Source organism: Bolinopsis microptera, chromosome 6 (assembly GCF_026151205.1).
Source record: "Bolinopsis microptera isolate Bmic1 chromosome 6, MBARI_Bmic_1.0, whole genome shotgun sequence".
NCBI lineage: Eukaryota > Metazoa > Ctenophora > Tentaculata > Lobata > Bolinopsidae > Bolinopsis > Bolinopsis microptera.
In genome coordinates this window covers 5,635,018-5,885,213 of record NC_087077.1, presented here as the reverse complement: position 1 = coordinate 5,885,213, position 250,196 = coordinate 5,635,018, and the positions used below count along the sequence as shown (strand labels likewise).

Sequence of the window (250,196 nt, the reverse complement as noted above, 5' to 3'; positions counted from 1 at the left end):
AAGCAGCGTATTTTGCCCCATTTTGATCACTATATCAACTTCGATATCCACCAAATTTTTCGGACAGTTGTGAAAGCCCTATTGGAAGGTCGTCGCCAATTTCCAGAATGATCTCATTTAAGGAACTGAAAATAAATCCGAATAACACGACAAAAATGGTCAAATTTGGACGAATTTGGTCAAATTACGCGACTTTTACAACTACTTTTGCTCCAAAAGCCGCGCACCATCAAATATGGCACCTAGGCAGTAGGCGAAACCTACTGATCTTTCCAAAAAGGTATGACAAATTTGGTATTGTGAAAATTCTCACAGTCTCTAGAAAACAGTGGTAAACAATTTTTTTAAATCCGAGCGAGCAAGTTTATTTTTATCGTGCACCCCCTATTAACAGTTGCAGTATTTGATATTGTGTGTATATATTTGTATAGTTTGTCGTGGAACATGTTGATCGTAGTTCTGCAAAGATTTCAACTCTGTCTTGGGCTTTAAGTACTAACATGTGACATTTTTAGTCAGTGTTAGTTTTTTCTGTTTAGCGTTCGATGTTATAGCGTTTTGTGTAACTACATTATTTATAAAGCATTAACTTCGATCTTTAGTATAATGAAGCATTTTTATTTATTAAAATATGTGATTAGAAGGCTTTTACTAGTTCGCTCGCCTTGAAATTATAACGTGACTTTTGGTTTTGCTTGTCTCACGTCGTGACTATCATCGTCATCCCATTCAGCGCGCGGCGGGCCTACAACGTGATGCAAGTGCCGAACGTTTGGCATGGAGTTAGTATACTCATAAATAGTCATTTTGAATGATCATGCCATTACTGATTACGTGGCGCGTAAACATGACAATGCGATGCAGCGTGTCGTTAATTCCTCATGCAAAGTAATCTCGATCACTGACCCAGCCGGCGCGCGCTATTTAATATACTTCCAATTTCAGCTTTGCGTAGCACTTTGCCTAGGGTCTATTATGTAATTTTAAGGCCAAGATGGTCTATATGTTGATTCACGATGTCAATCCTTCGCATCTCGCCGATCTGCATACGGTTGCGAGAAGCATTATTTGATGCGCGCGCGACCCAGTAGTGCATCGCGCTACAACCTTAATACCATGCCTTTGATGAGACTTAAACTCGAAACCCGTATCGTTCGGAGCATGTTCATTAAGAATTTTCCATACATGAATAATAGAATAACGCTCTCTCCGCCTCTGAAGGGACATCAACTTAAGCTTCTTCAGCCTGTCCCAGTACTGGAGATCACGGCAGCCAGATATCTTTCTAGTAAAGGATCTCTGTACAGTCTCCAGCTTTTGTATCTCTGTGACTTTTGTAGGGCTCCAGACTGGACAGCAGTACTCTAGCTTGGAGCGAACCATGCTTTTGTATAAAGTCAGCATGACTACTTGTGACCGGTCTCTAAAGGCACTCAATGTCCAAGCCGCCATTTTTCTAGCTCCTTGAACTGTCTTCTCAATGTGAGGACCCCATGACCTACTGCTGCTAACATACACTCCAAGGTCTCTGACAGTTTCCTGTGGTGATATTGCGTGTCCTTTTGGTGTAGTATACTCAACAGTCTCTGGGTAGAACGGGAGCTCTCTTAGAGCTTTTGATCCATTCAGGGGGTAGTTTACAACCTCAAACTTCTGTTCGTGTAGCTCCATGTTGTTAACACGTGACCACTCGATGACTATGTTGAGATCATCTTGCAGTAACTCCACACTCGGATAGCCCCAATCAGCTTTGTGTCGTCTGCAAAGCTGAATCCGTTACTATAGCTAATGCTGTTCAACAGATCGTTGATGTACAGGATCAAGGATAAATAGGATCGGTCCTACGGCAAATGCTACACTGCTACGAAGTAGCGCATTTCGCCGATCTGATCTAGCGATGTCGCTGTGAGAAGCCTCATTGAGTGCGCGGCGCAGCACCAGTAACGCATCGCGGTGGACACAGTAACGCATCGCGCTACAAGTACTACGCAACTACAATACTGAATACGGACAACACAAGTTTTATTGCGCGCGTCGTTTAGTCTTTTTACCAAAACCTTGCGGTCAATGGCCAAAGTTTTTTACGTCCGGACGTAAAGAGTTACAGCGTGTGTCAAGATGTTACTTGTTTAAATTTCTTCGAAGTATCGCACGCCGCTTTCTTCTCGAAACATGAACTAGGCCCGAGGTATTAAGTGCTATGAAGTAGCGCGCGCCAGGCTAGTCCATTATAACACTGGTTAATGTTTTTGCACCCGGTTAGTCTATTAACAATGAACATTTGTGTGTTTAAAAATGAAACAAAACAATTTGAGAGATCGAGGAAATTTAATTCTAGCACATTTTACAGAATTAGCAAATTTACTAAAATATGATGCCCATGTAAAATTTGACATTTTATTTGTGACTGCTAGGCTAATTAATAACTCAATATAAATTAAGGGATACGTATAATATATAACTAGTTAACGGGGCAAAAATGCGCGGTAAAGCTTGCAACTTGACTAGTTTCCAAAACCCGCTTGTAGGTTTATAACCTACTAGTGACTAGGACGCGCGCCGAGTTGGACTCGTCGACGGTCCTTTGAAACAAATATTTCACGAGTATCACCCGTTAAAAACCCGCCAGTATCTGTGTAATAATTAAAAATTATTTATATTGTTTGTATAATTGATAGGTCTTAATCACAGAAATTAATATAATCTTTCTGAACGACTTTTGATAATGGATAATAAGTCTGAATATATTTTAATTACTGACATAAAATGCTGTCAAGAAAACAACAAATTTGTTTGTTTCTAATCTCCATTTATAACATACGTGGTTTATATTTTATACCAAAAACATCTTACTTTCTTTTTTCCTCTCCCAATCGTAATTTTACCATCGATCATTCCATCAATCTCGGACAATCACTTGAGGGACGTTGTCTCTTCGTCGCATTAATATATGTCTGAGTTGTACCATAAGCTCTCAAGGTTACCTGGGGACCTCAGGCTATTATGTTCATAAACATAGAATAGAGATTAGGCGGAATAACAGGCTGAGCGCGGCCCAGTAACTCTCAAGGGTGAACATTTTCCATGTTCACAGATGAAAAGTTTCGTGGTATACAGTATAGTTTTAGACAGAACAACACCAACCCTCAGTGCCAAATTAGAATAATGAATTTGGTGAAATGATATGTTGCTCTTTAATCAAATACTTTTTGTCAATCTCAATTACTATGGTCACGTGACAGAATAACCTGTCACGTTTTGTCTGCCCGCCTATTTCGAGTGTTTCATTTGTTTGAAATATGATTATACATTGAAACCTCTGTATACTGGGCCTCTCTATACCATGCACCTGGGTATAATACGTCCTGTCCTCTTCTTTTCCCCAAAATGTATGTTAATTAGCTTTCCTGCAACGAATGTGATCTATCATAAGTCATATATGAGACTGGAGACAAGAAAAATGCCATCTTAGGATGCGAAGAGGAATAAAACTCCTTGGACTGCATTTAATAAATTTCTTCTGTAAGGTCCTAAATAAATGAATTTAATAAATTTGTAGTGCTGTAATTAGTTTTTTTTAAATCGCATTTTGTGGTGATTGGAGTACCTATTCGGCACAATCCGTGCATACAAGGCTCTAATGGGGTATACACTTGACAGGTAATATGAGAGGCTACAGATACTGGGGATTGGAATCATATGACCCTCTCTTTAATGGGTTTTTTCTACGCATTGCACTATTTGTTTTCCCTGAGAAGCTTAGTATACAGAGGTTTCACTGTATCAATAATAATAATAATTCTATAAATGCCCATTGTCAAGTTTAGCTTATTCTCCCTTTGTATGTTTTATATCTAATATTAATAAAAATATCTATATTATATGGTAAATCATTTAAAATTTTGATATATCAGTCATTCTATTTATATAGTAAATGCAACTTTTAAATATGAAGAACGTTTATGTAGCTCCCGTTAAGCTTACATTTACACAGCAGAACAGCATTAGATAAGAGGATAACGTAACAATAATGTTTCAATTTCTTGGACAATGATGTACGTTACAAGACATTTGATCAACTCAAAGGAAAAACCAGGACTGATTCAATTTTACAGTTCTTCAGCAGACGTTCTGACTCGATGTCATCCTTTACAAATCAGTGCTATACGGATTGGCCACGGCAAAAATAACAACGCAGCGCAAAAAAAAATGGAGCGCAATCAATTGAAACCGTAAATGAGCACCGATCAGTCCTTCAAATTTCTGAATAAAATCAAACTAAACCATTACAAGATAGATAACAGCAAGTGTACTATGAGATTGCGTTCCGGTTGGACATACCCATTACCCCAAAACATGATGTCCAGTGTCCAAGTTAGGGTAACCCTAACCCTAACCTACGTCCTACACTTTGCCCTACACCATTAGACATCTATATGACCACAAGGCACTTTCCTACTCTTTACCATGGTTAACCAATTACACAGGGTTTTTTCCAAGAGAGGGATCTGTTCACTATTTGCCATCTACGAAGGAACTCCTTAAATGGCTGGAAGATGTCACACTGCAAACATTGACTCATAATTGCATTGTACAATCGGGGAGCCGGGAAGGTTTTCGGGGAATACCTAATACTGCAATTGAGTAAATATTCATGTTACATTCCTAATGTTCATGAATTATGTGCTCTTTAAAAATTACAATAGCTTCAGCATTACCGTGTAATATGTAAATGATCCCTTATGATATTGTAATATTATACGTATCCCTCAATATTTCAATATTTCAACATATTCTTCAATATCTAAGCAGGATATTAATAAAATGGGTGGCAAAGATGATGGATTAACCCTCGAAAATCTTACTCACATATGTACTTTAGGTGAGATTCTATTCTTTCAATTTCTCAATAATTTACTTTATCTCTAATTCATATTTTGCCGAATGATGGGTTCCTGCTTCAATGTCGAAAGGAACGGATAGAAGAAATTAAACCCGCTAAATTCTGTCCATTTTCAGGTACAGGAACATTTGGACGGGTGGTTCTAACTCAACACAACTTGACAAAAGCCTACTACGCCCTCAAGGTAAGCATCTGGCAATGTACTACTCCTGATTGGAAGGTGACGTGTAACTTAAAGGGAAAATAAAGTTTACAAGCCACTCAATCAGAAGTCTCGTACAAACGTTTTGTTTAAAGTTTATCAAACGATTATCGCTCTTGAATTTATCTCTGCCCCCAAAGCAAATGATAAAAACAGTTTTAAACGTTGCTCTAACTTTCTTCCACAAAATTATATCTGCTAAATGTCCGGTGCTATTGAAAATGACTGGTGATGCTAAATGTCCGGTGCTATTGAAAATGACTGGTGATGCTAAATGTCCGGTGCTATTGAAAATGACTGGTGATGCTAAATGTCCGGTGCTATTGAAAATGACTGGTGATGCTAAATGTCCGGTGCTATTGAAAATGACTGGTGATGCTAAATGTGATGTCACCAGTCAAATTCAGTACGCTCTTATGTCCAATGTCCATTCAAGGTTTGACCGGACGGCTAAGACAACACATTGTAGTTCGATCGATTGTACATTTACTGTTAAACCTTAAAATTACTTAAACACAGTTTAGTTCTGCAAAATGACATTAAACATTTGCGTATCGTGAAATGGAAAGAAGATTGAGACGAAATTAATAATTAATAGCTCGTGTTTAAATCATGCTAATACTCCCGTAATACTGAAAATATGATATTTATCAATGTTGTCCTATCGTTTGTTGTCTTATTGGTGTTTGTTGTCTTAATGTTGTCTTATTGTTGCATCGGTGTTCGTTCAAGTGGCCCAATAGGAATATATGAATTCCCACTGTAGGGATAGCTCTTACAAAATACACATACATTTTAATTTGAATCATCGATCTAGAGTCGAGACGTTTAATTGTTTTCATGACGATGATGAAAATTGAAAATGTATTGGCTACAGTGAACATTTTAACTCACTCTTACTAAAAGAAATGCAATGTAATGATATTAAAAACAGGTGTACTCAATAATTTTCGGCTTTCTCCGAAGACCTGATGCTGCATGATAATGGATATGAGAGCACTAAGATGAATATATAAATATTCTAAATATTCTAAATATTCTAAATATTCTAGATATTCTAAATATTCTCATATTGGCACGAGCGGAGGGTGGAACTTATTTTAAAGTTGGCACTCATTAAGTTAAAGAAGTTTTACCAAAAACAAATTTAAGTTTTTGTGGCAATTTTAAGTGTCTGAGGGGTTATAAGAATATAATTATAGGTGGGGGTTATAAAAATAACATTCCTCTGCAAAGCTTATAAACATGAAATGAAATACCTGCAGTATGAGTTATAAGTTATACAATTTATATAAGTTATAGAGAGATTTAAAAAGTAGCGTGATAATCAATCATTCTATCGCTCTCTGTGACCACCTACATCGTGCTTGAGTTATACAATTCACTCATGCATAAACGATATGCAAATCGGTCTTCAAACTTTAATCTCAATTCTGGTCCGAAATAAACGGTCCATCTATAAATAGTAAATATTCAGGAGGATCATCAGCGTTAATAGCATGTCAAGTTAAACTTTTACAAGCATCGTCTATGTTCTATTTCTGTGTTATTTTGCGGAGCGGAGTAAATAGTTTTTGTTAAACGACGTGTATCGAGGAGAAGACTGGAATTACGATGCGACTGTGGAAAGAGAAGCGTGGTACAGCATGCATGATAAAACATAGCTTTGTTTGATAAACAGAAGTCAGGAGGAGAAGAGGAGAAGAGGAGAAGAGGAGAAGAGGAGAAGAGGAGAAGAGGAGAAGAGGAGAAGAGGAGAAGAGGAGAAGAGGAGAAGAGGAGAAGAGGAGAAGAGGAGAAGAGGAGAAGAGGAGAAGAGGAGAAGAGGAGAAGAGGAGAAGAGGAGAAGAGGAGAAGAGGAGAAGAGGAGAAGAGGAGAAGAGGAGAAGAGGAGAAGAGGAGAAGAGGAGAAGAGGAGAAGAGGAGAAGAGGAGAAGAGGAGAAGAGGAGAAGAGGAGAAGAGGAGAAGAGGAGAAGAGGAGAAGAGGAGAAGAGGAGAAGAGGAGAAGAGGAGAAGAGGAGAAGAGGAGAAGAGGAGAAGAGGAGAAGAGGAGAAGAGGAGAAGAGGAGAAGAGGAGAAGAGGAGAAGAGGAGAAGAGGAGAAGAGGAGAAGAGGAGAAGAGGAGAAGAGGAGAAGAGGAGAAGACGAGAAGAGGAGAAGAGGAGAAGAGGAGAAGACGAGAAGACGAGAAGAGGAGAAGAGGAGAAGAGGAGAGAAATATAAGGAGGGGAAGTGTGCTGTTTAGTGTTTACGGTGGTATTCCAATGCTGGAGGTTAAGTATTAGTAAGTAAGTAAACGTTTTTAGAATACCTGTCAAGTAAAACAGGTGGTTAAAATAGTTTTAAAAACCAATTGCTCTGTTGGTTCTTAACAGGGTCTCAAATTAACTGTTATAATTGTCCTATAAGCCGACAAAGGTTTGCGGAAACGATAACGACGATCATGATAATAATCGTCTTGGAAGCAATTGTTTCAAATCGAAAAATCACAGCGAAACACACTTTATACTAAAATTGTTGCTGGCATACAAATTTCGAAGTAAATTTATGAGCCATATAATAATAACTTATTAACTACTTATCTCAGCTCAGGTCTCATTATATATCCACCAGCGGGCTATATTTTGTCTTCTGACCTCTCGCAGCCCGATGTAACAAGACACAGTGCGCGTCCAGCCCGCTTAAAATACAGCACGCGAGCAGACGACAATTAATATGACAAGTAACAATACAGCCCGGAGCACTTTCACTTTCAAACAAATTTTTGGGGCCTAAACTATTAAACTTTAACTATTACAAGACACGTACACCATATTTATGTCACTGACACTACATCTTAATGGTTCCCACGGCTCAAGGAATGCACTATATCACTTATCGGCCTCAGTCCCTTTACCACGCATAGCAGTGCAATATGATTGGCTGACATTGAACACGTGACGTGTTACCATGGTTGCAACAATTAGTGGCGACTTTAAGTCTAGAGTTGATGTTTATACAGTATACACCATACACGCGATCCATTGTTTATTTCAACTGATTTCCATTTCCATAATTGCTCAAGCTATTTCGAGTAATAATTCTTGAAATTTTAGGCCGGAATTTTACGTGTAATTCTATTGTTTTCCCGAAAGAAATTTTGCCCTGTTTTTTGTTTTGAAACTATACCGTCTACCACTAATATTGATGTTATGAATTTGATCTTTTACTCAACGTAAAATATATGTGTATATATATATTCAATGTCCCTTCGTGCTTCGTTATCTTGAGCTCTCTTGGTAACTGCAGATGGCATTCAGTTTATAGTTACACAGTTGTTTAAGTTATGGCGAGCACTCTTTTTGATAGTTTAAGCTGAATTTATTGTTTGACCGGCCCTACACACTGTGTACTGTAACTGATTAACTCTCATTGTACATCTGACGTGTTGTCATGGTAACAGGAATTCTGTGTTACTCGTAGTATGGATTGACGGAGATACACAATTTTTAATCTATGTTAATGATTAACATCCCGTTGACTGTTCATCAATATGGTTGGTGTGTAATACCATTATAGTACGTGGGATTTCAATTCTTCTATTGTGCTATATATTCAGTAATGTTGCCCTGTTCTGCATCTTACCCCAAAGGCTAAAGCATGATTTTCTATTAAATTTGCAGCTTTAGTTCGAAATCTTTTACTTCTATTTGCTATGATTGTTGAAAACTGTAAAGCGCCCGCTCATGGATATACACGATATCATTCCTCGCCATGAGGGCGGAACTATCGTATAGCACTCGGGCCCGTTGGGCCCTCCGTGCTATACGAAAATATCTCAGCCTCGGGCTGGCGCCCTCGTGGAGATATAAAATATTGCACGCGCACGCGCGTGCAATATTTAGTACCGCCCTCAAGGCTGCGGTGATATCTATATTTATCAGGTAATACAAATTTACAGAGCAATAAATTAATCAAAAATTCTTCTGAATAGGGCTGGGATATTTTGGTTGAAGGCTTTCCTCACGGAGGCGTCGTCTCTTGTCAGTCTGTATCGCTTACACCACATAAATTCTGACAGGGCTGCAGTCATGGCTGCTGAATCCGTTCGGGTACGACCGGTTCCTCTTCTCATGTGTCCACAAATCCTCGACTATGGTTGACAACTTGATGAGGAAACCCGTGGTGTTGCAGGGTGTTAATATAACCTTTCCACTTGTCGGTGAGAATAGTTGTACCCGGTAGAACGTGCTCCTTGATGAGTGGGATTAGGGTGTTGTGATCGCGTCGATTGCCGGTACACTCCACTAAGAAGCAGTCGCCAGTAGTTCTACAGAACACACCCAGTACCAATTTACCGACTACCCGTCGACCTCTGTTATATTTTCGTTTACCGAATTTGGATTCGTCAATCTCCACTGCCGACCCCACCAATCTTTCTACGTGCACCGTTGTCGAACTGGTCTTCAAGCATGAAATTTCGGATCGAGGAGAAGATGGACCGTATACACCCGGGGCTGATGGTTATGATCCGTGCTACGTCGCAGACGCTCAGTCGGTTGCAGAACATCCAGATGATGTGGAGGAATACGGAGAAGGGTAGCTTGCGTTTGTGGAGGATACTACCGGTTCTCACTGAGCAGAAGTGGTCGATGTCTGAACACTGCCAGCAGTAGCCGTCTGTGAACTTGCTCGTTGGGCATTTCTTCAAGGTCATAAAGTTGTTGCACTCACAGTCAACATCAGTTATCTGAATCGTTTACAGTGTCTAATCACATCTACCTGACTTTTACACGACTGCTATGGTTACTAGACGAGGAACCCGTTACAGCCGACCTACTCCTGCACCGAAGTGTGCCCATTGGGCCATTGTGCTTCTACTGGACACGTCGCGACCTCCTGTCCTAGGACAAGTTACAACGCTCCTTCTCTTCCTTCTCTCAAATGTTCCAGTTGTGTCCTTGTTGCCAGAAGTGGCTACTCTGATGAACCTCTTACCCATCAGATTATCCTTACTATCGACCCTTGCCTCGCTCATGCATCCTCAACATCTCTCCCTTCTAGACCTACTTCCTCTTTATTAAGATATTTGTTTTATTCTATATTGTAAACCAGTTATTTCAGTATCAATTTATCATCATTGATCAGTTGCTAAATTTCCGACTTTTAACTAGCAGTCCAAAGTATCTTAAATGATAATTTCAATAAATCTGTGTGTGTGTGTGTGGGAAATTTCCGAGCGGCTATATGAAAAAATAATAGTCGTGGTACAGAGTGTACGGACCTTAAGATCATGGAATGTGGTGCCTAATAATGACTTAATCATCCATGAGAAGTGAGAACTGATTATGCGGTTATGTGTTACTGACTCAGCGGGTTAATAATCCTACCCTTTTTAACTGCGGCAGTAAAATCCCGGCCGAAGGGATTAAAAGTTAGACCGACTTTTAATTAACGGATTAAAGTATATTACATATTCTAAACATTTTGTTGAATTAATGTAGTCTTAAACGAGTTTGTTGTATTAATGTTGTTTTAAATGAATTTGTTGTCTTAATGTTGTCTTAAATGAGTTTGTTGTCTTAATGTTGTCTTTATGTTGTCTTAATGTTGTCTTAATATTTTATCATATTTTGTTGTCTTATCGGTGTTTGTTGTCTTAATGTTGTCTTATTGTTGTCTTATTGTTGTCTTAATGTTGTCTAAATGTTGTTTTAATGTTGCCTTAATGTTTGCTTTAATGTTGCCTTAATGTTGTCTTAATGTTGTCTTATCGTTTGTTGTCTTATTGGTGTTTGTTGTCTTAATGTTGTCTTATTGTTGTCTTATTGTTGTCTTATTGTTGTCTTAATGTTGTCTTATTGTTGTCTTAATGTTGTCTTATTGTTGCATCGGCGATCGTTCAAGTGGCCAAAGGAACCTTTTAACTCCACAAAACTGCTGTTTGCACAAGCGATAACATGTCATTCCTTCCCACTTTAAATCCTTTTTGGCAAAATTGTTGAAATTAATTAGAAATATGATTTGTGATGCATGTGAGAATTCTCATATTATACCAGTGATATGCTTCAAACTATCTGGCTTGATGCAAAATAGCGCATCACTTCCACTTCCAGACCCGAAACGTCTATGGCCGAGACGTGCACTTTATATTCGCATGAATTTTTACTATTCATTAATACTTAATATTAACTTTGCGACTAAATCTAGTATATTGCAAAATGTAAATTGAAGTTGTCCAGCAGTGTGATACTCTCAAGGTCCACCCACTCAGTCTGATAAACACCCTCAATCATCTCCCTTCGACCTCTAAGTACGTCTGTCTTTTTACCACGACAGATATCTGCACTGAAATGACGTTAGTTTTCTTAAAATAAATCTCTCTCTCTCTACCACTCCCTCTAAAAGCAGCTGGATTGGTACAGAGTAGTTTACAACAGCACGGTGTTTTGAATGACGATGCATCTAAACATGCAACCAGCTATTTCTCACAAACCTTTTGTTATTATTTCTTCAGCGAGGTCTGTAATTATCCCATATGTGCCGTGTTGCGGTATCGGTGTACTCCTCCCGGTGTGCCCTTCCCGACCCTACTCTTTTGTGCTGCAAATAGATTGTCACGCTCCACACTTTGTTGTGCAAATCAAAGAAATTGAAGAAAATCGCGACTTTTTTAAAGAAGTTGAAGAAAATCGCGAATTTTTTAAAGAAATTGAAGAAAATCGCGAATTTTTCTAAGTGATTTTTTGAGGAAAATAACACAGCTAGACCCACACTCCCCAACCATCTAAAGAGAAATAAAGCGCCCGTCACACTTAGTAACCATCCACGCCACTAAGCAATCATCCCCCATTTCCCAATCTTAACTCCATCATTGGTAACTACTGTCGGCCTTCATTACAAATCATCATATAAATCATCTCTTACACGGTTTTAAATATTTCAGATTTTGAAAATGTCAGAAATACTGAGACTCCGACAGTTGGAACATGTGAAGAACGAGAAAGAAATCCTTCTCCAAGTATCTCATCCCTTTATCATTAAACTGTAAGTATCTCATCCCTTTATTATTAAACTGTAAGTATCTCATCCCTTTATAATTAAACTGTAAGTATCTCATCCCTTTATTATTAAACTGTAAGTATCTCATCCCTTTATTATTAAACTGTAAGTATATCATCCCTTTATTATTAAACTGTAAGTATCTCATCCCTTTATTATTAAACTGTAAGTATCTCATCCCTTTATTGTTAAACTGTAAGTACTAAGCAATAACATTGAATCTCCCGTGCTTATTAGTTACATTATTATATAATACGTTGAATAGCCAGATACACTGCTTATAATGTAGAATGTTTCACAAAATCTTTCCCAGAATTTCGAATACTAAACCAAGCATCCACCACCATCTCACGGGATTATAATATCAGCATATTATTCACACCATTCCATGTACCACTATACAATGTACACATGACTAAATCTCACAACCACAGAAATGGACTCCTCTACAACTACTTACTCATTACTTATATCTCTCAGTCCAGGGGTGTAGGAATGATTTTATTCATGGGGGGGGGGGGGGGGGGGCCAAATTCTAAAAATTTTTTGGCGCTTCGCCCCAAAGCCTGAATTTCGGGGTAAGGACAAAAAGAAATTACGGTATGTGCGATATCGCGATTTTTCAGATCCTGGCCTCACGACAAATCGCGATTTTTCAGTTCTCTGCGTCAAATTGCCCCCCCCCCCGCTTCCTACACCCCTGTCTCTCACTAACACTAAAGTAATCCTCCTCTTCTCACGCTCACACACCTTGGACTCAATCACCACAAATTGCTTTCTCTCTCTCTCTCTCTCTCTCTCTCTCTCTCTCTCTCTCTCTCTCTCTCTCTCTCCCCCCTCTCTCTCTCTCTCTCTCCCTCTCTCTCTCTCTCTCTCCCTCTCTCTCTCTCTCTCTCTCTCTCTCTCTCTCTCTCTCTCTCTCTCTCTCTCTCTCTCTCTCTCTCTCTCTCTCTCTCTCTCTCTCTCTCTCTCTCTCTCTCTCTCTCTCTCTCTCTCTCTCTCTCTCTCTCTCTCTCTCTCTCTCTCTCTCTCTCTCTCTCTCTCTCTCTCTCTCTCTCTCTCTCTCTCTCTCTCTCTCTCTCTCTCTCTCTCTCTCTCTCTCTCTCTCTCTCTCTCTCTCTCTCTCTCTCTCTCTCTCTCTCTCTCTCTCTCTCTCTCTCTCTCTCTCTCTCTCTCTCTCTCTCTCTCTCTCTCTCTCTCTCTCTCTCTCTCTCTCTCTCTCTCTCTCTCTCTCTCTCTCTCTCTCTCTCTCTCTCTCTCTCTCTCTCTCTCCGAATGGTAGTAGCAGTGCTGTGAGATGTACATGCTAGATGTACATGTGTGTTTATATGGTGTGCTGAACACAGGGGACCTGTGATGAGTTAATAAAAGTAGTTTTGTGGACAAGTTTTACAAGCTATAGAGGAAGCATAAAAACCGAAATGTTGAGATTGTCATTGCAAATATTGGACCACGTACGGAGACCACTTTTGACACTTTAGAGCGTGCATTCTGACATGGTTGATACGACGAAGATATCAAATTCTTCTGGTCAGGTGCTGGCATTTATCATAATATATGAGTTTAAAAAGATGTTTTGTTACTTTTAGCTTATCAGCGTTGATGGAAGTATTCAGGGAATGCGTTCCGAGACTCAAATAGTTGGCACTGAACTTGAAGTTGGCATAGTTGGTAACTAATGAGTACTCTAATGAATAATCCCCCCTGAAGGTGTTAGGAATGTTGTGGAATGTTGGACAAATTCTTAGCGTCATAACTGAAACAAGCAATGAATTGATTTCCTTCGCACGAGTTCTATGAGCGTCATGGAAACGCTGATTAATTGAGCATGCCTAAAATTGAAGAGATGAGGTAATCTATATTCTCATTCTAGTTCGAGAATAAATCGAGACTATTCTGCGAGGAGTGTGTGGTGGAATTCTACTATAATTTGTTAATAACCTAACAGATCCTAATTACATGTTATTGATAAAATCGCGCTTTCTTTTAACATGCTGCCTTCTCGCATATATCTAATATCTATGTTTCATTACTTATATCTTAAAAATTATCACAGATTTATCGAAAATAAGCGTACGTAGTACTGTTGGTGGGTATCTCAAAGATAGGAATAATGATTATTTTAACATTCGTTCGTGTGTTGTATGCAGTCAAGATGTTGCAATAAAGAGTATCTACTTTAACAATCTATAACTTAACTTTTAAACATCGCAGAGATAAAATGGAATTTTTCCATCAATTATTTCAATGTAAAATCCGGATCGGAACATTATTTATGAGTCGCATAGTTGAAATGTTTTTTGGGTAATTTTTATTGATTCCGTTTGATGCGACAATTATTTCAATCTTTTATCACTGATTTCTGGATTTCACCGAGATTGGACAATGTCTGTTATCCTGGCGTTCATTAATCATTTCAGCTAGTTTAAATCTTATGACTACATTCTTTAGTGATGGAAATGTTTTATTAAGCATCACAAATTCTTTTGTAACTAGGACTTTTAAAAATAGCTTTAATTCAATAAGTTGATTAGCATACGAACGCTCCATATTCATTGATAATGTGTTAAGGAAATTAATGACTGGTACGAATGGGTTCATTGGGTAACAATCTTTATTAAGACCTACAACTTTTAACAGTCTAAAAATATCGTCTAGATGACTGCCACACCAGGAAATCCAGTTTTAAAACCAGTTTTTGATCTCACGTACCGTCCATTTTACTGTAATCATTCTGCCTACATACCTACGGTACATACCTGTACATACCTACATACTTACTGAATCTGTAATACTGATGTTAGCTCTTTCAATAACAGAACTGCACTATGCAGCCGCTACAGCAAATAGACACGATGCCGACCGGCTATTAACCAGCTAATAGCCGCTATTGACCAGCTAATAGCCGGCTATTAACCAGCTAATAGCCGGCTATTAACCAGCTAATAGCCGCTATAGACCAGCTAATAGCCGGCTATTAACCAGCTAATAGCCGGCTATTGACCAGCTTATAGCCGGCTATTAACCAGCTAATAGCCGCTATTGACCAGCTAATAGCCGGCTATTAACCAGCTAATAGCCGGCTATTGACCAGCTTATAGCCGGCTATTGACCAGCTAATAGCCGGCTATTAACCAGCTTATAGCCGGCTATTGACCAGCTAATAGCCGGCTATTAACCAGCTAATAGCCGGCTATTAACCAGCTAATAGCCGGCTATTGACCAGGTAATAGCCGGCTATTGACCCGCTAATAGCCGGCTATTAACCAGCTAATAGCCGGCTATTGACCAGCTAATAGAACGAACACCGATGCAACATTAAGACAACAATAAGACAACAATAAGACAACAATAAGACAACGATAAGACAACATTAAGACAACATTAAGGCAACATTAAAGCCACAAATTCGTTTAAGACATCAGTAACAAACTTAGTAAGGCAACAAATTATGTTTAACACTATTTCTTCGAATATATTTTACTTTGTCACATTATACTTTACTTCATCAACTGAGTAATACGAAATTGTGACTAAAACTCTGAAAATGAAATAATTAGGTCTTATTACTTTATTATTTATCAGGTAATACAGATCTACAGAGCAATAAATTAATCAAAAATTCTTCTAAATGAGGCTGAGATATCTTGGTTGAAGGCTTTCCTCACAGAGGCGATTTGTCGATCGCACTTCTTCAGAAAAAGCTGCATTGCAGAAGCAGCACTCGTGGACAGACCATCCCTCGAGAGCTCGTTCCTGCAGCTACGTAAAGTGACGCTCCAAAGCATCTACCCAGCGGCGAAGGATATTTGTGATCGTAAATTGATCGACTTAACACGCCTTTATGCTCAAGGAAACGCCCGGTCAGCATTGTACCTATTTGCCCTAAAGCTTGCAGTTAGTAGGAGAGCGTGATGAGTCCGGGACTATCTACCCACTAGATAACAGAATATATCAGATTCAGTCATTTAACTTGGTGATCTATTAGTTTTATCTGATGGAACTAGGCGTTATACATCATACATGCAAGATATTTGCATTCATCTTTCGGCAGGGGGCATGTCCATAATCACCTGATTACACGTGTAATTCACCTGATTACACGTGTAATTCGTTGTTTTATTCTTCGTTATCTATTTTGGGATGTGAGCTTGACAATATGAATTGTTAATAGGGTCTCACTTCAACGGACATATTTAAGCATTTACAGAAGAGGTTCTCTTAGCTCTTCAATATTTGCGAAATAACTTTAGAAAATTCATCTGTATCCCCGTGATAATGTGCAAATTACCATCATAATAATCATGATAAAACATGCACTGCAATCTAGTAATTCTATTCGTGTTTGAAATTTAATTAATTATTATATATGAGAATCAAGCGTTACATTTCAGCCATGCAAAATTACATTGACATTATTTTGATATAAAACTAATGGAAACAGTGGTATTGTAATATAAGTTGCTTAATGTGTGGCCGGATGACAACTAACTAAACTAGAACATTAAACTTGATTATATAATGATTAATTCTGCTGAACCAACTCATTCCTGTGTCAGCCATGTTACAGTTAACACTACTTGCTGGACACATTTCCCAAGTTCACATGTACCGTATATTCATTTTATATTACTTTCTTTAATCACCACGTTTTATAAAATGTTTCTTATAAAACTCAATAAGTTTATCCACGTTTAACGTGATTGTTACAACTTGTAATGGTATGATGGTATTTGGCCCCTGGCCATCTTTTATTAGCAATTCGCAATACTTAGGGACCAAGTGATATTGTCAACTTCATATTAATAGCATTATTCATTTTTTTGGGCTACAAATTTCAGCGTACCCCAACAACTATTATGCAAAAGTGGAAAAAAATTCATTTGGGGAAAGGGAGAGAAGTAATAATTTTATCCAAGATCTTAACATTTCATTGACAACACCCCTGGCGATATTTTTACCTACATCAAATCTGACGACAATAACATTGGGACTGACGTAAGAACTATTGGTTTTAGTAAGAACTGCCCCCGCTATGTGGGCGGCAGTAAGGAGTGGTTAACTTTATTCCATTATAAATACATCAGGGAAGTTGTTGAGAGCGTATTCAAAATACAAACCATATATTTAAAACCGATATAAATATATACATTACAATTTACAGAATGGTTTTGATATAGGGCAGCTGTACAATTACTATGAGAGAGCTTGCAGTATCAAATATAGAATAGCAGAATGGTTTATTTTCATTACATTATGATCATGTAATGGTTATCAGTCAAATGTTAACTTTGGTGCTGTAAAATCTTATCCCCTCATATCTTTGGGTTATAAGAACTATTAGGCTTTATAAAGGTGTTATCGGTCAATAACTGATTATATTTGCAATCCTATTTTTGGTATATTAACTAACTGATCAAGTAAATATTTGCGATTTGTTAAGATGCTATTCTTGATACGTTAACTACATGTGCTAGCTTTGGGTGATCTTCTTGCTTTTTAAAATCGCTTCACCCACGCACAAATATTTTGCTGGGTTCTAAATTTAACCCCGGATCAAAACCCCGCCTTGTCTAATTAGTACGCACTGAACTCCCACACACTTTTAATGGTAATTTGAAAGATCGTGACGTCGAACAGTATTCAGAGCATACAATAAATTAAAGTGTAAAGTGATTGTGCTCCATACCCTAGTTAAGTGCACGTTGCCTGAGTGTAAAAGAATCCTGTTAACTACACTACTACACCACTACTACACCACTACACCACTACTACACCACTACACCACTACACCACTACACCACTACACTACTACACCACTACACCACTACACCACTACACCACTACACCACTACACCACTACACCACTACACCACTACACCACTACACCACTACACCACTACACCACTACACCACTACACCACTACACCACTACACCACTACACCACTACACCACTACACCACTACACTGTTGCATGTTACCATGGTTACTATGCAACATACCTACTCGAGTAGGCCACCAACTAGACCTAGCCTTTTCTGGAAATACTCAACAATACTTTTCCTGGATATTGATTTCTTTAAGACTCGACATTTATCGTGAGTTTGAGTTTAATCCCTCTTGCAATAACCATTCAGACGGGTCAACTGTTCCAAATTCGAATAAAGCCCGACCTGAGGTGGTTATGAACAGCTATAATTTACACATTATCGTTTCTTGGAAACCCGTTTATTACAACAAGAGTCAGGGAAGACTGGATCGTTCTTTGTCGGATTATCGCTTACTGGAAATCAACTTGATAGAAAATGTCCAAATCATTCTCCAATAAGTGAATTATTCTACAATAAGTAAACTGGAGTATGGGTCTTAAGATGTGGGTAAATAAATGGAGTATAAATGCCAACATAACGGCAAGATAATATGTGATCAGTAACTCCCCCACACGTGTACAATTCTAAAACAAATTGATCACGTGACCAACGACTTAACCACCTGGCGGGATTTTGCTTGGTGTCGTGCAATTTTCTGAGGCTAGTTTTAGGCTAGTTTGAGGCTATTTTTAGTTGTATAGCATAGTAATGCTTGTTATCCCTTTTATCGCATTATCCTCAAGATGTTTTACACTTTACAATCGAGGTCCTGGGTGCCTAGCTACAAGATACTTGGTGTCGTGCAATGTAGGGCTAGATCTGAGGCTAGATTTACAAAGTATACTTTACTTAAGTTACAAGTTATAACCCCTGTTCACTGATGCGATGTTTTATACTGGTTAATCCTTTTTACTGGGATAAATACAGCGAGGAGTTAGGCACATACAGTCGGAATACTTTTACCATTTTCATTAAATAAAATAAAACATTATTATACTATATTTTATCAAGGTGGTTAGCTTGAAACTGACATAAGGGAGACTTGTAGTCCCCAGCAAAGCTTCCTCTTCATATTTCTTTAAACCATGCAAGAATCCTCAGCAATTAATGAGCTCTAATTTAATACGAAATATCTGTCGGACCATCCACAATCAGAACAACCACAGCCAGGTTACATTAGTTTACGGAAATTATATTAGCATTTCGTAATATTTTTTATTAGGAAGGACGACTTCTGTATTAGTGGAGGCAAAGATTACACCACTTCTGCACCAATTACAAACTTGGGTAATTTTACGAATTTAATTTATTCTATACTTTATGTTTAGATAAGTAATATATGGAATACGCCCATGATTTCTGTTTTTATCAGCTTCTTAGAGGTTAATTTTTAAATTGTCAATAGCGTTGTTTTGCTCAACCTAATCTATTTCGGTTATTCAAATAAAAAATAAGCCCAAATATAACCCTCAAGGAAGGACTCTACCGGATCGACTTGGCCAGAGTTAAATGAATTGTCGTTATGAATTGGATTCCTAAATACACTAACCGCGCCTCATGGCATGAACCAATCATCACAGTGTAAATCCCTTCACACCCTTTAACAACGCTAATTTTATTCTTCCTTCTGGTTTTAACGCCCTCCACTTTGTTCAAAGATGAACTTTTTGGCATTTTCATACAAACTCGATGCTATAAAAAAATGAACTACATTCTGCAAAATCATTAACCAAACGATGCCCTGTACGTGTTGTTTACCTGATAAAGAAGGCAGACCAGCTTTGAGACAAATTATGAATTCATTTAATGGGATTAAATCAGGCCCATAATTTTATTAAAGGAATGTGACCGACTCCGATAATAAACAATGGAGGTGTTTTAGACCGATTAATAATGGAGGTCCTGTAATAATCGGGTATGACTTAACCGGAATCCTACCGACCTAGTGCAAGGGACAAAATGTTTAAAATCATAACTTTTAATATTTTCTGTAAACAAATCTCATCATCGCTCATTTAGCAGTACGTATAAAACTCTGAGATTGTGGTCACTCTGTGCACAATGTATCATTTCTCCTCCACATGGCAAGTGAGTATCCACACTGAGTACAGCATATTATGTAGCCTCTCTCTTTCTCTCTCTGTCACAGCGGGCATGCATCAAATCAGATAGATGAGCGAGAGAGAAGAGCAATGATAGTAACAGGCCACACAACTTTTATTGCCTAAGTGATTAAGTTGGCGTGCAACTTTAGGCTAACACGATATAATGAATCATAAACAATATGTCGCTTTGTCAAAGCGAGGTTTATTTATATATCATCTTCTGTACAGTAAGTAAGCAGCGTGATTAATCACGTCCAAAGCAGCTCAGTAAATTAAATTAAACATTGAATCAATGTTCATCGGCGCTTGGTATTAGCCTGTGAAACGTATTGACAAGATTGTATCTATCTCATCAGACATGCAGTCCACAAAGATAAAGCTCACGTGTTCATGGTTCTGGAATACTCCCCTGGAGGCGAACTGTTCACTTATCTCAGAGCAGCTGGAAGGTAAGTGAGTCTTTTATACTACCTCTTAGTTTCACATTAAAAACATGTTGAATTTAATGAATTAAACGATCTTGAGACATATTTCTATCGTATACCAGGTACCTATGCGATATTCGCCGCTGCCTTCCGTTTGATCACATATATACACATTGCGCTGAAATGCCATACCGCTTTGATCCATATAATTACCCCGATAATGCACGACATTTTTCAAGTATCGGGATGATATAGGGTCTAAAAATAGATCACAATCTACTCATGGAAAGTTCGCAAGTAGCTGAAAGCAATCAGCTCAAGCAACCGCAGGCCGCCAGTCGGTCACATTAACAAAACAAGCGTAGCGGAACGCGCGACAGTTTTATTATGTAAAAAGATTTTAAAAAGCATTCACTGTGTTCGTCACTGTTCGTGTGTGAGGTCGCGCGCGGTACAATTCATCGCTGTGGTAGGAATGAATGGCAATTACGACCATTTATTTCGACATGCACTCTCTGAAATTGCTGATCAACAAAATTGTAGTGTGCACGATCACCGAATATTGACACCATCTGTTTTAACCGACTTCTCATCTCCAGGTTTCCAACAAGAACGGGACTGTTCTACGCAGCGGAGATAGTATCAGCTTTGGATTATCTACATTCACTTAACATCGTGTACAGAGACCTTAAACCAGAGAACCTGTTGTTGGACACAGAAGGTCATATCAAGATAACTGACTTTGGGTTCGCTAAAACAATCGCAGACAGGTAGGTGTAGCCCACTTTTAAGTTTCCGAAATTGTTAACCGTAAAGTAGCTTATTTGGCATTTTGGCAGCCTTCATTTTCGTGCTCAGTAATATAGTAAAACTAGACGTGCCCGCATTCCTCCCGGTCCCACAAAAGAACAGGCAAACATGACTGGTACGTGACATACAAACAGACAATCCCCCAGGACGTGGACCCTCTGTGGTACACCGGAGTACCTTGCACCAGAGATAATCCAGAGTAAAGGTCACGGCAAGGGGGTCGACTGGTGGGCTTTGGGTATCCTTATCTACGAGATGCTTGTTGGGTAAGTACTGTTAAGTACTGTTGTGCAATTTAATTTTCGTGATCGAACTGCTTCTTGAATCTTGTTAGAGGTCGTTACGTAATCACTTTTTGGCCAACTTTTTAACCCTTCCCCCTTAAAAATACAAATTAACAGTTTGAATTGTGATCATTTTGTTTGGAATTGACAGGAATGATTGCACAGGTATCCACCATTTTACGACGAAAACCCTCTGGGAATCTACGAGAAAATTCTGGCTGGTCATGCAGAGTTCCCTAGATTTGTAGATCCCACGAGCAAGTAAGTCCAATGATTTATGATTAATCCACGGTAAAGTAAGTAAAATTAATGTTTTCCATTCTCTTGAAGTTGAAGATCGATTATTGAGTACGCATACAACATTTTCCATGTCTTAAAATGATTGCCAAGTCACCGGTTTACATCAAACGAATCCTCTCTCGACTTGCAAACAACGTTTCCCCAGATCGTTGATAAGAAGTCTTCTGACAGTGGACAGGACGAGAAGATTGGGAACAATGAAAGATGGCAGTGCGGATGTGAAAAAACACAGATGGTTCAGAGAGATCAAGTGGGACGATGTTCTGGACAGAAAACTTAAGGTAAACATTAAGAAGCCGTCATTATAAACTACTGATGAGTTTTTTAATGGATACACAGTTATTCTAAAATTAAATCCTTTCACAATTCACTAGACTTTTGAAACATTTACATTAGCTTTACTGTTCTGATAATGATATAAGTTTCTGTTTTCTTAAAGAATTCACACTCTTGGGACTTGTTCCCGACTATAAACAATTTATAAAGCAATTTAAATAGCAGTGTGCATGTGCGAAACAACCCTTTTACAAATCAAGGGATGCGAATGTAGTGCTTTGGTGCTCATTCTTCTATAAACTATACTGTATAACTATAACGGTTATGTTTTAAAGCGTGACTCTACTTTGCAGCCACCGATAGTCCCAAAAGTTGAGCATGCAGGGGACTCCACTAACTTTGAGACATATCCAGAAGAAGACTGGCAAACATCACAAGATCTTCCAGAAACTGTTGTTCAGAAATTTGACGAGTTTTGAGGGCTAGGGATAGAAACAAGCGCTGCGAGCAGTGGTCAGAGAAGATTGAAATGCGGAAGATTGGATCAAAGAAAGGATTTTAATCCAGAAGCTGGTTATTTTGATCATTCTAGTATTCTAGTTGAATGTTGACGACAAGTATCCGCAGCAAACTGTTAGTTTTAGTGTTAGCCTAATTAATTAAATATCCTAAATATCTTGTTTAACTAGGTTATGATTTCGAGTATTTTTGTGTACTCGGCCAAATTCTGATTAACTGGGGTCCTGTGCCTGGATTTTGATTTACAGGAAGTGTAATATAATGCATAGTTTATATCACTTTAAGACATTCACTTTAATTTATTATGTTAATAAAAACGAATGTAGCGCAGGAAAATATGTTCACTGTGTAAATATTTTATGAAAGGACTATACTTTTAGTCAGGGATAGAATGATAATCCGTTGGCAGTGAATGTTTAAAAGGATTTCATGAATAGATATACGGGACTTCCATCTTTATAAGTTTAACTAGTTACTAGACTCGTGGGCAATCTTGCATCTGGCGTTTGCACCAATATTTGGGCCTTAAACTTTTCTAGTTTGCCAATTCTAAGATTAATCCATTTTCAATGTCTCCTGACGACTTTTCCTATCCAGCACAATGATCAAAATATTAATGCATATTATGCAGTAACAAGTAACATAATATGTCCTTAAATGCTCGATTTTAAAGTAATCACTGAGGTCTTTGACGTTCTTAGCTCTAAAACTCATTTTTTTCGACCTCAGAATGTCAAAGACCCCAGATTGATGGTGAAAAGTACTATATCGTAGTGAAATCGTTTTCAACATCTAATGCCGATAATGATTGATTGATTCGCTGACTAACAAATCTGTTGAATGATTGTAGAGAGTGATCGTTCACAAATAAGGCTCAGGCGAGCCAGTGATAGGAGTTTGGGTGGGCAGAATGTTTCGAACAGACTGGGAAACCGAAGTTCGTGGTTTAATATCATTATTTTCACTCCAAATTTCATTGGCGCCCGCCTTCTCTCTTGTCGTTAAAGCTGCAATATAAGGCCTAGTTCCAAGATTCAGCATGTTCCTCAATAAGCTATCAACAGAAGACATAAGGGGCCGTCTGACATCGCAATAAAGCTGCTCATTCGGTCAGTGAACGATCTTTATTATATTCCTGGATATGACCCACTATTCCTACATATATAGATATATTGAGGTGTTCTGATGAAAGTGAAACTGTAACCTGGGCCCTTAACATTGGTGTACTAATATGTCAACAAAATCATAATGACACGCTTATTATAGGCTCTTGATTACCATTGAATTATTTAACAGTTTAATTTGAATGTTCAGTTATATATATTATTTGCGTTTTACTTTAAATTTTCGACTTGTTCAACTAGTACCAGAAACAAACATTATCATCGCTGCTTTTATAAATTGAAATTATTCGAGAGTTTAAGTTAAACGTTACGTTTAATATCGCTTATCAATTACAAAAGAACCACGAGTACGTACTATCAAAGACAAGTTCGTAACGCCCCTAAAATGTCCCCTGAAAGCGAACTATATTATATCAATCAACAAAAATCCAGCCATTAGGGTAATATAGATGTTTTTTGGAATATAGCTATAGATCGGACTTAAATGCCTTAACAGTAAACACCCGTGGTCAACACGAGGCTTCTTACAGAAACTGCTTCTTCCAAATCATTCACATTATATTGAAATTGTAAAACAGTGATACGCGAACCGTTTAAAACTGCACATTAACTAATTATAAAACTATGCCAATTTTTAGTGGCATTCGCATAGGGTACGGGTTGCCCGGCCCAAAATGCCACATCATTTTACATTTTTTGTTTAGATCTCCACGTTTTATACTTAAGATGTACGAATTCATTTATGTTGCGGCATATGAATCGAAAAACTCGACCAATTGACTAAATTCACGGCTTCATTTAACACTGAGTCCTAAAAGGTTCGCGTAGAAAATGTTTACAGATTTGGTGTTAAATATAATTTGAACCTTGTAAAATTTGGTCAATTCGTATCAACGAGGTTACAACCAAACATTCAAAGGTGCAATATTTCATTTGTAGTTGTACGTTACAAGTTTACTAACTTTTCAAAACATAACTCGTCTGTTAAACGCATCTCAGGGAAGACGTTTGCGAACTCCTTCTTTTAACATTTGATGATTTTAAGATGTCGTGTAAAATCATCGCGGCAGCAGAAGATTTCCAGAGATGTTTGTTCATAGTTTAAAAACTGGCACAATTTTAAGAAAAGATCCCAAATTGAAAATTTATACAATACTAACTTTGTCTGTTCTAACATATTTAAGCAGGCTCAATTTACTAGAATCGTAAGGCCCTTACATTAACTGTAATACCATATTTGATCAACAAAATACACAAATATGGTCCATTTAAATTAGTAACTTGGACTAATAACTAAATTAGTAACTTGGACAGCGATCTCATGAATAATCGCACGTTGATTCCGTCTAAACTTTACGAAACGGTTTCAAGTCCACATTATATCGGTTCGAAAACATCGATATCACGTCACATTTTGACAAACATCATTCTTTGCCCGGGACTTGTCAATATGTGTGTTTTGCTGGGAATGAAAAAGTCCAGTTTCTTAAGGGTTATCATCTTGGAAGTTTTCCGAAAACAGAAACTCTGCAGCCAGGTTCTCGTTCTTATCGCACGCAAAGTAGGCTTGTACCACAAGGTGCTCAGGGAATCCCAGAGCTTTTATCTGAGATGAAAGTTATGTCAGTGCTTCTTTTAAAAAAGATATTTAACAAAAAACAACAACACTTATATAATAGTTAATGTAGCTGAATGTAGTATCCAAATATTGTTTTAAGTCCAGATGAATTTATCAGTAGGGTATATTTAAATGTGTGGCTGCTTGGTGGCTTGGAACTAACCCGATCGATGGCCTCTTTCTCTGCGGGGGTTATCTGAACGGTGCCTGGAGGAGGTGCTTGAGGTGTGGCAGGTGCGTCGCCTCCTCCTGCCGGAGTCTCTTGCAGTAGGTTTATAAACTGCTGTGGGTTTGCTTGGATCGCCTGGGAGTGAGGACTGATTTAGAATCAATTAAATCTTCATATATAGCAGATGGGGAAGTCATCACCGTTTACACAACCCTCTGATAAATATAAATCGTCACAATTTCTCCCTCTAAAGTCTCAATTTCCATTCCCCTTGCTAAAATTGGAACTCCAAACGAAACGGTATAGCATTCGGTGAAGATATTGAATATCTATCTGTACCTGAAGAAGCTGAGGGTTTGCTTGGCCTAGCTCTTGCAGCACATTTTGCAGCATTTGCGGGTTCTGCTCTATCATTCTTCTCAAAACTTGAAACTAAAATAAACAAAGGTCACACATGTCGAGGATAAAATATCATCAATTCGGTTGTAAACTAATTGCAGCTTGGCAATAGCAAATGCACTGGTTAGCGTTCATTGAAAATGCGGACTGAACGGAAAAATCCTTGAAAACTGATTTTTGGGTGTCAGAAGTCACAGATTAAATAACTCTGACCAACCTGAGGCTGATTCCTAAGGAAGTCCAAGTTTCCAGCTCCTAAACTAGGTGCATCACCCTCAGAAGCTGGCTGGGTGCCTCCTGTTCCCTCGGTAACAGGGGTGGCTGCTGGTGCTGCATCTGTTGCAGCCGGTACTGCTGGTGGGGCGGCTGGCATCAGACTAGGGTTGAAAAGGTAGTCTATAGCTCGGTGGGGGTTCATGAAACTTGCTTCCATCGCTCGTTCAATCTGTGGGAATTGTGAGGATACTAATGAAAAGATAAAACAAATTAACAAAATGATAGATCATAGACTTTAACAGTTAACTGATAAATGCCAGCTCAGTAAACTAAAATAGGTATGACATGCCTAATCGAGTTTATCATGAACATATGAAAAAGTGATCATACCTCAGCTTTTTGGAATCCCATAGCTTCCATCTCAGCAACGGCAGTTGCGTACTCGGGTCCCGAGACTAACATATTATCAACACTAGTGGGCTGAGAGGCAGCAGGAGCTGTTGTTGGAGTTGTGGTGGGTGGAGCAGCAGCCACGGGTTGAGCTGCAGCAGGAGCTGGGGCAGCTGGTGTTACTGGAGCCGGGGCAGGCGTCGGGGTTGGAGCCGCTGAGGAAGATGATCCCTGAAAATTTAGTTCCAGATTATGACGCTATATGTTCTGTGCTACTGACAGGACATCCGTTCAATGTTTTGAGAAATCAGAACATGTGGTGAAAGATGAACATTACGGAATACGATACAGTTCTATGTGATTCATTATCAAATGCCAACCTCGGTAGCAGATGGTTTAGGTTTGGAGACCATCACCACGATGAAAGCACTAATATCATAACTTTTTATCACTTTCTCGTCGTCGAGAATTTTACCTGAAATTTAAGTTCAGTTCAAGATCTGTCGATCATGAGTACAATTGACAGCTAGTGTTCTAGCAAAATTGTAAGAAAATTGCAAAAATGCCACACTTTGAAATATCATTTAAGTGTCATTTCTGCATGAGTAGGCGTGTGTGCCTACTTTGGAAATCATACTAATTTGATCCATGTTGGTGAAGTTCTCACCAGGATTATACTAACTTATCTACACAACAGTTGGGAACTGGAAAATCTTTGTTTCTCAGTGCATTGAAATAACAACGTGGTGTTATTTTACGACATGTATACTGTCACAATATATCTTGACAGAAAACATCATGTACTACATGACGCCTACAAAAACCATTGAAGATTGTTCGTGGACTGTTTATTGGCTGTTTAAGTAAACTTTTAATCAATACTATTATTTGATAAGAGTTGTTGTCTTGTCGTATAAAAAAATAACAACATATGATTTCCCGATTTCTGCGTATACCATGTGACATGACTTCGCGTGCAAATGGAATACGATGTGTTATACTGAGTCGATAAAAACTTCTGTGTAAACATGGTTTAATCGGTTTTTAACTGCCCAGCTCAGGTTGGTCTTCGCCGAACAAGATATCTCATCAATAATCATATCTGCTCGGCTTTTTTCACAGAATAAATGAATTTTGTACTATTTTGCATCTGAATTAGTGTGGCATTCTCTTACAATTCTTCATTCTTGTCTCATAGCTCAGATAGGGGGCGAAATAGATGATTCGACGCGATCGTATGTGGCGCGCATGTGAGCGCTTCGAATTTGCTTTTCATACAATTAGGGGATAAATGCTGACAATTCGTAGTCTATATGAGCCGCGCAACGCTCCGATTCCCGGCGATTTCAGTCAATGGCTGGGCACTACGAATCCTGTTCAACGACTAACGAGTACAAAATGTAGTTCTAGATCATGGTCAAACATAACTTCATACCTGCATATATGAGCTTGAGATTCTGGGCAGGATGCGATGGCCCTCTGACTTCCTCCACCTTTTTCTTCAAATCTGACACCTTCAGACTCTCGTCAATCTCAACCTCGAAGGTATCCCTACTGAGGGTCTTGAGGGTGAGCTTCATCCTATTTGCAATGTTTGTTACAAATGACTTTACAAGTGATAATTGAGAATAATCAAATAATTCGTGCGTTTAACTGCAGCAATTGGTAAAGTTAGTTTCATTACGTCGAATACAATAACACAAATAATCTTTGTAACATAAAATTGGTTATAAAATTTAAAATAAATTGTACAATTTTGTAAAATATGTAAAAATAAATACCGGATCATGTCGTCTGAGAATTTAAAAAGCGATTCATTAGAGGATAAAATTGTAGTGACATCATACAGTCAAATTATGGTAATAAGTTAAATGATCTGATATTAGGATCATAAAAAACAATAAAAAGTAAATAAAAACAAAATAACACTGTTAGAATTGGAATTATTAGAATATATTTTAGAATTTAGATGATTTTAGAATTTAAATGAAAGTATTATATAAATTAGCTATTCGGCTATTTACTTAGTAGTTGAAATCACCGATAGGGGGCAGGGACCGAGAGTGCCCATTTTCCCACGGCTTGTCACATATTGTCAATTTTGTAGTATACTGTCGTATATTGTCATATATTGTCATATTACATAGTCGTATATATTGTCATATCTTGTCGTTTATTGTCGAATCTTGTCACATACTGTCATGTACTGTCGTATATTGTCATATGTTGTCAAATCTTGTCGTATATTGTCATGTATTGTCGTATATTGTCATATGTTGTCGTATATTGTCATATGTTGTCATAGTTTGTCATATTTTGTCGTATATCGTAAGGACAATCATGGGCACTCTCGGTCCATACCCCAATAGGAAAAGCTTCAACTCAACAAATTTAAAAACATATGACTCAACATTCACATGATCATACTTTTCCATGCACAACGTCGGAGTGACAATTCAACTCCTTCTCTGACCTAAACATAACCAGACACACAGCACAGCCAAAAGTGTGACTATGTTCTGAAAAGATATGATTCTGAAGATCTTGGGGGCGTTGAAATGCCATTGTGCAATCCTCATAGTCACATTCCAGAATCACACAATGCGGATGACTAGATCTAATATGATGTCTCCAACTGTTCTGGTCTGTAAATCTATTGTGACTTGTGTTACAGTCATAACACATGAATACTTGCTGAGGCTCCTTTACGATGTAAGTAGGAAATTTTCCCTGTTTGTGCTCACCAACCAATTGATTCTGATGCTCCATCATGTATTTTTGAGATTCTATTTGATGTGTCATCATATGAAGAGGCAAGTTAGCCTCATAAAATCTTACCTTACAAATCTTACAATTCCTACATTTAACAACAGCTTTTGGAAGGGCTGGTATAAGTAAGTTTTCTTGTTTTGACACAGCAGAGTTTCCGTGGGCAACATCTTTTCTTGTCATACTCTTTTTATCAGGGCCGGCAGTTCTCAAAACAGTGTGTTTTACAGCTGGGTGTTTGTCACTACTTCTAGCAGTTTCGTTCAGCATAACATTAGGGAGAGTTTTTTCTTTCTGGTGCTCTCCATGCAATTCATTCTGATCTTTAACTTTGTTTTTCCGATGTTCCCTTTCATGTTCCGTCATGTGAAGATGCAAACTGGCATCATCCTTAAGTACAGATTTATGAACTGTAGAGTGATGTTGCACGCAAATCTTACATAAAACAAGTTTTGGAGGGGCGAGTGAGATGACACTTGCAGTCTTTTGTTTTGGAGGGGCAAGTGAGATGACACTTGCAGTCTTTTGTTTTGGAGGGGCGAGTGAGATGACACTTGCAGTCTTTTGTTTTGGAGGAATGACTGAGGTGATACTTGCAGTCTTTTGTTTTGGAGGAGCAAGTGAGATGACACTCACAGTCTTTTGTTTTGGAGGGGCAAGTGAAATGACACTCATAGTCTTTTCTTTTGGAGGGGCGAGTGAGATGACACTCATGTTTCTCTGGGCAATGTTGGGGACCAACAGTTTTCCCTCTGAGGACATAGGTCTCCTTCCATGTCCAGGAATATAAAAATCATCCTGACGTGTTTCTTCATATTTCTCATTGTTAAAAGAATCAACACCATTTTTAAAAGATTCCGCTACCATGTGAGCAGTTTCACCCACTTCTTCTTCGATTATATATGGTTGACTTTTTGGTTTGATCTGAGAAGAAAGAGGAGCTATTAACTTTTCGGTTGGTTTGACAGCTGCTGCAGTTGAGAGACTAGATGTTACATGCTTTGCATTTACAATAGTGTTAGGTATGGAGGTTGTATACAAAGGCAATAAATGATATGTTTTTAGTACTTGTTTTGCTTGTTTCCAATCAATGAATCGGACAGTTTGGGGTGAAGGTGACCTGAAGGTGTTTGTTATCTTGATTGGTTGAACTGTGTCTACAACAGGATCTCCGGGCGTGGGAGTAACTGAAGCTGAAGGTGTTTGATCTGTTTTACCAACTGATTTCTTGTCATTAACTTTGGGAAGAGACGTTTCAATTTTTTGTTGAATTTGAGCAAGATTACTTTCAATTGCATCAAAGCTTGTTTTCCTTCTCTTAGGTTTGGAGTTTATCGTGAGATCCTTTGGAGCTGATATATTTTTAGAATCAATATTCTTATCGTGATAGGGCACTAAAGTATTTATACTATTTACCTTTTTGGCAATTAGCTCTGGGCCCTTGGTATGTACAGATGGATTAAGACTAAGTACTCTCTTTACCTTCTTTACATCATCACAATACTCTGACTCTCTTATCTTATCTAGTCGTTTGATCGAAGCTTTCAACTGGATAGTCACCACCGACCAGGAGTAATCATAAGTGCAACAGTAGCATTTAAAGGATTTATCAGTCTTTGGACAACATTCCAGATTATCAAATTTAATAACATCTCTCAGCTGATCAACTTGGTCAGGGGTGTTGTTACAGAGCAGCATCTTGAAACAGTTATTGCACTGAAGGGCAAGGACACCAGCTCTACAAGCACAGAACTTCAAATGATGCAACAAAAGATCAAGAGTGCACCTCGATTGTCGTGTCGTGTGAGCATATGGACACACATAAGGCCCCTCAATGCAGCTGACTTGCTGCAAGATAGCACGCTCAGCAGCAGTCCTACTCTTGATTGTAAACTGGCAATTCTTGCCACAATGTTGACACACCTTTGGAGAAATGTGGTATAGAAGTATGTGAGGATAAGGAATGGATGCAAAATGTCCATCTTTCTGATATAGATGAGAGTAATGCACCAAGGCAACGTGTGTGTCATGCAATTTAGCATTATCAAAATGTTCACCACAAACTGTACAATAGAAGTTCTCAAGTCGTGCCACACCATTGAATGGTGCTCTTAAACACTTGCCCTGGAGATGACACTGTATAACACTAAGTACACCAACTTTTCCACATCGCAAACATTTAAACTTTTCATGTGTTAACGAACTTAACTCAGAACTTGTCGGTTTTTCATACTCACTGTGCTTCTGATTCATGTGGTCTAACTCGTTATTGGAACTTAAGAACTTCTGCCCACAAATAAAACATGGTCGCAAAGTTTCATAAAAGCCTGTACATGTATCAGTGTTGTATTTTGACATATCTTCATTTTCAATAACATCCGATTTTTTTGTCTTCCTCCTTTTAACCCTTTTCTCTATCTCGTTTTCAGGAGGTACTTTTTTTCTGATGCTTTTTTGGAAGGCAGCCCTGCCCTTCTTTCTGACATTTCTTTGAGTGGCAGTCCTATTCCTAAGCCTTGATATCTGATCTTTCATGGCTGAGGACATTTTCTTTGTATCACAGTCATCTTTGGTTGGCTGAGACAATATCCTGTCCTTTTCCGCGGTTCTGGCACTAACTCGTCTTGAATTTTTCGAAATATTCTTCTGCTTTACTGAATTTGTGGTAAGATCTTTCCAGGATCGTCTTTTATTTCTATGATTTAAAACCGCTCTGCTCTTAAGAGCTTTAGCCTCAATCATCTGATCTGCCACATTCATTTCTACCTGAGTGTCCCCCTCACAGTTATTGTAATGCTTTATTACTTGGTCTCTACTTTCAAATGATTTTGCACACATTGCACATTTGTAGCTAGATATGCCAAAGTGATCACTCTTGATATGGACAGTCAACAGTTCCTTAGTTTCAAACTCCTGAACACAAATATTACAAACAACTCTTTCATAATTTCTTGCTACACTTGAAACACATATAATGCCTTTTGAAACATCATTGTTAAGGATAACACAATCACTCTTTTCTACTTGAGGATCTTTTTCATCAACAGCATTCTCTGGTCGTTTTGAATTTGTTGCATCCGTATCACAAAGATCATCTACTTGATCATTCTCAGAGTCAGATGGATTAGTGTTAGTATTATTTCAATAGGCGTTAGACATTTTACTGTCTGTTCTTTGACAGGGCTGTCTTTGTCTGTAAACTTTAAGAGATCAGTCGAATTATTTACAGGTTGATCAGAATCAAAAGTAGAATTGTTGTGATCACTTCCACTTTCAGAGTTACTCGACTGGGAACTGAAAGTTGTTGGGTGAGCCAATCTGGTATGAGCTGCTAGATCATCCTTATCCCTGAAAATACAACAACACACCTGACACAATGTATCTGAATCAACAATCATCCCATCATCTTCACTGGAGGACTCCTCACCTTGTACATTATCATCTATTTGAATCAGGGGAACAGCATCCAAAGACTCATTATTATTTTCTTTCTCCACTTTCATACCAAAATGTGCTGATCTCACATGCAAGGACATATCATCCTTATTTACAAATCTCTGGCTACAGATGTTACATACAATTGAAAGGCGGCTACCTGGCTTGCTTTTTCCATTGACCTCATCTTCTTCTTCCTCATCAACCATCTCCAACATGAACCTAAACAATGGCTATCAACTTTACGCAGAGTTTAAATTGACATTACTTAATGACAATTAATTTGTGTGACCTCTAATACAAAGTACAAGATACATAACATATATTATGCCAATCATCAATTATAAAGGATACAAGAAAGGGTCCAGAATTCATTGCACACATACAACTCTTAAATATCTCACAAAACTTAGTCAGAATTGCTCAAAAATATCAAGGGTTAAAATACTATTCATATGGGTCAAACTTAGCTTCTCTGAAAGTTTTGAAAAACTTTGTGGGTTACAAATGGAGTCAGCTGCCACTCCCTCAAAATTGTAATTAGTTTGAAATTAGACTGAGTTATAAAAATTTTTTTATCATCAGGCTGTACCAAGTTGGAAATATTTAAAACACACACTAGGAATCTGGTAACCACAGGTAGCGAAGAATTACTGAATTTGAGAGGGGAAGGCAGTGGGGTAACGAAGCTGAAGGGCCCTGCTGTGCGGGGAGGGCCATCTAAGGGGCGCGGGTCGCGAAATCGTCGTTTGAATGTGGGACGATTTTGAAAAACTTAACTGACAACAGGTAACATTACGCCACTGGGGGGGGGGGGGGGGGGGGGTAAGGAATGCGAACGTGATCATACTCTAGTCTCAATTGTGTGCCTATGCAATAATTAGTTAGTTCCAGAGTTTACAACGCTACTTTTAAAACTTCAATCACAGAAATTGGACACAACAACCTCAACAACCATGCCTTCCGAGCAAAACTTGCAGACAGCGCAGCCCAAAATGTGACTACTGTAAAGACGCTGAGGAAAATGAAACTGCCATGCACATCCTACTAGACTGTGCAGCCTTCACAAAAAAAAGACAATACAGGGGGGGGGGGGGTGTCATGTCCGTCTATGTCCGCCTATGTCCTGTCCTTTTTGGATTCTATGAGACAACGGACGTGTTTTTTGGGACATTGGCGGACACGGACGGACATTGGCGGACTCGGACGGACATTGGCGGACTCGGACGGACATTGGCGGACTCGGACGGACATTGGCGGACCCGGACGGACATTGGCGGACTTGGATGGACATTGGTGGACATTAGCGGACATTGGTGGACATTAGCGGACAAACATTTTGAGGACTGAAGAGTACTGAAGAGTACTGAAGAGTACTGAAGAGTACTGAGGAGGATGGCTGAGAAGGATGGCTGAGAAGGATGGCTGAGAAGGATGGCTGAGGAGGATGGCTGAGGAGGATGACTGAGGAGGATGACTGAGAGGGAGGAGAAGGATCAGGAAGACCCAGGAGGAGGAGGACCCAGAAGGAGGACCTAGGAGGAGGAGGAGGAGAACTGAGGAGGATGACTCAGGAGGAGGACTCAGGAGGAGGACTCAGGAGGAGGACTGAGGAGGACTGAGAAGGAGGAGGACTGAGGAGGATGGCTGAGAGGGAGGAGGAGGAGGAAGAGGACTGAGGAGGAGGAGGAGAAGGACTGAGGAGGAGAAGGAGGACCCAGGAGGAGGAGGACCCAGGAGGAGGAGGACCCAGGAGGAGGACCCAGGAAAAGGCCCCAGGAGGAGGAGGAGGACTGGGGAGGAGGAGAACTGTTGAGGACTGGTGAGGAGGACTGAGGACGAGGAGGAGGAGTAGGAGGAGGACTGAGGAGGGGAGGAGGAAGAGGACTGGGGAGGATCAGGAAGACCCAGGAGGACCCAGGAGGAGGAGGAGGAGGAGGACCCAGGAGGAGGAGGAGGACTGAGGAGGAGGACTGACGATGACTGAGAAGGAGGAGGACTGAGGAGGACTGAGGAGGATGGCTGAGGAATGGCTGGGGAGGATGGATGAGGAGGATGACTGAGGAGGATGACTGAGAGGGAGGAGGAGGAGGACTCAGGAGGAGGACTCAGAAGGAAGAGGAGGACTCAGGAGGAGGACTTAGGAGAAATGAGAAGGAGGACTGAGGAGAACTGAGGAGGAGGAGGAGGACTGAATAGGAGGAGGAGAAGGAGGGGGACTGGGAGAGGACTGTGGAGGAGGAGGACTGATGAGAAGGATGAGGAGGAGGACCCAGGAGGAGGAGGACTGAGGACCGAGGAGGAAGAGGAGGAGGATGAAGAGGAGGAGGAGGACCCAGGAGGAGGAGGACTGAGGAGGAGGATGAAGAGGAGGAGGAGGATGACTGAGAGGGAAGAGGAGGAGGAGGAGGAGGAGGACTCAGGAGGAGGAGGAGGACTCAGGAGGACTGAGAAGGAGGAGGAGGAGGAGGAGGACTGAATAGGAGGAGGAGGAGGGGGACTGGGGGAGGACTGAGGAGGAGGATGGAGGACTGAGGAGAAGGATGAGGAGGAGGACTGAGGAGGACTGAGGACTGAGGAGGAAGAGGAGGAGGATGAAGAGGAGGAGGAGGAAGACCCAGGAGGAGGACCCAGGAGGAGGAGGAGGACTGGGGAGGAGAAGTACTGTTGAGGACTGTTGAGGAGGACTGAGGACGAGGAGGAGGAGTAGGAGGAGGACTGAGGAGGGGAGGAGGAAGAGGACTGAGGAAGATCAGGAAGACCCAGGGGGAGGAGGAGGAAGAGTAGGAGGAGGAAGCATCTAAATGTTATTTCCATTTTTGTCCGTTTTTGTCCATTTTTGACCGTTTTTGTCCACTCTATTTTTTGTCCGTTTTGAAAATATAGGGTACCGAACGGACAAAAAACATGATCCCCCTATAACAGCAAAATTTGAACATTTTATTTAGCAATTTAGGTGTCTATTAATGTCCGCCTATGTCCGCCTATGTCTGTCTATGTCCGCCTATGTCCGTCTATGTCCGCCTATGTCCACCTATGTCCGCCTATGTCCTGTCCTTTTTGGATTCTATGAGACAAGCGGACATAGACGGACGTGACACCCCCCCAATACACCTTTGGAAAACCCATTCTCACATTACGTAGAAGAACTACTATGAAATAAAGACACCAAAAAACACAGTACTTTGATTGATTGAAATAAATTTTCGTGCACATACAGAATGAATGGTTAATAATTTAATATATATGTAGACCAAGCTCTGTGCACGGGATGCTTCCTGGAAGAATCCAGTTCTTTTAGCGGGGCACCCTACCTAAAGCCAAATTGAGATATAATAATCATATTCCTAGGGAAATAATCAGAAATCGAATACCGATCAAATAATATGATATATAGGAGCTGAGTAGTAACCATATTTACTATGCAAAATGCCCCAACCTCATAGTGTAAATTTATATAAAATTCAAATTCCATACCACCACTAAACCCCAACAGTCAACACAACAGCCCAAGCAAAATTAAATAACTTCTTATATACTGTCATACTACAAATTAATTAAACATTTGAAATCTGTTAACCAGAGAATAAATTTCTAAACCTAATGCAAGTGAAATAATTTAGATGCAATAATGAATGCCTAATATGAGTATCATCTGTCAATGTCCTTGTAGAACAGTCTGTACAAGAGATATGAGTAACTAATATAGAAGGAAAAAAAACAGCAAGTTGTCGTCTGTTGGAAAATAAATAAAATATCTAGTATATAAATTAGAATATATTAAAATAACATTCGGTCAATGTGTCGTCAATAAACTGTACAATTATCAAATGTTAAAACTGTACTGGGTGATACAGTCACCAAAAATAAATACTAAGTATAATAAGTTAATAAATTAAATGTGGTCTGTAAAACTACCACTAGGTATAATAGGTCAATAAATTAAAAGTGGTTTATAAAACTACCACTGTGCGAACCCCTTCTCCAGTTAAAACATGTCAGTCATGTGCAGAATCAATCAGAATGGTAAGGTGGTAAACAAGGGAATATCCTTTCGACACTTCAATTATATATTCCTCAGATTTAAAAGAAATAGAAGATACTTAGTTATCGTCGACTATGATTGCAGTGTAAAATTTGTCATATGAATTGTCGACGGTATAATAAGGGTCTGTTGTTATAGATGAGAGTAGCTGTTTCTTATACGAATCACTAAAGCTTTTAACATCGGGCAGATTTCGTAGATCTGTTGGAACATTATTCCAACATTTTGCCCCCAAGTATTGAAAGTTTTTATGTGATGTTGATCTATTAACATATAGGTTGCAGCTTTCGCCGCTCCTACTACCTCCTGATATGTAACTAAATTTGTTCATAAAGTTTGTAGGACAATTGTCATGGATGATTCTAAACATATAATTTGACAGATGGAGTTGTCGTCTAAGATGGAGTGGTAACCATTTCATGTCTCTATAAACATTAAGGCTGCTCTCTGTTTGTGGAACGTTGAGAGCTATTTTGGCTACCTTTTTGTACAGAGTGTCAAGTTCAGCAAGTTTTGTCTTGCCAGCTCTACAATAGATCGTGTCTAAATAATCGAATTGTGGCAACATGAGTGCATTGGCAAACATTTTCCTATATTTAATGGGTAGCAGTGCTTTACTTCTATACATGGCACCAATTCTCTTCATGACCTTCCTAATAATATAATCTACATGGCTTTTGAAGTTTAATTTACTATCTAGAATGAGGCCAAGATATTTTGTCTCTTTGCACTCCTTGATTGTGAAAGTTACCTCATCACATTCAATGGTTAATTCATCATGTTTATCAACAGAATCAAATAATAGGAATTCAGTCTTCTTTTCATTGAGTGATAACTTATTAACACTGAGCCATTTAAAGATTGTCATAAGTTCTATTTTCATGTTTATAAATGTGCTTCTGCAGGTTTGATCAAAGAATAGTGCACCATCATCTGCAAATAGAAAGGGCTTAGATAGGTTACAGGCATAAATGATGTCATTTATGAAGATACTAAATAATATAGGCCCAATGATGCTTCCTTGTGGTACACCACTCAGAACTTCTAAAAATGAGCTTAGTTTGCCATTGATCCTTGTGCATTGATATCTACAAGATAAGAAGTTCTTAAACCAGGTTAAAGCAATGCCACCAATTCCATAATATGCCAATTTTTGAAGCAATATTTCATGATTCACTGTGTCAAAGGCCTTCTTAAGATCAAGAAAGATGATTCCTGGTTTATAAGACTTAGATTTACTCATATATATTTCGTCCATCAGATCGTACATCAAATAAGTTGTGGAGTGATTTTTCCGAAAGCCATATTGATGCCGGATGAAAAGTTTGTTCTCTTCCATGTAATCAGTGAGTTGCTTGCCGACAAAGTTTTCTATAAGTTTTCCTACAAGTGGAAGGATGGATATTGGCCTGTAATTATTAGGATCATCTTTCATTCCTGCCTTATGGATGGGAGTTACTCTAGCTTTTTTACAAAGGGTTGGTACAACACCTGTATTAAGGCTCAAATTGACAATATGGGTCAGTGGCTCAACTATGTGTGGTACAGCTTGCTTAAGTAAAAATAGAGGCACATCGTCATATGAGGCCTTGTCATTCTTGAGAGTTTCGACATACATTAGGATATCAGTTTCATTTATTTCTTGGAATCTATCAAATGAGATGTTAGAAGTTCTAGGAGGTAAAAAATCAGTAAAACTAACTCTTTCAATATTGGGGGCCTGATTTTGTAATATTGATCCAACATTTGCAAAATGAAAGTTAAATAGCTCAGGATCATTCTCATTGATAGTTTGACAATTAGTTGTACCAGGGGTCATATTTGATGCCAGTTTGATAGTTTTCCATATCCCTTTAAGATCATTCTTGGCACTTTTAACTTGTAGATCATCGATTACATTAGCCTTTTTGCAGGTTTTAGCTAATTTATTTCTAATATTTCTCTGAATCTTGTAGCAATCCCAGGCCTCATTACACTTTATACATTTGCTACATGTACCACATTTATTGCAATTTCCATTGTCTCTCTTATCCTTCTTTTTACGGAATTTCTTTAGAAGAAAATGTGTATGATTAATGGCATTTAAAAGTTCAGTAGAAGGTTTATGTATGAACTTTTCATGCCTTTCTATGGTCTTGCAAGGGAAGAAGGTTGCATATGCCTGTTCAATATGATGACAAAGGCCAGCAGTGATAGCTTCAACATCTGCACTTTCCAATAGTGGACTGTAATCAGAACAGGTATCTAGATAGTCTAAGAATTGTTTAACATTACGTTTACAATGATTTCTAATTTCAACCTTTTCAAATTTAGGAGCTATAGGTACTTTACAATCTATCTCACACATAATAGCTTGATGATCCCCAATACGTTCATCAAGAACAGAAGATTGAACAAAATCTGCATAACAGTTAGTGAATATTACATCAATAGTAGTCTGGGTAAAATTGTCTCCACGTTTAGCAACTCTAGTTATCCCTTGAATGGTTTGAACTAGATTGTAACATCTCAAGGTCATATCTAATTTTTTGTACTGGGTGGATGAGATATTATTCTGGTCAATGTTTATATCCCCAATCCAGATAACCTTTTTCCCATTCAATTTTTTCATGCAAAAATTAATGTATTCAATAAAGTTATCAACACTGCAATAATTTCCAGAGCGATAGAAGCAGCAAACATTGATCTTGCTATTCTTAAGCTTCACCCATAATGCTTCAATGTTATCAAGCTTACTATCCATAATTAATTCTGTGTAAGCTAGTTTTTTGTTTATCATTAAGCCACAACCACCCCTAGAACTGTTTGGCCTGTCGCATCGCATAAGGTTGAAGGAGGAAGGAATATTTATGGTGTCTGTGTCAATAGTTTCATTAAGATTCATCTCATTTAGGGAAAGTATGTCTAATTTATGATCTCTAATAAGTTGGGAAAGTTCATTACTTTTACCTAAATTAAGAAGCCCTCCTTGAATGTTACAATGACCAATGCAGAGGTTGTGAAACCTATCAGCTGCATTATTAAAATTTGTCATCTTGTAAATCTTATTAATTCACAATGGAATGAATAAAAGTTGTAAAGTTGTGTTTAAACTGAAAAACAGAATAAAAGCAGGTTGTATTTGTCTGGATGTCGTACTGTAAAAATAAAACTGATGGTAGGAGTGTTATGTCAGTATTCAGCAGTATTCTAATGGTGTGCATGATACTTCAAGTGCCTTGCTAATTTAACTATGCCATAATCATTGAGATGGACATTATCCTCTCCATAACTACTAAAAAATGACGATTTTCTAAAGCCTTTCTTATCACTAAACAAGAAACGATTTGTCTCGGTTGAGAGCAGTTTTACATAGGTGTATTTTCTTTGCAGATTTGATATACATTCATTGATATCTGTTATAACCTTGTTTCTGGAGAAACTCTCCCGAGGTAATAAGTTAACAATTTTAATATCAGCTCCAGGTGCCCACTTGTGAAGGAAAAGTACAAGTTTTTCAATACAATTGTTTGTAAAGTCAAGAGCTCTAGCATCACCAGAAAAACTATCAGGGCACAGAAGTTTAGTCCTCATGTTGCGAGGGCTGTTCAGGATAGAGTCCACGTCATTTGTACCACACATAAGTACAATGCTTTTCACATTATTGGTATTAAGAGTGTCTTTTCTTACATCTGATTGAAACCGTTCATTGATTGCATTGGCTGTGGCACCAGGGTAGCTGAATACAGGTGCCTCATGATGTTTGGACGATAGCTTTTCTCCCTCTAATTTGGAGAACATACTAGAGCTAATGTAGACACACAAAGATTTACCAGAATGTTCTATTGATCTAGTCTTAGGGGCCGAGGGTTCAGTGTTCTTAACTTGACTGGAAACATCAGACAGAGTGGATAAGGTTGCGCTGCCATCAATTAGGCGCAGAGTAATGCTTATTCTCATGGTTTTAGACTTGTCCTGGATGAGGCTGTGTTCAAAGCTGGTCTGGGATTGTCTGGTCATATTCATTATGTCACCATGGGAGAGGGTAAGGTCAGCAATATGAGCTCTCAGTTTGGATCTGAAGCTTAGGACTCTAGTAGCCCCTAAAGAGATGGTGGACATCATGGAGCCTGGTGAAATTGACCTCTCGTCATCCGAGTGAAAGGGAATTCCTTGCTGACCATTTCTATACTTGGTAATCATAGCACTATTGAATTTCAACTTTGGGAACTGTGAGCGTAAGCGTTCTAAAATAGACTTTAGGTAGGGATTGTCTGCTACTGGCCTTGTGTTATGAAAGCCTCCATTGTAAGCGTATGGAAAGTCCCCATAATATGCAACTGTCCTATTCTCAAATATAGTGGGTTTCTATATCTAACTATAAGTACTAAAAATATAATAAGTATCTATCTAACTATAAGTACTAAAAATATAATCAAATTCTTCACAAAATCTGAAACCCTATCCAAAAAGAGAGATCTTCCAGCCTCCCCACGACACTGAAATCCTGTGAACCTCTCACAAGCACGTCCAATTATAACTTGATCAAACAATAACCACAAAACTGAACCCAATCAATTCCTCGCAGAAACTTTAGGAGGTGGGACAGAATTTCTGAGGGTCTTTCACTGTCCCAACACATGATTAGTATGGAATGACTCTCACGTGAGGAAAATGGTCAGTTGGCTGCCTGTACATCTGGCCATTAATTCTCGGGACGATTATGTCTTAATAATTCTGCTCTGTTGCATTGGTTTCAGTGGACATATTGTCCCACAGGTCGCTGGGAAGTCCTCATGTGCACAGCCAGTACAGAAAGGACGATACTTAAGGATCTGCGAGGGCTTGAAGGCTTATCCAGATAGCCCATTATTCGCACCTATCTCCGTGGATTCCCTTAGAAGGGAGGCCGAACGGCGGACCTCTACCAGTAAAATTTGAGGTCCTACTCCGGAGGAGAAACCCGGTTACGGATTAAAGCCGTCCGGGACTAAACTGAACTGAACTGAACTGAACTTTTAAACTTCAATCACAGAAATTGGTTAGGAACCTCATTCCAAGATTTCTCACTTTCAGCCACTGGGATACAGCTAAAGCATCATTTGATGGAAATTATCCACAAGATGAACCCAGAGTTCAAAAGCTAGTCGGAGTTTAACGAGGTTCTATGTGTTCTGCAAGTTTTTCATTTCTATCATTTTATTTTTAACAATTATTGTTGTATGAATGTTTGATTTTAAGTATCCAATGTTGAATTCGGAATTCATGTGAATGATAAGATTAATCTCAAACTCGCTTGGTACAGCGTAATGAGGCACACTGATAAGATTACTGATTCGATGATGAGATCAAAACCCCGCAGATTTTTAATACTTTCAACACTACTATATAACAAATAATTTGAGTTCAGGGATGGCTAACAATGGCGGGCAAACGGGGCACATCGATAGTGACCCAGCCAGTACAGAAACTAACGAGAGAAAGGAGATATGCTTCTATTGTCAGAAGTATGATGAACCACTTTCGAGAAAGAAGATTGTTTGGCTAGGTTGTTCAACATGTGAGAATTGGTGGCATAGTAGTTGTGCCGGTTTGGCTGGTCTAACCGTTACAGATGTCAAGAAGCTGACAGTGTGGAACTGCCACTTTTGTTTCGTTTTGCCTGAGAAACTCAAATTTGAAAAACTTACTGATGACGTTGCTAAAGAACTGACAAGTGTTATACAGACTGCTGTCAGCGCCAGTGTGGAACAATCTATCCAGAAGGTTCTTGTAAATGATGTTGTTTCAGAAGCCAATAAGAAGATAGAGTTGGGCTGAGATAGCCAGTGGGCAGCAGAAGAAATTGATAGCTGAAGTGTGTCAGCACGCAGCAGGCCCTGCAATAACCACCATCTCACAACAGATTGATGCTAACATGCAGGAAAGGAAAAAGCGGGAGAATAACATTGTTCTGTCAAACTTACCTGATGAAGATAAGGAAAATGAGAGTCAGGAACAACTAAAGGCTATCATCTGTCGACATGCAACAGATCTTAACCAGAGTGACATAGTATCAGCAAAGAGAATAGGTGTATTTGGCAACGTCAACCGTACAAAGTACAGGGGAAGAATGGTCATTGCGAAGCTAAAGAGTGAAGAGTTAGCTACTTACACACACAACCATGGACGCGGGTTTGCTTATCATGGAAAAAAGAAAAGTGATGATGTGTGGATAAATCCTGACTTGATCAAGGCGGATCGAGATATCCGGTGGAACACACGCAATGCTAAACTGGAAACTGATAAGAGGACGAAAGTAACTGCTGACAAACCACCCAAAGAGGAACTGCCAACTGATGTGGCTCCTGTAACAAATGTAGAGCATGCGGATAATAAAGAAGATGTTGTCCAGAATGCTGTGAAGTCAAAAAACGAGTAGCGAGTTGCGTAAAGGAATCACAGGGTATCAGGATGCTGTACACTAATGCTAATTCCCTGTACAATAAGATGACGGAACTCATGGTTTTGTCAGAGACTCACGACGTTCAGATCATTTGTGTGACAGAGTCCTGGCTAAATTCAGATATTGTTGACGCTGAAGTGTCTATTCCTAATTTCAACCTCTTTCGTGCAGACAGACCTAATGATACACGTTTTGGGGGATCTGCTATCTTTGTCCACAAAGCACTGAGGGTAGAACGATTGGATTGGTTTACTGGTCTTGAATCACTTGCGGTAAATATTGTAATCGACTCTGTTAGGTTCAATGTTGTTTGTCTGTATCGGTCTACTTCACTTGTTGATATGAAGGACAATGCTGGCCTGTTAGGTGCTCTTGAACGTTTACCAGTTAATGCGGATGAAGAGTTGGTGATAGTTGGCGATGTGAACCTACCTCATGTTAACTGGGACAAAAGTCTAGTCGAGCGCCCACCAAACTCATGTGACAGAAGGTTGCTGATGGAATCAGAATTCTTGAATGTCTTTACCAGGAAAGGTTTGAAGTGGTATGTCACTGGGTCTTCGACACGTGTCAGGAAGGTTGGTGATACAACTCAATGCTCCTTGCTTGATCAGGTCTTCTGCAATAATGATTGTTTTGTAAATAATGTTGATATCCTTGCTCCTCTGGGTAAAAGCGATCATGTATCACTACTGGTCGAGCTGAAAGTCAAAAACAATGTCGAGTTCCTTACATCTAAGAAGAAAAGCTGGTATAAGGTGGATCAGGACTTTGTTAACACACAGTCATCAGACATCAGCTGGGGGTACTCTAGAGAAGATCTTCAGGTCGAAGAGATGTGGGAAGAATTACACCAAAAACGTAGTGTCATTTCAGATCGTGTTCCAACCACCCACCTTAAAACAACTAAAGGTGGGGAGATCTTACAGAGGTTACCCTGGGATTGCTCTAGTCTGGTTAGGAAAAGAAAGTGCAAGGACCGGGCATGGAAGGATTTTGACGAGGACCCTACGATGGTGATGTTTAACGCAGCCGAGTACGAGCAGCGGATGTACCAGAACGCTGAGATTAAGGCAAAGATCAAATATGAGAATAAAGTGACTAAATTGTTTAAGTTAAATTGTAAACCTCTTTTTAATTACCTTAAATCTAAAAGTGTTTTAAGAAAATCTGTAGAAAGACTTAAAACAGATGATGGTTCTGAGACCAAGTCTCCTTCTGAAACGGCAGAAGTGTTAGCTGATTTTTTCCAGTCAGTTTTTAAACCTGAACCTTTTGGCCCTCTGCCTCAAAATTGTTATACAGAATGTAATAATGATTACTTCTGGAGTAAATTTATGGTGCACCCTGAAAGTGTTGCCAAGATTTTGGGATCACTAGATATTAGTAAAGCTATGGGTCCTGATGGTGTTCATCCTAGACTCCTGAGGTATTTAAGTGAGAACAGTTCCTTTGTGGACGCGGTTGTGTTGCTGTTTAGTGCCTGTGCTTCTGAGCAGTATATTCCTGAGGTATGGAAAACTGCCACTGTTGTGGCCTTGCACAAAAAGGGGTCAGTACATAGTCCTAATAATTACAGGCCTGTGTCACTGACTTGTATACTATGCAAAGCCTATGAGAAGCTTCTTAGGGAGTATATTCTCGACGGTGTTGAACAGGTGCTTAGTAGCACGCAGCACGGCTTCATGAAGGGTCGGTCATGCTTATCTAACCTACTGGAGTCTATTGACGCTGTCAATGACTTGCTGGCTGAAGGTGGCTGTGCTGATATATTATACTTTGATTTCTCTAAGGCCTTTGATAGCGTACCACACCACCGTTTATTAGTTAAATTAAGAAATGTTGGTGTTCCTGAGGAGATAATTGGTATTTTAGAAAACTTTTTAGTAGGGAGGTCTATGAAAGTTAAAGTAGGAGATGAATTTTCTGAGATTAAGTATATACTTTCAGGAGTGCCCCAAGGCAGTGTTTTGGGACCATTGCTCTTTCTTTTATTTGTAAATGATCTTCCAGAAGGAATCAAAGCTATCATCAAACTTTTCGCTGATGATGTTAAAATGATTGTTAATCCTTTTATTAATCTAGCAGCTGATTTGAAGTTGCTAGAACTTTGGGAGTCTCGTTGGTGTTTAAATTTTAATGTAGATAAGTGTATGGTCATGCAAATTGGTTCTTGTAATCCTAAGAATCAGTACTTGTTTGGTGGTGTGCCTTTGAGATGTGTTGAAAGCGAGAAGGACCTTGGAGTTGTCTTTAACACCAGCTTCAACTTTGAGGGTCATGTGAGAAAGTGCATTGCTAAAGCTAATAGTACCATTGCCTGGCTTACAAGAAATATTATATCGAGGGAGAAAAGCGTTATGCTGGGCTTGTATAAGTCTTTAGTAAAGCCTCATATAGAGTATTGTTCACAGGCATGGGCTCCAATGGCTAGGCATGGAAACTGGTCACTGATTCTTGAATTGGAAGGTGTTCAAAGATCGTTCACCCGTATGATTGATGGATTGGGACTCATGACGTACAGAGAGAGACTGGATAAGCTGAACCTCACAACCCTGCTTGAACGCAGGGTTCGTGGAGATCTCATTGAGATGTTCAAGATCCAGGAAGGCTTTGTGGGTTATGGTTCCGATTTATTTGGTCGTTCTGGTAGGACCGTTGCTGCTAGATCAAAGACTCATAGATTCACCACAAATGAGACTGATTTCTTTGCCCAAAGGGTCTTGCGCTATTGGAACAGTCTACCACCACTTGTGAAAGCTAGTGAGTCAGTTACTGGTTTCAAGAGAGGATTAGATGCCTTTCGGCTTCATGGATATCGAGCTAATAAGCTTGGTCATCACTGGGAACTTTCATATGACATCTTTGATAGGATAGATGTGTCTGTGTCTAATAGGAATAGTTATGTAAGTTATATGAAAGAGAATCCATTGGTAGCTAAGAGGAAGAAGGTTAATATCTTGATTCACGATGTCAATCCTTCGCAGCTCGGTGAGGCACAGTGGTGCATCTCGCCGATCTACCGAAGGATTGATGCATAACAACAAGACACGCGCTAAAGACGCGCATTTTCTGAGTGATGTTAACGATAGCTTTAAATTCACTGAGGTCATTATTATTCAGCGTGACCGGTAATAGTTTAAAAATCAGAAGGAGAAAACACATGTTTAAATTACTAAAAAAGGAGTATCACTTTACAGGATTGAATTTAAATATAGTCATAATAGATAAGAGAGGAATTTGTTTCCCTTTGAATCAATCAAACTAGATGAATTGTTGTAAATACTTAGATCAAACTATCAATCTACAGGCTATCGTCAAACATGTTGCAAGGCGTCATCTTCAGTGACATAATAGATAAGAGTTTATTAACTATCATGCCAACTTTAGAGACGGTAACCACTAAAGTTTTCCCAATCAAAATAAAGGGTTTATACAAAATAAAAGGTTTATGCACTAGACTGCGAGACAATTAACCTTATGCAATGCAGGTTAGTATAACTATAATATCGGACTGAGTTGAAATTTCTGAGAGCATGATACCCCAAAATAAATATATGCCTGTGTCTGGCAATAGCGTTCAGATGGCTTCCGAACTTGTGCGGATAAGATAATATAAAAAATACAAATAAACTATAATAACAATCTGAAAATTAATGTATCAGTACAGATCTTATACTCGAAATCAGGCACTTTCAAAACATTTCTCTTAAATTATCTTTCTTAACACCGTTCAATTGTAACTTTAAATTAAAATATTATGATGATCCGGACGATGATAAATATTAAATTACAACTGATTATATTTATGGATTTCGGCCTGTCGATGCTGGAAGCTGATCAGCTAATCGTTAATCGTTACCATGTGACAAGAATAGTATGATGAACCTCCCAATCAGTATCTATGTATCAAAAGAAAATATTGATCTAATTCAACTCGTCGGGAGCCCTTTTGAAACATCTCGAAGTTAGAGTGCAGAGTGCATGATTACTGATTATCAGCACGATTGGGTGAAACAAAGACGAAACCGTGTGTTGATTAGAATTAAAAGAGGAAGATATTTAGTGATAAATTGTGCACTCTTGCATTTAAGTTTTAATTGTTAGACTTGTTCGATGTAGGGCCTTTAATTTAACCTAATACTAATGCAGTTACTTAATACTTGGTAAGTCTAGGGAAAACAGGTGCTAGTTGTCGGAAATGAAATGGAGTCTGTTCCTGATCGAAGTTACATGATGCTGATAGATTTGATGCAGCTCAGCACTCAGCAGCCACTGTCTTCAAATAGAGTGTTCCAGTTCTGCAATCTGCAGTCTCAAATGTTTTCGCCCAGCTTTTCTTTTCATCGTGGTTATAGAAGACAGACCTGAAGAAATACTAGTATAATGATAATATAGGTAACATGTCCAGAATGAGTAAAATTGTATTATCGGCAAATTTACTTATGTGAAAACTCCAAACAGGGTGGCGCTGGCCCAGAAGTAACTGCACACAAGCAACCCTTTAATGATCATGCACGTAATTTGTGTGAAAATATGTAACTCATTTAACGAAGTCAGTGAAAAGAACCTACCTTTATTTACCAATGTCGATTTTTTGCTTGTGATGAAGTAGTCCTCGCAAATGTGAGATATGTATGTAGTTTGTTTTTAAAAGTAAGATTGTAGTCATAGTCGATGTATAGCGACGGTAGTTTACCAGCAGCTCCCTGTACAAATAGAAATGTGGTTTTTATATAATATTACTAGTTAAATTAATGAGTACAATGCAGGAATAAAAAAATGTGTCTTAAATGTTTTATATTAAATGTGTTATAATTATATTAACCACCTTATATTCGTATAATATGTACTCACAAACAATGATAGTCCCAACTGTTTTTAATTGCTTATAATTTAAACCTTCTTATTAAATAATTTAGATGACTGTGTCTGATCTAAAATTGCACGAGAAATAGAGAAAATTAGGTCTCAGACAGAACTCGACCGGGATATAACCGGCGCAGCCGGAATACCGGCTGGTATTTGGCGATTTTGTACCGGTACCGGCCGGGATTTTGGTTTTAGCCGGGATTTTTCCAAAATAAATTCAGTTTTTCTCAACGTTAATTTGAGTCCAAAATTAACAAATCTGTGAACATTTTCCTAAAACATTTTGACGAAGTCATTGAACAATGGAGACTGGAGTCAATCTATATTTAACATAATCATGGGTGTACGAATTATGGACTTCTTTCTGACTTATGACTTAATTATTGTGACTAAGTGTCACGGCTCACGGTCTTGTGTTACCGAGGGACAAGTAAAACAGAGTTCTCCGGGTAAAGAAAGCATTAATAAATGCTATTCAGTATTCATCCTATTCAATTATTCAGGTAAGGTGATGTAAACTGTAAAGTGATAAGCTCCAACGTCAAACACCATGTTCAATTAAATAAGTTTAAGTAACCAATACCAGATCACAGGATTGTTATAGTTACGGAGACTGTTGGAAACGATGCAAACCAGGATCGGACTCCTATCAGAAATAGTCGACCACCGGTCCAGCCTCCCTCAAACTCAAATGCCCTACCACTACCCCAGACCACATCCACCTCTTCAGCCAGGAACAGCGCTCCCACTATACCACTACCAGCAGTTCCTACCGCCTCAGAGGATACACTGCACGTGCCCGTTATTCCTCATGCCTCGTCTTAAATGTCCAGTCCATGAATCCTAGTGCATCAAGTGCGAGTATATGGGAAGTGCCAAAAATCTCAGCTCTTATTCAGGAGAAATCCAAAAACCACTCGTTACCGTTTATTGCACTTACGGAAACGTGGCTCAAGTCCTACATGTCACTGTCAGACAAATACAAAATGTGCATCACCTCTTTCTCCTGCTGAGCAGAACCTCCCCCTTAAAAGTAAACAAATCTGCATCGCCTCCCAACGACAATCCAGATATATTAAGCAGCAGAGACAATCATTTAAGGAGACTTCGATATCTATCAGGATCATGATTATACTGCCTGAGAACTCAGCACTTCAGGATGAAACATATAATATTTGGTTTTCTCGATTTCATTCATATTTAGACAGAAGTCCGTGTAGATAATTGGTTATAGAATAATTGTATATAATTTTATGCGAAGTTGTGTCTGCGAAAATATACGTGTGAACTGGTCATCCCGCAAATGCTGAAAAAGTAGATGTTACCTATCATAAAATAACCGCTCGCACCGTACAGTGTACACGACAGAGTTGTGACTGCGTTTACAAATTCTTTATCATATTGATGTGTTGCCATGGCAACCGAAACTCCATCGGAAGATCGGCCTGTAAGGCATAATCATGATAATACACAGTATCAAAACATTGCCATTGATATCATAGCAACATTCCAGAGATTAGGTTATGTGTGTGTAAGAAAATGTATGTTATAGTATTATACAGTCTGCTAGAACATTCCGTTTACACATGGTGGCCGATAACAACTTGTTTAATTTATCTCCGAATTACACACAAATTTCTGAAAGTTTCGTAGGCTTAAATCAATTACAGAGGGTGTGGCTATTGGCCAGCCCCTCTATTTCACTATTATGGTTGAAACTATAAGAATACAGATTATATTGTTACAGTGATTTTACAAAAGTCGAAACAGTAAACACCAATTTGTAGGATACTTTAAATCACACCAAAATTGGTCCCAGAATGCAATGAAATCTGATGGCGTCTTTTCAGTGAAAAAGAGGCCACACTCTCTGTAATTGATTAAAGTTTACGAGACCTTTAGAAAATGAGTTATATAACTTGCAACTTAAACTAAGATAAATTGAGTATTTATACTCAATTTATCTTAGTTGCATGAGTAATATATATATACTACCCACTATACCACTACCAGCAGTTCCTACCGCCTCAGAGGATACACTGCACGTGCCCGTTATTCCTCATGCCTCGTCTTAAATGTCCAGTCCATGAATCCTGTGCATCAAGTGCGAGTATATGGGAAGTGCCAAAAATCTCAGCTCTTATTCAGGAGAAATCCAAAAACCACTCGTTACCGTTTATTGCACTTACGGAAACGTGGCTCAAGTCCTACATGTCAGACAAATACAAAATGTGCATCACCTCTTTCTCCTGCTGAGCAGAACCTCCCCCTTAAAAGTAAACAAATCTGCATCGCCTCCCAACGACAATCCAGATATATTAAGCAGCAGAGACAATCATTTAAGGAGACTTCGATATCTATCAGGATCATGATTATACTGCCTGAGAACTCAGCACTTCAGGATGAAACATATAATATTTGGTTTTCTCGATTTCATTCATATTTAGACAGAAGTCCGTGTAGATAATTGGTTATAGAATAATTGGATATAATTTTATGCGAAGTTGTGTCTGCGAAAATATACGTGTGAACTGGTCATCCCGCAAATGCTGAAAAAGTAGATGTTACCTATCATAAAATAACCGCTCGCACCGTACAGTGTACACGACAGAGTTGTGACTGCGTTTACAAATTCTTTATCATATTGATGTGTTGCCATGGCAACCGAAACTCCATCGGAAGATCGGCCTGTAAGGCATAATCATGATAATACACAGTATCAAAACATTGCCATTGATATCATAGCAACATTCCAGAGATTAGGTTATGTGTGTGTAAGAAAATGTATGTTATAGTATTATACAGTCTGCTAGAACATTCCGTTTACACATGGTGGCCGATAACAACTTGTTTAATTTATCTCCGAATTACACACAAATTTCTGAAAGTTTCGTAGGCTTAAATCAATTACAGAGGGTGTGGCTATTGGCCAGCCCCTCTATTTCACTATTATGGTTGAAACTATAAGAATACAGATTATATTGTTACAGTGATTTTACAAAAGTCGAAACAGTAAACACCAATTTGTAGGATACTTTAAATCACACCAAAATTGGTCCCAGAATGCAATGAAATCTGATGGCGTCTTTTCAGTGAAAAAGAGGCCACACCCTCTGTAATTGATTAAAGTTTACGAGACCTTTAGAAAATGAGTTATATAACTTGGAACTTAAACTAAGATAAATTGAGTATTTATACTCAATTTATCTTAGTTGCATGAGTAATATATATATACTCTCATTTTTTAGAGCAAACGTAATTTAAATGGCTAAACACAATTCAATAAAATTTGGCTCGATCCGATTATCCAAACTATCAAATAAATGCGAAAATGAACCTTCTTTTTGCTTTTGAAAACAATGAACACAAATATGTTTCGATTTGACAAATTTCTCGAACCAGTGGTGGTAGTAAGTCATACCAGAACCAATTATTTCAATTGGGCACTCAGTGACTGAGCTATTAATGCCAACGTTTGCACACTGACTTTTGGCCCACCCTGTATATTTATAATATACGGCTGGAAAAAATGTAACTGGATATCTGCCACAATGCTGCTATTATTAAGGTTAAAGTAACATTTAGCACATAAAGAAGTCTGGTTTGCTAGGTTTTAATTGGTCGTATAATAACAAATAAAAATGAGTTAAGACTACAAAAACGGTCGATAGAACCTAATTATAATACCTGTATCGAGAACTCGACTTCAATGCACTGATAGCGTTGGTACTAACATTCTATCAAATTATGTCATATCTTGAGACTTGATAGCTGCCTGAAACAGTTTTGAGTCAACATTATCGTGATATTCTAGAAATTGAAACCAATTCTCAACTTTAAAAAAGCAGGTTTCAATAAATGCCATAGAATTAAATTCTACCTTTTTAAATTTTAAGAATTTGTTGATTTATTAAAATTCTGTCTCAATTAATATATAAGGGTACATGCAATGTATTTCGACACGCACTGTAGACTCACTTATTGGATTCGTGCTAGATGCTGTGTACGTCACCCTCTTAACCACCTCTATGGCGAAGATGAGGATGGTAAGTGCAAGTACAGTAATGTGAGGAGAGGATGGATATCATTTAGCACATTTTTGCTGTAGGTGTAAAGTAGCTCTTAGTCAAGGAGTATATAAATGACGGCACGACAAGGTTCTGCAACAGATCTCTGAACATGTTATCTTGTGAGCGCCGAGTGAACACTTATAAGAACAAGGCCAGCGATGTAAGACAGTATCATTGACTTAGTCCATGCTGGGAGGAAAAAAGCAAGTACAGACGACCGAAAGGAGTCGTGGTTTGGGATCCTGAGTGGGTCTCGATATTGGATAGTGCTTTTATATATCGGACCTTATGATATTCTCAAGGTCACCAAGACGGCACAGTCTTATGGCGGGAGGTAACGGTACCATCTAAAGAGCAGATTGCTGAATCATACAAGTAAAAACTCTACCGGTACAGCAGTCTTACAGCAGACTGAGATTCAAGCGAAAGAATTGTGCTGTTATAATTATGCGGTTAAAGTTCTAGCACCGGGAGTAGTTGTTCACGGTTTGGAGAGAGCTGAGTAGGCTAGTACGGGATAGAAGGGAAGAAGCAGCTCACTGTTCCAGATGGATCTACTTCTTATCAAGGAAGAAGGAGTGGTAGGTATAGTAAGGAAGATTGGAGCCTAAGAGTTAACTTAACATCTAGAGGTACCACAAACTTTATCTCGTCGCCAATTGCGAGCTTTAACGGGTTTCCTCAAGTGACTCGATGGTTTAATTGTGACAAATCATGATACGAACTTTGATGAACCCATAATAGTATAGTTCAATAATACTATGATAGTATTCTCATAAGTTCTACCCTTGCAACCGAGTACAATGTACATACTAAGTGATATCAAGCTGCAATCTAAAATTTATTAATTGAATCTCAAAATAACTTCAAATTTTACCTAATAATTGCGACATCGTTGGAAGTGAGAAATAAAATACATTAAATTTTAATCCAATTCTGCGAGAGAAGATTTGCCCAGACAGCTGACAAGAATGTATTACCATACTTCCTGTAAATGTGGTAGTTATTAGGTCATATCAAACTTGAAAATTATGTCAAAGTTTTTCTCAGTCTCTGGTGTCAATCACCAGTAGAGTGCCCAGCCGCACCAAAACAACCTGCGATTTTTACGTGGGAAACATCGTATAATACACATGCTATACACTCTAGTTTTATAGCAGCTACTGATATCATGCGGCAGTATTAATAAGCATACAAATTCAGCGCAAAAAATTGTAAAGACGACACAAATTCATGCGGGATGTTAATAAATGTGTCCATGTTGAACTCAAACTCCGACAGAATAATATTTCAAATCGGATATATTATAATTAATCAAATGGTATCTGCTCATGTTCCGTCTATATAAACTACAAAACTTAATAAATTAGTGAAGTTCTGAAACAAAGATCACGACTAGGTTTTATCAAAATTGAAAAGAAAACCGATCGAAGTGCACTAGAGATATAGTTTAAGTTTAAAGGGTCATCATTACTAAAATCTCTTCCTAGCTCCTAGCAATCAAGTTGTTAATCCTAGTTCTACACCTAAACAAGTACAAAATTACAGCCTTACATTTTCAAATTTTTCGATATCCAGCTCAACATAAGACTTCGATACCAATAATGCATAATGGGTACATACCGATGATCGGTGTTCGTAAATATTTGATTATTTATAGTATTGAAGTTTAAAATCTTCCTAATTATGTAAGAATAACAAAAGGAATCACGTACTAGTGTGCTGTTACGAAAAACAACTATTTAATAAAAATAAATTAACAGTATTCGAGTACAAAATTAAAAATACAAACTCCAACATAATCGACAGACAAACTCAATAAATGAAGATTTCGTCGTGAAACGAGCTATATATACAGCTATAACGTAGCGCTCGACTCCAGTCTGAACCAAAATTAAGTCGCGTTCGTAGGAAATTGACCACCAGCTGCTGGTGGTTCGAATGTTGGTTTGCACACTACTGTGGTTGCGAGAAGCATTATTTGATGCGCGCGCGACCCAGTAGTGCATCGCGCTACAAGTTAATATCAAAGGTATTTAGTTAAATTTTTTAAAAGTTTGTAATTATATGGTTTCAAACGTAAAGTGTTCATTTTCTATGAATTTCTTTTTGAGATGCCCAGAGAGGCATTATTTATAATGTTATGTTATGTTATGATCATTCCTCAGCCAAATTTTAAGCAATTTCGGTACAAGTTTACAAGAATCTCTTCAAGCAAACATTCTCTTTTGTCAGCAAATTCAGGAAAACAAAATTTAAATTTTATTGCCATTACAATGAATAATAATATCATAATGTATGCATGTATTTCTAAAGCAAATCGTATGATCTGCGGGATTGTAAGGAATTTAGTTATTAGAGAACAGGCTGTAATACCTGGGGACCTCAGGCTATTATGTTCATAAACATACGAATAGAGATTCGGCGGAATGACAGGCTGAGCGGGGCCAGTAAAGGCTGTAATGCAAATTATAGCTATTTATAAAGCTTTTATAAGACCTCATATTGAGTATTGTGTCCAATTGTGGAATCCAGTTGCGGCTCATGGAAGTTGAGGGACTGTTTTGGAGCTGAAGAGCGTCCAGAGGCGGTTTACCCGTTTTATTGATGAGGTGGGTACTCTTCCATACAGCCGAACTCTTCCATACAGCCGTTACGTAGACGCTGGCAGAGCGGCGAATACGTGGGGACCTTATTGAAGCTTTTAAAGTAACTAGTGGTTTGACTGAATATGGATCGGGTTTGTTCAGAATGAGCAGATCTGGTCTTAATCTTGTTTCAACCAATAAATGAAGTAAAAGTGTAACTAAAGTGAAGAATCTTCAGTCTTCTTTTCTTCCGGAGCGAGTTATTCCTTATTGGAACAAACTCCCTCCAGATGTCAAGAACTGCTCGACAGTTTAAAGTTTTAAAGTTAGATTGGAAGGATTTAAGAGGGAAATTATTCATAAAAACAGTGTAAATGATTTTTATTTTTGGAATGTTTCGAATGAAGTTTTAAGGAAAATTTAAGAACCCAGTTATTTAAGCAATAAGAAGAGACATAATGAATATCTTTGGTTTCATCCTTTTGTGGCAAAAAAGCGTTTTGTAAATCGTTATTCGGTTCGATCTAGGAATTAGATCGAACGCGCGGCGCGGCTTTCAATGTATTTGTATACGTATTTGTAGGCACAGGATATTCTACTTGTGAAACAAGCGCGTCACGCAATGCGCACGCGGCGTAGACACATATACATGGATATGTGAAGAGACAAGAGAGGGAACATTATTTACCAAGGTAAATAAAGCAATAGAATATGTTGTATTGTTATAATTATATTGCTCTAACCAGAGCCCTCTCCGCTCTCGCTTGCAGTAGCGCGCGACCGCCGGAGGCACATGGCTATGTGAAATAATTATATACATATTGTAATTTTATTTGCTCTAACCAGAGCCCTCTAGCTTGCAGCAGCGCACGACCGCCGTACTACTACTATACGCGTAGGCACATGCAACATGGCTATGTGAAGTCAAATTGCAAATACCTCAGTGGCTCAGTGATCCTTATGGCGAATAATTTTATTTGTGGTATTGGTAACGGACAACTAAAAGTAAAGTCTAAGTCTGTCATGTAAATATTTACGACAGAATATGCCAGTTCAGCAGTTGCAGTGCCAGTTGATGTAATACGGTTTACAAACAACTTTTCCGGATGTCAGCTATAAGTACAGCACATGAAATACAATTTCTAAATTTGGAAGTGTGATCAGCAAACTTGAAACTGAAAAACGCAATATCTTTGATATTTTTATTGTAATTCCTGTAATTAAGTAAAGCTAGCGATCTGTTCCAGAACCAACTATACTTATAGCACCTTTTTAAAAGCTGGCGTTTTACAAACGGCCTCACCAGGTGGCCCAATTTTATTATCACCTAGACCTCCTCAATATTTGTTTATCTCATCACTATATTGTAATTTCATGGTCACTAAAATGAAATACGAGCTACACGGCTAAAATTCCATTCATTGACACATCTAATTCTAACAGTTTTATAACTTGTTTTTGCATTCTTCTACACTCTCGCTCAGATTAGAATCATTTGAATAGCTCGATGGGGACAACTCGGTGTTAGATAGTTAGATAATCGACCTGAACCGATATGAGTCGAACGACTAAACCATATCTGCATTCTGCAGCTCAAATACGCAAATACGCAAAAATGCAAAATATGCTGCCAAAAATACTGCCGACAGCCATCCCGAACCAAGCTATTAGTATTGTTTAATTCTGTTTTGCTGCTGTTTGCATGTTGTAGTTTCCGTGTACCTACACAGAATGTTTATACATTTTATAGTACATTTCAATAGTTACTTTTCATACCTGTTTCGAATTTGAACCTTGATGTATATAATGCTTGTTCGTCGAAATTAAAATAACGATGATTGCTTTAAACAGACTCACTATTGATTTTATAATAAGTTATAAGCTTTATCTCGTTTGAATGGAAATAAGGTTATTAGAATGCCTCGAAATGGAAGTGATCGGAAAGACGATATTTTGTCGTTTATCAACGACAACATTTCACAACAAGTTCATCAACAATTGAACAGATAAACTTATCTGCACATCAGATTCACTCTTTCCAAGAAGGTAAATCTCAGACTAACCGTGAATATCCATAGGCATAACGATCCAGTTTTGAAATTCTCATCAGACCTATATACGTGATCAAGTGCTTAACTTTTCAGTAAAGCAGTGATAGACAGTAAGCAATTAGAGAAATATTTGAAATCAGACCCCTTCATTTTGGCTACAGATGACCTTGGACAAACAGCTCTTCACTTAGCGGCGATGTGGTGCGATGCAGCTACCGTTCAAAGGTACAGCTTACTGCTCATTTTCAAAGTTAACCTGCAAATGTAATGTCTTATTTGTAATACTAATATAGTCCACCGATCAGAAGAGCACTTGAAATGAAACCGTTTTATTACTTTTCACCTTATTATACAATAAAAATCTATATACGCATATTTAATACTAACTTATTATCTGTACGGGTTCTCTAACAAATTCAACTCCAACAGGTTACTGGAGGCGGGGTTGAACCCCCAACAACCGGACTACTCAGGAATGACACCTGTTCACTGTAGTGCCCTACTCGGGTCTCTGGAAGCTTTTCAGTGCCTCCCCGAGGATACTTGGTTTCTTCCGGAGGATTCCTCTGGTAGATGTGCCCTGCATTTCGCCGGAATTTCCGGAAATATCGATATTGTCCGGTACATCGTGGAATCAGGTATAGTAATATTGGTGATTCATTATATCATTGATCATGACATTTAGAGGGGGGCTGCTGCCAATTTTGTAACAAAAATCTATGATTTATTCATCTATGTTCAACATACTTTGTCCAGCCAAAAAATAAGGTTCTTTTTGGACATCTTACCCAAGTTAATGAATGGTTCAACCCCTTCACCAAAAACAATACAACAAAACCCGATATTCTACCTCTTTACTTAGGCGGAGACTTTAACTCAGTGGACAGGTTCGGACAGCCGCCAGTAGTAACCTCCGTACTGTACGCTCAACCGGAAGTGGCTAGCTACCTGATAGACCACGGAGCTTTGTCAGATATAAGAGATAACACTGACGTTCCTGCAATTGTGGTGGTCAATGCCAAGTACCCTAGTCTCGCTGCCAACATGCTGTCTAGGTGAGTTAGATTTTCTGGCAAAGTGAGAAATCTAGTGTTAGTTGGATAATCACTGATTTTTTAATCACTCCATCGAAATTTTGGTGATATCGCTAGAGTTCAATTTAACCCAGGCTTGTGAAAAGGGACGAATACGAGGGAAAAATGAGTGTGGATGTGACCTTCATGCTCAGTACTGAGACCAAACACTCTGAGGAGACCGGGAACTGCAAAGTTGGGGCCATCACACCCTACGAGAGTCTTGTCATGATGTCAGGAAATATTACCAACCACGTGACTGTTCAGTGTCTGACTGAAGAGAAGTGGAGTTTGTATGGGAGCAGGATATTCTACTTGGGGTTCTTTTCATACCTCTTCTTCATCCTTTTCTGGACTATTTTCTACGCTATCCCACCAGCTAAAATGAGTGATTGGAGCGGGAGGGAACCTTTCGGGTACTTCATGATGGTGTTTGGAATTCTATTACTAATACCCAGTTTTGCTAATATCATATTTAGACTTAAACGGGGTAAAGCGAGAGGAAAAAATCTAGTTAACATGGCAATGGCACGGATGAATTTTGAGAGATCGACGTCCAATCACTTAACAGCCAGATACAATGAAGCGATTACCAAACTAAACACTAAAGTTTCTACAATGTTCAAAAAGAAGCTGACACAGCGGCCTATGAACTTAGTTCTAATCTTCATGCATATTGTCTTACTGATACAGTGCATTGTGAAAGGTCAGCGGATGGTGATGGGAAAGGAACTTGAAAACAAGGCTGCTTACATTGGTGAGATACAAGGAGATGGCAAATTTTCACGTCTGCATTTAATGAATAAATATCATCATCATAAAAGATGGAATTATTTATTAGAATGGAATTATTTATTAAAATACATTCATAAAATGTGCTAATGCTCCGTCAAATCTTGAATAATAGATGACGGATTAGATCCGCAAAGCTCAGAAAACGCTTATAAATGTTATAGTAAATGTTTCAGTTATGTCGGTGGCAAACGCTATAGTGCTAATGGTGCTGTGGGATTGGCTCTTTTTCCAGTGTGAGGTTCACTCAAGTTTAGGGAGATTTGTGGTGTTTATCAGAGAAACTAAAACTGATGCGAGCTTGATCCTAGGGGTGTTTATCTTCATGTATATACCGAACCTAGCTATCTTCTACTATACTGTCTACAGATATGACGATACAGCAGCATGGTATGAACTATGATATACATACGTACTTATAATATAATCAGTTTTCCAATATTTAGAGTTTTATGAATGAAATCTGCCCCAGAAAAGGTAGTATCTTTGGCTGCCAGACTTTGGGGCCGGAGTGATATGATCCACCATATACGTCATCAAGTAATTAACATGCAAGCCTGAAGCTTGTGGCGTATAATTAGTGATGTGATCCATGGATTGAATATAATTGACCTAGAAATGGGCTAGATCTGGGGTAGAGTTCATATGACAACTCTGTACATAGGAGCTACAAATTAGGAAGTGAACATGTTTTAAATTGAGGCAATGTATTGGTTGGTTATAAAATGTTAAATAGATTAATAATACAATACTTTAGAATACAACAAATTACTCAATATTATTACCAAAGTATTTCGCAACAGCGAACAAGTACTCAATCTTTGTTGGGTATGTCGTGTAGAAAGAACAAAGGTCGTACAGAATACTGCTGGAAATCCTCTTCTTTTTGGAAGGTAGACATTTGTTTTCTATCACCGAATGTATGGTGTAACTTTGGGGAAATATCGAGGGTGTGAAGGTTCCTGTTGGTGGCGAAGGCTATGATTCTCACATCTCGGTCAGTCTTCCCATCAAAGAGGATAAATTGTTCGTCTCTTCTCGTAGATGTGCAGCTGGGAGGAAGAACGAATTCAAGAGAAGTCTTCGACTCGGTATGTTGGGCAGGTCCGGAGGCAGAAGTTCTGGCTCGTGGAGAGGACGGTGTCATCATATTTCTTGCTGCTGTAGATATATCCGTCAGAATCAAGCACCTGTTGACATCCAGACATCCTCTGAAACCGTTGAGGGACTTGGAGAAGGTAGGCATGACTGTTGATAGAATGCGATACTACTACCTTTTATCACCCAATATTTATACCTAGAACACTAGATCGGCTCACTCCCCTTGCATGCCTTTGAGACGTACGTCTCACATCCCTTGATACGAGAACCCCCCCTTTAGTAAGAGCTCCCGTCCCTTATGTGATCTACGAGTCGAGCAGTCAGATCATGTTTACTTCTTAATGTACAGCTATGATTTACAGAATTGACATGTGAACATTTCTATGTCAATTAAATTCAATCCATGGATCACATGGTGCTCCACAGAAGGATCTGTTACAGAAAGGAGAGCAAGAATGATGAATGTGATGTCTAGACCCGAAGAACCAGCAAGGAGCTCTCTGAATAGGGACTTAGATTCGAAACTCCCCTCTCTCGCATGGGTCCAGACTATTATCGAGAACCAAGTTATTGACGTTAAGCAGGAGTTGGAGAAACTTACATCTGAGGTTAACAGTCTTAAGTGCTCCGATACTAGCATCCAGCAAATCGAAAAACTACTCGAGGTTGGCAAGAAGGAAATGCAAAAGGTCAAAGACCTCTGGGAGAAAAACTTGTCAGCTACCACACGGATCAAAAACAGAGTAGACGAAGTTTTCACGGAGATTTCTATAGCGGAAACGAAAACGGACGAAGTAGACAAAAGTGTTCAAAAACTAAAGTTTGACCTCAAAAACTACTACAACAGTGCATTCTTTCGGGAAGACGGACAGCTGATTAAAGAAATTCACAAAATAGTCACTCAGTCAGAAGGATGGAATGGCGCGAGTACCGATGTCCCACCTGACTATTCCCCTAATGACGATGATTTATCACACACTCCACCCTACCAACCTCCCTCACCCTTTCGAGATCAAAGAACTCACAGTAGAGAAAACAACCTGCTGTCCCGAAGAAACAATGGATTCAGCATGACTTCCTCGGCCTCTCGAGCTCAGAACTCTACTCAAACTCAGAACTCCAACTTTACCAGAACTCAGAACCTCAATTTCACCAGGACTCAGAACTCCGCCTTCACCAGAACTCAGAACTCCGACTTCACTCGTCAAACTTCAGGATCCACCACACCCTCAAAAGTGTTCAAGACGACCCTCATCTCAGACTCAATCCTGAGACATGTCCAGGGTATGGACACCAAGAATGCTCTCGGAAAGAACCATGAATTGACCCTAATCAACAAGCGGGACACAGGCGGACTTAAAGACCAACATGTCAAAGAAGAATTATTAAGAACACAACCTGATTTCATCTATGTTCACCTAGGAGTCAATGATGCCAACCAAAACTTCGACCTAAGGGTAAGTCTCGACAACATATTTCAATTTTCACTATTCGTAGAGGAATCCCTGATAGGTACAAAGTTATTCTTCTCAATGCCGCTAATGACATCTGACAATGAAGCGAACGCAAAGATTGGGGAGATAAGGGATGCAATTTGGGAATTTGTGACTGTAACTAATAAAAACGAACGCAAACCCTTCAAAGAGCGGTCTTTGTATTACAACCCCAACGCAAACTTCATGCATGATGATCATCTGATAGGAGAGTATCACACGAACGATGGAGTCCACCTTTCAACAAGAGGCAAAGAGGTCATCCTAGGAAACTTCCGTCACAGCATCCATGAAATGACAAGACTGCTTCTCAACAAGCCAAAGAAAGTCCGTTCTACAGGAGGATTGGAACCTTCTCCTCTTAGTCGAATGTGATTACACTGACATAGATTCTCATTTATACACATTATACCATGACTAGAAACGCACAAAAAAAATACACAGGTTTCAATTAATAAAAATAGCATAAAAATACTTTCTTGGAATATCCAATCGCCTTCATCAGTAGATGGGAGCAAATTTGAAATAGAATCATTTCAAAATGTTATCAAAGATCATGACATAGCCTGTCTTCAGGAAATTAGGAGAGAGGTTCACTTGGTAGGATATCGATCAATCTGCAACATAAGGAAAGACGGTAAATCAGGAGGTGTCGGTATCCTCATTAAAAATGAGCTTATTGAAGGGATTGAGTTTATCAAGAATACAAAGTGTTCAGACTACCTAGTTTGTCGACTAGACAAGGATTTCTTTAACCTATCAGAAGATACATTCATAGTTAACGTTTACATTAGACCATTTAATTCATCAGCCTCAAACCCGACTGACAATGGCAAAGATGCTCTAAAAAACATTGAAGACGTTGTGAACGAACTTCGGGAGGAGGGCGAAGTCATATTGTGTGGGGACTTTAACTCTCGTATAGGACAAAAAACGGGTATGATAAGAGAAGACTCAACCAACGTTGTTCCCTTACCAGACGATTATGAGCCTGACAACTTTCTCCCCCGAAACTCACTAGACTCTATCACAAATACTTACGGTACACACTTTCTTAACCTAGTCAAACATAACCAACTCACTATTCTGAATGGCCGTACCCTAGGAGATCTTGTAGGAAACTTCACAAGTATCCAAAAAAATGGGTGCAGCGTTATTGATTACATTGCAGTGACCAACTCCACAAAGATCAGAATCAACTACTTCAAAATCTTGACATTCACCGAGCATTCTGATCATAAGCCCCTCAGTACTGAATTAAAATGCAATAGATTCGCGATCAACAAATGCGCCCCATTACAGGACACTTATCAGACAGCGCCAACCAGATACATTATCAACGAAGAGAACAAAGACGACTTTTTCGAAGCTCAGTCAGAAAATCTATCATTGACCTTAATCCAAGAACTTCAATCAAACATCGACTTACTCACCAATCAAAATATTTTAGCAGACAATGACCGTAATTATGAAACTGAACTCAAAGACATTAACAAACGACTTTCAGAACATCTTCGCGACATGGCCTCGAAGTGTTTCAAACAAACCAAACCACCCAAAAAATCTCACACCTCAAACAAACCTTGGTTTAACTGGAAAACGAGATTAGGTAAAAGAGAATTTCGTAAAGCTACAGATGCAACCTCAAAATTCCCGTCAAACAACCTTATACGTGAAAACTATTATCTTGTCAAGGGTAGCTATAAGCGTTTGAAGAACTCTGCCAAAAACGAATTCTTCGCACGTATGAATGAGGACATAGAGGGGGGGAAAATTCTCAACTGGCAATCTTTCAAAAAACTAAAAAATCAGAAAAAGGAAACTTTAAATTTTGACAGTCATGATATGAATAGATTCGAGACTTTTTTTGGTAGCCTATATTCCGATAACCACAAAACAATAAATGAAAATAAAAAAGTTTCTATGATTGATCAAGCTGACTTGATAAATCAAGATGCAACTCATCCTGAGTCACTCAACTCCTTAATCACCAAAACAGAACTTGACTCTAGTATAAAATCCCTAAAAATGGTAAAGCTTCCTCACTCGACATGATTAATAACGAAATTATAAAATCTCTGGACACCAATCATAAATTGATTATGTTGAACCTCTTCAACGCCTGCTTCTCACAAGGAATTTATCCCTGGAACGTCAGCATTATATCTCCACTTCATAAAAAGGGAAATAAATCAGATCCTGACAACTACCGTGCAGTTGCTGTCAGCAGTGTCATAGGAAAACTATTCTCAACTATTCTCTTAGAACGACTCATTCACTTCTGCTCTGAAAACTGCCCTGATCCACCTAACCAACTAGGCTTCACAAAGAAAGCTCAAACATACGATCACATACTAACCATGAAAACTATAGCTTCAAAATATAAACTTTTGGGGAAACCTGTATATGCAGTATTTGTTGATTTTAAAAAAGCATTCGACTCAGTCTGCCGTCAAGCCCTTTTCCTCAAACTCGCAAAAAATGGCATAACTGGGAACTTCTACAATGTCCTCAAAAATATGTACTCAAACTCGTACGCTTACATAAAATTATCTGGTCACCTCAGTAAACGCTTTCAGATACGTAAAGGTACAGAACAAGGTCACCCACTCTCACCTGATCTTTTTAAAGTTTTTCTCAGTGATATGTCCTGCCTCCTAGATTTTCCAAATTGCCCCGTACTTTCAAATATGACTGTAAGCCACCTACTGTGGGCGAATGACCTTATACTCCTTTCACTCGACCAGGAAACCACTCAAAAGCAACTTAATATTCTCGGTAATTTTTGTGAGGAGTGGGGCATTGAAATCAATGAACTCAAAACTCAAGCAGTCATCTTTGGTAAGAAAACGTTAAAACAGGACATACAAAACATCAAATTTACACTCAACGGATCTAATCTTGAAATTGTTGACAGTTATTGTTACCTTGGATTTGAACTTCATCAATCGGGTCAAGTACAGATTGCTCAACAAAACCTTAAAACCAAAGCAATGCGTGCATTTTTTGGCCTGAAAAGGGTTGTCATGCGTTCAAAGTTATCTTTTAAAGCACTCCTTACACTGTTCGACTCTCTCATCAAGCCCATTTTATTATATGGTGCTCCGATATGGACACCCACTAGTACGATCAATAAATCTCTAATTTGCAAAACGATTAACTCGACAGAAGCAACCGCTACTAACTTACTTAAAAAAATCAGCGCCTCTCTGCAAGAAAGAGTGCATATTTCATTCCTAAAATGGGCATTGGGAGTCCATCGTAAAGCATCAAATGTCGGTGTTTGGGGAGAAACAGGAAGAATTCCTCTGATTTATCAATCAATTCGCTTAACGTTAAATTACTTCAAAAGGCACGATGGGACCAAGTTGAATAGAGCCGCGCTATTTTCTATCCCGTTTGGCGCTGCTAGTCGCGCTTGCGTCCGCGCGTTACGCGTACGTCATGTAAAATATTGAAATCACAAATGCGACCTTATTGTTGCGCGCGCGACCATGCGCTACCCATTTCCATGTTTTGAATTAAAAAATCGACGTACGACCACAGTATATAAATTTTGAAACAATTAATTATTTGGTAATTGATGCATCTAGAGTCATTTTAATATAGCTTGTATACATTTTTATTGTTATGCATAGATAGATAGCCTGATGAATCGAGCGCTAATTCTAATGCAGAAGAAATGACTACTTATGAACAAACAAACCGCCTAGTTTGATGTTAACTTTCGTATTCTTTACTATTTAAGCAAATTGTATTGTTGGCTGATATTTTTCCAGCTTTAAATTTGATATCGTCCACAAGTTTCGGGAAATGATGTTTGTAGACTTGAGACTGTATGCTCACGACCTTTTGTAAATACATATATGAAGAATAGAACATCATATCACCTATTCTTTGATATAAAGTGAAAATCTCCAAATAAGATTTCATTGAATCCTCGATCTGACACTTTCAAAGATATTCAAATCATTGGTAACATATTGATTGTTGTAGATCACAGGTCTATGAATTCTCACATACCATCTCCATGACGAAGCACACAATTTTTCCTACTTGAGGCCGTACAGTGAGTTCTAATGGCTTGTCCCAAATGCATCAATGTGCTTGACTTCTATAACTTAACATTATGAGCCTTTAATCTTATGTCCCAACTCCCATCGTATAGATGATTGATATTTCTTACAAGCACACAAGCAGAATTTCTTCTATAGGCTTCTTTTGAAAATTTCTTTTTTGTCTTTTTAAACCAAGAATATATTGCTTTATGAGATAATGCCATTTTCGAAAGATTTGAAGATGAATGTTTATTAGTGGGCTACAAAATCCTGCCACTCATCATTGCCTATTGTAAAGTAAAATTATTTCTTGGAGCACTTAAATCAACCACCTGCCACAATACAAATTCTCGCATTCCAATAAATGTTATTATATGTTTATTGTTTCTTTTTACCCATATTTTGACCAATTGTAAAAATATATATGCTCAAATGGATATTCTTTTAATTAAGTACCGGGGAAAGAAGGTGGACACCAAACATGAGATCCATCTATCAGAAGTCTCCTACAATCTCATCCCTGCCCCTTTAATGGAGTCTAAATAATGGAGCAGATCATGCGTTTTGAAACTTTTATATATTAGATTGTTAAAGATTTAAAATATTGTGCTCTGCCAATTGCAACACTAAAAATTTGATTGTGCTCTGCCAATCGCATCACTTGATTTAATTGAATGTATATTAAATACATTTTGACACATTTTTCCTTTTATTTACTATCGAAACTTCTATTAGGGAAAACGAAATCTTTGACTTACTTATTCTAATCAATTCAATTTAGGTGCCTACAGTTCATGTATGATAAATCTACTGGTTAGTGGTGACGACGCAGTCTTAACATTGGAGTGAGCCAATCTAATCCAAGCAAGTGAGGGAAATAATTTTATTTTAAACCTGGCGTGCACCAAGTTGGAAATGCAGTATCCAAGACAACCCACCATTATTAAAGGCTAGTTAGACATTTAAATTGAGTACACAACAGTTTGGTTAGGAATAAGGTTAAGGTTCCTAAAGTCATAATAACTATCTGTTACCCCTACCCTTGCATTATTTTAAATTTGTTTCACTAAAAAGTTTGTTTCACTATTTCTCACTCTTATCCTAAAAGTAGTTTATTATGATCATAGTTCTATAATACATGGGAAGTATCTGTGCAGCCCCACAACAAAGTCTACTCTTGGTTTTAGGGCTGCACAGATACTGCCCCACTCAATTCCCAATCCAAAACTGGACACCTTTTAGGTTACATAACTCAATGCACTCAATGATGGAAGCCATAAAGCACATCACTCCATTTGTATCCTTTAACACACTATGATTTATTAAAACATTGTTACAGGCATTATTACTCAAATTTCTATTAAAATGAAACTGTAACCTTGCAGTGCAGAGTATGAATTAACCCCGAAATGTTGCTATTTAACAATTAACATAGCAATTAGAAAGATAGATTATTGTGTTTATCCTTAGAATTCTATTAGTTGTATAATGTAAAACCGGTATAGTGTTGGAATTGTTCTCTGAATTTTGTAAAATTGATCCAGAAGATCAGAAAGGGATGCACTTATGCATCAAAATGTTATGTATCCCAAATTTCTTGTTCCCAAGGTATTACATTTTTCACTCAGTGAGTGTTTCTGATTAAAGTATGAGTGTTGGGTGTTTGTCATGTAATGTAGGGCTGATCAGTGGTCAGTTATTTTGATTGATAATTAACTGTGACATAATGGGACTGTTGAAAAGCACTGCGCTATTTCTATTCCGTTTGGCTCTGCTAGTTGCGCTTGACCACGCGCTACATGTACGTCATATCATTGATCATGTTTTTATTTGTTTAGATACAAGCTTGTCACGTTTGGCCATCATAATTAAAGTGAAGTAAATAATTCAGTATCTTAATTAGGTGGCTGCATTTTGTTTTGAGTTTAGTAGGTCCTAGCATTTATCCCTATGCAGTCACTCAGATAAGTTTTATACCAGGACACTTCAACAAAAACACATATTCTGCCCACAATAAGGGGCCATAATTGTTTCAATTATGCAAATGTATAGGATTATTATTATCATTACCTTGATGCAGTTATCTGTGCACATATGAATAGTCCAAATATACATTTTTTTAAAAATTGTGCATAAAAAGCGGCCACTTTGTTGATTTTATTTGGATTCGATCTAAGTACCACTGATCTGATATTATTTTCATTGTCGGGCTGAAATAAAACTTGTGAAAATTCCAAGAATGCACTGAGCACATTTATGCGCATTGCTAAGCATCTGGCTAATTTAATACTGCAACTGGCTAATGTATAATTGAGATGATTAACATGACCTTTATTCAGATGACGGTAAGATGATTTCGATGATGTCAAAACCGTTGGAGAGATGGATGCCTCATCTACCCCTGGTTGGCTCACAATACATATGATTATTCTGTTTGATATTTTTTCCTCCTCTCCAATCATTGTTGGTCTTCAGCTGTATGAGGTAATTTATTTCAAACAACTAAGCCTGATGCAAATGATGTTAAATATTATTAAGATCTGTCTTTCTTGTATGATCACATAATTCCGTGTTCTTGATGGAAGGCCACATGCACTGTTTTCAAACTTTAAAACAACGACCAAGCACTGTGTTGTTTTTGTTCTAATCATGATCAGTTTATAGTTATCTTCTGATCTATTTAATTTGAGGCAAGCCACGCTTATAATACTTATTGTATCTTTACTAATAAGCTTGATCATATTCTCAGTAAATGAAGGTTTTTAAATGAGCATGTGCTTCGTTACTTTTAGGATAAACTTACTTGTCGCTAGCTGCTGTAACGGCTACATTGTTATTTGTTGTGCTAATGATACCAAAATCGTAGAATAGAGAGAGAGAGAGAGAGATTGTGCTGACTGAAATAGTGGTGACTGGAGAACTCAGAAATACAAATCTGTGCAACATCTTAAAATTCCTAGTTTGATAGCCCTTACAACTCCCTCAGACACACACCGTTTAGTAAGTACTGTAATACTATTTTAAATACGTCCTTAGATAAAGAAATATTGGTAATATTTTACCGGGGGAGGAGGGGGACCCCGGGATCAGGTACTGAGTACTGTTAACTGTACGTGACGTTGGGGTGGTGTGTCATATATTCTTCCAAAACACAGTTAGTACTTTTGTACTAAGTGGTGGATCTGCTGCTCATTTCCCAGAAAAAACAGTTTGTACTGTATGCTACTAAATAGTGAGTCTTAGGTCTAATTTGCCCAAAAACAGTTAGTAAATTAAGATATAATTTATTAAACAGAGTGCGATTGATCTTTTGTATAATTTTAAAAAGTGGCCTTTGGCTTTGTTGACTTTTCCGTTTGAGAAGGTGCAGTGTTTAATTTATTTTAAAATGTATTTCAACTACTGGTTCTTAAATGATGTGTGATATGTATAGTACACATTACATACATGCCATGTGTGTAATTGTAATCTGTAAACATGTGGGCGTGTGTTAGTGTATGTTTTTAATTAAGCATAGATATCTCAACTGTTAGTTTCATTGTTTACATTCAATATCGGATCCTTTTAAAACTAAAAAGTCATATTTAATGAGCTGTTTAAAGCAATTTCTGGGTGGGTATCTTATTTTATAAACCAAGACATAGTACAGTGATTTCTCAACAGTTAGTACCACAAAAGCCGGTAAAAGGGGGTGGGTGTCTTAATTATTATCCTAAAAACAGTTAATACATGATCCCTTACCCCCGGCCCCCCCGGCCCTCCCCCCCCCCCCCCCCCCCCCCCCCCCCCCCCCCGATTTTACTGCTGCTAGGTAAAAATACTTTCATAGGTTCAATAGGTAGGTACTGCAATTGTATGGCATGAATATCTATAAAATTGTTTACACGTTTAGCGACAGTGAAAAGAAATCATAACAGCCACTTATTCTTGGAGATGGCAAAAAGATTAAATAAGCTAAAAGAAGCTTGTATTAATCCTCTTGATGTGGTATCTCCTCTATTTCAGAAGTCTTGGCCCAGATTTCTCTGGTCTACTAGACGTGGAGCACAGGTGTAAGTCTACTTCAAATGTTTGTTGAGAGTGTCGGTTGAGTGTTAGCAAATAACTCTTTCCAACGTAGATTGATGGCCATTGCAGAAATATTCTCCTGTACCGTAGCGAGTAGATCATCTTTTGCTTTCTTGGACCAAGACTGAGTGCTGTGTTGTGAGTGTGAGTAGAAATGGTGACCTTTCCTCTTCGGGGGCGGGGGAGGAGTGGTAGTGAAATGTTGATGGGGAAGCGGAGAAGTAGAGAGGGAGTTGTGGAGTATTTTGTGGAGCGGTTTGAGGAACAAACTAAATAACCTTCGAATAGATTTCGTAATTCCTGCTAGCATTGTACAAAATTTCAGGGATTAAATCCTGAAAAGTAGCGAATAGTATTGCCGATCAGGCCAGGACCATGTAAAAGTGTAACATTCCTTCTCCGAGAACAAATGTAAGTTGAAGCAAAATTACTATTGCCAATTATTTGCCAATGCTGATGAAAAAATGTTATTAAGATTTAGAAAGTTCTGAGATTATTATCTATCATACAATTTTGACACAACTCACGACTTGCTGAGGTTATGTTTCAAATTCGTTTCACATTATTAATCTTTGACAGGGAGTTAATTCTGCCACAAAAGAAAAGAATGAACTGATGAACTCGTTCACACTACCCCTCGCTCTTCAACTGTTGGAGAAAACTTCCTTCTATCGCTGCTCGCAACACAGCAGAACTTGGTTTAATTCTGTGCGCTAAAATTTTGCAAACGAGGCCTAAAATACTGTTATGTAGGATAGACTGTTATGTAGGATAGACGGAATCGTTTCAGTAACTTTCTTGATCATCTTTAGAAACTCTTTCAACAACATTGATAAAGTCCAGTTTGCCTGCTGAAATTTCAGAATCTTGCTCTACTTTACGGAAGGCGCGAATGTAAAATCTATGAATTGTAAAAAAAGCAATCAATGTCAGTTAAGAGTTAAAATTTGAATATGCATGATATGGTCGGTCGAATATAATATAATGAATTGATCCAAAGCCAGCAGGCTTTTCGCACTGGCCAGTATTGCTTTTTGAAGGGAAACGCTACAATGCTCATCAAGGAGCAAATCCTGGTTCGCGTAACCAATATCAAACGCATCATGGAATCCATTTTCTGAGATAGGATTCACATTTAATCATCAAAACTCTTCTTACTGATCGTTCAACAGAATGAGAGTAAGTAGTGGTAGTTTTGAATTATTTTCAGACTTTCAATATCGATGGGGTTTGAGAATAATTGGGCCTTGGGAACATATTTCCAATCCGGAGTTATGGCAAATTACGTGTTAGTAATAATGTCAATGATTATATCTGTGTTCGTGTATTAATCTAACTACTGACTTTATTTGTTTATCTCAATAAGATATTGTATTTAACTTATATTTATAAATAATATAAATAAAGCAAAAGCATTCGACCAGATGTGGGTTTGAGTCTGGCCAGGTGTCGAAATCTTTGAAATCGTAGAATTTAACCCCTGGTCAGACTCGAACCCACACTGAGTTTACTTATTGCTTGTGTCAATATGTAGAATTAGTCTTTTGCTGTCATGACCGAGCCATTGTGGTAACTGGTCATTTTGATACTATGTGTTATTATATTGTGCTACAATGCACTATTCGATCAAACTGATAACATTTTCAATTGTTATATTGTTAAGATTGGCGTTCAAAATTGCACGCGAATGTATTACAATAACACAGAAACATCGTCTTTGATCATCTCTATCTCTAAACCATTCTGTCGTGCCATTCTGGAAATTTGCACACATAAAGTTAAGATGATGTCCAATATATTCTGAGTTTTCTGGGAGGGCTAATAATGAGGTTCTCTTGCAGTGGTCTGTCGAAAACTGATTACTTTACGCACATTTTATAGTCAACTTTATTACGTGTCAGTACTCAGTAATAAAGTGAATGATGGAGTATTATATTTGTGGTAGTGTTGTAATCTAACTAATAACCTAATTTGTTTATCTCAATGATATCTTATATTTATAAACTTAATGGATAAAGCAAAAACATTAAGCTGGGTGTGGGTTCGAACCTCACCGGGATTTGAAATCGAAGATTTCAACCCCCGGTGAGGTTCGAACCCACACCCAGCTCACTACTCACATTGAAAACATCCAAACAGTCCACCGATCTCATGATCGAGCTATTGTGGTAACTAATCTTTCTAATACTATGTGTTATTATATTCTGTTACAATGCACTATTCTATCAAATCTCTAATATTTTCAATGCTTACAATCGGCGTTCAATGCTTACATCTTACAATTGGCGTTAAAAATTGCACGCGAATGTATTAAAATAACACAGAAACATCGTGTTTGATCATCTCTATCTCGAAACCATCTTGTCGAGCCATTCTGAAAATTTGCACACATAAAGTTGAGATGATTTCCAATATATTCTCAGTTTTCTGGGTAGGATAAAAATGAAGTTTTCTTGCAGTGGTCTGTCGAAAACTGATTACTTTACGCACATTTGATAGTCAACTTCATCAAAAAGTTAACTGATCAAATTTATACTGGGATGCAGAACAAAGGATTCTCTTTAAAACTGAAACATGAACTAATGATATGCCAAGTAAAGATAGAGCTGGAAGCCAATGGGAATCATGATGAAATATTTGCCTGGCAACACTCAGCGCGCGAAAAATCTCTAGTGCAATGCGCTTCCAGTGGTCCCATCGTGAAAGGCTAAATACAAAATCAAAGTCGAATTCGTTTGTCACTGCAGCCGTAAAAGAACAAAAATCACTAAACTTACCTTGATCTTATGGCATATGCAACATGACCTCAACATAGCTAATGATATCAACAAACGACAATTCGGCTTTAAAAAGGGCTGCTCCACAGAAGCGGCACTTCATAAAGTTACTCACACCATTGAGCGCAGAATAGCCAAGAAAGGATATGTCCTAGGTGTCTTTCTAGATATAGAGGGCGCCTTCGATAATGTCTCGTTCAAGGCTATCTCTGAAGTAGGAGGTGCACGATAAAAATAAACTTGCTCGGATTTTAAAAATTTTTGTACCACTGTTTTCTAAAGATTGTGAGAATTTCCCCAATACCAAATTTGTCATACCTTTTTGGAAAGATCAGTGAGTTTCGCCTAGGTGCCATATTTGATGGTGCGCGGCTTTTGGAGCAAAAGTAGCTGTAAAAGTCTCGTAATTTGACCAAATTCGTCCAAATTTGACCATTTTTGTCGTATTATTCGGATTTATCTTCAGTTCCTTAAATGAGATCATTCTGGAAATTGGCGACGACCTTCCAATAGGGCTTTCACAACTGTCCGAAAAATTTGGTGGATATCGGAGTTGATATAGTGATCAAAATGGGGCAAAATATGCTACTTTTAGCTGTAACATAATGTCTGATGGTTGGATATGCTTTACATTTTTCGGACACTTTCCTTGTAAGTCTTTAAGTAAGCTTACCAATTTTTGTTGCAATTGGAGGTCGGGAAGGATACTCAATATCTATTTGTTTGAAGAAAATTGTGCTGGCCGAAATTAGCGCTAAAAAACCATCCTACAGTCGGCACGCGCGGCTCACTGTCGATGGCGCACTACCTATCTGAAGCAGTCAAGGCTACGAAAGTGGACTTGGCTACAGCACAGTGGATCATCAACATGGTAACCAATCGATTCATCACACTAAATCATAAGGATAAGTCGAGAAGGGTACGGATCAGGCGAGGTTGCCCCCAAGGAGGCATTCTCTCTCCTTTTCTCTGGAACCTGGTAGTCGACGATCTCCTTTCCTTTACCGCAAAAGACATCCCGGGTTACCTGCAAGCCTTTGCGGATGATCTGTTGTCTCTAGCGGAAGGGGATGATTTAGACATCATCTGGGACCGAACATGCAAAACTATTAAAACGATAGAAAATTGGTGCAGAACCAAAGAGCTATCTATTAGCGCCCTTAAAACTCAGATAGTCATGTTTACCTGGAATAGTAAGTGGACTCTAAGACCTATAACAGTTGGCAACAACATTATAGGTCTTTCCAAGTCTGCTAAATTTCTAGGAGTGACCTTGGACAGCAAACTCAACTTCAATGAACATATCATCAACACCACCAAAAAAGCCACGGCATCCCTCATGCAATGTCGAAGAGCTGTCGGCCCCACATGGGGTATGAGCCCCAAAACATGCAAATGGATGTACACGGCTGTCATCCGTCCAATCCTATCCTACTGCTGTAGTATATGGATCAGGGCCACTCAAACGGACTATAACGCGAAGAAACTCAAACGTGTTCAGGCATTGGCACTCAGAATGATGTCTGGTGCCATGCCAAGCACACCTTTTATCGCATTGAATCACCTCACCGACACTTCTGACATCATACTGTTCCTGCAAGGCGAAGCAGCAAAGGGTGCGGCCAGGCTACAAGCTTATGGCAGCCTCACTCTTGAAACTATCGCTTTCAGGAAGGGAACTATCAAAAATCATACCACTATCAACAAACAATTCATGGCAGACCTCATTATCCCACCTAGAGCAACGAGAGACCTAACAACACCAACCATGATGCTGGGACGGCACTTCACCGTCACAACTCCTGGAGCCGATACCACTGAATATAGAAATTCACTTCAAAACACCATCGACAACATTACCAGTGAAACGATCACCTGCTACACTGACGGGTCACTCACAGACTCAGGATGCGGGGCTGGCTATATCATCACAACTGACAACAATAACACCACCCTTGAAGAAAGATCATTCAAGCTCCCTGATTATTGCACTGTTTACCAAACAGAGCTCACCGCCATCATTGAAGCTTGCAAATATCTCTCTACCTATACCAACACACATATCATCATATGGTCTGACAGTCTCTCATCTATACAAGCTATCTCTGCGCTTTCAACGCGAAGTAGAACTACAAGAGACTGTTACGACTCTCTTAATGCACTCGGATCCAACAACACGCTAGAGATACGATGGATTGCAGCACACATCGGATTGTGGGGGAACGAAAAAGCAGATGAGCTGGCCAAGCTTGGTACAACCAGTGAATCCACTTTGAAGTGTCCAATTCCACAATCCTACATCAAGCGTCAAATCGACAACAAAGTCAACAGACTGAATCAGGAAACTTGGTTAACTGACGGTCCCAGACACACCAAACTGACACTCGGCCACAAGCATGCCAAAATCATCAAAAACCTCAACACTACACTCAGCAAAAACAGACAAGATTACAGAACTGCAGTTCACCTCATCACGGGTCACTGCGGCTTAAACAAACACCTTCACACCATTTGCAAATCAAACACCAGTGCTTGTCCTATGTGCGGCGACGGAGAGGAAACTGTCTCACACTTCCTTGGACAGTGTCCAGCTATTGCCCAAATTAGAGGTCAATATTTCCAGGACTACTACCTCTCTGTCAATGACATATTCGACAACCAACACATCACCACAATTGTCAATTTCGCAAACCGCACCAAACGCTTAATTGTGCCGGAAGAGCTGGATCAGACCGGGGTGGCTTAAAGTATTAGCTCATATGCTGTCTCGTCTCGTTTTACTTTTCCAAACCCAGCTGGCATTTAAGCGTATCATTTTGACTCATATATCATCTTACACCATCCTCCACCAATCACTCTGATTTCACCGGCAACCTTCCCCAAGGTTGCCACACCCCAGAGGTAGGCAGAGCATCTCAATGCTATCCTCTCGTGGGCTATCTTGGCCCAGCCTCTCTAAAAAAAAAAAAAAAAAAAAAAATCGATACATAAAACCACTCCTTGAACTAGATGAAATTTACAAACTAGATCACGTAACTGCGCACCGAATTCTCAATACAAATGCAGCTAACAAAGCCGCGCCCAACCCTGTAAGTGATCACAAATTATTTAAAGACTCCCTCATAAATCAGTCAAATTTTAGTCAATCCATCAAACCACTATGCAGCAAAAAGTATAGAATTCCTAAAATCATCGAAGCTCTAACCAATCAATTCAAAAAATGTTGGCAATATCAAAAATCTACTTCTTCTAAACTCTCATTCTATCACTCAATCAAACACACCTTCAACCGAGAGCCCTACTTATACTTATGCAAAGGCTTTTCTCGTCGTTACAGCACCACAAAACTTAGAATCAGCGCCCATGATCTCCATATTGAAAGAGGGAGATACTCCAACACACCCCGTGAGCAAAGACTATGTGGTTGGTGCCAATCAAGTATGGGCGTTGAGACCATCGAAGACGAGTCGCATGCTCTTTACATATGTGACTTGTATTCAAAACAGAGGTCGAAATTAGTCAAAAATCTTTCTCAAATGCCAATCATTGAAATAAGCAATGAAATCACCGACTCAAGCAATATCAATGAAATTGAAACAAATCTCAAAGATCATCTCATGGAAATTTTGTCTCCTTACTCAACTGTAATTCCTCAAAATCACCAGAGCCTCCATATTCACTGCCACCGCTCACTTGATATTCAACCAAACACCCCACAGTATATTCAATTTCAAGAAAGGCGCTCCTATGCTGTCAACTGTGTGTGCACTTATTTCCTTCGCTGCTCCGAAGAGCGAAATAGCTTTACCGAAGATATGCGTCAGCGTAATTCAAATGCACGAAACTTAAACAATTTTACTATCAATTTGGTGAGAACCTCGCGAATTAGTCATAATTAAGACTTAAGGATAACCCTGGCCCTGACTTCAAGCAAAGATGATTGTTTTCATTAACTTCTGTAAACAATTATGACGGTCCATGATAATGGATCTATAATTTAATTTTAATCCTGTGTAAATCCTGTGTAATCCTGTGTAATCCATCACTAATTATACGTCACTAATTGGTGACGTGATCTGACCCCTCTTTGGGGGCCGGATCAGTTTCCGGTCCCAAAGTCTCCCAGTGGTATCTTTAAAGAGCTTTGGGGTCATTTTTATTTGACAGCACCATAAAGAATTCTAAACAAAATACAATCTGACATGTACTTATTAATTAGGGGTCGTTCACATATTACGTAATCAGCTGAGGGGGGGGGGGGGGGGGGGGGGGGGTTCCGAATTATTACGATAGTGTAATTTTGACACAATAACTAAAACTGATTACGGAGGGGGGGGGGGGGATAAAATGTTCAAAAAAATATGATTACGTAATATGTGAACGACCCCTTATCCAATATTCTAAAAGGCACGACATAATCTTCAATGTGCTACGAATGGCAGTGGTGGATTATGACTACGATCGTGGAAAGGAAATTACCAAAGTGAGTCTCTGAAATCTTATATCTTTGCATAAATTGAGAATTCCTCGTCAATCTAAAATCTAACAGTACCACGTGAAAAAATTCTCATGAGTTCATAATGAATTGATTATATCGACAGTCGACTCAATCTTAATTTGTTGACCATAGACAAATACGAGTTCCAATGCAATGCTCTGTTATTCGGACGGTTAAATCGAAATAACTTTATAAATTCCCAATCTTCTGTCAGCCAGAGGATCTTGATTGGTGGTGGAATATTTACGTATGTTTTTGGATTCTGGTGACTTCAGTCATTATCATCAACCTGTTCATTGCGCTTATGAGTGACATGTATAAAGATATCCTCAACAGTACATTTCATACTCATACTCATACTCATAATGATTTCACCTTTTGATCTCATATTTTTTACCAATTCAACTTGGCCGATGGCGACATGAACTGATTTGCTACAACTGATCATTATCAGTAACCACTTTGTTTGGTTTTGGGTTTATCCACAAAGATGTTACTAATAAACTATGCTGATCCCGGTTTTCCAGATACGCTGGGCTAGGATCCCGTGCACGTGCAATAGTGGCCCTGTCACGTGCACAACTGATAGCAGAGATCGACATGCTCCTACCTAAATCCTGGCTGATAGAGTACAACAGTATACTAAAGACTGGGGCTCAGGATCATAAGGGAATCACAATTTCTATGAGTGATTTTGAGGATGAGGAGTAAGTTAATACTTTAATACGATAAATTAATTAATCAAAACAATTTCGATTAGTCAATAAACATAGAAATTAATTCAAAACTTATAAATGTATTACAAACAAATTTTGAAAATCATAATCAATAATAAATCAACCAAACATGAATTATGTAAAACAGCATAACTAATAAATTTTTATTAACAAACAGTTTCATCAAAATGTTTATTGTATTTCGGGTTTAAGACACAACGCCTTTCCTAAAAGGGGGGACAGCATGACGGATCACATGGTCACAGTACCACTGACGATTTGTGTAATGTGCAATAATTTAATTTGCTTTTAAATTGAGCTAGTATTCGTCAATCTATGCATATTCGCATAAATTCGTATTTTTAAACTTTTGAAAATGTTTCAAAGCTTTCAATAATATCGAATGTTTGATTTAAATTAATGATCATGAAGTAATTGAAGTAACTCTAGATAATTATTAAGCTAATAAAAAAGATTGACGATTACAAGCTAAATCTAAAATCAAATCAAGTTAAATTGTATAATCAGTATTACTATATTTATCAATAGTGCGATGTCTGGTTCGGCTAGTGATATTTCAAGGAACTTTTCACCCTTTTGAGAATGTCAAGTAGGACTGTTCACTGTCTTCGGCCGTAATATCCAGTTCGCCCTATTTCATATTTGATATTGTATGTACAATAATTTTTATTTTCAGAGATAAAAGCAGTGTTATCCAGAAAAAAGTTGAAAGTTTAGAATCCAAAATAGAAACTTTGACACGCATGATCGAAGAGATGCACACTTACAGAGCAGAAATTCAGTCTTGAAGAATGAAGATTACCGAAACGATGATCATTTATGTTCTTATTGGAATTTGATTTGATTCAAGTGATAGGTTCTGAAGAGTTTGCTATAACTGAAAGCATCAATGATACAAACATCAGACAGTCAATGATCAATAAATCATCGAATTTCTGGTAGATTATTAAGTTTTAAACATCAGAGCAATCCGCTGTAAAAAGGATAGTTAATTTCTAGTTTCTTGCGAACAACTTACAACTGGTGGATCATGTACATTAGATCTAAATTCAAAACTCTTATTTGTATCAACGGTGTCATCGAATGATGGTTGTGAATTTTGATAAAAATATGGAATACTTCAATAATTCGTCAACATGTGATTTGATTTAACAATCTAAAGCGCGCGGCACGATCAAACTGTCACGGTGAGTGTAAAATAAGTTCCTTTGCACACAATTCATGACAATGTCTGCTAGTAGTTTGGCTAGTTTTCAGAAGCGCGAACTTTGCGCGCTACGACTATTGTTTTTATTTTGTATCAGTGCGAAACCAGTATTCATTTCCGAGCACCAACGTGCATTTGTTGCCATCTTCATTTTGATGCAAACAAGCTACCTGGACGTATTTCCTGTGTAGCTCTTATATTGCCGTTTTGAGTTGTACTCTACTGAACGTTTGCAGTCTTCTAAACTACGGGGCGAGGGGGTCGTTCTCGGCGTCTGAAAATAAAAACATCGTATTACATAACATGACAATATTTTACTTTAAACATTAATATGATTTGATGCTATTGGAATATTTGTACTGGATGCAGTCATCGTTCTCGTTTTTAGTGGCTGCTTGAATGTTTATTCGCTAGGTGGACCTAACTTGGCCATATTCTGCGATAACTGCCCTCCAATTTTAGCTTTTTGTTTTCCCGAGTGAACTGTATAGAGGTAAACTTAGCGAATTGTTTTACTCAGTAGAATACAAAATTATCTGTTAGATAATATTATTTTAGTTTGATGTCTGTTAACGATTTATAAAATCTAGAAATAGATCAAAGTGAAGAATACTGTTTAATTTCAGGCATATATGATGCAGATTATTCTAAATCTTTGTCTATTGGATTGGATATTTTTTGCGTGACTGATTCGCTTTTTTGGATGCTAATTTAACTACAGAAGAGTCAGCAAACAGCGTTATGTGTGGACTTTACATTTTTGATTCACTGAATCCAAGAAGATCACAATGTACATACTTAACTTTGGCAAATTGCCACGATCCAAACCATCTCATTACTTTTGACGCTTTCCAATTTCAATTTGGTGGTCCAATCGTGGACCGAAAGAGCAATTTAAAAATAACTGTCTTGCATAATAGCTCAATATCTGCATAGTAGCATTATATGCCACATCTCCGTTTAAACCATCATATTTAAAATTGAAGTGGGATCACTTTAAATTTATAAATTATACTTGATCGATTTATTTTAAAAGTAGAATCGCATGAGAAAAATTGTTTTTTCAATTTTTTCTAGAGAAACTTGAAGATAATATTAATATATCTCACAACTTTGAAGTTTAAGCATGATTCATTTTCCAAATGTTAACACTTGGCCAATATTTGTGCGAACAGAGGACAACACTTAATTTTAACAGAATGACAGAACGACCTTCCTAATTGGACCAAAATAAGCCGCTTTACAGAGTAACAAAAACTTTAACAAATTAATACTTTTTAATCCGCAATTATGATAACAACTGACAAGTGAAACAATAGATTGTCAAATTTAGCTGTTCGATCTGTCGATTGTTTTGTTTTGAGAAATAAGGACTCTTTTTAAAATTTCTATTTGACACCTGAGCAGATGAGATAGCTAGACTGCCTCTTATTTTAATGTAGTGTCACCATAGCAACATAGTCATAACAGTGATTGTGATCAATATTTAAATTGAGGGTGACTTGATTGTGCTAAATGAATTTGTTAGCTATTTGTATGAGTGGTCAATTTGCAAGACCAAATAGTGATGAGCTTCGCAAGCAACTCAGGATTTATTGAAATATATGGTCATCTTGGGGAGATGTTTATCGCAAGTTTATTTCACACGTGACAATGATTCCGGAATTTGATTGGTCGATGCTGTTGAGCTGTTGGTCGGTTATGTTATAATATAGTGATAAAACGCACTTGAGCTGCCTCCCAATGTTTACCAGCTATTTAGTGTTGAAGTTAACGTATTGTTATTATGTTGTTGTCTTCAGTTTCTTATGCTGCCTTCTTTAACATTTGTCCAGATATCAACTTTAATAAATGTTCTTACATTTAAAGTACACATTTGAGTACATTTTTATTTGAACAATTTGATGGCTAGTTAGGAGAACCTCACGGACATCGGCAACTTGTTATGTATCCTTAATTCAATGTCATATTATTACTAAAAGTTGAAGAAAATGTAAAAATACTCGCCTGGAATATAGGGGGAGGGGGTGTAATCCTGCTACCCAGCACTTGGGCGAAACTGTTACTGTACTGTGGTCGTCCGGCCGGCCGGAGATTCTCTCATCCTTCTATCTGCACTGTTAGCAGGCGAGGGGGCTTTACCCCTGCATGCAGGTGTGGGGGCACCGCTCCCAAATGGAGAGGGGCGCCGAGACCCTGTCCCTGGCATTCTGTTCTCTTTAGCTTGCCTGGGAGAGATGGTAGGGTTTGGTATTGTCAGAAACTTTCTAGCTGGAATTTTTATTAATGCGTTGCATCGCATCACTCAGCCAAGGAACCAGCAAAAGAGTTTCTAGGTAATCTTTGATTGAAACTACCTGGCCATAATAATGAGCAATGACATCATGTACTAATATTTGTTGAAATATTCGTAAAATTCCCTATAATGAATATGATGTCATAATCGGTAAGATTTAAATTTGATAAATTTCTATAGGATCTGATCAAAGATAGCCAGTTAAAAGAACATCACACTATTCTGCCTGCAAAGATAGGTTTTAATAATATGTAAGTAACCGCTTCACAAGGAGGGCGTGATTTAAATCACGATTATATAATCATTACCAACTTTAAATCATGCTTACTGTCGATAACTCCCCACCTTATGCCACCTACAAGCAAATCTTACAAGTGCTCTTATAGTTGTACTAAAAGCTGCGCAGTATTCGTCTCTGAACTATTTATTAAACACTTGACAACGGAGCAAGCTTGCTTGATGTGCAATCATTGTCTTCTTAGTTTCAACAAGCTCCGAAGCTAACTTTGTTATCGATATTCTGTGCTCTCGTAGTTCTTTTTGCGGTCGTTTTTAATAAGCTCGTGATACTTCCAATGTTTCCTCTCTTTTCTTTACGTTCATACCGGATATGTTTCGTCGGTGGGTTTTAGTCAAGTATCGTTTCAATGTATGGTCAGTTGATGTTTCAATCTTTCGGTTTCTGTGTCTAATTGTGTTTGATTCTTGTAATTATTATTAATCTAAAATTAACTTTAAAATCTTGTCAGACGATGTCGAATTCAGTGCATAAAAGCTTGGAAACCTGCAGCCTTGCAGACTCAATCGACATAGATAGCCGAGCTATAACTGCAGAATGTGAACTGCCCCATCTCATAAAAAACGAGAATGTCAACGACTTCAGAGAACAAGCGTTTATGTGGGTTAAAAGGTACATGGGTGGTCCGTGGGCCAGGGCCGAGTTAAAACATTTCCGTTGTAAAGGAATGAGGGGGGACCTCACCAACTACCTATACGTGTGTAAACTCTTGCTGTGGGATGGTGAAAACGACGGCCTGAAAGTCCTCAAATCAGAGGCAGATTACCCCACAAAAGTCACACTAAAAGTATACGGAGAGATCGAGAACTACCAAGGCTTCAACAAAGTGGAGATGATGACCCTGAACGTGATCCTAGCTGAGCGTCACTACATTCCTAAGATATTCGCCCTTTTCCCGGACGGAAGGTTCGAGCAGTACGAGAAAAGCAGGCAGCTGCGAGCTACAGAGATTAGGAAAGCCGAGGTAACGAATACTCTGGCTGACTACCTGGCAGAGTACCACAAGATGGACATGCCGTTTGGGAAAGTAGCCGGGAGGCTGGAGGAGACCCTGGATCATTACCACTCCATGGCACTCTCCACTCACTTCGAGGACGAGGACAAGGCCAAGCTTCTAAAGAAGATAGTTAGATATAACATAGACGAGGAACTGGACACACTGAAAGATATCTGTTTTCCTTGTAACGACGAAGTGGTGTTCTGTCACAACAGTTTAGGGGAGGGTAACCTCCTCCTGACGGGCCACAAAGACGACAGACGAGTTCAGGTGGTGGGCTGTGATATGAGCTCGTACAACTACCGTTCATACGACTTCGGCCACTTCTTCGCCACAATGCAGTTTGACTTCAGCTCGTCAACCTTCCCGTACTTCACCAGAGATCGTTCCTTCATTCCGAGCGAGGAGGACCGCAGGGAGATGATTGTGCGATATGTCCGCAGGTTGGATCTGCCAGTCGCTCACCAGAATGTGACTGAGGAGAAGTTAATGGAGTACTCGGAGAAGTTCATATTGGCAGCTCATTTCCTGCACGGGTGCTGGGGTATTGTTCAGGCAGAAGTTTCCGAGCTACAGTTTGGGTATTTGGAGTATGCCCTCGCATGTTTTCAGGCTTACTTCGAGCATAAAATCTTGAACAACTTGTAGGATGGACGGTAAGCCTTTAGGTGCAAATCTTATTTTAATGTCAGCGGCCAACTGGTACAATTTTAGAAAATCTCGAGAAATAATCGAACAGACTAGGCTCTTACGCCAGGAGAGATTTGAGTTGTTTATTCTCGTTTGTAAGTCGTTTGAGCTCCTGCTGCATACCAGTTACTGTTGATTGACTTTTCTTTATGTTGTTTATTCTGTACGCTGGAATAGAAATCTCTCATTAAATATATTAACAGATTTCTTTTAATTCAAACCAACGTAAATTACAACGAAATATTATAACTTAGAAATCAGGAAGAATAGACTGGCCGTAGAATATATTATCTTAATAATGATAAATATATCTTATTCTCATAATTTATTTTCGTACAAAAATGAGGACCTGTCAAGCGTTTTCGCTGTGTTTTTTGAAAGTCCAAAACTTTGAGGAGTTGCTTGTGGAGCTTAGCAGCCACCTCCAGCGGATCCATAAAGAACAACTGAACATCTGGACTCATGTTAGGACGAAGGGGTGTTATCATACATTTGTTCTTACAAACCTGAACAAGTTGTAGTTTTACAACTCCAGAGTAAAAGGTCAGGTCACGTGTTTAAAACAGGATTGTTAGCATGTTGCTCTGCATGTGATCAGTTTTATCAGATAACTACGCGATTAAAACATTCCACCGATAAAAAGTTAATGATATCCACGAGTAACTGCGTTGCTATAGTGTCCGATGAACCATGGTTAACGGTAACAGCCTTACAGTAAATAACGGACCACTGGCTAGCATATCTAAAGTTCAAGTTTCAACAAAGCACATGTGAAGAAAGGTGACTCACCAAGCAGGGTAGTTTAGGGGCGTTGTAACATTTAGTACAGAATATATGACCGCAACTGGTGAGGAGGAATTTGTACTCCTTAGATGGAGGTGAGAGGTAACAGCCATTACAGTGGACCCAGTCCATCAAGTTCTCTTCTAGCTCTTTACATCGTGCTACAACTCTGAGTTTAAGACTTTTAGAACTTTTAGTTAAAACGAATAACAGTTTCATGTGAGTTGCCGAAGTGTTCAGTTGAATTGTACAATGCATATTGTGCGCCTGTTCCCCAAAACTTGATTCAAGAGATAGTTTTAACGGAAGACATAGAACTCCATTCAGCCTACTAGAGGCGCTCCAAATCTTAAAAACTGTAGTCGTGACTGACTATTGTTGGAAACTAAATTTTACATCGAAACATCTTGTCTCATTCAATTTAACATCGAGATTATAAAAGTATATATAACATTTAGTGATAAAGTTGTTTTGAAGTGAGTTCGGCACATTTAAAAGTCAAACACTTTCGCTGTGAAAGATGATCAATCAAAAACATTGTTAATTTTATTTACGTTTTCGTAAGCAATCTTCCGCAGAAAATCCGCATCAGGATTCAGCCAATTAAAAATAGAGTTATTGTTTAAATTTTGAATTATTCGAGTCAGTAACGAATTGCAGTAAACATCATGATATAAATTTATAAATATGTAAAAACAAAATAACAAGTAAATATAGATCACTTTAATTAATGAATGAAATAACGAAATAAATACACATATATTGTAAGCAAGTAAATATTCATTCAAGTTAGTTACCGTTTAATTTCTGAACTAAAGTTTAACAGACTCTATTATTATGAGTGTAAGGTAAAAGCTAATCTTTTATGACCTCATTTTCATTCCCAGTCAATGGTGAATGGACTTAAAAGATTCCTCTGAATCGGGTCTGTCAATATTTCCACGGCCCTCGCTATCTTCAAAATAAGTCAGTAGTTCATTGGATTGAGATTGTGGTAAGGGATCCCTCGCTGTCTCACCGTTTTGAAAGAGAGTTTCTAGCTGCCTCATTAGAATCATGTTGTGAAAGAGAGTTTCTAGCTACCTCATTAGAATCAGGTTGTGAAAGAGAGTTTCTAGCTGCCTCATTAGAATCAGGTTATGAAAGAGAATTTCTAGCTGCTTCAATAGAATCAGATTGTGAAAGAGAGTTTCTAGCTGCCTCATTAGAATCAGGTTGTGAAAGAGAGTTTCTAGCTGCCTCATTAGAATCAGGTTGTGAAAGAGAGTTTCTGGCTGCCTCATTAGAATCAGGTTGCGAAAGAGAGTTTCTAGCTGCCTCACTAGAATCAGGTTGTGAAAGAGAAAAAGCCGCTTCTCTTATAGATTCAGAGACCGAGGCAGAATTTATCTCTCCTCCATGCGCTTTAAAGCGCCTTGATGAAGTCTTCCCTGCTTTTTTGAAGTCAGATCTTGGGAGAAAATCCCTGGTTGTTCCAACGGAATCTGATTGAGAAAGAGGAGCTCTCGTTATTACAATAGATTGAGACCGTGAGAACGAACTTGTCCCCGTCTCGTTTCCCACACTCAAACTAGTTTCATCCGGTGAGGTTGGTCCTCTTTGTATGCCGTTCAACAAGTCCATGATATCGTCATCATCATTATCATCGCTAGAACTATCAGCAAAGGATTCAATGATTTTCTTATAAGACGAGTATGAGTATGCGTATGTCTGCTTCACTTCATCTCCCTCCTCCTCGGAATGTATCTGATAAACTGGGGAGGTGTAGCGCCCATCATCATTATCTGAGTCCGAGTCCGAGGAGGAGTCCTCCACTGCGACTCCAGAATATCCAGCCAGTTTCTGGGTGGTTTTGCAGTAGGGACACTTTTTATCTGTGTCCGACCAACACTCCAAGCAGTACTTTATCTCGTAACCTTAAGATTTTGACAGAGATTAATTTCACAGTTGGTTTAAAAGAGGATAATGAATAATCAAACCATCAAATTCATGCTATGAACATGAAAATAGACTTAACATGATAATAGACTTCACATGATAATAGACTTCACATGAATTGCTATATTGAATTGATAAATTCGTAATGGATTGAATACGGTAAAAATAATCAATATTTTACCGTGTCCAAAGCAGAACAGACAAGAAGAGTGGATACCACAGTCGCCACACACAACGCAGCTGTGCTTTATCAAGCGGGGGAAGTATCGTCTTAACATGGACTGCTTAGGTAAACATCCTCTCTTATCCTCGACCTAGTTAATAAGTTAATAATTCAACTATATTTAATTAGATAACAACATGAACAGCGAACCAAACTATCAAATGTATCTAGGCAATTCATTTAGTCAGACTGTGTTTTGGGGATTTTCACCATCCACTATTATGATTTTCTAGGATAATTAGCGGAAACTCCATATCTAATTACTGAATATCATGTTCAAACGCAAACACAGTAGCTTTTGCAAAGAAATACTCCATCTTGCTAGAGTATGTGGAGTAAAATGAGCAGATGTGATGAGGTTGAGTGTGGCAAGTCCTTTTCTTCTTAGCGGGTGTCTTACCAACACTCAACATGTCTGTGTGAAAGTGATGACCTGCTGCTCTTTAATAGTTCACACGTACTCTTGAACAGAGGGCTTTGGGTCTGACGTCCCTTGACACGAGAACCATCCCCACAAGCAAGGGTTCCCGTCCCTTATTTTGTGATCCACGAATCAAGCTGACAAAGCTGAAAGCTATGATGTACAGAGTTTTCAAAAACATGAGCAAGAATCAACCGCGACCTCTTGCTGTTTTTTGGCGTGAATCCTATAAAATTTACAACATAAAAACAATGTTGAAGAAATGCTAACTGCCGTTGATCTTCAAGAGAGTATGCTTTGGTCTACGGAAGTCTATTGTTCTTAAAGTTGACAACTGTTGGTATTTCAGGAATTTTTCAGCTCATTGTTTGTCCATAAGTTGAGTGGAGTACTATACGTTTTGAGCACACATATTTGTGTAGACTGCTGTAGTGCTGTCTCTCAATTCCTCAAATCTCCTCAAATTCCTCAAATCTCGTCTGATCTGCAACTGTCCAACAGGGTCCACAGAGTATTAATTGAGCTTATCAAACGAAGGGGGACAACAAAGCTATTAAATTTTAAAGCTGTGCCAGCAAGTTTTGTTGTGGAGACTAAACAACAACATAACAAAATCCATAATTGCCTTGAATCAGTAAATTAAACTGAAATCTATGGGTCACATCATCAATCAACCGCTACTGGTTAGGTGCCATGATCAGATCAATTTTTACTGGGACTAAGCCAGGATTCTGCTCGATCCTTGAGCATGAGGATAATAATTATTGAGTATTTTGAAGCAGTTCAGATTGTATATATCGAGAGACTAAAGTCTTGTGCCCCCTCCCCTTTCCTCCTCCCCCTCCTCCTTGTACTCACTAGTATTTTAAAACAGTCCATCCGGCGTTGTTTGAGGAATCTGTAAAGGAACTGAACACGCAAGTTCTCGCGATCGGGATAAAACCAGGCACAGATTCTCCGAACTGATCGTTGGGAGTATATCTGAAATTAGGTATAATCAGGAGAATTTACGAAGGAAAATATAATTCAACTAACCTGGAAGAAGTTGAGAAGTAAAATATAATTCAACTAACCTGGAAGAAGTTGAGAAGGACGATAAGAAGAATAAAGACACAGATACAGAGAGCTCTTTGCTGATCAGGTGGAGAACCGTCTGGCAGACAGTTGTTGTTGTCCTGAAGGGGGTGGGGGATCAGAAGGGTTTAAAGTTTTAAACCATTCACATTTCACATTCATAAAACGTGCTAAACTCCTCATTCGATGTACAGGTTTGCTAGTTTTCGCTTTAAATTTCAACTAGATAATAAATTGTGACACTGTCGCCTGGCAAATTTGTCTTCCCTCCGCAAATGACACTCTTGATTAACTCTACTTTACTGATAATAATAACTCGTTTGTTTTATAGAATCAATAAAAAGGTTATTGTGGAAAGAACACATCATTGATTAACCCAGCTAATTCCGGTTTTTCTTCATGCTGATCCAAGATAATACTATACATGTATGTATATGTAAAAATTGTAAATCACAATAAAATTACATAGAAATCTATCCCAATTTTCACCGTAAAATGTATTGATCCAGACGTGATAATAATTAATCTATCATAATATACTTCAATATCAATAACTATTATCTGAGAAACAAATTTTTACACGACAAAAAATAAATATGGAGAGGTCGTGCTGCAAATAAAAAATCAGAATACATTTTATATACTCAAATTTGCACTTTAATAGCGAAAATAACTTAAGTCTATTATACAATTTTTGTAGTTTATTTAAGTCCAGTTCACGAATATAATAAATTTTATAGTTTAATCATTTAAATCTAGTATAATATACTCTTATACTTCATCATCAATAATCATGATCTTAAAAACAAATGTTTACATGAATCTTTGTAGTTCAATGTTATAAGTCCAGTTCACCAATATATATTCAGCTCAGAGTGTTAAAGTTTGGGATTATAGCATTATGGCTCTTTATTCTCCTACTGGAGTCAGGAGCTAGTTGAAGAGATCAGTGCTGTTGTAAGGTCCGTTGCCCCACACTTGAACCTCCAGAACTATTATGTAGTCAGCTCTCGGCTGATGGAGGGTCACCTTGGACCCATACACCACTTTCTCTTCAGGAAGGGTAAAGTCGTGGAACCCCCAGTCACCCGACGCTGTCCCCACCAAAGTGTCATCCACATAGATGTTGGTGCCGGAGAACCTCGGTTTACTAGCTTCACGGGTATTCCACACTCTTACACTGTACACGCGGAACAAACCCCCTAACTTTATCCACATTTTATTATCTGCAGCACCACTACTTGTGTGAGTGTAGGTCCTCATATCACCTGGAGTATTGGTACTGAAGACAAACTGACCATCCACTGCTAGTCCGGGGTTATAGTCACGAGAACTATGAGGATTATTCTCGCCGGTAAGTTTAAACAAGGATATGAGCCTAATTTCTGATAACCACACATTCTGTCGAGTTTGTATTGTTGTTCCCAGCTTGATTGATTTCTCAGACAGCTCCAGAGAAGTGTCCAACTTCTTCTCAATGCTTGAAGTTTCGTTAATCAACATAGTCTGCAGATAGTCCACCTTTTCGCTAACCTCTGACGCAACACTGTTCAGCTTTTCATTAACTCGGTCAATAACCTCGGAAGCAACACTGTTCAGCTTTTCTTCCATCTCCTCTTTTTCCGAAGCCTGGTCAGTTTTATCCTCTGAGAACGCTGATATCGCTGCTTCTATCCGATCAAGACGATCCAAAATACTGTCCAGAGTTTTACTGTCCTTCATCTCAGGATCATCATCGCACGCACTATTTTGACTCTCAACGAAGGAAAAGGCCCGATCCAAGATATCTAAAACTTTGTTAAGCGCCTTGAAACCCTCCTCTTGAATAGCCTGGGACCGGTCCAATATTGTAGTAACACCCTCTTGTTGAGAGGGAGGGGGGGCTAGTTGAGAGGAGGCTGTTGTTATACTAATGGTAGCTAACCACACACAGCAGAACAAAGACCATGGTGTTACACAGGTTATATAAATATACGAACGGGAAACTTTATAAAACATAACGTAAGGAAGTAAAGGAGGTAAAAGAGGTTGAGAGAGTGAGAAGAAGAGGGTACAAAGTAGCATCCAGCTGTGATAAGACGAGGCAGTCTTATTCTGATTAGATTCGGTGCTGCATCTTATCTTTTATTAATTATTGCGCCGGAAGAAGGCGTGCTTCATACAGAAGTCTAATCTAATACACATAATAATATGTATTTAGAAGATTCACCTTCCTCAGACATTAATCATCTGAAATCTGAATGAAGAATAATTTTTTGGGGAGTGAAATTTACGGAGATGGGACAGATTCCAACTTTGATAAATTAGATTATTTATCTTCGACTAGGGTATTGACTATTGAATATGGATATTTCAAGTTAAATTGTGGCTACCAAACTAATTAAAGGGACAGTATAAGCCATTATTTCTGTAATATATTGGGGCATCAGCCCAATACATTTTAGTTTTACATGTTTGTATACATAGTATTATATAGTTATCTGGAGGGACACTTATGTTTGAGATAAATTAAACTAAAGTCCTGTTACCTGGGTAAATGAAAGGTGGTTGAGTGTGTTAACTTGGGGTATACCGTCCACCATTCCCTTTGTCCAACTCCCCCCATCACTCTGCAACAGAACCCCTGTCTTAATGTACACCTCATACACTATATACCCAGTATCCGATATATCCTCCATGGTTCCGTATACCTGCGAGTCAAGGAACACTATGGCGAGGAAGAGGAGCGAGAATAGGAGGTGTTTTAGACTTGCTATCACAGCTGGCTTCAGTTCGTCTCTAGATAAACACTTCTGACTCCCATCTCGTACAAATGTCTGTTGGAGGAAAGGGCTGAGATGTGATCTATAATTACAGATATTATATTTAAAGCAGAAATATTTAAAGTTGGCTGCCGAGACAGGGAAATCTCGGGTCGTACCGAATAAACTACACTTAGAAAATTAATTTGTGATTTTCAGTGACAGCAACTGCAAAATTAACTGTTGTAGACATTTAGTTGAAGTATAAAGCAGACTAAAGAATTAACGCTGTACCTTCATGTATACAGGAAGAGGGAAGGTGCGGTGATGGGAGGGCAGACAAGCGTCCAGTTTCAGAAGCTGTGTCGTCACCACGTTGTTAAGGTAAGACAGTCCCGTCAGGTACTTCACCTGTAACATTGACAGTATGTGACATTACTGTGACAGTATGTGACATTACTGTGACAGTATGTGACATTACTGTGACAGTATGTGACATTACTGTGACAGTATGTGACATTACTGTGACAGTATGTGACATTACTGTGACAGTATGTGACATTACTGTGACAGTATGTGACATTACTGTGACAGTATGTGACATTACTGTGACAGTATGTGACATTACTGTGACAGTATGTGACATTACTGTGACAGTATGTGACATTACTGTGACAGTATGTGACATTACTGTGACAGTATGTGACATTACTGTGACAGTATGTGACATTACTGTGACAGTATGTGACATTACTGTGACAGTATGTGACATTACTGTGACAGTATGTGACATTACTGTGACAGTATGTGACATTACTGTGACAGTATGTGACATTACTGTGACAGTATGTGACATTACTGTGACAGTATGTGACATTACTGTGACAGTATGTGACATTACTGTGACAGTATGTGACATTACTGTGACAGTATGTGACATTACTGTGACAGTATGTGACATTACTGTGACAGTATGTGACATTACTGTGACAGTATGTGACATTACTGTGACAGTATGTGACATTACTGTGACAGTATGTGACATTACTGTGACAGTATGTGACATTACTGTGACAGTATGTGACATTACTGTGACAGTATGTGACATTACTGTGACAGTATGTGACAGTATGTGACATTGTGTTACAGTACTTAGACACGGGACATTACGTACGATAATATCACATGTCATTTCCTGATACCTAACAGGTTATTCAGAGACGCCACTAAACAAGAACATATTGGGACATAAAAGGACATAACATCATCTGACAATCACGGGTTGGCATGACAACATGATATTGAATATCTAAGAACCTGATGTGTTATCGCACCCGCAAGAACCATGGTAAGCAGCACAAGAGATACCAAGTTTATGGCCATGGTGATGAAACCGCCTACAGTATTCAGTTCGTTCATCAACTTCTTGAAACTGAAATAAACGTGATATGATATAATCCGAGTAGGTCGTTTGCTCACAACTGATAAAAGTGTCTAGTAAGAATTTAAAATCTAACATCTACAACTCACTGCTCTTTAGTTAAAGGACGAAAAATCCGCGAAGTGATCAGCTATTGAAATGAAGTACAACTTTTGATAAGACTAACTTTGTTTATTAAACAAATACTCAATTATTGTTCGATCAATTAGTAGATTATAAAAATCAACAATGCTTACCCAGTAGTAATCAAAGTGTTGTCCACCTTGATATTACTTTCTGACGAAAGCTGGATTTTAGGGTCCTTGTATTGCTCTCCAAACTTAGACACTGAGTTTTTTATACCCTGAAGAGTGTTTTCATAGGTTAATTTATTATCTCTTAAATCCACTGTTGGAAGCAAGTTAAGAAGCTGAGGGATGAACATAAAGATCATTTATTGAACAGTATTCTAGGAAATATATGTTTGATTACTGTATAAACTTTTCGTTAGGCAATAAGCAATTTGGTTTTAATATTATATATGTGTTATCACGTTATCATTCTGCTCAGGTTGTTCGCCACGAGGTTGAGAATATAAGTATAATTAATCAAAAATCTTAATAGTTATTCAGTTTGTTTGTTCAGATGCCGGAAGCCCATATTCAAACGATGGTTGATCACCTCTATAGCACTGGAAAATAGGAGGCCTTCTTATAATCGAATTAATTTATTATTAATTAATTTATTATTAATTAACTTATTGTTAATTAATTCATTGTTAATTTATTCATTGTTAATTTATTCATTGTTAATTTATTCATTGTTAATTTATTCATTGTTAATTTATTCATTGTTAATTTATTCATTGTTAATTAATTCAATCAGTTATTTTTGCCTAGTAAAATTAATTCTGTATTTATGACAAAAATGAACCCTTTGCTTTTAGTTATTATCGACAAACAAAATATATAGTGTCATAAAGCTATTGAGGTAATAAACCAGATCTAAAAATATTACATACTATAGCATTAATAAGATCGGAGATTATACCTACTATCGTTTTATACGTATATCTAGTACATATTATAGTACTACTACGTAATCTGTACTATACGTTTGTTTATTCTAAGATTTCGAATTCCGATCTCTTTTTATAGTATCAAATACCCTAAATTGAACTACAGAAATAGGAGTCAAAACAAAGCAGAGGATTGTTTCATAAATATATCAAGAAAAAGCCCATTTTTATATATTGTCTCTTCCACTTCTTAAGAGAGATAAATTCCAACCAGGCGACAAACAACAGGTTAGTTTCTTCTAGCCTTCTTGGTGTCCATGTATCTGTAATGCAGTGGTGATTTTGTGAGAACAGGGCTCATGGTCAGGGTCTTTTGGTCTAATATGGGACTTTTCCTTGAGCTTTTAGATGTCGATATCAGGCTCCGAACCCGATTCCCAAATCCAGTAACTAGGTCTTGGATATTCCTCATCCTCAAACAATAAAGCCACGGGTGAAAAAAGAGGGACATGAAGGTGAGGAGAATGAGGTAGAGATGTTGTCTGTAGTTCTTATCCTTGCCAAAGAGATGATTAGTCCAGGCGTAAGCAAAGGGGAAGTTGGTTAAGGCGAAGGTTGATGCGATGAGTAAGACAACGATGCTGTTCTTTAAAAGCTTTAGATTCACCTCAAGTCTGTGCTGGCGTGTGAAGTACCCTACGAAGGACTTGTCAAAGACTATCACTAAGATGAATATGTTAGAAACCAGTATGATAACCCAGGAGACCCCAATGAGGGCACCCATGATGGAAATGTAAGCTGTATTAAATCCAGGGAGCTTGGCACTTGGCATGAAGTCTACCATGCAGGTCAGAGGGGTATAGTACTGTTCATCAGCTGAATCTGAATCTATAACAACGTCATTGTAGTAACTACAATGCACGATGTTTTCCGTTGATGTTCGTAGAACATATATCACAGGGGCGATTCTTAGTAGAGGTAGGATGACTATGATCCAACAGACGATTTTAACTCTGCCCTTGGTGGCTATCATCATGTACTTCAAAGGACGAAGGATGTGCAAGCATCTTTCTGCAGATATCACAGCAACTACTATCACTCTAAGAATGTACAGATACTCAAAAAGTAGATACGCAATATCTTCGGTGTAATACACCAAGAACTTGTTTTCCCGGAGTTGCTTCTCAAAAGTTAGTCGGATACCGATTGGTAGTCCCAGGAGCAGAGAAAGAGCAAAGTCAGAACTTGTCAGCAGCATGCAGAGAAGAGTGGAATTGTAGTAGACTGAGTCACTGATCCGTTCCCAGTTCTTTACCACTATTCCCACAAGAAACCCATTGACAAGAACGAAGATAACAGACACCGGAAGTAAAAACAAACCGGAGCAGTGTAAGTCAGCCAGGGTTATAGGATCAGGGAGGTCCAGCACTGGAGTAGTATTTTCAATGTTAGAAGTTACTGGAAGTGTCATTAAAGGAGTTATCGTTTTTCTATCCCCGGTAGTGCTGGAAATGGAGGAGCGTACCATGAACAGCAACATGATCAGCATCAGGTGGGTTTGTTTTAACTTTTGCATCTAGCAGAAATTGAAATCTTTGAGTGGAACTAAAACCGATCCCTTCCTGGTGAAAATATAAATGTCAATTTTTATTTAAAGTGATGAAATATTACACCTGATGTAATAAGATGTGTTGCTTGTTCTGAATCGATCAAAAATTCAGATGGAAAATACGTCAAACGAAATCAAAAACGAAATTGCCTGGTCAGTGGTCATCGATTTCGCACGCCATCGGCGAAGACCAACCCGTGATACCAAACTAACTATCGTTATTGAATGCTGCTTGATTAATGAAATAGCATTGAGCTAATATTGTTCTATTGTTTGGGCAATTGTTGATGATGACGCACTCTGTTGCAATGATCTAGAATTTTCACTCCAAAACTATTGCTTTCGCATCTTGCAAGATGAGACCCAGAGACCATGCTCTTTAAAGAATATTAATGGCTATGAGCTATTTAATTATCTTGGCCCTCCTCAAATAAAATCAAGCATCAAAATAAAGAATTCTTCAACAAGAGCTTGTTTGGCAGTGTTAGCAGGTTACTGATTACAAAGGATGCGTATGACTAAAGTGGGATAATCATAAAGGATCCTAGGATGGATCTTATTCTGTACGGTGATAGATTTGATTGAAAGATAGGGTTAAAAGAATGGGATCATATAAAAGTTCATAAATTCTGATAACAAGTCAGTGTACTTGTAGATAAGGCTCTAGCGCTCACTAACACAAGTCTCAGATAAAATAACGGTGATAGCTGACTGTACAAATAACAACTCCAGAGGTCAGGGCAACTGTTTAAAGTGAAATTATGATCACGATCATTTGGGAGTTGTGACACCAACCCTGATTATGTTACGTTACGAAACTACTAGGTTCCGTACAGACTCAACTCTGCACCCGTGTCAATATGTTCATTATATGCAAGCCTCTTGATTTATAAGTTATAAATATAGGCTATCATTCATTTTATATTATTTGACTGAGGCGTGTATGAAAGCCAGAGTTACTTTGCAGGGGTCTTTTAGCACAACCTCTAGAGTCTAAAGTAATGACTTTAAGATTTAATCAATTCTTATACAATTTGAGTTCCTAATAAAAATTTGGGGAACAGGTCGCCATGTTATAATTCGATCTTGCTATAATTATTGTTATGAAGAGATTCTATTATTTATAGGATCAATTTATATTGTATGTTGTAAATTGATTAGGAAATTGTGATTGGAAAATAAGCAGACACAAAATGGAGACGGTTTGAAAGGAAGGAAGGTAACTAAACAAGATAACATAAAATCTTTCTTAAATTAAACTTCAAATTCCCAAAAGCCAAAAGTTTGGTGTTGTCACATTGTGCTGTACCCTGTACATACCTTGTAGTGACGTTAACATGTTGACATGTGCACTAATTAGTTCTAACTGAACTATTTGAATTGTCGGTAGTTCTTTAAAGTGGGTCTATCAGGTAAAATCTGAGGGCACCTGAGTTGGGGGACGTCTGCTGAAAACTTGAGAGTTTTACACTTTAAATTTCTGATTGGTAATCCTTTTTGTGGGTTCTAGGGTGAGTTACCTCGTCTGAGATTGAGTGGGAATGGTAATACTAAATTATTAGTTATATCACAATTATCTCATACCAGATTTTGACAGTCATGAAATCAATTTTAATCATCCAACAACTCACAATAATTATTTTACCCTTTCAAGAAGTAATGAATAAGATATCTTCTAAATCTTATATAATTTTACAATAATTCGTTGAAAAACTAGGCCAGAAGGCTCAGTGCAACACGACTTATGAAATAGAAAATTCTTCAAAAATATCCAATATACATTATACAAGCTTTGAAAAAGTCTTTCACGTTTCGATTTTCAGATAAAATAAAATGCGTTAGTTCGTTATTCTCATTTCCCGTACCGTCGCAATTATCTTCGCGTAATTAGGACATCATATAAACTTCAAAAAATTGTGAAGTTTCTGAAAATGAAAACGCAATTCTTGTGAACACCCTTCTAGGTCATCATCTGCTTATCAGTTGAATCTTAGTCCGATACTATTACCTAGATTCCTTTTTCTCTTTTATTGTGGTATCTTTTATCTTGGTACTTTTGCACAGAGGATGTAACGGCTACTTCCATATTGTCTAATGTCTATTAGTTCATAGGTTCTAGTTGAAAAGGCTTGAGCCGAAGTGTCCATGGTAAATATCTCACGTGCGCTATTTGTCTTTACTGGTCAAGCGATCGCAGTTAGCCAATGTATACTAACGGTCTTGGGGGATGTTAGTATACTTCTCTGAGTATACGTTGATCATTCCGATGGTAGATTATGGCGATATAATTAGCACTGGTCTGTGATAGTTCAAGCGGATGACTCCTTTATAGGTACCTTGGCAGTTGGTCCTACAAGGTCCTTGGACCCAACACGGGTATATTCTTTAGTGGTCTGTGGCATTGAGGTACTCCTGCGTACAGTACTCATGACCATGATGCTTGTAGTTGATGCCCTTGAATTCGTCTTAAAACTATGAACCCTTTGCTTGAATCCGGTGACCAGATCTCGGATATTCTTCATCCTCAAACAGTAGAACCAGGGGTGGAAGAAGAGGGACAGGAAAGCAAGGAGAATGAGGTAGAAATGCTGTCTGTAGTTCTTATCCTTGCCAAAGATGTGGGCAGTCCAGGCGTAAGCATAGGGGAAGTTGGTGAGGGCAAATGATGAAGAGATAAGTAGCACAACAACACTACACTTCATTAACTTTAGATTCATATCAACTCTGTACTGACGAGTAATGTATCCGTCGAAGGCTTTGTCAAAGATCACCACCAGGATGAAGATATTAGAAACCAGTATGGTTAACCAGCTAATACCGATCAAGGAACACATGATGGCGATATCAGCTATTTCGAAACCAGGAAGCTTATCAGCACGCATATCGAGCATGCAGGTCAAAGGAGTGTGGTAGCCTGAGTCTTTACCGTCGTCAGAGTAGTAGGTGCAATGTACGTATGTATCATCTGCACTTAGGGCATATATCACAGGGGCGATTCTTAGAAGGGGCAGGATGACTATGATCCAGCAGACGATTTTAACTCTGCCCTTGGTGGCTATCATCATGTACTTGAAAGGACGAAGGATGTGCAAGCATCTTTCTGCAGATATAACAGCAACTACGATCACTCGAAGAATGTACAGATACTCAAAAAGCAGATACCCAATATCCTCGGTGTAGTACACCAAGAACTTGTTTTCCCGGAGCTGCTTCTCAAAAGTTAGTCGGATACCGATTGGTAGTCCTAAGAGCAGAGAAAGAGCAAAGTCAGAACTTGTCAGCAGCATGCAGAGAAGAGTGGAATTGTAGTAGACTGAGTCACTGATCCGTTCCCAGTTCTTTACCACTATTCCCACAAGAAACCCATTGACAAGAACGAAGATAAGAGACATAAGAAGCAAAAAGGTGCCTGAACTTTGTAGGTCATTCAAGGTTAATGGATTAGGACTCTTTACGACAGTAGTGTTATTAGATGGAGGATGAGTTTCATTGTATGAAATAGTAGGTGTGGTAGTAGGTTCTATATTCTCTTTGGAGTCAGTAGCAAAACCACTGACAACCAACAATGACAATGTTATCAGGAGTAGTGTTATCTTTGTCATTATGTTGATTTCTTTCCTGATAAGGATATAAAAGATATAAAAACGCTGCAAAAATATCCCAAGTACAGATAATTCAAAGAAATTGTAATTTACGTTCGAACAAAGCATTATCATATGACGTATTGCTTTACTCGAACGTTCTTGTCAGCCAAACTCCGTCTTCTCTGTCTAAATTTTCCCCATAGGACTTGCAAAATTTAGATCAGTTCGACAGATTGCAAAGTAAAGCTTTCAACAAAAAAACACAATAATAAAATTGGTATATTATCGGCTAATATTATAAACCACAATGTCGAGGGAATGCACAGTAGGGAAATGCTGAATAACACTGACACCGATGATGCAAACTAAACGTTTTAATAAAACCGCAATTATAGTCGAGTGCTTTTAGGTTATTTGAGGTTTACTTGATAAATAAATGCTTTGTATTCCCTTTTAGATGACGGAAAAGGAGTAATTCTATGTCGCCAGTAGATTGTGACACATAGCCAGGCCATTGTTGACAGTGCAGCAGCATAGATTAAGATAAATCAGGACGACATGTCCAAAGAGTTTATTTCCTGTTCAAAAAGGACTAAACATACAAGATAGTAGTGGAAATATGCTAGACTATTGTTTGTGTGAATTTTCTGACATACTATACCATGATCTGATAATAAACTCGGCAAAAGACAGTCGACAGATCCTGTGTCTACTGTAATCATGTGACGAAAAGATGAGTTAATGATGTACGAAGCAACCATCTCAATATGAACAGAGAAATGCTTATAATGCAACACTTTTACCTCCCTGTGAAGAACATGCAATAGGCTTAATGAAAACGAGAAAAATTCTAAATTCCTTAGATAAAGTTTTTTTTCTCTACTGGATCCGTTAACAAATCTGGTTCATTTTAGAGATAAAATAGAATAAAAACCTGACTGTCATATTTTAGCCATTCTTAGATGATAGCAAGATCTTAAAGGGTAATTGGGCACCGTTCCAGTCCGATAAAGTCAATAACAGAGGTGAAATTCGAGGTGAACATGAACGTCAGACATTTTTTAGAAAAATATTGAGTATATTTTTGCGTTTCTTATAATACCATATTATCACCAGATTTACAAAGTTCGAAGAGACCAATATGAGAACAACTAGAAAATGCTACTCTTACAAAATCGAGATCCTTTAAAAAACGGATTAACTATCGAAAGAAAAGGAACAAATGCAAGGTAAACCATACAAAAATATACAAACTGTGAATTTAAAATTCTTAGCCAAAGTATTATTATATATCATCACTTGGACATTAATTTTCACCGTAAATCTTATGGATTCATTGATTAAGACGTTTAACTAATATTTTAGACGTTTAACTAATATTTTACAGTCTTACTAGGATCCATTCTTTATTACGTTCAGTGGAGTATTTTTTAATCGTCAGAATGTGCTATTATTAAGAAAATTGTAATTAGGACATTATAAAGGAGTCTTAAAGTTCGCAAATGTAGCTTAAAGTTCGCAAATATAGCTTCATTAAGACACTTTGTACTAACGTCGTAGTAACGTTGTAGTAGCGTTGTAGTAACGTTGTAGTAACGTTGTAGTAACGTTGCACTAGCGTTGCACTAACGTTGCACTAACGCTGCAATACCGTTGCACTAACGCTGCACTAACGTTGCACTAACGTTGCACTAACGTTGCACTAACGCTGCACTAACGTTGCACTAACGTTGCACTAACGTTGCACTAACGTTGCACTAACGTTGCACTAACGTTGCACTAACGCTGCACTAACGTTGCACTAACTTTGCACTATCGTTGCACTAACGCTGCACTAACGTTGCACTAACGTTGCACTAACGTTGCACTAACGTTGCACTAACGTTGCACTAACGTTGCACTAACGTTGCACTAACGTTGCACTAACGTTGCACTAACGTTGCACTAACGTTGCACTAACGCTGCACTAACGTTGCACTAGCGTTGTAAAGCCCATGGTATTAACAGCGAGTAATAATCTCACAGTGTAGCTGGACAATGGCGAGTGGTAACCATAGTTACACCCCCGCCAACAATCTCCTCAACAATGATCCAGGGATCTCAGGATTGCTTGATGTTAGGTAACTGTGCCATGGCCCATTGTGAGCGGAGAGGCTTAGAGTTGAGATTATGCTTAATGCAAGAGCCATCCGACTATTTTACGACTAGAGATTTCAAGCTTAAAGACACATAGCATTATCCTGCAATTAAATAAATACCTACATTCCAGACAACGGTGTGTTACCATGCAGGCAAGCATCCAGTTTGGATCATTTGAACAGGAGTTTATGAACAGTAAGCAGAATATAAAGCCATGAGCCGTCAACAATAACTACTACTATTATAATAGCTCTAGCTCAATACTAATTATATTTAATGAACAACATGTTCAATGTTCATTGTTCAACGACTTCGACTAACGTGTCACGTGATCAAATATACAAACAAACAGATCAAGAGATTGAGGATGTCTAAAGAAAGAAGGAAAATTAACCTTAAAAGAGTGAAAGGGGAATGGGGAAATAACTAGCTTCGATTCATAAAGTTTTCAAGTTGTGTACGTCATCATCTCATTACCGTACAGGAATATAATATAATCTCACATGATGAATAAATAATTTGTCGCATGATGTTAAAATACTTCACCTTTTCACCAATCCATACGTTATATTGGGGGTCTGAAACAATACGCAGTAATACGCACCAATGTGTTCAAACTTTGGAGATGTTAAATATGTCATGTAATACGCGAACAATTAGCGTAGCAATATGATACGCCCGCGCCAAAATACAAACAAATTCGAATTCGTTGATCACTAATCATGTACAGTAATTATGGGTTCATGAAGTAAGTAAAATAACTTATATAAGACTTACCATCCCAGTGGCTGGATTTTTAAATTGACAAGGAATCAAATTTGTTCAACCAAATTTTGCTACTTTTAGTTAAATACACGCTATATCTTAAAAGCGAAGATCTTGCAATTCAAGGCAGACAATGCTAAAAACTAAAACCGCAGATCTGAACTAGGGTCTGCACTTTCGGTTCAAAATATTTTATCGAGATACCGTAATCGATAAATTTTGAGGAATTATCGAGATACTATCGGTCGATAATTTGACCATCGAATTTGAGCTGATAAAATCTAAGTAAGGTATTCGGATTTCGGTACACAAGTCGGCACACGTAAGTCATTTATATTTTATACATAAATCTTAAATCCTTAGAGCCATTTCAAGAATAAAATAAGAGCAACAGTGAACCGCCGAAAATTGTACAACCTTAGGAGACATATCAGTTAATAACTGAGACAAGTTTATTATTCTGTTCTTTTTATTCTGGAATTTGTTTTGTGGGGCGCGTGCCCACGCCCTGAGAAATACCTTACTTTTGTTTTGGTTATCTTTTAATCAGAGGAATGCTGTTCCTGGCTCTTGATAATATTTCTCTTTAGAATTTAGATTACCAACCAATAATAATAACAATACTATAGGACACGTGACATACATCATAACAAGCTCTAGTCTGCATTTAGAATGAGGTAGGACTAGGTACAGTATATAGACTATCACTAAATAGTATAGACTAGATAGTATAGACTGGTATGCAGTAATTATAACACTAGCATTACTATTGTTCATGAGAAACAGCATAATTATCAAGGTAAATTTCTATGTTTAATAATTTGTTGTTCATTTTAACGGTTATCAGTACCAAATTATCGAGATAAACCGATTTAACGATTTTGACCCAATTATCGTCGATAAAAAGTTACAATAATTGTAACCTTTTATCAAATTTTCACCATAATTATTACGGCTGTAACATTTTGGCTTTTATGTAACTGGAAATGATGGCATCTGATATTTCTGAATAGCCAATTAAGTAATTTTAAGGATTAATTTCTCTGATGATAATAGAAGACTAAAACAAATAGTATCAACTGATAGAAAGAACGGATAATAATATTGCACATGTTTGGAAAGCATTAATAGATAGAAGTTGCACAAAATATGTATCATCCCAGGACGTGACGGATAATAACCCAATTGCTTCATGAGGTATGTAAATTGTATACCTATATCCCTATGACACTGTCTCTTCACAGTCTCTACACTGTCTCTACACTGTCTCTACACTGTCTCTACACTGTCTCTACACTGTCTCTACACTGTCTCTACACTGTCTCTACTATCACACTGTCTCTCGAAGAAGAATTTGATAATGTTTTCAGAGACATTTTTTTAAAAGTCTGTATTAATTAACTATTTTACAGATACCGAATCGAGTCAGCTGACAGCTATGCAAATTATTTTCAAGGTCGAACGCCAATAATTATTATAATTATGCAATCTTTTCTAAACCATGCAATATTCGTCACTTTTCCGAACTGTCCGAGTCCAAAACTGACAAACTCTACACATGATCCACAGCACAGAATTAGTATTGGGTAACAAAATGGATCGCTAAATTAAGCGAGAGACTTTTCTAAAAGTTATCCCTACTACTACTACAAGGTCAGAAATATATTCGGTTGTTAGCCAGATAGCTCCCTCCATATATATCACTGTCCCGTCTTAAGAGTTTGTTTCAACTTTCTTCAATAACAAAGAAAAATAGCGTCTAACACTAATAGTTAGATCTCCATGATACATAACATGAGTGTGTGAATTAAGTCTCGAGTCTCGACACGCCCCCAGGCGCAGGCCCAGATAGAGAATGAAACATTTAATGGCGGATTTCATTCATCAGACATGAATTATAGTCTATAAGTCTATATAATGGCTCATGCCTGCAAAACAACAAAAGTGCGACGTTGAAGAAGTCTTGAAGAGATTTTCACATGTTGAAAACTTAAACATAAGTTATTACATCGTGAAATATGTTGAAATGTGTTAACCTATCCCACGTCAGCACAATGGACGTGAGCAAGTCTGATATGCTCTGGTGCAAATTTGAAATTAATTTTCCTAAAATTGGCCGTTCGTTCGAACGTCTGCTCTTCAAAAGTTCAAAATAACAACACAATCCATTAATTTATTATTAACAACACGCCATGCAGTGAGCATCAATCTTCCACAGCTTGGTGCTATTTAACCTCTCATCCCAACTTCTCACCCCTTCTCACCTGAGTGTGCACGGCATTATCTTTGTCTAAGTTCTGGTCATTGTAGTTCATACAACCATCATCGGACGTTTTTATCTGCTCACATTTATCTAAGTCAACGTTTATACCAATCTCGCACTTTTTTCTCGGCCTATCTGAAAACATAGAGTTTATCAAGGGGAGAAGGGAAGGGACTTTTTACTTCTCAAACTGTTGCTCCTTCTTAATTGGGTTGGGGAGGGAGGAAATACCCCGAAGACAAGCATGAATACGTCTACATATAAAATAGCTTTCGCCTACATGAAACAGATAGTTCCCTAGTGATTGTTTTTTGAAAATATAGATTCTGGCTCACCAACTAACGAAAGACAAACCAGTATTAAGATGACACTGCCTGGCACCTCTTTTCAACATCATATCCGGTGAGAGGTGTCCTTTCTTATCCTCCGTCTCCAACACTTTTACCATCTCCTTATCAGCAAACTCCTCTACTTTCCTGCTGTTCTCGTTGATACTCCTAGTAGCACGTGATATTGATTCCATCTGTTCGTGTAACGCGGCAACAGTAGCTTCGGTAGTCTCGTTCGCTTGGTCGATGGTTAACTTAGCGGAACACTCAATAGACTTTGCAAGCAAGATGGCGTTATCTCCGATGTTCTGGAGAGGTCCGGAGACAATGAGAGATATGATGAGACTCCTGACGAGTGAGCGACCAAGTCCGGAGAAGAGGACCGGTAACATGAGGGAGACAGTGCACCGGGCGTGGTGGAAAAGGATGGCGAGTAATCCCAGGATCACTGTGACAGTCGTACAGATTATTACCAAATGGATTCTGGGGTACGGATGAAGATGAGTGAGTGACATGACGTAAACTTAAATTTAAGAACTTTGGGAAAGAGAAACATTAGACATTTATTTATTTTCAAGTCTGTTTGACAAAGCGAACTTAAATGGAAAATAAATAATAGGACAATAATTGAGTATCTGTCTTGTTGTATAATATTAATAAAGTTATAACACTAACAGCTGAAGTTTTGAAGCACTGTCCTGGGCTACAGAACATGATGAAAAATATAATTTATGCGTACCGGTCGATCTCGAAGAGTTTTTTGCTGCTGTTCAGTGTGGAGAAGGTGGCAAGTCCACAGAAAGAACTTGCTATAAGTACAAACAAGCTCTGTTTGACATTGCACCCCTTCTTGTCTTTTTCCTTCAAGAAACCGTCCAATTTGGAGATTGCTTCATAAAGAGGTTCGTCTGAAGCGACCTTATCCATCTTCTCTAATGTAGTACTTTAAAGTTAAATTAGAAGAGTCAAAACTTGTGAATATGGTTTAAATCTCGTTGAGCCAAATTGGATTTAATGTATTTTAAATAATTAATTTTACAGTTCATTGATTCCAAGGTATTTGAATTTGGCTACAATTGATATATTCTGTTTTGGCTTATGATCATGAGAAGCAGTAAAAAACGATTGTTTCATATAGACAATAGATATTGATCTACGGCACTAATCAGTAATTATAACAAACTAATATTTTAAAAAGCTCCGCAGTACTATCGAATAACTAAGATTATTCCGTTTATAGTTCATCCTTAAAGTACTAATAACTGTGGAAATAACTGTATCTGTATCTGTTCGAATAAATATTGATATTTTCAACACTACTTACTAAATAATATTAATAACAGATAATTTGAAGCTCTCAAGTTGTAGTTTTACGAAGATTTCAAGCCTCATATTATTATTATGAGTTTCCCTTCGTGTATTTTCGAAGTACAGGAAGTAAATGACCCGAGTCTAAACCCTTTTTGTCTCCCTTGTAACGAACACTACAACAATCATCAACACACTCAACAAATGAAGGTACCCAGCAATCCAGTAGGGAGCACCATCATGTCCGTAATGACACACGAGAATACTCAAGGTTGCTCCTAACTTGGAGCCAGTGACGCAGGCTGACAAACCCATGCCCCTGTTGGAGGTGGAAAAGTATTCTGACGCCACAACCAAAGGTAAGAGATCCGCACCACACTTAAGTATACTTACAAGGGATACGATGAGATTGAATATACCTGAGTCAATGCTGTTGGGACAGTTGTAAAAGAAGAAGTTGAATGTTACCAGAAGGAGCGCGATGATGTAACCAGTCTTCTTGCGCCCTATCGATACTGCCGAGATCGCGGTCAGGATAGCTCCAACGGGACCTATTATCGACGTCATGGATTGCTCAAATAGCTGGTGTGTATTAACTACTGCACAGTCGTCTAATAATGCTACATTCATGGATACTGGAGGTTCGATGGTGGTCCAATCAGCGCAGTAGCGATCTTTTATCCCGTTTTTGTTATAGAACGTATATCCATAGTAGATTGCTTGGACAATAAAGCCGTAGGCTGCCATAAGAATCATGCCTTTAATCGGAAGCTGAAGGTCAGTGCACCCCGCCTGACAGTGAGATTCATCATCCTTCTCAGGAGCTGATATTTGGCTGCCAGAGACCGCTGAATGGCCTGTGTTGTACTCGGCATCCTCTTGCTCCGTCTCCAAGTCAGATGAAGCTAAGTCACTAATTGCACAATCCTCTGGTTTGTCATCAGTGGAATGTTTAGTGGTAGAGGGACTGAAAGTCACTCTCCGACCCTCTGATTCATTTAAGGATTCACCGGAGGCTCTCCATATTTCAGACTTATTCTCTTCTGCATCCACCTCCTTTACATTGCTCTCCAAGCAACAGTAAAAGAATGCTTTGTTCACGTTTAATGATTGTAACCGGGCCAATGACTTCTTTGCTCTCTTCTCGTCATCAACAGCTATTCTATACTGTGAGCTTTCATCACTGAGGCACACAAACACAAGAGCAGGAATGTTGATTATATTGATGGCCAGGATGATTGACCTCCAGCCCAAACTCTCGTTCAGTAGCCAGAACGCCGCCACTGCGTACACAATCCCAGACGCTCTTCCAGCAGATCTAAGTGCAAGGACTGCAACCCTCCAGCGACTCGGAACCACCTCAACTAACAGAGCTATCACAGGAGCTATACCACCACCGACAAAGAATCCGACCATTATCTGGAAAGTGAGGTACGATGTAAACCCAACTGCAAATGCTGTCAAATTCCCGAATATAAGTAGTCCAGATACCATCACCATTATGACATTCCGTCTCCCATATTTGTCACTCAAAGGTGAACAGACTAGAGAACCCGCCAACATTCCAATAACAGTCCCGATCTCGATAAAGAGCAGCTTATCTAAGCTTAACTCCCAGTGACATGTCACTAAATCACTCATGTAGGATTGAATGACGTCTTCTGCCCCTTCAAAGAGAATGAATAAACAAGGACTCAAGACAAAAATAAGTGTTCCAAATCCAATGCCGGACTGGTTGATGGCATCCTCCACGGATTCTTCATTGAAAGTTTCCTCTTCATTCTCAATGGAGGAGTACTTGGTATTTGTTGGTATGGCCTCAGCCAAATGAGAGTTTTCTAAACTTTCTTCTGCATCTGTCTGGGACTCTGATGAACATTTTCTGTTCTTTTTTCTCGAAAAGTAGCGCTTAACAGTAGATCTCATGAACATAAACAATTTTACTTCAACTTAAATCATTATCAGTCAAGAAAACAAAAATTTCAAGAAAACAGTGAGCAACAAGATGGATGAAGATGCTTGAGCGAGAACAGGCATTAATATTGAGTTATAGAGGATCCTCAAATGAATAATGAGATAGCCTCAACACTCATTTATACTGTTTAAGACAACAACATAGCTTATATTAACTACTTTCATTACACAGAATACACACTTCATTTAAGGGCCTCATTTCTTAAAGAGCTGTCGCTGAAAGATAAACCAGTAAACAGCATTACCTTCATTATCTAAACATTTTTCATTAATCTGGCAAAACACTATTAAACAGCATTGTTTACCAAATTAAGGGGGCAGGGGGGTCTTTATGAAATTTCTCTCGAAATTGATTTTATAGTTGTTTCTGATAGAGGGAGTGATATCTATCAGTTACTTTTGGTCCATTGGAAATATAATATTGTTCCTAGCCGAAGTTATCGCCGGTCAAAGGTCAGCGCTCATGTGTAATTGTATTGCGCGAGCGATTTTCAATCTGGCCCTGAAAATCAAGTCAAAAAATCTATCTTGAACTCCTACATTTTTTGAGCAATCACCTTGAAACTTTCAGGATATGTTCTAAGAACCATTTAGGAGATTCTGTTTTATCCGAATTTTAAGATAGGTCGTTTTTTGACGATTTTTCCTGGTCCAAGATTTTCAAAATCGAATAAAAACTTTTTTAAAGGCCTATCTCAAAATTCTGCCCGGCTCATCTCTTTTAAATGATCCCTAGAACATATCCTGAAAGTTTCAGGGTGATTGCTCAACAAATGTAGGAGAGTATAGATTTTTAGACTCGATTTTCAGGGCACGCGATCAAAAATCGCCCGCGCAGTACAATTACACATGAGCGCTGACCTTTATCTGGCGATAACTTCGGCTAGGAACAATATTTTTCCATGGGACCAAAAGCAGCAGATAGATATCACTCCTCTCCATTAGAAACAACTGTAAAATCAATTTCGAGAGAAATTTCATATAAAGACCCCCTGCCCCCATATACAGTAATACCACGATTTACCTCAGAGTTTGAGAGAAAAGAAAAAGCCGCGGTAAATCGGGGGTTTGTGGTAAATCGGAGTTTTGACTGTTTTAATTATGTATGTTAAGCCCTATTTGGGGGAAGGAAATAGCTGTGGTGTGTCACCCACTTAAGGGGGCAGGGGGGGGGGTCCTACCTAAACTATTTAATACTTTCAACACTACTATATAACAAATAATTTGAGGATGTACCATGAATGCACAATGACCATGAATCTCTAAACTCGTTGGCAATGGGGTAGCCTGTGTGGAACCTGCAGGGGTGGTGGAACAGAAGACTTGCTGATGGCCCTGCTTGAGAGTTGAGTACTTGTTGTGCTGTTGTTATGTAAACACACTTCACTCATCCTCACAGTCATCACAGTCACCACACCTGGGGGGCTCACAGCATTGTGTATTCATGATGCTCCCTCCGGCCATCATTAAAATAGTAGTGTTGAAAGTATGCAAATTGTATCTTATCTGTTTTATTGAAATATACCCAGATTTGATATTGACTAATTAACACTCTTTCAGCTTTGCTATTTGGGCTTCCCAGCCCTCACCTTCCACAACATCCTCCATACCATCCCTCACATCATCAACCCTATCATCTCACTCTCATATCAATCCTGTCTATGTTGGTCTGTCAGTGTGTCAGTCTATAGATTCTTATTATAATTATTTCTATATAGCTATGATATTTCACATCCTTCACGTTGCTCATTATTATACTCTACACTACTCTTCTCTCTCCCAGGTCCTGAGGCCTGTCTGACGGGACACCACCCCGAACGGTCCACCGGCTGCCCCCGCCTCTTCTCATAATCATGGTACACGATAGATCTCTACGTAATGCTCGTCCTCACAAGGCTCCACCCAACGATCCAAATAACAGCCTCTATGACTCACCTCAATCAAGAGTTCCCCTCTACAAGGAGCAATTGAAGTGTAACACCGAATCTCCTACTGTCATACCAGAAAGCCCCATTGATGTTACTGGAGACAAATTCTTTGATGCAGAGTGCCTTGTCCCCAAAACCCCATCAAACCAGGGTACTCCTAGTGCAAGTGCCAAGAGCACACCTTCTCAAAACAAGAGAACTCCTGTAACCCAAAACAAAAAGAAGTGTCCATGCAAGAAGAGTGACAAAAACTCAACCTACATCACCTGCAACAAGTGTCAACAGCAATGGCATAATAGGTGCAGTAATCTACTCGGCCTTTCACCATCAGATATTAAGAAAATGGAACTGTGGGAGTGCCCAAGCTGTTATGTCTGTCCCGCACTTAGTAAGGTACCTTCATCCCTCTACGCTGACATCCGTTCAACTAAGGAGGTTGTCACTGCATTATGTCTTAGTGAACGCTCTTCAAACCAGGGGTTGGTTAATGATGATGTCACAGAGAAACTGAACATGCTACAGCAAGAGATAAAAGGCCTCCGTGAGTCTGCCTTCCAGAGAGTTGACCAGCCACACCCAGAGAGCACAACCCTGTTGACAGCTGAAGCTGTCACTAGCATCCAAAACAGCCTCTTACATCTGACTGAACAAGTCACATCCATGAAGTCGTCGCTTGGCAACAGAAGCAGCAGCCCTCGGCCTCCACCAAACAGGATGCCACAGCCTAACCATGGTCCTGGTCCCACATCCCCTCCCCCACCTAATACTGTCTCTCCACACACAAAGAAACATGTGACACCGTGCAAGCCCTATGAAATGTATGACCCTCTAGCCCTTACACCAGAACTTAAGGAGGAAGTCCAAGCGTTCATCAGTGGTAACTGTAGCGAATTTACTAGTGTTGGTGAGAACTCTCGTGAAGTAATGTACTTTGGTGACTTCTCGTATAGGTACACTGGCACTGAGCACCCAGCAAGAGAAATGCCGCACGTGCTGAAGAAGCTTCTTGAAACAATTGTTCCTAAAATACCTTCTCCAGTGAATGATAGGAATATTAAGATTAACTCGTGTCTCATTAGTAAGTATAGCTCTGGTGCTAACCACATTCCAATGCACAGAGATGATGAGCCTGTGATTGATCCCGAATCTCACATCCTTACGATCTCACTAGGAGCTGCCCGTACCATGTCCTTCTGCAATAATGATGATAGCCAATCAGAAGATCTCCCCCTTCAGGACAACAGCTTGTTAGTCACAACGAGATATGCGCAGGACTTTTGGAAACATGGGATCCTCCCAGACGAGAATGTCTCCACAGAGAGAGTGAGCCTGACCTTTAGACACATTTCTCCTCACTTCATCAATTCGACCATCATTCTGGGTGATTCAAACACCTCCAGGATGACATTTGGTGACTCAGTAGGTACCTTTGGTCGTTGGGTCCCTGGGAAGCGTGTTTTGGTAGGTCACATGGAGGCTCTCCCTGATGCAATTGAGATTGGCCCTTACCGTAATATTGTCATCCATACTGGAATCAACAGTATTAACTCCCGGTCTCATCCACGATCAGAAGCCTACCTCCTCCATGTCCTGGAATCCAAGTGCAGAGACATTACTGAAACCTACCCCAAATCCAAAATCCACTTGTCAATGTTACTTCCAACTAGACTAAACTCTCTAAATAGAAAAGTTGAAAGCTTTAATCGGGGCATCCTCGATGTGTCTTATCAGCAAAGAAACATTTTTATTATTGATAACTCTATTTTTGGTCGCCAGCTCTCTGATGAGTATGGCAGATGGGATATTGCTGCAAATGGCCCTCTTACCTCAGATATTGTTCACCTTGGTAAAAGTGGTATCCGTAAATTTGCTGCGAATATTAAGGAATCTGTAGCTGGCAGAAGGAGTAGCCAGTCTAGAGCACGTTTTAACACCAGTCAGGGGAACTTCGGCGGAGCGTTAGCGAGTGGTAGGCGCCCACCATAATTATGATGATCAAACAACCACAAATTACTAAGAATGTTTGCAAGGGATGCAATAAATTTATCTCAACACACCACAAAATTTTGAACTGTAGCTCCTGTGGAACAGTTAAGGGCCCATGCTTGTGCAGGAGCTGCATTTGCACTCAATATCTGTGTTTTGGTGACCCTCAGGTCCTTTGGTTACATACATTTTGTCCGAGACAATTTCAACTTTGACAATCCATGCTTAGAGGACAATATTATATTTAACTAATTCATTGTGTAAACTTGTATGTAATTGACTGATTTGAAAGATTTCAATAAAAAAGTTACTCACTCTAAATGTGCCAAAAATCTCTTCCAATACAGCCACACCAATGATAGCTGGCAATGCTACATCTGCATCGCCAGCTTACCACAACGGTACTGCCCATTTGCTTCTGCACTTATACGTGACAAACATGACCCAGTCCACCTTGATGAAATTGAAGATGTTTCTGAAATCAATGAAATCCATAAAAGCTGTAAGAATTATGATCATAAAAGCTTTAAGAACCTCATAAAGCTGTATCATAGAAATGGGCAGAACCTTACTGGTATTTTTAACAATATTGATGGAAATGCTGCAAATTTTGATACATTTGTCACAGAAATCTCACAGTACAGTCATCCACTCTCGTTTATTGGCTTGGCTGAGACAAATATTGATGCAAACCTCAAAGACATGTATAGGATACCCGGTTATCTCTCTGAATACACCAATAAATTACGTGACAAATCTAAAGGTAGTGGAGTGGGAATTTACATCAATGAGTCACTTACTTACACCCGTATTGATAAACTATGTATGTGTACCCCTAACCTTGAATCAGTGTTTGTCTCTATAACAAATGTTGGCAGGCCCCAAACAGTTGGCGTCCTATACAGACCACCTGGTGGATCTGACAAAGATGCCCTACACGAATTTGAGAGCCTTCTTAATCAGGTTCCTGACAGGAACGTTATCCTGCTTGGAGATTTCAACTTTAATCTATTTAATAAAGGCTCTGCCAGCTTTGAAAACATTTTATATGGAAATAACTTCATCCCACTTATATCACTGGCAACGCACCATAAACCAGGCTGTGTCCCATCGCTTATTGACAATATTCTGACAAACTCCACTGACAATATTGTGTCAGCTGGACTACTGGATACCAGGGTTTCGCATCACTCTCCAATTTTCTGTATTCTCGAATGTAGCATGCCTGAAGAACCAGAACTTGACCCTTGTAAACCGAAATATGACTACTGTGAATCTAATATGAACAAGTTCTTAGAAGATATTCAAACAAATTTTTGTGGGCAGGTGTGCTACAACGTAGAAAACTTTGAAATTTTTGCAAATAAGATAAAACTTTTGATCGAAGAAAACTTTTTAATTGAATCTGAATCGTTCAAAAAGTCAAAAAGAAATATGATTGCAAACCCTTGGATCACACCAGGGATCATTGCATCAGTGAAAAAGAAAGAATATCTTTACAAGCAGTGGAAGAGTACAATTAAGGAACCCAACCCTCTTGGAGACTCTGATCTATACTTAACCTATAGTAAATTCCGTCGACAGTTAAAATACATTATCAGATCTGCCAAGAAATTGTACTATTGCAGAAAATTCTCAAAAGTCTCAGGTAATGTGAAGCAAACATGGGCACTGATCAATGAACTGAGAGGAAAAACAAAAACTGGAATAAAGGCCTCGTTCAAAATAGATGGTAGTTTAGTAAAAGACAAACGTGTCATATCAAATGGCTTTAACATGTTCTTCTCTTCCATTGCAGGTAAACTTAATGCGAAACTCTGCTCCTCCAAACCAATAGGTCGTGACACAGCTTGCCAGAGACCCCTTGATTATAAGAACTACTTTAACAGAAGAGTCACCAACAGTATGTTCTTAAACCCCTGTGATTCTGAGGAAATCGAAAAAATTGTTAAAACCTTCCAGGGTGACAAGGCTAGTGACATATCAATAGCTGTTCTTAAGAAATGTGTCACAACAATCTCTAGGCACCTAGCTGGTTTCCTAAATTCATTCATGAAGCTGGGTCTATTTCCAAATATTCTCAAAATAGGTAAGGTTACCCCAGTATTTAAAAAAGGAGACCCACAACTGTTTGACAACTACAGGCCTATATCCATTCTACCTATCTTTGGTAAGATATTTGAAAAAGTAATTTACTGCCGACTATATAGCTTCTTTACTTCACATATGGTCATATACGATAAACAGTTTGGATTCAGATCCAACCACTCAACGGCACATGCCATCAATTACTCCATTGACCACATTCTTAAAAACCTAGAAAGTAAGAATCATGTAATTGGCATATTTATTGACTTAAGCAAAGCGTTTGACACAATCGACCACAGAAAATTACTTGTCAAACTTGAACACTATGGCATAAGAGGGCCCTGTCTTGGCCTAATTGAAAGCTATTTGTGTAACCGACAGCAGTATGTTGATTTCCAAAATACACACTCTGATCACTGCAAAATTGAATATGGGGTACCACAGGGATCAGTTCTAGGCCCTCTCCTCTTCTTACTCTACATTAATGACATTACTAACTCTAGCCAACTTGGACACTTCATACTGTTTGCAGATGACACGAACATATTTGTTGCTGGAAAAACTGAACAAGAAGCCTATTTGAATGCTAATAAAGTACTTGAATCTGTAAATAACTATATGGAATCTAACTTGCTGCACATTAACCAAAGCAAATCGGTCTACATGTTATTCAGGCCTGGCCGCTACTCGTCCTGTGCACGTGCTCGTGAATATGGCTCTGAGAACTCACTCACGTTATCAGGCACCACACTTACACGAGTAGATAAGGTGAGATTCCTTGGTGTTATCATAGACCATGAACTATCCTGGGAACCCCAACTAGATAACATAAAATGTAAACTAACTACAAGTATAGCTATAATTAAACGTATTATGAAGTTTATTCCAGAAACAGAATACCATAAACTGTATGACTCATTATTCAAGTCTCATATGAGCTACTGTATCAGTAGCTGGGGCGGTGTCACACCTTTTAGGCTATCTAAACTGTTCTCCATCCAAAAAAGATGCGTACGCCTTCTATTTGGAAGCAAACCAAGCTTTGACCGGGCAGAGTACTATGAAACATGTGCACGTTCAAGACCATACAGTGAACATATCGCAAAAAGGAGCTTTGCTTTGGAAAACACTAAGCCAATATTCAATACCGAGAAAATCATGTCAATCCACAACCTTTACATCCAACATATATCCACTGAACTGTTTAAAATCTTGAAACTGCATCAACCCATCTCTCTGACAAGTTTATTCCAAACAAGTTCCAGAACATGTAGCCAAACTATGCGGGTCCCCCGACACAAACTTGACATTTCTAAACACAATTTTGTCGTTAAAGGTACGACTATATGGAACAGTTTGGTTGATAAAATATTCGACAAATGCACTCCTAATGAAAACAATGTCATGGTCCCTGGCTCGAGTAAATTTTCCGACCTTTCCTCCCCCATCTCAATTATCAAGAGCCGTATCAAAAAGCTGTTACTTGAAACCCAGCAATTGACAACACCTGGGCGTGAAATTGAGTGGCTCCCCCTAAATAGCTGGGGCATTGAACCAGCTTAGTTGATCAGCATCCCATCCCTTGCATACAATTAATTACAAAAGCGCTAATTATACCTGTTTCAAAAGCATCCTGTCTGGAAGTTCCCTGACTGCCGTGTGAATCTTTGGATCTATTTTTGGATCTATTTTTATATTGATATGATTTTTATATACCTATATATTCATCGCATAATTTCCATGTCCTCCTGAACAAACCTGGCACCATCAAATCTTACCTAGAAACCCCAGAACTCATCAAGCCTAGTCTGAATTCAAAACTAGTTGACCAGCTACGTACAGTTTCCTGGACAACTGGAACCTTTTGGGCCATGCACAAGCCAATAGCATGTATGGTCCTGCAGTGGGGTCTCCTTGTCCTTGGATCTGTGTTTTGATCCGTCTTTTCTTAAAATTTTCCATTTGTGTCACTTAGACTCACCTATTAAATGCTAATCGGCACCACTGGTCCTAGTTAGATTTAGCCATGGCACGACTACTCAAATGTAACAGTTAAATAGGTGTGACATACTATTATATTCTTATAATTATATCATATGAATTGATTGCACTGCTAATAAATAAAATACTTTGTTTTACTACTAAAATACTTTGTTTTACTACTATTCTTGGGTTAGTACTATGGAGGAGGTTTTTTTACTTTTTTTAAACTTTTGTTACTATAGTATCCGACCTCAGTCTTATAATGCTATCGGATGTGACCTTGGTCACGGCTCTTAATATACTGTCTTTATCTGAGGACTTATTGAAAAATCGCTGCCTCACTGCTTTCACCAGTTTGTGTGAGGCCTCGCCACCTTGTTCTGACCCGATTCCCATCGACCAACCCAACTTTCGTAATTGGGGAATCACGTGGTCTTCAAGCATGTGGATCTTTGGCGGAACAGTCTTGAAGTATTTCCGATATTCTATTAGGAAACCGGCAATTTCCTTGTCCAGCTCATCGATTGCCTCCTTGGTTAACCTGAATTTGGTGAAGTTGAGACTGGGTAAGTGGGTATATTCGATAGCTTACATTTGCTGTACTTTAACTTTGAATAATGATGCATAGATATCGTAGATATAGTAAATACCTATTCGTGTTTCCTAAGTTAGTCACTAGTGGACCGTAGATTTTCATCAGTGAGATGACATCTGCTATCTCTTTCTTGAGTAGCTTCTGTTCGTCATGCTCAAAGCTGAAGTTGTAACTTTATTGAAACTGAGTATTGGATACTTTAGTATTAATAATTTGAATGGAAATGTGGACGAAATGTGTACGATTAAACTTTATGTACTCACATTCCTAATGCCAAAATTTCAATCCACAGCGGAACAAGCTTGTGGTATCGTGTAACGAGGTTGTGAGCGTCGTTACCGTTCAATGTGCTCCCTCCAAAGTGAGCTTGTGGTGAACAGCCTGATTTAAGGTAATAAGTGTAAAGTTACTTAAATTATAATTGTTACAATTCACATAAAATTGGTGACTTATTTAATACTGAAATTAATGCATTATAATATGAATACAAGTGTACTTAGTGACCCGATTTTCGAGCAGGCTTTCTCGTATCTGTACTGATAAGGACCACACGTTACCTCCTCAGGACCAAGTGTACCAGACCTACATGCTTCAACAGATTTGGAGAAGTCTGTGCCTGGCAAAACAGTTATTCCTTGGATGGAGGAACCACTGGCCATGCTTTGGACAACTGCCAAGTCTACCTTTTGACATATCCTCATACTCAGATTCTGAAACAGAAGTGTTATTTAGTACCTCATGGGATAGTTAATCGAGAAAAAAATCTTGTTTTATATATATAGGTTAAATTGTATCTATAAATACTTTCACCCATATCTTTTTTCAATGAAACTAATAAATCAATGAAACTAATGAATCAATGTTTTAGCTCATTTTACAAAGTCAAATATTTAAAACAATTAAAATTGTATAGTGCTCAATTTGTAAATGACTAGTTGATCTTTGCTATTGGAAGTTTGTCAAGGACTGGCAGCTAGCGGGGCAAGGAATGCACGGGCTTAGGGGCTTTTGTGCACACCAGAACACTAGCTCGGTAGATTTTTGGAAACTAGAAGGACTGAAAACTAAAATTGTTTTTGATGGAGGCTGAGGCATGTTTTTGAGAGGGACGGTATAATAGCTTGTGGTAACAACTGGCCTTTACTTTAATAGGATGAAGTTTTAGTTTTAGGACAGGAAGAAGGCATTAAGAAGATTTGCTCTTTGTTTACAAGGCAGAATATAAGCAATGTTGGTTATAATATCTGAAATAAGTAGCACTGTTATAATGACATTTGGAGCTCCACATTATATTTAAATTAATTGATTTACAACATTGAGCAGCTGCATCAAATTATGGCATACCTTGCCGTCGGTGAACATTGCGGCTGCAGAAGTTGGTAAAGTTCCAGTTTACTCATAACTGTCTTTACCAACGACTGCAGACTAGTGTAGACAACTGGTGTGTCTGCTCTTAATACACGGTCCCCAGCCTTTTTCTCCGATTTGCAGTTGTAGCTTGCCCTGAACTCCATGGGTACTTGTACAACCTCGTATTGTACCTCATTGAGAGCTTCAAAGCATCTTACAATCTTCTCCGATGCAAATTTCTGATTCTTCAAACGCTGTGTTCAAACGCATATTCGCTGTGATTAAACGTTTACATACATTGCATGGTATGAGTCAGTTTGAAGACAATACTTGGAAATGAGACGAATTAGTATACTAATAATATTTCAATGTATGACTCGTATTTACCAGCATTCATAAATTCGATTGTGTCTCCGGAGTCCATCCTTGGTCGCTTGTTTATGTTGGAGGACTCCGCAACATATTCTTTAGTCTCTTTAGACTCCAACGTCTGGAAGGACGCAGTTTCTAGGCGTCCCACGGTATCTTTCAGGTCACGTTGAAATCTTTATGAGCGTCTACCTGAGATTGAGACAGTGAATTTCAGTTCAATCTTAAGTAAAATTCGTATTGGAATATTTAGTAGTCTAACAAAGCCAGATTTTAAGAAATCAATCAATCAACCTGCAGTGACGTTATCTTTCTGTGAGCGTGGTGAAGCTTCCTCCTAACTGCCTGGTCAGGGTTTTCAACAACCTTTGCAGGTATTTGTGTTCGTATGTAAGTCTGAGGCTTACCCCGGTCTTAAATGTAAGCACATCCTTACTCTACTCCTCAGTTAGAGAAAAATTTAACTTCCATCCCAAAAATATTACTGACCTAGCCGGTTTGCTATCCGATAAAACACTAGACCCTACAAAATTTACTGCCACAGCTCAGCAAGAGCAATCCATTCAATTCTCTCTGTGAACGAACATTTTACAGCCTACTATAAGAGCCCAGATTTTCACTCAAATACTGGCCAATGCATAATGCTACAGGACCTCAAAATAAGTATTATAAAACATTTCTATTTTATCCCTGGCCCTACACATTTGTAAATAACTAGAATTGTGTAACCTTAAATTATTTCAGAATTATACCTATTATGAATTCAATAAAATAATTATCACTTTTGTATCCTCGTATCCTTGTATCCTTGTATCCTTGTATCCTTATCTACGGCATGGTGTTGTACCCTTTTCAGAATGTAGCTGAAAGGAAAGTATAATTTTAATTATAATTCCTCTACACTGAAGGGAACACTAACTTATGCCAAATATATAATAATATAACTGTGTACCTTGCAACTGTCCAGAATTTTTCATCCAGTTTACTCTCTATCGGGGTACTCAAGAACTCTCCTACCGTAACTCCCAATTCGTAGGAAAACTCTCCTTACAGTTTAACATGATTCTTTACAGTTTTTTTTGTAAAGTTATTTGCAGACTTGCAGCGGTTACAGGGACAAGTTTCCTTTTTTGTTTCCATGCTATTTGGAACGACAAATCAATTTTAAATATTAGCTATTTCAGTACATTACACAATAAAGTAAACTAAAGTAAAGTAAAAATTATGACATAACATCATCACACATGTCTACAAAGTATCAAATCACTATATGGAAAAACATAAATATCTTACCACCAAAATTAATAAATTATTAACTACAACTTTGTTCAAAAATTTCAAATAAATTCAAAAAGCATCCCCAAAAGATAACCATATTCATACTTCCCAGTGGAATAAAGATTTATAAATCGCTTTTTTGCCACAAAAGGGTGGAAATAAAGATAATTGTTATGCTTCTCTTTATTACTAACATAGCTAGGTCCTTCAATTCTCCCTAATACTTATAATAATAAATAATAAATACAACTTTTATAAACCGCCTTATAGCTAAATCATATAACTAGAACTCGATATAATTTAATCCTGGAGATAAACTCCAGTGCTTTCTAAAGCGGCTCTTACATTAACTGAGCTTAGTTTAATTGAAAATTAGACATGACAAGTTCATTTTGCCTATGTAAATGCAAAATCAATCAAATGCTAGAGAAAAGAAGTATGTTTTAAGTTTGGTCTTGAAAGATGTAACTGACTCAGCTGATCTTATGTCGTATGGCAGGGAATTAAATACTTTAACTGCACAGTGACTAAAAGCTTTCTCTGTGTTTACATAGTTAGGAGAGGGCGGAAAACTAAGGTAAAAATAATCATTATCAAGACGTACATTTTTAAAACTTTGCTGCCTAGGAGATATCAACTCTTTTAAGTAAGGAGGAGCTATATTATTTAAACACTTGTAGGCAAGTAGGGCAATCTTAAAATCTATTCTAAATCTAACTGGTAGAAAATGAACTTTCTTAAGTAGTGGAGTAGTGTGTGCCTTTCTTCCTCTCCCGAAAATAAATCTTACAGCAGAATTTTGCACCTTCTGTAAACGACTTAAATCATAAGAGCTCAGTCCAAAATATACGCTATTGCAGTAATCAATTCTAGAGAGTACTAGAGCATGAACAAGCTGAATCTTAAGGTTAAAAGACAGTTTTGATGCAATAAACCACAAATTTCTGATCTGAATATTACATGCTTGAACCACTGACGTAATCTGATCACTCATTGAAAGATAACTGTCCAAATACAGCCCAAGACTCTTCACAGTTCCACTAACAACATGTGGCTCTTGATCCTTAACAATCTGTAGAGAGGCTGGAATATTTTTTGAGTCAAATTTAGAGGATATAACGATGACTTCAGTCTTAGAAGAATTCAGTTGAAGGAAATTGTTTGTCATCCATTTCTTGATATCAGACATACAGTGTTCCATATTGTGCTCTAGCTGTGATGGGTCATCAGAATCAAGAGTGAAATACTTCATTTGAAACATTCCAAAAATGTGAATCATTAGAAATATCCTTAGAAATCATATCTTTCTTAAACCCTTCTAATTTAATCTTAAAACCTAAAACAGTCACCGAGTTCTTAACATCTAGAGGAAGTTTGTTCCAGTAAGGAATAACTCGCTCTGGAAGAAATGAACTTTGGAGATTCCTAATCTTTGCCATACTCTTACAACATTTGTTGGATGATACAAGATTAAGACCAGATCTGCTCACTTTGAACAAATCTGAGCCGTACTCAGTCAAACCATTAATAACCTTAAAAGCTTCCCCACGTATTCGCCGCTCTGCCAGCGAGTCTTTTTCCTGAGCAGATGCTTCAAGTTCTACACCATTAACAAAATAATTTAAGTTAGGATTACTATTAAGATTAACATGAACTACTTTACATTTGGCAGGATTGAACTTTAAAAGCCAAATACTCTCCCAAACTTCCAATTCTGCAATGTCATCAGCAACACTTTCATGTTTAGCAAAGTCATAACATATTGCAAAGTCACTTTATATTTACAACAAAACAGATATCACCACTATTTTCACTGCATGCATTAAAAAACTACAATTTGGGTTCCGAGCTAGAGTGCTACCAGGCCAAGAATGTTTTGCATCTCCCCAGTAGTGCTACTGGGTCGCGCCGCGCATCAAATAATTCTTCTCGCAAGATAGATCTTCGGTAGATCGGCAAAATGCACCACTGTGCCTCACCGAGCTGCGAAGGATTGACATCGTGAATCAAGCTACTTCGTAGAACTTGCCTTCGTAGCACTTGCCTTCGAGAAAAAAGCGGCGCGCGCTACTTCGAAGAAATTTAGACGAGTAACATCCGTCAAGTTCAACTAAAAGTGGTTTAATTTAAACAGACGGCTAGACCTCGCGCGCGACATTTATGATTTACAATTTATAAACATGACTTGCACGCGTGGCGCATTCCAATCTTCAAGCAGCCAGCACGTGACACAATTCAGTCAAACAAAGTACAGAGTTCTGCAAAGTTAAAGTTGCAAACTTTTGATCGGCCCAAAATGACACTTTTCTAGAAATTTGTAGATATAAACTCCAAATCTACGTTGTTTTGAATGTTCCACCTGGGGGAAACGTTACTTTTACAAGAGTACGAACATGTTGCAAAAAACCGGAAATCTTTAATTCTTTTACTTTCAAAGTTAGGCCCCATTGTCCAGTAAGGGTTTCTGGGAATATAGTAATTTTACCAGTAATTATTTCAAGTGGAAAGCGCACATGATAATCGTGTTTTCATTTTAGACCTGCAGAACTTGAAAGATTCTGCGTGCATTTTAGGAAAGTCACACGTGACAGTCGCGATTAGACTGTAGAGTCTCGGCATTCGCACACCAATTAAAACAGAATAGTTTGTAATTACGCATCTGAATAGAGCTCAATAATTAAGGTTTGCGGAGCGAACTTCGAAGTACTGATTTCAATAATCGTGATTCAAGCACTGATTCCAATAATCGTGACTCGTGGAAGTGAGTTGTCGTTTGTCGATTTCTCAACTCGCCCTGGAGTCTCTATCCAACTCTGATTGTTTTTCTGAGCACCCAATCAGATGAGAGAGCAGCTTTCGGTTATACTGCATTGGCGAAGTTGCCTGCTAGATAGCCAAGAAAATTGTCAACATTGTCAAAATTGAGAATTATGACCCGCCCTCATTTCAATAAGAAAGGAGGAGTTACTGGTGAGTAGATACCAGAGCTAGAGAGACAACTATTTTTATTCACCAATGTCGTCAATCAACGCCCCCTGGAGCATATCACATATATTTCTGTCTAATCTGGCGGCTTCATTATTTTATAATGATTAAATTCATTATATTATAATTATATCTCCCATTCAGATGGGAGAGTTCATTCCGGTCAATCTTTATTGGCTAAGCTATAGTATAAGTATTCGCGTTCTGCTAAAGTGCTAATGCCGATTGCCGGTGTTAGCTGTTTTTCGGTCGCATCTCGTCGCTTTGTAATCAACTTTAACTTTAGTAAGGCTGTCTCAGAGACAGTATATCAGAGAAATTAATATCCCATTAATGATTAAGGTCAATCCAGTTTCTCCGTTGTCCGAAAACTTAAATTACAGCTGCAACTTCCCCAAATGGGGCTTAAACTTGTAAATAAAGCCCCATTTGGAGAAGGGAAATGGCCGCGTTAAATCGGGGTTTGCGGTTATCGGGGCGCGATATTGCAATAAATCGGGGTTTTATATATTTGTGGTAATATTCTTACGAATCATATTCTAGGCACGATAATATGAGACTACTCGTTCTGGTAGGGCTGCTGACTTTTGTCTGTTCTGAGCTTGGTAATGAAGCACCAGAGGTAATGAAACTACCTCATCTCCTCTCAATACTGAACCTCACGGCCTGGGATAGAATCACACAATCGACCCAATTCCTGCTAACGGCACCCGGACTAGCTCAAAGGAAATTCGAGCAAATAATCTGTAATGACTTTGTCTTTGGGGAAATAGAGTCCTTAATCGCGGTACGGGATAACTACAAAGAATACAGATTCTGGGATATTGATCAATTTACGGAGGCAAGGGAGGGGAAATCCTTTTTCCGGATACAAACTTTGCTACTACGGGAACTTCAATGTGTCAGGTTTACTGCGAGCAGGTTGCGTACTCCCAGTAAGTCAGATGTGCAACAACTACTCATCCTGTCGAACGGACGAGTGTTATTGCGGCACCGAGACTTTCCTTTGCGCTGATGGTGATGGTTGTATTTCTTTGCAGCAAGTTTGCGACGGTAGAGCACATTGTAAGGACTACAGTGACGAATGTGCTTGTCAAGATTTTCTAACTCGCAAAAAGTTGCCCAGTTATAATCAGTCACAAGCAGAATGCTACATAGAGCTGGACTGCTTAAAGGCAAACTATGCGGCAGAAAAATTTTATGATGATTTAAAACCTTGGCAAGATGAAGATGATATAAGTATTGGACAGATATCATTAGATCCCAAAAAAGTTGAGCAATGCATAATGGATAGTACCTCAATCAGCTCTCACTGTAAAAGAATTAATTTGCATCATAAACTACAAGGAGCAAACTACCCGACATACGTACAAGTGCGAAAACAAGTCTTTACATCCAAAGTGTGAGCCACTGCGATGGTCGGAGAAAGATGGTATTCTGTGATGGTATTCAGCACTGTGAGAACGGTATTGATGAGCAGAACTGCCCAGACACGTTCTACTGCAAGTCAGACAACAAGCCCATTCCAATTAACATGACATGTGACTCAGTTTCAGATTGCTCGGATTCCTCTGATGAATGCACCAATTGTACCACTTCCTCCTTCCTCTCCTCCCAAGATAATCTGATAAGTGGTAGAGTGCTTCCTTACGTGGTTGCAATTCAGATGGCTTGCATATTAGTCCTCGATATATATGCAATCTACCATCATCTGAATACGTATGACTCCACTGCGAAGGCGGCATTCAGGGTTGTCAAGATTCAGTGCATAGTACTCGGTGAATATGACTTACTAATCGCCGTCTACCTCGCCACAATTGTAGGAGCCAACTTTGCCTACGATGGTGAGTACTGTCTGTTCGATGTGTACTGGATATCCTCCATGGTCTGCAGATTTGCGGGGACAATCCTCTTCGCAGCTAGTCAAGGTGCGCTGCAGGCATCTGTAGCAATGAGTATCTGCCGGTGTTTCACCTGTCTTAATGGAATGTCCGGCAGGGAGATCACCATGTCCGGGTTCATGGCGGTCTTTCCCTTGGTTAACCTCGTCAATATCTTCACTCTGAAGATATCCCTGGTGATCGGATCCCAGCTGGTATGTTGGATCCCCGTCAATGTTGCAATCATTGGGAGCTTCTTCGACTGGTCCATTCCATTCTTGGATACTGACACTTTGATTGGAATTGTTGTCCCGATCAATTCGTTGATGAACCCCTTGATACATTGCAAGCCAATAATGACTGGGTGACAGGGAAGATCGCAATACTGAAACGTGAAATGATATCTTGGATTAACTCAAGAAGAATTAACAACATGGTTGCAGAGATGGAGATGCAAGAACGTACTAGTAGTAATGTTGTTGAGCCTATCATGTAGACATATGTTGTGATGAGACACGCTATATTACAGTAGCAAAAGATCCAGGAAAAATCTGGATCGCATATGATTTGAAGAAAGGATTAGATCGTTCTTACTTAGATCGTGCTGACTGTTGACTGCTGTGGATATGTATCTGACTAGCTATTAAGTAACTAACTATTAAGCTCTATCAATGCGAGTAACGGCTGAAAGTTAAGAATATTTACTTTTAAATTGTTTGGGATTGTTATTTCTGTTGTTGATTTGCTTACGTTATTTGCTACTTTTATCATGCTGACTGTACTGCCTAATTTTCAATTTTGTTTGGTTCTTTCAGAATGGGTTTTGTCTGCTTTTATGCACGGTTAAACGGGGGGATCATACACTTAGTACCGGACGTGACGTTGGTGGGTGGGTCATTTTTTCTTCTAAAAACACAGTTAGTACATGGTACTAACTGGTGGGTCTACTGCCCATTTCCCAGAAAAACACGATTTTTCGACAGTTAGTACCGCAAAAGGCGGCAAAAGGGTGGGTGTCTTACGTATTATCCAAAAAAACAGTTAGTACCGCAAAGGGGGTGGGTGTGTCTAGTGAAAAATATCCAAAACTGGTACCCGATCCCCCCCCCCCTCCCCGGGTTAAACGAATCTGATAAAATACTAAGTCTTCTCGAGCAGCTTAAACAGTAAACCGAGCAGCCAAAGTAAGAAGAACAGCTCCACTCCAACTCTTTGCAGTTACCACATCAGTAAACCGAGCAGCCAAAGTAAGAAGAACAACTCCACTCCAACTCTTTGCAGTTACCACATCAGTAAACCGAGCAGCCAAAGTAAGAAGAACAACTCCACTCCAACTCTTTGCAGTTACCAACATCAGTTGATATTCCAGTTTAACCACAATCCCATGTAATATCCTCATAATATGATAAAAATTAATTTACCACTATCGGCTACCACAACACCCCCCCCCCCCCCCCCCCCCCCCCCCCCCCCCAGAATCTCATGAAACGAACGACTTGGATCGTTAGCCATCACAGTGTTTTATGTGAACCTTGCTCTTTATTGTCATCTTGGTGGGCTGGTTAAATTATCATCCGACATAATGCAGTTCGGGATTTTTTAGCTGTCATGCTTAACACAGAATGTTCAGATGTTGAGATCGAACCTCCGCTTCAAGAACTGGAAGGAGAACAGTTCGCGAGGTTCTCAACACTTACGGGTGATCAGGCAATGGTAGAAAATAAAATAGGATACACAATTAGTACCACTGGATCTATCTGAAGGGACAGTAAACATAAACATGTCACCTGTAGATGAGAATCTCGCTCTAAAATGCAAGAATTTACAGCACTATAAGCTGAGTGGTTCGGTGGTTTTGTCCCTCAGCAACTCTCCCATCCATATATACTGTTTCGTCTTAGCATCAATTTGTTCTGCTTTTTCTGCAGGCTTGTAGTTCATGTAGTCGTCAATACTGAAAGAGAAAGTTTTAGTTAAAACAATGTTCAGACTCGTATATAGTGCTATCTAGAGAGAAGATCACAGGACTTTTAGCCGGATATCCGGTCACAAGCATGATATATTGTGAAGTGAACTGATAGGAGCTTGCAGTGAATGGAAATCTAGCGTCCGCCACCAAATAAAATGGGCGCAATTCTTGTCGAGAAGTTCAACGTTGAATTTACAATGTTTATAATGGGTTATAGCTGACACATTCTAACAAATGAGACTGCAAACACTGCGTGGTTTATTGAGAGCTTGCACAAAACTACACTGGAGTATATTTTGCGAAACGTGCTTCGATTTTTATGAGAATTTTAAAATTTATATTTACATTTTATGGCACTGTTTTGTTTGGTGTAATTTGAATTGATTGCGAGATCAACAACTAGTTATTATTTAAGCAGATGTAGTTTAAGAGAACGAGCAAGTTAAAGTAGAATCTAGCAGATATGGATAATGAGGAGAGACAGCCGATTGTACGAAACGAGATAACTCCTCAATCAAGCTATAACACTGCAAATACAAATGAGAATCCCACTGACTCAGCCGACAGAGCGGCGCCCACAAATGAAGCTTCAGCGACAGAGCAAGTTGCCCCAGAACAAGCTGCCCCAGAACAAGCCATCCCCTCAGCAGACTCTCAGTCTGCCCAACAACCAAGATTACCCCAATTCAGTGAATACCAGCAACCCCGGCAGGCATAGATGCGGAGTTCGTTGATTTTTGGCGTAGAGTTCGTGGAGTTCGTTCAAAATTTGGAGTTCGTTAGAGTTCGTTGGAGTTCGTTAGTCAATTTTTCAAAAAAAAACATGGAAAATGTTTTTTTAAAAAAGTAATCAGCTCAGGATTTCTGTACGATCTTGGCAGGCGTTATCACGTACCAAACTATGCATACAGATAACTATAAACTGTACATTATTATATCAACTTTACTGTAGTACTGTACACTGTCTACTTTACTGCTGAAAGTTGTACCTACAATGACATTTGAATCATCAACTATACCTATAAGTCTATACACAGTGCACTTCAATTTCAAATAGTTCAGTCTGCTGTACATGGCAAAATAAAATGTATACATCATACATGAACACTGAATGTACAATGTACATTCGGTGTGATCACAGCTGTTTACAGCAGAAGAAAACGAAACGCAACGCCAGAAGTACAAGTTGAAGTTTTCTGCAACGTGTCCAGGGGAACCGCCAGAACGTGCGCGCGCAAAATATTGGCGCCAGAATGTCCAGTCCGATCGACCAGTCCTTGTACTGTGAAATGTACAGTGTACAAAGCGAACCGCGTGGTAGAAAGTTTCGAGTACCAATATATTTAAGTTGTTTTACAATCGTTAAATTTTTTATGGTGTTGAAATTGGCTGAATTGTAAATACAATTTTCTGTTTAATTTCATTTATTAAACGTAAGTTGTACAAAACGAACTCCTCAGTGTTCGTATTTTTGGTTGATGAGTTCGTAGAGTTTCGTTGTCACTGAGGAGTATCGTAGAGTCGGACGTATCATCTATGCACGCAGGACAAATAGGTAGCAAATAGGGTGGTTTCCTTGCTGATGAGCCAGCACCTCCCATAGACGACAGGCCGCTCCCCCACTAGGAACCAGAAATGGGGCAGTCCGCTCATCGTAATGCCTCCCACCCAGGTCTTGTGGACCATCAACTACGCCACTGGACACGGCTGTGTAACTCCAATGAGTCCAAATACCTCCGTCTATTGACTCCTTGCTGCGGGTCTCTGGCCCGGATTGGGAGCTGGTAGTCAAGTGTTCCCTAACTTGTGTTATCCAGGCATACGCTAACTGGCAAGTTTGAAACTTAGTCTTTTGAGAGAACCTGGCTGCAATTGCTCTATCTTTATTCACTATTCCGTTTGGGGGGGGCATGTTTTTAATTGGCTGGACAGCGGACCTAGTGGGGAAAGGAAAAGTCGCTGATAGGTTTTCCTCTACCTCGTCCTCATCACTGGAATCGTCCAGATATTTGCCTCCGCTTGGTGGGTTTTTTCCTCTTTACCAGCTCGAACACCTTATGGCTTCTTCTGCCGGTGTCATGAACATTCCTCTCCATCTTATTTTGGGTCCGAGATTTTTCCGCTTACAATCACAGGAAGAAGGTATGGCTGGCTTCTGGCTCTATTCGCTAGTGGAGGCAGCATATGATTTCACACGGGCAGCTAATCCTTCTCAAGTGTATCAGGTAGAAGCTATGCCCTACGAGTTTCATCGGTGGCTTGTCTGTATGTCCAATAGTGCTAGCTGTTGTCTTCATTCTCACTTGAACTCAAGAAGGACCCCGCTGGCTTGGAGGTTGGCAGCACTCTCAAGGAAGCTGATCTGGCTCTAAGAGAGTACGGGTACCAGCCGGAGAAAAAACCCTAACCTTGACCGACCCCCCATTGAATATCGACTACGGTGCACATGCGAGGTAACATCTGTCTAGGAGGTCTTCCACATACCTCTGTTGTGGCGGTCAGTCCTCTTCGCTATACCCTCCACTCTTCTCAACTACTATAATCGAGTACGGTATCATAGTGATACTCCCTTACCATGTGTTACTGGACTACTTGTGGGATGGGTTTCATGGAGAAAACACCCACCGATAACAATTTTCAAGGTGATAACTGATTTCTATAAACCGGTCAAGACGTGCAGGAGATCAGTACTTATTAGTTTCCCCTTTACTTGCTGTCTAATAGCATCCTGCATTGGTGTTTAGGTCTGGCCGTGGTACTTCACTTCACAGTAACTTTGCAGTCGTGTTAAACACTCATTTACCGTACTCAACCCTCACGTGTAACATTTGTCGTTCCTGTATATCTCTGAGCTACATTTTCACTATCATTGTGTTGGTTTTTTGTATGGTGTTCCTAATAAGAGCGACCCAATACTCTCCTTGGGAGCAGTGTCCTGATTGCAGAGTCCCCCACTTTTATTTAGAGCAGTTGGAGTGGAATAGGCTGATGGCGCCTGGGGTAAAGTTGGAGCTCTCAGTGCAATCGGCTTTGTCTAGTCAGATGGGGAGATATGTAGCTGTTGATATGGTTTATTGGGCTTCCCGCAGTAGGAATCCTACAGAACTTTTTCCGTTTTCCTGGGTGTCGATGGAGCTAAAGTTCGAGAGTGTTTGATAAACTCCCGTCGGATTCCCGAGCTAATGAGCCTCCTTCTTGTGGGACGGGCACATTAGCTCGGGGCCCTGTCTTCCAGGGCCCCCTCCTCTCCTCCTCCTCCATCCACCTTCAATACCTAACCCCATCAAATGACAGATCTTGTCACTAACCAGCAAAAAAAAAAAATATTAGAGACCCTGACCCTGACCCGAACCCTGACCCTGACCCTGACCCCTAACCCTGACCCTGACCCTGGACCCTGAACCCTGACCCTGACCCTGACCCTGACCCTGACCCTGACCATGACGCCTGACCCCTGACCCGACCCTGACCCTGACCCTGACCTGGTGACCCTGACCATGACCCTGACCCTGACCCTACCCTGACCCTGACCCTGACCCTGACCTGGACCCTGACCCTGAACCCTGACCCTGACCCCTGACCCTGACCCTGACCCTGACCCTGAACCCTGACCCTGACCCTACCCTGACGCCCTGACCTGACCCTGACCCTGACCCTGACCCTGACCCTGACCCTGAACCCTGACACTGACCCTGACCCTGACCCGGAACCCTGACCCTGACCCTGAACCCTGACCCTGACCCTGACCCTGACCCTGACCCCTGACCCTGGACCCTATCAATGACCCCCAGTGTAATTAATTGTCGGGGGTCAAATTGCGGGGGAGGGGGGTTAATTGTCAGGTAGGTCAATTGGTCGTACTAAGGCCTAGATTTCGCGACGAATTGAACCCAGTGTAAAACCGGCAGACACCCGTAAGAACTGGAAGACCTGCGTACTTCGAAGATGCTGCTCGAAGTATACTTGTGTGGAAAACATCGACAGCAACACAACAGAAGCTTTTAGCTACCAACGAGTACAGTGGAACATATTTTACGACGCCAACGCGGATGTGTGTGATGTGCAGGCCACTCCCAACGACTCTGTCACGTGACCAATCCAAGGAGTAGATAGATCCCGTGTTCGGCTTGTCCAGACTGTAGCACCACTAGCAGAGGTAGTTAGATTAATTGTGTCTTAATTTAATAGTAAATCGATGACCACAATATCAATTTTGCGGTACAATCTAGAAGATAATAATTAATTCAGTACGATATGCCGTCTCCATATTCTCCACAAATTGATTTACATAATGGAGATTTGTGCAGATCGTGCAAATTTTTGTTATCTTATCATCCAATTTCTAACCAACATCATTTGCAATATTAATAAAATCTTATTTATGTAAATTATATTATTTTATGTCTCTTATTACGCCACGTATATTTTTAAATTTATCAATTTTACGCGCCAAATTTCCAGAAAAACCGGCATTCGCGAAAATTGTCACATACGGCTAGATGCAAAAATACAGGATGCTGAGCGAATCTGCCGTTTGAGATACTCGAAACATTAAAGTATTACAAATTAAACTTTCGGGTTGCAACGGCTCTTCTACTGCCTGTTAGGAATCGTGCTGATTCCTAAATCCGAAGTGTTTTTATGATGAGCAGATTTAGTAAAGCAGAAAACTATGAACTATGCTGTTATTCAGGAAAACATGACACTTCTTCAAGTAAGAGAATTGATCCGACCAAGAGTTTTTTAACTCGTATTCATTCTTGCAGCTAGTTCATTTAAAGATACAAATTAATAATTATTTGAGCACATGTTTTTTTCACTAAAGTCAAAGAATTTTCCCAAATTTTTAAAAGTATTATATATGTATATCCTATGTCTCCGTGTCGACATCTTCTTGTTCTAAAATAAATATTGATTTAGTCCACACGACATTTGACCTCGGAAATCCTTTTTTTGCTGAAAAACCTGTTTTCATTCAGTCAAACATAAGTTCGGAGGTATCACAAAATAATCGCTCCGACAATATTTAATTTCTCACACGGAATTTCTCACAGCTCTTCCGAGAAAATTTCGAAATGAAATGCAGCATAACATTTCCTCCACGTCGACATCTTTATTATAATATTCTCACTCTAAGTTATTTATAACTTAACCTACGCGACAATTTGTAGCGAATATCCTGTTTTTACAGAAAATTTGCAAGTCTGCAGAGTGCAGAATCATATGCAGTGGCCATATTGTTATTTGATTTACAGTTAAAGTTCAACGTCAGAAAAAAAATAAAATGCGTATTTAATTACTCTCACGAAATGTAGCAATGGTCTTCAGTCAAATTTCAACATTATGGCGATAAGAAATTCAGGTCGACCGACATGCTCTGACATTACATTGATGTAATGAAGGTTTTAAATTAGTTGTAAAACCGACATGATAGGAATCCAAATTTTATTTTGGGATGGCTAGTGCTCTGCAGCCGGAGGAATTTTTACTACCACGACTCAGTCAGTATCTATTTTAGTCTCTTGCTAAATATATAAGGGCAGCGGGAATTTCAAAGGTGGTTACGAATTCATTTTAATTTCCATTCTTTTCTAACCCTCGTAAATTTTTTACTTTTGTCAAAAATAGTACATTTATCTTAAATATTTTCCTAATTTTAAACAAAAAATTCTTTCTACCTCTGAAATTCGCCGACCAAATCTCATTAATCAAATCATTGCACAAAGTCAGGCGCTACTTTTAGACTACCTTTTCTTCCTCAAATAGCCTGGTTAAAAACTGTGATTGTTGCAATCAGTAAATTAAACTCACGCCAGATTTATCGCAAAGTCTGAGGGTATTGAAGGCTCCCACAGCAAACATCTCCCCGTTAGGTGACCAGGAAACGGACATGATGGGGTAATGGTGGGGATGGGAGGCGAACAGGAGACGACCATAACTATCCCACACTTTATATTTCCTATCCTCAGCACCTGCGAGAGTTAGTGACATTTAGAAATGAGGAGGATGTGGTCAGACAGAAATATTGGTAACAGGAAGTCTTAATTGACATTTGACAATCATACATTTGTTTCACGTATCAATCTAGAACCCTCAAAATGACGAAAAGGCCCCTACTCAAAAGGCCCCGAACAATTCAAGACACATAATATGCAGATAGTGAAATCGTATCGTCAGTCATACTTGGATTGAAAAATTAGTTTCTTCGAATTGATTTCTTCGAATTTCATTTATATCTACTAGCCATGATGATTTTCAAGCCCGAAAGTTTTCTTTTTGATTTTTCCTGGGGATCGTGACATTCCTCCTCCCACGTGCATGGCCAAGATGGCATCTAGTCTGCCTCTCCTGCTTGATTTGATCTCAAAGTTTCAACAGTTCGTGTTTACCATTCACGAATGAAAGAGCGATCTCAAATAATTCCCGGACTAAATATTTCCAGCGGCGCAAACTTGAGTGATCTCACAAGCTAATCCTGGATTTTGCAACGAAGTTTTAAAGTGGCCGGATCAGAATCCAGAATCCAGACTGCGTTACAAAGGCTCTCACATTGCATGAATCCGGGGTTTTGGTATTTCAGTGAATATGTTATGGGAAATTTAAAACCTGGTTAACCAGTCCAAACCCTAACTACATGTTAAGGTGTGTCTCATTGCTTTAAAATGAAAGGTATAAATAGAATAACAAGAATCAGATGTACCTGATACAATGTGATTGTTTACAGAGCTCCAGTCCACCTTCATGATTAGCCCATCGTGTCCTTTCCACTGAAATATATTCATTTTATAATTTAACTTGATTTCAAGTTATTCTCAACCAATGATCTTAAAGGTTATGAAAAAGTCGTAGATATTACGTTTTACGTAAGTCAGAAGCATTCAAAGGCGGCATGACGCACGAATATGTGATCCGATACTATTCTTCACTTGATTAACGTTTATGAATTATCGCATAAAAACAATTTAATATTAATTTAATCAAACGTGATTTTTATACGTCATTAGAAATTCAAATATTTTCATTAGCTTTCATTCCAGAACATGCAATATTGTACTACATAAACTTAATAAGTTGCTCTTTTCTTGATGATCTAAGTCACGTAAGCAATGTAACATGATATGTAGCAGATCAATTAAAAACTATTTCAGATGATAAATATTCAGGTTGACAGAAGAGTAAATTATTAATTGTAATCAATATGATTCGGAGTTACTGACAAATTGAAGTATAATCTTTGCAACACATGGTAAACAATGGTAATGGTGAACTTATACATGAGTATTACATGTAAGAATCATGTTAAATATCTGGAAGTTCACCTGGGTTGTTTTAGCAGAGGGAGCGAGAGGTTTAATGATGATTTGTTTGCCACATGCGTACAAGATCTGTTCACTGTCTGGACCCCAGGCAACCGAGTACACTGGCGAACCTGACGGAGCTTCAGAGTACACATTAGGAAATTGAGAGTACACATCAGGAACTTAAAATTTAGTAATGTTATCAATAAAAGACACGAGTAAATGGACCTTAAACATACTGAAGATATACACCAAGCAACGAACTAGACACACTGTTATTCAGCATTTACATTTTAACTCCTTAATGAATAATACAGAATCCAGAATCCTGGATTCCGTGTAGTCCGGATTCTGTGTAGCTTAGTTCGGAGTATCTTAGCTAGTGAGCTATATGTATGATGTAATGAGCTTTGTGACTAACAACAAGATCATAACTACTACATAAAAACTAACCAACTTGAGCCAGAGTGGAGCGCAACATGCCAGATCTGGACCATATCTTCACCTGACCATCCTCCCCAGCCGTCACCAGAGAGTTGCCTGGTAGATTGGGGTACATTGGGGGTTGCTGGATAACAAAACATTTAAACATCAATCTCAGGTGATAATTTTATTTAGAGCACTAAGATAACATCATAACAAGTAACAACTTTTAGGTTCAAGTCTTTACCCTGTAACTTGAAAAGAAGAAAAAGCAACGAACACTGGTTTTCTTACCGTTTTTACTCCACTTGATGGCAATAACAGCCCCTGTGTGTGCCTCCACACTTTTCTCAAAACGACCGTTCTTAGATACGAGGTGGAACTTCCCTGATAAAGAGTAATGTACAGCAGTCAGTAAAATACATATGCATATTACTGTTATGATAGTTAATTTAAACTAATTAAAACACTACAAATCTATTACATTTATTGAGAATTATGTAATGTAACGTGATGGAAATATTTTAAACGGGCATATCCTGTCCAGACCCAGGATGCAATACATGAAGAATTCGTTGTAACTTTGTTTGAAAAGCATTAAAGATAAGTATAACATGATTAACAAACGGACTTGTGGCTCGTGGGACCAGACAACAATAAATAGCATCACTCCAGCCGTAGATTAAACAAACAGGGTATTTTGTTTTAAAAAGTGTGTAAAAGATTAAAAATAACCATCTGTGGTTCCCAAAACGAACAACTCAGATGCAGACTGTCGGCCGCCGACATTGCAGGGGAATCCAAGCCTTATCGGCCTGGTAGACTCCTTCCGGTAACTTGGTTATAGTAGCTGTTGTTCTCCAGTCTTGTTGTTCCATTCATGATAGCTTCCATCATCCCTGATAATGTTTTCTTTTTTACTATGTGGTGTGGTATGATCTGTTCAAAGCATCGTTTATTTTGTGTAACTCTCCAGGATTCCAGATTTGACCAATTGTTGTTTTTGATTATGCGCTTAATACTCGACGCGCGCGTTTACTCACTCACTGCTGATAAAGCAATTAGTCTACAAATCTTTGTTCGGCGGTCATGTTTCCTAGAAACGGTAAAATAATGTTTTTGCGCTCGCTAATATGTGCCACGGCATTATTTTGGTTATGGACTAAAGAAAGAAAGCACAGATGCAGAGGGGATACCATATTATAGAACACAGCTTTTAAAGTGTTCAGAACTGCCTATGAGTATGCTGAAATGCACAGTGTAAGGCCTTCACGGACGCCTCTAACTAGCCTAGCCCTGTTTACATGCCGTTTGTAGCAGGGGACTAGAAGAGCTAAACTAGTAAGCGGCGGCATAGCCAATACACTATACTTCCATCTTTGAGTTATTACAACAAGAGGAAAATTCTTGTGTTTGGAAATCTACCAAGACGAAAGTGGTAAATCAGCGAATTCCGAAGAATCATTCCAGTAGTGACTAGGCGCATTGCAACCAAAGCCACGGATTGAGCTAGTTTAAAGATATTGTAATATTATTTTATTGTAGGACAAAGTCAGAGGCGGCTCGTGGGAGCTGGCTGGCAGTTTTGTTGGGGGTCAATCGATGGACTGGGGGGAGGGGGCTTGGGACCGGCTCAAGCTGATCCTCCAAACTTACGATTACATACTCACAGGGCCTCTGTAAATTTAATGTGATAACATTTTAAGGCGACAGCAACAAAAACATAAAACTTAAACATGGGATGAAACGGACACCACACGTTACGATCTCAGCGCACAGGTATCACAACAGGTCAATAGTTTCAAAGGGGTCATGGAACACCCCAAATCGAGGCAAATCATAATAGATTACCTGTAGTGGATGCGCACGGATGTGCTTTGTAAAGTTACAATGACTATGTGTTAAATACTGCGCGGCTGAGTAGTCAAAGGTAGGATTGGACTCCCTACAACACAAAATTTCACGAGATCATGCATTGCGGCTTACATTTAAACGTATGATAGTAAACGAAGACCTTTATATTGCGATTTGTTATTTCCTATCACTATTTCTAATTACTATTCTATTTTAAGCAACAGCCACCAGCTAATAGTTTAAGGCGTCCACGGACGCCTGGACGCCCTCATTAGCCCCGCCTCTGGACAAAGTTTCAATAATATACCCAATCACTTTTTAATTATATTCATTTCATTTACGCATAACGTTGAGATGGAATGTTTCTCAAACTCGGGTATTGTTTCCATATTAATAAGCATGAAACCTTTCCAGTAAATTATTTCCACAAGAGCTACTCACCAACAGAAAGAGATCATCTCAACCGTCAACCCACACGCTACCCATTCCATCATGTTGAGGCTTCCTTTCCTATCGACACTTTGATTTCATTATCTACAATGTTTGTTAGGGCATTAATGCAATTTGATGGCTGTGATTTTAAAATTCGATTCTAGTTTTAATTGTTATATTCTTATGTGAACTGAACCGTTAGTAGCCGTCTCAAAACATTACTACGAATTTGCAAAATTGTTTTTAAATGAAATGTAATAGTAAGGATTACAATGAATGCAAGAATTGAAGACCACTTTCTGTTAAATATGTATGTACACTAGGATAAAATATTAGTATAGAATATACTTATCATAGAATCTATGCACGTACAAAGTACATAACTAGTTATAACCATGATGGCATAATAGGATACATTATTACTTTAGTACAGGAAAAATCTTAGTAAGAAATCGTGATGGCATCTAAAAACAAAACTTGAAACTACGAATTTTACAGTATTTGACTTTATATTTAATCAGCTTTGATCTGCCGTCCAATGACAGGCCATTATAATCTCGTTGTGCTGAAACTAACTGCAGGGTAAGTTTTCTTCCAGAGTCTTCTCCACCTCTGCTCTAAGCAAACACTGCCACTGCCTGGCTCTGGCTCTTTGCCTGATCCACAAGTTTCCTTGAGCCACGATGGTCTTGCATTCTTGATCTGCGGCTGGAAACAAGGCTGTCGCACAGGCCTCTGATATCTGCTGTCTTTCGACCAGAGAGACTGCAGCTCCTCAATTCGGCGTTCCAGAATAGCACACTCATAAGTTCTTTTTCTTTATGATGCCTGTTCAAAGTCTAAATCTCTTTTTGGTCGTGTGATTTTCGGTGGTGCATGTTCTCCCATTGGCTTGATAGTGTTCTCTCATGTTGTATCTCTTTTGCATCCTTTGGCATTGTTTTCTCTCAAACAGAATACTTGTAGCTCTTAGTGACCCTCAAGGTTGGACGTCCTTGTTTTGGAGTTTAGTATCTTCCGCTTCATTTGCATTTTTCATGTTCCCACTCTAAAAGATGAATGTTTCTTGTAATAATCCTTGCAGTCTATTCATGGCGGAAACTTTTCCTTCCCCAAGTGTAAACGATTTGGGAGTTGTGAGTGTGATCCTCGACATCAGATCAGGATGATGAGAAGTGCATTATCAAACTTGGTCGAAAAATACTCCAGGATCAACCTCCATCATGACATTGTTTATATAGAAAGTAAAGTTGGATTTCGAGGTTCATCAAAAACTTGAGTTTCCTGTCCCTTAGCTCGTTGAGGTGCTGGAAGTTTTCTTCAATCTGGGTTTTCACAAACTTCGTCTTCTTCAAACTTACGTTGAGGAAGCATTCAGATCTGATCTTCTGATTGTGATGTTTACCTTCAATTCACTTTCAACTTTTAATGTGACGGGCATCAATAACCTCTCCCATATGTCGATTTCCAATATCTCAGGTTTGTGGATATCAGGAGTCCAACTCTGACATTGCCTTTCAAGGAACTGGTTATTCAGGGGGTCTTCCAACTTTAAAATAGAATGGATTTGATGTTCTTGATGTAGTCTCGGTTAATTTCTGAGGCTTCTGTTTAACACTTAGGTCTTCTCTTGTATTACTTGTCTAGCCTTTCCATGAAGTGAAAGCATCCAAGTCAACACAGTCTTCTTGAATTGCTTTTCAATTGCTCTGTTCTTCCTGACAGGGACGATTTCATGCTCATCTCGGAGTATATCAAGCTCGTTTTCTCTCAGCCCACTTCCTCCTGAGTCCTCAGTTTGGAGTTGTTTTGAACTTTCAAGTGGTTGCTCAGTTCCACTGTCACAGTCTTCTAAGTAATCGTGCTGATTGATTAGAGCGTGGAAAGTCTCAAATCTTCAGTTCTTCTTGGTTGAGGTTTTCTGATACTCTATTCTTCAGCTTGAGAGTCTGTCAGTTTCTCGTCGAAGAATTCATTCCTTCCGATCATTTGCTTTGTCTGAAGCTTTTTAAGTTCAGCCTGTCTAGAGCCTTTCAGTATTTTTCCTTGTTTCATGAGATACTTTTCCTTTTTCTCAAATTCTTGGGCAACCTTATGATCCTCTTCTGACCTCTGAACTTCTGTCTTTGCCAGCATAAAGTCTGGTTTCTCCAGATCTTTTGTAACTCATCTTCTGGACGGATTTCAAGCTTGGGAACTCTAAGTCTATGTTGGTGCAATCACCTTTTGATAAGTCTCTCTCTTAGAAATAGTGTAGGAGGGCTGGAATATCACGCGTCTTTGACTGAGTCTCACCGCCAACAGTTTGACTGTCACGAATGGTCTGAAAGCAATATCTTTTAACTATGGCAATAGAAACAATTTATTACGTAACCAACGGGAAACTACTTTAATCCTGCACTCGTAAACATTAATATAAAAGAAATATCAATTCTTACAGTTCTATCAACCAATACTTAATCAACTTAATTATTAAGACAACTACTATTTTATGCTGACGTTATAACTGAACTAATTACCTCGGTTGACGAAGGAGAATCAATTATTCTAGCAGGTATCGGCAAAGGCAGCACGGTTTGAGCAGGAATGTTCGTGTCTCTCTACCTGGGAACGGAAACGTAATTTTGTACAAAGTATATAATTTTGAGAGCACAGAACTACGATTACCAAAGATATTCTTAAACCTATTTATGTAAAAACTAATGGAAAAGGAATTTACCTCGAGAACAACTTCAATCATATCCGTATAATGGTCCTTCAAGTGAGAAGGAGATCGGGAATCTTATCGTCGTTAGCTTACTTCTACCCGGAAACCTTGGATAAAAAGTAATCAAAGAATCATGCAAATTACTCTTACGAGGATTTAAGATGGCAGAACGTTAGGCAATTATGAAGGATAATTTATTTATGATAAATGGAATATTAATTATTTGGAGGAGGTATTATATGTATCTTCTGCTAATCAAGTTGCACTTACTTAATAGTCACTGTTCTTTAATGTACGGGGGAATCTATTCGATGTGACGGATCGGATCCACTGCAACCTGGTAAGAATTTACTTTCAGTGTACTGCATAGAATTTATATGCCTAGAGGGTACGTGAATAAACACTAGAAACATTGTAAATATAAATTTCACGTCAGACTCTTTTAATAAGAAACAAAATACTAATTTAAACGGCGAACAGTAATTTAAAGCAAGGAACTTACTGGAATACTTATGACTGGAAAGGTTAAAGCACCCGGGCGGAACCGGCTTACTGGACTCTGTTTACAAGCACGTTGCACTGACACAACCTAACAGACTGTCCTGACGTGAGAACAGAGAAAGACATCGGTCCTTCGATCGTTCTCCGCTATATCTCCCTGAATTTCCCAGAGTCTATTCTGCCGTTCCAGCCTTTTCTCAGGGAACGCAGTATTGTTCATCACGATCGAAATTGCTCCTCCTTGTTTAAACTCCCTGCTTATCATTCCTCGTCACGCTTCGTCTTGTGATAGGCTGGTCTTCTGCTCCTAATTAACCCCTCCATAAGTCCGTGGTAACTCATCAAGCGTGTCAAATGATTTGATAGTTTTCTCACAGAAAGTGTCCTTTTGTTAATTAAACGTCAACGTATATTCCATTTCTGGTATACTTCTATCGTTAACAAATTTACTATCTATCCTCTATGGAAATGGTTGTTAACTATAAGCCTAAGTCATTTAACTATCTTTAAAGGAAGATTGAAATTAATATAGAATTTCGAGGTTCCTGGCCTTACAGGGGAGCCGCGCACTCGTGCGCGGCGGGTCATACAACGTATGACAAGTAGGTTGTACTTGTAAACTTACAATGGGCAAAAACCGTTTTGGTCACGTGACAGGCTAGTTAAACATTAATTCGATTGTTTAGGGCTCGGGTTATATTAGGGTTACGGTTGTGTGTTGTGGTAATGTGGGAAGGGTTATGAATAGCTTCGGAGTTATGGTTAGGGTTGGGATTAACTATTAAGGTTTATGTAAAACTGTTTTGTACGGCTGCAAAACCATAAAAGCCAAAGTCACGTAAAATTTTCGGGTGGGCGAGGCCCGCGAGCGAATGGTAGACGTTAAAAACTAGTGGAGCCGCGGCAAAGTAGCAAAATGCGCGGGCAGTTCTAAAATTTATAATGTCGCCGCGCCTCACGTCTTGTATCTTTGTATTATTAGACACAGAAGGACTTTCGACAAATCTGTTCCAAATAAAAAGTTCGAAAATCGAGTGTTTTAGTGAATAACTTAGAATATATTTTTGATTTTCTCAAGATCTGACAAATAGATTTTCTTTAAACTTTCCAGATAGTTACATGGCTATATGACGGATAATGTGTGAGAGTTTGGGAGAATTTTTATATGTTAAACTTGAGATATGACTTCAAACACAAGAAAATATCTCCAAATTGGCGGTTTCTAGAGGAACGCAGGCACATATTTCGAGATCCTACTGATAAATTTTCTTTAAACTTTCCAGATAGTTGTATGGCTATGAGACGGATAATCTGTGTGATTTTGGTCGAGTTTCTATGTGCCGAACTTGAGATATGACTTCAAACACAAGAAAATATCTCCGAATTGGCGGTTTTTAGCGGAACAAAGGCATATATTTGGAGATCTAAATGATAGAATTTTTAAAACTTTCCAGATACATGGCTATAGGAGGAGGAGGAGGAGGAGGACTGAGGAGGGAGAGGAGGACTGAGGAAGACTGAGGAGGAGGAGGAGGTGTAGGAGGAGGTGGACTCAGAAGAAGGAGGAGGACTGAGGAGGAGGAGGAAGTGGAGGATGTGGAGGAGATGGACTCGGGAGGACTCAGGAGGAGGAGGACTGAGGAGGAAGAGGAGGAGGAGGATGAGGAAGACTGAGGAGGAGGACTGAGGAGGAGGAGGAGGAAGAGGAGTAGGACTGAGGAGGACTGAGGAAGAGGATTGATAAGAAGGAGGGGGAGGAGAAGGAGGAGGACTGCAAGAGGAGGACTGAAGAAGAGGAGGAGGACGAGCAGAATGAGGAGGACTGAGGAGGAGGAGGAGGAGGAGGACTGATGAGGAAGAGAAGGACTGACGATGAGGAGGAGGACTGAGGAGGAGGAGTCCTCCTCCATCTGAGTCCTCCTGATTCCTCCTCCTCCTGAGTCCAAACTCTCCTGAGTCCTCTTCCTCCTCCACTTCCTCGTCCTCTTCAGTCCTCCTCCTCCTTCTGAGTCTACCTTCTCCTACACTTCCTCTTCCTCCTCAGTCTTCCTCAGTCCTCCTCCTCCTCCTCCTCAGTCCTCCTCCTCCTCAGTCATCATCCTCCTCCTCAGTACTCCTCCTCCTCCTCGTCAGTCCTTATCCTCCTCCTCCTCCTCCTCCTCCTCCTCCTCCTCCTCCTCCTCCTCCACCTCAGTCCTCCTCCTCTTCCTCCTTCTCCTCCTCAGTCCTCCTTCTCCTCCTCATCAGTACTCCTCCTAAGTCTTTCTCCTCATCCTCAGTCCTATTCCTCCTCAGTCCTCCTCCTCCTCAGTCCTCCTCCTCAGTCCTCTTCCTCCTCATTCTCCTCTTCCTCTTGATTATCTGTCTCATAGCCATACAACTATCTGGAAAGGGGGATCATGTTTTGTGTCCGTTTTTGTCCGTTCGGTACCCTTTATTTTCAAAATGGACAAAAAGTAGGGCGAACAAAAACATAATAAAACGGACAAAAACGGAACAAAAATGTTATGAAAAATGGAAATAACATTTAGATGCTTCCTCCTCCTCCTCCTCCTCCTCTCCCTCATGCCCCTCATACTCCTCCTGAAGAGGACTGAGGAGGAGGAGGAGGAGGAAGAGGAGTAGGACTGAGGAGGACTGAGGAAGAGGATTGATAAGAAGGAGGGGGAGGAGAAGGACGAGGAGAATGAGGAAGACTGAGGAGGAGGAGGAGGAGGAGGACTGATGAGGAGGAGAAGGACTGACGATGAGGAGGAGAACTGAGGAGGAGGAGGAGGAAGAGGAGGAGGAGGAGAAGGAAGACTGAGGAGGAGGAAGAAGAGAAGGAGGAGGACTGATGAGGAGAAGGAGAAGGATTGACGAGGAGGAGCTGAGGACTGAGGAGGAAGAGGATGATGACTGAGGAGGAGGAAGACTGAGGAGGAGGACTGAGGAGGAGGAGGAAGAGGAGGAGGAGTAGGAGGGGCATGAGGGAGAGGAGGAGGAGGAGGAGGAGGAGGAGGAGGAGGAGGAGGAGGAGGAGGAAAAGGAGGAGGAGGAAGCATAGACTAAATGTTATTTCCATTTTTTCATAACATTTTTGTTCCGTTTTTGTCCGTTTTATTATGTTTTTGTTCGCCCTACTTTTTGTCCATTTTGAAAATAAAGGGTACCGAACGGACAAAAACGGACACAAAACATGATCCCCCTTTCCAGATAGTTGTATGGCTATGAGACAGATAATCAAGAGGAAGAGGAGAATGAGGAGAAGAGGACTGAGGAGGAGGACTGAGGAGGAGGAGGACTGAGGAGGAATAGGACTGAGGATGAGGAGAAAGACTTAGGAGGAGTACTGATGAGGAGGAGAAGGAGGAGGAGGACTGAGGAGGAAGGAGGAAGAGGAGGAGGACTGAGGACTGAGGTGGAGGAGGAGGAGGAGGAGGAGGAGGAGGAGGAGGAGGAGGAGGAGGAGGAGGACTGACGAGGAGGAGGAGGAGTACTGAGGAGGAGGATGATGACTGAGGAGGAGGAGGACTGAAGAGGAGGAGGAGGACTGAGGAAGACTGAGGAGGAAGAGGAAGTGTAGGAGAAGGTAGACTCAGAAGGAGGAGGAGGACTGAAGAGGACGAGGAAGTGGAGGAGGTGGAGGAGGAAGAGGACTCAGGAGAGTGTGGACTCAGGAGGAGGAGGAATCAGAAGGACTCAGATGGAGGAGGACTCAGGAGGACTCAGGAAGAGGACTCAGAAGGAGGGGGAGGATGAGGACACAGGAGGAAGAGAAGGAGGATGAGGAAGAGGAGGAGGAGGAGAAGGAGGAGGAGAAGGAGGACTGAGGAGGACTGAGGAGGACTGAGGAGGAGGAATAGAAGGAGGAGAAGGAGGAGGACTGATGAGGAGGAGGAGAAGGACTGACGAGGAGGAGGAGGACCGAGGAGGAGGAGGAGGATGATGTCTGAGGAGGAGGAAGACTGAGGAGGAGGACTGAGAAGGAGGAGGAAGAGGAGGAGGAGGAGGAGGAGGAGGACGGACATGAGGGAGAGGAGGAGAAGGAGGAGGAGGAGGAGGAGGAGGAGGAGGAAGCATATAAATGTTATTTCCATTTTTCCCTTTTTCCATAACATCTTTGTTCCGTTTTTGTCCGTTTTATTCTGTTTTTGTTCGCCATACTTTTTGTCCGTTTTGAAAATAAAGGGTACCGAACGGACAGAAACGGGCACAAAACATGATCCCCCTTTCCAGATAATTGTAGGGCTATGAGACAGATAATCAAGAGGAAGAGGAGGATGAGGAGGACTGAAGAGGAGAATGAGGAGGAAGAGGACTGAGGAGGAGGAGGAGTAGGACTGAGGAGGAGAAGGAGGAGGAAGACTGAGGAGGAGAAGGAGGAGGAGGACTGAGGAGGAGAAGGAGGAAGAGGAATGGGGGACTGTTATAGCCATACAAATATCTGGAAAGTTTAAAGAAAATGTATCAGTATAAGATCTCGAAATATGTGTCTGCGTTCCACTAAAACGCGCTAATTTGAGATATTTTCTTGTGTTTGAAGTCATATCTCAGGTTTGGCACATAGAAATTCGCCCAAAATCGCACAGAATATCTGTCTCACAGCCATACAACTATCTGGAAAGTTTAAAGAAAATTTATCAGTAGGATCTCGAAATATGTGCCTGCGTTCCGCTAGAAACCGCCATTTTGAGATATTTTCTTGTGTTTGAAGTCATATCTCAGGTTTGGCACATAGAAATTCGCCCAAACTTGCTCAGATTATCTGTCTCATAGCCATACAACTATCTGGAAAGTTTCAAGAAAATTTATCAGTAGGATCTCAAAATAATCGACTTTCGTCAAATATCGTTCCGAAACCGCCAATTTGAGATGTTTTCATGAGTTTGAAGTCATATCTCAAGTTTGGCACATAGAAATTCGCCCAAACTTGCTCAGATTATCTGTCTCATAGCCATACAACTATCTGGAAAATTTAAAGAAAATTTATCAGTAGGATCTCGAAATATGTGCCTGCGTTCCGCTAGAAACCGCCACTTTGAGATATTTTCTTGTGTTTGAAGTCATATCTTAGGTTTGGCACATAGAAATTCGCCCAAAATCGCACAGAATATCTGTCTCACAGCCATACAACTATCTGGAAAGTTTAAAGAAAATTTATCAGTAGGATCTCGAAATATGTGCCTGCGTTCCGCTAGAAACCGCCATTTTGAGATATTTTCTTGTGTTTGAAGTCATATCTCAAGTTTGGCACATAGAAATTCGCCCAAAATCGCACAGAATATCCGTTTCATAGCCATACAACTATCTGGAAAGTTTAAAGAAAATTTATCAGTAGGATCTCAAAATAATCGACTTTCGTCAAATATCGTTCCGAAACCGCCATTTTGAGATATTTTCTTGTGTTTGAAGTCATATCTCAAGTTTGGCACATAGAAATTCGCCCAAACTTGCTCAGATTATCTGGCTTATAGCCATACAACTATCTGGAAAATTTAAAGAAAATTTATCAGTAGGATCTCGAAATAATCGATTTTCGTCAAATATCGTTCCGAAACCACCAATTTGAGATGTTTTCATGAGTTTGAAGTCATATCTCAAGTTTGGCACATAGAAATTTGCCCAAACTTGCTCAGATTATCTGTCTTATAGCCATACAACTATCTGGAAAATTTAAAGAAAATTTATCAGTAGGATCTCGAAATATGTGCCTGCGTTCCGCTAGAAACGCGCCAATTTGAGATATTTTCTTGTGTTTGAAGTCATATCTCAGGTTTGGCACATAGAAATTCGCCCAAAATCGCACAGAATATCTGTCTCACAGCCATACAACTATCTAGAAAGTTTAAAGAAAATTTATCAGTAGGATCTCGAAATATGTGCCTGCGTTCCGCTAGAAACCGCCATTTTGAGATATTTTCTTGTGTTTGAAGTCATATCTCAAGTTTGGCACATAGAAATTCGCCCAAACTTGCTCAGATTATCCGTCTCATAGCCATACAACTATCTGGAAAGTTCAAAGAAAATCTATCAGTAGGATCTCAAAATAATTGACTTTCGTCAAATATTGTTCCGAAACCGCCAATTTGAGATGTTTTCATGAGTTTGAAGTCATATCTCAAGTTTGGCACATAGAAATTCGCCCAAACTTGCTCAGATTATCTGTCTTATAGCCATACAACTATCTGGAAAATTTAAAGAAAAGTTATCAGTAGGATCTCGAAATATGTGCCTGCGTTCCGCTAAAAAGCGCCAATTTGAGATATTTTCTTGTGTTTGAAGTCATATCTCAGGTTTGGCACATAGAAATTCGCCCAAAATCGCACAGAATATCTGTCTCACAGCCATACAACTATCTAGAAAGTTTAAAGAAAATTTATCAGTAGGATCTCGAAATATGTGCCTGCGTTCCGCTAGAAACCGCCATTTTGAGATATTTTCTTGTGTTTGAAGTCATATCTCAGGTTTGGCACATAGAAATTCGCCCAAAATCGCACAGAATATCCGTTTCATAGCCATACAACTATCTGGAAAGTTTAAAGAAAATTTATCAGTAGGATCTCAAATAATCGACTTTCGTCAAATATCGTTCCGAAACCGCCATTTTGAGATATTTTCTTGTGTTTGAAGTCATATCTCAAGTTTGGCACATAGAAATTCGCCCAAACTTGCTCAGATTATCTGGCTTATAGCCATACAACTATCTGGAAAATTTAAAGAAAATTTATCAGTAGGATCTCGAAATAATCGATTTTCGTCAAATATCGTTCCGAAACCACCAATTTGAGATGTTTTCATGAGTTTGAAGTCATATCTCAAGTTTGGCACATAGAAATTTGCCCAAACTTGCTCAGATTATCTGTCTTATAGCCATACAACTATCTGGAAAATTTAAAGAAAATTTATCAGTAGGATCTCGAAATATGTGCCTGCGTTCCGCTAGAAACCGCCATTTTGAGATATTTTCTTGTGTTTGAAGTCATATCTCAAGTTTGGCACATAGAAATTCGCCCAAAATCGCACAGAATATCCGTTTCATAGCCATACAACTATCTGGAAAGTTTAAAGAAAATTTATCAGTAGGATCTCAAAATAATCGACTTTCGTCAAATATCGTTCCGAAACCGCCATTTTGAGATATTTTCTTGTGTTTGAAGTCATATCTCAAGTTTGGCACATAGAAATTCGCCCAAACTTGCTCAGATTATCTGGCTTATAGCCATACAACTATCTGGAAAATTTAAAGAAAATTTATCAGTAGGATCTCGAAATATGTGCCTGCGTTCCGCTAAAACGCGCCAATTTGAGATATTTTCTTGTGTTTGAAGTCATATCTCAGGTTTGGCATATAGAAATTCGCCCAAAATCGCACAGAAAATCTGTCTTACTGCCATACAACTATCTAGAAAGTTTAAAGAAAATTTATCAGTAGGATCTCAAAATATGTGCCTGCGTTCCGCTAGAAACCGCCACTTTGAGATATTTTCTTGTGTTTGAAGTCATATCTCAGGTTTGGCACATAGAAATTCGCCCAAAATCGCACAGAATATCCGTCTCATAGCCATACAACTATCTGGAAAGTTTAAAGAAAATTTATCAGTAGGATCTCAAGATAATCGACTTTCGTCAAATATTGTTCCGCGGAACAAATGGAACAGAAAGTCCAACTCATTAGACAACAACATCAAATTCACTGTCCATATTTTGTAACAAAATCTAAAATTTCATAATACATGGTGTTGTATATGTTTTAATATCACTATAACTAAAGCGGACAAGCTTTTTATTTTACAACAATATCATTCGGTCTCCTTGTCACTGTAACACTTTGAAAGAAACACGAAGATTGAACAGCGAGACAGAGAATGGACAGTGAGACAGAAATTGAACAGTCAGACAGAGAATGAACACCGAGAAAGATTGAAAGGTAAGACAGGGAATTAACTCTAAAATAGAGAATGAACACTGATGCAGAGATTGAATAATGAGACGGAGAATTAACGTCGAGACAGGAATGAACAGTGATTTAATAGTTAAACAGAAAATGATCACTGAGAAAGAGATTGAATAGTTAAACACATAATGAACGTTGAGACAGATTGAATATTGAGACGGAGAATGAACGTCGAGACAGAGAATGAACATTGAGACAGATTGAATAGTGAGACGCAGAATGAACGTCGAGACAGAGAATGAACATTGAGACAGATTGAATAGTCAGACGGAAAATGAATGTCGAGACAGAGAATGAACGCTGAGACAAAGATTGAATAGTTAAACAAGAAAATGAACACTGAGACAGAGATTGAATAGTTAAACAGAGAATGAACGTTGAGACAGATTGAATAGTGAGATGGTGACAGATCGAATAGTTAGACGGAGAATATCATAATATGGTTAGTTTAATATCTAATATCTAAAATGATTGCACGGCTTTTAAAGTAATATATTATCAAACATAATCTTATCTATAAATGTTTTTGCCATGAAACGGACCAAACTGATCCTAACTCATATTCCACTCATCATAGCATATCGCTTCAGCATGTACAAAGGGCATAACCTCAATCAGTTTAATGTAGTGAAATGACTGGTGTGAATGAAGTAGTGTACTAATACAAGTTGGAGAGGATCAGGCAAGCTTAGTCAGCATCCATGATGTTACAAACCCTCTGGGACATTACTGCGCCCAGTCTCCAAAGTTACAGTAAATTCCTACTACGGACAAACAAACACAGACAAAACACCAACAAGAAACTGATATACACTAGCTAGCTCAGAGAGGAAATGAGTACCGGCTCAGGAGGTATGTCAAAACAGGGCGCCCTTTCGAACACTACTCGGGCTAGAATCAGTGCAATTCGGACACTACTATGCAACTGAACCATGCAAAACTATATAAGTACACCTATGCTGGCAAGGCAATAGGTCAGACTGCCAGTCCTGAAAACCAGTTCTATGATAAGGGTCACGCAAGCCCCGAAGGGTTAATACAAAATCAATAAATGTTTTTGCCATGAAACGGACCAAACTGATCCTAACTCATATTCCACTCATCATAGCATATCGCTTCAGCATGTACAAAGGGCATAACCTCAATCAGTTTAATGTAGTGAAATGACTGGTGTGAATGAAGTAGTGTACTAATACAAGTTGGAGAGGATCAGGTAAGCTTAGTCAGCATCCATGATGTTACAAACCCTCTGGGACATTACTGCGCCCAGTCTCCAAAGTTACAGTAAATTCCTACTACGGACAAACAAACACAGACAAAACACCAACAAGAAACTGATATACACTAGCTAGCTCAGAGAGGAAATGAGTACCGGCTCAGGAGGTATGTCAAAACAGGGCGCCCTTTCGAACACTACTCGGGCTAGAATCAGTGCAATTCGGACACTACTATGCAACTGAACCATGCAAAACTATATAAGTACACCTATGCTGGCAAGGCAATAGGTCAGACTGCCAGTCCTGAAAACCAGTTCTATGATAAGGGTCACGCAAGCCCCGAAGGGTTAATACAAAATCAATAAATGTTTTTGCCATGAAACGGACCAAACTGATCCTAACTCATATTCCACTCATCATAGCATATCGCTTCAGCATGTACAAAGGGCATAACCTCAATCAGTTTAATGTAGTGAAATGACTGGTGTGAATGAAGTAGTGTACTAATACAAGTTGGAGAGGATCAGGTAAGCTTAGTCAGCATCCATAATCTTATCTATGTTATCTATATTAGTTTCTTTTGTAAATATAGGATGCCACATCATTGGCGGTATCTGACAGTTTCTTATATAATAATGCACGGACATCATCGTCCATCACGTCAAACTCGGGATCATTAACGAAGGAAGTTATTCTGTTTGAAAGCTCCCGCCAATCTCCTTTATATAGTCTATGTCCCGTTTCTTCTTTCTTTTATCCCCATTTCCTCCAACCTCATCATCTTCTACTTCTTCATCCTCGTCTTCTGATGCTGGATAATCGCAGCATTTGTTTACATCTGCATCAGCTGGCCATATCCCAATATCACTTCCTGCAAAAATAATATCGGATTTTATATTTTGACTATTATAAGAATTGGAAGCAAAGCAATAGGGAAAACCTTGCAAACCCTGCGGAGATGTGATTTATGACTCTGATGGCAGAGAGTGATAACCCACTTTAACAGACAAAATTATCTTTGTCTTTCCAACCCTGATAACAACCAGAGTCCACACGGATACCTCGCCTCGGAGGTCGAAGTAATGCCCTGCCTTTGATATTGATAATAATATTTACTGTAGGAAACTTCATATTTTCTCTACAAGCAGGCTCCACACCTCCTACATCGACGCGGACGCACGGCCATAGCACATGAACGAGTTATGAACCTCAATTTTGTCTTGTCTATTCAAATTGGAATGTAAACATGCATACAGATCAATTTAACAGACCTTTATCTTTTACGAAGAACGGTATGTTTCTGTAATCTTCAGGTAGGTCCTCCCATTTCATTAAACCATCATCGATAGCTTGAAAAATATGTCTGCAGGGGATGTGAGTCCTGCTGAAGTTTCTGCAGGTGCAAGATGGTCCTCTGATGTTCAGTTGGTGGGGCTCAGACTGGTGAGAGGATTTCACATGGAATACTCCATCAACGACCTTGCACACTTTGCTTGACCGTTTACCTTCTAACATTACTGGCTGTTATTCAAAAAATCAAACCAAGAGAGAACACATAATATTTTGTCGCTTTATAATTCAAATTATTACTACAAAAATACTCGATTCTCCAGAAATTTGCCTTGCACATATAATGTAGTAAGGAGAATAACTACTGAGCTAAATATAGAGTAACACTGACGAAGACAGAGAGTACTTACTGTTCTCAGGAGAAGGAAACCCTTGGTCTACTGTTTTGAAGAGAACTAGAGCGTTACTACTTGTCACTTGTCAGAGAGTTAATACTGAGTGGAACAATAACTGCTGAGAGAAATGTAGAGTAACACTGATGAAGACAGAGAGTTAATACTGAGTGGAACAATAACTGCTGAGAGAAATGTAGAGTAACACTGATGAAGACAGAGAGTTAATACTGAGTGGGAGAATAACTACTGAGAGAAATGTAGAGTTACACTGATGAAGACAGAGAGTTGATACTGAGTCGGAGAATAATTACTGAGGGAAATGTCTAGAGTAACACTGATGAAGACAGAGAGTTACCACTAAATGAGAGAGTAACTACTGAGGGAAATGTAGATTAACACTGATGAAGGCAGAGAGTTAATACTGAGTGGGAGAATAACTACTGAAGGAATGTCTAGAGTAACACTGATGAAGATATAGAGTTAACACTGAGTGGAAAAGTAACTACTGAGGGAAACATAGAGTAACACTGACGAAGACAGAGAGTTAATACTTTAATACTGTGTGGGAGAATAACTTCTGAAGGAAATGTCTAGAGTAATACTGATGAAGATAGAGAGTTAACACTGATTGGGAGAATAACTACTGAGGGAAATATAGAGTAACACTGACGAAGGCAGAGAGTTAATACTGAGTGGAAGAATAACTGCTGAGAGAAATGTAGAGTAACACTGATGAAGACAGAGAGTTAATACTGAGTGGGAGAATAACTACTGAGAGAAATGTAGAGTTACACTGATGAAGACAGAGAGTTGATACTGAGTGGGAGAATAATTACTAAGAGAAATGTCTAGAGTAACATTGATGAAGACAGAGATTTAACACTGAGTGGGAGAATACCTACTGAGGGAAATGTAGAATAACACTGATGAAGACAGAGAGTTGATACTGAGCGGAAGAATAACTACTGAGCGAAATGTAGAGTAACACTGACGAAGACAGAGAGTTAATACTGAGTGGGAGAATAACTTCTGAAGGAAATGTCTAGAGTAACACTGATGAAGACAGAGTATATATATATTATACAGCCGTTGTCAGACCTTCTCTGACATACGCTGCGACAATCTGGCTCAATGGTGTGTCCAAAAAACATAACCTAACAAACCTTAGCAGTGTACAGCGGCTGGGGAACATCCTCATAACAGGAGGGTTACCATCGACTCCTGGAGCAGCACTAGTATAGACATCATCACCGGAATCATCCCTATTGATCTGGTGATGGAAGAGGAAGCAGCAGAGTTCTCAGACTCAAATCCAACAACCAGTGGATATATGAGCCGATGGTAAACAAGAAGGGCAACCTAACCACCCACACAAAACTTAATGAACAGTTACTAAAGCTAAAGGCTATCAGTCTCAACTCTGAAGGACAAGATCAACAGACAACATCACTGAATGTTGACATTGGTTTCAACACAGAAATTCCCCGACTCCCTGAGTATGAGGTAATCGAGAATGACACCAATACTATACAATGTTACACAGACGGCTCCAAAATGAATGAAAAAGTTGGAGCAGGAGTGTACATTGTGGACAACGACACCCCACATGTGAGGAGTCATACCACCAAGGAATCAACTCAACCGTCTTCCAGGCCGAAACCTTTGCCGTAGGCACTGCGGCAAAAATATTACGGGAATCTGGGACCAAAACTAGAAAAATAAACATAAACTGCGATAGCCAGGCGACAATAATGGCAATGAGCAACATCAAAGTCAAATCTAAAAGCACCAGCACGGCTATAAGTGAGCTCAACCAACTAGCAATGGACAATCAAGTCCTAAACTACGATGGATACCAGCTCACAAAGGCTACGATGGCAACGAAAAGGCAGACTCTCTTGCCAAAAAAGGCTCCGACAATCTGGACTCCGCTCAAGTGCAACTACCAATACCAAAAGTATTATGGAAGGGAGCACTGCGGAGTATAAGTCATCGGAAGATGAGGGAAAGATGGAGAACTTTACCCCACACTCACTTTAAACGAGTATGGAGACAAAAGTTCGCCAGATCAATCCCGAAACTTGGCAAAGAGAGCACAAGAACAGCAACACAATTCCTCACGGGACATTGTGAACTAAACTACCATATCAATAAGTACAACGGTCCCTAAAACCTGTCCACACTGTCTCATGAAAGAGGAGACAATGAACCACTTTATTGGTCAGTGCCCGAAATGGTCTTACCAGCGAGGAGGATACTTTTGACTCCTTCTACCTCAGTGTGACAGATATAGTGGACAAGTTCTCATTACCAAGGATCATCGGCTTCATACAAGCAACAAAACGTTTTACCAAATGTGGAGAGGACAAGGCTTAACCTTGCTTTCTTCACAGATTAACTGTACCGGGGTAAGCACAGGGCTTCAATGCTCCATCTTATAGTGGTTTTGATCTATTCCTTAGTAGTAAAGACCACTGCCCTCTACGAAGAAGAAGATGAAGACAGAGAGTTAATACTGAGTGGGAGAATAACTACTGAGCTAAATATAGAGTAACACTGACGAAGACAGAGAGTTAATACTGAGTGGAAGAATAACTGCTGAGAGAAATGTAGAGTAACACTGATGAAGACAGAGAGTTAATACTGAGTGGGAGAATAACTACTGAGAGAAATGTAGAGTTACACTGATGAAGACAGACAGTTGATACTGAGTGGGAGAATAATTACTGAGGGAAATGTCTAGAGTAACACTGATGAAGACAGAGATTTAACACTGAGTGGGAGAATAACTACTGAAGGAAATGTAGAATAACACTGATGAAGACAGAGAGTTGATACTGAGTGGGAGAATAATTACTGAGGGAAATGTCTAGAGTAACACTGATGAAGACAGAGATTTAACACTGAGTGGGAGAATAACTACTGAGGGAAATGTAGAATAACACTGATGAAGACAGAGAGTTGATACTGAGCGGAAGAATAACTACTGAGCGAAATGTAGAGTAACACTGACGAAGACAGAGAGTTAATACTGAGTGGGAGAATAACTTCTGAAGGAAATGTCTAGAGTAACACTGATGAAGACAGAGAGTTAATACTGAGTGGGAGAATAACTACTGAGCTAAATATAGAGTAACACTGACGAAGACAGAGAGTTGCTACTGAGTGAAAGAATAACTGCTGAGAGAAATGTAGAGTAACACTGATGAAGACAGAGAGTTAATACTGAGTGGGAGAATAACTACTGAGGGAAATGTCTAGAGTAACACTGATGAAGACAGAGATTTAACACTGAGTGGGAGAATAACTACTGAGAGAAATGTAGAGTAACACTGATGAAGACAGAGAGTTGATACTAAGTGGGAACTGGGAGAATAACTACTGAGCGAAATGTAGAGTAACACTGACGAAGACAGAGAGTTAATACTGAGTGGGAGAATAACTACTGAGGGAAATGTAGAGTAATACTGACGAAGACAGAGAGTTAATACTGAGTGGGAGAATAACTACTGAGCAAAATATAGAGTAACACTGACGAAGACAGAGAGTTAACTCTCAGTGTGAGAGTAACTACTGAGGTAAATATAGAGTAACACTGACAAAGACAGAGAGTTAATACTGAGTGGGAGAATAACTAAGTTGAGAGAAATGTAGAGTAACACTGATGACGACAGAGAGTTAAAACTGAGTGGAAGAGTAACTACTGAGAGAAATGTAGAGTTACACTGATGAAGACAGAGAGTTAATACTGAGTGGGAGGGTAGCTACTGAGGGAAATAAAGAGTAACACTGACGAAGACAGAGAGTTAATACTGAGTGGAAGAATAACTGCTGAGAGAAATGTAGAGAAACACTGATGAAGACAGAGAGTTAATACTGAGTGGGAGAATAACTACTGAGAGAAATGTAGAGTTACACTGATGAAGACAGAGAGTTGATACTGAGTGGGAGAATAACTACTGAGAGAAATGTAGAGTTACACTGATGAAGACAGAGAGTTAATACTGAGTGGGAGAGTAATTACTGAGAGAAATGTAGAGTAACACTGATGAAGACAGAGAGTGAACAATGAGTAGGGGGACATAAAATATGAAGTGCATGATTGTTGAATTACTCACACTGTAAGTTTGATGTTATTCGATGAACCAACAAATCTCACATAGGCACAGAATTTAGTGATCGTTTCATCGTTTGCAACACCAATAAAAACCTGAAAAATGGAAGTAATGATGTATTATATAATTATGTAGGGGACAAGGTTACAACGAAACAGAACATCTTGCAATCATCAAAAAGCGAGGATTTTATATCAAGATTAATATACAATGTAATATATTATATTTTATGTAATATATTAATATTATTATATAGAGGATCATAGCAAGTATGTTGAACCTGATCATAACAATTTGAGGTTTCAATACTTACGTCTTACATACCAAAAGCCAGTCAATATCTGTTTCAATGTTTCTATCATGGCAGTCCAGAGTAACTATAGCTGTATTCTCTTGCATGTTTATTATCAGTTTCGCATCAATGAGGCAGAAGGAAGTCACTGACGAAACGTATGCATTCAGCATTGCACAACTTGCAATGCACCTATTATGTTGGTAACCGTTGATGCTGTCTGTCACAGCAGATGAAAAAGCACTCGAAACAACGACCATGTAGCTCTTTCAAATTCAAGCTGTATAACTATAGTCTATAATGCATATTATAATATGATCTAATGATGCAGGCGAAGCTAGGTCAGGAACGCAGCAATGTGAACCGACGAAACCGGAAACAGGTAACCAAAGATCTCTGAATTCTCTGGTCCATTATTCAGTTCTGATGTTTCACACACATACCTAAAATGAAGTAAATGTTATGAACAGTTATTTTTAAAAGAATACTAACTTGTATTATTTTTCTTCCCAATATAATGATATACCAGTAGTTTGGCAGTCCAATATATTTTCTTATATAAGATAACTGTATCGAGTGTACTTCTATATTATATAACAAGAATCAGCTCTACAAAAGAGAATTGGAGTTGCTAAAAATAGAAAAAAAACAAATACATCTAAGTTGAGGTCAAACACAATGAAAAGTTTTCCAATGTGAAATTAATAGAAACATTTCCGATGGGAGTTTTTTAGAGGGTGAGACCTTTTTTAAATAAATTCAATGTCTAAAACAGAATTGCATATACTGCATAGGCTCAATAAAATGTGACCTCCAGATCAGTAAAATTAGGGGCTCTGGGAGAGCTGCATAGAGTCCACTAGTATTTAATATTAGCCTGTACTGGCTCAATAAAATGTGACCTCCAGATCAGTAAAATTAGGGGCGCTGGGAGACCTGCATAGAGTCCACTAGTATTTAATATTAGCCTGTACTGGCTCAATAAAATGTGACCTCCAGATCAGTAAAATTAGGGGCGCTGGGAGACCTGCATAGAGTCCACTAGTATTTAATATTAGCCCGAGCGAATTGGTAAAAGACCATTTAAAGTCATTTGTTAAAAAGGGTTTAAAAAAGGGTTTAAAAACACAAACAAAAATCTGCACTTGATTTGGCCTATGCATGGCGAGACCAAGCCAAAATCATACAATAGTTTAAACCTCCAATTTTAATCTTGAACTTGACGGATGTTACTCGTCTAAATTTCTTCGATGGCAAGTGCTACGAAGTAGCGCGCGCCGGGTCAGACCATTAACAATGGTAAACGTTAAATACTAGTGGAGCCGCGGCAAAGTACTAAAATGCGCGGGCAATTCTAAAATTTATAATGTCGCCGCGCCTCACGTCTTGTATTATTAGACAACAACATCAAATTCACTGTCCATATTTTGTAACAAAATCTAAAATTTCATAATACATGGTGTTGTATATGTTTTAATATCACTATAACTAAAGCGGACAAGCTTTTTATTTTACAACAATATCATTCGGTCTCCTTGTCACTGTAACACTTTGAAAGAAACACGAAGATTGAACAGCGAGACAGAGAATGGACAGTGAGACAGAAATTGAACAGTCAGACAGGGAATGAACACCGAGAAAGATTGATAGGTAAGACAGGGAATTGACTCTAAAATAGAGAATGAACACTGATGCAGAGATTGAATAATGAGACGGAGAATTAACGTCGAGACAGGAATGAACAGTGATTTAATAGTTAAACAAAGAATGATCACTGAGAAAGAGATTGAATAGTTAAACAAATAATGAACGTCGAGACAGATTGAATAGTGAGACGGAGAATGAACGTCGAGACAGAGAATGAACATTGAGACAGATTGAATAGTGAGACGGAGAATGAACGTCGAGACAGAGAATGAACATTGAGACAGATTAAATAGTCAGACGGAGAATAATGTCGAGACAGAGAATGAACGCTGAGACAAAGATTGAATAGTTAAACAAGAAAATGAACACTGAGACAGAGATTGAATAGTTAAACAGAGAATGAACGTTGAGACCGATTGAATAGTGAGATGGAGACAGATCGAATAGTTAGACGGAGAATATCATAATATGGTTAGTTTAATATCTAATATCTAAAATGATTGCACGGCTTTTAAAGTAATATATTATCAAACATTATCTTATCTATGTTATCTAATTTAGTTTCTTTTGTAAATATAGGATGCCACATCATTGACGGTATCTGACAGTTTCTTATATAATAATGCACGGACATCATCGTCCATCACGTCAAACTCAGGATCATTAACGAAGGAAGTTATTCTGTTTGAAAGCTCCCGCCAATCTCCTTTATAGTCTATGTCCCGTTTCTTCTTTCTTTTATCCCAATTTCCTCCAACCTCATCATCTTCTACTTCTTCATCCTCGTCTTCTGATGCTGGATAATCGCAGCATTTGTTTACATCTGCATCAGCTGGCCATATCCCAATATCACTTCCTGCAAAAATAATATCGGATTTTATATTTTGACTATTATAAGAATTGGAAGCAAAGCAATAGGGAAAACCTGGCAAACCCTGCGGAGATGTGATTTATGAGTCTGATGGCAGAGAGTGATAACCCACTTTAACAGACAAAATTATCTTTGTCTTTCCAACCCTTATAACAACCAGGGTCCACACGGATACCTCGCCTCGGAGGTCGAAGTAATGCCCTGCCTTTGATATTGATAATAATATTTACTGTTGGAAACTTCATATTTTCTCTACTAGCAGGCTCCACACCTCCTACATCGACGCGGACGCACTGCCATAGCACATGAACGAGTTATGAACCTCAATTTTGTCTTGTCTATTCAAATGGGAATGTAAACATGCATACAGATCAATTTAACAGACCTTTATCTTTTACGAAGGACCTAATCTTCAGGTAGGTCCTCCCATTGCATTTCATTAAACCATCATCAATAGCTTGAACAAGAATTGCGCCCGTTTTTTCGTTTTGGCGGACGCTAGATTTCCATTTCACATTTACTATACATTTAAGTATAAGCTCCAATCAGCTCACTTCAATCTTCATGATATTAATATTGATAAATTATGCATCAAATACGGGAAACACTTGAAATTTAGTTCAATTGCCGTAGAACTTAACTTGTATCTGTAATTCAAGAAATTATCAGCAAAGGTAAACTATACTCATGTACATATCAATACACTACGCGTGCCACGTACAAATTGGGGGTATTACCTAATAGTAATATTATACATTACATGCATCATATACATTAAAACACAGTCGCGCCGCGCATTCATAGATCACAGGCTATCTATACATCACATCTCCGCAAGCAATCCTAACGCGATCTCCAAAATCCACGTTTTTCTGCCAAAACCTCCATTCGTAACCTTTCACTATTGCCTTTTTTCAAAAGGGTGAAAAGGAAAAAATATGTCTGCAGGTGCAAGTTGGTCCTCTGATGTTAAGTTGGTGGGGCTCAGACCGGTGAGAGGATTTCACATAGAATACTCCATCAACGACCTTGCACACTTTGCTTGACCGTTTACCTTCTAAAATTACTGGCTGTTGTTCAAAAAATCAAACCAAGAGAGAACACATAATATTTTGTCGCTTTATAATTCAAATTATTACAAAAAAATACTCGATTCTCCAGAAATTTGCCTTGCACATATTATGTAGTGATATAGCACCAAGTTAGTGTCGTCGTTTTAAGCGGGTTTGAAACTTTTAACTCACCCTTATCGTATTTCAGTCGAAGTTTTCTCTCCTTTTTCCACCAATCCCAGAGAAGTTTGAGTGGAAGAGTAATTAATGAGGGAAACGTAGAGTAACACTGATGAAGACAGAGAGTTACCACTAAATGGGAGAGTAACTACTGAGCATGAGGGAAATGTAGAGTATCACTGACGAAGACAGAGAGTTAATACTGAGTGGGAGAATAACTTCTGAAAGAAATGTCTAGAGTAACACTGATGAAGATAGAGAGTTAACACTGATTGGGAGAATAACTACTGAGGGAAAGACAGAGAAGTTAACAGAGAGTTAACTCTCAGTGTGAGAGTAACTACTGAGTACTGAGGGAAATGTAGAATAACACTGATGAAGACAGAGAGTTAATACTGAGTGGGAGAGTAGCTACTGAGGGAAATATAGAATAACACTGACGAAGACAGAGAGTTAATACTTAGTGGGAGAATAACTACTGAGCATGAGGGAAATGTAGAGTATCACTGACAAAGACAGAGAGTTAATACTGAGTGAGGGAATAACTTCTGAAGGAAATGTCTAGAGTAACACTGATGAAGATAGAGAGTTAACACTGATTGGGAGAATAACTACTGAGGGAAAGACAGAGAAGTTAACAGAGAGTTAACTCTCAGTGTGAGAGTAACTACTGAGTACTGAGGGAAATGTAGAATAACACTGACGAAGACAGAGAGTTAATACTGAGTGGAAGAGTAGCTACTGAGGGAAATATAGAGTAACACTGACGAAGACAGAGAGTTAATACTGAGTGGGAGAATAACTTCTGAAGGAAATGTAGAGTTACACTGATGAAGACAGAGAGTTGATACTGAGTGGGAGAATAACTACTGAGGGAAATGTAGAGTAATACTGACGAAGACAGAGAGTTAATACTGAGTGGGAGAATAACTACTGAGCAAAATATAGAGTAACACTGACAAAGACAGAGAGTTAACTCTCAGTGTGATAGTAACTACTGAGGGAAATATAGAGTAACACTGACGAAGACAGAGAGTTAATACTGAGTGGGAGAATAACTAAGATGAGAGAACACTGATGACGACAGAGAGTTAAAACTGAGTGAAAGAGTAACTACTGAGAGAAATGTAGAGTTACACTGATAGAGACAGAGAGTTAACTCTCAGTGTGAGAGTAACTATACTGAGGGAAATGTAGAATAACACTGATGAAGACAGAGAGTTAATACTGAGTGGGAGAGTAGCTACTGAGGGAAATATAATAGAGTAACACTCACGAAGACAAAGAGTTAATACTGAGTCGAGTGGGAGATTAACTTCTGAAGGAAATGTCTAGAGTAACACTGATGAAGATAGAGAGTTAACACTGATTGGGAGAATAACTACTGAGGGAAATATAGAGTAACACTGACGAAGACAGAGAGTTAATACTGAGTGGAAGAATAACTGCTGAGAGAAATGTAGAGAAACACTGATGAAGACAGAGAGCTAGAGTTAATACTGAGTGGGAGAATAACTACTGAGAGAAATGTAGAGTTACACTGATGAAGACAGAGAGTTGATACTGAGTGGGAGAATAATTACTGAGGGAAATGTAGAGTAACACTGATGAAGACAGAGAGCTAGAGTTAATACTGAGTGGGAGAATAACTACTGAGAGAAATGTAGAGTTACACTGATGAAGACAGAGAGTTGATACTGATCCTGAGTGGGAGAATAATTACTGAGGGAAATGTAGAGTAACACTGATGAAGACAGAGAGCTAGAGTTAACACTGATTGGGAGAATAACTACTGAGGGAAATATAGAGTAACACTGACGAAGACAGAGAGTTAATACTGAGTGGAAGAATAACTGCTGAGAGAAATGTAGAGTAACACTGATGAATACAGAGAGCTAGAGTTAATACTGAGTGGGAGAATAACTGCTGAGAGAAATGTAGAGTAACACTGATGAAGACAGAGAGCTAGAGTTAATACTGAGTGGGAGAATAACTACTGAGAGAAATGTAGAGTTACACTGACGAAGACAGAGTGTTGATACTGAGTGGGAGAATAACTACTGAGCGAAATATAGAGTAACACTGACGAAGACAGAGAGTTAACTCTCAGTGTGAGAGTAACTACTGAGGGAAATATAATAGAGTAACACTCACGAAGACAGAGAGTTAATACTGAGTCGAGTGGGAGATTAACTTCTGAAGGAAATGTCTAGAGTAACACTGATGAAGATAGAGAGTTAACACTGATTGGGAGAATAACTACTGAGAGAAATGTAGAGTAACACTGATGAAGACAGAGAGCTAGAGTTAATACTGAGTGGGAGAATAACTACTGAGAGAAATGTAGAGTTACACTGATGAAGACAGAGAGTTAATACTGAGTGGGAGAATAACTACTGAGCGAAATATAGAGTAACACTGACGAAGACAGAGAGTTAACTCTCAGTGTGAGAGTAACTACTGAGGGAAATGTAGAATAACACTGATGAAGACAGAGAGTTAATACTGAGTGGGAGAGTAGCTACTGAGGGAAATAGAGAGTAACACTGACGAAGACAGAGAGTTAATACTGAGTGGGAGAATAAGACAGAGAGTTAACTCTCAGTGTGAGAGTAACTACTGAGGGAAATGTAGAATAACACTGATGAAGATAGAGAGTTAACACTGATTGGGAGAATAACTACTGAGGGAAATATAGAGTAACACTGATGAAGACAGAGAGTTAATACTGAGTGGAAGAATAACTGCAGAGAGAAATGTAGAGTAACACTGATGAAGACAGAGAGTGAACAATGAGTAGGGGGACATAAAATATGAAGTGCATGATAGTTGAATTACTCACACTGTAAGTTTCATGTTATTCGATGAACCAACAAATCTCACATAGGCACAGAATTTAGTGATCGTTACATCGTTTGCAACACCAATAAAAACCTGAAAAATGGAAGTAATGATGTACTATTATCTCTACTATAGTTCAGAGAATTGTTTCTGTCTGTACGACCGCCCACGTGCAAATTAGATGAGAAATAGGAAGTTGCATAGTAACCATGGTAACGAAGATTGTTGTTCCCACGTGCACGTGCAAGGATTTGAGAGAGGCATTTTGATCGGTTTTTGTTATTACGTGGTGTTAAGTGCGAGCTATATTTTAATTGGCTGTATCTTCGGTTGTGATGAATATTTTTTTGGTGCGATAGAAACTGACTACCAAAGAATAGTATTAGCTTCCTCCCTGTGACCACGGGTTTTCTAGTATAATTATGTAGGGGACAAGGTTACAACGAAACAGAACATCTTACAATCATCAAAAAGCGAAGATTTTATATCAAGATTAATATACAATGTAATATATTATATTTTATATAATATATTGATATTATATAAAGGATCATAGCAAGTATGTTGAACCTGATCATAACAATTTGAGGTTTCAATACTTACGTCTCACATACCTAAAGCCAGTCAATATCTGTTTCAATGTTTCTATCATGGCAGTCCAGAGTAACTATAGCTGTATTCTCTTGCATGTTTATTATCAGTTTCGCATCAATGAGGCAGAAGGAAGTCACTGACGAAACGCATGCATTCAGCATTGCACAACTTGCAATGCACCTATTATGTTGGTAACCGTTGATGCTGTCTGCCAATTCATCACAGCAGATGAAAAAGCACTCGAAACAACGACCATGTAGCTCTTTCAAATTCAAGCTGTATAACTATAGTCTATAATGCATATTATAATATGATCTACTGATGCAGGCGAAGCTAGGTCAGGAACGCAGCAATGTGAAGTGTGAACCGACGAAACCGGAAACAGGTAACCAAAGATCTCTGAATTCTCTGGTCCATTATTCAGTTCTGATGTTTCACACACACATACCTAAAATGAAATAAATGTTATGAACGGCTATTTTTAAAAGAATACTAGAACTTGTATTATTTTTCTTCCCAATATAAAGATATACCAGTAGTTTGGCTGTACAATATATTTTCATATTATATAAGATAGATGTATCGAGTGTACTTCTATATAACAAGAATCAGCTCTACAAAAGAGAATTGGAGTTGCTGAAAAATAGCAAAAAAAAACAAATACATCTAAGTTGAGGTCAGACACAATGAAAAGTTTTCCAATGTGAAATTAATAGAAACATTTCCAACGGAAGTTTTTAAGAGGGTGAGACCTTTTTTAAATAAATTGACTGTCTAAAACAGAATTGCATATACTGCATAGGCTCAATAAAATGCATGTGACCTCCAGATCAGTAAAATTAGGGGTGCTGGGAGAGTTGCATAGAGTCCACTAGTATTTAGTATTAGCCTGTACTGGCTCAATAAAATGTGACCTCCAGATCAGTAAAATTAGGGGTGCTGGGAGAGTTGCATAGAGTCCACTAGTATTTAGTATTAGCCTGTACTGGCTCAATAAAATGTGACCTCCAGATCAGTAAAATTAGGGGTGCTGGGAGAGTTGCATAGAGTCCACTAGTATTTAGTATTAGCCTGTACTGGCTCAATAAAATGTGACCTCCAGATCAGTAAAATTAGGGGTGCTGGGAGAGTTGCATAGAGTCCACTAGTATTTAGTATTAGCCTGTACTGGCTCAATAAAATGTGACCTCCAGATCAGTAAAATTAGGGGTGCTGGGAGAGTTGCATAGAGTCCACTAGTATTTAGTATTAGCCTGTACTGGCTCAATAAAATGTGACCTCCAGATCAGTAAAATTAGGGGTGCTGGGAGAGTTGCATAGAGTCCACTAGTATTTAGTATTAGCCTGTACTGGCTCAATAAAATGTGACCTCCAGATCAGTAAAATTAGGGGTGCTGGGAGAGCTGCATAGAGTCCACTAGTATTTAATATTAGCCTGTACTGGCTCAATAAAATGTGACCTCCAGATCAGTAAAATTAGGGGTGCTGGGAGAGTTGCATAGAGTCCACTAGTATTTAGTATTAGCCTGTACTGGCTCAATAAAATGTGACCTCCAGATCAGTAAAATTAGGGGTGCTGGGAGAGTTGCATAGAGTCCACTAGTATTTAGTATTAGCCTGTACTGGCTCAATAAAATGTGACCTCCAGATCAGTAAAATTAGGGGTGCTGGGAGAGCTGCATAGAGTCCACTAGTATTTAATATTAGCCTGTACTGGCTCAATAAAATGTGACCTCCAGATCAGTAAAATTAGGGGTGCTGGGAGAGTTGCATAGAGTCCACTAGTATTTAGTATTAGCCTGTACTGGCTCAATAAAATGTGACCTCCAGATCAGTAAAATTAGGGGTGCTGGGAGAGTTGCATAGAGTCCACTAGTATTTAGTATTAGCCTGTACTGGCTCAATAAAATGTGACCTCCAGATCAGTAAAATTAGGGGTGCTGGGAGAGTTGCATAGAGTCCACTAGTATTTAGTATTAGCCTGTACTGGCTCAATAAAATGTGACCTCCAGATCAGTAAAATTAGGGGTGCTGGGAGAGTTGCATAGAGTCCACTAGTATTTAGTATTAGCCTGTACTGGCTCAATAAAATGTGACCTCCAGATCAGTAAAATTAGGGGTGCTGGGAGAGTTGCATAGAGTCCACTAGTATTTAGTATTAGCCTGTACTGGCTCAATAAAATGTGACCTCCAGATCAGTAAGATTAGGGGTGCTGGGAGAGTTGCATAGAGTCCACTAGTATTTAGTATTAGCCTGTACTGGCTCAATAAAATGTGACCTCCAGATCAGTAAAATTAGGGGTGCTGGGAGAGTTGCATAGAGTCCACTAGTATTTAGTATTAGCCTGTACTGGCTCAATAAAATGTGACCTCCAGATCAGTAAAATTAGGGGTGCTGGGAGAGTTGCATAGAGTCCACTAGTATTTAGTATTAGCCTGTACTGGCTCAATAAAATGTGACCTCCAGATCAGTAAAATTAGGGGTGCTGGGAGAGTTGCATAGAGTCCACTAGTATTTAGTATTAGCCTGTACTGGCTCAATAAAATGTGACCTCCAGATCAGTAAAATTAGGGGTGCTGGGAGAGTTGCATAGAGTCCACTAGTATTTAGTATTAGCCATTAACAATGGTCAAATCTTGAACATAAAGTTGTAGATTACTGCAGGGCGTTACTGGGCCGCGCTCCGCCTAATCTTTATGTTTATGAACATAATAGCCTGAGGTCCCCAGGTAATGCAGGGCGTTACTGGGCCGCGCTCAGCCTGTCATTCCGCTGATTGCCGAATCTCTATTCCATATTCGTTTATGTTTATGAACATAATAGCCTGAGGTCCCCAGGTAAACTGGGCGGCGCTCAGCCTGTCATAAGTCATTCCGCCGAATCTTTATTCGTTTATTTGTAGCGCGATGCGTTACTGTGCCGCGCCGCGCACTTATTAAGGCTTCTCACAGCGACACAGATCGGCGAGATGCACTACTGTGCCGCGCCGAGCTGCCATGAATTGACATCGTCAATTAATTCGTTTATATGTTTTAGAACATTATATGTTAATGAACATAATAGCCTGGGGTCCCCAGGTAAGGTTGTAAAGGTAAAGCGATATGCGTTACTGTGCAGCGCCACGCACTCAATTATGCTTTTCGCATGAACGACTTCTCAGTTCTCTTATGACCATAATAGCCTTATCACTTCCCAGGAAACATTACTGGCTGGAGCCTAACTTTAAAAGTAAAAGAGATAGCGTCGCGTCTTCCGGTTTTTTGCAAAATGTTCGTTTTGCAAAAATAACGTTTCCCCCCAGGGGGAAAATTGAAAACAACGTAGATTTTGAATTATCGCGAAAAGTCATATTTTAGGCCTTATAAAACTGCGTAGCTTTAACTTTGCAGATTGTTGTTCTCTGATTTGCTGAATAGTATCACGTGGTACGCGGTACAATTACATTCTTGGTATATTTGAAGCGTGCAAATGCAATGATCTAGCGAGCGCGCGCGGAGTTCAACATGCTGTGAAAAGGCGATCACCCTGTAGTAATATCGCCAGCCAGTAAGGTTTGCTGGGTATGGTTTGTCAAAGTGAACGTTTTAAAATGAAGTGCAAATTCTTTTAAACGCGCCTAGGTTCGGCCCAGCAAACCCTACCGGCCGGGCAATATCTCCAAAAGTAAAATAGATAGAACCTTCCGGTTTTCAACAAAATGTCCGTCTCGTAAATTTAAAGGAGGCTCCCCAGGAGCACAATTGGGGACAACTTAGATTTTGAATTAAACCGAAAAGTTTAATTTTTGGCTAAATTAAAGATCGCAGCTTTTAAAATTTGCAAAGTCATGTCGTTGTCATGACTACTAAACTAAATGCAGCGTGTGAAAGGTAAACTCGATGTGACGCGCGACGCCAAACGTGCTGTTGAAAATCTATCACCTCTAGCAAGCCCAGCAGGCGGTAAGGTTTTCTGGGAATGTGCTAAAAATTAAATTTCTAGTTTCATTGAAAAAATCTTGTTCCATTTAGGTATGAGGTAACAAACAACTTAAATGACGCTGCAATAACGACCGAGCCATGATCATTTCCGATTTGAGATCATTTGTCAGCTCTGAGTTTATATTTATTAAGGAGGTTGAATTTAAATTCATTCTATGAAACTACTTTCGATGCAAATGTCAAAAACCGGGGGAGGGTGTTACAATGTAAGGCGAAGATTGAAAATTAGCCTAATTTATTGCACTGACATAATTTATGGATGACCCTGAACAAATAGTTAAGGTGTGTAGGTAAGAATTAGTTGTGTCTAATGTTATGCACCTCCATAACTCCACCGCCACTCAAGCTAGCTAGCTGCAACCCCCACATCCAGAAAGTTTTAAATTTCCTCCCAGATATAAATTTTCTGTTTTCTGTGGCCACTCACCAATTTTTACCTGGGGACCTCAGGCTATTATGTTCATAAACATAAACCGAATAGAGATTCGGTGGAATGACAGGCTGAGCGCGGCCCAGTAAGCCAATTTTCGATCTTCGTAATGTCAAGAAAACAACAAATTTTTCAAGAAAACAACATATTTTTTATTTAAATCAATTATAGCAACAATTTTAAAAACTTTAAAGTTCTTCTATTACCATGGAATATACTACGGGTATGGTGACTTGGGCTATTGAGTTGTTAAGTAGATTAAGATTAGTAAACCTGCACTTGCATTGTATTTATAAAAACTAGAAATTAGGCTTCACGGTAAAATGGAGAAGCAGGCTGATCTTGGAGAGAGCAGACCGTAAAGTTTATGCACCCACCAGGGCTACCTACCTACCCCAGTTGTTCTTTTTGGTTTATCAGCTTGTATTGTTATATTTATGGACCCCAAGTCACCACACTAAGAAGAAGTATGTAAAAAAATAATAATAACTAATAAGTTAAGTTAATATCATCATATCAGTTTTAAACAGTAAAAGTTAAGTTGATGATTGAATTTCCTAGTTAATTTAATGGTTCAAACGTTTGGGAATATAATAATGTTGGTATTTGTATCTGCTGCAGCAATAATATCGATATGTCATTTGTCTAGAAAATTTACGCCTCTTCAATAGATATTGGGTCGGCAATTTGGTGAGTGAGTGATGAACTGGTTTGGTCTGTGACTGAGTGAGGGGCGATGTGAAAGTTGTGGTAAGTCCAGGTGTTATTATTGTTGATGGATTGAGATCCCAGGATGATACTTTTACAGCGTAATTTAACCAAAGATACAGAAGTAATGAGGATTTCCCCATTCTCATTTAGAATCCGTTTATGTATGCTATTCCACAATTTGGAGGCTATATAAAGAAACGTGTTGGTTTTTATTTGGAGGATTATGACATTGCTTGTATCACGTTTTGATGAGTCTATAGTACAATACAACGAGTATGGAGTGCGAAATTTCATGATTCGAAATATCTCAGATATACAGTGGCATTTGTACAAGTTTTGAACAATAAGCAATTTTTGTTAAATTGTATGTTCTGATCAATCACGGGAGACAAAGTAAAACAAGTTGTAATTTGGGTTAGTAACTAAATTGGTAACAATTGGTTAAATGGGTTAGTGAATGAATTGTTAACAAATTGGTAATGGGTTAGCACACTAACGCTGCACTCACTATCACTGCACGTCACTCTACACAGACCTCAAACACAACTCTCACTCACTTAACCTCGTGAGTTGTGTGGTAATGTGATTACAAACAAATCTTCCCAAAACTGTAAATCCTTCTTAATAACAGTTCAAACTTCTTATAAACTACTTCTTCTAACTTCTTCTAACTTCTTAGAAACTAATTCTTCTATCACTTCCCCAGAAGTGATGTGAACGTGTTGTGATATTCCCTTACTCACAAACACTAGATCTTCTCTTTAGGTTCTTCTGTGTGGTCCCCGTGACACACACACACACACTGGAACTTGACTTGTCTGGCTTTCACTCTTACAGCAGCAGACACTCACTAGAACTAAAAACAACCCTGTAAATATAAGAAAGTATGTTAGAAAATAGTAACCCCAAAACTACAAACCTAGAACTAAAGGAACTACTACAAAGAAACTGAAACTACTACATAGAAACCAAAATAAGCTAAACATTACACTACCTGCCCTTCAGGGTTAGCTCTCGTTCCGTTCACCTGAATCCTCTATATTTACATCCTTGTTGTATTTACATGCTAAGGGAATGAGTGTGTGTGAAACAACAAAACATAACCACTCAGACATGTCTATGAATATAATAACTTAAAGGTAAAATATGATAATTTTAGTCAATTAAAAATGGGCTTTGTGTGCTCTTTTTCGAAAAAAGCAGCTCCTAACCTCTGTTTTGTATAAGGTCTGGCTCGTGCACAAGTGGCATGTTTGTCGAGGTATGCATTTAGGTCTCCAAAAAGGATTCTTATACAACGTTTCTGAGTTATGAACAGCTTATCGTTTGGTTGGTCTTTGAGGGCTGAGCCCCAAACACTTATTCCGTAAGCAAGATGTGATTCCAATAATGCAGAGTATATTTTTTGGTAGTGTTCCCCTGGAACTGAATGTTTAATCCTGTTAAGTGCTCCTGTAGTGGATCTAGCACGGCAAGTGAAGCAAGACAGTTCGTGGGCATTTGGAGCTGAGCCCCGGAAAATTTTGCTGGTCATTTTCATACACAGTTTCAAGAACATTTCAAAGAACTGTTAGTTTTTCCTCTTTTATTTTTACAGCCAAAACAATGTTTCTGAGTCGACAACTTTGGCTTGTTTTTAGAAAATTTCCTCTTTACCGCAGGAAAATTCATGACCACATTTTTTAAAATTCAGATCCCAGACTTTATAAATTTCCTCTTTAGCACCAAAATGTCCTCTGAAATCCAAAATTTCCTCCCAGATTATCTGGTGATCTGCTATGTTTCTGAATGTCGGCTGCAACCTGGCTAGACAAGTGAAATGCTCTTCCATAAGCTCTTCTATTTGTTATGAACATTGAACAGCTAAAAATATCAATAAACGTTTCAGTTCTGATGAAGCCGTTGTTACATCAAAATATAATAATATTATTCCTAACAATCGGAGTTATGTTTTAATTAGTTGTCAACAGAGAACCTGCTAGCAAATATATTCAAATTTCAAAACAATTTAACATGTATAGTTTGGTTTATCACATAACCAACAAGAATTTCGCCGCGGTTACACCACGCACGATTAGTTTTCCCTGCTTAAACCGTTAATATTTGCAATGAAAAGTTGATTTTATCGATTAATAAAAATTAGATATTGGATTATTTTGTTGTTAAAAAGTTGCAATATTTTCATCGTAATTTGTTATTGCGCGCGTGCAGGATTGCATGTAATCGAATATTTAGTACGCCGCGCACAAATTTTGGGCTAATTTAATTAACGGCACCGTTTGACAATTAAAATTCGCGTTGGATACTGCAATTAACTAACACATGCCGAGCGTCGCGCGCAGCATAACAGACGCTTCCTATACTCATAATTATAGGGGAGTGGTCTATATTGCGAAGGAGCAGACTTTTGTCGTCAACGTAGGACCGTCGGGCCACCTCATATATCCAAACCCGATTACTTATTCCCTACGATCTTTTTGCCTTCGGCAAGAGCAGGGAAAAAAATTCTGCTCTTAAAAAACACTCTGAAAAAAAAAGAACTCTGAAAAAAGTGTTAAGTTTATGTTTGCCAAGTTCAAAATGACCCCACGAAAACTCTCCTCTTGCATAAAATTGTATGAAATTAATTTCCATCATCCCCAGGCACCCACTATGTCTGCACCATTTAGATGGTATTGACCAGTATTCAGTTATAAATTATTACACAATTCAATGAAATAAGAAATTGTTAATATCTCGATAATTTTATTGGCTATTATTCTGGTAAATACATCATTTACAGATAATTACAGATTTTGTAATTTTGGTTATTTAAATGTGTAAAATGTCTTATTTTCAATATATTTTCCGTCCTAGGCTGGCATGGATAAAAAGTATTTTCGGCCATGTACAGCAAGCGAAACAAGCGAATCTCAAAGGACTGGGATTCCTTCAAAGTCCTCAAACAAACGACCAGGAACTGCATTAGGTGTTTCTACTGATCTGGAAAGCAGACGAACGTCTATAAGGATCAGTGTGAGTTTTCAATTTTACTTTGTTCTCTGACGAGTTCTTTTGTCAAGAACTGTGTCATGTTATATGTTGGGTTCACACGTAATTTATGTTGTTTGAAGGACCAAGTTTTAAGTATTCGATAATGGATTATTTGGGGATTACAAATATCATGTTAACATCTCACAATACAATGCAGTGTCAGATGTCATACCGTGCACGCTTCTGCTACAAGTTATAGAATTAGATTTATGATCGAACTGGTTTTGTGTTTCAATCATCCAATCTATTAATTAATGTAACCAACTTATAGTACTTCAAAAACTGTGACAGTAGCAGCTGTATGATAATGAATAAGCTCTGTTTGACATCAAATTCTTAATTAAATAGATCAAACATCCTGGCCGCAGCTTGCACTCTTCCCCAGCTTCGAATCAAACGTACTGACTATGCAGCTTGATTCATACGTTAAGCTTTTCAGGCTTTCAAGCGTACGAATGTTCGATAGATGTTGATTGTTCGTCTTTATTGTATTAATGTGCTTATCTGTGTTTTAAGCGTACTCATAAAGTTGCGTCCGAAAACCAGGAAAAAATGCTCGACTAGTTTTACGTTCGTGTTAGAAGCAGTAAACAAATGTTTACGAGCACTCAACTGTAAATACAGTAAGCCAGATGATCGTTGTACTTTGTAGTAATTTTCGTGAGAAAGTCTGTTTCACTGCAGTTCGTTTTATTTGTTCTTATTAATTGAATTACTGTCGAATTTTGTATAAACTTTGCTTGTCAAGCAACATGTTAATATCACTTTAATCCTATTGATTATTGAACAACAATAATTGTAGAGCTTCGACGAATTACTTAACAAGGTTATGATTGAAACTGGTAAATCCACGGGGGACCATAATGTTTTGTCTATTTTAGTCTAAATTCTGAGGTTGGACAAAAATTGATATTTAGAGATCTGGTCCCCCCTGGCCCTTATTTCACATACCACTAGGGAGCGGGGCAGAAGCTGAACGATAAACTAACGGACTTGTACAGTTCACTTCAAAACATTCCTGAACAACAAAATCCTCACATTCACACCATCAACCAACCCCTCAAGGTAAACACGGTACACGGTACAAGGTAAACACGGTACACGGTACACGGTTCTAGTTAAAAAAGGTAAACGGTTCACGGTACATGTTATGTGATAAACAATATATTATGGTAAACGATACACTGCACACGATAACACACTGCACACGAGGCCCCGTAATATGTAAACGTAGTTTGTGTGTATGGTGATATTTCATATCATTCACAGAGTTTCATATAATATAAAATCGTGGTATATACTTACCATGGTACTTAGGAAACACTTTATTTAACTCAAATTCGAATCTGAATATTCGTTATGAATTTCGCGCCATTATAATCCAATTTGACTGAGTCGGACATATCATATGATCAAATTTCATAGTGTACTTATCATGAGTTTTCTAAGTTATACCGTTTGTATTTTTGTATAGAAATCACGTTTTTGAATATGTTCATGTTGTTTGAATCGTAATTTTCTTCTTATCGTTTTATACTAGTTGACATTTCAAAAGATATTTGGTTACCAAGTAAATACAGTATACACCACCCTTATATCTTGTCGTTAAGTGCTCTAAAAATCACAACAGGGTTTCCATCCGCATTCCTGCAGATTAAAAGGGCTGGTCTCCTGATTAATTTAAACAATTATTAAAAGACGGATTCTTGTTTTAAAGCAGACTTTCGGACGCTCAGAGGTCATCATTTACTGCTTTCGACATTGTGGTCGGAATATGCTTATATTAGCTTGTAGTCCAATTAGTCATGAATAATTTTAGTCCAATCTATCCGCCATCAAAATATAACGATTTGTCACAAATCATTATATTTTGTCATTTGTCGTATTGGAATAAAAGAATAAATAATAGGCTCAGGGTTTGTCTTTATTTTAATGATTAGTTGCCATGGTAACCATAGTTACCCCGTTTACATGCCATTCAAAAGAAGGAAGTATGAGTTTACAGCCTCACCAAACATCTCCCTACCAATTGATTATCACATTAATATCACCGGCCATAAAGAGAGTTCCTTTTCTTTACTATCACTTTAGTAGTTAGTAGTTACAATTAGTAGTTACACACTACTTATAATCGTTGTGGTGACGCTATCTTTGAGTTCCTAGCTCCTGGAGTTCGTGTTTTTATTTGAAATAATCAGCTTGCTCCTCTTTTTTATGTAGTGTTGTTAGTTAGTGAATTGTGACATTAATTTTGAATTAATTGATACTGTCGTTATCCTATGCCTTGGAATGCCGTTAATCATAGCACAATAATCCACGTAAAACTCAAAAAATCTCAAAGATTTATGTGACACCGGATGTTTGGTGCCCCTTCACCTCTCTTTACGATTTCCCCTATCTCTACCATCGTAAGTCTTCTAATAACGATTCTAGGCTTGGTAAGTATACCACAGCCACGGGAAAGCTGGCAACTCAAGCTTGAAATTACATTTACTATGGAAATGCACAAAACAAATCTTAGAGGACAGCTTTTTAAGTAGCTTAATAAAGGCCAAATATTGATAGCAAATATTTGATTAAGTACATGTTAGAAACGCTACTCTTGGACGGGAAAACAGTTAGAATTCTATGAACTAGAAACCTCATGATTTTGTCTTGGTTCGGAATCCTGCGATATCCTCACCCCACCGAATTTCTTATTGAATTCTGAGCGGATACTTCAGGATTTTTAAAAGCAATGTTAATCGGCAAAATATGTGGTAACCATTAACCAATATCACCAGATAAACACATTATTTATCACGTGACCACACTCAGTATTTCACTGTTTCACTATTTCACTATCTCACTATCTCATTATTTCACTATTTCACTATTTCATATCACTAATCACCCTCTCACTCAGCCACGTGAGAAACACAAAGCACCATCACTGAGACGACGAGACACTATGGCTCTCATTAACCACCATGAAAGAAATCTCCTTGGTTTTGACAAAGAAAACTTAAATCTAGAGTGTTTGAGTGATATCAGTGAGACAAGTGAGGTCACAGACTATCAGCAAAGTTCGAACCAAAGTTTCGAAAATGAGAAAGCAGAAGATATGGTAAACGGTGGGAAGGCTATACGCTGGGCCCAAAGTAAGGAGTTAATAAGGGTCCAAGATGGTGGTTTTTCCAGTTGTGGTCAAAATGAGGTGCTCTTAAGTCTTACATTATTTTTGCATAAGTGAAGGTCGGCCAACATTATTTTTGGTTCACCCTGTAAAATTCACTGGTAGAATGTTTCGAACTTAGATATTTCAAACATTATGTTACAATCAGCAATCTTCAACACAAAAATTCATTTAAGCAGTTCAAGATGTATTAATATAATACTTCTTTATTTCACACACCCCAAATTTCACAGACAAGAAGAATCTCACGCACACAACCCCCACCTACCATACGAAAACCACCGAAAGTGAACCGAGTGAAAGGGAACCATGCACTACCCAAACAAACTGACCCCAAAGTGTTGAAATCCCTGAGGATGAAGGTTCTAAACCCGGCTAAGAATCCTAACATTGCTTCTCGTCAACATTATAAAGCTTCATTAAGCGATGCTGAAAAGCCTGCAAAGCCCGAACAAACAAACCCAAACAAACCGACCCCAAGATCCCGGTGGATGAAGGCTATAAGTTCGGCTAAGAATCCCAACAATGCTGATCAACAACAGTATAAAGCCTCGTTAAACGATGCTAAAAAGCCTGCTAAACCCCAACAAACCGACCCCAAAGTGTTGAAATCCCTGAGGATGAAGGCTCTAAGTCCAGCGAAGGATCCCAACATTGCCGCTCGTCAACAGTATAAAGCTTCATTAACTGAAGCTAAAAAGCCTGCTAAACATGGTTGGGATCAGATTAAAATGCTAGATATTCTACTGGAGGTCGAGGTGGGATGATTCATGGTTCACTATTTTAGTTCATCATTTTCAGATTAAGTCATAATACGGTTTTAATTTGTCACTCAGACTGGTACTGCTCAGGTTTAGGGTAAACTTGGGGGCCATAGTTTTGGCTGATGTTATTAATAGCGGGAACAAAGAGCTAACTACCCAGTACCCCTAGCTAAGTTCGCTTATTTTCAATTGGGGTTATTTTATAGGTACAATCTCCTCCCAGATTTGTTTCTGATGTTTAACCAGGTTTTCCTCAGGCGCTAGATTCCCAACTAGACCAGTATATTGATGATGATAACGTTAGTTCTCATACCGCTCCAGTGCCACCCAGTGGTCGAGTCAGTTCTCTCTTCAGTAACAGATCTACTTCTGCTTCTCATTACAAGTCTAACAGGTGAGAAATATGCAATGGCTCTCAAAAATGTACGAAAATATGTGTTGTTATTAATATTATGTTGTTTGCTCGATGAAGGAATTTGTTTAAATCGCCTGTTCGGAAAACGGTTTGAAAGTATTTCAATCTTTTCAAAGTTTCATCCATAACTCGTTTGATAATGCGAGATTATTCCTCGGAAGAAATCACGTAAAATAAGCTGACCTACCTTGTACAATCTGCTTTGTTATAGTTGTGAATAGTTTGTTTTATTAATCTGGTCACTGGTTTCATATTGTTGCCACTCATAATCATGATCAATCATAAAATTGCTTAACTAAACTGTTGAATACCATTATTCATGATTTGTATGTACCTACCACACGCTACACTTCAAAGGTATATTAATAGCTTACAATATATATAATGCACATTCACAGAGCATGATTTAATAAATATTAGGACCTTACTAAATCACAACACACTTTGCTACTTTATTTAAAGTTGTTGTTGACATGTATATTAGCGATCGTATTGCCATTAGTTTGTGCACGAATGTAAACAAGTCCCTCAAGCCTCCTACGCTTCAGTCAACTCTGTGTAATACTTTGCTGTAATTTTGCTTAATTTTCTTTCCGTTGACCAATTTGGGTTATTTGTCTTTGAGTAAAGCTTCCTGTCGGTTAATTAAGTCACGTGACAGATTCGTTTGAAGTGCTTGCAGTCTAATGGAAGTTTGATTTATCATGCTCTCAAGAAATGGTGCATTATCATCACCGATACCATCGCCCTCTGAAATGCACATTCAGGTTAAACAATTGAATTAATATTATCTAATTTTATTTAATCATTTATTAACTATTAAATATTAATTCATTAAAATTTTTGATTGATCATATCTACTAAAATTAATTACTTTCATTGATCGCATGTTAAATTGACTCTGGATTATGTTCAACGGTTAGACTTAGACAATCCTTGAAGACAATACACGATTGAGAATTTATTTCGCGAAGAATCTGATGCTGTTTTCGAAAATTCGACACGCCACGATCGATCAACGGAAGTCTCGAATTTCACAATATAATTTAGAAATTTTTTAAAACTTCCACTTCCACTTTCATCCCACCTTATCTTTTATTTCTTTCAGGATAGAAGATAGGATAAACCTGGATCACATGCAGATGCTAAAGAAACACTTTGACGCTGCAGCAGTGGAGGGGGTGGAGGGGAGGCTGTCTATGGACATGTTCATCATGGTCATGTCCCAACTACTCAACCTGCCTGACGAGGTGTGGTAACATTCCTTTACTTCGTGTCAACTGTCAATTCAGAAATACATTTAAGGAATTTACTTGCTTTCAATTGAATCACATATTTAAGCTAGAACTGACTGAAAAGTGGATATAATAAAACTTGTCACCCTGTTATATCAGATAAAACCACAATCTCCTCTACCCATCAGATGCAACCCCAGCTAAAAGCTCTGTTCATGAAGATCGACAGTGGATCTCATGGTCACATAGCATGGGATGCTTTCTGTACCTATATGCAGCTCGAACTAACTGAAAAGGAGGATTCCTACACCAGGGCTAGGGAGGTTGGTAGTAGTTATAACTTCTTTAGGTGAACATTTTTTCACGTTTTTTTTCCTGTTTCAATTCTAATTGCAAACGCCAAAAGTCATTTAGCAAAGTACATTAGCTCATTAGGTTTTTTAAATTTTGTTTTGTAATTTTTAGATGAAAACAAGCTAAGCTCAACTATTAAACAAGATAAAAAACCTGGGTTTAGTTTGATTTAATCGGTGGACATTTTCTCACTGTTTCAATTCTAATTGCAAGCGCCAAAAGTCACTCAACAATCACCACATTGACCCGCAGGTATGTTTTGAGACACCAGCAGTAACAAAGACCACACCCCACCGCGACACACTACACAGGGTGTGTGTTCTACCAGACCACAGCTACGTTACAGCCAGTCAGGACGGAGTCGTGGCCTTCTGGAACCCTGCTACTCTACAAGTTAAACGAACCAGACCGGTTAGTTTGATGACGTCACGTGTGTGCTGTGATATCACGTGCGTGCTGTGACGTCACGTGCTGTGACGTCACGTGTGTGCTGTGACGTCACGTGTGTGCTGTGACGTCACGTGTGTGCTGTGACGCCACGTGTGTGCTGTGACGCCACGTATGTGCTGTGACGTCACGTGTGTGCTGTGACGTCATTTAGCATATTATATTACTCTTGTGTGTACTGTGTAGTTGGTAAATGGTAGCGATTATCAGTTATGTCTATTCGAAATATTACAGAGTAAGCAGCTCTAGTCAGGGTAGAGTTTCGTTAAAACACCACCCTAAGTCTCATTGTCTAAACTACCGTAGTTGAGCCAAGTTGGACTCCAACATGGTTTAATCCATCAACTATCCACACCTTGAGGTTAAGCTCCTGATCGATTTGATAACTGATTATTTTAAAACCCCACCTATATATATATATTGGTGTTTTTCTGACATGATGCTGAGCTGCATGACGAGGTACACTGATTTGTTTCTGATTGAAGCAGTCCATTACTAGGCCTTCACAAGAGTCTGTTCAGATCTTCTAAGCATGCCTATTTTAACGATAATTATATCAATATTCCTGGATATCCTGAATAATATTGCCTGTATCTTTAATGATTAATAAGCTCTGCAACTGTAAACTCTAAATGGTCTGATAATTAAACAGTTTAAAAACTGTAAAGTTAGTTGATGAACAATGAAGTAAATAATAACAACATAGAAGCTTGCAAATAAGGGCCAGCTAGCTGTATGCTGCATGTCTGTGCTAGAATACACACACAGTTCAACATGCAACATGTACACTACTCACGTTCAGTAGTATCCCACTCAGTCAGTATCCCACGTATACCAACTTGTCACAAATGAGGCTTCAAGTATAGTTAAAGACCTAAATAACCCTAATACTCTAATAGATGGAATTAAGAATAAGGGATACGTATTCAGACTGATTTTTTGAATAAACAGAATTGTGTCATAGATTTATCAGGCAACTAATTCTGACTTGCTACAGCCTACATCTTGAATATTTGTTCAAACTTTCTGTCTGCTGCTTGTCGTGACCCTTGTCAGCTAACATGCAAACGAGACAAAGTAATATTAAATTAGCCAATAAAATGGCTGGTCATGATGTCACCGAGGAGTAGTTTGACAGTAAAGCTGCACGAACTGGTTGCTTCTCTCTCTCTCGGACTAATCAAACCGCTTTTTGTGGTAGTTTATTAAAATAAAACATCTGACCACTTTCTGTGTGGTTAACATACTCCAGGGAAATATAGCGTGTACATTATATACCGTGTGAACTGAAACCAACATTTGAACATTATTATTTTCCAATAGAAATGAAGTGCATCGACAGTATTGTTGCACCACCGTTGTTACTAGCTACGCAGGTGGCTCCAACTAGCTTGCTGAAAAAGCACCACCGCACCTCACAGCTGTACTGTACTAACTATATAATTATAAACAAGCTTTTGTCTCATTGAAATGGTGATTATCCGTTTCATTAAAATTTTAGGTGTTTAAAAATCTGTGGTGGCTTTATTTTGTCAATTTGTGGTCGGAGATTCGTGCTTATAAACGTGCTCCCAATGATGTATAATAAAATCGGTTCTGGTTCAAAGGATCATCTTTATGAAAGTTAAGAAGTTAAGTGCATGACCACATTAGAAGAAATTGAAAATTTAACCTCGAAGAGTACATAATGAATTTATTACCATGCTTGCAGAGTATACCATTAAAATGAGAAGATGTTTCTAGCTTGTCAACATACACGTGAATTCATTATTCAAGTGGCACAGAATTTAGTTGAGACGTTTGTTATTTTGATCAAGCTTTGAACATAAGCAAATCTAAATCCAACGTCAGAGTGCAAAGTATAAAATCTAAATAAAATAGTGGCTTTTTCAAAAAATCAAACAATTAATCCTAAAATTTAAAAGTAGTATATTGCAAGGATAATTTCTCTTAATATATAAAATATTATTATTCATCTTCATCAAGATAATATTAAATTTTAATGATTATCAGAATCCAGACGCGAACAAACCAAAACAGAAATGGATAACAGACTTTGCGATGATGACGAATATCAACAGATTTATCCTCTCTACTGGGGACAGAGAACTACAGTTCTTTGAAGCCAGCACTTTTGAGCCTTACTGTCAAATTAGGTAATTAGTTAATTAGGTAATTGGGTGATTAGGTAATTTGTTAATTTTATCTTCGTGCCGTTCTAATGTTTTTATCTCTTTGGTTGCGTATTTATATACTTATATTGAGACCAATCGTGAATCCGTGTAGCTTGAAATAATTTCACTGTAAATTGTAAATTGTGATACAAACTGGAATAATTGCCTGTACCGTGCTTTCTTCTCTAACTTCGCAAGCAACTTCTTAAAAGAGATTATAATGCCTATAGAAAGTAACTATGTTCTCAAACGGAAACTTGGCTATCGTTAACTGTCTCATTAACTTATTATGTACGAAAGTTATCGAATCACGTGATACACATGTTATACTAAGACATCACACAAAATGGTATTTCAGCGGTTTGGAATCAGTTCCACTGAAGATGAGCTTCTGGCACAATCCTCGAAACACTGAGGAGTCAATACTGATGTACGGAGACAATCAGGTAACCAGCGATATATATAATATCTATTTTCCCTTTCTCTGTTCTCCCTAACTCTCAATCTCTCTTCTCTTTAAAACATCTTTCTAATTATTTCCCTCTCTCTCGACTCTGACTTTCAACGTTTACATTAACACCTCCTCGTAGGGTTGTGTGAATGTGCTAGTGATACCCAACACGACACTAGCCTTCAGAAAATGGAAACAAGAAGCGAAAGTAGACGGAGTTCCCACTGCCAATATTGAAAAGGTAACACCATTGTTAATTATTCACACAATGCACAATATTGCACACTCCATCTACCTCTAAATCTGGTATGAACGGTATGTAAAGTATACTTTCCATACCAAGAACTGAAAATTGTCCGCTAATAACGATTGTCTGCTTTAACTAGAGTTTCTTGAACTAGGTGGCCAGTTTAGCAGACGTACGGTACGCTAGATGGGAGGTTCACAAAGACTGGGTAGTTGAGTTGAAGTACGAGGATCATCTCAGATCTATCATATCCTGCTCTAACGACCCTTCCACTGGCATCGTCATAGGTTGAGTAGATTACTATTCTGTTAGGTTAGATTTCAATTCCTCCAGCTCTCCAGCTTCATTCAAAACAACTCATTTTATTGGATTGAGTTGAATTTTTGTAAATCAATTTCCAAGATTGTGTATTTTTCATTGTTTGTTTATGTATGACAGTAGTGTACAACACAGTATCAAATATGACCTTACTCAGGAAACGTGGTCGGCAGCACGAACGTAGAATCTGCACTTCGTGAGAACGCGTTGAAGCGCTGCGCACAAGGAAGCAGCGCGCGCAAACGCCTCTCTGCAGATCAAACTGTATTCTATGTTTACAAAGGAGTAAAAACATTTGCGTATAGTGAATCGTATAATATATTAGTGACAGGAGGGATGGACAGATTGGTCAGGATTTGGAATCCTTACGTAAACACGTGAGTCTTAAAAATAACTGATATAGTTTTTATTAGCTTTTTTCTTGAATTCATGTAGTTTCAATGACCACTACCACTGTTATTCATGAAAAATGATCTGATATAAACACTAAATCGTATAACTGGGTCCTGGCATAAAGTCAAGAGTTTCTGAGTATTTTTAAATTGAAAATCTTTTGAAGTACCTGTACGTATGCTAAATTTTGACTAATAAGTAATAATAGCTATGAAACCAAATTTTTATCCATGATTTCTTTATTCTTGATCTTCAGAAAACCAACAGCATTACTCCGGGGCCACAACGGTCCTATCTTCTACCTCTACATATGTGACCGGGAACAGAGGATATACTCTATATCAACTGATAAAACAGTCAAGGTATCAAGTCTATATACTCTATATCAACTGATAAAACAGTCAAGGTATCAAGTCTTAACTAACAAGATGAAAAATCATAATCACGCACCGTGACACTTTTATTAACTGTTTAACTAAAATCTGAGTTAAAATAACACACATCCGAACCGATCCTAAAACGATCATAATTCGAGCTGATTCTGGTAAATAAAATGTACCTGATAACAACTGTGCAGGTATGGGACGCACAAGACCACAGTCAACTGTGTACAGTGGGTATGAAGAGTCACATGATACAGGGCGAGATGACAGCTGTGCTTTATAACGAGTTTACTAAAGCCATCGCTATTACTACGGACTGTTTATCTGTACTTAATCTCCGGGAAAACAGGTTTGTTTATTAAGTTCTGGCGTTGTTCTGGCTTTGTTCTGGCTTTGTTCTGGCTTTATTGTATTACCAGGGTTCACAGTATAGAGGTCTCAGATCATTATTCCGAATTGTAAAATTTGTAATCTGATTGCTTTAGACTGATTCAATCATTCTTTCAAGGCATAAGGTTACATAATATACATTTTACAATTATCATGACTTCAACAATAATTTAATTACTAAAAATTATTTTGCCGTTTAAATCAACAAGAAGTAAGAACACATTAATTTTAAGCTTTAAAACGTAAACTTCAATAGGCCCTTACAGTTATAATTATCTAGCCAAGAAATAGCTGAACTACAAATTAATATACAGTTAACAGATAAAAACGGTAGCAGATAAGGCAACATATTCTACATCTTATCTCAGCACAGCTCTATATCTATCAGTACACATAGGGTGGGATGACAACTAGTGCGGTAATTGTGGCGGTAGTAAGTGCGGCAGTGAATGCGGCAGCAGCTCCGTTCCCGTCGTGATGGTCTTCTTCGTGGTCCTCCTCCTGGTCCATGCCGTGGTCGTCAGAGAACTCCACGTTACTGTGCCCGGTTGGGGCTGCAAATACTGTGATTAGCGAGCCTTCTTAAATTTCCCCAGTAAGGAGACGGTCAGAGTTTAGGTGTAACAAATGTTGGTAAAATTGATAAAGTCATTAGATCATGAAGTTCAAACTCATCCTAAGTGAACCTCAAATTATTTGTTGTCCGTTGTATAACTGTTAAACGTAATGTAAAATCCGGATTGGAGTATTGTTTATGAGTCGCATTGTTGTAATGTATTCTGTGTAAATTATATTTCAATACTTTCAACACTACTATATAACAAATACTTTGAGATCATGAATACGATGTAGTTACATTGAAACGTCGAGTAAACTCCTTTTCCTAATAAGAGCATTTTTACTTGTCGCAGTAACCGGGATAAAGATAATTTACACAGAATACGTTAAACGTAATATAGTATCGAATATTGTAAACATTGCCCACACAACTTAGTCACAGAATCTGAGGGAAATTATTACGGTTGTGTCAGATTCTGACGAGCAGTCTAGCTGTAAAATTTCCAATATTTTACTTGAAGAATTTTGAGTCAAAGATACAGATCAGCTGACAAAAATATTTATGATTTAGATAAAAAAATACTTTTATTTTTAAATGTGTACCGGGAATGTAAGCTACTTTCGTGAATTCATTATTTAAAGAGTGGCTGAAGTAAATACTGAACTAAAAGGGTCACGTGGTGTGAATACTGTGTTCTGATAGGTTCATCAAAGTTAGAATCAGGATTGCAGTAACACCTGGTTTAACAACATCCTTACTGATTTCATGATTCCAATTATAATCTGCACACCTGAAGTAATACCTGGACAGTTGACTCACATGGTATGCAGGTAGGATACTGTGGGTTAGGATCAGTGGCATTACAAGTAAACTCCTCGTGGTGGTCCAGTGGCGCGTACCCCATATCACACTTGATAAACGCGTTAGCTCCGTCGTGAAGCTGCTCTTTGACCGGGGTTTTACTGTATTGGAGCTGGAATTCTCCGTGTTCCGTCTCCGGCAGAGTACACGCTGTGGGAAAATGTTATAAATATTTCATTAGCTTATTTACTATTGTCAGACATATTTAGTCTATGAAATCGTATTTGTCTTGTCCTGACCATTGTTGTCTAAAAAAGTTACCGTTATTATTTTGTTGTCATTTGTTTCTCTGCGGTATTTTCTAACAATTAAACAATTATTTGTTTGTAACTATATTAGCCATCATATTAGAGACCTACATCACTAAAGTTAGCTTGAAATTTTGAAATGTAAGCGCCGATTCAACCGAAATTCATTTTCCTTACATAGACGAAGTGCATTACATTATTTTCCAAGGAAAATAGTATCCCCTTGCACATTTACCTACTAGCAAAAACATCTAGTACGAGCATCAGTTATCATCCGAGCAGGCTATCCGATGAATTCGCATTGAACTTTTAATTCTTGAATGTGTGAGTGAGAAAAGTTTAAATTATTTGACCACTGCTACCGCTTAATTTTCCAATTTAAATGAATAGGAATAGTCTGGCTGCTTGACCACAGATACTACTAGGACAACTGCGATTGATCAACCAAAGGTATTTGTGGCCATAATAATAAGTCTCGAGAATAAAGATAATGATAGCCGTTATCTAACTGACTGTGTTATAGAATAGAACATTGCATGCATACTAACATAAAATAACAGTCTCATAGTTGAGAGGAAATAACTTTGCAGTCTTCCGATCAAATACGAAACTACTTATTGCTTGTCATAGCAATGTGTTAGTCTCTAAGCGTCTATATATCAAGGTCTATGGTCTGTAAACGATTTTAATTACTGTTAATTAAACAATTAAAGTAGATAATTACCCACCCATAATCTCGAGAGAGGTACTCTCGCCGCAGCAGAACAGGAGAACGAACAACAGTATCACTAGAACGTACATTGTGTCCTTAACTCTTTTAACCATCTAATGTTTAGACTTTAGAGTTTGTGTATAATTGAAAAGTATGTAAATATCTCGCATTTAACAAATCAATCCTCCCCGAATATTTTGAAACGCGTGAAAACTATCGAAAAATCAAAAAGTTTTATATCAGAGAAATTTGGTCCGTTGATCCAAAAAAATTCTCAACAAAATGTGTGAAGGTTTCGATCGGTCGACATGTCACAAATTTTGACATTTGTTTAAATACTGACAGGATTCTCGGTGGATATTGCGATTTTTGTGGTCACGTGATTCTCCGACTGGTCATGTGGTCTTAATTTCGGTTATTATTGAAATGTCAAGCCACGAACATGGCCCCCTCATTACTGCGGTTATTAAAATCACATACGGTTATGTCAATCTGTACAGAGAGGATTAGGGTGAAAGAGAAACTTTCTGCTTTCGTTGATGCAAAGTGAAAGTGAAACTTCTTGTCTTTATTACTTGCCTTACATACTACTCATTACTTGGTGACCATTCAAGTTCCATGAAAAATACTGAACTGATGTTGGCTGAAGATAACTATTAAATACGTCATACAATGTCACTTCAACTGTATTCTGTAACATGTATATACAGAATTCTACGGAATGTCCTAGATATTAATTAATAACTGAACCCAGATACAATTAATTAAATAACTAAACCCTGATATATAATTAGTTCATAACTAAACCACAATCAAGTTGTTATTTGTTGCAAAGTTCAAGATATATCACCTGTTACAGGTACTCCCAAACAGAAGCAACACAGACACACAGAGACGCTATACACTGCATCAGATATAATCCACACTTCAAACAGATAGTCACTGCTTGCAACTCAAGTGTAAGTAACCTTGCCTTTTATTTTACCTTACTTTTATTATAACCTTGCTAACTGTAAAGGACAATCAGCCATATTTTCCATTGTAGACACTGATGAGTATTATTACACGTTAGTGACCAGTATAAATATCCACCAATGTTTCCTCTGATATTTTCATTTTCTTCAGATGATAAAAGTGTGGGATATAGAGTCTGGCCAGCATGTATTCGAGTATAATAACGCTCACGGTAACTCAGCAGTCACCAGTATGATATTCGATAGCTCAGGACGCAGGTTAGCACCTTGTTAAAGTAATGAATTATATAGTTGCATTCTGGGGGGGGGGGGGGTTAAATCCAGGATAAGCCGTTTGTCTGAAAAACTTTGGATTTTTGTTTATTATTCAGCATTTTCGTTGATGGCAAAAGATTCGTAGTATAGACGATTTTGCAGTTTATGTCATTGATTAGTTGATTCAGTGATTTCTAAAATTAGATGGCATAAGTAGCAAGCCCCCACCCTTAGCGATACTGTATGCTCCCAAAATTAGGTTACCCTGTACTGCAATGTAAAGTCCCGTCTTTGATTCGATTTGAATGAATGTGACTGTTGTGTAATTTGAATGCTGGAAGTTTAAATTTAGAGGAAGGATTCTAACACTTGTTAAGATGGATTACAAGTGATGAGAATCGTTCAGCTGAATTTGGGATGGTTTCACAGCAGCTAAAAACCGTTCTAATTTTACAATAATATGGACTCATTAAAGCATTAAGGTCGTTAATAATTGAACATGGCAATTATATGGTAGTAAACGTATAATGTAGCCAAAGTTCAAACCACATATCTAATGAAGCCTCTTGTATTCCTTTAGATCTACACTCTCTAGGATCCAGGAGCTTATCTCTGTTGGAGATACTGATTTCATAGAAAATGGCCAACCAGACGATTTTGACTGTAATTGTAACAACCTTGGTTTTGCAGGTTAGTGACGGGCGGTAGGGACGGTTTGTTGCGGATTTGGAACTACAATAACGGACAATGTCTGCGGACCCTAAAGAAGGGAAGTAATGAGGAAGTGACCTGTGTTATACACGTTACTGTCAGCAAAAACAAGTGAGCTTTTCTGTTTGTTTTGGTTCGTACTGTTCATTATGGAATGAATAATGATATATAGACGGTAATAAACGGTTTGTGTTTTCTCAGAAAATTCTCCCTTCGACGAAACGAGTTTTTGTTACTTTTAAGTTTTTGAAGTAGTAAGTAGTAAAGGGGCTTGTCAAATACCAAATATTATGAAACAGCTGTTATTGTACAGGATTTGGAGAATCTCAATTATACCATATGAGCATATGGAACCTACAAAATAACACGATACCTTAGTTCCCAAAAATTTGTGTGCCATTATATTGAGCACAATTTATTTGAGCCCGAAAAATTTGGGCAGAAAATTTGAACTCATTTGGGCGACCGAAAATTTGGGCACAAATTCTTCGAAAAATGAACGATTTTCCAATAAAATTTCAGTTAGATATTTGCCTTAGTTCATTATTATTCCTTATTATTCCAGTCATTTTGCTTTCAATTTTAAGCATGTAGGTGGTAGTCTGAGTTGTTTCACATTATGAAATTTACGATCTGCCCAGTAACTACTAGAAAATACAGTGATGATGGCACAGTACAAAATGATAGATATACATTAATTGCAGATCTTGTTTAAATCTCTAGCTATCCGTACCTCTAGCCATTTGTTTTATTAGTAGCTGTTAGCTATTCCAGTTATTTCTATTCATTTAAAATATAAGCCTTTTTACTTGGTCAAGCCATGAATGACAGATTAGAAAACTAAAATTTCAAATATTATTTCACTTGGATATGAAGAAAAAGCCATCTTTCTATAGATTTCAGGGCCACAGGCCAAATGCCAAAAGTTTGGTTAGTAAAAAATTTAGCAGACGGAAAAGAGTTATGCAATTAATTTGGTCTGCAAAAAATTTGGGCGAGAGGCCCGCTCAAATTTTTTGTCGCCCAAATTTTTGGGAATTAAGGTATCATAAATAAGTACATTATTTTAAAATTGAGATTGAGATACACAACTCGCCACTCGGGTAACCGTTTCACACTTTGTTGATGATTAGACTTCAATACTTCAGAGTAACAGAAATAATAGTAGTTGGACTATTCGTTCAATTTGTATCGTGGAATATCTCAAATTTGGAACATATTCAAATTCATCTAAACTCGCACAGATAATCAGTTTTATAGCCATCTAACTGTTCAGAAAATTCTAACGGAATTGAATAATAGTTCCTGGAGAAAATCGAAAATATATTTTAAGTATTTTACTGAAACACTTGATTTCCGACCTCGCAATTTGGAACTGTTTTGTCGAAAGTCCTTCAGTCTAAGACGAGTTGGACTTTCTGTACCAAACTGTACCATGGTACAATATTTGACGAAAGTCGATTATCTCAAGATCTGAATGATAGAATTTCTTTAAACTTTCCAGATAGTTACATGGCTATATGAGAGATAATGTGTAAGAGTTTGGGAGAATTTCTAGCTTCCAAACTTGAGATATGACTTCAAACACAAGCAAATATTTCAAATTGGCGGTTTGAAGTCATATCTCAAGTTTGGCACATAGAAACTCGCCCAAAATCACACAGATTATCTGTCATATAGCCATTCAACTATCTGGAAAGTTTAAAGAAAATCTATCATTCAGGTCTCTGAATATATGCCTGTGTTCCATTAGAAACCGCCAATTTGGAGATATTTTCTTGTGTTTGAAGTCATATCTCAAGTTTGGAAGCTAGAAATTCTCCCAAACTCTTACACATTATCTCTCATATAGCCATATAACTATCTGGAAAGTTTAAAGAAAATCTATCAATCAGATCTTGAGAAAATCGAAAATATATTCTAAGTTATTCACTAAAACACTCGATTTTCGACCATTCAATTTGGTACTGTTTTGTCGAAAGTCCTTCAGTCTAAGACTCATGGGAGTCGCATATTCGTAACGCGCAACAACTTTTTTATAAGGTAACAATGACAATTTCTTTATTTTCTCACGTGCGCGCGGCTTTAATGCATGCTCTGCATGCTTAGTGCAGAATGCGTTGGAGGGTGCAATGGAGTTCATAACAAACATGTCAAACTCTTATGAATTGGATAGTCATACCGAAATTATCTCTAAACTGAACTATTCGGCCTGATTTTAAAGAATTATCTCACACGGCGCTGCAGATATTTCTGTTACATAATGTTTGCATGCAATGTTACAATTTCCTCGACATTATTCTTCCTCTAAACTAACATGATCTTTTTCAGATATATTGTATGTGTCGGATGGGATAGAAGGATCAACGTTTTTACGGTAATGATTTATTTCAACATTTTAAGTGTATTTCGGGATGATCAAGGTTGTAGGATGTAGGATGTAGGAGTAGTGCAACCTCTTAGTTGTTGATGTGATGTTCTTAACTATATTTGTACAAACTACATACTCAAATGAAGCTGCTATTTTTGCCATATGTATTGATTACTAATAATATATGCATTTTTCAGGACACAACAGAAAGTATTCATCACGAACAACAAGCACTTCCTCATTGGGTGGATGACGAGGTTTGTGAGGAACTTGTAGCTTTTGCTTGTGCTGAATAAGCTTTTACCGTTGTTCCACAAGATTACTCTAATCTTCAAAACTTCGAAATCGTTTATTAATGAGGTTACCACTACTGATAGACATATTTGAGCTCGCTATCGAATTCGGCATAAAAAACTGCAAATGTACACCATTCGTCAATGATCACCCGGATTTGTTGAATCAATGGATAGATTCTAATTACATGATTGGCTCAGTCAGCTTCTGTTACAGCTTCTGTTAAATCATTCGAAAAAAAGCTAGAAAACAAAAGTCAAGCAGCCTGATACGGGACTCGAACCCGTGACCCTCAGATTAAAAGTCTGATGCTCTACCGACTGAGCTAACCAGGCTTGTGCTACGAGCGCGATTTGCGGATATATATATATTTCTATTAACAAATTTAAATTTTAGTTTTATCTGTGATTATTAAACATGCTGATTTTATACATTTCGACTATCACTACTTGATACTCATTAGTCAATTCATCCGTTCTGCATAATTTGTTAGTGGTTAGAGCTTCCGCCTTCTTTGCACAAGGTCCAGGGTTCGAATCCCAGTGTCACCTAGTCTAGGGATTCATTGGATCTATGCGATCTCATCGGTCGACTTAGCTGAATAATAGGAAATTTTATTGATGATTAAATGAGGAGGGGTGCCTGAAAGGATACCCCTTCAAGAACATCTACATTATTACATTGTATTGTACTGTAAACAATGGTGATAGAACTATCCGATGACCCAGTAGAGGATTCTTCGAACTTTCAAAATTGCTTATTCAAAATTATTCCGATATCAACATCCCAGATATATGAAACATTTCTCAAGGAAGATTATTAACTAATATTCCGCATTTTTTCAGAGAAGAGGACACACGGAAGATATTTTAGCAGTTACAGCAAACAGTGCGACTAACCATCTTGCTACATCTAGCTACGATGGCGAGGTGAGTGTTTTTTTCATTAAGATATAATTGATCGAGAGTCTTTTTGCTTCCTTCTGCTGAGTGATGTTGAATGCATTAATTCATAACATTAGCTCGAATTCTAGTTTAGTCTTAACTCTTCGTCTTGTCAGTTTAAAAAAAGAAAAAGTAACAACTATGAAAATTTCAGTCTATGATTCCAAAAATGTCTCAACATGAAATTGTCTCTATCTCACTAAATCTACCTCTCTCGACAGATAATTATCTGGAGTCTGGTATCAGGGCACATATTTTGCCGACTGAAGGCCCCTCCTCCTGATCCCAAGAAAGCGTTTGATCCGATGGAAGGTGACGCGGCAGTAAACACCCTAGTGTTCCTGTCAGCTAGAGGAGTAACCAGACGGGCTGCTACATTGGTAGCTTGTGGACCTGCAGGTAATACTAATTTAATTTAAGACTTCAGATGCTGTTTATTAAGTTATTAAGTGCTGTCAGTCCCTTCATGCGCCCTTCCCAAATCTGTGGAGTGTGGTACTCTTACGCGTAACAATTAAACCCGTTCGTTTTCCTAACTTGAAGCAATTTAGAATAACCTCCTATTTTCAGGATACATCCACTTCTGGAACATCTACAAAGGTGGTAAAGTGATGAGCTACTTCACTCCAAATGCTGACGGGGCTAACTTAATAGCAGTTAACGGAAACAACACCGTGCTAGCAAGTGGAGACACTGCTGGCAATGTCAAGCTCTACAACATTTCAGAGTACTGCACTGAAGGTCAGTTTAGTAAGCAAGCATTTCGGTGACAAATAGAGAATGGAACAATATGATTTTTCAATTTTCTTCCGAATTTTGACCTCCATTACCTCAATTTGGTTTCATACCATCATCAATTAACTGATTATTGGTCTCTGGGCAAAAAGTCCATCCAATCTGTCAAATCTGTGTTCAGAAATTTTCATATTTGAAAATGGGACAGAAATTGGAAAATATGAATTTTCGTTTTGTTAAGATTTCTGCTGTGACCTTCCTCCGATCGAAATCAAACTTCCAGCACCTCAATCATGTCATATGCCATCTATAATAGTTGACTGACTAATTGGTTGCAGGTGACAAATTCAGTCAAAACTGTAAAATTTTGGTCCTGGAACTATAGGTCACAGGAGGAGGAAATATAATAATAAGGGTTTTTGTGTGGTAGTGCTCGACATAAAACTTCATTGAAACTGAAAAAATGTCATAATTACGATTAAGATTAAGCTTGATCGGAAGCTTGAAAAATCATGTGATTACCATCATCACCTCACCAAACTTCTCAATTATCCTGTTTCAGATAGTTCACATGCACACCATCTTAAGTCGCTAATCTTAAAAACACAATGCCACATGAATATTGATTATCGATTTCCTGATCCGACCCAGAACCTTCTCCCCCAACAGGAATAGAAAGATCCCCACCTCCTCTCCTCTCCCAGTTCCGGGCTCACACCTCTACTATAAAGTGTTTCGAGTTCGTTTCCGGGTTGGGACAGTGTGAGTTCCTGCTGTCTGGTAGTGACGATTGCAGTGTCAGACTCTGGACTGGAAAGGTAACTGAAATGAAAAATATAATTATCTTACAGGTAATTTTAATTGTCAGTCAAAGAATCTGTTATTTAAGTTGTTGGGAGGGAAGGCAGTTGAAACATAAAAATCTCATTAAATAATTTTTTTAAAAACATAATTTGTCTTGAAATTTCAGGGACATTACATTGGCACGCTAGGACAGACAACTAGATGGGATATTGATGATCCCGCCACATTCGCTCACCCTAGAGTACCCAGGGACGTCTTATCAGGTTGGAACTTGTTGGGTTTTTTACAAAAGTATGCAGATTATACCCGACAGTATATTGATACTGATAGTATGCAGTCGATGAAGAAATTAGGAAGAAGATTTGTAACTTTGTGCGATGCTTTCAGAAAACTGAACAATATGAACCTCTCTATCAAATATTGGTGGTCTCTGTTTAAGATTGTCGATTTAAAATTTTATTCAGGTAGCAGGGGTCCGGGTTGATTTTCCTTTCATCACAATTCAAGCTTTTAACATATCTCACTTCTAGCAATCCCAGAGCCAATTGACATTCCGGATAAGGTCCGTCAGTCCATTGACACCACACCGGAATACAAAGACTCGAAAAACACTAAGAACGATCTGCATGACGTCGAGTAAGTAGAACACCAAACATTCATAATCCGTCTTTTCAAACAAGTTTTATTTTTTTAAACATAACTCTATAATTTTCCAACAGAAAACAATGTGCACGAATCTGTTAGTATTCGCGTAACCCTCAATAAAAACTCTTCTTTCTCGTCCAGTCTAGATCTGGACTACCAGGAGCAAGAAGGTACACGACTGCGTCACATCAAACACAAACCAGGCCCCAAGACCCACGAGGGCCCTGCTGTCTACCATTCTCTTCCTTGTTTTGAGTTAACAGATGTGCCCCCTAGTCGGCAGGCCCCAGTTATTGGTTCTCTGGACCCCCTCTCCATACTGGACGCTGTGGAGATTGAGAGTGTAGCTTCAGAGGTAATATGGGTCATATCATCATTATATACTGCTAATCTGGGGGGGGGGGGGGGGGGGGGGGGGGGGGGGCGGTTCATATTATCATTATATACTGCTAATCATGTGGGTCCAAATCTTTTAAATAGCTCATTATTTTCCCATACGTTTTCCGTTTTCCCTAAAATTCGAATAATTTGTTCTATTCAGGATTTGACCCTGAAGCCGTTCACACCAAAACTCGGCGTCAAAACGAGAAGATCTAGTCCCATGACGACTAAATTGAAAGTCCTTAATGGGGCAAGTGCGCTGAAAAGTAATTATAAGTGAACTAATGGGGTCTAACATATTCCTCCATATTTGCTTGTACAAAATCACGCTGGAACTAAAACCCCCGTCCCCTTATTTATTTGTCAGATACAATTACAACCGTACCTTGATGAAGGCGGCATAAGGAAATCTAGACATGTGAACAACTTTTAATACTTTGCCAACACGTAAAGAAACTACCTAGTTGGAATCGCTATTTTAGGTTAAACTTAACCAGTATCAATATGTTCCGGTGTCCACAGTATTTCTAAACGTGAACAGTAATGAATCGACTATCCGTGTTTGGTTAGGAAATAGGCATAATGTTAAATCTGATTTCAAATGAAAAACTAAATTATATTATTTTTCGTACGGTATTTTTTATCTGTAAAGCGATTGGTACTTGAGTGTATATATTTTGCATTGTTAAACAGGTGTGTACATATAATTTATTGCTTATACATTTTGTTACGTATTATAATTATAAAAGTTGTATATTGTGATACTATAAAGTGATTTGCTTTACTGTTGAAGGTTTATAAACAGCTTGGTTTTTATTTTTTCGTCCATGGCACAAACAACAAAATTATGAATTAGTTATACTACGGGCGATGGTATTCACCCGCACCGTTAACTTTAAGCCTGACAAGTTTCGCATGATAAATTTTGATAAATATATGTTGTTTGAGAGCTACAATGTATATTGTATAGGTTAGATGGTTGTTAAAACTAAAAGGACTTTCGGCTATATATATGCTAACAACTAATCTGTTCCTGATTAAAAGGTCGAAAATAAAATGTTTTAGCAAATAACTTATAAGTATGACTTATTTGACCAAAACCCATAATCATGGGTAGAGTGGACCGCTGCCAGTGTCTCTCTTTCCCAAACAAAAGGAAATGATATTAATTTGATTGACCGTTCTCAAATGCAAAATGATACCGAGAATGAAATCGGTCGCTCGCTTTTCCCATTCATTCACGGCTTACAATCAATCACATGTTGTAACAAGATATGCGGCCAAAATTCCTTTGGGTTGCGTTCGGGTCGATATACCTAGTATTTCGGGATAAGGGTGGTACTGGTAGTTAGTGAATTAGCTGAAGTTTATTGATTCTTTATTGCTGAGTACAGCTGCCTTCGGGTAGTTCTTCTTAATCTATTACAATTGTAAATTAATGGGAAAAGCGAGCGACCGATTTCATTCTCGGTATCATTTTGCATTTGAGAACGGTCAATCAAATTAATATCATTTCCTTTTGTTTGGGAAAGAGAGACACTGGCAGCGGTCCACTCTACCCATGATTATGGGTTTTGGTCAAATATCATCTCTTTTTGATTATAATGTCAGGGTACTTTATAAAGTTTTGTGTTTTTTTCATTAAGATATAATAGATCGAGAGTCTTTTTGCTTCCTTCTGCTGAGTGATGTTGAATGCATTAATTCATAACATTAGCTCGAATTCTAGTTTAGTCTTAACTCTTCGTCTTGTCAGTTTAAAAAAAGAAAAAGTAACAACTATGAAAATTTCAGTCTATGATTCCAAAAATGTCTCAACATGAAATTGTCTCTATCTCACTAAATCTACCTCTCTCGACAGATAATTATCTGGAGTCTGGTATCAGGGCACATATTTTGCCGACTGAAGGCCCCTCCTCCTGATCCCAAGAAAGCGTTTGATCCGATGGAAGGTGACGCGGCAGTAAACACCCTAGTGTTCCTGTCAGCTAGAGGAGTAACCAGACGGGCTGCTACATTGGTAGCTTGTGGACCTGCAGGTAATACTAATTTAATTTAAGACTTCAGATGCTGTTTATTAAGTTATTAAGTGCTGTCAGTCCCTTCATTCGCCCTTCCCAAATCTGTGGAGTGTGGTACTCTTACGCGTAACAATTAAACCCGTTCGTTTTCCTAACTTGAAGCAATTTAGAATAACCTCCTATTTTCAGGATACATCCACTTCTGGAACATCTACAAAGGTGGTAAAGTGATGAGCTACTTCACTCCAAATGCTGACGGGGCTAACTTAATAGCAGTTAACGGAAACAACACCGTGCTAGCAAGTGGAGACACTGCTGGCAATGTCAAGCTCTACAACATTTCAGAGTACTGCACTGAAGGTCAGTTTAGTAAGCAAGCATTTCGGTGACAAATAGAGAATGGAACAATATGATTTTTCAATTTTCTTCCGAATTTTGACCTCCATTACCTCAATTTGGTTTCATACCATCATCAATTAACTGATTATTGGTCTCTGGGCAAAAAGTCCATCCAATCTGTCAAATCTGTGTTCAGAAATTTTCATATTTGAAAATGGGACAGAAATTGGAAAATATGAATTTTCGTTTTGTTAAGATTTCTGCTGTGACCTTCCTCCGATCGAAATCAAACTTCCAGCACCTCAATCATGTCATATGCCATCTATAATAGTTGACTGACTAATTGGTTGCAGGTGACAAATTCAGTCAAAACTGTAAAGTTTTGGTCCTGGAACTATAGGTCACAGGAGGAGGAAATATAATAATAAGGGTTTTTGTGTGGTAGTGCTCGACATAAAACTTCATTGAAACTGAAAAAATGTCATAATTACGATTAAGATTAAGCTTGATCGGAAGCTTGAAAAATCATGTGATTACCATCATCACCTCACCAAACTTCTCAATTATCCTGTTTCAGATTGTTCACATGCACACCATCTTAAGTCGCTAATCTTAAAAACACAATGCCACATGAATATTGATTATCGATTTCCTGATCCGACCCAGAACCTTCTCCCCCAACAGGAATAGAAAGATCCCCACCTCCTCTCCTCTCCCAGTTCCGGGCTCACACCTCTACTATAAAGTGTTTCGAGTTCGTTTCCGGGTTGGGACAGTGTGAGTTCCTGCTGTCTGGTAGTGACGATTGCAGTGTCAGACTCTGGACTGGAAAGGTAACTGAAATGAAAAATATAATTATCTTACAGGTAATTTTAATTGCCAGTCAAAGAATCTGTTATTTAAGTTGTTGGGAGGGAAGGCAGTTGAAACATAAAAATCTCATTAAATAATTTTTTAAAAAACATAATTTGTCTTGAAATTTCAGGGACATTACATTGGCACGCTAGGACAGACAACTAGATGGGATATTGATGATCCCGCCACATTCGCTCACCCTAGAGTACCCAGGGACGTCTTATCAGGTTGGAACTTGTTGGGTTTTTTACAAAAGTATGCAGATTATACCCGACAGTATATTGATACTGATAGTATGCAGTCGATGAAGAAATTAGGAAGAAGATTTGTAACTTTGTGCGATGCTTTCAGAAAACTGAACAATATGAACCTCTCTATCAAATATTGGTGGTCTCTGTTTAAGATTGTCGATTTAAAATTTTATTCAGGTAGCAGGGGTCCGGGTTGATTTTCCTTTCATCACAATTCAAGCTTTTAACATATCTCACTTCTAGCAATTCCAGAGCCAATTGACATTCCGGATAAGGTCCGTCAGTCCATTGACACCACACCGGAATACAAAGACTCGAAAAACACTAAGAACGATCTGCATGACGTCGAGTAAGTAGAACACCAAACATTCATAATCCGTCTTTTCAAACAAGTTTTTTTTTAAAAACATAACTCTATAATTTTCCAACAGAAAACAATGTGCACGAATCTGTTAGTATTCGCGTAACCCTCAATAAAAACTCTTCTTTCTCGTCCAGTCTAGATCTGGACTACCAGGAGCAAGAAGGTACACGACTGCGTCACATCAAACACAAACCAGGCCCCAAGACCCACGAGGGCCCTGCTGTCTACCATTCTCTTCCTTGTTTTGAGTTAACAGATGTGCCCCCTAGTCGGCAGGCCCCAGTTATTGGTTCTCTGGACCCCCTCTCCATACTGGACGCTGTGGAGATTGAGAGTGTAGCTTCAGAGGTAATATGGGTCATATCATCATTATATACTGCTAATCTGGGGGGGGGGGGCGGTTCATATTATCATTATATACTGCTAATCATGTGGGTCCAAATCTTTTAAATAGCTCATTATTTTCCCATACGTTTTCCGTTTTCCCTAAAATTCGAATAATTTGTTCTATTCAGGATTTGACCCTGAAGCCGTTCACACCAAAACTCGGCGTCAAAACGAGAAGATCTAGTCCCATGACGACTAAATTGAAAGTCCTTAATGGGGCAAGTGCGCTGAAAAGTAATTATAAGTGAACTAATGGGGTCTAACATATTCCTCCATATTTGCTTGTACAAAATCACGCTGGAACTAAAACCCCCGTCCCCTTATTTATTTGTCAGATACAATTACAACCGTACCTTGATGAAGGCGGCATAAGGAAATCTAGACATGTGAACAACTTTTAATACTTTGCCAACACGTAAAGAAACTACCTAGTTGGAATCGCTATTTTAGGTTAAACTTAACCAGTATCAATATGTTCCGGTGTCCACAGTATTTCTAAACGTGAACAGTAATGAATCGACTATCCGTGTTTGGTTAGGAAATAGGCATAATGTTAAATCTGATTTCAAATGAAAAACTAAATTATATTATTTTTCGTACGGTATTTTTTATCTGTAAAGCGATTGGTACTTGAGTGTATATATTTTGCATTGTTAAACAGGTGTGTACATATAATTTATTGCTTATACATTTTGTTACGTATTATAAAAGTTGTATATTGTGATACTATTAGGGGGTGCACCATAAAAATAAACTTGCTCGGATTTTAAAATTTTTTGTACCATTGTTTTCTAGAGACTGTGAGAATTTTCACAATACCAAATTTGTTATAACTTTTTGGAAAGATCAGTGAGTTTTGCCTAGGTGCCATATTTGATGGTGCGCGGCTTTTGGAGCAAAATTAGCTGTAAAAGTCGCGTAATTTGACCAAATTTGACCAAATTCGTTGATTTTTGTCGTATTATTTGGATATATCTTCAGTTCCTTGAATGAGATCATTCTGAAAATTGGCGACGACCTTCCAATAGGGCTTTCACAACTGTCCGAAAAATTTAGTGGATATCGGGGTTGATATAGTGATCAAAATGGGGCAAAATACGCTGCTTTTAGCTGTAACATAATGTCTAATGGTTGGATATGCTTTAAACTTTTCGGACACTTTCCTTGTAAGTCTATGAGTAAGCTTACCAATTTTTGTTGCAATCGGAGGTCGGGAAGGATACTTAATATTTATTTGTTTGAAGAAAATTGTGCTGGCCGAAATTAGCGCTAAAAAACCATCCTACAGTCGGCACGCGCGGCTCACTGTCGATGGCGCACTACCTAATACTATAAAGTGATTTGCTTTACAGTTGAAGGTTTATAAACAGCTTGATTTTTATTTTTTCGTCCATGGCACAAACAACAAAATTATGAATTAGTTATACTACGGGCGATGGTATTCACCGTTAACTTTAAGCCTGACAAGTTTCGCATGATAAATTTTGATAAATATATGTTGTTTGAGAGCTACAATGTATATTGTATAGGTTAGAGGGTCGTTAAAACTAAAAGGACTTTCGGCTATGCTAATAACTAATCTGTTCCTGATTAAAAGGTCGAAAATAAAATGTTTTAGCAAATAACTTATAAGTATGACTTACAATATGAATAATTTTCAATTTTCTCCAGATCCTAATAATCTAATATAATATACGATTTTCTTTAAACTTACCTGTTACGTAGTAATACTACGTATGTAGTATGTAGTAAAATTTTGTAGCTTGTATCACACCGTGACCCCATTGTCGTTTCAGTATCGGGGCGAAAGTCACGATAAAGCCGCGTGCATGTGCACTCGTGCGCGGCGGGCCTACAAGTGCAACTACAATGTTGAATGTGAGCCCATCGATCTATCGTACCCCACTTTTGATTCACGATGTCAATATTAACGGGTGATACTCGTAAAATATCTGTTCCATATATTGGACCGTCGACGAGTCCAACTCGGCGCGCGTCCTGGTAGGTTGTAAACCTACAATGTCAATCCTTCAGTCTTCACAGCTCGGCCAGGCCCAGTGGTGCATCTCGCCGATCTAGCGAAGCTATGTAGCGAGAAGCATTATATTGGATGCGCGGCCCAGTTTGAGTTAAGTAGTTGGTAGTGCATCGTGCTACAAATCCCACTTCAAATAAGTAAAGGGGTCGTTTACATATCACGTATTCACCTCTATATACCTTCGTCGCGAAAAAAACTATTCCGAAATATTTCGTCCGAAAAATTTCGTCAATTGCTCACAAAACTTTTCGTCTGCGAAAAATTTCGTCCAATTTTGACGGATGTTACTTGTCTTGATTCACGATGTCAATCCTTCGCAGCTAGCAGGCTATTATGTTCATTAACATATAAGAATAAAGATTTGGCGGAATGACAGGCTGAGCGCGGCCCAGTAATAGACAACCTTATCAACTTTGTCCGGGGAATTTCTGACTACTCCGGGGAATTTCTGACTACTCCTTCATTAATTATAGCTTTGTCCAAAGAACTGCTCGCTGCTTCTGCTCCTGATACTGTAGCGTTCTGCTCCAACAATTCTAACAGGTGTTTTATAGTTGCTCATAAACAGAGACATCGACTTTCCCGCCTAACTTTATGAAGAAATGAACATGCCTGCTTATTTCTCTCGGAAAGTGTCCCACCTCTTCTCCAGCTGCTGATTTATCTTTCGTGTTATTGATCTTAATAACAGCTACCGCAAAAGGGTCGTCATTGTTATCTTTATCCAGTTGAACTTTGAGCTTGTCGCTAAGATCCGGCTTCGGCCATGTCGATTTCATGTAAACATGAAAGCCACGACTGGCTATAACAGTTTTAAAAACAGCTTCTACTGACATGAACTTGAACGTAAACAATTGCTAGTGTGAAAAGGCGGAATTGTGAGCCGGAATTGATCATAGACACCTACAACTTTCTATCAACTAGAAAAGACAACATAATTAAAGGGTTTTCCAAAGCAGGAATAACCGATGCCGCCTTTGAAAACTTTGTCAGTGAACTGGATCTATTTGCGGATTTAATGTAGAATTAGATGGTGAGAAATGTTATGATATTACGATATTATGATCATTTTGGTATGAAATGTTTCAATTCTTACACTGTATGAAATATGAATCATTCCAAATTAGATTATTAACTGAAGTTGAATTAATTCGTATGTATTTGCTCTAACCAGAGCCCTCTCGCTTGCAGTAGCGCGCGACCGCCGTAGGCGGCAAAAGAGGGCTCTATAGATGGCCACAAACTGGCACCACAAATCGTGGTGCCAGATTTCCTCCTATATTTCTGATGCCGCGCGCGACGTGTTAGTCATGTCTAGTTACTGCAACTGTTAGACTCGTACATTGCATTTGCACATATATAATCAGTGCAATATTTTCTCGTTGGATAAGAGTTTTTGGAGGGAATTAATTTAATCTCTTTGTTCAATCATTTCATTTTACTGTTTCCTGATTCTTTGTTCGTTGCCATCATTCGGCAGCTGATCAGATCATTCGGCGGATGTTTCTTTGTTCGTTGCTTTTATTCGGCAGCTGATCAGATTATTCGGCGGATGTTTCTTTGTTCGTTGCTTTTATTCGGCAGCTGATCAGATCATTCGGCGGATGTTTCTTTGTTCGTTGCTTTTATTCGGCAGCTGATCAGATCATTCGGCGGATGTTTCTTTGTTCGTTGCTTTTATTCGGCAGCTGATCAGATCATTCGGCGGATGATTCAAAGGGAGACAACTTTAAAGGTGTTTGAAGGTCATCTGAAGGTCAGCTGAAGACGATTTACATAAATATTTTGAAAGCTCCTGCTAAATAAATCCTTGCATATCACTTATATGTTTTTAATATCCCCTCTAGGTTTAAAGGTTTCTGTTAAATTGTCAGTAATCAGCAGACTTTGCTACACTTTTGTCATTTGCAATTGGACTTAAAAAATGTTAAAGGTTGTCATTGTCTATATTTTCGAAATAGAGTTTTGTGGGGAACTAATTTAGTCTCTTTGGTCAAGCAACCCGGAACCCCATGAATAGTGAATACTGTTATTATGATCTCCGAGTTCACAACAGGTATATGTTTTAAAATTCATAATATATGGGGGGGGGGGGGGGGGGGGGGGGCAACCAACCATATTAAAGTATATTAAAGTATATCCCGGGTCAAAATCGGAAAAAATCCTACATTTTAATATACTTTAATATACCTACAATTAGTAGATTAGAAGATAAGCCAGTTGCTAGTCCCCTGAACTCATACTTCATATAGGCCTATTTTGGCTCATAAATCGGTCAAGTATCAATATCTTTGAACAAGACTAACTTTACATGAAAGGTAAATCTAATCTATACATGAAATAAAACAACAGGGGGGGGGGGCAACCATATTAAAGTATATTAAAGTATATCCCCGGGTCAAAATCGGAAAAAATCCTACATTTTAATATACTTTAATATACCTACAATTAGAAGATTTATATTTTTCGTTAAGATTTACATGATGAACTATATTTTTCACTCAGATTCGCAAGATAAGCCTGTTTAAGGACTAGTACATGAATTTCCATCCAGATTGGTCAAAAATTGGCTGAGCTATGAGCTTAAAAAAATATGCCCATATTTGGGCATACGCTTTTGCCCAAATTGGCTTTTGCCCAAATTCGATAAAATTTCAATATTTTTTAATGAGACTAACTCTATGTGAAAGATATAACTCAGTGTTTGTTGAATATAGTGGATACTAAGTAAAAAGACCTCCATGAACAAAATTGGGAAAATTGCACATAATATCTCGGTTCGGAATACTAGCCAAAATGACTTCATTAAAATTGAAATAACTCCATCAGTTTTCAATATTTTTTCAAGAACTTTTTGGAATCGATTAAGAATTGCATTTCAAGCTTATTTTGGGCAACAATTTTTGATGTAGGCCTCCATGGAGATAAGGATATATTAAAGTATATTAAAGTATATTAAAGTATATTAAAGTATATCCCCGGGTCAAAATCGGGAAAAATCCTACATTTTAATATACTTTAATATGGTTGGCCCCCCCCCCACAACATTTTTCACATATATTTTTATAATATAGGTATATTAAAGTATATTAAAGTATTTCCCGGGTCAAAATTGGAAAAAAACCTACATTTTAATATACTTTAATATGGTTCAAAATTTTAATGGAGATAATATAGGTATATTAAAGTACATTAAAGTATATTAAAGTATATTAAAGTATATCCCCGGGTCAAAGTTGAGGCACTTATAGTATTAGTTACAGCCAATATAAAGTTCTCAACTAGATTATCAAGTTTTTAATCTTTCGCATAGAATTGAGAAACAAGAATGACCATCGATTTTAAAACCATTTTAATAAATTAACGGGGTTTTCATCGCACCATATCAAAACAATTCAAATAATCCGCTCCTACTAAATCGCTCGTCTCAATAAAATATTGTGTGAAATAAAAAGGTCCTAATCAGGGTATGAAAATAACCTGAACCGGTGTATTTTTGGACGCTGATTCCAAATCACCCGGTCGATGACGTAGTAAAAATGCTTCCCTAAAGAATTAGGGGCAAAAACTGTTTCGGTCCGGTCTGAGGCTACTGTTATGATTGCGGTTAAGGTTCGACCGGTATCCCGGCTTAATCCCGATGTCGGTGAAAAATCTTCCAATTATTCGTCCTCAATTAATTGGCACTATCCGTCGCGGAGTCGAGTCCGCGGCGGAGCCGCCGGACTCCGAGCGGACTCCGAGCGGACTCCGGCGGAGCCGCCGGACTCCGAGCGGACTCCGGCGGTGCTCCGCCAAAATGTATTTACAGTGGACTCGAGTACATTTTGGCGGACTCCGAGCGGAGCCGAGCGGACTCCGAGCGGACTTTAAAGTCCGCCGCGGACTCCGAGCGGCTCCGCGGCGGCTCGGTGGAGTGTCCGCCGCGGACTAAGCCACTAGGCGGACTCCGGTCCGCCGCGGACTCCGGCGGAGTGCTTGGCGGACTCCGCCGGACTTCTCCGCCAGACTTGAATCCGGCGGAGTCCGGCGGAGCTTGGCGGAGTCCGCCAGCTCGGCGGACTCCGCTCGGAGTCCGCCGGACTCCAACAGAGTCCACTGACTTCCGACCTCCGTCTTCCGACCCTCGGCTAAATTTGTCACGTGACATACAACATAGCATTTTGCAATATTGTGGTCAGATGAAAAGGTCGCTAGTGATAAACCTTAACCATTACCCTCACAATGTCAATAGTGTACAACTCAAGTCCTAACTTTGACCCTATAATGTATAAACGTTGACCCTAACCCTCCACCAAACCGTCCGCAGCGAAATATCAATGTCATTGACTGGTCACGTGACCAAAACATTTTTTGTCATATTATCTCATATGGGGAAGCGTTTTTAGTTTTACCCTACACGTTGCATGTGGCGTCATTCGGCCGGATCCCAGCAAGCAAAAATACGTCGACCATCACAGGACGACGCCAGCCAGCACTCTCTACGCTCTTCGAGCTCCGATCGTCCTGTGACGAAGTAAGGACGAAGCCTGAGGTCCTCAGGTAACATCGACCACCGATTGAAAATTCAAAGATTTTTTGACATAAAGGTCAAATGTAAAACTAAAATCTTGATGCTGATTGATTGACGACGTCAATTTTTGAGCACAGCGCGAGTTACCTGGGGACCTCAGGCTATCATGTTCATTAACAACGAATAGAGATTCGGCGGAATGACAGGCTGAGCGCGGCCCAGTAAAGCGCGAGCGCATGCGGAAAAGGACCGCGTAGCTAGTCAAGATGTTGATAAATATTTGGCTTGTGGCGCGATGTGTTGCTCTAACTATAGCCCTCTCGCTTGCAGTAGCGCGCAACCGCCGGAAATGACTTGTGGAACAAGCGCGCCCGCAGCGGCGCGAAAGCACCTGGTTAGCTAAATGAACGCGATGTGCCTTGCATTGTAGGATGAAATCCTACTAGCTGACGCCACTCGCAGCTGTGATGTTCGCTGTACGTCAGCGATCGAAATTTATACGCGTATCACCCGTTAAGATGTGCCACCCGACGCGCCACGCAATTTTTCTCGTTGCTCGTCGCACGTCGACGAACAACGAAGCTCGTTGCGACGCGCAATGAGCTGCCAGGCTAGGACATCGTCCTGGTCCAACAAATTTTGGCGAGCGCGAGCGATTTTCTCCAAAAATTTAATGAGGGCGCCGACTTCCACTCTGGCTAGGTTTCTTTTTATAGGGGGTGCACGATAAAAATAAAGTTGCTTGGATTTAAAAAATTTTTTTCTAGAGACTGTGAGAATTTTCACAATACCAAATTTGTTATACCTTTTTGGAAAGATCAGTGAGTTTCGCCTAGGTGCCATATTTATTTGATGGTGCGCGGCTTTTGGAGCAAAAGTAGCTGTAAAAGTCGCGTAATTTGACCAAATTCGTCCAAATTTGACCATTTTTGTCGTATTATTCGGATTTATCTTCAGTTCCTTAAATGAGATCATTCTGGAAATTGGCGACGACCTTCCAATTGCTCAATTGGGCTTTCACAACTGTCCGAAAAATTTGGTGGATATCGGAGTTGATATAGTAATAAAAATGGGGCAAAATACGCTGCTTTTAGCTGTAACATAATGTCTGATGGTTGGATATGCTTTAAATTTTTCGGACACTTTCCTTGTAAGTTTATGAGTAAGCTTACCAATTTTTGTTGCAATTGGAGGTCGGGAAGGATACTCTATATCTATTTGTTTGAAGAAAATTTTGCTGGCCGAAATTAGCGCTAAAAAACCATCCTACAGTCGGCACGCGCGGCTCACTGTCGATGGCGCACTACCTAGTTGTACACTATTGACATTGTGAGGGTAATGGTTAAGGTTTATCACTAGCGACCTTTTCATCTGACCACAATATTGCAAAATGCTATGTTGTATGTCACGTGACAAATTTAGCCGAGGGTCGGAAGACGGAGGTCGGAAGTCAGTGGACTCTGTTGGAGTCCGGCGGACTCCGAGCGGAGTCCGCCGAGCTGGCGGACTCCGCCAAGCTCCGCCGGACTCCGCCGGATTCAAGTCTGGCGGAGAAGTCCGGCGGAGTCCGCCAAGCACTCCGCCGGAGTCCGCGGCGGACCGGAGTCCGCCTAGTGGCTTAGTCCGCGGCGGACACTCCACCGAGCCGCCGCGGAGCCGCTCGGAGTCCGCGGCGGACTTTAAAGTCCGCTCGGAGTCCGCTCGGCTCCGCTCGGAGTCCGCCAAAATGTACTCGAGTCCACTGTAAATACATTTTGGCGGAGCACCGCCGGAGTCCGCTCGGAGTCCGGCGGCTCCGCCGGAGTCCGCTCGGAGTCCGCTCGGAGTCCGGCGGCTCCGCCGCGGACTCGACTCCGCGACGGATAGTGCCAATTAATTCGTTATTAATTAATCAATGAAACACTGTCAGAGTTAAAAGTGCCAGTTTGTTAGGTGAGATGTGCTTTTAATCAATAAAGGATACCATGGGGTCGTTATAGTGTCAGAGTTAGTTTTTTGATTGAAATAAATTTTCGTGCACATACAGAATGAATGGTTAATAATTTAATATATATGTAGACCAAGGTCTGTGCACGGGATGCTTCCTGGAAGAATCCAGTTCTTTTAGCGGGGCACCCTACCTATACTAAAGCCAAATTGAGATATAATAATCATATTCCTAAGAAATAATCAGAAATCGAATACCAATCAAATAATATGATATATATGAGTAGTAACCATATTTATTATGCAAAATGCCCCAACCACATAGTGTAAATTTATATAGAATTCAATTCCATATCATCATTAAACCTCAATAGTCAATATAATAGCCCAGGCAAAATTAAATAAGCTGGTTTGTTGGGTAAGCTGGTTTGTTGGGTAAGCTTATGCTGTGTTTGTGCTTGTACATACTATTGTAATTATATTTATAAAATAGGTATTGTAATACCTATAAAGTAGCGGATACCAGGTTTTAGTGTCAGAGTTAAGTGCTGCAGTTTTTAATTATGGTGAGACGGCTTGTAATCAGTACAGCTATAAAAGGATACAAAAGTTGTTGTGTCAGAATCTGTAAATTAACACATGCTAGTATGCTACCCTACGCAATGTCCTCATCACCTGATCCGTCAGTATAAATCTAACTGGCTCTTCATTTGACTCCGTAACCATACTCTCGTCGTACGAGTCGTCTTTGTTCATATTGTTCGGGGTAATGTAATATAAACAATAAACAATCAGGAGGGAACTTGAACTGATATAATATTTCGTAGTTTCTGGCTCTTCAGTCGTAGTTGATCATCAAGTTGATTTCTAAGTTTTCCGGCAGGATCTGCTCAGTCAACGTTTTTCGTCACCTTGAAAGCCGGCCCACTTTCACTCGCGACTGAGAAAGGAGGTGGACACAGATAGATTCAGACAAGCTGGTTCAGATGTACAGAGAGTGATTTTTCCGACAGACCTCCAGGAGATTTCGTCTCTGGGGCTCCAGCTTGTCTTTCAAATATCTTGTAACCTTGTCCCTTATCACGTTGTTCAGATATTCGGACCCGTCTGAAGTACTGCGTAGGATTGCCAACAGGCAACGTTACGCCACTGGTTTCTTCCCTTCTCGATATCACTGTCTGCACTGATTCTTGTACTTTTTATTTGTCGGAAGCCCACCTCTCTTAGACTTGAAGGTCAGGAATTTTGGCGGTTTGAGATTGCTTTGTAGGTAAGAGTCACTCTGATTACCTTACGAGACATATTTAAAAGGTACGAAATTCCGGTGACCTAAATTTGATTTGGGACCGAAAATATGGGATTTCTTACCGAAAACCATCTCATTTCATACCCCACATTCAATCATGGTATTTAGAGATTTTTTTCATTTCTTAACATTTTACAAAAGGTAAAACCCAATATTATATGAGAAAATCAATTAAATAAAATGTGAAAAATTACAAGTCAATTTCTTCTTGATCTTCTGGTTCAGGGACGTTTCTATCTCCAGTGTAGTCCCCTAGTTGAAATACTAGTGTTCATTTGTTAGATGAATCATATACTGATAGTTAACTATATTGATAGTAAATCGACAAAGTCATAATCTAAGAAAATACGTGAAAATATGATGTTTTTTTGTTTTTGGAAAACCACCGTATTTAATTTCGACCTTTTAAATATTTCTCGTAATTAGGTAACCACAGTGCAACGCCTAATCGGACTCCAATAGATTCGGATAAAAAATACCAGTAATATTTTTTACGCTAAAATCGAATGTAGAACATTCTAGAAATCCAATATCAACCAACTTGCTGACATAGTACATTGTTTAAATAGTATTGAAAACCATAACCATACTATCTTTTAGATTTATGTCACTTATGATGGCTCCGGCTGAAAGTACTATGACTCATTTTATCTAGAAGATCGTAGTTTCATTGCTTCTGAAGTAGCTATCAGTTCGCTGGTCTTGAATGTTGATTGTTGGGTATAATACTCTTGTATTTTTTACAGCCATGATCTCTGAAAAATACTATGTAAGCGAACCTATACCCCAGTATTTGTTAGCCAACAGTACCACAGTATTAGCTATGCCCTGCCTACTAGTTTAGCTTTATCTCATTATCTGGTACCCTGCTATACAGTATACAATATACATGTTTACATATTAATTGCGTTTAAAACCCTCCAACATCTCCCCCCCCCCCACCACCCCCTTCTCCTGAGCGAGTGATTACTAAACATGTGGATGACCCCTTATTATACAAAGGATCATAGGTCGTCAGAAATAGCATACATTGATGATTGATGTACAGTGTACACGCTATATAATACACATTACAGTGTAAAGTTACACTGATCTACAGTTCATCTCTTAATGGATTATTCCAGAATTGCGCGCGCACACGTGTTATGATCAAACAGATCGTTTCATAATCATGGCATGTATACCGTCGTTATATACACGCTCTCGTTGTGTGTACGTTTTGATCTTTAATATTTGATTTGATGCAACACATCACTACAGCAGCTACAATTGTACATATTTTAGACTTTACTTTGCTCCCAATTATAGTCCCAAACTTTCTAGTAGTTCTGAAAAAGCAAGATTTTCTATGATACAGCGACTTTTTATATCGCTACAATATAATTTAGACTTTAGAGCCAAGTTACTTTTAGATAGCTGATCTTCAGGGCTCTTTCCCCTCAAATGATTGTAAAGCCCGCTCATGTTTGACAATATTTACACTGACAGAAATTGGTCATCTAATTTTATCTTGTTCCCTCACAAACCTGAGTATTAACCAGTGTAACTTTTCTAGGAGCTGCCATTTATGACTGGCATCACACACTATACACCTTGGGTTCTTGGACTATTCAAAGACAGGACAAAACCTATAATGCTCCAGCTCTACAAATCCATGGTATTAAGATCCAGCGAGTGGAGTACTGCTGCTCTGGAATCCAAAAAAGATCTATAATATCCAGTCAGTCGAGAGCATACAACGCCAGTTAATTGTAGACAGATTCTAGGGCTCAAAAACACCGACTATTGGAATAGACCGAAGGAACTGAAACTTATATCCCTGCTGGCTGCTAAGATGCTGAGAAGGCTAGACTCCATCATACATCTGTGGAAAGTTCTCCAGGGATATGTCCAAATTACCTATAGATGATCGATGTACAGTTCAGAGAGAATGCCAGACTGAGAGTTAAAGTAATACTATCTTCTCTCACCAAAAAAATCAGCTTCTGCACGCTCCATGCCTACGACTACTCATTTGCTGTGAAAGCTGGAAGACTTGGAATTTTCTCACCTAAATTGACAATAGTGACAATATCAAAAGACTTTGGCAAGCTTCAAGACATTTCTCGGAAACGGGAAACCGCAGATTGCGTGATAACCGTGAACTTACCTATTTCTACTCTTCTATATAAGTTCAATAGGTTGGACCAAGAAGTTCTTGGGTAACATTGTTTTCTATCCTATATGTGACCTCTGCTGAGTTTCGCCAAGACTTGACGGGCCATCACATCAGCACAGCAGAGAGTTCGTGAGGAGGGCCTGTTTCCCTGATCGGCGGCTTATTGTTGTCGCTATAATTGCAATTGTCCAAACAACCTGTTGTAAGTAGAGCTGTGTTTATTCAAATTGACTGATGTTCAATATAATATTATAACCTCAACAAATAGAATAGTATGTTGTTGGTTTAATTGATGCACAATTAATTACGCTGAATCTTATTAGATTTATTTTATTGGTCAATAATTTTATTGGTCAATAAACAATAAACTCACTATATCGCAGTTAATATCATTTCTTCTGTCAGTGAGTTGGTGCCAGTTAATAAAGCAAAAGTTCAACGGAGGTAGTACACACACTACACAGTACTATGGTAGACAGAGAGCACGGTACGTTTTATTTTAATAACTTCTCAGTAGTGAGAATATCACTTTTACTAACTTCTTGTCTCCCTTTAGTTTATCCCGCAATAAGTGACTTTTACCAATGTGGTAATTTAGCCCTCCCATGGTTGTTGCAGTGAACTGGAACTTGGGGCATTTCTGTTTAAGCCTTCGTTATAGATAAGATTATCGTAGTCACCGACATATTGTGTAATGCTTAATAACAAAATTTCTGAATTAAATGTAACCTTGTATTGGGCTGAAATACAGGGTGGGCCAAAAGTCAGTACCCATACGTTGGCCTTAATAGCTCCGCCGTGTTTTATATTTGAGAGCTGTTGCTTTGCAGATGGCATACTGTACTTACTGGTTCGAGGATTCCGTCGTCAAAATTTGAAAATTCTAATATTTTAGACCACGCCCATTCAATATTAAAACACCTATATTGTTTTCTCTGAACATGCTGAACGCCTAATTTTTTTCAGAGACGGTAGATTATCAAATGTTGCATATGATCTGAAAACATGAGGCAAAACGGATTAGAAATAACGAAGTTATCAAGCATTTTCTGTATCTCGTTAACAAAATTGACTGGGTGATTATGTGACACCGTGACACGACACCTTAATTGGGCACCCTTAACAATTCCCATAATGTTTAACGGGGTAGTTAACGGGGGCACCTTATCACGTGATTAGGTAAACCAATCACCTGATCACACGTAATGAATAAACTCGTTATGCTTCATATCTCGGTCATCTGAGAAGCTACAGTTCTAATTCTTTCAGGACAAACGTAATTCGAATGGCCAAACACAATTCAATAACATTTAGCTTGATCCGACTATCCAAACTATCAAATAAATGTAAAAATGAACCTCCATTTGAAAAAAATGAACGCGAATATTTTTCGAGTTGACAAATTCCTCGAACCAGTGGTGGTACTAAGTCATACCAGAAAGAAGTATTTAAATTGGGCACTCAGTGACTGAGCTATAAAGGCCAACGTATGGGTACTGACTTTTGGCCCACCCTGTACTAATAATAATTATAATGATAGGATTATGGGCTATGGCCACATTATACATAGCCATTTCGACAAAACTTGAAACCCATGAACTGCACTCTTCGCTATTGCAGTTCACACGATATTTTCAAAAAGAAAAATGTTCCTATCCGGAAAATGTTATGATTAATTATTTTTAGTGTTATGATTAATTATTTTTAGAACATGTAGTTCTGAATTTAACAACCAAAAAACATTGATTCCTTGGTATTTAGCAATCAATGGCTTATTAGACATGAAATATGCATATGAATTATGCTCACATGTATTTATTTTTGACATCAAAATTTCGTTAAGATCCTAGAAGTGAGCCTTTGACGATGCTGCACTCGCTATCAGTTCAGTTTTATAACATTGAAGTCGAGCTTTGAATGCGTCTACTGAACTGGCTTCTTTAACCGAACTTGGTACTTTGTTCCAGTAATTGTTAACACGGTTACTGAGGACCTGATTTCCTCTTTTATCTTAATTAGAATCTTGGTACCGCTACGTGATATCCTGAAAAGATCTTGTCCATAGTCCACTTTACCCGTCGTTATTTTAAAGGTTTCAAAAAGATCACTCCTCATACGGCGCTCCAGTAGTGTTGTTAACTGAAGGATTCTCAATCTCTCATCGTATGGTAGAATACCAATCCCGTCGATTATTCGTGTAAGTTCTCTCTTGAACATCTTCTTAATAGTCTTAATACTTTAATAGTTCTCCAGTTTCCGTGCTCTGCTGGTAGATTACACACTTGCACAGCGTATTCGATGTGAGGTCGAACTAGAGTTCGGTAAACATTCAGCATAACAAATTGGTTACGGCAGATCAAGCTTCGTTTGATCCAGCCTATAACAGACTTTGCTTTTTTCACGGACTTGTCTACCTTACAAGACATATTTATGTGGATCATAATTAGCGGGGATCGAAATTATGGGGGAACGAAAATATGGGGGAACGAAAATATGGGGATTTTTTTCAGAAATACAGTAATTCAGTACGAAATTTCAGAAATTCAGTACGAAAATATGGGGATTTTTTCCAAAAATCCCCAAATTTCGTACCATTTAATATGTCTCGTAAGGTATATGGAAATGTTATACTTATTAAGAAAAGCCGGTCCCGCCTAGCCTCCTATCATAATGAGCCAATGTTGCGATTGTACAATCAATACTTTTAACACGTCACGTCATCGTATAATTGCTTATCATTTTATTAGCTCTTCGGAAGGAATATTGAAATGGCCCTACTGCTTACGTCAACTTTTGTTTGTTTGTTTGGGGACCAGCTTTTGGTACATTCATGGTTAATGTTTACTATAATATAATTTCAAAGTATTACATGTAGAGTAATTACATAGAATTAGATAAATATGAATTTCTTTTGCTTAGGATATACCAATATGATATCCAAAAATGAAACGATGTACCTTACGCTTCGCACACAACACAACTGGTATAGGTAGTTGTTCCTCAAAAAAAGAGCCCTATATACATAGCTAAACCTGGCCTGGGTGAGACCTGCATCACGATTGCTATTCAGTGATGTGTGCTCTACAAGTCATCACATACCTGAGTTACAATCACGATTGTAATATAATGATACTTATTACTTTCCTTCATTTTTACAATAAGTTTCTGATGAGCTGCTTTCTCCTCCCTATTTCTGTCAAGTGTGATGAACCACGTATATGGTACGCTGCCCATTTAGATTTCTTCAGGTTTCTTGATCGAGCAGCAACCATTTTGACTGATCCCATGCAAGCCAATGTCACTTTTATCGGTCTCGGTTACCACTATCTGCATGTTTTTTAATCCTGATCAAATTTTCTGTCACCAATTCAGGATCACACTACCGATGATTCCCAAATCTCGGTGATCACTTCTTCTGCCACTATATGTGGATCACTGCCCTAATTGTCTGGTACACCGTATACAATGAAATTCTTTCTGCGGACGTTTTTAACAGCTGTCTTTATACTGTCTTAATCGACGGAGCACCGGTAGTTGTTTCACAGCCCTTCCACAGTTCTCCTTGACGATGTCACACCAAGTTTTTTCATCTCAGTTTGTACAGTTTGCTGGACAGAGTCGAGCTCTTTCTGTTGCTGTTTGAACTGATCCTTCTGATAATTAGGCTGCGCTGATACCAGTCTGTCTCGTACTGGCCGCAGATTTACATAGTTCAATATTGCCTGTCATAAATTTAGAAAGATTTTCAACAGCATGAGTAGCCAAGGGGTCTTTCGTTATACCCATCAATCTCGAATGATTCAGCTTTGTTAACGGTTTGAGTTTTCGAGAGTTACAAAGTTCCATACTTTATTGTTAGTACTTTGGTCCGAGACATCAATTTTGTATGAAAAGCATTAAGACATCGGCAGCGATAACTCTTTTTCAAGTTTGTTCAAATTTTCCACAGAGTTGAACTCTATAGTACAAAGACAAGCTGATTAGCTCGGCGTGTCGATGTAAATCTGAGAATAACTGATTGTAACTCAACTTCTTCATGTGCTTTTTATGCTGACTTAGAGGTGCATTATTCTCCAGCATATATCTCGAAATATATGCCTGCGTTCCGCTAGAAACCGCCATTTTGAAATATTTTCTTGTGTTTGAAGTCATATCTCAAGTTTGGCATATAGAAACTCGCCCAAAATCGCACAGATTATTCCTCTGATAGCCATACAACTGTCTGGAAAGTTTAGAGAAAATCTATCATTCAGATCTCTAAATATATACCTGTGTTCCGCTAGAAACCGCCAATTTGGAGATATTTTCTTGTGTTTGAAGTCATATCTCCATTTTGGCACATAGAAATTCTCCCAAACTCTCACACATTATCTGTCATATAGCCATCTAACTATCTGGAAAGTTTGAAGAAAATCTGTCATTCAGATCTTGTGAAAATCAAAAATATATTCTAAGTTATTCACTAAAACACTCGATTTTCGAACTTTTTATTTGGAACAGATTTGTCGAAAGTCCTGATCTGTTCTGCAGACACTTTCGCGCTTGTGCAGTAGCGCGCGACAGCCATTTGGCGTAAACCCATCGTCAGATGGGCCAAAATTTGCAAATGTGCTTCAGAACTAGCATTGTCTGACCATAAAAGACCACTTAAATTGGGGGGGGGGGGGGTCCACGTTAAAAAAGTTAAATTCTAAGATCGAGATTTTGGAATTTAACATTAATTACTTTAACTTTTTTAACTTTTTTAACATAAATTAAAAATCAGATTTTGGCTGACTAATCGGTTCAAATTTTAACATAATTACCCAAATTAAACTCAATTATGAGTGTTGACCTTTAGTACTAGTAGTACCTCGCTCTTGCAATTGTTTTCTGTAGTTGTAACTGATTTGATAACTCTACAAAAAAAAACACCTTGTATCTATATATACACATAATTGTATAATTTACTAATATAATCATTCATATAATACGAAAAAAGAATATGGCTTGGCGGTGTAAGTGCGGAAGGGTTATGGAAAGTCTCACATACGACAGATGTTGACGTTGCAATTTAGCGAAGGCATCAGGAGAGTCGCTCATTCGCTTGAAGGGTTCCTGTAGCTGTAATCCCTGTACCCGAACCATCTACTGAGGACACATCATCAGGTATTGATACTCCGGAGCTTCCTCCAGCTGTAATCCCTGTACCCTAACCATCTACTGAGGACGTATCAGTTGTTGTCAACACTTCAAAAAGGGCTGCTGATTCATCAAAACCTAGAACTCAATATGATTCTGAAGACGAATCATCTGCTGATGTTATCACTACTGCGATAATAACAAGCAACTCATTCAAGAGGAGAGCTGTCCCTACTTTTAGGATTCCAAAGATTAAGAAACCGACGGTGCAAAGCAAATTGACGATTATGGATAAATCTTCATCGACGGGTCTGAAGAAGAAGGAGCATTTGCGGGCTAACACTGATAATTTAACCACGAGAACTCCCACAGTAGACAATTCTAAATTCACAATTGGACGACCAATTGATGTTGATAAGATAAACAGCAGCAAGAAAGTGTTAAATTCAAAGAAGGAAACAGCACTTAACAAGTTGTCTACACGACTCATTGAAGGTGGAACTGCAATCAAGAATGAGAATCAGCAGGGAAATCGGGACAAATTGAACTCTAGAAATACTCCTCCAACAAGTTCTCTGAGTACTATTAGACTGCCAGTACACGATGGAAAAGGTGATAAGCCTGTGATTGCGAAGAAAGAGACTGTTTTAAACAAACTTTCTACAAGATTCGCCACAGAAGATGGCACTTCCACGCCGAAAAACAAACTTTGTAATGAGAAATCCGGAAGAAAGGCGCTCGATGCCGAAACGATTAAAGATAGATGCACGGTCAGGACGAATTTTGAAATTGAATTGTGGAAGTGTAACGACATGGTACCTGGCCAGATTATCAAGGCCAAAGCAATTCAACGGGTTTTATTCAGACTTGGGTGTTCTTTAGAGGAAGCTTGCCTACAGAATATATACAATATTTTCGGAGGAAAAAAATCCAGGTGTCCTACGTTATCAATTGTGCGATCCATGGAGCAGGTATTAAGACTAAAATCTAAGAAAAGACGTCGTCGGATGATGAGTATTTTACCTACCCCGGAATGTCAGAATGGAACAAAGAGTACAGATGATGTGGTGCAGAATACTGTGCATCAGCCATGCCCAATAGCTAGTGTGAAACCAATCTTGTCATCGGAAACTATTCAATCTTTTCCAAAAATACAAGGAAAGCTGTCTACTAATTATGTCCATGCAAATGTGACAGGGAAGCATTCTTTTGCCTTTATTTCCCACATTGCGGTAATGCTAGAGTTAACTAGATCACTAGGTCCAAGCAATTTGAAAAGTTGTGACGATGAGGAACTTGTGCATAGATCGTTGAATGAAATAAAAAATAATCAGGATTCAAAGAAATATCTAAATGTAATTGATAGCGCGGAAGATATTGAAAATGAAGTCCCTGAAGTCTTAAAGCAGGTAAAGAACCTATTGGGGTGTGTGAAAGTGAAACAACCAGATCGAAGTTCTGTTTCAAAACATAGATGCTCTCATAATCTAAAGAGCCATTTAGCCAGTTATATAATATAATAACATCTATAAACAAAAGAGCACCTAAAGAGGCTCAGCAAAGTGCTGGCCTATTTACGCTTACGAAGACTCATTCGTTTAATATGTCTCAAAGTAAATAAACTCCTCCATCCTACTCTATCTCTTGCTAAGTTCACTAAGTTGGTAAAATCATCTTCATTTTTTAAATAAATTTGTCTCTTAAATAGGTCCTTTTTCACAATAATATCATACAAATTAGTCCTGTGTCTACCCACTCGTCCCTTTAGTGTTTGACATCCTAGTGTAGCAAATAACAGAGACTGGTAGGCAGGTGTGTCGTTGTCACTGCGTAGAACATGACCTAGCATTGTCCACCGTGCCTTTTCCACTCTCTCGGAAAGGGGCCTGGTCTGGGTACGAGCGTAGAGGGCCTTGTTAGATATTGAGCTAGGCCAATATATGTGTAGGATGCGCTTGAGGTGCTTCCTCTGAAGAACATCTACAGACTCTAGAACATGCTGAGGTACGGCCCAGCAGCAGCAGTTGTACAGGAGCACTGATACTACTAGTGAGTCGTAGAGTTTGATCTTTCTCTTCTCAGTTATCTGACTCCTCTCTGATCCCTGGCACCACAGCTTGTCAAATGACCAGAAGGCAGAGTTAGCTTTATTTATTCTATTAGTAACATCCTGCTCTGATCCAAGCTTAGTACCAAGAAGCGTCTCGTTTCTCCACTCCTCTTTTCCTCTTAGTTCATTATCCCACTCGTCACAGGCACCAACTTCTTCTAAATACACTCTGGTAAACTTTGTCTTTGTGTCATTGACAAAGAGACTCCATTCACTGAGAATATTCTTGGAGATCTGAAAGATATCCTGTAACTCCTCCATATCTTCACCAATCTCCTCTAAACCGTCTGAATAGCCGGACTCAAGAGGCATGTGGTTATCGGCTATCGGAGGGTTGGGTCTTGAGGGGAGGACTGCTCTTATGTGCACTACAGCTCCAGCTAGATTGAGGGTAAACAATTTACCAGCTGTGATGTCTCCTTGGGAGGCTCCTATGTTGAAAGAGAACATCTCTGAGTCAGTAGAACACACTCTGACTACTAGAGTGGTGTTAGCCATGAGGTATTGTACAAGCCTCAGGTCGTCTCTGGAGCATCCTTCAGCTTCTAGTAGTCTGATTGTTGTACCTCTGCGGATGGTATTGAAGGCAGCTGACATGTCAATACTCACTTTGTTCCATTCAAACTCCTTCTTCATTACTACAGATATGAGCATGCTCTGTGCCCAAACTAGGTCGGCACAGCTCCTGCCAGCTTTGTAGGCAGCTTGGAACGGTCCGGTGAAGTTGTCCACAGCTCTCTCTATTCTGTTTAGCACTATCAGTGACAGGATCTTTCTAGAAACATTCAGCAGGGTCAATTGCAATGGTCGTATCGACTTAACTGGGCCACGAATTTTACCAGGCTTAGCCAGTGGTGTTGTTTTTCTCGAAAGACTCGTTGAACACATTAGCCAGCTCTTCATGAAGGAGGGGATTGTTCAGGGCTTTCATGACCTCGCCAGGAACTTTATCAATACCCACTGCTTTACCAGACTTGAGTTTACTGATGGCTCTCTCTATCTCTGTAACGGTGATGGGACTGTTAAGGCTAGATGGGGGGTCAAGGAAGGCAGGAAGGGTAGGCTCATCAGCGTCGTTGAACTCAGCTTCAAAGTACTCCTTAATAATCCTCGCTTTCTCCTCATTAGTACCTGCGATATTCCCAGCAGGGTTGTGGACGGTTAGAGCTGGTCTAACATATCCTTTGGCGAGTATCTTAGAGGCTCCAAAGTATCTCCGGGCGTCGTCTGTGTTGTTTACCTCTTCGACGAGTGTGTCAGCACTGCGGTTAATGATATCTCTGAGTCTCTTTGTAAAGTTGTAATCTTACGTCTCAGCTGGTTGATGTTGGTCTTGACATGCTTCCTGTTGGTCGGGAATTTGTTCTGCATATTCGCAATCATCAGCTGTTTGCGTTCAAGTGACAGTTCAGCGATCTCAGGATCAGTACTGAAGGATTTGTGCTTTTTTTAGCCAGTTGTTTGGCCATAAGAGGTAGCCTCCCTAGTCTTGGGACATCAGGAATGTCCGAGGAAGCGATTATTGAGGAACATCTATTTTCATTACTGAATAATGATGTATGTCGTGATATAATGAAGATTCCTCAACCGTATGATGTTAATCGTATTACAAGTGAAGTTCTAAAATATATGAACGACGATAAGGACTCGGCTGCACTATAGTGAAAATTATTTTAATGATAGACTTTTATATTCAGGTTAAATAATATAAGTAACTTCAAATTAGAACCTCAAGTTCTTTTATTTACGTTATTACAGTAACACCTGTAAAATTTTTACTTCATTGACACTGTTTTTTAATTTTGTAATATAATATATTTTTGTATATAATATATTGACAAATTGTTTGAGCGATAACTTTTACATTGAAACATCATTAGACGTGACTCTTTAACTTTGTAATATAATATCGTGACAAATTGACTCATTGTTTGAGCGATAACTTTTATGAAATATCATTAGACACTATTTTAAATTTTGTAATATAATATCGTGACACAGTGACTCTTTGTTTAAGCGATAACTTTTATGAAACATCATTAGAATTTTATTCAGTTATTAATTCATTACGATTAGTATCACTAGATTTAATGATATAGATTATCACAGCCCTATTTTCAGTGTTGACACTGTGAATGGAATCTGTTGTTTTTTTTAAATTATTTATGAATCAGCTGTTTATATTTCTATGAATTATAATTTATTATTGTAATGATCAAATGTATCAATTATTTATCGGTTGTACCTATGTTATATGACTGTTTTACTCTTGTCATGGGCATTCCTATATTCCTACATGTTATGACTAATGAACAAAAATACCAACGCATGACCTAAAAGTAAACTAGTCTAGAATATTCACTCCATTGCAATTTCAACCCAAATTTGAATTTATGTTAAAAAAGTTAAACTTTCTAAGCCTGAATTTTGAAATTTAACATTAATTAGTTTAACTTTTTTAACTTTTTTTAACGTGGACCCCCCCTAAATTGCACTTTTTGAATAAAAAGTATATCCTGTTAACATTTCTGAAACTCTATCTAATTTGCAACGTACGTACACCACATAACAGTGTGATAAGTGTTGTGCGCAAACATAATTTGAGCCGAATACAGATAGCACGACCACTGTTCACGAACAGGTGTTCGTGAAAAACTTATGATATGATGGTTACCAGATCATATGACTGCCTAATAACTTGCTTAGGATGATGTGAACCCCTCGACAGCTTGACACAGAATCAAGTAGGGTTCACATTATCGCAAGCACTGTACTCCTCCTGGACTGGACCATTCTCTTATCTCTAGGGGGGCCGTGGGTCCATTAATTTCGTCTAGACGGGAGAGTACCATGTCAGCAGTGGTCGACCGGGATCGAAATTCAGTCCCGGCCGGGACCGGGCCGGGATGAATGTCATCTATCTTTCTCTATCTAGTAAGGGGAAAAGTGGTCGATTTAAGGGTTCCGTTGGATTTAAATGTTCACAAGGATTTAGCAACGGAATATGGTAGTTAGAACCCCTACGAACATAATTAGACTTGTCACCAATTTTGTTTCTCGACAGAAACACCACTTTTTACCACTTTTTACCACCTTTGTACCACCTTTCTAGTTTGCCAAATATCTTTAGTTGTGAACGTCGTAGAAGGCTGGAAATTAACCTAGAATGTTTATCTTATCAAGGAGTAAAACTTTTGTGCGAAAAATTTTTACATTGGACAATCATCTAATTGGATAATTACTAATTAGTTAATTACCAAAAAAAGTGAAAAATGTTTATTGGCTCAAAATTATTAAAATCGTTTGAAACACGGAGAAATGTAGTTTTTAGAAAAACTTCAAAACTTTTTCACTTACAAATTTTTTTCGAGACTTGGAAAAATTTCGAAAATTTGAAAAAAAAAATTTCCGCCAAAAGTGATCGAATTGCATGAAACGTGGATAAAAATGCTTTGCAGAAAAACTTCGAACATTTTTAGATTGGGGAATACTAAAAACAAAAGGACCGTTTAAGATCGAACCGATTTTACCTGCTGTATACTATCATTTTATTGATTTCAATGATCAAAACCTCTCTGTACCGTCAATTTTGCCAATCTATACCGGGTATCTGAATGTACCGGACCTCTTCTTTGCCTCTATAATAATTAGACCCAGTTGTGCAAGAAATGCGATTTCTCACAGGGGCTTCTTTTAACTGTGCACCTTTTGTCACTCTCGCAAGAGGCCCGGTATTATAGGGGGGTATAGGAAGTGTAAATATACCTTCCATCATCCACTGTGGCTTTTTTGTGTTGTGAATGCACATGCCACTTCGTTTGCTATGCAAGATACCTCGAATAACCCCCATATGTCTTTGCCAGGGTCGGGATAGAGCTGGAGATAGCATTGAGATGTTGCTAGAAATAACTAGACTTAGAATAAAGTCTAGCGATCAGATTATGTCTATGATGAAAGGCTGTTAAGCTTAGGGGTGGGCGACAATTGACCCCCGACAATTGACCTCCGACAATTGACCCCCGGAAATATAATTTAATACAATTAATCCTGACTCTGACCCTGACCCTGACCCTGACCCTGACCCTGACCCTGACCCTAACCCTGACCCAGGACCCTAACCCTAACCCTAACCCTAACCCTAACCCTAACCCTGACCCAGGACCCTGACCCTAACCCGATCAATTGACTTCAGTGTAATTACATGGGGGGTCAATTGTCGTACTAAGCCCTAGATTTTGCGACAATTGACGCCAGTGTAATTACATAGGGGGTCAATTGTCGGGGGGTCAATTGTTAGGGGGTCAATTGTCGCGGTACAAAGCTCAGGACGGTGATCTTGATAGGTCGGATAGCTGTACCTGATTGGTTCCAACCCACCGTGTCGCTTGGAATTAAGTTCTCACCCCACCTCTTCCAAAAATACGGTTACCAGAGCAGGAAACTCTTCTTCCTCCTCTTCTTTCAACCCAAACACAATCAGGTTCCTGCTCCTCTCCTCCTCTGCAGCCACAATCTTTTCTCCTTCTTCGGCGTTTTACTGTTGCAGACTGTATCACTTGCACTGTTCTTTTGAAGTACTCCTGCACTGTTGCACTGTAGCTCTGTGTCCCTACTCACTCCCTGACTCCACCGTGGTTTGCACTGCCCCTAAACTGCAATCTTAAGTAACTTTAGTTCCGGCACTCTTTGGCCATTAAAATAACCAACTCCAATGAAACCCCGTGTAGCTACGTTCTGCTACCTCCATGCTAGCACCACCCAGCTACCACCAGTTTATTCTAAGTCTAGCTATTTCTAGCAACCTCTCAATGCTATCTCCAGCTCTATCCCGACCCAGGCAATGACATATGGGGGTTATTCGAGGTATCTTGCATAGCAAACGAAGCGGCATGTGCATTCACAACACAAAAAAGCCACAGTGGATGATGGAAGGTATATTTACATTTCCTATACCCCCCTATAATACCGGGCCTCTTGCGAGAGTGACAAAAGGTGCACAGTTAAAAGAAGCCCCTGTGAGAAATCGCATTTCTTGCACAACTGGGTCTAATTATTATAGAGGCAAAGAAGAGGTCCGGTACATTCAGATACCCGGTATAGATTGGCAAGATTGACGGTACAGAGAGGTTTTGATCATTGAAATCAATAAAATGATAGTATACAGCAGGTAAAATCGGTTCGATCTTAAACGGTCCTTCTGTGCTGTTTCTTAATGTGGAATTTGATAAAGCTGTATTGTAATTAGTTATGAAACTCTAATATTGTGTGGTTAACGTTTTTCAGGTTTTTCAGCTAAGCTATTCCTAATTACTAAATACTAAAATATGCCGAGATTTACTGAACTCCAACTTCAAATATTGATGATTTTAGTATTCCCCAATCTAAAATGGTTCGAAGTTTTTCTGCAAAGCATTTTTATCCACGTTTCATGCAATTCGATCACTTTTGGCGGACATTTTTTTTTCTTCAAATTTTCGAAATTTTTTAAGTCTCGAAAAAAATTTGTAATTGAAAAAGTTTTGAAGTTTTTCTAAAAACTACATTTCTCCGTGTTTCAAACGATTTTAATCATTTTGAGCCAATAAAAATTTTTCACTTTTTTTGGTAATTAACTAATTGGTAATTATCCAATTAGCTGATTGTCCAATGTAAAAATTTTTCGTACAAAAGTTTTACTCCTTGATAAGATAAACATTCTAGGTTAATTTCCAGCCTTCTACGACGTCCACAACTAAAGATATTTGGCATACCAGAAAGGAGGTACAAAGGTGGTAAAAAGTGGTAAAAAGTGGTGTTTCTGTCGAGATACAAAATTGGTGACAAGTCTAATTATGTTCGTAGGGGTTCTAACTACCATATTCCGTTGCTAAATCCTTGTGAACATTTAAATCCAACGGAATGCCACTTTTCCCCTTACTATCTCTCTCTTTATCTCTGACATAGAGAGCGCGAGCGCTCTCATTGGTGGATCGACCTAGCGTGTCACAAATTATTATTTGATATATTTCATCAGATGAAGAAGCTGATGAGGGCGAGGCCCCTGACTCTTGAGTATTTCTAAGTTTGTTCGGACTTCAGCTTTCTTCTAACATTTTGTAATTTGTTACTCATGAAGTGAACAGTTGAACATATAATTAATTTTGAACATTAGTAAATTTTGTTTGACTTGAAATTTGCCAACTACCATAGATCAAAATTCATAGAATTTTGATCATGTAACATAAACATTTCACATAAGAAATATCAAATAACGGAGTAGTTCGCTGTTTATTAGTCTCATGATTGAAATACTGATATCTGGATATTATCCGGTTGGAAGAGACAAGGACAAGTGAAACAAGGAAGTTAGGAGTAAGGGCAAATTTAGAGAGTCTAGCCAGCTCCAAAGAAGAAGCTCTGAGGATAGTGGAGTCCATCTCAAACGAGGACCCAGACCAGTTGCTCAAATGGGAAATTGACTATCCGGAAAGCCGTCAGGATTTCACCCCATTCCTCGACACCCAGATAAAGATCGACGAACAGGGAACACTACACCACAAATTCTACAGAAAGAAGCAGAAAAAGAATATCACACTGCACGCCAACAGCCACCACAATGAGGGAACTAAAGTAGCAACCATCAAGAACTTCTACAAAACGGCTGCTTTTTGCTCATCAACACCAGAGTATAAAGAAGAGTCCATGAAGATAGTAGACAACTTGTTGGTCAACAACGGTTACCAAGACCCACGACGTATAAACAAAACAGGACGACTTCACCCTCTCTCACCTACAACACGTCATAACCCTTCATCATCAAACATACAAGATACCGACCACGTAACATGCACTCTACCATTCATCAACGAGCCATTTTCCAAAGAAGTCACTCAATTTGCCCTCTCACACAACTTACCGGTCAAATTCATATTCACACCAGGTAAGAAACTCTCAGAGATCTTATGTTCATCACGACCACACGACAAACCACACTGCACCATACCAAACTGTATCATATGTCCACTCATCACAACAAATCACGACTGCAAACCAAAATGTGTCATATACAAAGTTACGTGTAAATTATGTCAAGAGCTATATATAGGGGAAACGAGTAGAACAGCACACGATAGATTTTCAGAGCATCGAAGAGCAGTCAACAGGCCTTTAACCTATCCTGATAATGCGTTGGCTGCTCATTATTCAGAGTTTCACGATAACATAGAACCAGATATTTCCTTCGATATTTTAGAAATTAACTTATATAGCACCATTAAACGTAAAGTGACAGAAGCTTACTACATTAATTTATTTAAACCTAGTATCAATAACAAAGAAGAGTGCGAGAAGCTTAAGGGATTTCTTTTACAACATATTCAAAGACAAATTTAAACAAATAGCACACGACCCTGCTGTTCAGTAGATATTATGTACTTGGACAGAGTGTAAAACGTGTGTACATCACTATTTTCAATGTAAATAACAATACCATTTGATGTAACCTGTATTCAGTGTGTGTAATTTTAATTTAGCATTTTAACTAGTATAGAAGCATTTATTATATACTAACATTTATAACAATTTTAGCCTGAAGATGGCGTTGACGCCGAAAATTTGCCCTTACTCCTAACTTCCTTGTTTCACTTGTCCTTGTCTCTTCCAACCGGATAATATCCAGATATCAGTATTTCACATAAGACTTGAAAGTTGAATTTTCAATAAACTTTTGGCGACGAGAAAGTGAAATGATCTAACTATTAAGAAGCACTGTAGAGCACTGTTGTAGTAAAACTTTACGGAAAATGTTCACAGGTTCGTGAACTTTGGGCTAAAAACAAAATCCCGACCGGGACAAAATCGCCAAATCCCGGCCGGGATCTGCATGTCAGTAATTGGAATAGTTGTTGTTGTTGTTGTTGATGGCAACTGATAATACTCCACCAAAAACGAACGACTTCTATACCACATTTAAATCTTAATTATTTATTTCATTGAGCAATATAATATGTAGAACACCCCCTCTTTTGCTATTGAATCAGATAATTTATTTATTAGAAGATTGGGGAGACCTAGAATGAACTTTTTATCTGTTTTAAGAAGTGATTTAAGTAGTAGAAATTAGCACATAGATAACTTGCATGAATTAAACGAAATCAAAGATATAGCTGCATGCAACAGATGTTGAGAAAATTTGTTTCAATGGTACAGTTTACCGCATTAAAGTATTTTTATGAATCATTATTGACGGTAAGATCCTGTTTTATAATAATGATTATTATATGCTACGCTACAATCAGTGCTATTCGTAACTAATTATATCCGAGAGACCACATTTGAATCGTTATCAATAGTTTGGTCCAGCAATTTACTATGCTACAATTAATGGCAAATTATTCTAGCAATAACTAATTGCAAGATACCATATAATACATATTACCATTAAATTTCATAACATTTCATGATTGATATGCTCCCATATGGGGAAATGGGCGATTAGGTTTGGCCCCTATACTATGCGGCCACTATTAATACGGCCTCTATACGGCCTCTATATGGCCACTGTACGGGCACTTAAAAGATATTTTACATGAAACCAGCTACTAACCGGCACTTAATAAGTGGTCACTAGCCGACTACTAACCGGCTACTAGCCGGCTAGTGACCAAAAAGTGGCTACTAGGTGGTCACTAGCTTGTCTCTAAAGCAGACCTACTTTCTCGAGGTCCCAAACCGGCTTCTAGCAGGCTACTAGCCGGCACTTGAAAAGTGGTCACTAGACGGCTACTAACCGGCTGCTAATCGGCTAGTAGCCACAAAGTGGCTACTAATCGGCCACTACTAGCTATTTTCCGATTAGTTGCAGTCAAATAGTCACAGCAGGTCACAATTTAACTTTAATTCTTTCTTACAGCAGGCAACTAGACAAGGTTCTGAGAATATTCCGGTAGACACGTCTTCCGCCCCGAGGAACAAATTTGGCTTGGGTAGACTTTCTGAATATGGGGCAGTTTTGCTCAATTGACCACGCCCTTTTTGACGCTTTCGTGATTTCTAACCCCACATATCTCCACTTTTGATTGGAGAAAGGATATCAACTTGGGTATGAAAATGATCAGAATCATCACATTGAGTGGGGTAGAGCATAGTTTTAAAGTCTACAGACTTCAGGTTGTTGAGTAATTAGGTCAAAACCTATTTTTACGCTCTCGCGAGCCAAAATTTATGTACTTATTACAAGATATCTCAGCTTCTGATGGGAGCTAAGGGCTCATCTTGGGCATGAAAATGGTCAGCATCATCACATTAAGTGGGGTAGAGCATAGTTTTAAAGTCTACAGACTTCAGGTTGTTGTTATGTACTTATTACCTCGGGGCGGAAGACGTTTCTACCGGAATATTCTCAGATCCTTGTTAAGTTGCCTGCTGTAAGAAAGAATCAAAGTTAAATTGTGACCTGCTGTACTATTTGGCTGCAACTAATCGGAAAATAGCAAGACACAACTTTTGCGAACATTGAAATTAATTAAGTATGAACATGTGGCAGTATCTAGATAGCCCGCCCCTGTCCGCGGACAACTGTCCACGAACAACTGTCTACCAGATCATATTACTGCATAATAAAAGTATCCCCTGAATCAAGCAGGGTTCACATCATCGCACGCGAATTTCAATCAGCGGTGGTGTCAAGGCTTATGAAACGATCAAGCAACCTTACGAGCAGGGAACCAGGGACATAGATGCGTTACACCCAGGACAGGACATGGAGCTCTTTAGGAGGTTTTTCTGGAATAGGAAGTCTCGAGTACAAATAGTACAAGGCAACTTAACAAGGATCTGAGAATATTCCGGTAGAAACGTCTTCCGCCCCGAGGTAATAAGTACATAAATTTCGACTCGCGAGAGCGTAAAAATAGGTTTTGACCTAAGAACTCAACAACCTGAAGTCTGTAGACTTTAAAACTATGCTCTACCCCACTCAATGTGATAGAGCGGACAGGGGTCGGGCTATCTAGATACTACCGACAGGGGTTGTTCTGCAGCCTTCCTCTTGAGCGTTGTTTTGTTCTTCTGGCAACGCCAAGCAGAGGAGAGGACGCTGTCATCAGATTTCTTCCTGGTGTAGATATATCCGTCAGAATCAAGCACTTGTTGACATCCTCTGGAACCATTTAGGAACTTGGAGAAGGTAGGCATGACTGTTGATAGAATGCGATACTACTACCTTCTATCTTCCAGTATATATACCTAAGAACACTTGATCGGCTCACTCCCCTTACATGCCTTTGGCAAGTACGTCTCACATCCCTTGATACGAGAACCATGTGGTCTACGAGTCGAGCAGTCAGATCATGTTTACTTCTTAATGTACAGCTATGATTTACAGAATTGACATGTGAACTCTACCCCAGATCTAGCCCATTTCTGTGTAAATTATATTCAATCCATGAATCACATCACTAATTATACGTCACTAATTAGTGATGTGATCTGACCCCTCTTGGGGGCCGGATCAGTTTTCTGACCCAAGGTCTCCCAGTGGCTCCCACTGTCCTAATCCTGATTTGATCCATTGAGATCCGATCCATCGATACGTGATTGACTATTTGAGGACAGGATCGTGCTAGCCGTACACTAACAAGCTGTAACAGGCTGTCGATCACATCACAGCCTACAGTGCATATAAGAGAGCGGTATGGGAATCAGTTATCGCAATCCAAAAACGCAACCAATCTTCAGTTTACCCCTCGACGCAAGCAAGGCTCGAAGGACCATGTCCTGAACTGATTTATATATAACATTTGTCCAATTTATCGACATCAAATGAAAATAAACTATGGTAGAGTTCAGCTCAGATCATATATCAAATTGGAAATGTTACGTATACAAAGTAGCTAGTATCAGTTCAGATCATGTCTCTAATTGGAAATGTGTCGTATTGAAATTATATCACAATTCCGGACATATGTTTTTTTTTCTGATAACTTGAGTCGGACAAGAGTCGCTGTCGGACAGATGTCGTGTTACCGTAGCTAATTCTTTCCAAATTTGCGATTTCATTGGAATACATTTTAGTAAGGTCCGGGATTCGAAGTCGGTAAATGTAGCTTCGCTGACTCACAATCTGCGACGTCGTCGTGACTTTAATTTCCGCTCAATGAAGCACATCTCACAAAACTTGCTACTTATATTCAGTTTAGCTGTATGATGCCAACTTATAACCTCTGATCCTACAAGCTTTCTTTGATAGTATAGTAGCTAACTTTGAAATAGAAGATCTTCTGCATTATGCCTTGCAGTTGCACGGTAAACCGAGATTAAGAGTGTAGTGTAGGAGCGACACAATCGCCCGTGTCGCTCCTGCACTGCACACACTCACACTAACCTGGAGGGGGATATTTAAAACATACAAGTGATATGAAAGGATTTTATTAGCAGGAGCTTTCAAAATACTTGTGTAAATCGTCTTCAGCTCACACTGCACACTAAGCTCGCTCCTGATCAACCGAGCACTTTATGTCCTTATTAGCACAAAAGAAAAGATCTTGCTTCGAGTATCTCTCGCATCATTTCAGTGTCAATGTTTAACTACATATACTCACAACCGCAATTAAAATTAAATACATTTATTGTGAAAATATTATTAGTTCCACTATTCTCCCCTAACTTCCCAGTTCATCCGATCGGGCAGTAGTAAAGAACAAAATGTATCTTACATATTAAATATTAGCACGATCAAGTGATAGGGGCTGAAATATATCATTTGCTGTTTTACGTAACAGATTAGTAGATTACATTTACAGATGAGTAAATATGTCAATGACAACATGTACTTTTTCAGCATCCGGTCGGAGTTGGGCCTGCAGGAATGAACCCGTTTCTTACTGATTACGAAGTCAATGTTGGGACTGAAAGATCTAACCTGTTTCTTACTGATCGCGAAGTGATTGTTGCGACCGGATGGATTGGTTGTCGGTCACCGGATTGTTATAGGTTATATGTTATGCAAATGAATCCGTTTCTTGCGGATCACGAAGTGTGATTTAATCTCGTTATCATTTATACTTTCAATCTGTAATCTTCCGTAATCATTTCTATGAAATTGTCTTTAGTTATTTAGTACATATTATTTGTTTATGTACGAAATTGTTTTTAGCATTTATGACAGAATCATTTGAAAATTATTTACATGCAATTCAAATTGTAAAACTATCTCTACTGTAATTCAAGAATTATGTTTGTACATTGTACGACCGTCCACGTGAAAATTGTTAAAACGACATTTTTATCGGTTTTGTGTTAATTATACGTTGTGTTCATTGCGAGCTATATTTTAATGGGCTGTATACTCGGTCGTGACAGATATTTTTGATGCGATAAAAACTGACTAAAAAGAATACTATTAGCTTCCTTTGTGTGACCACGGGCTTTTTAGTTTCTTTATAACATACAAAGAATACTTATATTTTTATGTAATCCTGTTGTAATTCAAATTGTATTTTAATCGTAGGATTTTTAAAATTTCTAAATTCTTATTGTACCACAATTCCTGTATTTCTGATTTCATCGTCTAAAAACTTCTTGGAATAGTCATAAACCCTCAAATAGAGACCAATCATCGCACACGATGTACGTGCACCCAGGGTTAAATACGACGCAATTGTCAGCACTGCGCGCGCGCACACGTACCATCTTATGTGTGCTGATCTGTATGTGCCTATCCTACTTGTGAAACAAGCGCGTCACGCAGTACGCGTAGGCACATGGCTATGTGAAAGCGCGATGCACTACTGGGTCGCGCGCGCATCAAATAATGCTTCTCGCGCGCATCAAATAATGCTTCTCTACCTTCGGTAGATCGGCGAGATGCACCACTGTGCCTCACCGAGCTGCGAAGGATTGACATCGTGAATCAATATGATGTCTAAGGATCGATAATATGTTAAGAAGTATAAATTTGGCCTTATTAGTCACGTGCTATACCAATGCGCGTTTTAAACTTTGACAGTCTATTACTCTAAGGCAAATAGAGTAATTATATTCATATTTTGTCAGCAATAAGATCACATTATTTTCTAGTTAGTGTGAAAATATGAGCTAGATATAATCTCGCTGAGTTATAGCTGTTTGAAATTTATGATGAACGCGCTGGTGCCAATTGATAACAACTAAATGCTTTTGCGCGTAGTGCGCGTCGAAAATTTGGCAAAAACGCTTGCGGAGTGACAATATTCAAACTTCGATAAAGTATATGAAGTGGGTACTTCTCGGAAAGGAAAAATTTAGGCAAACACGATGTGACTATTTTTGGGTTGATTTAATACAACTGCAAAAAATTATTCAAACTTCAAGCAAAAAAAGTCAAATTTTTACCACTTTTTTGGATTTTTACCCCCAAAAAAATAGAGGGATTTTTCAAATTTTTATATCATCTTGTGCGGCTGTGTTTTAGCTATCTCCATGCAAGTTTTGCCGACATGCCAACAAAATTAACTTGTTCAAAATATCAAAAAACATGGTTTTTTGGCCTATTTTTGGCCCAAAAATCGGTTTTTTGCAATTTTACCCCCAAAAAGTCAGTCCAATCATCTTAAAACTACTTTTAATCGATTCTACGGTTAAAAATACGTCTAGTAAGGTGTATCTGGGGTCCCTAGCGTATCGAGCAGACAATGCCCGTAAGAGCCTCTACTAGTATAGTGTATAATAGTAGTACTCGATTTTAACTTCCAAAATTTAATGATGCAAAAAATACCAAAAAAGTAGGCGTCCCAAATATTTCGTCGTTAAAAAATTTCGTCGACGAAAAATTTAATGCCGGAAAATTTCGTCCGCGTTTTGAGTTAATCTGAAATTTTTCGGCATTGAATTTTTGCACCTAAGGTATACTATATACTAGCCATGAGTCTACGCGTACTATTTCGGCGGTCGCGCGCTACTGCAAGCGAGAGGGCTCTGGGTTAGAGCAATGCCAATATTACGTAATCAGCAGAGGGGGTTTCCAAATGCTTACGTTGACCTCTAGAAATAATACGTTCGAATACGGGGTCTTTCACATTTAATTAACTACTCCTTGTAGGTGTTAAATTGTAAATACGGAATATTTGCAGCGCAAGCACAAGTAAAATAATAACACTACAGGTTGAATTAGCGCGCATGACAATCATCATAGATTATATTCAATATTTTTCTATTACCATTACGATCATGGCTTGCTTAAATGCTACGAAATTAAATGGTATATTTTGGTTATTAATCTTAAACATTGAAGAATTTAAAGTAGATCATGGGTTTTGAAATTAAATTATAAATACAATCTCAGGAGTATGGAGAACACCCCAGCCCAAACGGCTCTCTCTTTTGCTATTGAATCAGATAATTTATTCATTGGTAGATTGGGGAGACCTAGAATGAACTTGTTATCGGTTTTAAGAAGTGATTTAAGTAGTAGAAATTTGCAAATGGACAACTTGCATGAATTGAACGAAATTAGAGATATAGCTGCATGCAACAGATGTTGGGAAAATCTTTTTCAAGGGTACAGTTTACCGCATTAAGGTATTTTTAAGAATCATTTTTGTCGGTAAGATCCCTTTATAATAATAATAATACACAAAACTTATTAACAAAACAGACTAATCTCATCGTCAAAAACGAGCAAAGTTTTTAATTTTCACCCCCGCTATTTAGAGGGTCTGGGGTGTATCTTCAGTTGCACAGAATCAGATATTTCCAACCAAACTTTCTCCTCGCCATAAAGCTTAGCCAAACACTCTTCATACTCCTCAAACTTGTACTCTGTAACCAAACTGACCTGAATGAGGCCGGGATCTGACCAACTGACACCACCCACAAACACAGTGTTCTGATAGTAATCCTGGAGATAGTTCTGAACGACCGGCTGACACACCACCTCCCTGAATCCAGGGTACCTCACCTTCACAGCCAGATTCTGGGGCTCCACGTGGTGTGTCTCTGCTTCTATTTCAACTGAGTATGAGAGATGAGAAGGGAACTCGTTTACACGCTCTGTGTTACTTTGAGGGGAGAGAATAGTAGCGCGGGAGTGAGTTGTGTCAGAGGTGACTAAAGTGTCCTGAGAATGCATATATTGGAGAAGATTGAAGTTTCTGTCAGCCCTGATCTGAGTTGGAACTGGTAAGTTGTTCTCACCCGCGAAACTGAGTACGTGGTCCCGATAACGGGCAATGTCTTCATCAGTTATGACTTTAATTGCTATGTGTTGGTGCAGAAACTGAATAAAGTAGAATTTGAGAAGTTTTCCTAAAAACACGATATGATCAGATCCTCTGAAACAAGTTTGAAACAAGCACAGATCACAGACTATGTCCTTGATTTTTGACAGAACTCGGTGATGGCCGTCCGCCATACGTTTTCTGTCAATGTTTCTCAACTTGGAGAGTTGCAGAAGAATATTCACGAGAAGAGATGCGTATTTTGTCTGGGGATGAATGCGAGTCGAGCACTTCTGGATTTTTTCAATGTTTTCCAGAGTTTTTGTCATGGCTGCTATGTGAGCACCACTTTTACAAAGGTTCAAGAACTGTTTCAAGATAAGATTGAGGGATGACGTAATCGAGTCGATGTTTGCGGATACGTCCGAACCTTTCAGAATCTTGTGGACCTGACAAATAATCTTGTAAGCATATTTTCTACCATCCAAATCATCCAATCAAGCAGATCACCACATCAGAAAATATTTCATTTTGGGATGGCACACGAATTATTATTACAATTAAAAAATAAGTACCTGGGGTAGCTGAGGAACCAATTCCGGCAACAAACTGTAAATGTAAACATAGTGTTTAGGGGTGTAGCTGTGAAAGAAGGAAAATATCACAGAGTTGTGTTTAGCTGCGTTGAAAACAAGAATCATGGTCGCCACGTAGGAGGTATCGTCCGTGCTCGGCTCCGTTTGAGCCAGGTAGGGATGTTTGCTGAGAGTATTTGATTTTAGACCGCTATTAAAACCCGCACCAGTCTGGTGCTGGCCAGCTTTTCGCGGATGTTTTTCAAAAATTGAAACTCCTTATGAGCTACAAAACTGTTTTCGTGAGCCCAGACCGCTCTCCCGAACAGAGAGATTTGATAATAATATAAAGTCTTATACCTGAGTAGTCGGATAAAAGACATTTTATTAAAAAACGGTCCCATTTGCTTTGTAGTGTCGATAAGAATGATACATGAGTTAAATTATGTTATTAGTGCGTAGACACCGAAATTGTTGAGTTTTATCAAAAATCTGGATGTACGAGAGTCTAGTTTTACTAAGCTAATTGAGATATCTTGCATATTTCTATTGGTCGACGTGGCATTGTGCAGTGCCTTCTTATTATTATAATTTAAGGGTATAATCATTCAAATAGCATCTTCTCTTTTTAGGAGTAGGATTTCAGATATTTAACAATTTGCATTACTATTAGCATCGCCTCTCGAAAGATCAAAACTAAATAGGAAATTTGAATCAGAAGTCAAGTCATTATCCTTTTAAACAGGTGGAGTAAGCAACAATTTCCAACGCGCTAATAATTATGACACCCTGCATGCAGTACGTGTTTTGGAATTTGGTACGGTCTCAGTACGTGATTTGAAACTGCGGCAACCCTTCAAAGTACGTACTGCGGTATATACTCTTGACTAATGGCTAGAGTAAACAATAGCTACAGTAAACAAAGCACCTCAAATTTGGTTGAGATAAGCGGCAAAATAAATTCATCTCGAACGCGCACGAATTTTATTAGATCACTCGAGCTTTCTACTATCCATTTTTTCCGCGCGCTCCGTAAAATACAGCGCATCAGGAAAAATTGCCATTTATGTTTGGAAAGGGCGCCAACCTTAGCATTTCTGGAGCCAAGAGAGAGACGAAGTTTGGGTTGTTGCCACCGACCCCCTGAACACATTTGTATATACTGCTCTTATCTTGCGGGTACTTCTTGAGGTTATCTAGGAGTCCTTTCAAAACACGACGTACAGCAACCTGCAATAACGTTCATATTACACAAAAGGACAGTGACCGTCTATCTTAAGTCTACAAAATTTAAAGAAATTTATCTTCAGTACGTGGTAACTTCTTCAGTACGTGATAATTTCGTTACAGAATGGAATTCTTACTACCTGTGAATTAAGTTTGCAGGACGAGAGAAGGGAATGTAAGCTGTGTCTTATCTCAACATTTGACTCCTCTAACACGCTCATCACTGTTTCTAACTGATCTTCGTGTAGGTGCACACTCTGAAAACCATCAATGAGTGAAAACAGAGCAAATTAAATCTAAAATAACACAGCACTCTAAAATAACAGTCTAAAATAATAGTAAGTAATAATCCCAACCTCGCTGAGGAGGGGAGGAGGACTGAGGAGGAGGGGGAGGAGGAGTAGGAGGACTGAGGAGGAGGATCCCCCCCTCTAAAATAATAGTAAGTAATAATCCCAACCTCGCTGATAAGTTGAAGAGACCGTATAGCCAGCAACCTAACTCCCCCAGTTTCGTCGTTCAACATATCAACTAGGTGAGACATGGACACAGCTCCATACTCAGGACAACTAGTGGACAAGTCGCACATGGCCTGAACTGTGTTGCTCCGTACTGCGCGGAATTCGTCCTCCATTCCATGGATAAACGCTCCGCATCCAGCTAGAAAAATGGTAATTTAGTGACAATTGTTATCAATTAAACAATATTTCTTCATTTCGATGAGTAGGAAAGACATAAATGCTCGAAATTTGATTTAAAATAGCATGAATTCTTCACATAAAAAACGTTCTAACATCAACTTACCCGGATCAAATATGTTTATTTCCCCGCTGACAGTTTTAATGGGTGCGTCGCCGCCCCACTTACGACCCGAAGCGTACTCTTGTTTCATTTTAGAACCCGCTGGCAGGATTCTCATACTAGACCGTATCTTCTTGTCTAGGGTCTGCTTCAAATACTCCTGTGGTTATCAGACATCAAAAGGTCGTATTGTTGAGTTTCTCTTCTGTTTGATTTTCCAGATCTATAGTTTTTCAATAAAATAACGATAGCTAATATTATGTTAGATATATCAGAGAATGTACATCAGTTTTGGCCCCCTCCGGCCCCCTGTATCAGCTACTACTTAACATACCGGGTCAACATCAGTGAACAATCCCAGGACTCTAGCCACTTCACTTCTGACATTAGTGCTCATGTCCCTCATTAGCATACACAGCTGAAGCATAATGGCGCGTTAACTTGAGTAGCACTAAGTACTTTAGTAAATTCAATGTATATATAAATAAGATACAAATTTATAGGGTTATGATTATCATGCTGAGTCGTGTTTTATAAAAGAATTTAACAATACCGCCACAATTAAAAGTCCAAGAACATGCAATCCTTGAGAACTTGGCGACGCCACTGATCTTTCAAATACCCTAAATTACCTTAAAATATAAACGATTCCAAGCATGTACTACACGATTACACGATATTACCTGAACGAATGTATGGTGAGTCAGGGTGGTGGTACGTGATCCTGTAGTTTCTAGATGTTCGTGTCTGTGTTGTTTAACCAGATGAGGTAATAAACGAACTGAGTGTAGTCTCACCTGGTAGTTATAGTTATTACATTAGTTTTATTTTACTGGGTTTACAAATATATAAATTATACTTTAATATCTATCAGTAAAATTAGATGTCACATCAAACAAGTCATTAACAATCGTGAATTTACTAAATGTACAAAAAGTAAAGCAAACCTCGTCGAAGGAGTCAGATAAGTTAGCGATAAGCTTGTGATAAACAGAGAAAGGTATGTCACACCCAGAGTCGGCTGCTTTGTGGAGATGCTGTATTGCTGTTGTTCTAACTCTTGGGTCCTGTCAAGAGAGAGATATTACACCAGAGAACTGTCATCACGGCCACGGGCAGATTAAAATTATCACGTACAGTACGTCATAGTATTGTGGGGCTATCCACACTCGACAGTTACAGACAGAGCTATAAACATATACTATAGACTTTGGACTGTTATAGGCAGAGATATAGTCACATAATAATATATCAAAGAGATAATTAGTCAACTCACATCATCATCAAGGTAAGCGAGTAAAAACTTAAGAGAAACGTTTGGAGGAAGGGTTTTGAGGACCAGAAGGAGACTTTGTCTTCTGATCAGGGGAGAGGAGGAAAGAGCGGCAGAGTGGAGTTTTGATAATAATTTCTCTGTCAAGTGAGACCTGGAGGGTGATTATCTTATTATCATATTATTTAATTACCAGCTTGCAGGAATAACAGGCAAAATGCCGGGAATATTATGATCTTGTAATGGAGGCCATGCAACTATGTGTCAAGAAACCAAATCAAAACAATTTAGATATTAAATATCAATCATTACAAATCATAATTTCAGCAAGATTCAAAAATTTAAACACCGAACTATCTTATCACCTAATTAACTAATTAACTAATTAAAATTACACAAGACCTACTGAGGGAGGGAGCATATAACAGTCATGAGCTCGAACTGTATGGACTGAGAAGTCTCCCCACTGAAGATATCCAGAAGTTGGGAGAGAATAGAGTTGAGGAGGTTGTGCTTCACAAGCTGCCACATTATTGCCTCGTCTTTCAACTTCCGCGCCATTTCCTGGATAAGCTCACTTCGCTCGATCTGTTGATAAACTCAGTTAAAATTATTACACCGCTCTGATTTTTGTATAAAACACCACTGTTTGTTGATTGGGGACCGGTTGTACACCGGCCAATGTTTACAAAATCATATGATACATAACAATATCATTTTCTTTAATATAAGTTGAAAATTATGATGTAATCTTTATCGTTTATTCTTTAAACCAAAAACTTTTAAAAAGTGGCCGTGCGGAGACTTCTACAGATTGCTAAATAATGCTGGCTACCAAAGTTTTTGAGCTCCTCCTTCGATAAAGAATGTAACATTTATTACCCTAATGGCCATGTAAACGGGTTTTCTCACTAAATTGAGCCCTTGTAAATACTTGTAAATACTTGTAAATACCTTGTTAGTGTTGCTGACAATGTGCTCGACAACTGAAGGTAGTATATCCACCACACTGCCAGCTCCAATACTCTTTATTATCTTCACATAGTTGCTCTGTGTTGTTTCTGACGGGGTCTGTTGGAGGTGGAGTGTCGGGGTTTCAGTCTGGTAGACTTCTGTTACGACACTACACTGCTGCACTACTTCCGTCTGGAGCATCGCCATGTTGCTATAGTAAGGATGGGCTTGTTAGTTGAGTGATAAAATGTAGCGTACAAACAGTTTCATGAAACTAATGTCGGTTCGATATATTAGATTTTAATAATTGAACGCGTAAATGGTCATCATCCTATCAGCGAAATTGTTAATACAACTAACATAATATCAATATCTTATTAACAACAATTACTCAACCAAGTCAAGGTTTAAGTTAAAAAGCTTTCAAAAATAATTTATTTCGTAAGTGTCTTTAGTCTTCACCCGTGATCAGCACAACTACAACCGCAAAACTCAAAAATGTCGACTTCACATTACATTCCTCCTCAGACGAAATATTGATCCAGTGCCTCATCCTTAGTCCTAGGTTTCCTCCCTCCCCGACCACGCCCCTTTCCTCCTCGACCACGCCCTCTTCTCCTCCGTTTAAACTGTTGTCTGGACAGTTCAACCAGTGGGGACAGTTCTACGTGACAAATTACACACCCCATTATTTTAGAGACTCCCTCCTTGAATGGTGTTTTCTCCTGCGACGATATTATTCGTTATAATTATGAATCATAATATGAATCATAATAATAATAATTTATGATATTTTATATGAAGTTTGAGTCTTTTTGATGGATTAAATAACTTAGAATTTATCAGAAAAATTAAACCTTGAACAACTGCAATTTAACTCCAGATCAACAACTTAACAGATATGAAAAGCCCATATCACAACATCTGCAAGAACATAAATTTGTCAACAAAGCACTAATTAAAAGTAATAAAACAGTACAATAAGAAACAATAATACAATAAGAAACAAGACGTAACGTACTGGGTTGAACTCGACAGTAAGGATGGAAGTACCGCAAGTATCGCAATCATTGTCCGGAGATACCGCTACACGAACAGCTCCTGTGAATATTTTAACTACACACGTACATTTCAACTCGTTACAACTCATACGCCACGCTGGACCTGGGACAATTACGTCAATTAGTTAGATCAATTATCGTTATCCGTTATTAATAAATTAAAAGATTACGTAACCTTATATTTTATCATGAAGAATCCTTTGAACTTAAAGCGATCCAAATGTTTTGCTACGGATAAGGAATAAATAAACAAACGGATTCACTGAAAACACGGCACCAAACAGATAACAACAGGCTATAACTAAAAAGTTCACTAATCAAAAATGTATCGACTGTGTTTAAGCAAAAGTTGTCTTATGGGTGCCCCCATGCATTCCTGCTACGTTTTTTGATATGCATGCTGATCCCGTAATTCGATGGGTAATCTAATTTAGCGGGTGGGACCAAATTAGGAATATCTCATTAGGGCGCGAGTGCTTTAAGTAATGTAAATGGAGAAATTTGAATTAATATGACATTGATCGCTTTAAAATTTGATTAAAAAGTGCAATATTTAAAGGCTAGAGTAACATAACAAATCAACAAACCAAATAACAAAGCCTCCCACCTGAGTTAGGATCCAGAACCAGATCTCCCTCATCACAAGTCTGACATGATGTTACAGAGGTCTGTGGAGCAGCATTAAGGCACGTGGGGTGCGGACACTTGTTACACCCAGAGTTATTACCCATATCCTCAATCTCAGGGAAATTGTAACAATACGGACACAAGATGAAGGATTTACCTCCAGCGTTGTACACCACCAGCTCGAACTGGTCCAGTGGACAAACGTTACCTTGGTACAACTTGATGCTGCCTCCTTGGGGTAACTTGTAGGTTGCCTCGCAGTTCTTGCAGTGCAGCCTCATAGGCTTCTGACTGATAAGTTTCATGTAGCGAGTACAGAGACCACACTTGCTCAGCGATTTTCCAGTTTCAGAAAGTTTTGTAAAACTCAGTTCAAATAGCTGGTCCATATACTCGGTGTTCTCCACAAAGTATTTGTACTTTGCTTGAAATGTCGACACAGCGTGAGCTAACACTATGTCAAAGTTAGCTTTACCATCTAAGCTATCAGATCGAATTGTTTCTCAATCTCAGATCTCATAGAAGGTTTAACAAGGTCAGGGTCAATGCGCTGATAGCCGTGCACCAGCAAGATACCTAGTGTGTTTGGAATCAGCCGGCGTCCTGATGCTATCGTTACAAAGTTCCTTACACATATATTATTGATGTGAACTGGAATACTAGCATCAGTTCCAATACCATGTTTCTCCATCAGAGTGATCAGTTCAGACTCAGTCAGATAGCCTGGGGGGGTTGTAGCTTTCTGAGTTAACCGTGGCTCCTTGGTCCGATACCTGGCTCCTTTCACAAACTGTACCGGAGGGAGACTGTCCTCCATCTTCTGCCAGTGTTGTACGGCTGTAAACCCCGGATCTAGCACTTTAGAACCTGTACAGGTAAACTCCTCATCTCCTATCATAAACGTAATATCTACTTTCTCGTAAGTACAGTCCGGACTGAGTGATGCTATGAAGTTCTGGCAGACCAGGGAGAAGATCCTCCAACCATCTGATCCAAGTTCTGCTTCAGAGGCGGCTCTCATCGGGGTTATTGGAGGATGATCACCGTGGTCAGAGCCTTTCCTAGGAGATGTGATACCAGTGGAGATGAGCCTTCGGACAAAGTCACCCCAATGGGAGTTACTCTTCTGAGTAGCTAGGGTGCCCATTAAATCAAAGTTAGGAGGATAGGAGTTAGTTTCAGTTCGGGGATAGCTGATGTAGCCGGAGATGTAGAGTCTCTCTGCAACCTGCATAGTCTGCTGCGGTCCCATCCCCAGACCTGAGGAAGCGAATCTTAGCATCTCAACCGTGTTCATTGCTTGCGGTCTCTGTTTTTTCTGGGTGCTGTACTTCACACTTTGTACCACGGCCTCGTTGTGCTGTTTGAGGAGGAGCAGCAGGATATGCCCACATTGCTGATCAAATATTCTACCTCGGGAGTAGGTCAGGGGAACTTCAAAGTTCTCTGCGGAGATACAGATCTCTATAACCCAGTAGGGCTCAGGAGTGAAGGTCTGGATTATATCGTGCCGTTCAACACAGAATCCAAGGGTCGGAGTCTGGCAAGGTCCGTATGATATCAAGGTACTATCCAAATCTCCGTACTTTCCTTGAAAATACTTGGTTTGAAAGCGAGTAAACGCACATCCTAATCTCAAGTCCAGGTTTTGTCGAGCATCTACAGCCAGGGACTCATTCTCGTTGGGCTTTCCTAACGTGTTGAACGCTTTTTTGATATCTACGTCAGTGATAGCAGAAAACTTGGCCCTGAATATCTGATCATCTCGCAACCTGTTGACTTCTTTGATCGCGTCAATAACCTCAAAACAGATATTTTCACCCTCACGATCACAGTCCAGCCAGAGTACGAGGTAAGATATAGTTTTCCCTTCTGACTGGAGGTGCTGTACTATGTTAAGCTTGGGCATTGATTCTTTTTGGACTGTCGTGGCGGTGAACAGTTCGAGTGGATCAACTGCATCCCAATTGTTGTATTTAGAACTGGAAATGAACGGTCAGTTAGTAGGGTTATACAATTTCTAAATACATTTATCAAGCTTTTTGAAACAAAAGATACGATTCAAATCAAACCAATTTCTAAATCACATATAAACATTTTAAAATTCCTCTAATTACTAGGGATTATTATTTGAAGCCCTACTGAAAACAAGTAGAATTATAGAGTTAAAGTTAAAGTATTTACTTGAAGTCGAGTGACATCACGTGACCACAGACTGATGTCATCTTCATGTTAACCTTTTCTCCCCTAAAAGTTGTATCGTACTCGTGAACTGGATTGGACCTAAGGAAAAGCTCTGTTGTTAAAACTGTTAAATTGTACAAACATAAAGAATCTAAATTCCAGTCAAAGAAAAAATAATGCGAAAAGGTATTCAAGCAAATCTGTGAGAAATGACGAGAAAATTTCATAATTTGTGTGCAGAAATAGTGCAAAGTTAAAACATCTTACAGCACCTAACAAGCTTTCCAAATACCTGCCTTTTCTAGAAGTTGAACTGCCTCCAGAGAGTATTTTAGCAATGGATGCCGCCAGGGAAGGCTTTTCTGCAACCATTAGAACTGTCTTCATGTTGACGGTCCCCAATCCGAATGTTAACTCTATAGACTATCAGAATCCACCATTTTCTATGACATGAACCTGAATTTGTCGAATAAGACATGGGATACCAGACTGCGAGCAGAAAAAGCTAATATATTTTGGGGTTGTGAGAATTTTCAAGCTATAAAAAAAGAATTTACAGGTTGTTATTAAAATCACTTTTGATTAAGGCGGATACTGATTATCAAGTCAATCGATAAAACAGCGTGCTTGAGATTCTAAGTAATTAACGAAGAATTTAGTTAAAATCAGATATAAAACTGGAATTGTTAATTAAAATATACATTGAAAATGTGGTACGGGTGTTATGCAGAAGATCCGTTTCTTCGAATGTAATAAATGCCTCCATAGAGAAAACTTGGACTGGTATTCAATTATCATTAATATGGTATACATAACTCGGTGGATAAATAACATAAATACTTCATGGCCTCAGCAATGACTTAAATGCCTTCGTTGCTTGTAAGAATTGTAAAATTAACTTGGAACCCAACACAACGGAGGATTGATCTGGTCATCACCTTATAAAAGAAGTTCTGATCATCACTGCTTCATCAGACTCCAGAGCCGTCACTCTCACAGAGTGGGCAAGAATTATAGCGCAAAAAAGATGTATAGCTGAGAAATCTTAGTAAGGTCGGTAACCTCCTCGCCCACGTCCTCGACTCCTCACTGGGCCACCTGAGCTGTAACCACCACCGTATCCACCATAACCTCCACCATAGCCACCCCCGTAACCACCTCCATACCCACCACCATAACCTCCACCATACCCACCTTGGTTACCATATCCACCACCACCACCACCACCACCACCTTGGTTGTTACCCCAACCACCCCCAAATCTTTTAGCTTCCTGCCTTTTTCTCAGTTTCTTAGTTTCTGGATGGTCTTCAGGGAACTTCCTCCTGCAGTCCACTGAAAACTTTCCAATTGTATGAGATGCGGGATATGGTGGTTTTGTTCCTTTCATAACTTTTTCAACAGCTTCAGCTTCTTCAAAGTGCAAGAAGCAATAATTTCTTCTCTCGCCAGAATCCCGGTGATGGGTAAAAGTCAACTCTTTGATAGTGCCAAATTCTTTGAAGTAGTCTCTGAGTTCATCTTCTGGGAGATCTTTGCTGACACCACCTATGAACATCATATTTGTTTTCAGTTTGTCTGACAGAGGAATGGGAAGGCTAACAAGAGTTTCGTGACCGTCTATTTCCTGTCTTTCTTCCCTCACTGCATTATCGACACCCTCTTTTGTTTCAAACACAACAAATCCAAAGCCACGAGAAGACCCATCAGGGTCTTTCTTAATTTCAACACTTTTAACTGACCCATACTTCGCAAAATGGTCCTTCACTGTATCCTCAGCGGTTTTATAGTTAAGATGGCGGACTATGATCTTCATGTTTTCTGATTCATCATCAGCAGGGGGACTGGTTTCTTCATTGCCATTTTGGCACTTTTCTGATTCTTCAATTTGAGGCTTATCTGATTCTTCAGTTTGAGGTGTTTCTGATTCTTCAATTTGAGGTGTTTCTGATTCCTCAGTTTGAGGCTCCTCTGAAGGCTCCTCAGAAGGCTCCTCTAATAATTCAGTTTGAGGCTCTTCTGATTCTTCAGTTTGTGGCTCTAATATCTCTTCAGCTGCTGCTGGAGCCTCTTCAGTGGCCATGTCTTCAGGCTGTTGAACTTCTTCTGCCATCCTGCATATAGTTGTATTAGAATTCAATGTTATTGTTATTCAAATCATTAAAAATATGAGTGTTTCAAAACGAATATTAAATATTGCATATTATAGTATAATCACAATAATGAGACCTGAAAACGTTTGTACCAAGGATACTTGTTGACCTTCATTGTAATTGATCACATTGCTTGTGGTTAGTACCAAGCCTTTGACGTTCTATCAGAGTCCAGATAAGTTCCTCTTTACAGTTCTCATAGGCAACTATAAGGATTGCACTGACCGATACGTGTGGAGTCCATGGTCCCTCCTTTTTATTTGGGGTTGTACCCTCCTTTTCGGCCACAAGGGACTTTTTAATTCAAATCAATTCTATCATACTTTGATTCTAATACTTGTTTTTTTAACTAATTATGCGAAAAATTTGTACATGACAAGAACAATGTAAAAGTAAAGTTGCTCCAAATACACATTTCAGTAGAGTGAATAAAAGGGCCGAAAAATAGGTGAATGCAATTAGATAAAGGAAGCAGAAAAGCGATAACACAAACACATTGTAAAACCACAACAAGACACGTACCCTCGGGTTTAAATAGTGTGCTCTGGGCTCGCAATTCTGTGTGGTATGGTGATGGAGGATGCCTAGGGCTAACGAAACCCCTGCGTGATATAAATTCCTGCATTTCCATTGAAGAATGTGAGGTTTAGTGTCTTGTGGAGGATAACAACTATGTCAGTCCCTGTTTCGGAGTGAGCTCTGCTCCCCGTCTCACACAAGCGCTGGTGCAACCAACCCTTGACATGATCACTTTCCTGCAATGGATACCGGGACCTGTATGCTGTGACTCTTACCTAGTTAGTCCCCGACTACTAGCGCAGTCCAGACAGGGCAACTGCAGTAATGTAGTTGCATTTATCATACAACAACAACAACAACAACAAGACTTACAGGGCTATTCAGAAGTGTTCTCTGACAACATACCTTAATGAGGGGGAAGTTATTAACCCCATTTCCCCATCCCCAAATTCATTCTCCTTAAAATTTTGTTTTCCTAAATTTGTTTTTGGGTATAAATTTTATATTCAATTTTCACTCTATAATGCTATAATGCATTTGTACATAATATACTTAGATACAATAACTGATATTCATAGAACTGTTTTGATTGTTTACATCTCTGAGCCTCAAAAAGTCAAAATTGATGACCTAGCCTGTATTAGATGAAAAGGTCATTCAAACAATATTGTATATAATAAATTAAATCAAGTGATGCAATTGGCAGAGCACAATCATAAATCATGAGCAATAAATCTCATCTATCCCTCGTAGCTCTTCTCCTCAGGGATCAGGTTGAAGGATAAATTTGATATATAGGGGCAGTCCATGCCTTCTTTGCTTTCCCACATACACCTCTTACTGCTACTGGCACACTCCTCATAATGTCTATGCTCAGGCATGTCGCGGTGTTCTGATGTTACACATACCTTGCTGTAGTCCTCCTTGGTCTTGGTGGCTATCGACACACCTAATATGGCTTCCTCAACTACTAATGACAGCCAGGTGATGTGTAACATCAAGACACCCCTGAGCATGGATGTTATGAGGAGTGTGCTAGTAGCAGTGAGAGGTATACGTGGAAAGGCAAAGAAGGTATGGACGGCTCCTATATCCAATTTTTCCTTCAACCTGATCCCTGAGGAGAAGAGCTATGATAGATAAATGAGATTAATTGCTCATGATTTAAGATTGTGCTTTGCCAATTGCATCACCTGATTTAATTCATTGTTTACATATTATTCTAGCGATGAGGAATGTAGATTTGAACTGCAAGGGTCGAATATAATATCATGCAGATAGTTACAGTTATCAACACAGCTAGTCTCCTTGTGAAACGCAGCAAGTATCCTTATGAAACGCTAGCCTTTGTTAAGTTATATACTAGGTTTGTGAGCCATGATTCAGCTCCTTAATCATCACCAATTTGGAAAAATAATAACTAACTAAAATAGCAAGAGGCAAAGGTTGAAGTGCTCGGATCAATTCATTATGGTCTCATCAATTCTGCAATAAGGAAGTGTGATGGGGCACCTGCAAGTTTGCATTTGAAAATGTATCATGTGTAATCTAGACCACCATGACCACTTCCCAGTTTGAGAGCTGAAAGGAGGCCAAGAAAGGAAGTGTAACTAAAGGAGAGGAGAGTGCTTCAGGAGTAGCATAAAATGAAGTTCTATCTGAGCTATGCAAGTATCCTGTCTCGAGACTCACATAGTGAGACTACTTATAAAGTAATCTTGTTCTTTAGATAATTGTCTCAATAATCGAATATCGAAGAGTTCAATTCAATCCAAGGAAAATTGTTCAAACTATGAGTGATCATGAATAAAAAATGGATAATTTACACGTAAAATTTGCCTCAAAATTTGTTTTGAAAAATAACCATAACTCTGGCTATGATTTAAATTTTGAAAATTTAAAATGCTAGTGCCGCGCACAAAAATGTTCCGCGCATTTAAAACGTGTCGATAATGCGCCCAAACCAATGTCGCGTTGGATAATAGTGAATAAGCTGGTTGAATTCACAATTTTCATTTTTTGTTACAGTTTGTTGCTTTGTGTGGCAGTCATATTGGTTTTGTGCGTGCGCAACTATTGCGCGCTATCTACATATCTTACCGTTAAATGTACGTTTACAGATTTAATCGAGATCTTTGAGAGGCTTTCATAATTATGTAATATGTATGATATAGCTTGATATGCTGTTACTTCAAATTGCTGTAATTTCTATTTATATTGACTTAAGTCGAGTACAAAATGAAATTATTTGCTCTCTAATTTTAAGGATGACGACCTGCAACTGAAATTGAGTGATATTCGACTATTTCAATTTAGATTCGCTAGTCAACAAAATGGTTGCTCACTCCGAAATAACGACTTTCAAGTAATGGTATGTACCCTATTTTTTACAACAAGGCTCCCAGCATTATAGTAAAACATAGACAATAGACAATATTTTAATATAAACTATAATTAATTTTTGACCGGGAACATTCAGCAGTTAACTTTGTCGTATTTTAAAACAAGTTACTCGGGCCCCGTTCGTAGAGAAGATAGATTTGCTGTGTTTTAAAACAAGTTACCCGTGCCCAGTTCGCAGAGAAGATAGATTTGCGGTATTTTAAAACAAGTTACTCGTGCCCAGTTCGCAGAGAAGATAGATTTGCTGTATTTCAAAACAAGTTACCCATGCCCAGTTCGCAGAGAATATAGATTTGCTGTATTTCAAAACAAGTAACTCAGGCCCAGTTCGCAGAGAAGATAGATTTGCTGTATTTTAAAACAAGTAACCAGTTTGCAGAGAAGATAGATTTGCTGTATTTTAAAACAAGTAACTCGTGCCCAGTTCGCAGAGAAGATAGATTTGCTGTATTTCAAAACAAGTAACTCGGGCCCAGTTCGCAGAGAAGATAGATTTGCTGTATTTTAAAACAAGTTACCCGTGCCCAGTTTGCAGAGAAGATAGATTTGCTGTATTTCAAAACAAGTAAATCGTGCCCAGTACGCAGAGAAGATAGATTTGCTGTATTTTAAAACAAGTAACTCGTGCCCAGTTCGCAGAGAAGATAGATTTGCTGTATTTCAAAACAAGTAACTCGGGCCCAGTTCGCAGAGAAGATAGATTTGCTGTATTTTAAAACAAGTAACTCGTGCCCAGTTCGCAGAGAAGATAGATTTGCTGTATTTAAAAACAAGTAACTCGTGCCCAGTTCGCAGAGAATATAGATTTGCTGTATTTCAAAACAAGTAACTCGGGCCCAGTTCGCAGAGAAGATAGATTTGCTGTATTTTAAAACAAGTTACTCGTGCCCAGTTCGCAGAGAAGATAGATTTGCTGTATTTTAAAACAAGTTACTCGTGCCCAGTTCGCAGAGAAGATAGATTTGCTGTATTTTAAAACAAGTTACTCGTGCCCAGTTCGCAGAGAAGATAGATTTGCTGTATTTCAAAACAAGTAACTCGTGCCCAGTTCGCAGAGAAGATAGATATGCTGTATTTTAAAACAAGTGACTCGTGCCCAGTTCGCAGAGAAGATAGATTTGCTGTATTTTAAAACAAGTAACTCGTGCCCAGTTCGCAGAGAATATAGATTTGCTGTATTTCAAAACAAGTAACTCGGGCCCAGTTCGCAGAGAAGATAGATTTGCTGTATTTTAAAACAAGTTACTCGTGCCCAGTTCGCAGAGAAGATAGATTTGCTGTATTTTAAAACAAGTAACTCGTGCCCACTCCGAGAAGATAGATTTGCTGTATTTTAAAACAAGTTACTCGTGCCCAGTTCGTAGAGAAAATAGATTTACTGTAGTTGTCAGTTTACGGACAAATAAAGTCGAAAAGCATTAATCAAAATATTTTTTTGGCTGTCCCAAAATTTCGGATTCTTTTTCTGGAGTTTGGAATTGGCGGGAATTTTAAAACTCTCGTTGTGGTACCAAACCAATATTTTCAGCGCAGAGTTTTAGCGCGCGCCGAGAGCACACGCGTATTTTTGCATTGAAGTCGCGCGTTTTTTGCACGTGCACTTCTACAGATTAAAATTAGGAGAGGGCCCTTACTGCTTACATTACTAAGTTGTTATGTAGTAATATTGTGAATTTGTCCGAAACTGGAAACAAATCTTGTAAAATTTTACGAATAGAAGTTATAGTATTACTTGACTGTAAAAATTTACTGAGTTTCACTTCCATATTTCAGGATCCGACCGCTGATGTTAAAATTGAAGAGTTGGATTTCATTGGAACATGGAATTACTGTAATGGAAAATAAAACAGGTCTTGCTGAGGATGAAGAAATGTTATGTGGGGAGAAAATGGGCTACTGGAAGTGGACCTTCTTAAACAAAGACGACTTTCACAAAATGTTTAAAAGATCACGGTCGCGGCATCGAACCCTGGACGCTTCCCCTGCCACGGTCAGACGCTCGAGATTAGCACTAGTAGTGTGCGCTACTCGAGCTGTTGATATATGAGTTCTTCGGTGTTATTTATATAATTGTAATATATAATGACTGACAGTGCGAGATATCTTTTTTTGTTTCTATTTGATGTGTTTAGTGTTTGTGTTGCATTCTAATATAAACCGCGTATTAGTTTCGTGTCAATTTTAAATTTGATAAGTTTATATTTAAACTGTATTTATTAGCAGTAATAGTTACATTTTGGTATTATACCTATATTTATTTTTGTAATACTGTTGTATAATGCTGTTTCTTCCTCATTGTAGCTTACATATAGGATAGCATACTTTACTCTGATCTTTAATCACAGTTGACAATACTTGTATAGGGTTAATGATTGTACGCGTTTGAAATCTTGATTTGATATCATTATAACCTTTACTAAAGTTCAGATGAATGAATTTGATGTTTTATTTTTCCACGGCACTATTGAAAATCCTTTAAGGGATAGAATCGGCACTGTCAAATATCTTTAAAAGGTTCGTAAACGGAATTACAGTCGATCTCCTGACAAATTTATGTCAGGAGATTTATGCGGGCGCGCTTGTTTCATCCGTCAATGCGACGCAAGAATAATAGTTCGCGCGCGGTGCATTGAAGCCGCCGAGTATCACCGTTAAATAAAAAAGTAGTCCTCGTACGCATTTTGTTTACAAATCTACGAACAACAAGTTATTAATTTTAAAGTCGAACACACATTTTAAATTTTTGATTATAAAATTGTAAAAGTTGTTTTCTCAAATATTGTAAATTTTGTACTAACATTTTTGTTTACAATTTTGTAAAATAAACTGTAAAATAATCAATATTAAAAAAACTAGGTGCATTTTAAGCCTAAAAGTTGCCGCGCAAACTATCATTTTTCGTAAATCATTGGACATTGCTCTGCTTTGTGACAGTCGAGTGTAAAGTGATTGATCATCATCAATCATTCACACTTGAAAAAAACTTTTGGCACCAAATTTATAAATGCTTGTATATTGTTACATTTGCGCTTGTATCACGTCGTGAACCCCTTTATTAATCGTTTCTACGATACAGGGGGAGCGGCGCACTCATGCGTGGCGGGTCATATACAACGTATGACAAATTTGCGCCAAGTGCGCAAAAATACATCGTTGAACTTTGCTTTAAGAATCGAGCGCTATACTTATTTGATTGTCCTGAACTTATTATTTTAAGAGGACATTGTTCTTGTAAAATAGGATTGTCTATTTTGTAGCTTTTTCTCATCTTTACTTCATTCTCAGGGATATCTTTGACCCCGAATATCCACTGAAACAATATCTTGATCTAGCAGTGGTAGATTTTCATTGGTTTGGTAAAGGAATCCTAACTCAAGCTTAGCACATTTTTCAGTCAATTTATTTTTCCGTTGAAAGTACAAGTTGCCTACATCCCACACATTGTTTTGGTTGTTGTTTTGGAATAACCGAACGACAGCTCAACCGCAGAGCTCTTGTTTACCTACCGTGGCTGCACTATTGACTATGCCATAAGCAGTGGTGTAACGTTGCCTGTTGGTGCCCCCGCTGAAAAAGAGCCCCCCTGTTGGCGCCTCCTCCCCTTTTGGCGCCCCTCCCTAAAATTGAACAAATTAGATGATTTTAGAGGATACGCCGAGCAGTGGCGTAACAAAGGGCCCCGCTGACCCCGCTGTGCAGGGGGGCGCCGTCTTAGGGGGGCGCCAAATCGTCGTTTGAATGTGGGACAATTTCGAAAACTTAACTAAAGTACTAGCAAAACTGCGCGTTTTGCTCTAAATGCACACTTTTTTAGAGATTTTACCGGCGTATTCTCTAAAATCACCTAATTTGTTCAATTTTAGGGAGGGGCACCAAAAGGGGAGGGGGCGCCATCAGGGGGCGCCTTTTCGGCAGGGGGGCGCCAACAGGCAACGTTACGCCACTGACGCCGAGGATACTATTTTAGAGGATATCTCTAAAAAAGTGTGTTTCTAGAGCAGTTTTGCTAGTACCGTAGTTATGTTTTTCGGAATTGTCCCACATTCAAACGAGGATTAGGCGCCCCCCCAAGATTGCACCCCCCCCCCAAGATTGCACCCCCCCAAGATTGCGCCCCGCCATGCACAGCAGGGTTGGCGGGGCCCTTCATTACGCCACTGGCCTAAAGTAACACCCAAAGACTTCAAAGCCCTTGGGTGCGTGTCAATATTAGTCCCGTTGATGTCATACACATTGCAGTAGTTAAGTATAGTATATTCTCTCTTTGAATCACACCTAGGTTATGCTATTTCTGTCTGGGGAGGTATTCCCAATAATCAGTTGAAACCGCTATTTATTACTTAAAAGAAGTGTATCAGGATTCTCTTTGGAGACTTTGAAGCCCATGTAGACAAGTTCAAGACATGTGCTAGAGCAAGACCAATTAATTCTCAACGTCTAGGATCTGAATTCTATGTTAAAGAGTCCATCAAACCTCTATTCACAAAACACGAACTACTTGCTATAGAGAACCTATACAGATACCGTTGTTTAATGGAATTGTTTAAGATCATTAAGTCACGAGTACCAATTTCGTTATACTACCTATTCGGCTTATCAAATAGGAAAGATAATTTGTTAATCACGCCCTCTCCAACTAATCAATTTATGTACAAATCTACATGGCTGTGGAACGAATTTCGTAAAGTTGGGCCGATGAATTTCACCTCCCCTTGCAGCTCTGTCAAGAATTTGCTTAAACAGTCACTTCTAAGAGCTCAAAACAGGTATGGAACTGATTGGTGTGACAAAAATTTCACTGAATTCTGAGTGAGAAGTGATACTTGCCTGTTATTCCCACTTACTGACTGATAATCTTATCTATGGATACCATGCTTGAATTTAGGTAAACAACATAGCACTTCCTCACCAGTCACGTTGAACGCGATCGCCGAATGATAAAACAATATGGGAACGCGCGCGCACAGCATTGCGCGCTGATACTCTAAATACTGTGCGTGTTTCGTCCGAAACCTGGGGGAGTTCCTGCTCTAATATATCTGACGACAGTGATCACTCATTATGAGAACTAATCCCGACCACTTTCCCGGTCGAACCGTACCCAAATCAAACTAATTTATGATCCACGTGTATAGCATAGCCAACGTCCTTGCGGTGCTGAGCCGATGTAAAACTCTTCTGTCTCTTGTTAATATTTTAGTTGTACTGTGCATAAAAGTGTGTAGTGACAAGTGTGTAGTGGTAATGTATATTATTTATTATGACGACGCGATATTTTTAATGCAGAATTAAAAGCTGCTTTCGATATGACTGGTGGTGGGCTCTCTCCGGCGGGACATAGATCTATATAGGGGGTACCCGGGGTACGAGTTAACGAACAGTGTTCGTGTCCTTCCACAACCCCCTGTTACTTGTGTTTCTGTCGGGGTAGCCTAATTCATCCGTTAGAATCGCAGAGTTAGCGGAGCTCATGATATCTCCCGACGTATGCTGCATGAATGGTGCAAGACTTGCGCCGTTTGTTTCAGCATCCAGTTGCGAGTGCTTGCCCATCGAAAACATGATTAGTGATTGTGGATTTTATTGATATTACTGATTATCCATCATATTCAGTATTAATGTTATCCATTATTTATTTATTGACATCCTTCAGTCTCCAAAACGAGGTGTGAAGGTAAATTAACTTTGAGCCTTGTTTTGGCGACTGCTTAATCGATGGGCTAGTAGGTATTTGTTTTTTAGCAGTGTTGAACATTGAAACAATTATAAAATGTTTATTTTTATTTTATATAACGTACAATATGAATGACATATGCAATAGTGACGTAACATATATAGTGCAAAGAATTAGTAACTTGCGAGATCTGGTTTATAGTGATAATCGACGTTAACATTTTGCAGTTTACAGTTGCACAATGTTGACGTCGATTGTTACTAACATTTATTTGAATTTAATACAAGTACATGTCACATATAAATTGGGTAGCTGAATGAAACTCGTGCCTCAAAATTTTCCGTTATTAGCATTGCAGTGTCCACGCCCTGTACTGCGTTAACGACCTAAATTTTCCCAATATGCAATTATTATTTTGCTTCTAAAATTCTCTGATAATTAATAATATATCGTGACATGTAATTGTAAGATAACAAACCTCGCGCACGCGGCGCTTACATCTGCACCTGAGAATCTCTCAGCAATGTGTGGCTGTCTGCGCGGCGGGCTGTGTATTGTGTATATAGCTGAATTTAAATTTAGATTTATTTGTAAATGTATAATAATATTAAATATGTATTGATTGTTTTGTGGTAAATAAAAATTTTGTTTTACTAAAAAATTTTGTTTTACTAGTATAGTATGTTTACAGTTCACTACAGTGTAGATGTTCCAAAGGGGTACTTCGAGCAGAATCTCGATCTTTCGGCAGGGCCCCTTCTCACTTTACCCTCAATCACGGTTTTCCGATCATTCGGCTGAGGTAACCGAGGAGATGTTACAAAGATATGTAATTTAGCAAGGAATCCTTAGCTAACTGCCTATACTAGGTAACAATGAGAATCAAACCCTTGGCCTTCTGCTCAGAAGACCGATGCTCTAACCACTCCACCACCTAGCCCGTGGTGCATTTGGTGTACCTATTGATAAATAACAATAGACAGGATCTGACTGGATATTTAGGTCAAACACTCACCCCTGCCCACTGGACAACTGGGGCTTAATGGCCGATTGGTTAGAGCATGTGCTTTCTGAGCAGAAGCAGTGGTCAAATGCTTCTTGGTGGGAACTTTACTGCAATCCTTAGTAACAACACTTTATTTCTCCCAACAATTTGTATCTGGTCCAAGTAAGAGCCTTGCAAGGCCTTGTCTCCAAAAACTCATCTGGACTAACGTTTCGGTGTGTGCAAAAGCTTTCTTGCCCCCGTTAGTTGCTTTCCGTTTACAACCCAATTAGCAGTCAAGATTAGATTAGATTAGATTAAGAATAATGACATAAACATCATCACTAGTTTTAAACATTCTTTCTGATTTCCTCATTATCAGAACTGTGAACATTTCACAGCCTTCGTCATTAAAAAACAAACAAATTCTATAACTAACATAATTGTCATAATTTATTTACATATTATAGTAGAAATTAAATTAATAAGTTTAAAAAAAAGTTTAAAACGTTAAAAAACCGTCAATAAAAAAATGAGATAAAAACAAATTCATGAGATATTTATTCCCTTTCTCTTGGCAACACACGGGTTTTTATATAAATATTGAACTTGTTGCTTCTTCTTTTCGATATAATTTACACCCTATATTTTTGCTAAAACTATATTTGACACTTCCCAAAAGTTGCCTGTGTCTACTAAATTATTAGTCTTTTTAAATTCTTCTAGATTAATTTTAAAATCAATAACAGACACTGAATTTCTAACAAATGATGGTAATTTATTCCAAAAGCTGATAACACGCTCTGATAAAAAATTATTAGACAAGGTTTTAATATTTCTATCAATATTGTTAGATTTAGTGCTAACAATTTTATCTCCCGATCTACTTAAATTGAAAATATCTTTTCCATACTCAACCAATCCATTTACAATTTTGTAGGCTTCAATCAAATCTCCTCTAACCCGTCTCTCTGCGAGTGTTGTAATCTGTAAGGCATCCAACCTTTTACTGTAAGGAAGTGTTCCAATATCATCAATAAGGCGTGTGAACCTTCTCTGGACATTTTCCAGTTCAATGATAGTAGCCCAATTCCCATGGCAGGCAGGTGGAGACCACAACTGAGCACAATACTCCAAGTGGGGTCTTATTATAGTTTTATAAACAT

The 250,196-nt window shown here is 38.7% G+C and overlaps 14 protein-coding genes, 6 long non-coding RNA genes and 1 other non-coding gene across 38 annotated transcripts; 5 read left to right on the top strand and 16 right to left on the bottom strand.

Annotated features, from left to right (window-relative positions):
- Positions 1–4,808: 4,808 nt before the first annotated feature.
- On the top strand, positions 4,809–24,059 carry LOC134817549 (cAMP-dependent protein kinase catalytic subunit PRKX-like). Of its 2 annotated transcripts, none has more exons than XM_063826724.1 (9): positions 4,809–4,882; positions 5,020–5,087; positions 12,032–12,132; positions 20,480–20,572; positions 21,148–21,318; positions 21,505–21,624; positions 21,808–21,903; positions 22,088–22,223; positions 22,572–24,059. In XM_063826724.1, exons 1-9 carry the CDS (start codon positions 4,825–4,827, stop codon positions 22,695–22,697), a joined length of 969 nt encoding a protein of 322 aa, XP_063682794.1. In that variant the 5' UTR covers positions 4,809–4,824; the 3' UTR covers positions 22,698–24,059. The 2 variants fall into 2 exon arrangements, with proteins under 2 accessions (XP_063682794.1, XP_063682792.1); XM_063826722.1 differs by having other exon boundaries at positions 21,493–21,624; positions 22,572–24,000.
- Positions 24,060–24,122: 63 nt separating this feature from the next.
- LOC134817548 (UV excision repair protein RAD23 homolog A-like) lies at positions 24,123–28,233 on the bottom strand. The gene is made up of 7 exons (XM_063826721.1): positions 28,089–28,233; positions 27,034–27,128; positions 26,654–26,884; positions 26,265–26,492; positions 25,988–26,080; positions 25,643–25,783; positions 24,123–25,467 (listed from the first exon to the last, which is right to left on the bottom strand). Exons 1-7 carry the CDS (start codon positions 28,231–28,233, stop codon positions 25,348–25,350), a joined length of 1,053 nt encoding a protein of 350 aa, XP_063682791.1. The 3' UTR covers positions 24,123–25,347.
- An 18,259-nt stretch (positions 28,234–46,492) lies between these two features.
- Positions 46,493–53,266, bottom strand: LOC134817142 (uncharacterized). The gene is made up of 4 exons (XR_010160473.1): positions 53,146–53,266; positions 51,886–51,973; positions 47,901–48,035; positions 46,493–47,693 (listed from the first exon to the last, which is right to left on the bottom strand). It is a non-coding gene; the product is annotated as an uncharacterized LOC134817142 (long non-coding RNA).
- A 12,967-nt stretch (positions 53,267–66,233) lies between these two features.
- On the top strand, positions 66,234–70,645 carry LOC134817177 (uncharacterized). 2 transcript variants are annotated; one of them, XR_010160477.1, is made up of 5 exons: positions 66,234–66,292; positions 67,764–67,908; positions 68,291–68,424; positions 69,818–69,903; positions 70,072–70,645. It is a non-coding gene; the product is annotated as an uncharacterized LOC134817177 (long non-coding RNA). The 2 variants fall into 2 exon arrangements; XR_010160478.1 differs by lacking the exon at positions 68,291–68,424.
- Positions 70,646–77,526: 6,881 nt separating this feature from the next.
- LOC134817114 (RING finger protein 212B-like) lies at positions 77,527–83,961 on the bottom strand. Its single transcript, XM_063826222.1, has 5 exons — positions 83,782–83,961; positions 83,342–83,498; positions 83,055–83,160; positions 80,719–80,939; positions 77,527–78,985 (listed from the first exon to the last, which is right to left on the bottom strand). Exons 1-4 carry the CDS (start codon positions 83,905–83,907, stop codon positions 80,774–80,776), a joined length of 555 nt encoding a protein of 184 aa, XP_063682292.1. The 5' UTR covers positions 83,908–83,961; the 3' UTR covers positions 77,527–78,985; positions 80,719–80,773.
- On the top strand, positions 81,751–83,192 carry LOC134817113 (choline kinase alpha-like). Its single transcript, XM_063826221.1, has one exon. It carries the CDS (start codon positions 81,760–81,762, stop codon positions 82,948–82,950), a length of 1,191 nt encoding a protein of 396 aa, XP_063682291.1. The 5' UTR covers positions 81,751–81,759; the 3' UTR covers positions 82,951–83,192.
- Positions 83,962–84,145: 184 nt separating the features above from the next.
- Positions 84,146–104,244, bottom strand: LOC134817544 (E3 ubiquitin-protein ligase DCST1-like). 3 transcript variants are annotated; one of them, XM_063826716.1, is made up of 11 exons: positions 104,039–104,227; positions 103,325–103,782; positions 102,972–103,105; positions 91,850–91,956; positions 91,490–91,604; positions 90,467–90,583; positions 89,960–90,247; positions 87,431–87,532; positions 87,216–87,338; positions 85,895–86,027; positions 84,146–85,691 (listed from the first exon to the last, which is right to left on the bottom strand). In XM_063826716.1, the coding sequence occupies exons 1-11, from the start codon at positions 104,224–104,226 to the stop codon at positions 84,913–84,915; spliced, it is 2,544 nt and encodes an 847-aa protein (XP_063682786.1). In that variant the 5' UTR covers position 104,227; the 3' UTR covers positions 84,146–84,912. The 3 variants fall into 3 exon arrangements, with proteins under 3 accessions (XP_063682786.1, XP_063682788.1, XP_063682787.1); XM_063826718.1 differs by having other exon boundaries at positions 84,400–85,691; positions 103,325–103,747; positions 104,039–104,244; XM_063826717.1 differs by having other exon boundaries at positions 84,519–85,691; positions 90,122–90,247.
- LOC134817547 (uncharacterized) lies at positions 95,463–180,231 on the bottom strand. Its single transcript, XM_063826720.1, has 2 exons — positions 180,225–180,231; positions 95,463–97,837 (listed from the first exon to the last, which is right to left on the bottom strand). Exon 2 carries the CDS (start codon positions 97,819–97,821, stop codon positions 96,529–96,531), a length of 1,293 nt encoding a protein of 430 aa, XP_063682790.1. The 5' UTR covers positions 97,822–97,837; positions 180,225–180,231; the 3' UTR covers positions 95,463–96,528.
- On the bottom strand, positions 104,437–115,543 carry LOC134817545 (uncharacterized). Its single transcript, XM_063826719.1, has 4 exons — positions 115,425–115,543; positions 115,217–115,321; positions 114,747–115,107; positions 104,437–107,767 (listed from the first exon to the last, which is right to left on the bottom strand). Exon 4 carries the CDS (start codon positions 106,537–106,539, stop codon positions 104,752–104,754), a length of 1,788 nt encoding a protein of 595 aa, XP_063682789.1. The 5' UTR covers positions 106,540–107,767; positions 114,747–115,107; positions 115,217–115,321; positions 115,425–115,543; the 3' UTR covers positions 104,437–104,751.
- Positions 126,527–133,557, bottom strand: LOC134816793 (intraflagellar transport protein 80 homolog). Its single transcript, XM_063825787.1, has 8 exons — positions 133,449–133,557; positions 133,008–133,100; positions 132,744–132,830; positions 132,312–132,421; positions 131,693–131,759; positions 130,804–130,964; positions 129,038–129,139; positions 126,527–126,820 (listed from the first exon to the last, which is right to left on the bottom strand). The coding sequence occupies exons 3-8, from the start codon at positions 132,769–132,771 to the stop codon at positions 126,527–126,529; spliced, it is 762 nt and encodes a 253-aa protein (XP_063681857.1). The 5' UTR covers positions 132,772–132,830; positions 133,008–133,100; positions 133,449–133,557.
- Positions 137,262–137,737, bottom strand: LOC134816481 (uncharacterized). Its single transcript, XR_010160410.1, has 3 exons — positions 137,719–137,737; positions 137,519–137,603; positions 137,262–137,322 (listed from the first exon to the last, which is right to left on the bottom strand). It is a non-coding gene; the product is annotated as an uncharacterized LOC134816481 (long non-coding RNA).
- Positions 137,740–138,296, bottom strand: LOC134816480 (uncharacterized). The gene is made up of 3 exons (XR_010160409.1): positions 138,209–138,296; positions 137,977–138,043; positions 137,740–137,813 (listed from the first exon to the last, which is right to left on the bottom strand). It is a non-coding gene; the product is annotated as an uncharacterized LOC134816480 (long non-coding RNA).
- On the bottom strand, positions 147,918–153,267 carry LOC134816761 (uncharacterized). 2 transcript variants are annotated; one of them, XR_010160440.1, is made up of 3 exons: positions 153,164–153,267; positions 148,632–148,868; positions 147,918–148,231 (listed from the first exon to the last, which is right to left on the bottom strand). It is a non-coding gene; the product is annotated as an uncharacterized LOC134816761 (long non-coding RNA). The 2 variants fall into 2 exon arrangements; XR_010160441.1 differs by lacking the exon at positions 153,164–153,267 and adding an exon at positions 149,061–149,135.
- On the bottom strand, positions 156,944–161,086 carry LOC134817550 (uncharacterized). 2 transcript variants are annotated; one of them, XR_010160531.1, is made up of 4 exons: positions 160,647–161,086; positions 160,045–160,136; positions 157,215–157,311; positions 156,944–157,027 (listed from the first exon to the last, which is right to left on the bottom strand). It is a non-coding gene; the product is annotated as an uncharacterized LOC134817550 (long non-coding RNA). The 2 variants fall into 2 exon arrangements; XR_010160532.1 differs by having other exon boundaries at positions 160,658–161,086.
- On the top strand, positions 168,620–190,595 carry LOC134817543 (WD repeat-containing protein 49-like). Of its 9 annotated transcripts, none has more exons than XM_063826713.1 (25): positions 168,620–168,774; positions 172,989–173,125; positions 174,255–174,396; positions 174,570–174,704; positions 174,988–175,146; positions 177,196–177,338; positions 177,715–177,802; positions 177,947–178,048; positions 178,209–178,341; positions 178,530–178,749; positions 179,022–179,127; positions 179,343–179,497; positions 182,778–182,877; positions 183,044–183,150; positions 183,838–183,969; positions 186,190–186,235; positions 186,427–186,486; positions 187,369–187,452; positions 187,689–187,866; positions 188,038–188,208; positions 188,872–189,020; positions 189,173–189,269; positions 189,546–189,642; positions 189,793–190,006; positions 190,193–190,595. In XM_063826713.1, the coding sequence occupies exons 1-25, from the start codon at positions 168,622–168,624 to the stop codon at positions 190,310–190,312; spliced, it is 3,228 nt and encodes a 1,075-aa protein (XP_063682783.1). In that variant the 5' UTR covers positions 168,620–168,621; the 3' UTR covers positions 190,313–190,595. The 9 variants fall into 9 exon arrangements, with proteins under 9 accessions (XP_063682783.1, XP_063682782.1, XP_063682781.1 ...); XM_063826712.1 differs by having other exon boundaries at positions 189,537–189,642; XM_063826711.1 differs by having other exon boundaries at positions 188,854–189,020.
- Trnak-uuu (transfer RNA lysine (anticodon UUU)) lies at positions 186,786–186,858 on the bottom strand. Its single transcript has one exon. It is a non-coding gene; the product is annotated as a tRNA-Lys (tRNA).
- A 1,310-nt stretch (positions 190,596–191,905) lies between the features above and the next one.
- On the top strand, positions 191,906–194,780 carry LOC134817054 (WD repeat-containing protein 49-like). Of its 3 annotated transcripts, none has more exons than XM_063826143.1 (7): positions 191,906–192,071; positions 192,243–192,413; positions 193,077–193,225; positions 193,378–193,474; positions 193,742–193,847; positions 193,997–194,210; positions 194,378–194,780. In XM_063826143.1, the coding sequence occupies exons 1-7, from the start codon at positions 191,978–191,980 to the stop codon at positions 194,495–194,497; spliced, it is 951 nt and encodes a 316-aa protein (XP_063682213.1). In that variant the 5' UTR covers positions 191,906–191,977; the 3' UTR covers positions 194,498–194,780. The 3 variants fall into 3 exon arrangements, with proteins under 3 accessions (XP_063682213.1, XP_063682212.1, XP_063682211.1); XM_063826142.1 differs by having other exon boundaries at positions 193,059–193,225; positions 193,751–193,847; XM_063826141.1 differs by having other exon boundaries at positions 193,059–193,225.
- Positions 194,781–209,729: 14,949 nt separating this feature from the next.
- On the bottom strand, positions 209,730–223,594 carry LOC134817344 (uncharacterized). The gene is made up of 4 exons (XM_063826480.1): positions 223,421–223,594; positions 214,297–214,709; positions 213,211–214,196; positions 209,730–209,881 (listed from the first exon to the last, which is right to left on the bottom strand). Exons 1-4 carry the CDS (start codon positions 223,592–223,594, stop codon positions 209,730–209,732), a joined length of 1,725 nt encoding a protein of 574 aa, XP_063682550.1.
- Positions 223,595–227,686: 4,092 nt separating this feature from the next.
- On the bottom strand, positions 227,687–233,721 carry LOC134816429 (integrator complex subunit 4-like). 2 transcript variants are annotated; one of them, XR_010160405.1, is made up of 13 exons: positions 233,425–233,721; positions 232,877–233,058; positions 232,474–232,624; positions 232,145–232,264; positions 231,881–231,994; positions 231,532–231,615; positions 231,201–231,357; positions 230,857–231,056; positions 230,537–230,653; positions 230,257–230,399; positions 229,170–229,356; positions 228,013–229,043; positions 227,687–227,715 (listed from the first exon to the last, which is right to left on the bottom strand). XR_010160405.1 is itself a non-coding variant. In XM_063825266.1 (12 exons), exons 1-12 carry the CDS (start codon positions 233,629–233,631, stop codon positions 228,081–228,083), a joined length of 2,625 nt encoding a protein of 874 aa, XP_063681336.1. In that variant the 5' UTR covers positions 233,632–233,721; the 3' UTR covers positions 227,999–228,080. The 2 variants fall into 2 exon arrangements, 1 of the variants encoding a protein (XP_063681336.1); XM_063825266.1 differs by lacking the exon at positions 227,687–227,715 and having other exon boundaries at positions 227,999–229,043.
- A 103-nt stretch (positions 233,722–233,824) lies between these two features.
- On the bottom strand, positions 233,825–237,754 carry LOC134816430 (DNA topoisomerase 3-beta-1-like). Its single transcript, XM_063825267.1, is given in 6 exon segments — positions 233,825–234,149; positions 234,446–234,588; positions 235,093–235,591; positions 235,594–237,094; positions 237,297–237,395; positions 237,589–237,754. Coding segments are annotated over 6 exon segments (2,538 nt in total). The 5' UTR covers positions 237,684–237,754; the 3' UTR covers positions 233,825–233,948.
- Positions 237,755–237,968: 214 nt separating this feature from the next.
- On the bottom strand, positions 237,969–239,424 carry LOC134816428 (RNA-binding protein squid-like). The gene has a single exon (XM_063825265.1). The coding sequence runs from the start codon at positions 239,407–239,409 to the stop codon at positions 238,342–238,344; it is 1,068 nt and encodes a 355-aa protein (XP_063681335.1). The 5' UTR covers positions 239,410–239,424; the 3' UTR covers positions 237,969–238,341.
- Between the last annotated feature and the right edge of the window lie 10,772 nt (positions 239,425–250,196).

Excerpts from the sequence above, each read along its gene's own strand:
- LOC134817549 (XM_063826722.1), top strand. The coding sequence starts at position 4,825 with ATGGGTGGCAAAGATGATGGATTAACCCTCGAAAATCTTACTCACATA. Across the intron at positions 21,319-21,492 it reads GCTAAAACAATCGCAGACAG|ACAATCCCCCAGGACGTGGA; the intron begins GTAGGTGTAGCC and ends ACATACAAACAG. Across the intron at positions 21,625-21,807 it reads ATCTACGAGATGCTTGTTGG|GTATCCACCATTTTACGACG; the intron begins GTAAGTACTGTT and ends ATGATTGCACAG.
- LOC134817548 (XM_063826721.1), bottom strand. The coding sequence starts at position 28,233 with ATGAAGCTCACCCTCAAGACCCTCAGTAGGGATACCTTCGAGGTTGAG. Across the intron at positions 26,885-27,033 it reads CTAAACCATCTGCTACCGAG|GGATCATCTTCCTCAGCGGC; the intron begins GTTGGCATTTGA and ends CTAAATTTTCAG. Across the intron at positions 26,081-26,264 it reads TCCTTAGGAATCAGCCTCAG|TTTCAAGTTTTGAGAAGAAT; the intron begins GTTGGTCAGAGT and ends TGTTTATTTTAG.
- LOC134817113 (XM_063826221.1), top strand. The coding sequence starts at position 81,760 with ATGTCGAATTCAGTGCATAAAAGCTTGGAAACCTGCAGCCTTGCAGAC.
- LOC134817114 (XM_063826222.1), bottom strand. The coding sequence starts at position 83,907 with ATGGACTGGGTCCACTGTAATGGCTGTTACCTCTCACCTCCATCTAAG. Across the intron at positions 83,499-83,781 it reads CCCCTAAACTACCCTGCTTG|GTTTGTAAGAACAAATGTAT; the intron begins GTGAGTCACCTT and ends CAACTTGTTCAG. Across the intron at positions 83,161-83,341 it reads ACAGCGAAAACGCTTGACAG|CGTACAGAATAAACAACATA; the intron begins GTCCTCATTTTT and ends TTTCTATTCCAG.
- LOC134817547 (XM_063826720.1), bottom strand. The coding sequence starts at position 97,821 with ATGACAAAGATAACACTACTCCTGATAACATTGTCATTGTTGGTTGTC.
- LOC134817544 (XM_063826716.1), bottom strand. The coding sequence starts at position 104,226 with ATGGATAAGGTCGCTTCAGACGAACCTCTTTATGAAGCAATCTCCAAA. Across the intron at positions 90,584-91,489 it reads CGGGTGCGATAACACATCAG|GTGAAGTACCTGACGGGACT; the intron begins GTTCTTAGATAT and ends TCAATGTTACAG. Across the intron at positions 85,692-85,894 it reads TCTGTTCTGCTTTGGACACG|GTTACGAGATAAAGTACTGC; the intron begins GTAAAATATTGA and ends CAAAATCTTAAG.
- LOC134817545 (XM_063826719.1), bottom strand. The coding sequence starts at position 106,539 with ATGTTCATGAGATCTACTGTTAAGCGCTACTTTTCGAGAAAAAAGAAC.
- LOC134816793 (XM_063825787.1), bottom strand. The coding sequence starts at position 132,771 with ATGTTGCGCTCCACTCTGGCTCAAGTTG. Across the intron at positions 129,140-130,803 it reads GACTTTGCGATAAATCTGGC|TGGTGCTACAGTCTGGACAA; the intron begins GTGAGTTTAATT and ends TACCTCTGCTAG. Across the intron at positions 126,821-129,037 it reads TGCACATCACACACATCCGC|TTAGCGTATGCCTGGATAAC; the intron begins GTTGGCGTCGTA and ends CAAACTTGCCAG.
- LOC134817543 (XM_063826706.1), top strand. The coding sequence starts at position 172,459 with ATGAAGGCTATAAGTTCGGCTAAGAATCCCAACAATGCTGATCAACAA. Across the intron at positions 177,803-177,946 it reads TGATGTACGGAGACAATCAG|GGTTGTGTGAATGTGCTAGT; the intron begins GTAACCAGCGAT and ends ACCTCCTCGTAG. Across the intron at positions 186,487-187,368 it reads CTCATTGGGTGGATGACGAG|AGAAGAGGACACACGGAAGA; the intron begins GTTTGTGAGGAA and ends GCATTTTTTCAG.
- LOC134817054 (XM_063826141.1), top strand. The coding sequence starts at position 191,978 with ATGGAAGGTGACGCGGCAGTAAACACCCTAGTGTTCCTGTCAGCTAGA. Across the intron at positions 192,072-192,242 it reads GGTAGCTTGTGGACCTGCAG|GATACATCCACTTCTGGAAC; the intron begins GTAATACTAATT and ends TCCTATTTTCAG. Across the intron at positions 192,414-193,058 it reads TTCAGAGTACTGCACTGAAG|AACCTTCTCCCCCAACAGGA; the intron begins GTCAGTTTAGTA and ends GATCCGACCCAG.
- LOC134817344 (XM_063826480.1), bottom strand. The coding sequence starts at position 223,594 with ATGCCTACCTTCTCCAAGTTCCTAAATGGTTCCAGAGGATGTCAACAA. Across the intron at positions 214,197-214,296 it reads CTGGCTAATGTGTTCAACGA|AAAGATCCTGTCACTGATAG; the intron begins GTCTTTCGAGAA and ends GAATGTTTCTAG. Across the intron at positions 209,882-213,210 it reads TAACAAGGCCCTCTACGCTC|TACGAGACAGACTGGTATCA; the intron begins GTACCCAGACCA and ends ATCTGCGGCCAG.
- LOC134816429 (XM_063825266.1), bottom strand. The coding sequence starts at position 233,631 with ATGGCGATGCTCCAGACGGAAGTAGTGCAGCAGTGTAGTGTCGTAACA. Across the intron at positions 232,265-232,473 it reads TCGCTTACCTTGATGATGAT|GACCCAAGAGTTAGAACAAC; the intron begins GTGAGTTGACTA and ends CTCTCTTGACAG. Across the intron at positions 231,358-231,531 it reads TGTTCACTGATGTTGACCCG|GAGTATTTGAAGCAGACCCT; the intron begins GTATGTTAAGTA and ends TGATAACCACAG.
- LOC134816428 (XM_063825265.1), bottom strand. The coding sequence starts at position 239,409 with ATGGCAGAAGAAGTTCAACAGCCTGAAGACATGGCCACTGAAGAGGCT.